General features: G+C 37.0%; 13 protein-coding genes across 23 annotated transcripts; 8 read left to right on the forward strand and 5 right to left on the reverse strand.

Annotated features, from left to right (window-relative positions):
- Positions 1–3,979: 3,979 nt before the first annotated feature.
- Positions 3,980–15,327, reverse strand: LOC139974921 (eukaryotic translation initiation factor 4E type 2-like). Its single transcript, XM_071982472.1, has 7 exons — positions 15,117–15,327; positions 13,984–14,080; positions 12,965–13,102; positions 12,015–12,119; positions 10,706–10,858; positions 9,422–9,558; positions 3,980–7,722 (listed from the first exon to the last, which is right to left on the reverse strand). The coding sequence occupies exons 1-7, from the start codon at positions 15,134–15,136 to the stop codon at positions 7,680–7,682; spliced, it is 693 nt and encodes a 230-aa protein (XP_071838573.1). The 5' UTR covers positions 15,137–15,327; the 3' UTR covers positions 3,980–7,679.
- A 2,508-nt stretch (positions 15,328–17,835) lies between these two features.
- On the forward strand, positions 17,836–35,846 carry LOC139975242 (uncharacterized). The gene is made up of 18 exons (XM_071982985.1): positions 17,836–18,007; positions 19,303–19,512; positions 20,736–20,777; positions 21,626–21,699; positions 21,923–21,991; positions 22,392–22,455; positions 22,841–22,979; positions 24,217–24,282; positions 25,317–25,440; positions 26,813–26,971; positions 27,777–27,841; positions 28,151–28,312; positions 29,344–29,386; positions 29,551–29,665; positions 30,416–30,509; positions 31,060–31,129; positions 31,671–31,774; positions 32,517–35,846. The coding sequence occupies exons 2-18, from the start codon at positions 19,323–19,325 to the stop codon at positions 32,638–32,640; spliced, it is 1,704 nt and encodes a 567-aa protein (XP_071839086.1). The 5' UTR covers positions 17,836–18,007; positions 19,303–19,322; the 3' UTR covers positions 32,641–35,846.
- Positions 35,847–36,535: 689 nt separating this feature from the next.
- Positions 36,536–84,538, reverse strand: LOC139975241 (glycerophosphodiester phosphodiesterase domain-containing protein 5-like). 3 transcript variants are annotated; one of them, XM_071982983.1, is made up of 14 exons: positions 84,383–84,538; positions 78,641–78,821; positions 71,172–71,275; positions 68,702–68,795; positions 57,212–57,370; positions 56,472–56,565; positions 51,986–52,128; positions 51,210–51,292; positions 50,217–50,367; positions 47,342–47,563; positions 46,677–46,840; positions 46,229–46,376; positions 45,578–45,660; positions 36,536–41,412 (listed from the first exon to the last, which is right to left on the reverse strand). In XM_071982983.1, exons 2-14 carry the CDS (start codon positions 78,770–78,772, stop codon positions 41,214–41,216), a joined length of 1,776 nt encoding a protein of 591 aa, XP_071839084.1. In that variant the 5' UTR covers positions 78,773–78,821; positions 84,383–84,538; the 3' UTR covers positions 36,536–41,213. The 3 variants fall into 3 exon arrangements, with proteins under 3 accessions (XP_071839084.1, XP_071839082.1, XP_071839085.1); XM_071982981.1 differs by having other exon boundaries at positions 36,536–41,469; XM_071982984.1 differs by lacking the exon at positions 36,536–41,412 and adding an exon at positions 43,601–43,658.
- A 1,511-nt stretch (positions 84,539–86,049) lies between these two features.
- On the forward strand, positions 86,050–98,801 carry LOC139975243 (translationally-controlled tumor protein homolog). 2 transcript variants are annotated; one of them, XM_071982986.1, is made up of 6 exons: positions 86,050–86,099; positions 92,458–92,594; positions 94,705–94,775; positions 95,589–95,776; positions 96,475–96,703; positions 98,099–98,801. In XM_071982986.1, the coding sequence occupies exons 1-6, from the start codon at positions 86,065–86,067 to the stop codon at positions 98,099–98,101; spliced, it is 663 nt and encodes a 220-aa protein (XP_071839087.1). In that variant the 5' UTR covers positions 86,050–86,064; the 3' UTR covers positions 98,102–98,801. The 2 variants fall into 2 exon arrangements, with proteins under 2 accessions (XP_071839087.1, XP_071839088.1); XM_071982987.1 differs by lacking the exon at positions 86,050–86,099 and adding an exon at positions 92,213–92,244.
- LOC139975245 (transmembrane protein 254-like) lies at positions 98,607–145,846 on the reverse strand. 2 transcript variants are annotated; one of them, XM_071982991.1, is made up of 4 exons: positions 145,618–145,846; positions 143,754–143,857; positions 143,197–143,256; positions 98,607–101,280 (listed from the first exon to the last, which is right to left on the reverse strand). In XM_071982991.1, exons 1-4 carry the CDS (start codon positions 145,720–145,722, stop codon positions 101,172–101,174), a joined length of 378 nt encoding a protein of 125 aa, XP_071839092.1. In that variant the 5' UTR covers positions 145,723–145,846; the 3' UTR covers positions 98,607–101,171. The 2 variants fall into 2 exon arrangements, with proteins under 2 accessions (XP_071839092.1, XP_071839091.1); XM_071982990.1 differs by lacking the exon at positions 98,607–101,280 and adding an exon at positions 139,628–142,556 and having other exon boundaries at positions 145,618–145,842.
- On the forward strand, positions 113,382–126,823 carry LOC139975234 (uncharacterized). 4 transcript variants are annotated; one of them, XR_011795700.1, is made up of 4 exons: positions 119,117–119,276; positions 120,835–120,978; positions 121,212–124,550; positions 125,555–126,823. XR_011795700.1 is itself a non-coding variant. In XM_071982976.1 (3 exons), exons 2-3 carry the CDS (start codon positions 120,847–120,849, stop codon positions 122,073–122,075), a joined length of 996 nt encoding a protein of 331 aa, XP_071839077.1. In that variant the 5' UTR covers positions 113,382–113,636; positions 120,835–120,846; the 3' UTR covers positions 122,076–125,548. The 4 variants fall into 4 exon arrangements, 3 of the variants coding, with proteins under 3 accessions (XP_071839077.1, XP_071839076.1, XP_071839075.1); XM_071982976.1 differs by lacking the exons at positions 119,117–119,276; positions 125,555–126,823 and adding an exon at positions 113,382–113,636 and having other exon boundaries at positions 121,212–125,548; XM_071982975.1 differs by lacking the exons at positions 119,117–119,276; positions 125,555–126,823 and adding an exon at positions 118,826–119,104 and having other exon boundaries at positions 121,212–125,548.
- Positions 128,056–140,089, forward strand: LOC139975244 (translationally-controlled tumor protein homolog). Of its 2 annotated transcripts, none has more exons than XM_071982989.1 (5): positions 128,056–128,215; positions 135,976–136,046; positions 136,825–137,012; positions 137,718–137,946; positions 139,387–140,089. In XM_071982989.1, exons 1-5 carry the CDS (start codon positions 128,188–128,190, stop codon positions 139,387–139,389), a joined length of 519 nt encoding a protein of 172 aa, XP_071839090.1. In that variant the 5' UTR covers positions 128,056–128,187; the 3' UTR covers positions 139,390–140,089. The 2 variants fall into 2 exon arrangements, with proteins under 2 accessions (XP_071839090.1, XP_071839089.1); XM_071982988.1 differs by having other exon boundaries at positions 128,057–128,215; positions 137,718–137,893.
- On the forward strand, positions 128,738–135,827 carry LOC139975331 (uncharacterized). The gene is made up of 2 exons (XM_071983186.1): positions 128,738–130,901; positions 134,192–135,827. The coding sequence occupies exon 1, from the start codon at positions 129,537–129,539 to the stop codon at positions 130,875–130,877; it is 1,341 nt and encodes a 446-aa protein (XP_071839287.1). The 5' UTR covers positions 128,738–129,536; the 3' UTR covers positions 130,878–130,901; positions 134,192–135,827.
- A 694-nt stretch (positions 145,847–146,540) lies between the features above and the next one.
- LOC139974913 (protein ECT2-like) lies at positions 146,541–171,441 on the reverse strand. 3 transcript variants are annotated; one of them, XM_071982461.1, is made up of 21 exons: positions 171,293–171,421; positions 167,208–167,309; positions 165,277–165,353; positions 164,515–164,691; positions 163,267–163,464; positions 160,413–160,514; positions 159,336–159,438; positions 158,656–158,768; positions 158,321–158,383; positions 157,888–158,107; positions 157,072–157,223; positions 156,194–156,379; positions 155,680–155,790; positions 154,860–154,956; positions 154,183–154,264; positions 153,488–153,707; positions 153,209–153,350; positions 151,842–152,005; positions 151,513–151,598; positions 150,734–150,920; positions 146,541–150,059 (listed from the first exon to the last, which is right to left on the reverse strand). In XM_071982461.1, exons 2-21 carry the CDS (start codon positions 167,287–167,289, stop codon positions 149,973–149,975), a joined length of 2,649 nt encoding a protein of 882 aa, XP_071838562.1. In that variant the 5' UTR covers positions 167,290–167,309; positions 171,293–171,421; the 3' UTR covers positions 146,541–149,972. The 3 variants fall into 3 exon arrangements, with proteins under 3 accessions (XP_071838562.1, XP_071838563.1, XP_071838565.1); XM_071982462.1 differs by lacking the exon at positions 167,208–167,309 and having other exon boundaries at positions 171,293–171,441; XM_071982464.1 differs by lacking the exons at positions 146,541–150,059; positions 150,734–150,920; positions 151,513–151,598; positions 151,842–152,005 and adding an exon at positions 152,563–152,618 and having other exon boundaries at positions 171,293–171,422.
- A 1,287-nt stretch (positions 171,442–172,728) lies between these two features.
- LOC139975200 (glycosaminoglycan xylosylkinase-like) lies at positions 172,729–182,072 on the forward strand. Its single transcript, XM_071982894.1, has 9 exons — positions 172,729–173,398; positions 174,180–174,380; positions 175,427–175,525; positions 176,208–176,320; positions 177,164–177,323; positions 177,568–177,604; positions 177,890–177,959; positions 178,518–178,662; positions 179,724–182,072. Exons 1-9 carry the CDS (start codon positions 173,091–173,093, stop codon positions 179,938–179,940), a joined length of 1,350 nt encoding a protein of 449 aa, XP_071838995.1. The 5' UTR covers positions 172,729–173,090; the 3' UTR covers positions 179,941–182,072.
- Positions 182,073–184,803: 2,731 nt separating this feature from the next.
- On the forward strand, positions 184,804–196,285 carry LOC139974948 (glycosaminoglycan xylosylkinase-like). The gene is made up of 9 exons (XM_071982506.1): positions 184,804–185,312; positions 185,784–185,984; positions 186,836–186,934; positions 188,114–188,226; positions 188,556–188,724; positions 189,259–189,295; positions 190,659–190,728; positions 193,942–194,086; positions 194,378–196,285. The coding sequence occupies exons 1-9, from the start codon at positions 184,957–184,959 to the stop codon at positions 194,586–194,588; spliced, it is 1,401 nt and encodes a 466-aa protein (XP_071838607.1). The 5' UTR covers positions 184,804–184,956; the 3' UTR covers positions 194,589–196,285.
- Positions 196,286–198,876: 2,591 nt separating this feature from the next.
- On the reverse strand, positions 198,877–206,380 carry LOC139974949 (zinc finger HIT domain-containing protein 1-like). Its single transcript, XM_071982507.1, has 6 exons — positions 206,247–206,380; positions 205,372–205,536; positions 204,657–204,837; positions 203,733–203,813; positions 200,758–202,958; positions 198,877–199,144 (listed from the first exon to the last, which is right to left on the reverse strand). Exons 1-5 carry the CDS (start codon positions 206,281–206,283, stop codon positions 202,937–202,939), a joined length of 486 nt encoding a protein of 161 aa, XP_071838608.1. The 5' UTR covers positions 206,284–206,380; the 3' UTR covers positions 198,877–199,144; positions 200,758–202,936.
- Positions 206,381–207,735: 1,355 nt separating this feature from the next.
- On the forward strand, positions 207,736–257,137 carry LOC139975426 (unconventional myosin-VIIa-like). Its single transcript, XM_071983414.1, has 44 exons — positions 207,736–207,894; positions 218,117–218,208; positions 221,342–221,455; positions 222,131–222,283; positions 223,019–223,203; positions 223,945–224,066; positions 226,511–226,653; positions 227,364–227,477; positions 230,879–231,109; positions 231,630–231,889; positions 232,494–232,572; positions 233,341–233,472; positions 233,996–234,122; positions 234,466–234,710; positions 235,016–235,077; positions 235,433–235,616; positions 236,246–236,425; positions 237,037–237,132; positions 237,684–237,806; positions 238,971–239,082; positions 239,691–239,881; positions 240,630–240,833; positions 241,287–241,370; positions 242,231–242,332; positions 242,606–242,829; positions 243,572–243,689; positions 244,314–244,442; positions 244,914–245,087; positions 245,866–246,093; positions 246,790–246,960; positions 247,304–247,548; positions 248,127–248,296; positions 248,599–248,777; positions 249,190–249,308; positions 249,610–249,758; positions 250,423–250,576; positions 250,960–251,218; positions 252,093–252,207; positions 252,383–252,469; positions 252,726–253,018; positions 254,024–254,140; positions 254,880–254,963; positions 255,422–255,541; positions 256,769–257,137. The coding sequence occupies exons 2-44, from the start codon at positions 218,191–218,193 to the stop codon at positions 256,859–256,861; spliced, it is 6,489 nt and encodes a 2,162-aa protein (XP_071839515.1). The 5' UTR covers positions 207,736–207,894; positions 218,117–218,190; the 3' UTR covers positions 256,862–257,137.
- The last annotated feature ends 2,584 nt before the right edge of the window (positions 257,138–259,721 follow it).

Here is a 259,721-nt window from a genome sequence, read left to right on the forward strand (position 1 = left end):
TAATGCCATAATGGTATAGTTTGGTCAAAAGGAATGGTCAGTTTGAAACCAATTACCCAGAATATCATTCCTGTTATGATCATTTTGCAACCGGTACGGAAGAAAATCACCCAAGATAGAGCTTGGGCCAGGCCCGTAGCCATGAATTCTGAATTTAAGGAGGTGCACCAAGAATTTAAGGAGGCGCACCAAGAATTTAAGGAGGGGGCACAAACAATTTAAGGAGAGTCACAATAGGCCTACTCATGTCCTGTAACTTGTAATTTTTCTACACATGACAGAGGCACAGATGGGCCGGGTGAAATATAGTCTTCATGGGGGGGGGGAGTACCCCTGTGCCCCGGTCTGGCTATGGACCCTGGCTAGGGCAAGAAAACCAAACAAACTGATCCATCACTCAACCTTAATTCTCAAGTCTTACATCGAGACATTTGGGGTACTAAATTTATCCAAAATGTTTTGACTAATGCATCCACATTCATGTTCATGCCTGTAATAACCGTATACCGTTCTCGGCTATTTACTATTATTACGTCAGAATTAAATTAGCTATCTGAAAATATCACCTCCTTGTATGAAAATGTAAAATAAAAATACAATTTTAATTGATGTGGATGACTATTGAATTAAACACACATTTGTTTATAATGGATATTGACGCAACGCGTATATAAATCCGAATGTAAAATAAATTTATCATAATCAAATGCAAATTATTTATCTCGTAAATTGTATTTCAAAAGGATATTGGCGCACCTTTTACGCACCTTCTTTCTCACCCTTACCAACCCCTCCCCGACCCTTTAAAAACAAAAACAAAAACAAAACAAAAGAAAACATTACGAAACACCACCAACACAAAACAATCCATCAATAAAGATAAAAGGAACACAAGAAATAATAATCATATTTTTAAAGAGATTTTTTTTTAATGTCTCTGACAACAAAATATTTTTGCATGCATCTAAGAAAAATTAAAGTCCTTCTTAAGAAGAAAAGAAAAAAACATTTCGTTGTACATTAAACAATAACTTGTCTTACAATACAATTCATACCCTAATTGTTATATCTTAAATATTACTGTGTACTGTCAGTTTTTCCTGTGAGGTTGTACCCGCCGTGTTAAATTCTTCATTCTCCACGCGCGATGTGTAACCTACTGAAGCACGATAATATTTAATGTCTCTATACCAGTTTTCATTATTACATCTTAATCACTTCACGCGAACACTGTGCACAAACAATAATGCCGAACAACAAAACAAACGCTATTTGAGTATAATGTTTCTTCGAAGCATCCGTAGAATGGTGTTTCGCGAAGTTCATGTAATTTCAGTAGAGCCCGCTTGCCTCATTAAAGCCACCAAGGAATTCTACACGACGATAAATATGGATATTTCCTGGTTAACTCCGAGTTTTTGCTCAACACCTGGTCACCTGGTGAATACGAAATTACCTCACATTTTAACCGTCGAAGCTCAGCGACCAATCAGAAAAGAGCAAAAATCACGCGTCACTGAGCTATCTTATCTGCCGCTTTGCTTTACACGGACGCGCCAATGCAATGCCAAAAAATCAAATGGATTATAATTAACCCGCTGTTCACTCAGCTGCCGAGCGCTGTCAGCTTGTCAAATGCTCAGAAGACACTCGAAAGCGCAACTTGGAGAAGAAAATGAGTGAAAATCGGTGATTTATTTTAAGTCTAGTTGTATGTGACTCTTGATGTGGCCACGGCAGCCTGAAGCTGAACAAACAGGAATCCGTGGTGAATATAGCGGTGAAATTGACAGTGAAAAGAGAAAATGGTCGTTAGCCATGGCCGAATGATTCGGTTGGTTCGACAAGCAAGCGTTTGCATCCGGTTGTTATTATACACAACAGCAAAGTAGTATCAAATAGCGCCGCCCGAAGGAAGCTACGGACTATCAAATGTCAAGGTATATCTCAAATGACGTACGAAGACAAAATTAAAAGAAAAATGTAACTGATTCATATTGAAATATTACCATGGTGACGGACTGAAGGAATTACGCTTCCGTGACATGTCGTGGTAATATGACACCGGTCAGTAAAAGTGGTTGCATCAGTTGTACATATATGTATGGTTTTAATATATGTATGGTTTTAATATATATATATATATAATATATATATATAAAGAATTTATTTTTCTTTTATAAAAATGTACATCTGTGAGATGTTTTTCTGTAATTTTACTTGATTACATTTTTATGTTTTCTGTGTTACACCGTTATCTGTATAACAATTAACACTCAGTGCTACACTTTAGGTTGGTGCGTCATTTTGCGCGTAGCCAGGAATTTGCCAAGGGTGGGGCAAAACTGTAGATTCGGCAATGCAAACTATCTAAGCGTAGCGCCACCATGAGCTGGCGCGAAGCGTACAAGAAAATTTTGGCTGACAATGCCTCCCAGATCGCTGGAAATGGCACTTCCCAGGCCTTGTAAGTTGCATCTTAGCATTTTCTCTTTTGAAAATACTAGCGATATCATAAAAACATTAAAAAAAAAATATAAAAAATATGCTCAAGGGGGGGCGGCTGTCCCCTTCGCCCCCCCCCCTTGGCTACGCGCCTGGTAAGAGATGAGATGAAGTATCTTTCTCATTTCCCAGCTGCAGTTCATCCCCAAAGGAAGCACATGACGTCATAATCATGTTCGTAAGTTTTGACCAATCACGATAGAGATCAAAGTCGTGCGAGAATAAGCATGCTTGCACACCAAGACATGTGCATTTTGCGGACTTTCCCTGCGTTGTATTACGAACTTCACTGTAGCTAGATGTTAGTCTGTCAGAGCGCAAACCGTGGGGTTATAGCCACCTCCCTCGACACCCACCCCCCTTAATTATATAAATATGACACAGCATGCGTTTAAGTAAACAAATCACAATTTTAATCCCTTACCCACCCCACCACCCTTCCCACTGCTTTTTCCTGCCGTTTATCAAAATCAATATGACTAACATCCATTGACACAGAGTGGGAACCACCCCCTCCCCTCCGGGATATCTAGTTGTATATATCTTTCCGGTGGTCAGAAATGCCACTATTTTTTTTCCTCTCTTGTAGAGATAGGCCCTATATTTGGATTTACTTTGACCAATGACCTATATCGATAAAACCAATCACCAGTAAATAAAAATCAACGAACAAAGACAACATATATAAATAAAGAGCTAGTAAAAACACAATGGCATTGTTTGTTTTTTTTAAAGTGTTCCCTTTATTGTTTTCTGATCCATTGTCGAGATAGATATATCTCCATAGTATTACTTTATCATCTCTATCAAGGTTTCTCGCTACCTCTCTCTGTACGATAACTGCGGGTAAAAGGCCTTTTTAAATGTGCTTTGGATTTAGACTTTTTGCTTCAATACAAATTTGCAGGAAAGTTACAGGAAAACTTAAAATGCCAGAAAGACACATCGCAACTTCCAAATTGTTTTTTTTTTTTGGTGTATAAATATTACAATGTATGATAAAATATTTGGACATTTTCATACTAAGTACCGGTACGGGAATGCATTTGTTTGACACTTTGAGAGTAAGGTCACCTTTTGGAAGGTGACGGGAGCAGGAAGAGGGTGGGGAGTGGGGGTGGGGAGTGGATGGGCGTGATGGTGAAGGGCTGAGACAGCACCTAGGGGATAACTATACTGTAGGCTGCAGCCATAGGTTACCATTTATCAGCTTACGTCATTTTATATAATATGAACCCAATTATCACACCATCCCCCTCCCTCCCTCCCCTCCCAGATCGGCTCACTGTCTCATTCAAGAGTACTGAATTCTTTATAAGTATCTTTGTAAATCAGATAATATATCAGTCAATTGCAGAAAGGAAAACAAAAACTCTTTAGTCTCATTATAGATATGATGGTAAGTAAACATTGCACCATGTTTCTCAACTAAAAATATGAGTACTTTAAGGAAGAAGACAAAACTAGCAATCTAAAACAGAACACTTTAAAACTTTTAATCCTGTCCAATTTCATCATCAGAGGGTATTCATTTTTTTTTTTCTTCATATAATTAGAAAATGCAAGCAAATTGTACAGCACTCATCTAGAGAATGCGTGCCAAAATGTAAATAAAAGTGGTATACGAAGGCAAGATGCAGAGTTTACATTCCCATGACTATTACATAGAGCGAGGCTCTTCACAGTCTTAATAGGGCTGAAGGTGGACAAAAATCGTTTATGACGCAGAAACTTGTTCGAGTCCCACATATCTTCTTTGCCCCTGACTCAGCAAACTTTTAGAAGCACCATTTTGTTCCCGACTGCCACCAATTATAAAGTCTTGATTGTAGAGCTGTTCCTCAAATGAACATTCTCCAAAATAGTACAAGCTTTATTTTCTACCTCTTTTTGACTATGTACCCTCCCCACCCCACCCCATATTGCTTCAAATAATATTCATACAGTCTTTTAAAGTTGTCCAAATTGTCCATGTCGCTTACTGAAAATTTGATCAATTTACTGGGACCATTTGTTCTATTCCATTTGTTTCATAAGACCAGATTTGTTATTGCTTTTAAAATGTGACTACTCAATCTCTGCTTTTTGCTAGTGTTTGACACATCACTGGTGTGATACTGCTGACACCAATGTTACCATTAATCTGTGCCACTGCTGACACCAATGTTGCCACAAATGTGCATGCCACTGCTGACACCAATGTTACCATAAATCTGTGCCACTGCTGACATTAATGTTACCACAAATGTGCATGCTACTGCTGACACCAATGTTACCATAAATATGTGCCACTGCTGACACCAATGTTACTATAAAGCATTACCTTCAAATAACACAACAGCAGGCAGAGAGAGAAGACTTTGCTGCTGAAGGAAATGAATAAATGAACATGCATAGTTTTAGAATCGCCTTCATAATTTCAGTGCAACAAAACCTCAATTCTACCAAGAATTATTTCTGAATATGCTTTCAAAAAAAGTGTAAGACGTGTTCAAACAATGAATCTGAATTGATCGCCATCATCAAAGAACCATTTTCTGCCTCTCTAGAAAACTGGAGAAATTTAAATCAACATTAGTACAGCTTGTTGCATCTCATTTCTGTTCCTCAATACACAGAGAACTAGGAGGTTCAGTTTTTGGTATAAATGTAAGCTGAAATTACTAGCAAAATTGTCCCTCTGCTTTGTATGTTAGAGTAATGCACCTGTATGCTTACATCCTATCGTAAGGAGTACAACACTTAACCACTAAGCACATATACTTAGGTTTTGCATAAGTTTCCATACAAGAATCCAAGTTAAAAAGGTCATTTGTCACCAAGTGATTTATAGGCCAGTCATACAATTTTGGGTGAGACAAATTCTCTTTCCAGTGCTAACACAGAAAGAACAAATACCCACTTTTATAGTTCTTTATCTGTGAATAATAAATCGGAAAATGGTAGGATTTAAAATAGGAAAGCAATTCATTAATAATGAAATAGCAATCGGTATCTTTAACTTCTTTATCAGGAGTTTGACTGCTCGAAGAAACGGCCAGGCATAAATTGTATCAGATAAGGTGACCACACCAGAGAAGCATACTCCTACTCTGTAACAGAGTCTGTAACTGTTACTCTGTAACTGGTTTAACACCCCTCTTTCTCACCCTCCCCCCACCCCTCTTCCTAATGTCTTCCCCCTCTTCTGACTTATCCTAAGACAATTCCCCCAGCTTATACCTTCATGAATATAGAATAGAATTTCAGGGCCCTGGTTCAAGAGGGAGAGATGAGGCCCTGCCTTGTAATTTCATCTAAACAGCACTTGGCACAAAGACCAGAAGTGCAAAAACCAATAAGTTCTATCTGGCTACCTTACATGCCTGGCAGTTGTGATCCATTGGCTCAAAATGTTGGAACCATCCCTTGGGGCCCCTGGACATGGGGGGGGCCTTTGTTTAATAAACCGCCTACAGCTACGCCCCCGCATATGTAGATACAGATATATCAACACCCATTTACCAAAACGGTGCACATTCCACAAAACCATGATACATTACTTTAAAATGTTTCTCAAAGTTCTTTTCATTAATCTGTGTATATATGTGTGTGTGTATTTGGAAGTAATTTACTACTTAAGAATTCCACCTAAAAACTGATTAACAATAGTGTTCTTTCCTTTCCTTTTGTTTTATCTCACAAACAATGGGGTTTCATATGGCAGTGCTAAAATATGACGCATACTTTGGGAGATACATGTGACGGTTGTGCATTCTTTGGCAAAAAAAAAAAATCCCAAGCCCCCTCTTTGATTGTATTAATTTTTACATGAATTCTTCACATTTTTCTCACAAGTTACCTTAATTGGAGAGGAGATCATTCCACACTGTAGAATTTCTGTTCTGACTGCCACTAAGAAGTAAACATGAGAATGTCTAAACAAGTCTATATCTATGTCAGCCTAGTTCATATATATTCAACAATGGCTAACCCCCTCCCCCAGCCCCCTCCCCCACCTACTTTTCCCACACAACCCTAATCATCAAATATTGTCTTGTTCAGCTTTGTGTTGAGTGTTTCTAACCCTGGCAAACCCTATTGAACCCCATTCTTTACTATTCAACATAAAATATGACCTTGTGGAGTACATCAAAGAATACAGCCTTCCCCTGCCAAAAGTGATCCTGGCCATACCTCCACGCTACCCCCCTTACTATCCATCAGGTCCGCAGCCTGGAATTCAGAGTTGGGCACCAACAGAGGGGCACAATATTCCGATCCTGTAACTTGTAAAGTTAATGTTCACATGATGGTTGAGAGTAAGGAACACTCCAGTCTACATGAGGGAGGGGGCAGGGGGATGGCACAGCCCCTTTGTGCCCTGACCTGTACTTCAAACAGGATGAAATGTAACAAACTTGTGGAGTACATGACATTACTCCCCCTACCCCCTCCCCCTTTTTTGTTGTTGAGACAATGAGATCACAATATCAACCAAACTGATGGAAGGATTTAAATTTGGTACTGTAATTAATTAGAGAACTGACTTTAGAAAAAGACAGCATTTTCTTTTCAGCTAGTTTTATTCCCTCTCTTTAAAGTGTTGTACACTCTACTTTATTATTTTCTCTTTTTTTTTTTACTTCAGTTATTTCCAGAGATAAACTTCTTCCGGGGTAAGAGAAAAACAGAACCCAACTTGACCTGCTGGCCACCAGGTTGAATAAATAACACTTTGTTTTGTGCAAGGCTAAAGGAAGGTTGTTTTTTTTTCTTTTTTAATATTTATATTTAATTTATCACAGTTGTTGTTTGTTAAAAAGTTTCTCGACCTTGACGAATTCCAGGCTGTCGGTTTTCTCCTCCTCTTGTTGCCGCCTCTCAGACTGCTCCGAAGACCGCTATCTAAACAGACCAAGGTTAACTGAGGTAGCAGATCTACGCATGACTGCACCATCTTGGCATATTGCTTTCAAAATGTCCGAGAAAGATTCCGTGTAGCTTTGCATACTTCACAAACTATATTAAGATCACCTGTTTATTAATCCCCATAAGTTGTCATAAGTGCTGACTTAAACTGGCTCAAATGGAGTTTGTATATAAGGCTTCGGGTTTTTTTCTTCTTCTTTCTTCTTAATCTAATTTCCGATCGAGTCCACGTCGTCGCACGACGCTGCACCACCATCCAGTCCTTATCTCAAAAAGACGTCCGTATTTCTGAAGCTTGAGTTGTCCCTGAGGAGAGAGAAAGAGTGAGAGGAGAGAGAGAGGAGAAAGGAGAAATGGATAAACTTCATTTGCTTGTCAAAGAGTAAAATTACGAGAGAGAAAAAAACAGGGTTCATGGATGTGAAAGATTTGTTCTAGAGAAATGAGTGACCATGGCGGATGATGTCAAACCTTTCACATTCCAAGTCAATAAACCATTATTTGTTTGTTTAACGGAAGGGTTGTTTATTTGATGGACTCTTTTCCCTGAGAAGAGAATGCCACAATTCGGGATCATTTCTCATCAGAGATAAACGTAAGAAAAAGGTTTCCTCAAAACATAGTCCAATGTGGATAGACAGGTGAAGATCTGCTTCGAGGAACTAATGATGTTTGGACAATAAACCCAAGAATCCCCCCCCCCCCCAAAAAAAAACATATCCTAGACATGCCAAATAAACCATTGAAGAATATTAAAATAAGTCGGGCACGAGTGAGTTACAGTAATGTTTAACTGTGCCTTTCTATCTTATAACTCGGACAGATCGTCGTCAACAGCTTCATAAGACTGGGTTTGCCATGTTCCAGCTGATGCTGGTAAAGTCTTTTTTTAACATTTTGTCTATTTTCTTGTTTGTTTTCTGATTAGTCCAATATATCTGAGAAATGTGAAAAATGTTGTAACTGCTGTCATACAATCTAGTTTATACTTCATATACTGTATCTTGAGTATGTTGTACTTACTTCATACTATCTGTGTGTGTTTTGTACTCCATTATCGTATTTGGTGGTAGATTGGGAACTCTTCTCATGGTTTCACATATCTCTATTTCTTGAATTTATTTCATTAAATCTAGTATTTCTTTATACTGTACATGCTCAATAATGAGTATGTTGTACTGTACTTACTTCATTCTATCTGTGTATATTTTGTACTCCTTTTACAGTATTTGGTGGTAGAATAAGAACTCTTCACAGGATTTCACATATCTCTATTTCTTGAATTTATTTCATACAGTATATACCTGTACTCAATATTGAGTATGTTGTACTTACTTCATACTATCTGTGTGTGTTTTGTACTCCATTATCCTATTTGTTGGTAGATTAAGAACTCTTCTCATGTTTTCCTAATTAATATCCCTATTTCTTGAATTTACTTCATACAATCTAGTTTATACTTAATACTGTATCTATTTACTCATTATTGAGTATGTTGTACTTACTTCATACTATCTGTGTGTGTTTTGTACTCCATTATCGTATTTGATGGTAGATTAAGAACTCTTCTGATATTTTCCTACTTAATATCTCTATTTCTTGAATTTACTTCATACAATCTAGTATATACTTAATACTGTACATATATACTCATTATTGAGTATGTTGTACTTACTTCATACTATCTGTGTGTGTTTTGTACTTCATTATCGTATTTGGTGGTAGATGAAGAACTCTTCTCATGTTTTCCTAATTAATATCTATATTTCTTGAATTTACTTCATACAATCTAGTTTATACTTAATACTGTATGTACTCAATATTGAGTATGTTGTACTTACTTCTTAGTATATGTGTGTGTTTTGTACTTCATTATCGTATTTGGTGGTAGATTGAGAACTCTTCTCATGTTTTCCTGATTAATATCTCTATTTCTTGAATTTACTTCATACAATCTAGTATATACTTAATACTATATACTCAATATTGAGTATGTTGTACTTACTTCATACTATCTGTGTGTGTTTTGTACTCCATTATCGTATTTGGTGGTAGATTGAGAACTCTTCTCAGAGTGTCTCGTATTCTGTTGGTTATAAAGTGCTCGCTAGATGTTCTGTTCCAGATAGAAATGATGTCCTCCTGGGGGAAAAAAAATAAAATTAAGAGTTATCAAAATACTTCAGATTATCCATGAACGACAGATTAGATCAGCTAAAAATATAGTGAAGGTAACAACAACAACACAAACTCTGAAATGGACAGTGGTTCTAATCCTGGATAGTATGTCCCGGTAAAGACAGTGATTAAATTTGATAAATGGTATCAGTCAATACTGCCCATTTTCTTAAGCAGTAAGTCTTTAAAAGTGTTTTTTTCTCAAAGGACACAGACACTGTAATACTAATAAGTAACTTTACATTGAACTCAAACTGAATGCCCTGACGAATCTGTTGAACAGAAGCAAAATTATTATCATTATATTAAATAAGTTTATTGGTATTTAAGTACTGACAAATAGAAAAAGGAACAAAGGTGAAAAAAAAAAATTGGACTCAGTAAAAAATATTTGCGTTTAAGATGTCGGGTAGTTGACAGAGGAGATAATCTCTATTGTTTGGTATCGATTCAGCCTTGCTGCAAAGAATTTGCAACTGCTGCAGCTTTTCCTATTAACACAGTGACTTAGTGAGTGTATTAGGGACAAACTTCACATCAAAGAACTGTACCTACTAGTAAATCTAAACTTAAAGACTCATCTTTTTGAAGAATATTTTTAATCAGGACTGTTTTATAGAATATTATTATCATATTTAAAGCATTCTTAATCTTTTATCATAGAGTTTATTTTGCAAACTTTTTACTGGAAATTTAATGGTTTTATTGTTTGTAATTTACTATTTTTATGTTGTGAGACGCGTTGAGATTTTTTTACATGTAATGTGCCTTAAAGAATATATTTACATTACATTACATTACTAAGAGTGTGGTTTCATTATGAACCTGGTAACACAGACATGAACAAGCCAATGGCCTAGACAGCTTCTCTTCAGAGAAGGGATGCATTAATTGTCACAATACTTTTTTTTCTCAATATATCACGGAAGTGAGTCTTTCCGTTGATATCCTGACAACATATCACAATACACCATGTCTAATGCATTCCAATATAAAATAGAACTAGTTGATAACTATTAAAATAAATTATGAAAGTTGAATACAGAAAGGGAATTTTGATTCATGTCACTTCACTGAACCAAAAATAAAGAAATTAATAAATGGTACTCACAGCAAAGCGTATGGACACCACTGCACCACAGATCTCATCTCCGACCATAAACTGTTCCCCGAGCATGGCAAGAATGAGATTTTCCCAAAGCCTTGATGCAAGACCTTTTCTTAACCTAACGATCCATTTGCCTCCTTTTTTGTTAGCAGAATCCTGAAAGAGGATAATTTTTGCAATTTTCAGTTTTTTTTTTCTTCGAATTACGGCTAGAAAAATAACAAAATTGTCAGAACTGGCGAGTAAACTGTCACCCTTCCCAAATATGATTCTTGGTGAGAAAATGAATAGAAAGTCCTTTTGTAACTTTGATTCAGCATTTTATGATAGCTGTACTACTGATGTGTTTCTTTTTTATGGTTCCGACTAAACGTTGGGACTAATAGGAAACAAAAGAAGCCTTATCCTTTGAGAGGATGTCATCAACAGTTAACAAAGCTATACTACTGACTTAAGGAAAATAAGGAGTATTGCTAATGGGGACTGAATTATGGTTGTATCTTAAAGAAATGGAACACAAGTAAACTTTCAGTGGGTAGTGAGGTCCACATAACAGGTACATTGTCATTTGTCCTTGATCCTTGACAAATACTTTTGGTTGCCTTTGAGAGATTGTGCTGTAGCTTTCTTGTTACATTACAATCAGTTAGCTCAAATGAATGCTCTCAGTTTTTCGTGCAGTATCGTGATGCAAAACTTTCAAATGAATTTATTAAAGTATGGCCACAACACTCTGGATGTTATAATCATGGCACCTGTGTATGTGTATGTGACCTGAAAAATGCTACATTTCCACCCTTGCTTTGATTCACAAAACACACTTCAGCCACAAACAAAGCTAAGTGTGTCACCTCCCCCCCCCCCCCATCCCTCCCTTCCTTCCATTGCCTAGCCAACCCCTTGCAACCCTTCCCTGAGTCCCTCTCTAGCCCTCCTCCCAAGTTTCCTCCTCCCCAGTTCACTCCTCCCTAGTTCCCTCCCTGACTAAATCTTGCTGATGCTCATGCACATTTGGGTCTGGCACAGATAACAAGCAGTTTACCTTTTGAACAGGTCTGAAATTTTGACTAAAACCTTAACATAATCATAAAACCTCCACATCTAGAAAGTTGATCATTGCTTTAAATTATAAAAAAACTTTCGAAAAGAAAATTCTCTGTCTGTTTTTTATCAAGGCCAATGGTTACTCCCCTCTGCCCTTCACCCCCCACCCCACCCAACCAAGCATCAAATTTACACATTCATCTGACCACAATAGAACTTACGGAAAAGTTTGATCAATTTATAGGGTACTGTAAAAGTTAACTCCTACCTCCCACATAGGTTTAATGCCCAATTTGAATAGATGGTAGTCGCTGCTACTTGTAAGGTCACACGGCCTGGCTAGATGACTGTATAGGGTCCAAAACTGCTCCACCTGCATGGGGGTAAGAAAGGCGAGAAAAAGTTACCCAAAAAGGCAAATTGGCAGCGATATATTAAAGAGCCTTTTATTTTTTACTTTTCATGGAGGAATCTGCATTTTAATACTGTAAAAAGGCCATTAAACAAGTCTCCATAACTTGTGGGTTTGGTTTCTCGCTGCACACAGTTAACAAAACCACAACAGCTTGCATCTTGGCGGCACGACGTAAAAACAAAGGACTCTTTGTACTTCTGTTCGGCTTCAGTATTAACAAAAGGCCGCGACTCGTTAACTCTTTCCTACTATATTTGTTGTAATTTCTTGAGAAGCACTATATGAGGTTATATACTACACTTTTGCTCTTAGCAAGGCGTCCAAACAACCTCATCCTACATGGGAGAGGTAACCCTTGTTCAGTAAATAAAAAAATCATAACACCATACTCTGGGATAATATTTTCATAAATGTGTTATTACATATAAACTGTTGAAAGTACTACGGACACCTAGCCAATTTTTAACAAGAATTAAGAAAAGACTTGTAAAATGGCCAATCTTTGATGGATTTTGATGGGAGTGCAGTTATTTTTGATGATTCCTAATGCCTATTAGAGTGATTAGGACAATGTACGTGTCCATAGACCTTTAAATTGATAGCATTTCAAGTCAAAGCTTCTGAAACGATAACAAAATGGCTACTGCCATGATTCTGCCAATCTTCAAGTATGGCATGGAATACTGAAAGCTCTTCTCTTGGAAAAATGGCAAAACATGTACACATAAAATATTTTTCAGCTTAACATTTAAGAATTTTGCAAATGACCCCCGAAGCTAAGTGATCTGTTGGCAAGTACTCACAGAAGCAAACGACCCGACAATTTTGATATTTTGCTCATAATTTGCTGACGATGTCTTGTTGCCTGGTGACCTCCGGGAAAACCACAGGGAATAGGGAAACTGAAGGGCATGCTCACCAGGTCCAACTTTGACGTCAGGCTATCAGCAAGAGAGGAAATAAGAGAAAGAAGATGAGGAAGAGGAGGAGGGAGGGAGATGAAATTGTGTAAAACTCATCGATTTGAAAACAACTTTCATGAATAAATCTACAGACAGAATTCCAAATTACTTACTCTCAAGTTGTCATTTAATTCCTCCTCATTAACCAGTTAATTCACTGTTTCATCCAATACAGAAAACATGGTGTCCCTCAAAGTTAATCTACGATTGTTTGTTTCACTTGCAAACCTTTTCAATTTTTTTTTTCTTTTTTCTAGAGCAATGTTTGGTAGATTAAATGGTTACAGTTTGCAGCAAATTCAGTAATGAAAGTTTTGTCAATTGAAGATTTTTTTGAAATGGGGATTGTCCTCACTTTACCAGGCTACACTTCACATATTCAAGGACTTTCAAGATCCAGAAAAGAGACAAATTCCCTACGTTTGCTGTGTTCCAGACCATGTGGGAAGCATGTGTAACGTAATTGAGAAAATATATCACAAATAAAGTTGTGTGACTTGTCACTGCCTAGTCGAGACCATATCTGGTATGTTTCCAACTTGAGTTAGTTTATCATCTTCTCTCCAGGTGGACATGTGTATCACAAATCTATTCGAGTCTTTGGACAATTGGTAACCATCATAATGGCACATTACAACACTGCATGTAATTGCAAAGGGTACTAGTTCCCAAATGAAATGACTATATAAGTTGTATCAATGGAATAGAACAAGCTTTGATGGTGAAGTTTGAAAATGAGCTTCAATGTCACATTCCTCAAAATTGTCTTCGGTAGCAAAATTAAATCAAGAATACTGTATAATATGGGAGAGACTAGTAAGTATTGTATGAATTTACAGTATCAAGTTTGTCCTTCTCACCCATTCAAATTTGGGACCTCCGTCTTCCTCCTCTTCTTCTTTGTCGTTTATTTTTGGCGTCTCAATTTGCTCTTTTTCATCTGGTTCTGATTGCGATCTGAAAATGATGAGAAAACGAAGAGCAAATGAGATATTTTATCTCACAATGACACATGAGAATAAATTTTGGGGATATTCAAGCTGAATCTAATGTAATAACTCTTAAAGTCTTATATAAACTCCAGAATAATCCCAAATGTTACATTTAAGCCATGAAACCGATTATAACAAAATAGACACTATTGTAAATGAATGTTAAGAAAACGGGGGTGGTTGGACCAATGCAGTTCTTAGACAATTTGCTGTGATTCTAAAAGTAAATATCTTGTCTTGTTTGACCCTCCAGAGCACTACTATTTGGGTACAGAGCTGAGGCACAAGTCAGATTTGAGCACAGACAGGCAGGCCTATATCTAGTGTACAAGGTTTGGATTTCCAGTGTACACTTTGAGGAATCCCTCAGATTTATTCAAATTTTCTTCAACTGTATTCCAGTGCATGACTTAATATTCTTGCGATCACGTAGAGAAAAGTTTCCCGAATTCTTCCTTTAGTAAAGTAGTGCTAAGAGTAAGACCTACAATCTTAGTTCTTATGCATGAAAGGTTTTAACTACAGAGGGCATACTTTGGCCATTGAGAAGTAACCTCACCCTAAAAAAGATGGGTTCTTGACTTGCTTGCATTTTTGAAAAATAATATCATATTCTGAATTCCCTTTTGTAAAATACAAGTTGCCTTGGTTAACTGTATGTACTTAGGTGGCCCCTGCGCCTATGCTATGTTGTATTAATTAAACTAATAATACACCATAATGGTCCCTGGAGTACAGTAGGCTAGGCTGCCAAGGGAGTATAGCCTAGGTGCCAAGTGTTATTCTGCACAGAGCTGCAATGTGGCAGACAAATTACCACAATTTCAAGCTTAACTAATGCAATGATTGGATACAACTCTCATACTCATAGGTTATGTTTGACCAACTTGAAGTTGACTATTCCTAGGTTATATGACAGTATCAACATGAGTTGACCTAGGCCTATACTGATACAGTCTTCTTATGTAGGCAACTGCATGGCTTACGACCAACATACTTACACTTCTGTTATAGTACTCATGTTGGACCCGTTTAATATATGTGGAGAATATGGAATACAAGAAAGACAGCAATGTGATATCAAAATGTTTAAGATAAAATAAAATCTCTAATACTGTTCACAAAAATGCAAAAAGGTTAACTATTTTTCAGCAGTTTCGCGTTGACTGCAGCCACCGAGTTCCTTTCGATTGTAAATATTTGTTACACCTTGAAGCGGTTCGAATATAGCATATTATTAAATTTCTTGAAAAGACAGAAAAATATATTAAAATAAATACATACTTTCAAATTGAATGGTAATTTTGATTGTAAAATAGGTTTAATAAACCACTAATTGTTTCATTCTTATTATCTTTAGTAGTTGCATGAGTAAGCTTTCTATAGGTAGGTTTTATACGAAGAAAAGGATTCGGTGGTAGGCAAATAATTCTCATCCTCATCAATCTTCACATAATCTGTTGGGACGAGATTTGAAGAATAGTATAAACCACTAATATTCATAGTGGGTCGCAACCACTTGTAGGGCCGTCAAGAAAGGTTTGGAGGGTTCATCAGAACCTCGGAAGGAAAAACATATTGCCGAAATTCGGAAAAATCCTGGACATAAATTATTTCAAAAATTGAAAAGTATGATACCACCAGTTCGTATAAAAATGTCTCAAAGGAGATAGGCCTATGCCTCCTCCCCATGAGACGTCTTCCCTGGCCACTGCATGGAGGATCGTTACCATCACGAGCGGCACTTGGTCTTTGGAGCTCTCATATGTTTTCTTCATTTTGTTCAAAATGATCAAACTTTTAGAGAAAAAAATTGACGAACAGACAAAATTAATCTACATCATGATGGGATAGGTGTGAGGGGTGGGGCTCCACCCAGGCTGTTAACATGCAATATTGCCATATGTTAGTCACGTGGTACATATACCCATGTAAAGTTAATTTTAGTTTCGAATCAATATATTGAAGTTATGGGGTGTCGGACTGGGGGAAGCCAGGTTAGGGCGTGTTCCCTATATATGCCTCCAAAGTACCCCAGCCCCCCCCCCCCCCACCACTGTTATACGGGTATGCCTACATATTAGACATGATTCCTTTGCTGCGGTACGGGTGTTAGAAGCGCTTTCTGGTCACTTCGCCCAACAACCATTTCGCCCAACTGCCATTTCGCCTAACTAGCATGGTCATTTCGCCCAACCAGTATGGTCATTTCGCCCAACCAGCATGGTCATTTCGCCCAACCATTTTTTTACTCATATTCAGTCAGAATAATATCACTTTTTCTATTTCACCAGTTCAATTTGATTTATTTTGGGTTATATTACTTCGTGGTAGCTAAATAAAAGAAATCGATCGAAGTCTGAGTTATTTCTGGTATAATGGGAGGATTACACTTCTTTAGGCAGAAACGCATACAATGAAAGTTATTTTATTATACAAACAAAGGGGAATCGGTGTGGAATAATATCACCTTTTCTATGTCACTAGTTCAATTTGATTTATTTTTAATTTAATTTAATTTTTTTTAAAGGGGAACCGGTCTCCATAAAAGCCTATCAAATCTAACCCCTTAAACACTGATCCATCCTACCGACTAACAATTCCCGAACGTTTCCTTATTAAATTGAAGGAAAAAAAATATAAATCCCGTCCGTTATATTGAAGTCTAGGGCCTTATATTTAATCAATGTAGCCACTGTATCAATGTAACCACATTTGTAATCACATATGTAATCAATGTAACCACGACTTCAAGTTTCCTTAATATTCGGTTCGTATCCCGTAACGTTAACAATTCCCCAACGTTTCCTTACATTAATGTTATACAAACAAAGGCCGGGAATCCACACTACCGTGCATGCGTAACCAGGAATACACTGACCTCAATTCGATACCACTCAGAAAGCAACTGGGAAGGGATTTCAAGAGAAAATGTATTTTATTTATATTTATGTATAAGTATGATGGGTTGATGTGATGAGCTAGACGAGGTATTCCAGCAAATTTTTATTGATGAGCGCGCCTGATGTTTAAATCGTGATTTGTCGAAGAATGAGAATATTGAAATAAAACTACCTGGAATGCTAGCATTCGACTCGCGCACAAAGAAACGTCTCATGCCGGTTATCTGACCTAGTTTCGAATGAGGTGTAACAGAAGTGTTAGACACCACCATCGATCCCAGAAAATACACACAGTTTGCTACCGTCGGTAATTAGACACTAGTGTACAGTCAGTACATACAGCTACGGTCATTACCCACAACACAGTGTACGGGACATCTAAGGTCTAGATAAAAGGTAACAATGTATGACGTTTCATTACTGTCTGCATTTTGTAGCGACAAGAAGAAAACGTCATTTGCAAGCAACGGAAAATTAACTTTTTCAGAGCGCGGCACGCGGTTTGGGGCGAGTCTTCAATGCCATTAAATCTTCCTTTTTTTTATACATGTATAATATAATAAATAATATATGACGTCTTTACAAGTCCCACAGTTTGATTTCGTTTGAACAGGAGTTTGTATAGTATAAGGCGCAAGGCTTCCTCTTCCAAGTTCCGTTTTCTTCAAACCTACACAGGCTGTTTGCAGTATTAGGCCTATAAACTGTTTACATTGTATTTTATCTTCTTTACTGTGTGACATTGTAATGGCACGTGAATGCTCCCGTAGTATGAGTTAGGCCTGTGAGTAGTGTGTCTGTATCTATGTATACATAAATTAGGCAATATGTAAGCAAATACTATCATACATCTATATATACATACCGGCTTTGTAAATTTTCTTTGAGTCAACGCTCATTAACACAACATTAGACTTTCAACTTTGGTCTAGCAGGTAGCTTACGGTGAAGTAATGGTAAAGTGATGTTCTAGCAATATTTAGCAAAAGGTGAGTTATGGCTTGCTATGACTTTCAACTTTTCTGGCTCGGAGCAACACAGTTAACCCGCTTCCATTCTCAGCTGCCGTCTTTTATTTAAAGTTTCACTAGGCTAGTGCCTTAGTATTACGTTAGGCTATGTGTGGAACGTGAAGACTACGTTTACCTAGTTAAGCTACTTTAGTGTAGGCTAGGCCCTGATATAGTTTAGATTTGTATCTCCGAAGGGTTGGGAAGCCAACAGAAGCTTGTTTGCAACCCTATCCGTGTGATGATCGTGGATGAACACCGGCTTATGCCAAGTCTTCTCTTTTCAACAAATGTTCAGAGAGTGATGTAGGGCTTACACTGTTACAGTTGGGCAAGGCCTAACAAGTAACAACAGTAACTAGCCTAGGCATAGTTTTTTGCACTCGTTACCCATGCCTCAGTATTTTATTTTGATCAAGAAATTTTGAATCTATCTTTCAAACAACCCAAACCAGCTTAAAGAAATGTTGCACTCATGACAGAGTACATAAGTCTCCTTCAACAAGTGGTTTTCACACAGGGATTTTCCTAGTGTACAGTACACCAATAATATAACATGTTTATGCTTTACAACCAACACAGTCAAAAATCCTTTAACATTGTTTCTAAAGCTGCAAACTATAGCAGCAACGTCTTAGCCCACCCAGTGCAAAAAGGTGGTTGACAATCTGGCCCTGGCCAGTTGTCAGATTTTTCTTTCAAGTTCTAGCACGACATTACTCTGAAGAGATGCACCCACCCTTGAAATGATGAAAGAGAGGCAACACTGACAATAACATTCCTAAAAATTTGATGAAAATGTGAATGCGATATTAGGACAAGGCCTAGCGAAAGTTTGTCTTAACTTACAGTTGGTGCCGTCAATCTACAGAGCTCTTTCTCCACTACCCATAATGAAGACTTATGATGAAAACTTTAAGATCTTCTTACTAATGATAACAAGCCTAAAACTATTAAAAAAAATTAACAATTCAGTTGATTTTGTTACCAGTTTCCACATCTGCATGGCCAAATTTTCAGGAAATAGTACATCATTAGATTGTGTTTGTAATGGAATGCATAATAGTGCTTTAAAGTCTAAAATGTTCAACTAAACTACTAACTTCAACTACCATCTACTATCTTCAAAGGTATTATTTTTTACTAGATAAATTGAAAGTATTGCCAGGCTCTATCTAAATACGTGAAACAAAATTCTAAGATAATTTGCAAAGTCTGCAACAGAATGTTGTAATTATCCAAAGTGTTTTTTTTTCTCCTTTAAATTTCAACAGAAGCTGCTATTCTGAGGAGAATGGCCGAAGAGGACATGGAGGCTGAGGATAAACTGGTCGACGAGGATCATTTAGCGAGAGATGGCGGTATAAATTTCTCGGAAGATGAGCTTGAGGAGATTGATATTGATGTACATCCAGATGAGCCAGATCTTAAGGAACCAAACTGCCTGTTGCAGCCAAAACTCTGTCTGGTGTTTGTACAGTGTTGTGAGTATTTTCCCATCGCTGCCCAGAAAGGTTTTTGCCCTTTTAGAACAACTTGCAATATATCTATTCAATCAGCGTCCATAGCCTAGTGGTTAGGCTGTCTGCATATAAATATATAAATAATTGAAATTGTAGTGAGTTGGAAAACCAAGAACAGTGAAAAAACTTCCAGCCTCGACCGGGATTCGAACCCAGGTCTCCCGCTTTATATGCGGACAGCCTAACCAACTATGGACGCTGATTGTATGTCCAGAGGTTCGAAACCAGTAAGGAAGGTCGTAATTCCACTGTATGTGTTTGTCACCTGTATCGATCAATACTAGTTCTGTTTTGTTGACATATTTGCCTTACTCTAGAGATCAAACATGATGCTAACCAACTCGAAGTCATTTGTGATTCCTAAAGTTGGATCTCGAAAGAGATACTTTGAACCGACATTGTTAATGAAATGGAGGTATATATATATATGACCAACAGTATCATGAATGTAGATGTTACAATAAGGACAAAACTCTAAGATTCCAAAAGTTTGTTTTTGCTTGATATCTTAGGGTTCCAGCTACCTAAAAGGGGTATAGCAATTAAGTGATAAATACACTATACAGTATAAGGAAAACCAGTAATTTAACTGGGGACTTCATTGAGAAGAAACAATGGACCATTCCAAATTATAGCACGTGGCCAACTGCAACAGTACACAATTGTGACAAAGCACTTTGGTTCATGAAGGTCAGGTTTGATGCAGTGCCTATTAAACACTGATAAATGTTGTGAATGAACCCATAAAAATCTAAAATAAAGTTCCATGTTCACTAAATCAAATTATGTGTAGTTTCTTGTAACATCACAGTTTCTTTTGCAATCTGCTCTCTCACAACCAAGAACAGAGAGAAAAAGTTGCATCTTCAATATTTGGATTAGATTTTAGACTAAAATAAAGTCTTATAGCATATTTCAGCATGAAAGAAAGTATAAAAATGTGAATTGACCTCCATGCAAATTCAGTATTTGTGATAAGAAAAATAGAAAGCTTTTGCATTAACTTGAAGAATCAGTACCTAGGTCGATCATATTTAAATATTTGAAAAAAGAAAATTTGTAGAATTTCAATTATATTAATTAATCCCTACCCTTTTTTGTAATTTTCCTATTTATGGGTAGAATTGTAGAGACATTTAATTCATTCCTGATATCTCACATTTGAAATACCATTTTATTTCCAGATTTTATTACCATAGCTTGCATTCTTGGAACTGGCATTCTGGGTAAGTACATATATCTATTCTTTCCAACTATTTTGATCTTTTCTAATGACACTGAAGTCTTCTATTTACAAATTAGGAATTTATCTCTAGCATAATACAGTGGCATAAATATATTGTGCAGATTTAACATCTGAATTAAAAAATATTATAAAAATTTCATAGTCGGATCTCAATTTCCAGTTCCTCTGCAGTTCACGTCTGAACATTGCCGGTGATCTCTGGCATCAAAAATGATTATTGTGATGATGAGCATTTTTATGTAATACTTTGAAAATGTCTAAGCTATTATTTGCTACTTCAATCAATACCAACCACTCTGGCACACAAGACTTTGCAGAATAGGAAAGGGGAATTTAGCTTTACACTCTACCGGTCATGTCGAATCTGTAAAATATGAAAACCCTTGAAAAAAATAAATTTGTGTACAAAGTGATCTGTAAACTGTTCTGTTTGATCAATACTACCAGTGTGGGTGGATCAGTTAAGTACTTTGCAGCTGAAAAAGCAAATGCTATTTGAAGGACTACAGGAATCACAGCCGTCATTGTCTGAGTGGTTGTGAGCATGTGCAGTAAAGTTTACTCAGGGCGATACATGAGCGCTAAATGCATAACAGTCAAAGGGTTATTTATGGTGTTGCATACCGAATTACTTTGTTGCAATGAACATTTCGAGTCCAACACAGGTGGTGTACTTTTGGGTTAAAAACAAAACAGGCTTCTTTTTTTACTGTGTTTGGTACAGAGATTCATGTTCTTTTGCCATTGTACTCATCCTACAAGTCTGTCTTAATGTACCTCTATAAATGATATCTTATTTCATGTACCAATCCTTGTTTGTTTAAATAGGTTTACCGGTGACCTTGGCAGAATCTGGGTTTTCTCCATTCTTGGTTTCCTTCTTCTTTTGCTTTATCATGCAGGTAAGAGAAACCAAGAAATGATGAAATTGTAACCTTTCTTTTCATTTATTTGTCTTAACCAAGATGAAATAATACCATATTGGAAGATGTAATAGACAGAAACTGCTTTTGCAGACATAAAATTGAACACTATGAACTTAACTTGTTGACATGCTTACTTATTATACAATTTGAGGTGAACTATTTTTAAATTATTTGATCATATTGTTTATTCTCCTTACAGATTCTGCTTGTGTACTTCTTTGTAGATTTGCTTCAGAGAGCCCATGCATACCACATTGATAAGTATAGGGTAAGTAGGCCACTGTCAATTGGTTGGTGGGGGGTTACACTTTCTTATTTGTCAGAGACTTACATTGCTGTACTGATACCCTATCAACTGTTCAGTACTGATACACAATCATAAGGGCGCATGTCGTTCAGTGCCCTGCAGTCATTAGCACTGCAATGAGTCACTGAATTAATAGAACTCAAGGTAAAATATGTAGTGGTGGCATGTACCTTTTCGTACTCCTCGGCATGATATCAGGAAGGGAAAAGTGCTGTATATACCAATATTACATATTTCTAAAGTTTGTTAAAATATATGATGCATATTTAACAGTCAAACCGGCAGATATCTGGACAGGGATTATAATGGTTATGAATAATTATTCATGAATAATTAATTTTTAACCTCTCTTTCTTGCCAGTCGGCAGCTAGCCTGGATGATGCTCCGTTGCCGATGTCAGAGGTCAGACAGGACGGCCACACTGGTGAGAGAAATTTACAATATCAGTTTCATTCTTTTATTAGTCACAACAGCTCTGTGATTACTCCGCCAATCTAGTTAACTGTTTTTGAAAAGTTACAATATTACTTGAACCCTCACTAACCCTTTGTCGTACAATAAAACAAGAGTCGTTCATGCAATAATTAGCCAAATTTCCTTTGCGAACAGAGCCTGGTACTTTAAAACTTAATCATATTACAGTTTGTGAATGAACCTCTTTTAATTAGAAGTGCCAAGGCCGTGACCTTCATCTTCCCTCTGATTATTTTTCAGCTCAATTTGTGCTCTCTTGCACATATATCAAAACGATTTGAGAATGTACAACCAACTACTTCTCTTTTTAATTTTTTCCTTTTTATCTCTTGCAGGTTTGCCAAATGGATCAGTTCATTCATACATCCAAGAGATTTCCAAAGTCGTACCCAAACCGAATCTCCACACTCTCGGAGTACTGTTCCTCCCCCGTGGTCTCGGGGCTGCTTTTAACATCCTTGTCCTCTTAAATTTGTAAGTGATTACATGGGTACTGACTAATTAAATACAGGTCAACTAATGGGCCTCCTTTTCATCTTTGAATTACATTATGGTAATTCCACGGTATCTCCCTAGTGTGAATAAGTTTAACGCTTTTTAAGGAGATGTCACTCAAGATAGCACCTGGGCACAAAGAAAAATCAAGGAAGTTAATCCACCCTTAAGACCAAAGTCTTTACCTTGAGTCCCTTAGCATTGATGATGATGACGTTCTTACAGCAAGTGAAGAAAAATTACATATTAAGAGTGCTTGTTCACATAGTTTACTATGAGACAACCAGACATTTATTTTCCAATATTTCAGAAGATTGCTTCGTTTTTCTGTACATTTATTGCTACATTATGAAACTATAGAGATTTTAAAATGTTTTAACTTAACAGATTCTAATCCACAAAACACTGTGTGCTATCTTTCTATACAGCAGAACCAAGTGACATTTTTTAAATTTAGTACAGTTGTTATCAAAGCCTTTGCAGTAGCAGGTTGCATATTATTGATAAACTTTAATTTTGCCAATTTGCACTTTATTAATAATTTGCATTTGATTATACAAATTTCTCGTTGGCACGTTATTGGTAAAATTTTGAATTGAACTTCCTTTTCAGACCCCTAACTAAGAGACTTACTACAATGGTACAAACATATGCATTGAAGCATTTATTTCCTTTGTCTTAAAGTTTCATAGCTATACAGAGAGAATCTAGACATAACTATGGTGGGGGAGGGGGAGGTGGGTGGGGGCGGCATATTACAGGGGACTGGTGAAAGGGTTGAGACTAATGTTCTCCAAACTCATCAACCACTGTAAAGTGAAACTACAAGATGGCCAGTTGTCACTCTTCTCTCCCACTTAGAGTTCAGATGAATGCCTTCCTTAAACAGTTTCCTGTGAAGGAAAAAGATTTTATTTACAAACTTTCTAACTCTAAGAGGCTTAATTGCTATTAGTCATTAACCATATGTTGATCGCAAAGTTGAACAAAGTTGATCGCATCGATGCAAGACTTGATCCGTTTTAAAGTTTTGACTATTTATCTTTTCTGGGGGTTTCAGAGTTTTTTGTTCAAATGTCATTATCTCTGTTTTTGTTGCAAACGTCTCGTAATAAAGAATCTGTTTATATATTTTTTTAATTGATATCAGTAATTTACTATCGTCAGTAACTATGTATAAAATGATCTCAAACTGTTTTATTCTGTCTGTTTTCAGAATTTCTATTTTAATAAGTTATGCTCTGGCTGGCAGCGAAGCTTACGCTCAAATCCTCGGAATAAAGTAAGTGATGTTTTGAATTTACAGGAGGCAAAAATCACCTACCTACCTCTCCTCCTTAAATTCTCCTTCTTGTTCTTCTCCATCTCATGAAGAATGAAAATGTTGTGTTAAACTTTTGCACAAGTTGTTTATCACTTGAGCAGAGATGGTTCAGTTTGTAAGCAAGAAATAATTCTTTCAAACCATCAAATACTTTCAGTGTTCAGTTCTCTACAATAAAAATTTAAAAAATCCATAAAGTGTAAAACATTTGGTCTCTATGTCCCACACAATTGCAATAGTTTTTTTTATCCTAAATGAAAACTTTCAATAATAGCAAGAGAATATTTTTGTAATTAATAATAACTTGTATAATAATTATTGTACAAGTTTTTGGTATCAATTTTGGAGACTCTTTTTATGACAAATTTCTGTGGTTCCTGTATGTGTGCAAAACTGCTATCCATGTTTAGCACTCGTATAGCAATTTGACCATATCAAAGTACCATTTTACGATGCGATACAAGATGAAACATTTTTCCCTGTAATTGTATAGATACGGATAAAGTCATTTATTCATATTGATTAGAATTCCTTGTTTAATTAATCAAACAAAAGTTTCAGCTCCCCCTCTTCATCCTCTAATGTTTGAAGCGATGTTTATGTTACTAACGATCTTTATCTATGAAATTTTCCTAACGAAAATAAGGTTTATGAACTAATAATCCTAATGTTATTCTTTCGTGAACATTGCTTAATTTTTCTAGCTTGCAATCGGGGAGTGGTCATGATTATTGTTGTAGATAATTCGAAGCAGAAGTGGAAGTTTTCCTTAGAAAGTATCAGTAAGCAAGAAAAATGGTTTGTGATCTGATTATGTATATCAATCAGATGAAATATATATATTTTGTCTATAAATATATATATTTTATCTATGGTTTTTGATCTGATTATGTATATCAATCAGATGATATATATATATTTTTTTTAAGCCTCCGTTCTCATGTTCTTATTATTTATTATTTACTTATTATTTTATTTCACTTTCCTCTCAGTTTCATCTACATCATTCCAGTCTTTGTCTGGGTCCAAGCTCTTGCCATCGTCTTTGCTCAGAAGTTTATCCATCCCGTGGTCTCCATATTGACATTCTTTAAGGGGAGCGTATTGGTGGCAACTGTGAGTACAGGTTTAACACATCTACGATACTGTTGGGGCAGGCTGGAATGTATGATGTCAGTATTAGAGTATATAAGGCCAACACTGTTACTAACAGGAATTGATATTTTAGAGTATATAAGGCCATTAGAAATTGGATATATTAGAGGAGATAAAGCCATCTGTAACTCATAAAAATTGGATATATAAGAGTATATAAGGCCAACTGTTACTATTAGAAATTGGATATATTTGATTAGATTTTATAAGGCCAACATTGTTAGTAATAGAAATTGGATATGTATAATGTAAGTTGTTAAATGCTTTACCGTGAGTCTGGTTGTAGCTTTGTACTATTCCGACCAAAAATGAGATCAGAAATTAAGCTATCGAGGTCATGGCTGGCAGGCTCCAACCAGCCTTCGGATTAAATCACCAGCACGAGCAATAATTTTAAACATTTCCTACTTACATACCCTGGTAGCTGTGACTTGATGAATATTGATAAATATGCTATATCACTACATCAAAATCTTCCCTTGGTTTAATAGTTGGTAATTTTATATTCACAACCAACACTTGACTCTCCCCAAGCCCACTCATGGAATGGGGATACCTTTTTACACCTTGGTTATATCAAGGTGTATGCTGTAACTATTGTTTGTTATAAACTAATATACGCCTAAATATATTCCGGCCTTTTGATTGGTCAATTACTCGTCGATTGCGTGCAAAATCCGCTCTATTGCACGCTATGATGATAGAACCATGCATTATACTTTTTTGGTAGCACTTTTTTCAATGGTAAGAGAGCAGAGAAACCTGTCTGTACAAAACAATCTGTTGCATGAGTGCATTTTACATCCAGTTATATCCAAATTTGAAGGTGTTGTAAGATGTAATTTGTTCCATTCAACTCGGCTGCGCCTCGTTGAATGGAACAAATTACATCTTTCAACTCATGAAATATTTGCACTATTGCATGAATGGAAACCATTCATTTTGTGTATACTAACCAAGGAGTTATTGTCAATTGTTGCTCAAGTGAAGGGAGGGGATGGGGGGTTGGGAGTGTGTCATCGAAATCAATCGATCAGGAGCTTTAATGAAAACTATATTATAATATTTCTAGATGCACACACACATATAAACAGCACTTCAAAATATCTAAAGCTACTGTGGATATATGCACCTGCCAGGGAATGTTGTTTTGTTGGGAGTTCCACTCTTAGTTTGTCCTTTTTTCATTTGACTTGATTGATTTTCACTGCCAACTGTAGATTTTTTTGTGAATCAATTTGGTGAGATATTCGGTAAGTTATTATTACATCATTAGTGATAGGAAGAAATATAGAGTATTATTATTATTTTTTAAATTTTTTTCTGTTTGCAGGTTATTGTAACATTCGGTGTTGGTTCAACGGTAGCCAATGTCGTCACCAATGATTTTGCCTATTTCGGTACGCCATTCTTGATGGGTACGGTAGCCTTGGGGGGTGTCTTTCTGGTGATGCCCATGATGTATGCTAAAGTGCAATATTGTCAAATACAAGTAAGTATCTATCGTTTCTGGTTAAAAGAAGGAAAAAAACAAAAAAGCATTAAAACAGTGAGAGAAATCATTTTGTGAGGTACATCAAATTAAAGCTGGCCACACAGTGCCCAACTGAATCAACTCGACTGTTGTCATAGAGCAGCAAATTGTGGATACTCGGTCAGTTTGTATGTGTGCGCTTAGACTACAACTGACCTAGATTTTACATTATTTTAAGTCATGTCAGCATAAGGTAGGGAAACTAAACGTGTAACATTTTTCCAATCCACAGTCAACTTAAAAGTGTGCCTTTTGTCTCGATGACTATCAAACATTAGTTGAAAAAGTCGGAATGCATTTCGTTGAGTAGCCTGAGGCTGGCGTTAGAGCAGTGAAAAATATTAATATTATTATTTGCATTTAAGATATAGTTGCTTAATAGTCTATGTTTAAGTTTTGAAGAAGAAAAAGAAAGAAAAGAACTTGAAATGAAGAAATGTGGCAAACCGGTTGTTTTGTCCGTAAGAATTTTCTTTGGCAATATACAGGTAATCTCTGTTTCAAAAACTGTCTAATGTAATATTTAGTGAGAGGGAAAATGTCCTGCTGCAGTAACCAAGATCTACTTGAGATTTGTAAAAATTTCAAAAAAACTCATACAGACTGATTTCCGATATTTTCTTCTTAACTGTAAAATAACTTTAAGGAAACAACTAGTGCAGCATTTCTTCAAATAATTTGCCATGGATCAACATTTTTTCAAAATGTTCATTTTTAAGGTTTGATGCTTTACTTTTTTTTTCTCTTTGTTTTTTCTTACCAGATGAAGTATTTCTTTTATTCTATCACTGCGGGAGTAGCCACCTGTGCAATATTAAATATCTTGTGGTAAGTCATAAAATAGAATTTTGAAGAAATGAACAAAAATCATTGACCAACAATTTTACAGTTTTGTAAACTATTAACATTATATGTGTCAGCTTGGCAGCTTTTCATTTCTATGAGTCCGGTTGCCCACCACTAATATGTTGTAATTTGTTGTAATTCGTTGTAATTTTATGTAATTATGTAATTTTTTGTAGTAATAATACTGGTGTCATTTTATACCAAACCCTCCTCACCTCTCCAGCTTCAGATAAATCAAAAGCCATCTTTGATGAGTTTTTATTTTTTAAAATTTTTTTTTGCACTTGTCAGGTGTTGGGCAGTTTTACAAATTGTCCCACAGTTGAGTTCTTGCGTACTGCCCTCACAGATGGGACAAACTAACGATAGTTACGACCAATCAGTTACAACATTACCAAGCAAGTCCTTATCGCCAGACGCTGCTGTTTGCTCTCAAGATTACTCCTTACAGAGGTATGTGACTCTTTTTTTCATTTCTAGCCAGAGGCAAATTATGTGATGGTGATGGCGTTTGTCCGTGTGTGTGTGCATGTGTGATGCCTTGGCATGTAAACACAATAACTCAAAATCTATATTATGAGTGAACTTCATATTTGGTGTGTGGTTGTACCTTCATGATTAGAAGAACTCTACCGTTTCGTGCTGAGGTCAAAGGTCGTTTGAGGTCAACAGAGGGTAAAATCTGAATATGCTTGTAAATATGATAACTCTAAAAGTAAAGCTTGAATGTACTTCATACACAGTATGTTGAAAAACCACCTTTATTGAGTACAAGAACCCTATTTACTATTGTTTTGGAGGTAAAGGTCAACAGAGGTCAAAGACTAAAACTTTGTTAACATGAAGAAACAAAATTCAAAATGTGGGATCAGGCAAAGGCATTGTTTGCCATAACCCAAAATGATGTGCGATATAACATAGCATTGCTGATGTACGCTTCATCCAGATGTCATAAAAAGTAGGTTTGATATCTTGTGTAGAACTTATGTAGGGATATATGTGTGTAGGGATATGTGTGTAGGGATATGCTTATAAGGATATATGTGTAGGGATATGTGTGAAGAGATATGTGTGTAGGGATATATGCGTGTAGGGATATATGTGTAGGGATGCATGTGTAGAGATGTGTGTGTAGGGATATATGTGTAGGGTTATGCATGTGTAGAGATGTGTGTGTAGGGATATATGTGTAGGGTTATGCATGTGTAGAGATGTGTGTGTAGGGATATATGTGTAGGGTTATGCATGTGTTGAGATGTGTGTGTAGGGATATATGTGTAGGGTTATGCATGTGTTGAGATGTGTGTGTAGGGATATATGTGTAGGGTTATGCATGTGTTGAGATGTGTGTGTAGGGATATATGTGTAGGGTTATGCGTGTAGATATGTGTGTAGGGATAAATGCTAGTTCAAACTGTTCATAGTCATAGAACAGCTTAATTATGATAATCTGTAAATCTATTTACTTTATTTCAAATTTCTAGAGCTGCTGAAAATGGAGAGATTGCTACAGTTCCTCTTACAGAGGTAAGGTTTTCAAACGTTAATGACTTTTATTAATAGATTTCAAAGTTGATACTTTTTATTTTATTATTTTTCATTTTGACTTTTGCTAGAGGTTTGTCTCCAGTAGACCAAAAACTTGAACACTTTATGGGTTTTTTTTGTTATTTTCTTCTTGATTTGTTTAGATTCTTGCTGAGGACCATCCAGAGTTCAAATGGGTGGCCATCCTGATTCAAGTCTTTATCATCATTAGCGTAACCGTGTCTTACCTTACCCTCGGGTCGGCCCTCAAACATTCATGTGAGTCTCGGCATCTTTACTACCACCGATCGCTCTGTTTTTATAAACCTCTCGGGTAGAAATTAGGTTTCTGGTCTTTCTTGCTCAAGACTTGATGAAGTATTATTTGTGTGAAAATTACTGATGTTGGTCAAGCAGAAAAAATTATGTATTAGAAATTTGAAAGAATGATGGACAAAAGAAAATGTGGGTGAGGGGAGTGGGAGGGGGGTGGTAGAGGGTTTACTACATGCAAGCTTGTCTCTGTGGGCAGGCTTAAATCATGAAAGTGCTTCATGAGAGGAGAATATATTTTGCAAAGGTATCTCATTCAGTGGCAGAAATGTAACCCCCCCTTCCCCTCCAGGATGCAAACACACTATTACTACAACTTACATTACTATTCGATCTTAATAGTGTTACAACAGATATTATCAAACCTTGATATAGTCTGTCACATTTCCAAAGAAGTATCGTCTCCATGCCTTTTAAAGCCCATTCCACCTTCCATAGCATTGGTATCCAGCCCTAACCTACTTTGCATATAAAGATCTGGGCAGAGCATTTCATGGTCGTTAACTGATCGGCTAAGCGTCAGTCGCACCTTATTGATAGGAAAAAAACACTTTCACGGCCTTTCAGCTGAATTTTGCACTTGCAACTTGGGTGAAAGGGTCGGCAAGTGGAATAAATCAAGTAAATTTTTTAGTAAACCAAACAAAATCTGCTTTCCGTATTAAACTGGTTCATAATTCATTTTTTCTTCTCCAGTTCTGGGCTGGTTGGATGACCTGATGAGCTGGGGACGTCATCTTACGGATGAAAGACCGTCTGTTACGAGCAGACTTAGGCTCTTACCTAGAAAGTAAGCAATCACTCACTTATATACTCTGGCCACCCATAGCTGTGTGATTTTATCTCATTTTGTGGAATCGATTGTTTTTTAAATGAGCAAATTGGACTGAAAATCTTGCATATTTTCAAATGTGTGGTAATTAAAAGACTGCCTAAGATCGCAAGTAATTTTTGGAGTTGTGAGAAATAGGTCCACGGTGCTTCCACTTGTTTTCTGTTCATTCAAGATTTCATGCCAAATCATCTTAATCTAAATCTTAGGTGGGGGAAGTGTGACCTGCATGTACACTCTCCGTTACCCTAGCGACGGTTTTCAATATCTCTTTGATGCGACCTTGCAGAACCTCATAGCGAGGAAAAACGCAAAATGTATTCACTTTTGGGGAGTTTGTATAGATGTCCTGCTTGTGATTGCATATTTCAACATAACCGATGGGCAAATTACGTTTTTTTCCCATAATGCAAAGTTTTCATTATTGTCTTGGAAGGCTAAAGAACTCATTTTCCTGTCATATAAAAGAGTCACCAAACTTTCTCCTCTTCTTTCATCTTTTCTCCAGTGTGTTTCGACCCATCTTGACCTTACTTCTCTTTGGTGCTATTTTTGGTGTTGCCATGGCAAACCCCAAGGTAATTTACCCTACAATTTTCTCTGTAGCAATATTTCAGAGCATAAAGAGAGGTTTTATGTATAGCCAATGGAAGTCTATAATACATATCTGTCTAACTGTTTGGTTTACTTTGTGTTCAGGTTTTACAAAATGTGATAATTTGACCGAATTATCTTTAACAAAGTCTCATTTGTAATTCAGTATGATCTTTGATTAACCTCAAAATATTAGACCAGGTGATATGAAACTTTTAAAATGGAACACTGAAAAAAAAAAAAATCAAAATAGGGAATTCCATGTAATAAAGATGTTACAAGCTAATTGGTATGGCCACAAATAGGATGGCTATATCTGCTATACTTTACTCTGCCAAAGCATTGCTGTGCAGACTTTTCTTGGTTTCATAAGCATTCCACATATCAATTTAATCAATTTGCATTAAAACAGACTTTGTCGGGAAAAATTGACAAAAACCAAACAATAGAAAAGGAAACTGAAAATGTTGTCTTAAAATTTGTACCTAGAAGTGATAATCTGAATTTGTTGTTAATTTTTTATAGGGTTTTGTGACCATGTTGGATAAGATTGCTTCTCTGTTGATCAACCTTCTGGCCGGCCTCTTTGTGTTCTTAATGGTGCGGAAGAGCCGATCAGCGACATACAGGTAAGAGACACATTGAAAAGAAGAGAATTTTTGCCACAGTGACCTTTATAAATAGATGTATCAATGGGCAATATTTCGCAGCAGTTATTTGCAGTAGCTTGTTGTATGGGCAACAACGTGGGGGTTTCGATAGGCTTCCACTCCAGTTTGTTAGAGTAACTTGACCCACACTCATTCACCAATAAGGGACGCGGTCCAATAAGTACCCTACCGGCCTACCGTGCATATTGCTTAATCTTGGCATACTGAGATTCTGGTTCTCCCTGATACCTTTGCTCCAACCAAAGTTTCTCTCTGGCCATCATAGAAAATTAATTTGGAATCCCTTCCGCTGCAGTGTTATAGAAGGGATTGCCTACAGGTTTAGGTTAATTTGAGACTTCAATACAGACAATTACAAAAATTTTTTTTTTTATAATAACACCTTATATGTTATGCTTAGAGATCTGTATTTCAAGCAAAAATGCAGACCGTGGTATTCTCATGACAAATGTTCTCCAGGCGCTCACATAGTTTTTTTAATTTTCTTTCGATAGATTGGAAATCTTTGTGTATGGTAATTAATGTACAAAGAATCTGAAATGAATGTGAAAGCACATATGGTGAAATTGGCACACTGTTCAACCCTGCATACTCCCTTGAGAGTATGATCTCTTACATAACATAACTCGGAGTATGAATATGAGCTCGGAGTATGATCTCTAATCCCCCTATAACATGTTATATCTTTCCTCTCTTTCAGAAACTTACAGATCCCATATCCCGTGACGGACTATCTATTTCCCCTCCATATTCTCCTCCCAATATTTTTCCTCTTCGCGGTCGGATACGACATCATCATCTCCATCATCGATTTCTTTCACTGAGAAGAACCTTTTTTGGCAGTGAGAGAAGATTGACTTAAAAAACCGTTTTGAGTAGTATGTAGTAAACCCTTTTAACGTGAATGTCTTTTGTAAAAAAAGAATGTTTTATACCAATGCTCGTTATGAATGCGAATGGTTACCGGTCGGAGATGTCGCATTTAAGAGTTCAATCGAACTGCATTACTGCATCGAACTGCAATCGAACCGCATTAAGGGTTCAATCGAACTGAAATCCATCCATTCAAGTCACAAGAAACAGTTGACTGTATCCAAACATCGTCGACCCAGGACATTCCAGAGTTTACACGTGTGTGCGTGCGCCGAGAAGGCAGAATGTTTAATCTATAACGAAACCCAAAGCAACTGCTGTATCAAAGCATCAACCATGCTTTTTTAGTTTTGAGAGGCAGGCTTTTTTATTCAACTAGTAGGTTGTTGGGAGTACAACAATGGTAGATAGGTGGAGAAAAGAGCTGATGCACCTGGTGTGAACAGCAGACATTGATGTAAATAAAATATAACTATTTTACAACTCATCAGTTTGTTTTTGAAATTGGTAAAACATGAGAAAAATTGGACTGTTTTGGTTCTGTGGAAGGGAATGTAAGATTGGATAGATTGTGATTGCTAGTGACCCTCAAGGTTGTCAGAAGTTGTGTTATGTAACAAACCCCCACCCCCCAAAAAAAACCCTCATCATTTAAGTTAACAAATGTTGTATGGTTGTTGTATTAAAAGCTTTGCTTTACTGGATAATAATAAATATTTGTAGTTTATGTTTACATATAATCATGTGAAGAATTGGAAACAATGGAGATGTTTTTACTAGCCCATGGAAATTCCAAGATGTGTCTGAAGAATACTCTAGTGAAGTTTCTAACAGTCTGTTTTATTTATCTTGAATGATATTGTGGATCAGGTAACTACAGAGGCATTGTCAAATTTTACTGGTAATTATTTGTGGCATTTTTGGGATAAATCAATGATGACATCCATTTATAATTATTTTTTTCATATTGTATGGTTTAATATAAAACAGGATGGGGGGGCAGGCATGGGGGAACAGATCGATTTTGACATGATCATTGAAAAATGAGTGAAATAATATTTAACAGTTCTCTTTTATTGCAACATGCATCGGTTTTTATATAATTTTTAAAGAAAAAATGTGGAATTATAATTATCAGTGTTTTGATTCTTTATATAATATGTTCCATATTATTTGTTACAAAGAAGTCATCTAGGTTTGTGATGAGTTGTCTACAGGGTTAGTTCTCCCACCAAGTAAATATCTATCCATATAAAACAAAACAATTTTAAAACCTTGATTAAAAGTATGAATAGCTTTGTTTGTAAGGAGGGTTGTGGGTATGGTGCATGATGTATTATAAACCATAACGTTGCATGTGTTATTGTTATTTAAACCCTCAGTGTTTCATGTTCCTTCGTTAATAACCAATATTTGATTTTCGGGAAATTTTTTGTTTGGTGCATCTTTTAGCGATGGTCACATGATACTTTCACCAGACATTTTCGTCGAAGACGTTTCCTTTTTACTACTGTCAATAACTTCTTGTGGAAGAATAAATTTATATTTAATTTACAATCATGAAGTGGTTAGTGCATATGAAAATCCAGTCAGTAATATCAGTCATTTTAATTTTAATCTTTTTAATTTTATATCTTTGTTTTAAGTCTCAAAAGAAGTTTCTACATTGAAATTTAATTAAATATACTTGATCCTGTAAGACTGTTCCCAAAACACTGCCAAAATATGTAAGATGCTTCTTGGTTTAAAGATTTTTTTTTCTGGGGGCAGGAATTGGAGACCTAATTGCTCCAGTAATGTGGATTATTTAAATTAATAGGATCATCCAATCTATTACATTGGATAATACAACTGTTGTGACTTAAAAGAGGTCAAAAATGTGGTTTCTACTTGTTTATTTACTTCACCCGAGCAGCACAGCATTTTGACATTTTGTGTGCTTTATGAATATTCATGCAGCTGTTGGAGTATTTATAAAATATGAAATATGTATTAATACCATTGTTGGTCAGTGACAGACTAGTTGTGGCCGTAGGATGAAATTATTTTGCATTGTTGGATTATTTATAAATGTATACTTTTGAGAAAATTCGGGAATATTGGTCACAATAGTGAATTAAAAAGAAAGACATATTTGATGAGTGAAGAATAACTTCTTTAAGGGACAAGGTAGAAATTATTGCAGTTTATTAAGTTTATCTTTATATTGTTACAGTATCATAGTTTGCGATCATCATCATCATTATCATCATCATTGTTTCAATTTCAATGTTCTTGGATCAAAACACAGAAGGACCAATTGGTTAAAACTTAACACATCTGAAACCATAGAATTAAAATCAACAAATGTAAGAGGTTTGAAATATTTGAAAATTTATAGCCTGGTTTTATTTTGAAATGGACAGCAATTCCAACGTTACCAGTCCCCAATGGGCAACCCCAGGCAGGACTCTGGTTACATTCAGTAACTCAAGGACTAACAAGTTTTTTTTTTTTATAGTTTTTTTGTAGTGAACGGTGTAACTTTTAAAATAAAGGTAATAGTTTTGTCAATTGTCAGCCATATTCTGTGTTCTCCGAGAGAGCAGCCAACTTTTTATCGAAGACAGTACTTAATCCATTTTGGTTTCTTACAAATATTAATTTAATTAATGCTTTTTTTCTGTGTCAATTCATCAGAGAAGATAAAATCATGGAATGCAAATTAACGAATGCAAAGATATTTATCATTTCTAGACGAGAAACAGTTTTGGAATTATAGAATTTAAAATGGAAATGGAAAAAGAGGGGGGAGTACCTTTTAAATGGAACACCCCTGTTGTTCTTAGATGTAATGTTCTCTTAAAGAGTTCGTTGAAGTGCAATAGTTTTTCTGCTTAAACTAGGCAGTGCTGAATATTCAAAATGAGCGCAACGAAAATGAAATAAGATATTTGAATAAATATTGGAAAACGACTTAAAATCATGCAAATTTTTATGCGATTCAAAAATGGTACAAGGTAATTTGAATGTTGTTATTTGGCCAATGTTAAATTATAATTATTTAATGTTTGAGATTATTTGGGATGAAATTATTATTATCATTATTATTTAATATAGATGTATTTTAAACATTGTGATTCCAGAAGAAAATAAATCTTTTACAAAGAAATGAAAATTGTTCCAATTTCTCTGCAATTTATTTCAGATGTGTTTTGTTGATATATATTGTCTGTGGAAGTGGTCATGTGATTATGGTATCTATGGAAACCGATAGAAATTTCTGTTGCGCATAGGGATATAAATATAAGCCTGGCAAATGAAGAGGGATTCTTCTTGGTCACTTTGGAGTGTAGTTCATGGTCGTGTTTTAAATAAATACTGTTAAATCAAAGATCACATTTGGTGTAATGTCTCCCTTTAAAGGGGGTGAAGACTCGCGCACAAAGAACACCTCATGCCGGTAATCTGCCTAGTTTCGAATGAGGTGTAACAGAAGTGTTAGACACCACCATCGATCCCAGAAAGTACACACACAGCTTGCTACCGTCCATAATTGGACAACAGTGTACAGTCAATATATGCAGCTATGGTCAATACCCACAACAGTGTGCATAGCAGCGTGGACATCTCAGGTCTAGATAAAAGATAACAAGGTATCACGTTTCATTACTGTCTGCATTTTGTAGCAACAAGAAGAACATGTCATTTGCAAGCAACGGAAAGTTAACTTTTTCAGAGCGCGGCACGCGGTCTGGGGCGAGTCTGCAATGCCTTTAAGGAACAACGTTTTAACTTGAGCTATCTTAAGACAAAACATGTAAAAAAAAATGTTTAAAAAGAGGAAAAATCGGACAACAATCTGTGTAAGCTTTACATTTTGTAAATGTATTAATTTTTCTTCCTTTATCATTTTCTTGGACATAAAGTTGACGACACATATTATTTTACAAAGAGAGAAAGAAATATGATTATCTGTTAATTGATACAAGTAAACTTGACGACTATTAGTAGCATAGAATGTCAGAACAAGTAACTGTCTTTGTCAATGCCAAAGTTTGGACTTAAGCTTCTAAGAAGAGAAAGATGGATTTAAGATGGATACGTAGATGGATACGTAAGATGGATACGTAAGATGGATACGTAAAGATGGATACGTAAATTTTGATACTGATTTCCATATCACAAATTATATATTATTTTAATATTTTGTGACAAGTCTCCTTGCTTGGGGATCCTAACAAATGGTCCCTATTATTGATAAATCCATTACAGGTATATGTTACTTCTTCAAGGAAGAATACAAAATAGCACACATTGTGCTAAACTAACAGTTAACTACTGGTGAGTTTTGTTATAAGTATAGACAATGCTGGATCTGCTCAGTTGCAAGTACTACAACCTTCACATGCTACAACTCATGGGCCATCACATGACCAACATACCTACATCTATTGGTCACCTTTCATATTTTTCCTCAAATTCCTGACTGACAACCCACAATATGGAGGTTCCTACATTACAGGGAAGTATACCACAACCTATACTGTAGGTCACCATTGCATTACAAATGACAAGCATTGTGTTTTTTGTGTTGACCTTTGACATTCATGTATAGTGTTGCTAGGCTGCTCATAAATTTGTAGGGTTAGGTATGAATATCTCTTTGCATGTCCAAAAATTTCTGGAAATGGAAGTGAACCCAATGATTAATAATGATGTTACTGCCTCATGAATTTATGTTTTATTCTAAAATTTGCCAAACTTACTCCTCAGATCTTGAGGTAATTATAACTTAATCCTTAAAAAAGTTGATGCGTTTGGTAACAGTATGAGAAAGTCTAGTTTAAAAGTCTGTGCAAATATTTTCTTGTGCTTTTTTTTTAAATTTAGAATTTGAAGTTAAAGAAATATAATTGTGTTAGATCATCTGCTCGAAATAACTACTGGCATGCCAAAATTAATAATAATAATAATATCATCTGTTTAGTACTATAAACAAGAGTTATAATGTCTTTGGAGTACATACGGACGCTCATGCCTTGAGCATTATAAACAAAACTAGATTAACATAAAACAAAACTAAACAAACTAACAAAGGAAGATGAACCAAGAAAACATCATAATAATAAGTAGAATAAGTAGAAAGCATACATATATGTTCAAACAACCAGCATTCGAAACAATAAACGGAAGGAAACTAAGATAAAATATAATCTTTTGTAAGTTGGTACATTTTTCATTTGTTATAAATACAATATGCTGTAATTCTATGAATATTCAGTTAATATGGTCAGTTTGTTCAAAATTATCCTGATTATCTTATTTTGACATAACAGAGTTTCAATTATATTGATGATGAAACAAAACTGATGTCAACTGAAATTTATGATTTCCAATGCTTATGTAACCCCCTCCTTAGACACACACATACCTCCACCCCACCTTCCCCATCCCCTCCCACATAAAGAAATATAAGTCCTAAATGTAAGACTTTGATGATAATAATTTTTGGGTTCTCATTTTTCTTTAAAATTTACAAATTTGTAAAAGATATTCATCTTCAACCAACCTATTAGGGTCAAAGAGCAAGGCCAGGGGTCAAAGGGTCAAAAAGGGCCAAAGAGCAAGGCCCATCTTTATTTTCTTTGCTTTTTTCATAATAACTATTTCTACTCAGAAGTTTAATAAATTAAGAAAGCTTGGGAATTTTATCCCAAACCTGACTAGACTGACTTTAATTTGATTTTGCTATAAAAAGCTTTTTTTCACTATCCTGCAAAATAGAGGGCAAAAAAGAGAGATATATTAAACTGTAATTCTATGAATATTCAGTGAATATCGTCAGTTGTTCAAACTTATCCTGATATCTTATTTTGCCATCACAAAGTTTCAATTATATTGAAAATAAAACAAACCTGATTTCAACTGAAATGTATGATTTATGATATACCAGACACTTAAAGCAAGCCATGGCATTATGGATCGCTACTGATTCAAAGTTTTCAAAAACTAAGGAAAATAAATTAAAAGTGATTTCAAATGATTTAAACTGACAAAAGAAGTCTCTGAACTTAGCTTCAATAAAATAGGTTACCAATTATTAGTCAATTAATATAAAAGTTGTCTGAAAGAATGGAAACTCACTACAGGCAAAAATCACTGGTGTAAAAATTTTACAATGTTGGAAATATTTTGGAGGAGCCCAGCATGTTCTTTATCCCTGATTATGGTTACAGAAGTATGTAAATAACGAAGATAGATGTTAATATATTTCTGCATTTTATTAATGCTGAATTCTGCAATTGATTTCTTAATGGAAAATGACTTTTCCTAAAGTGAATGAAGATTCCTACAATGTTACATCATCTGCAGAGAAGAGTTCATTCAGATTGCTAACTGTTAAACTTTCGCAAAGGCTGATTTTTCCCACTTGAAATCAATATGCCTTCTACATCACAAAGTACATATCAATGATGACCCATTTAGACTAGATATTACACATAAACAGGATCACATCTGATTCTTCCATCCAGCTTTTGTATTTAAATATTGATTCAAAAATGATCATCATAACTGTGGCACAAGCAAAGAAAGTGGCCAGCGGCTTTAGTCAAATTGAATTGTGGCGAGAGATGCACATTCCTTTCTAATTTGGACAATTACCTTTCCTGGAAGAAAATATTTGCATAGTTTGCTTCAAGCACTACCCCTACACTCCTAAGCACCCTCCCCCTCTGCCACACCCCCCCCCCACCTCTGGCAGCCAACTTAAGCATGGCTGTGCCTAACAATAAAAACATTTATCAGAGAACCTGAAAATAGACAACTACACCAGATTATTCCAATCTACAAAAAAAAATTAAACTCGACTTCAAAATGAATATATATTTATGACTCCATATAAACCTAAAAGAAACAAAACTTAGTAAGTATGAGATCTTTTATTTAGTATGTCGAGCAAATTTCAAATAGCCTTTCTTTGTCCTCCAAACTTAAAAAAGGGCCGGTCAGTTAGCATTGAGTGACTTATACCTAATACATAAACGGAAGTCCCTTGTGATGGATTCACTTTTCTATAATATTATGAGCTGTTTAAAATGCCACCTCAGGCAGGAAGAAAAAGGGCCAAAACACTTTCAGATGAATTAATTAAGTAATTAATTATCGGTGCAACAATTTGAACAAAATTGCTTTGTTTGCTACATTTATGTAGGAAGTGTTATAACAGTTTAAAAATGGTATAATGACAAAACAAATATAAAAAAAAAATTCAAATGAAAATTTAATTTAACAAAACCTGAGCAAACTTAGGCAAAAATTATATTCGAAAGGAACAGAATAATCTGGAAGAACGCTTATTAAATTTAAGATGAACAAAGAATATTTTAAATTTTCTCAGTTTTAGGAGCAGAAGACTGGTTTAGAGCTGACTTAGTCGTTTCCAAAAGAAACAGCGAAGAGACCAACCTATTTATTTCTACTTAATTTAACTTAGGCCCAACTTTCCATATAGCCTTATGTGTTAGGCTAGCCTAACTTTTCCACTTAATTGCAATGAATCATTGTAATCTCTCTGAGATGCACTAGCCAATATCAATCTCTGTCATTTATCACCCTGTAATATTGGTTGGTATGTATTAAGCTAACTGTGGAATGTCTGTAATTGTGACCTTGTAAGAGAACAGCTCAATCGGGAATATTCTTTAAAAAATTCCAACCCTTTTTACCAAAAATTCCTCAAACAGGAATGAGCAAAATCATAGTAAAAGTTACACATAACAAGCCATAGAACTACTCATGAATATGCATGAATACAAACACTGTCAGTAAATCAAAGCAGCTATATTTAAGCAAAAACTCCGTCATTAGTTTTCCAATATAAATTCAACTCCAAGCCCAAGAATGAACAAATCCACAACAGTCACCACAAGAAATGCATTTCATGGAAGATTCCAACATCTTATACACTACACAAGCCAACTCAGCAAAAACATCACTGACAGTTTCCTGAAGCTATCAGCCAATCAAATGATGGTTATCACAAAACAGTTTAGCTGTTAAGTCATGGTTTGGCAGACAGCAGTCCCTAAGAAACTTATTGGTTGATTTATAACAAGAAGAAACCAAAGCAGAAATACATCTTAAACTGCTTGTGAAGACAACAAACTATATACTTTCATCCAATCACTTATATATTTCCTTAGGCTGTTATACTGTAAATCATAGTAAGCTGTGAGGATTACTGAGACATCTCTTCTTGTGAACTCCACTTTCCGCCCCACCCCCTCCTCGCCCCCTTCACTCCTCCGTAAGAGTCTATAGAAAGCCAGTCATCTTTGATCAAATTATGATACAGTTTTTTGTCCAGGATCTTGCTTTTCCACCTTTACATTTAAAACAAAGAGAAATGTGTACTAGGAGCAGTCATCATCTATGACGAAAGATATTGAATAATTCCCAATATCTATCTGCATCCACCCAGGATAACATCCTCTCTTCTTTCGATTCTCAAGTCTGTTTTTATTTTAATCAAATTTTTAAATCATTCCAGCTGAAAGTTGACCACCTCGTTAGATGGCAATGAGTCCTTTTGTGTAGCGTCGGCGGCGTTGAGGATCTCTTGGGGTGTCCGGACGGGACTATCGCTGTCACTCGCCTGGGGCGACGATGTCGTCTTCTTCTTGGTACCGAAGAGGAGTTCCTTGTCGCTTTTCCTTCTTCCTTGCTGGCTGTATCTGTGTCTGCCAGAGTTGAGAGAAATAGCTTCGGGATTGTGCAGGTATTCAAAGTGATGTTTCCTATAAACGAGGGGGGTGTGGGTTAGTTGATAGAGATGGGTGCAGAAAGAGAGCAAAAGCATGGATGATGATATGACATAAAAACCAAAAAAAAAAAAAAATAAGCATGAATGTAGTAAAAGCATTGAAGTGTTTAGCTACAAAAGCATTCAGACTATTAAAGGGTCTTTATCAAAACTATCTATAATACAGTTTACGTCATGACTGTAGTCGAGCGACTCGCACTAAAAAATATATTCCCACTACATACCCAGTGTCAATGCAAAACGATGGGACTTTTTTTTTTTTTAATTATAAAAATTTGAAAAACATCTACCATTTTGTCTGTAACATCTGAATATGGTTTCATGAATCTCATAAGGTTTCATGAAAGTTTTACAAAAGAAAATGTAAAATAAATTTGGTGTTGATGAATCAACATGCTGCTAGTTGAAGATTCTTTTCTCTTCCATCAGTTGATAATTCGCCCTGTGTGTGTAGCGACCCAAATGGCTCGGCGTATCTAAAGGGGTGCGAGATCTCCACAAGCTTACCTCACACCTTGACTAAGTCCCTTTGACGGATTTTGTAATTAGACAATTTTATATGCACAGTTCACACTTTGTCACATTAATGGCATAGATTTTCAATACCTATCTTTTGTTTTTGCATGCCACCTTTTTTGTTGTAGGCTTCACTTTTTCGTTTGAGTTTTTCTCGGTTAGCATACTTCATATTGAATCAATTTCAAATTATGCCTTAAAATTCTCCTCCAACTCAGGAAAAATGTCAGAAATAGGACAATTTAAATTACAGCAGTAGGAGTGTCTAGACCTGCTTTGAATATACAGCATCTACTTATTAAAATAAAAAATCTAATTCAAAGGCAAATGCGATACTAAGCACGCTTGGTGATTCAAATTAAGAAAATATGTACAGGCCTATTACATACTGTGCATATATGCATAAAAAGAATGTAACATTGATGAACCCTGATTAGTCCCAGTAACATGGTTGAGAGACATAAATATCAAGTTAATTTGTGTGGTAGGATAGTGGTTAGGACCCACTAATGAAAAGCAGAAACCATCCACCATATAACTCAAAGTTACAGAGGTGCTAGTGATTTGAGTCAATAACAATGAGACAAGTTATTTTTAACGGACAGTATCTGTTCATAAACACTATATCAAAATACTGGTTTGCTTTAACCAATGACTTTATGTTCATTGATTGCTAGTCTGTCTACAAACTATTAGGTTACATTTTGCTTCGTTGATGTGTGTTGATTATTCAGGTATTTCGGGAGATTGGCTTAATTGGAAAGTTGTTGTGAATAAACCAGGTCATATGTTTGCCATGTTTAACTCATTGTTTTACACATCTGAAAAGCTAATTACAACAAAAGACTCTTTTTAAACTTTGAAAGTATGGAATGCGACACCAGTTGTCCTTGATTGTAAATGCATGAATAGAAAACACAACACTTGAGAACACAAAAACCTTCAAATTTGTACCATTAAGTTTCCTGTATGTTAATTCCCTATTTTATATTTGTTTTAACCTGACTTTAAATTAACAGTTTGAGTGCAAAAACTAGGTGAAACTGTCACCTTCAATATCGTGAAAACCGTGACATCAAAATTAGTCCTTGACACACACATGATAACATCCAGTAGTTGTTACGATGAAGTGATGCAAGTTGAATGTTGGAATATAAAAGTTTTGTTATGAAAACACACAGATACTTTTATCATTTTTTAGTTTAATGGAGCCCATTGTAGTGGGTAAGTGGATTAGACCGATGCCAGCCATGTACCTAATACCAATTTCGAGGAAAAACATAGGCCTGATACAATTTCTTCTCTATGACATAAACATATAATGGAATGAAAAGAAGCATAAAGGTTTTAAATATCTCAAATTCTCATGTCAATCAGTTCTTCCAAGAATCATCAATCTTAAATCAATTTTAGTTTTTAAAGGTAATGCAGGAAAAAATCAATTCACTATATAATTAAAAAATATGGTATTTGAATAAAAAAGAATTCACAAATATGCTTCTTTCCAGTATGGTGTACACGTGACATATTTTGACTGTACTGTGCTATTATTATTATTAGTATTATACGTGTGATATTTGTGCAACCAATTACACAGTTCATACCTATAGACATTCTGGACACATCCTTAATATATATCTGGATCTCCTGATGAATAAGACAAGTAATTTGTTCTCACAATTGATCGCTGAATCGAGAGTCTTTACGAAATATCAAAGGCATGTTCGATCAAATGATTCAGGATATGCCTATCTTGGAATACATAGGGAGGGGTAGGGAGGGGTAGGGAGGGGGGGTGTTGGTCTGGACCAGGAATGTATCAATGCAAGGTTCAAATGCTACAATCTTTTTACTTTTTCGATCGTAGATTTTGGTCGTTTATACTTTTTCTTCTCGCCGGATTTGTGGGATTTTGTTTCGGTGAATGTGTGAATGAAAAATCAGTTACATGTATGCCACCAGCATAATAAGAATGAATTAAATGAATGATGTAAATGAACCAGCATTTCGCCCAGCAAAGAAAAAGGGTATTCGTCCTGCCTTTGGACATCCAGGAATTATTCTCAAATTAAACTAAAAAGTTAGCGTATACTAATAACTACATTATATTTTGAAATGAAGCAAACTAGATCCCACTACTGACACCACTGTGCATGGGCAAGAACCACAAGAAGAGTTCTGCAAGGAGCTTGAACATGTAGGAATGACCACAGACAGGCATGAAAATGACTGCTCCATCCTCTGCCATGACGACCAACAGTGTTTTGTTGGTTGAATAGAAGCTTCTGATCATCAGCATAATTTAATTTCATTTGTTAAATCATCATTTGTTCCCCCATTCCACTGATGTTCTCGGAAGACAAGGTAATGACCCGGTGTAGATTTTGTAACCTTGACAAACCAGATATGTGACTCGAATCCCTTCACAAACTTTTCACCTTTTTGTGGAACTTTTTTTCTGTCTTTTTTTTTTCCATTGTCACTCCCATGGTACAACTTTCATCCTGATATGAATTCTAAACTAACATGACTCATTTAACAACACCATCTGAAGATGATGAACAGTGTAAAAGTCAAAACATGATGTTAGTTATTAGCTATAACTTCTGGCAATGAATTCAAAAATGCATCGAATAGACAAAACAGATTGTACTGAGAGTACTAGCTTGTGCACTTGCTATTTTAACATCTACAAGCTTCTGCGTGACTGCATTTTTTTGCAAGAGAGGCCTTCCAAGCTGATTTTCAAAGACAACTTCTTCTTTTTATATTTATTAATGCCCTAAAAAAAAATAGCTCAACTAGATTAGTGTTGTCTATGACCTGCTAAAACAATTGACAGATTACACGTAAATACCCAAAACGTTGATTTTCAAAACTGAATCAGAAAATATGACCCTGTAATAGGCACGAGATGGAGTTGTAACTGTGATCTTCGGAGTTATCCAGCTTTCTTTCATGAAATAATGGTTTTTAACTATTTCGTTTTCAACTTTGTGGACCTCGTCTAGATTTTATTCTCACCCATGGGAAAATTTCTGACGTCAAAGACGAAGCGTACTTGACGTAAGTCCCTTATTTGTTTATATACTGCTTATCATCAACAAATTTTACTGATCTGCTCTGTGAAGCCCTTACAGTAACTAATGTCTGCTGTAATTCAGGGAAAATGTCCGTGGGGAACTTGATTTTAGCCAATTAATTTTCTTTTAAATATCTGCATTATAGTTAGCAAGTGACTTAAAATTGAGAATTTCTACGGCTGAATGTTGACAGAATCCATGACAAAGAATCATCTAGCATACATGTGTAACTAACTTCTAGCTATGCACTGGATTAATTTCTGGCTACCAGTATGATGAGTCATGATGCACAAAAGGTTCATGTATTTAAAAAAAAAAAAAATCCCATTCTGTTTTTGATAAAAAATATTTTCACTAAAGGTTTAGCAATTGCCAGAATGACAGACAGAAGATGAAATTTGTTTGGTTGCGATAGCAACCAATAAATATGAAAATAAAATATGGATAATTATTATTATTTCTTTTTTTCTGTTTGATTCTTACCTGTGTAAAAGAAAGAAACCGATGATAAGGATCACAGACAAAAGATCCGTGATGATCCAAAGAGCTAGGTAACCTCCTGCCGACTAAGGGTAAACGAGAAAGAAAAATAATGTACACACCACAACCTTGATTAGCACAGTAACTTTACTTGCAGAAATGATCGATATTGTAGTTAAAAATTGTCTGCTGCAAATCAGCGACGTCGATGGACCTTGTGGGCCTCCGTATATAAGTTTTTCGAAATTAATGACATTTTTTAGAAGATTATGAATCGCGTGTGGAAATCACGGATGGCAGATAAGCAGATGAGAATAAATTTTGTCCTTGAGAATCGGCACGGTGGAAGAATCACCGGAAAAAAAAATTGACTCTAATTCACCGTTTTGCTTAAAACCGTTTAGTTGGTGGTGCTATTTCAGAATAAAAAATAGAGGGAATCTTGACAAACTACATATGGCATGGGAAGACATGCCAACGTAGTCCCCGCTAAATGAGAGGGTATAACTGACCTCAGGAACTCCTTTCCCTTCTGAACAAATTTATTGTGAGTTTTTCTATGCCAACAATCATTTTTTGAGAAGGCAAGGAGTCCCTGACCAAAAAATAAGTGAAGCTTTTCTTCAGCATAAAATGATAAATTTTGGCACCTACCATGAATGCCTTGGGAGATGAAACGTTGTCCAACGTTTGGCAAGCACTGGAGGTGACCGACGTGACGTTCTCGCACCATAGTAACGAAAAGAGCCATCTCTTACTGACCTGATAAATATTGCTAGTGATCTTTTGACTGGAATATCGCCTGTTTGGAAAAGAAAGAAAACATATCAATACAAAACAAAAAATTTGCATAATTTTTATGAGTATTAGATCAAAATAAAAAATTATTACAAAAGAATTACACTGTCAAAATGGACAACTTTATATTTAGTCCTATGTCAAGAGTTTTACCTGGAATTCCTTTCTTCAAGCCCTCGGTCAGAATAAAAACATAAACACACACCATCGCCTCGGGCACGGAATCAAAAAAAAAATTTGAAAGACCAGAGAAGCATTTTTTCCTGCTCATTGTATCTGAAATTAAACCCCAAAAATAACTTACTCTATGTCACTTTTAAAAACTTCTGAATACTCGGCATTCACATTGGTTATATGGAACCTTTTGAGACTGTCGACATTCCAACGGCCCTGGCCGGTCACCAGAAACAAAGAGGAGGCTGCTTGGATCTCCTGAGCAGATGTGGAATCACCGACAAGCCACCATATCTGCAAGGGAAATGTAATGTGATAGATGACACCAATCCTTAAAAGGTTTTCTTAATCGACAAAAAATGACTGGAATGTATACACATCGATTCCTGCTTTTACAACTGACTAACAAACATGCCCCTTTGCTTGAAGATCTGCTACAAGGGTTTATCATGGGTTATCATACAGTTCATACATCACTTAGGTAAAGGTTCTGATTCTTGCTCGACAAGCGCATGGTTTATGAGTCGCGGCTAAAGTGATGTTTACAGAACTGAAGAGGTACGTAAGGGTGAAGACGTAAAAAGACCAAGTTGAAAATCACTGTAACAACATTGTAACAGACCTGTAACGATTATTTTTTTTTTATTTTTTATTTTTTATTTATTTTTTTAGCAAGAGATGAAAAATACTACTCGCACTAGTAATCTTAAGTGAATGTGTCAAAGGGAGTGAGATACAGTTATGTAACCATAGCAACCAACAAAAGGAGACCTAAAAACCAATCTTTTGCCTTACCTGATGTTCTTTGATATTGTGCTTTAATATTTCCGAGATGGTATGGTTGACATAGCTGTGAAAGTAACTACTATTTGAGACGGGTCTCCGGAGATCAAACACGACGCTCTTGTTCTCTCGGATCGCTATGTCCAACAAGTCTTTCAGAAGCATTATAGATTGGCTTCTGTATAAAGCTTTCTCACTCTCTGACAGATGGCGGACATTTTTAAACGGATCCCTCTGCATATGAAAAGAAAGAGAAGAAAAGAAAATGGCGAGTCATTTTCTAATTAAAACTTGATAATATGCTCTTGAAATAAGAAGTATTAAATTTGTTTGTTGGAGTGTCCATTATGACCTGGGGGGGGGGGTAGTTTCAAAGATTCATTTTCCAATTCCAACAGGGAAAATACCTTTTAGATATATCTTAGGTTGTAATAAAGTTTCATATGCAAGTCTAACTTATCTGGTTCCTGACACAAAAAAACTGTTTAATTGATTAATTTGTCTTGGAAAAGACCATCAGGGAAACACTAAATAAGTCAAACAGAATTACTATAATAGTCACCCTCTATGAAAGCTAAATAAGCCTCTCCAGTTGAATTTGTTAAACTCTAAACATTCCATAACAACGATAATTCCTTTAGTTTGCTTGGTCCAGTTTCACTTTGAATTATAATGAAGTAAAAAGGTTAAAACAAGTAACCTGAAGGCTTTTGTGATTCCTTGCCAACAAATTTGGCTCAAAGTTTCCACTTAACACACTGACTAATGTAGAACAAGCAAGTTAAATTTGTCCAAGAATTAAGTGAAAACCAGAAAAGATCGGAGCTCTTCAACTCTTTATTTGTAGCACTCACTTGTGAGCACCAACATAATTAATTCAATGGTAAGGATTTTACAACTTAGAATTTTTATTCCAAAATGTTTCAAAATCCAGAAAAGCACAGTCTTCCTATGTGATTTATAGACATTATGTTTTGCCTATTTTGAGCTAACAAATATGCTATGCCATTAACCAACCCTTTCATTGTTACTAATGAATGAGACTTGAATGAGATTGTTTATTCACTGTGAAGTCTTTTTTATAATTTACTGCCAAAGCCCAGTCATCTAGTATAAATCATATAGAAAAAGGCCAATTTTGAGACAATTTAAATTTGAGTATCTGTTGACCCCCCCTTGAAGCTCAGAGTGTACAAACTGGCAAGGGCCATGTGAGTGTGTTTAAAACTCACCCGAACACAAGAGTATCACTCTTTGAAGCAGATTTTATCTCCGGGCTGACTATGTTTTGTTGGGGAGATTACTACCTATTGTATCATGAACCTCTTCACAACGCTAAAGTGACCCGAAGGGGACCAAACTACATTTACCAAAAAAACTATCACCAAAAAAATTATAGCATCAAAGATCTCACAGATTAATTCTAGCGTTCAATTCGGAGTTAAAAAGTTTTAAAAAGATTTCAGAATGCAGGCTCATTAATTTACTTGGTAGCAAAAGTGATTTAGTTTGATGGAGTCATAAATCAAATAAATACTTCATAACCATTATTGGACTGGATGGCAGGCAGTTCTTTAACCACGCTGAGAAGCCGCATATCCATTTTTAATTTACTTGGTAGCAATTTAGCAAAAGCATTTTAGTTTGATCGAGTCATAATCAAATAAATAATTCATAGCCATTATCGACCTGGATGGCGGGCAGTTCTTATCGAAGCTAAGAAGCCACATATCCATGTCATAGAATCCGTACATCACATGAATTACGCTACACATCAGGTGGCTTGCCGATTTGAATAATACTCCATATGTATGGTTAAATTGTTGACAATTCAATTCAATGCCAAAAAAAATGTCACTGCTATAAAAAGTAACACTCATTTAACCTACTTTCGATTCTCATTAATAACCCTGACTGTATGTAAAGAAATCAAACATGAAAATTTCATGCAAGGAACTATCTAAAAAAAAACCTCTGATGACATCTTCTTGAGAATTTAACTGTTAGATTTCACTTCTTTGCTGATAATCATAAATTAGCCGTTCTCCATCTGTCCATCCTTAACAGGGGAAAGATCAAAGGATTTGGCAATTTGGTTAAAATGCTGGAGGCTATGTGTTAGACATCGCAGAAAGTTTTACTGGGTTAACCCCGGAGGCAAAAACCTGCGTCTTTGCTCTTTGTAGGAGTCTGTATCTCAAGTCTGTTTAATAACGATTTCAGGCTGCACCGTGCAAATGACGCTAAAAATCCTCCACTCTGTCCAGAGTTTTCGTTTTGGCCGAGTTGCGATTAGTCGCTTCATTCCCGCGTCGGGTCGTTTCCGATGATTTCCATGTCTCGAGTTCGGTCGCAGACTCGGGATACTACATTTATCTCTAGGGGAAGTAATTTCTCAAATTTGTTCGAGTCCCTTCCTTTCTGAAAATTTGGGGGGGGGGCCGGGGAATTTAAATATATAGACTATACATGAAGTCCACCTTTCAGCACAAATTCCAGATTTCATAGACCAGGCCATTAAGTTTATCGTTGTGCAAATATTGCACACGAAACATCTGAAAACTGAATAACCTACAAAAGAATTTAACTCTACATTTCTCTACTTGCTGATAATCATAAATTAGCTGTTCTCCATCTGTCCATCCTCAACATAAATATATAGACTATGATTCAAGTCCACCTTTCAGCATGAATTCCAAATTTCATAGACCGGGCGGTTAGGTTTTCTCGTTGTGCAATTATTGCACACAAAAACATCGGAAAACTGACTAACCTGTCATGACATGTCACTCATTAGGAGATTAATCAATCTGTAAAAGAAATTTGGGTTTATATTGGTTTTTTCTTTAAATGCAGCTTGATCGAGCATTATAGCTATCGCACTAACCTCCAGAAACCACGAACCCGCACCTAACTGCTTGATATCATCCCACATGAAATTTGACGCGGGCTCCCGCGCCCGTTCCGGAAAGACCTCTGTGATGTTGGTAGTCATCTCAAATGTTTCATCGTGTAGTAGGAATAGTTCCCCATCCAAACTAAAACAGAGATAAGAGAATGATGAAACATATTATGCTTGTTGCTAGCCATCTCAAGAACACAATCGATTGCTACAGAGAAGTCCCTCATCCTTGTTTCAAGTTTCTTTTCCGATACTGGGTCTTTCTTTTTTGCACTATATCATATTTACAATTTTAGGTTATAAAAAAACTAATTTAGGCACTTAAAATTGACCTACCTCACCAACCACCCCCAACCACCCCACCACACTCACTCTCCCGCTTGCTTATTAAAGAAAACAACATATAAATTTACACATGTCTGATCATCAACCACCAACAGACAGCTTTGTTTGACATATTCACAATCATGTCTGATAAACACAGTTTATGCTCTGAGCGTCGGTAAACATTGCATCAAAGTCTCCGAAATTGAAATATGTCGGTCTTTTACCGGCGTTACCTAGTTGGTCACTGGTGGTAAATACAACATTCGCTCCTAATTATTAAACACAAGATCTTTTGAAACTTACTTCCACAACTAGCACAGAGACTGAGAATGACCAAATCTTTGGAGATCATGCAAACATTGTAGATCAGGCGCATTATGACCGAAATAACAGCGCCCTCGGTAGAAACGTCAAAGTCCCCCCTCCTCCTTACTGAGTTCTTCACCATGAGAAACGACAAAGAACCGTTCACTTAAAACTTTTCCTACGAGTCACGCACGGTATCCGAACAATTCCACAAGCATATCTTTTCTAATTCCAATTTTCTTTCTTGCCAACTCATTTTACCAACCACTCAAATGTGTGGAGTTGAAATTCTTACAAAAGCCTGAATATGACCCAAATTATTATTGATCATCTTTGTTTTCTTACCTTATCGATACATCCGTCTCAAATCCTGAAATATCATATTTCAGCGCTGTTTCAAAAGACACTTGTGTATTTTCAGGAGCGAGCTGTTCATTGAAAGAGAAGACACTATTCAACATGGTAGTTTCTGACATCATTGCTTGATGATGCACTGAGCACTAGCTGACACAGAAGTGAACATTTTCTGGGATTTTTCTACCCCCCCCCCACCCCAATCTATTAAAACATGATCATAGATATGAACCACCTTACAATACTTCCTAAAATACCTTATCCAACCTTTTAGCAAGATTGCCAACCCTGTCTAATCCAAAAAAAAAGGGGAAAATGGGATTTTTGATATTTAAAGTTTTAGGCACCTATTTTCTGTTTTCTATTTTAGTGTTACAACTAAGATATGATTTAAAAGTTTTCACAAAACCAAAATAAATAAATAAGAACAAAACAACAGAAATATGCAAGTTGAATAGAACCACATTCCAATTATTCTGTTTTTTGGGGGGTTTTTGTTTAAAGGAAAAACTTGCTATCTTTATTCTGTATATTGTCATCATAATGGCATTAAGTCTTCATTTCAATGTTGTGCGGTCTGCACTACTGACTTAGAAATATCATTTTGTATTATTAAATGTGGATTTGCTTTATTATGCCAATTCTTTCCATTTAATCTTTACCCACTCCACTTTTGTTGAGAGCTGGGGGAGGGGGGAGGGGGGATGGGGAGATTGGCATTTTATATCGTGCATGGGATGCTTCAAGAGAGAGAAGGAAGGCCTTACTTGGAGTGCACCTCGATGAGCCATCACTTTGGGCCGGGTGGGCACTGATCCAGACATAAGGCATGGTGGGAACGTGAAGAGTGGGATGAGATAGATCGATACTGCCAGGATTGAAAAACATACCACTAATGAATACTTCACAGCTGAGGAAAGAGAAAACAAGAAAGAAATTTGCAAATTAATGCTGCTGTTTTGGAAGAAGGAAAGAAACAAGGAAAACAAGTGTGGATGTGGTCATCTTAGGATGGAGCTTGCTTTAGTATTACAGAATCATCAGTTAAACGATGAAGCAAGTTGAAAATTGATCTTCAAGTATAGCAAAATAGCAATGATAGTGGACTAAATAGTGTAGAATGCAAATCACACAGGATTGTAAAAATGCATGAATGGTGAAAAGCCAAGCCCCAGCGGGATGTAAAATGATTCTGACAGACAGGCAGAAAGGAGGTTAACATTTCCCACCAAGAGGCACTTAACTTCAACAAAGAGCCCCTTGCCTTCAATCCCAACAGCCCTGCCATGCTAATGCCTTCAACCCCAACACCCTATCACACCAATGCCTTCAAACCCCAACAGCCCTGCCATTCTAATGCCTTCAACCCCAACACCCTATCACACCAATGCCTTCAAACCCCAACAGCCCTGCCAGGCTAATGCCTTCAACCCCAACACCCTATCACACCAATGCCTTCAAACCCCAACAGCCCTGCCAGGCTAATGCCTTCAACCCCAACACCCTATCACACCAATGCCTTCAAACCCCACAGCCCTGCCAGGCTATTGCTTTCAAACCCCAATAGCCTGACACACCATTTTCCATTTATCCCAACACTCTGCCATGCCTTCTACCCCAACACCCTGCTACACCAATGTCTTCAATCCCAACACCCTGCCACACCAACGCCTTCAACCCCAACACCCTATCACACCAATGCCTTCAAACCCCAACAGCCCTGCCAGGCTAATGCCTTCAAACCCCAACAGCCTGACACACCAATGCCTTCAATCCCAATACCCTACCATACCAAATGCCTTCAACACCAATACCCTGTCACACCAATGCCTTCAACCCCAATACAATGCCTTCAACCCTTATACCCTGCAACACCAATGCCTTCAACCCCAAGAGCCCTGCCACACCAATACCTTCAACCCCAACAGCCATCTATGACAACTACTTTCTCCCACAGGGTTAAACATACCCTTACTACAACATACACAAAAAGAAATTGCACCATTTGTCAACCTGCACATTTAATACTTTCTTGAGGGCAAAAACAACCCATCAATTTATAACAGGATTAAAATATCCAGCTAATAATGTAGAAGAAAATGCTTCTCGTTGAGCCAAACAAATCTATTTCTTACCTAGCATTTTTTCCAACCAATATTACCCACGCATCAATGGAGGACTGGACTATTACCAGATTACACATGTGTTGTGACATCTGACCTTTCGTTCTATCAGCCCACTACAATAAAAACACACGATCTTGTCTGACAGCAAACAAACCCAACCCTTCTAATTTGACAGTGATGGTCAACAATCACAATCCTTTAATCTCTTGTTTGATTTTACTAGAATATGATTACATTCCAGCACCCCACAGGAGTGACTTCTCTGTGTTTCTTACTTGTTTTTTTTTATAGCATTCTGCACCCCTACCTCCTCTCCCAACCCCCCCCCCCCTCCCCTGCAAAATTCAACAGTGTCAAATTCATAAATGCTTGGAAGTAACATGCATTCGTATAATTGTACCTACTGTAATGATTTGTTAAATATAACACGTTTTTGGCTTTGTATTTTTGGGGTGGGGGTAGGTGGGGGGGTCAGGGGTAAATTTAAAGGTCTTGGTACAGTTCCTCTACTGTGCAGTCTTTGCTTACCGTTCACTATATAATAAACACATCTTATTTATACAAGATAGAGTTAATTGCCTCTGTCAAGCCAAAACTGTTTTATTTCAACATTTTAAAAATTCTGGCATAAATCCCAGAATATCCAATACAGGTTTGAAGGTGTGAGGGGGGGGGGGGGTGAAGAGGGAGGCCAGAAGTCAGAGCAGTGTTAAGGGATATTGAAAGTACCACCTGTGTCAGCACCATGTCAGCATGAAACTCATTGATCAGAAAATTTGGGAGGAACATGGCCTTTGCCTCTACCCACCTCATTGGGGGCAAGAATTATCCTCTAAGAGAGAGAACTCACAGAAACGTTTATTAATTTTCAGCACATTCTGGGGAAGTTGTAGGGTGATACTGGTGACCTTTATTAGGACCACCTCCTGTAAAGGTAAATATATACCAAGGTATATATATACACCTACTTATTCCTATTAGATAACTTTGCATACCACCAAAGGCAATTGATGATGGCCAGTCAAGTGGATGGATTGAATGAGCAAACAATTAGATCAGAATAAACAAGAACAAACACACAGGCACAGGAAGAAAACAGGTACTCACAATCGAACGATGACATTAGAGATTAAGAATATATCAGAGGGTATTATATAATGTAGAGTGTAGTTGACCTATCTCTATTGGGTTGCTATAGAGGTTTCCTTGAAAACTTCCACGTTTTTTTTTGGCATTAATAATCAGACTTGTAGCAGGTCCATACTTTTATTCTAGCATAGTCACCTGTACTCAATGATTTGTACTCGTTCTGGTACTCGGGTATATTTTGAAACTCTACGAAAGAGTTTAATTATGCAAAATTGAGCACCCATACTTGTACCTGCACTTCAAGCCATGTACTCGTACTTTTAGGGAGTGGATGGGGTTGGGGTGGGGGTGTGGGTGGAGAGTGGTTATAGAGGGTGAGAACACAATACATGACTTCAATACCCAAAATCCCATTTGGTAAATCTTTCTGCTAGGTACTAATAACTAAGTACTGAAGGTTGACTTAAATAGAATTTTAGTCTTAATATGACAAAGTCCAGGAAACAAACAGAAAATTTTCACTTGTGTGAAAGTTTCTATAATAAGGTTATCAAGATAAACCTGTTTTCAAAAATGCAAAATCTCTAGACTGCACCTTTTAATTTGCTAAACTTGTTGATGATGCTGCCTACATTATAAATATGTCATTTTAATACTGAAAAGACATCAACCGTCTTGTATTTTATTTTTATTTTGTGTTGTACCTGATCTAATGGACTATCTGTTAGTCTGCTAAAGAAGTACAAAGTTGTCCAGCAACTTTAATTGATGAACCTCAGATGTTTAAATGGTCATTTCTTCAAAAAAAAAACATTAAAAAGTTGTATAGTGATACGAAACTTGAGACTGGTACCAGTGTGTTCATAAAGCAGGGCATGATACATCAACATTAATATTTGTGCCTCCAGTCACCCATTAAAACCACCCATGATCTACCATCACTATTTTCTTCACAAAGAAGAACTATGTATTGGCCATAACCTCATATCTGTTAGAACACAACCTTTCAGTATACAGCCCAAAAGTATGAGGATTCCTTTTACAGGCTTTTTGAGTGGATTTTGAACCTGTTCATACTTGGACACCTGCAACTGTTATACCTTAGCAAACACCATGAATGACTTTTCACTTTTAACTGCAGTTTGAAAAAAGCCTGTCATAACAACCCCTTCCACCCCAAACATCTCTCCTTATTCTGATAGACATAAAAAGGGGTAGGAATTCATCAGGAAAATCAAGGAATAGAACATGTTTACCTTTGACCTTAGCAAATGCATTCAATCTACAGGGCTTGTCTTCTGAATCATAGCCGGATGTTTTTAAAGACATATTATGGGGGGAAATCCTGGTAATAAAGTGTCACGCTTCACTGGCTTTACTTTTCCCCTAAAACCGTAAAGTGGTTGGGAATTGGAATGAGTAGAAGGCCATGTCAGGAATGTCAGGTATAGGAGGCACAGTGCTAATATGTTTACCAACAGCATGGTAGGTTGAATAGACAGATAAATGTTAAATGGAGGCAGGTAAAATTAAATAATTTCTACACTTTTAAAATGGAAATGGAGAGAAAAAATTATTTTCAGATTGTTCAAAATTTGATGTTTTTGTGTGTTCTGATACTGATGACCTTCAAAAAAAAAACCTTAACCCTCTCTTTGTCCCTTTACTGTTTATCTCCTACCTCTCCTCTTCCCCTGTTGGTTTCTTTCTTTCTTCTCTCCATCCATTGTCTACTAATCCCATTACATCTAACTCTTTGTGTTCACCATGCTAATAACCTGTGTGTATTCTGTGCGTGTTTTTGTCCCTTCTGTTACTGTTACTTGTCATTAAGTCTTTGAAGAAGATCCTGCTAGGATCGAATCGTCACGCCGAACTTACTTTTACACATTCTCTTACACAGGCTCTCTAGTGGATAAGCAGTTTGCTAACAGTTTTATTTTATTTTTAATTAAAACAAACATGTCAACTTAAAATGTGATCACTGGCTGACAAGTAACAGCCTTCTTTTAAACATATGAAAATTTCCAAGACTCACCTGTCAAGTTTATTCTGAAGAAACCAATGCTGACGATCCAGCCTAAAAATGTGACTAAGACTACGGACAAAATGTGTAAGATCGGACCGGTCACCTGCGAGAAAAAAGTAGAGAAAAATGATCAAATTACCAGACGATATGATTCCACTGCTGTCAATGCCCACCAAGCTAGTCATATCCACTGCAATATCAAGTTTTGCTTACGGTAGTTTAACACTTGTTGTCACATCACTAGCATAACTAGGTGTACTTTGTACTTATCAGGCCGTCTAACTTCATTAGGCCGTCTAAGTTCGCTAGGCCCTCTAACTTCATCAGGCCCTCTAACCTTATCAGGACCTCTAACTGAGCCAGGACCTCTAACTTCGTCAGGCCTTCTTCGTCAGGCCCTCTAACTTCGTCAGGCCCTCTAACCTTATTAGGACCTCCAACTTTGTCAGGCCTTTTAACCTTATCACGAACTCTAACTTCGTCAGGACCTCTAACCTTGTCAGGACCTCTATTTTTGTCAGGACCTATAAATTCTACAAATTAGTTATTATCTATCTTCTTGCACTGCCTCTCCCTCCAGATTCATTCCCTTAGCTTTTTTTACACTTGATAATCTCAAGAGATGTCTCTATTATGATGGATACCCTCACCTTTAAAATTACCTGCAGCGATCAATTTCCTTTACCTTAAATGGCTTACTATCTTTTACAAATTCAGTCACCTGTGTTAAAGAGAGTTTCTACACAAACCTTAAACGATATCCATACGAGGGCAAACCCCATTGGCCAGTATTTGCTTAGTAAGACAGAAGACACTATGGATCCGAGTATGACCGTCACAACCAACACTTTATGAAACCAGTGTAGATGAAGTTGAAGACCAATCAGCATGTGGCTGACAGCAAACACCTGCGAGGAAATAATATCAAGTATGACTGTTGAATATTCATAGTTCTGCATAATTATATATTTATTATGGAGGAAAAATGACTGGGTAATTATATACAATGGAAAAGAACAAAGAATATATGGCTAGAAATTGATTTGAACAAGTGATTCATGTTCTAGCTATAAATTTCATTGAGCTCTTTTTCCATTTATTAAATTTATCTATATGTTAAGACTACAATACATTGATGTTGAACATTCAAATAAATACATAAATATAATTATACAGTATATTAACCGTGGTTATCATTTTCGCATCAATCTTTGTCATTCATTTGATCATAGTGCAACTATAGGCCATATGATTAACTCAAGATCTACGTAAGTGAAGATTGGTCTGACACCTGCCTTGCCTTCACCTCACTGCCCCACTCACCCCCCCCGGGCCCCCGCACTCCCCACCCTGTCCAACCATGCCCAGAAAGATGAGTTTAAGCAAGAACTTGAAAGAAACTAACAACCAAAGACAATTAGCTGATAAGGCTGTATCAGTCATAAATTATACATAAACCAGGAAAATCACCATGGCAACACAAAAGTAAAATAAAGTATGAACTAACTCGAGACTGAAAGGAATGATAATCATGCAATTGATCATTACAATATTTACAACCCACTCACTATCATACATTCTGTAATCCATCCGTTGCGAACATTTACGTTCACAGCACATGTACACTAGTATTACTATTGTTATTATTAAGGTAAGTAATCCTTTAACTCACCATGGGAACACATTTTCTTCTTCAGTATCTTTGTATATATATATAATGACAGTATCAATATCATATATACAACCTGTCTGGCTAAAAAACAGATTCTTTAGTCCACACTACATTTTACAGTGAGATATTTCCTTATGGTAAAATTAACCGTGCCCTGTGGCAGGAATTAACGAATCATCTCAACCGTACGAATTCGTTTTTGCAGCCGAGACTCTGGCATCAAACGAACGTTACAGTTCTGCTTTTCCTCAAATGTCAAAATTTTTTGAATTAGTGAAATGATTCGGTAATAATTAGCTGCACTTCCACACGGTTAGACCTTACAAGTAGCGAAAACCAGAAAGAGCAATTTGTGAGAAAGGTTTTGAAATACAGAAGTCATGCATAAAAAGTAGTGAGAAAGAAAGAATTGTTGCAAGACAAAGTATAACAAGTGTTACCGTTACTCTATCAGCAGAACGAGTGAGTGACAATTTTGCTTAAAAAAAGCCTTTGTATAATTGATATCATTTTCACCCCAGAGCAAGATAATATTCTTAAGAGTATTATGAAAGCTTATAACTGCAATTCCAAATTTGGAGTTTCATCCAAATTAGTTTCAAATTAACTTTTGAAGGTTAGTCTCCATTGAAAGTAATATGCACTCCTATCTTCTCGGCCGCAAACATCTTTTGATACTTCACACCCACTGCCCCACAGCAGGGCCAGCCTTCTACTTCCTCTTCCAGGTTCTAAACAAATCATTCTGAAGGCTTGTAAAGTCTACAAACTCCAAAATTTGAATTTTTTTTCCTCCATTGGATCAAATCAACTTTTGTTTAGGTTTGTTAGGTTAGAGTGCATGTGTTGAATGCAGAAGGGGACAGAGCATTGAAGAACCTACACATCTGTGGGATTTATGTAACAGTTAGTATGCTACTGTACCTTCACACAACAACTCCAGTGGCAGAGCATCCATACAGTCAGGGGGGGCATCCAACTGACTACTCAAATGGACTGCTGGCGCCCTTTTCAGCTCTGTACCACTTTTTACTTATTTGTGATGATTGACTTTTTTATTGCACTCTCATCTACCTACTGTATTAACATTTGTCACATTTTGTTGGTGTAATTTTCTGACAAAATGCTCTATCGCACTGCGGTCTTTTATTAGCAATCAAGGTCCGGAAAGGGTCACTTCCGGCGATCTAGGGAGTATCTTTACTCAAAATAATTCTGTAGGCTCCGCGCCAACCTGCGATGGCGCTCCGCTTAGATAGTGTCGAAAGCCCCCCTACATGCCATTCTCGCCCCCCCTGACCAATACCCCTAGCTCTGCCACTGAACAACTCCCATGCATATCAAACATTATATGAAGAAAGTTATTTAACATGGAAGGCTTTCAGTAATTAGGGAAGTTTGGACAATGACTGTTTCTTCAAATGTTCATATCTGTACTCGTTTGTGTCTGCACAAGAAATATCAAAACCTTAGCTGTCCGATGGCATCCATGTTCAAAGTTTGCACGGTTTTATTGGATGACATAGGGTTTTATCTATCTTGTTAAATTTATATGGATATAAATTTAATATTTATCTAAACAAGGAAGTCACCCCACTCACAAAATGGTGAGTGCACTAGCTGTGCATGTTTGGCAGATGTAATTATAGACTTCTTGGCAAGCAGTCTAAGAACTCTGGCCATACATTCATGCACTACTACAGTAGTCTGCATTCAACTACAGTAAATATATGCATTCTCTATAGGCCTTATGTATAGGCCTAATGTATAGGCCTAATGCACCTTAACTTCTTCCCTGTGGTCTCACATCAAACTAGGGCACAATTTGTACTCTACACTTGATAAAAATGTTACCTATATGAATAAAGTCTTCTGACACATTTAGGTCATATTTCATAGGATCTGAGTGTCTGTGGGGGTGACATTTTTAAGAAACATCTAAAACTAAGAGTTGACTGCGTTTTGACCTATGATACTGTAATACAACAGGTGTCAGAGTCAACATGTGCAAACTATTGAGGAAATAAGAGTTGCTTGGTACATGGTCTGTTTAAGCTTATACTGTACAGGTTACAGTTAAAAGAACTTGAATGTCAATGTAAGCAGGATGTTTTTCCTGCAGTTGGATTATCGGCAAAGGGCATGGAGGGGTGGGGAGGGGGGACAGTCCTACTTAACTCCAAACTCTCCCTGACTTTCTCTTCCACCATATTTTCCTTTATATTATACAACAGTAGTTGCTGCATAAAGTTTCTACAAACACTTAAATAAAAAAACTTGCATGTTTTAGTTTCTTCATATTGTTGATATTTTTGGTGGGTAGGTGGGGGTGGGGTGGGAGGGGTATGGGAGGGGGACAGTCAGGCAGACTGGACACACTGGAGATATCAGGAGACAAAGAATGTCTGAATCGTAACAGTTTAAGTGGTCTGAGGAATTATTTGGCTTACAAGCATACAAGTACTATACCACGTTCAATATGGTGATGTTTTAACCGGATAAATTTGAGATATGAGATTCGTTAAGAAACATTCTATTTTTGTAGGGCGGTAGAACTGAGAGAAGGATGGTAGATCAAATGCTGTAAGAAGTGAAAAATTCAGTCAAGACACAGTACTGTATACCTGATACTGTAGGTAAGTACTGTAGTCTGGACATAGTAGATCAATAAATATTGCTGTACACGGAAAGTGAAGAACATTGCAACATTAAAGGGTGTGAAGACTCGCGCAAAAAGAAACGTCTAATGCTGGTAATCTGTCCTAATTTCAAATGAGGTGTAACAGAAGTGTTAGACACCACCATCGATCCCAGAAAATACACACACACAGCTTGCTACCATCGGTAATTTGACACTAGTGTACAGTCAGTACATACAGCTGCGGTCAATACCCACAGCACAGTGTACAAACAATACAGCGATGGACATCACAGGTCCAGCTAAAGATAACAAGGTATCACGTTTCATTACTGTACTGTCTGCATTTTGTAGCGACACGAACAAAACGTCACTTGCAAGCAACGGAAAGTTAACTTTTTCAGATGGCCGCATGCGGTTTAGGGCGAGTCTTCAATGCCTTTAAAGTATTTCACCTCATAAGGCAAGAAAACTTTGTCCAAATACTTTGTTTATGACAATTTTGACTACAGCCAAATCTAAAAAGGTTCACAAACATAAAAAAATAATTTAGGAAAAGAGAGAAATCCTTTCCAAACTATAAATATATTTGCTCCCACTCTGATATAATAGAAATTTTATCAATCTTGACAGGAAGCACAGTTGAGGTGAAAATAAAAATATAAAATCTTCCAAGTGCCTAAGCTTCTCAGCCTAACTGATGAATTGTACTGTAAGTAAACACATAATTGTGTGCATGCATAAATTCACAATCTGAAGGCAAGAAATGTACACAGCAATTTCCTTGAATAATGTTCAAATTAATTAGAACAATTATTCTGCAAATTCTCTCAGGACTTTCTTCTAATGTAAGATATTATTTCACACAAGTGTCCTAATCTCAAGAAGGAACCTGCATGACAATTTTACGACTGACAGTGAGTAATATTTGAACAGTTGTCCCTAGAAACTGTTTTTCTCTAAGCCTTCCCCTATCTGTAGAGTAAATAACAGAGGAAAGAGGATGCTTGCAGGATGGAAATAAAGCTTAACTATATAATTTCATATATATATATTTTGTTTCAAAAACTTTGGATGATGTGAAAAAAAGTAATGCGACATCAACATTTTCCTTGTTTTTTTTAGAGATGTATTTTTTTTTTAGAGATAGATTTCTCTAGGCTAATTTTAACTTAAATTCAACAGTTGATCCAGCAAGTAAGATAATTCCTGCAAAGTGGAGAAAGAAATACACCCGGTGTGTATTATTTATAGTCTCCATGTAACATCGTACTCTACAAAAGTGAACATAACAAATTGAAGACAGGTGCAAACTGTTCTTAACGAAGTTTAGGAGAGGAAAGATGTAATTCTAGTCACATACTGTAGGTTGGGTAGTGTGTATGTACTGTCACCTTATATATAAGAACATATAATTCTACACTTTGGGTGGATATCTTTATCGCCACCTCTTGTGATTGGATATCTTGCATTCCGTTTAAAGCGGAGAGACCATATTTAGGAGACCTTCTCTTGAGAATAGATTAGTTCACGGAAATGCTGACAGCCGTTCAATGAATGAAAGTCCCTGCGGCATTATCTTGTCCTTTTTAACTTCAGGATGTAGAATTTTTTTACTTTGATACAGTCGAGTTAGTCAACACTATGAATTATACAATGACCACAAGCCTAGTTTTGGGAGTTCTGATCATGCAATCCCTCTTCCCATTCAATCCAATGTTCTTAGATCTAGTAAGATAATTTTTAAGTTTTTTAATCATGTGAAACAGACATTGGTGCTAACATAGTATGCTTTTCTGAGATTTATTCTGAGACACTTAGTATTATACAACTAGAAAATGGAAACGTGAACAGTACAGTATAATATGCTACATTTAATCATAGGCATATCATGTACTGTTGGCAATTTATACTGTGCAGCTTATTAAAAAAGATGAGCAAATGGTGTACATCATTTTATATGAAATTGAAAAGTTAATTTAAGTTATTAATATGGTTTTAAAAATGCAGAAAAGGTGTGAAAATGGGAGGAGGGGGAAGGGGATAGACACTCAGCACTGATAATTACTATATAAGATATTTGACAACTACATTAACATTATTCATTTCCTTGGGGATCCGTGTTGTGATTTCCTTAGTCTAGTAACCCACACGTGTAACGTCTAACCTCTACTTTAGATCTAGCATCACCAAAATATTTTACTCCCCAGTGATTCATGATCAAACTGCACATTGACCGATATATGTTTACAATCGGTTGCACAGTCAAACTATAAAGTAAAGTAAAACAACAGCAGAACTGTACAAACATTTGTCAAAACTTGTGACCGAGTTAGACTATGTGACAAGGAGGAAGCTCACTATCAAATTACAATGGAAACATTGCTTGTAGTTGTTTTTCCAATCAAACTGCTTTGCTTTCCACTACCTGGCTCGTGACCCAACTAAAATGCTTGGCAACCAATATATTGGTACCGAACCCATAGTTTGGGAAGCATACTACAATAGTTATTATTATATTCAGCATAAATCAAACTGGTCCATGAACTTGAACGTGTGAATGGTGAGAAGATTTCAAAGACTTCATCGATTGGAGGCAGTACCACAAATCACACTGGATGGGTGTTTCCCCCTGCCCCCCCCCCCCCCATTTTAACATTAAGGAACCAATTGTCATTGTTACCCAAAAGAAAGATATATCCCATGTGAACAGAATTCAACTTTTCTTCAGGAAGAAAGCTCTGTCTATTCATTTATATGCTGTTCAATGACAACGATTACAGATGATATCTGAGGCATTCCATGAGATAATATTACTTACAATATTACTAAAAGTACCACACCCACTCTCTATTACATACAGTACTATACAATATGTGTGGGTTTAGTGTTACTGATATATCACATAGAGGTCACTAGTATACTGTACACACTAGTATTAGAAATAGTTACTGGTTCAAACACTAACAGCTCATATAGATGCACAAACAAAGAAACTCAAAGAAATCCTCCAAACTACTTCACAATATTGCAGTAGTCATATGCAATGATGCTATATCCTTCTCAGTCTAACTATGTACAGTACTTTTCTAGATCTACCCTCCCAATCTGAATTGATAGTGTTTTAGCATATCTGCTCCCCATAAATTCAACATCTTGGACTCTCATGCCCACTTATTCCTCCTTTTCAAATCTACCATTCAGAAGTCAACCTGAATATGCACTCGTCAAAGAATTTTCTCTCTGGAAAAACATCCACTAGGTTTATTTTATTTATTGGTTCCAGAAAATGCCCTACTTCCAAAGGATATTTACCCAATCTTTGTGTGATTTGGTGCTTACTTGATGGAAAAGATGATATGAACAGAATCCTATCAAATGCCCCAGATTAGTGAAACTAAAGCAAGGATTTTCTGTCAACATTTTGTGTAATGGAATGAAAAGTGGGGAGGGAGACCAGAATGGTCCCATCTCCGGGAGAAGGACGGTGCTGAGTGGTTGCCAAGTCTAGTCGGTAGAAGGACGGTTTTTAATTTTTTACCGAGTCTAGTCTGGAGAAGGACGGTACTGAGTGGTCACCGAGTCTAGTCATGGTTGAACAAAGTGCAGTTGTTGTGAGAAGACAGGGAAGTGAAAAGTGAAGTAAATTGGTCAGTGTCTGTTTACTGTAACTGCAGATATGCAGTAACTGTTACAGATATTGACTGTTAGTTGACTAACATGTAAAACATTTTTCTTAAATTTCCACCCAAAAAGAATTAACAATTTCATTAAATCATGGAGCTAACGTAAATCATGTTTTGTAACTCCATGGTTACTTACTGTGTATAATATCATCTTCTCTCATTTTTTCCCACTTTTCCACCCCCCTTTTTGTTATTGGTTTTTCTCCCTTTTTTATTGTTGACTCTTTATTTTTATCCTCTGAAACTTTTCGAGACACTTTACTTATTTTCTTTGACAATTCCACATTATTTTGTTACTGTTTCATTTTGATTCATGGGAAACGATTTTCACTCGGGTACCGCCAATGGTTGTTTACCCCTCGCTCTTGTTTTTCAGATACTCAATGCTCAGAATGCTACAGAAACCAAAAAGCTAAACTCTTACAAGAACTTCAACAACACCTATTCATGTTGTTCACTGGTGTTGAAAGTCTGGTCACTTTACAAAACAGGACAATAGGGCATCTCAAAGCTTATTCTGAGAAATGTAAAACCCAACGAGGACGTATTAGACCTTTCTGAAATTTCCTGTTGTAGGAAGTACTAAGTGTAGATCTATATAAAAACCTACCACAGGGTAGTACCAAAGTTGTCTTCGCTTGACGTCAGTGGCATACTGTAAATTTTCTGGAAAAATTCTGGAAATGATTTCAGAAACTTTGTATGGCAGATTTCTTTGTGCAATATTGTATTTAGACCATAATTATTATTTATTAAGGCAAATTTACAATCTTTTGGGCAAAAATCAGCTGAGATTTCTATCCTTGAAATAATGAAACCAAAAACACAAATCAAGATCTGCTGTTTTCCAAAATGCCAATATGGCCAATTTAAAATTTTTTAAAACATTTTTAATCACATTTGTTTACCAACCAAGTTTTGTAATCAAATTTGTCCGACAAACCTGTAGACACAAAATGATTTCGTCACAAAATATGCTTAAAAAACACCAACATAACTAATGATTCATTTTCTTTTAGACACAAACATGCAAGCACAGAGTAATTGAAAATAGGGAAATATCTAGTAAGAGATTTGGGGTGGTTTCCGACTAAAACAGGACTAATAGCAACTGTTTAGCATTGTTCCGCATATATACAACATTTGTATGAGAGGGGGATACTAGCTACTTAAAACTGTGTAACGAGATATCATGAGTCCAATCATGTATTTAAATCGAGAAATTAAACTTCTTCCATGTGGTGATACTGTACTATATGTTATTAATGTTTCCCCTAGAGGCTAACATTGATCAAGTTTGCAAATTTCACAGGAGGAAAGACAGTTAGTACCGAAAAGACCGACCTTTAGCAAATACCAAGTCCTGTTACTTTTTCGGCCCTGAAGGGCTTTTGTCCCCATCAACGGATAAAATACCCATTCTCACATCTGGGAGCTGAATAGATAACCCGGGAATATGTTTAGTGAGCAGTTTTGTGTATTTTCAGTATTGCATGATTCGATATCATGAAACATGGAAAACATTAATATTCTGTCTACAGAAACAGTTGCATATCATTGAAATAAATTTGTGCATCAAACTTCCCGTTCACACATTGCTAAATGCCTAGACGATACCAAATAAATTATTCCCTGAGAACGAGAGACCAATAAAAAAAAATATGATGTTACAGTGAGAAATAAATGCGCGTAAAAGTGGGCAGTCGATGTGTTGGAAAAAGTGAACACTTTGTGATCTTTCCACCGGAAGTAATTTATCCAGTATTGTAATAGCAGACTGCTATGCAAAATGGGCGAATTGCTATGCATATGTGCAAAGATGTATAGTAATTCTCCTACGCAGGTACCGTAGTATTTTACAAAGGAAAGGAAGTTATAAGCCTTCAAAACCGCTACACAAAATTTGAACACTGAACTTGTTCCTTGTTCTACAATATTTCTGGTGGTAAACTGGTGACCTATATCAATTCCATTCTAGGCAGTATATTTCTGAGGATTGTTGAAACAACTCTGATCAAAGTTTAAACCCTTTCATGTGACCAGCTAAAGTTTATTCCAAAGACTGTCAATGGATTTATCAGACAAAAGAAGACATTAAGCGCTCATTTTTCCGGTTTCCTGTTTCCTGGGTAAGTTTCCAGTTCATATTAAATCAGGTTAAGTAGTAAAAACACAGTTTATTTAAATACAGCAATTTCTGTTGATTTTGGTTAAATTTTCATGAAGATTTTTTTACTTAAATCCAAATACCAATACGGTGAATTAAATTCATTAATTTCAAAATGTCCGAAAAAAGCAAAAGTAAAAAATAGTGAAAAATTTTTGTACAGCTTTTTGGCAGGTGACCAACTTGACCAATATTATTTGTCACAATGTGTGTAGGTAATTTACAAGCTTAACTGCTTCAATTGCTATTCGGTTCTATAGAAATTCCCCGGGAGTAATCAATGCTTAACACGGACTATTCTATGCATGAAAAACACATCCTTATATTGTCACTTCGGGTGTTAGAATGAGTGTGAGAGTCATTGATTGGTAGTGACCGGCCACTAAGGGTGTACAGTGTTAAAAGGTTACCAGTTCCCCCTTGACATGCTAGTGGCCGGTCATTGAGGGTGTACTGTGTTAAAAGGTTACCAGTTCACCCTTGACATGCTAGTGACCGGCATCGAGGTAAATGAATCTGGAGAAACTATCACACAGTAAATACGCGCGTACCATGCATGGAGGGTCATGTGATGTGTTCCAGGGTGGTACTAATATATTACTCTCCCCATTACGCATGATGATTTCACCCAACTAGTACGTAAATGTGTATGCGTGCTTAGAGCAGCAGACGACACCCATTACCTAGCAATAACCGTGCCTGTAGCCTAACGTGATAGCTATATTCCTGTCGAGCAGCATTAGGCTCTGTTCCATGGAGAATTCCGTGGTTGCACTGATCTAAACATTTCCCCACAGCACCAAACGCTCACCCTTGACAACCGTGGAACTACTGATTTGGTTCACATGCAGTGCTTGATGAATACACATCGAGTTATGTACGCGAACAGCAGACGACACTTAACGATGTTCCAGACGACACTCTCAACTAAATTCTTCACTAAAAATGCCGTTGTCTGCATTAACTGTAATTAACTTGCCCTTGTAAATAAACTTGTAAATTAACTTACTGTTAGGCAGTAGGCACTATCTGCATGTGTTAAGTCAGGTCTACCGAGAACACTCTCTTAACTTCTGCAGAGTTAGCTAGTAAACACACTTAACATGATCTTAGACACCCTCCAGTTCAACAATCCTTTCGACAAAAAATCGTTCTTGAAATACAATTCAGACATCGACATTTCCCGCTGCAAGCCCAATTTATCTGTACTTGTTCTGTGCCAGCATGTCTAACGTTAGCATATTAGCTTTGAAGTACCAGTACCTTCTTACGCCGTTAGTTCCCATGTCCGATCCGTCTTGGTGCAAATCTTTCACGAAGTCACTAACACTATTCTCGAACTGCTACAGAGAAATATCAATTTGGTACCACCCTGGAACACATCACATGACCCTCCATGCATGGTACGCGCGCGCCCAATTGACATGAATCCTCCAGATTTATTTAACTCGTTGGTGACCGGTCATAGAGGGTGTACAGTGCTAAAAGGCTACAAGTTCACCCTAGAAATGCTAGTGACCAGTCATAGAGGGTGTACTGTGCTAAAAGGTTACCATTTCATTCTAGACATGCTAGAACGAGGGTACTAATGTTGAGAGGAGACAGGTAAGCAATGAAGCAAAGCAAATTTATGACCTGGTACCTGGAAGTGAATTTACAGCATGCTCTCAAACTAACTGACTATCCAAGCAGATTGCAAAAGGATTATCTTGCGGCTTATCCAGTTAACTATGTACAGTAGTTCTACAGAATTTGGAACTGATTCTTCTCTGATCTTCACACCACAAAATATACACTACAATAGATTTATACTCTTCAGCAAGGTATAACTTCACATTGAATGTAGCTATGTATGGAGGTTTACCAAAAGACTAAAACAAAAGTTGTTAGCTATGAAAATCCTATATTTCAGTGTACATACTGTACCTGTACAAAACCGATTTATCATGTTTGCATTCGAGGTAGCACAATACCTGGCAAATTCTTCTCTGTACAGGATAACTTTGAGAAACAAAATTGTCTCCAGAAGATATTAATTATCGCCTTTTAGTACTTTAAACACATGGCTAAACTTACCACAAGAAGCCCGGTGTAGATCACGCAGAGAACTGTAAGTGCATAGAATAGGGTGAACCAGTTAAAATATGAGTGAGTCTTAACTGCTATAAATCTGCAAAGAAGTGAGACAAAGAAAGAAAAAGGATTAAAAAATAGAGAAAAACAAGGTTACAGAATTATTGGCATAAACATTTTGACCCAATATTGACATTCTGTTTCGAATTTACAAAATGGATTGTACATTTAATACTGGTACTTCTTCAGTCATTGCAGTGAAGCTGTTGCTGTTGCTACGACGCAGAAACAGTGCTGCCTTCGAAAGTGGCATACAGTGGGCACAGTGCCAAAGTTTTAGGAATTATTTTTAGATTGGGGGTGCAGCGTCCAACAAGATCTTTACGGTCTCGACATACCGCGATGTTGACTGTTTACAATACAATGAGAAAAGTTTTTCCTGGGCTGCCCCTCAACAAGCCTCCAGAAGCTTTTAAGCAAACTGTCAAGACACATCTCATCCTGCAATACTTATAATTAGGAATATAATACTGTAGATCCAGCATTATGTTGTATGTCTACTTCTTCTTTTGTTTGTAAAGTGCTTGTGAGCAGACTTCATGTTTTGTATTGAGCACTTAAAGTAAGTGGTATAAATAATAATAATAATAACAATAATTATGTTCAACAATGGCAATGACAACAATAATAATAATAATAACAATAATAACAACAATGGCAACGAGGACAATAATAATAACAATAATAATAAGAAGAAAATAATCATACTACTAATAATAATAACAATTACAATAATAATGATTTTAAAAATACCAATAATAACAATATAAATAAGAACAATAATAACAGTAATAACAACAATGACAACAACAACAATAATAATAATAACAATAATCATAAAAATAATAACAATAATAACAATAATAATAATACTACTAATACTAATAATATCATTATTAGGAGGAGGAGGAGGAGGAGGAGGAGGAGGAGGACCGAGACATAGCAAGTAAATATTAAGCCACTGGCACTCTGTACAGTACAACCTATATATACTAATAAGTAATAACATGTACAATATCAGTAGGGACAGAAAGTGCTGCACTGGTATAAAAACCTTCCCGGTCTACGTAAATAAGACCTACTGTACGCATGCCAGAAATGACTGTAACAATGCATGTGATTTTGGTCACACTTGCCATGGAGAAAAGGAATGTACAGTACTTCTCCACTGGTTCGTTAAAAGGTCAGGATAGTTTAATCACTTGTATATATTGTCTCTCAGACTACATCTGTAGACTCTACAGTGCTACGAAATGAATTTTCCCCTAAGCCTCCTTCATCCATACATCTGTACAATATTACTCCCATAGTGTTTACATTTCAAGGCCATATATATGTTTACCTGTATTAACATCTTCCAGTTTAATTAAACTCCTCATTGGAACAGATGTAACAGTATTGATTGGAGAGTATACCTGATGTCGGAAGAGACCAGTGTACAACTCAGATATTATAAACAACTACTGTAAATGTTCTACGTACAAGGCTACAAGCAAACAACAAACACACCTCTGAGTAAACAAGTTTCTTTTTTTCTATCTTTCTTGTAGTAAACAGTGGAATAAAGGGGTAGGTGAAAGTGCTGAGGTGATTCAGAAAGGGGAAAAAGAGGGAGTCAACTGGGAAGTGATTTCCAGGTCACCGTCCACTTCCTCTTTCCTCCGAATATACAATACCAAAGACTTTCAAGTTTAATATTTCTAGTCTTTTTAAATATTAAAACCAACAAGGTTCCAGGCTGCGGATGCCTATCACGCTGGAATTGTAGTAGTTGTAACCCTTCAAAATGGTAGATTTATAAGGAAGAGGATATGGGCATTCACCCTGAAGTGGGTCGGTGATGATGCACTGCTAAAATGGTACTAAATGTTATCGACTAGATATATGTTTGAAATCAGGAGAGGGTAGACTATGAGTAGTAGAGTGAATAGCCAGTGTAATTGCAGAACAAACAAAGCTATACACTCATCTTGTAGAAGAGTCCACCTGTGATGTTCAGACAACCTTAAATGAAAGTCAATGTCGGCCTAGCTATAACCAGCAACTTTCTTGCAACATCAGTCTGGGCCGTCAGTTTCGCTTTGGACCAATGCTTCTTGACCTTTAGCTCACTACTTGCACCTCTTTGCACCTCTTTACACCTTTCTGCACCTCCTTTACACTTGGAAAAGCACTTATGCCAGATGACATCAGAACATGCACTGACTGTTTGCATTAGGTGTTTGTTGTCTATTTCAAAAAGCCTTGTACCCTCAGGAGGTGTGTGTACCCTCAGGAGGTGTGTGAACCCCCCCCCCCCGGTTGTGGAGCCTGCTTCAGACAGACTTGTACTCAGTCATAGAACCTTGTACTCGTTCTCATGCCATTGTACTCGTACCTCATGTCTACGTTAAGAACTGACGGATAAACTAACCTGTTGAAGTCGTAGGCATCATTTTCTGCTATGATCCAGAAGTAGAGCCAAGCTGTTGCACATAGAAATGAAAGAGTTGTGATTCCTGCAAAGACTTTCTCTGCCTGAAATGAGAAAAAAAAATAACATTGCTCACCACAAATGACCTTTGACCTCCATAACAACACAATGGTTGGATCCCCATACCAAATATGAAGTTTAATAGGTTTTCAAACCTTGACCTCCACTGACCTCACACGACCTTTGACCTTCACAAGAACCAATCTTGTGCTCAATATGATGGATCCACATATCACATAAGTTCAACCACAATGTATGCTTTGAGTTATCATGTTTATAAGCCAAGGTGTTACTCATACACATACACACAAACACACCCAAACACCCACACCAATACACGCATCCACATGCACGCACACACAATCACATAGATCATTACATAAATCCATTAAATTGCCTTCGGCAAGGGAAGACTGATTTCGTAGTTTCCCATTTCTTTGTTATTTTTCAGACAATGATTAAGAAATGATGAAACCATACATTTCAGATCGATCTAAAGCTTTACAAGTATCTGATGGCACTGAGAACATGCAAAGTTCTTCAAAATTAAAACAATTTATCGTGCTCGAAAACACCATTTTCTCTCAATGAACACAACTCTCAGAGATGCACAGATTCTGTAGACCTGTTCTACTGAACAAAGTTGTTGACAGAAAAATCAATTTTTTACCGAGCCGTCTTCTAAAGTACCAAGCGTCTTAATTATGCTTTATGAACATTGTAGTACCATGACCCTGTATCACCCTCAGGGTATGTCCAGTGTAAGCCAATTAAAAAAACAGACAAAACGAAGAATCTCATATCTAGGCAAACAAGATTTCCTCAAGGGTAATTGGACTTATTTTTTGTATGCTCAGAAAAGTACTCAGGAGGAACGGCGCCTCGACATGATCCCTAGCTGCTATATGTGTTGTTGCTATTATATTATTTCATTGTCTTCCTGTCACATTTGTTGCCAAAAAATGTTTTTTTAATTTTGAAGGGGGGAGAGGGGGGAGGGGCAATATAAAGAAAAAAATCCTTAGATAAAACATTCACACTATTTTTTATTTTTTTGGCTTTGCCTCACAGTCATGTCTCCATGGCAGTGTAGAATATGTTGGCAAGTTAAAAATTTGGTTGTCAAATTTTTCTGTAGCATTTTTGAAGTCTGAATTTTTTCTCTCATTGAATACTATATAGTTCCTACATGTAGAAACTGCTACACAGCTTTACATTCTTGCAACTTAACCACTTTACCTGTATATAGCATTTTGAATTTTTGAGATGCAATTTTTTGACTGGATGAATTATTCCCAGGTTGGTTTCCAAACACTGTACTATACCATACCATACTATACTATACTATACTATACTATACTATACTATACTATACTACACTACACTACACTGTACTGAACTGTACTATACTATATTACATTACACTATACTATACTACACTACACTATACTACTCTATACTATACTAAAGGCAGAATCAGTAGGGTTATGGGGGAAGGTTGCATGGGGGAAGGTTGCATGGGGGTGTGAGAAAAACAGATATTATGAAAAAGTCATGATTTTGCCATCACACACCACATGAACAATTACCTAGTGCCATTTTAATACAAGAATAAAGGTTCTAATTCTCGTAACCCCTACACCCTACCCCACCCCCAGCTACCACCCCACCTCCTCTGTCTCTCCGAATAACTATCTATAGTTGCCAACGTCACTGATAACGAAAAGCTCTGTTGGTAGGCTACCTTAAACCCCTGCATGCCAATTTTTCTGTAAATCCTTTTAAATATATCCCATCAATTATTTTTTATCATTTGAATCATTACTTTGCAAATTAAAAACTGATTTATTACAAGAAGGGCTTCCTATGCTGACTATAATAAATAACAAAAGTACACATAGATCACTGACTGCATGGACAAGATTGCCAGAAATTATATATCTGTCAGAGCTTTTCCATATAATTTTCTGAGATAATTATAATCCAGCTCGTAATCTAAATCCTCCGAGGAGGTCTGAGTCACTTGTAACACAAATCTTGACTCATATTACCCTGTTTCATCCCGCTGACTTTTAACGGCAGATTTCTTCAAAATACAAACAAACTGTGCACGTTTCAAACCCATCTAATGTTTAAATTGAATCAAAATTTCCAATCAACACTTCCGGCCCCCCCCCTTCCCTCCCCCTCAACCATGCTTGGATATACATGTGTAAAAATATCAGCTCGCATTAGAGACAAACTCAGATGGAAGAGTAGTCGTTGAAAATATTGGCATCCACCCTGTGCTCTTGTCTTCTTGACCTAGTTTTTAATCTATGTTTCTTTAGTTTTGGAGATTTTCCAAAGATCATGCCGGGGTAGAAGCTACAGTACATTACAGACTTCCCGTTTTCGATCCCTGAGATGAAGATAACGGCCGAGATGAGTCATGTATGTCGTCATACTCTACTTCTGACTAAACAAATTTATATCGCGTGGGATTCTTTTAGCTCAGTGACTTCATCCACGACGGAAGAGATTAACATTAATGAAAGATCAAAAAAAATCGTGGAGCTCCAGATGATATGATGATGTCAGACATACAAATTATGTAATTTTGTAAGTGTCATAAAGTGAAGCTTAATTATATAATTTCTCCTCAGTTCCTATGACATTCCTAATTATTGTAATGTAACCACTACTGATATGTGTTATTATCCCCGATGTGGGATTAGGAGAATTGTGCGGTGCTCAAAACACATTGCCAAGTCGGTGGTAGGTCAAGTACGTAGATGGGAAAGCATGTTGAATATTGGAGACAGGTAATTAAAGAGAGGAGAGTTCAAAGTTAAATTTTTATCTCATCTAGTACTACAAACTCAATTTATTACAAACTAAATCTGTGTATATTATATTCAGATTGAGTTGGGCTAGTATCCAGCCTGGAAATAGCTAACAGAACTTGTAAACTATTTTGTACTCTTCTACCTATTTCAGTGCCTATTTTATGAGCAAATGGTTACAGTGGACAGAAATTTTAACTATTTCGATAAATTTGGTGTCCTATATGTGGTCAGGGGCATAGGAGCCAGGGGGCACTGGGGGCACGTGCCCCCCCCCCACTATTTCCAAAATAGCAAATGTGCCCTACTGGCATATACTGTAAAATGTGCCCCTTTGATGAAGAACTGTCTTTTGCATATCTTAAGCCTTTGTTAATTTTAATGTTTTATTTTAATTATTTATTTTTAGTCTGTACATGCTATTTTTAAAATGGCATCCCATATCTTTTGAAGCACAGTTAACAATAAACAATCTCAATAAATAGTATTGATAGCATACTAACACATATACATTTAAGTGATATGGAAGGTGTGTATCGGTTTATAGCATAACGAGTGGTGGTTGAATGAGAAAGTGCCCCTCTGATGTTGTGCCCCCCCCCACTTTTTGGAAGCTTCCTACCCCCTGTATGCAGTACTGTGTAACTGCCTTGATTTTGCTATACTCATACAAGTAATCAAATTATACCATTCCATTGTCAACTCTATGTACAGTATGACACCATGCATGTTTTTTTTTACTATTAAAAAAAATAAAACAATAATACTTGGCTGGGGTTCCACCTAAATTTTAAAAACCAATACATAGAAACTGCCTCTAGTCTTCAATCTAAAAGATTGATTTTTGCTTTTAATACCTATGTGTTTACAGTAGGATATGGTCCGTGTATGCATAATCACTTTCATTTGGCCAGCTGTTAGAGAAGGGTACTTTACTAGTGGGTACAGTATGTCAATAGTATGTTACTGCATTGAAAGGCGCAGCAACACTGTGTGTATACTGGAAGCCATAAAAAGTGCTCACTCTGGGCATTGAAATGCATACATGTATGTCCTCTGAGGGAAAAAGCCTTAAAAAGAGGATAAATATTTAACCCAACCATTATCTTTAGCTTATGATTGTACAGGACAGGTATTAAAAATATGAATTACTTTAAAACTTCTGTATAGTTTCTATTCAATTTTAGTTAATTTCACAGTACACTAAGATTCCAATGCTTCAGTGGTGTATATAGGTGTAATGTTTTCATATAGAGATGACATACTTTCCAAAATGAAGAGATTAGTTGTTTTTTCTTGTTGTTATTGTTGATTTTTCTCTCTTTCTTTCATTTTTAACATTAATTAAGCCAACACAACACACACTTATGCTTAAATTTATACAGCATATCATTTAAACACTGCATAGCTTGATCAATGCACCATGAATGACAGACGGAAGTAAAATAGGTAAAATACATATTTGGGTCAGGTTTACTGTGTAATGTACACTATTGTAATGGTACACTGTTCAAGTTATGTTACAGTATATGCACAACATATCCAGGAAGGTTCTCAGCCAAAGGGAGGTTAAATACAAGCACATTATTTGTACAAATTCTTCATATGAAAGCCTGTACTAAATGTCAGGTGGCTTCTGTCTCCACCATAGGTAATCTCTAGCAGAGCTCAGCTGGCAAACACTCGAACATATTGTTGTATACTGGTAAGCTAGAGAAAGAACCTGAAAGTTTAAATGTCATGAGAATATTGTCAATGTTTGTTATTGTTTGCCTGAGTAGATCATTTTTACGCTCGCAGAAGATTTGATTGCGAGCTCCTAACCAACTGGACGGTATGTGGAGCAAAGAATCCTAAAAGAATCGACAAACTGTATGCAAAAGGAATCAACCAAATAGTTTAAATAATTGGGAAATTTAATCATAATGTGCTGCAACTTACATAAGTTGTCAGTGCTACAGTAGAAAATATTAAAATAACATACAAAAGTTGGTCAGATTTTCTGAAATTTAGCCAGTGTCTTCTACATATTACATGTACAGCAAGAACAGGTACAACTGATGATTCCTAAGTGTTCTGCCAATCACAATTTTACAAATTGATGGATTAATGAATGACACTTGATTTGCTACAGAATATTTCAATGTGTAAAAAGGTCCAAAACTTACCGGTTTGGATATTTTTTTTCTTCATTTTCTTAGCTTACCTGTCTCCTTACAATCTCACTTTGGTTAATAGAGTGAGGAGGGGTCAATGACAGAGGGGGGAGAGGGGGGTGACCTGTCATAGAGGGCTTCAAGTGATAAAAGATTGCCCGTTCGCTCTAGGCAGAGGTAGAGCAAGAGTGCTAAGGTTGTGAGGGATAGGTAAGCCAGGAGCAAAGTTAATATCCAAACTAGGTAACAGAGGGAAATGCAGTAAAGAAGGAGACCCTTTGACTGGATGTACCTTTCATATATTAGTATATAACTGCACAGCTGAGGTTTGTGTAATGCTGATATCATTCTAGTGGGTTGGAATTATGTTTGTACACATATTGTGAGTGCTGAGTCGACTTCATCACAGGTCTGAAGCATCTTCTACAGTGAGCCTTCTTCTACCCTTAATTTAACATCGAGCAGGGCCCTCTTCAAGTATTTTTCATCCGTGCATGCATGCCATGAAGTCCACACGGGGGAGTTCACAAATGAAATTGACCTTTTCGAAGAAAGCTCTGGCAAATGTTATGAAAACAAATCGAGCTCATGCAATGAACAGCACTACAGTACATCCACATGAGCCTCATCTAATCATCTTCTCAATCACCCCAAACAAGATTTTAATACCAAATTTATTTCTAATTCTCACTGCTTCAAGACAAATCGCTCCAATTTTTCTTAGAGTGAATCCAGCGAGGGCCTACTGTATTTTTCTTCTTATTAATCAGAAAAGTCCAATGGATGCTATCCTCAATGTTGCCCCAGTTTATTTATAGTAACAGTGATAAACAGGCAGTCATACATAAATTATTAGTCTCCAACTGCCTGAGGAACAAACAGCTTTCTTGATCTACTCTGCACTGTACATACAATAAGCAGACCTATACAGGACTGTAAATGTACCTAGTATCCCAATATTAGATCTTGTACTGGGCAGTGAAAAATTTAAAACAAGAATCAATACAGTGCCAAACTGTCATTATTTATGATACAGTAGGACATTTGCAATAGTCTGCAAGTGCTTCAGTATGTTTACTGTGCTGTACAGAACACCATAGCAAAATGTGCAGATGATTTGTAAATTGAGTTGACCAATCAAAAGCAATTATGTGACTGTCTGCAAATTTTTTCAAAAAGTGATATCATGCAGCAAAAATTATCTAAATTATGCTACAGTAAGTCCTGTGAGCAGCTTTACAGCTGTACGGTACAATATGTAGTTACAGGAAACGGAAAGTTACTAACATTTTATATATACTTTTTCATACTTACGGTAGACATAATACCCTACACTGACAACAATATATTGTTTTATCTATGAATATTTATGAAATATTCTAATGTACTTACCTGTTTCCACTCACCACATGCACTCTCTTATACTGTAATATAGACCTGTCTAGTCTACAACCTTATGTATCAATTTAGCATTAACTAACCCAATTTCATAGATACATGCAGGAAGCAAGTTACATGTATTAGTGACGAATCTGAGCAAATAACACTTGTAACTGCTACAAACTTCAAAAGACTATGATGCCCATCCCCGCATGTAATTAAGAAAAACGGAACACAAAAAGAAAAGTTACAGTGGATGGATTTCTAGTACCCTAAAAAAAAACATGTGTAAACTGTCTGCATTAAGGTTTCAAGGGTTTTGTATAACAAGCTGTGTTGATGTGAAGGTATATTTCAATCATAAATATACTGTATGTTGAGTGGAGATACAGTATTTTGGAGAGATATGAAGTCATGTAAATATAAGTACTGTACTGTAGATGACTACCTACATGTACATGAGACACCACAAGGCAGAACCTGTGGTGCTAGGACTGTATAAAGATTCAGATAATTCACTGTAGCACACAAACAAACATAAACAAAGAAACACACAAACACAAACACACAAACAAAATACCAGTAGGATCAGCAAAGTTACAACGAAAGTGCCGGCTAGAAATACAAATGTATGCCTTCAGAATGGTAGATCTATTTGGAAGGAAGACAAAATGGTCACTGTCCACACAGCTAGCTGCAATGTCATCAATATGGGACCGGGAAGGTTTTAGGGCGACTGGAGTTATTTGAAGACTGGTAACAAGTGGTACTGTGGTACTCTAACTTCAACTTTTTCATGGAATTGTACATATTAGACAAGAGTAATTTAGTCTACTACTACTACGTAAGTACTACTACGTAAATAGTAACTACAGAACACAAGTGCTTGACATACTGCACGATCATTCTACTGTGAGGGAGTTCATAGTGCACCAGGTAAACAAGCAAACGACCTCCACCAATTCTTGCATGGCAAGATCCTTATCTACTGTAATCGTATATTAATATTGAAATACTTAATTATTGTCTGAATGTATATTGTACTCACGATAGAAGATGGCTCTTTGGACCTTCTGTATCTCTTCCATCTGCAGCCATATAAACCGGCGATGCACGAGAGACAGACCTGATTGTGGTAGTTTTGTTCTCGTTCCAGTCGTATATGAGACTGCGACACCATCGTGCACCCCTCTGGATTAAAACTGGTCCGACCGGCAGGAATTCCCTTTCTGTCGCGAAAAAAGAATGAAGGGAACGTCAAAAACTGACGCAGAGTCGACGGGCGGGAACGACTTAGCTTAAAGTGCCTGATCGAGTAGACCTCGTCATATATTAAACAAACATCTATTGTCATGCAAATGTGCTTGATCATATGTATGCATTCTCACAGGTTTATTTGTGTAGCATTTTTTAAAGCTCTGAATTTGGCTCCAAAAAAACATACTGGATTAGTACGTACAATCTTTGGACTCGTATAACAACTTGTCCATTTTTACATAGCATTTTGCAATCCCATCCTGCATTTATGAATCAAAGTGGCTATTCTTACGACTAGTCGTAAGAATAATGTCACATAATGCATGCGCAGTTGCTATTTTTACGACCAGGAGTACTATTTTTACGACCAGTAGTAACAATAATTTCCGGTTAGGGTTAGGATTTAGGGTTACCCCTACTACATGCGCAGTTGCTTTATTTACTTTATTGCGCATGAATTCGCAGATGTCGTAAGAAAAGTTTATAAATAATTATTATGACTAGTGTAAGAATAGCCACAGCCTTTATGAATTACTCACTGTAACTTGATAGTGTCATCCTCCTAAATTTGAAGGAATGAACTGCTCAGAAACTTAGACTGTTTAGCCGTACATGTATACAACCTTGAAGAAGACATTAACCTCCTCATCATCAGTAAGGGCCAAATTAGTGACAAACAAGTTACATTGATTCATGCAATCACCATGGAAACAGAAACAGAAAACAAAAACTTGACAAGACCTTGAGGCAATCCCACTAAAACTGTCAAATGCATGGTATAAACTTCATTAGTAAATCAACAGCAGAAATACTGTTACAGGGAAATGATACAAACACAATGTGAAAAGAGCAAAGAAAAACTACTACAGTATTAGAAGATTGAAATTGGCGACCCGAGTGAATCTACATTAACATGTCAAATTTTGACAGGATACTTCATATGTACTGTACTTGCAAGTTGCTGTACATACTGTCTAGTTCTAACCTGTTTATAACCAGTGGTGTGCTAACTTGAATTCAGAGAAGAGCTAAATACAGAATCCAATGCGTCAAAATCAAACGAGATTCCAAGAGGTGGAAAAAAATTCAACTGAAATTGATTTAAGCCTTTCGGAATGGGTACATAAATTGGAAGGAAGAGGCAGTGGGGGTTGACCCACAAGGGGGTCACAAGATGTGCAGTGATAATATGATAACGAGGTGCTGCAGAGTGTAGATCTGGTGTGCATATCTTGAACGGCAATAAGTAAGACAGCTTGAGTCGAGTAAATGTAGGTACTACCTACAGTAAGAAAGTTCTGTAGAATGCAAAAAGAATGACAAAGACGTTGTGACAGGCGGGATGTGACGATGATATCACACAATTGGACGACAATGTAGCAGGCTTTAAACATGCCCATGGTCCAACACTATCTACATAATTTGTAAATTTTATTCTGACATCAGGAGCATCACCCAAAGCTAAGTCCTGTACTGTACCCAGAGAGGTACAATGACTTAAAGGTTACACTGTAGCTATGCCTTGACTGACAGAATAGCTAAGTATTACAAGAACCGTAACACCAGGGTTTGCCAATAGGGCCATGCCTGCCTCCCCCTCCCCTCCCCTCCCCATCCTCCCCCTCCCCAACTAATTTTCACGGTTACTGATTTTCACTGAATTTTGGTGAAACTCCATTCTACCCCATCCAACCCCCTTATCTCAAACCAGCATCATGGTCCTTGTACTATCAGACAACCCAGTCAGTTGGATAGATACCCAGGTACCATCCCAACCCACTTACCTAACAAGAGCCTAATGGGCACTATGGTTCTTTGCTTAGTGGAATATTAAAGTGTTGTATGTCATCACCCAATATCATAGTTGAATAAAATGAATGCATATTTAGGCCCAGCTATTTACCAGAGCTTAATGAACAACTGTAATTCCAAGATTGGAAACAATCCGATTTAAGGTTGTGGAGTTATTACAAGTTTGGGCCCAATAAAATTTTGCGCCTAAATGGTCCCAAAAATATTTGGCCTATGGAAACAAACTGGCCCAAAACTATATTTCCCCCAAAAAATGGAAACCAAAAAATATGGGCCCAAATGTTTCCAAATATATTGGACCTCAAAAGTTTGGGTCCAAAGAATGTGATCCAAAATGCAGTTGAGGTGGAAATATAGTTTGGGCCCAGATGGTCCCAAATATGGGCCTGAAATTTGTTTTTCATGAATATTCATTAGGTCAGGGCCAACAATAATAAAAAGCACCTTTTCACCATAATGCATCTACACAGTAAGTATGAGAAATATCCATCAGTCCTTGTTGAGTTATCGCAGACCCTTGAAGCAAGTGTCACAGATGTACACACATACACACACACACATACAGTACATTACACACGCCAACCTGCTTTCAGCAATGAAACCAAAAAGCGATCAATTAAATTCTTCAAGAAAGGACAGATTTGCTCAAAGTTTGCCTGTGAAGTCTAACATGACACAGGTACTGTACAGTGAGCCCTGCAGATGTGGTTTACTATGGACCAAATTTACCAAATTTCATTGTGTCTGTATTGACTGTGAATGATCACTGATTGCCTTAAAGTGCGGTCTGCTTGTTGGAAACCATTTTAGGTACAATTTGAAAAGGAAGCATAATTTTCAATGAACCAAAAATAAGTATATACAATCACTGTTTAGAAATGCTTTCAAAAAAATCCTGAGAAATGAACAAAAGATCTGCTAGATTACATTATTTATTAGAATTCAATAACTTCCAATTTAATCTAACAATTTAAACTGGGTTAAGTTGCTAAGGATGTACTGTATTGTAAGGATTACTCAATGTTTGATCTTTAAATTGACAATTAACCTTCCACATCAGAGCTTTTGTTGATACAGAGAGATTTCTGTGTACACTGAATAAACAATGTAGGGATTATTGCACATGTATAAGTTATGTGTGACTCGAGTCTACATTACAATTTGTCCTGAATGGCCATTTCTACTCGATGAAGAATCTTGTGGCACATGTTGAACCTTAGACCTGTGGAGATCAGCTGATCAAATTTAGCAGAAATCGTTGAAATTTTGGTTACTTTGTTGAAAACCATAAAGGATTAGTTCAGGTGTCATACTGCACATGTTTATCTTATATGAAAGAAGACAATAAAAGAAACACAATGATGAAGAAACTGTTCAAATATCTTATTCCGTTATGGAGATATTCAAGTTGAAAGTTCTATCTGATTGTGTAGAAACTGCTGAAATAAGACTACTGTAGCTGTGATGTCACATCCATTTCTGAAAAGTCTTTGTTATTTTATTAAAATGTTTTGTGAGATTTTATGACTTACAACCAAAAGATATGTCATGTGGATCTCGTAGTTGTCAAGGGAAGTATCAGAGATTTAACATCTGAAGAATTTTTTATTATATTTTTTTAGATTTGTGAAAAGAATGTAATTATTATTGAAATATATTCACACATGTTAAGAAAATGAGAATGTGACATCACACCCTCACAGTTAGTCTTTCTACACCAGACATTTTCAAAGAAATTTTTTTATCTTCAAAGCGTGATATCTCGTAAACAGAGCATGCTATCATGGTAGTTTCTTCACTGTTCTGTTTGCTTTTTTGAGCTCTTTCATACAAGATAGACATGTCAGACACCTGAACCAATCCTTAAGTTTTTTCAGATGTGAGACCTGAGCATTGGGTTTGTGAAGTCAGCACTTTACATTTACATACTTACTGTACAAGTGGACATTTATAGTTTTAAAATTTCATTCAAGATCCCCACCCCCTCCCAACACCCTTCTCACTTGCCAAGTACACTAATTATATCTGCTCAGCATAATATATTTAACTTCTATTTGTATCCATTAAATACCATTGCAGGAAGCAAGGAGAGAAGATGGGTAATAGGTGACACATCATCCTTAACCTCCCCATCTGAAATTTTAAAAAATGTTGATACTGAAGCAGAGAAATATTGGCCACAATGTGAGCAGGATACAAGTCCTGTGCCACACCAACTGAGCTTTAAATACAGTTCTAGTTAATGATGAGCACTGCTTTGAAACTATTTCTTTGCTGAGGGTGTACCAGTCAGGGTGTGCCACAATACTGTATGTTGCATACGTGTATGTGTTGAGAAGGACCAACCACAGCGCTTTTCATAAAGCTCTGGAAAGCACCAGAGAAGAGACCAATTACAGTTAGGCAATTTTTTCTTTCATTTCTTTATTCTTCATTTTTTGGGAAGTGATGTGGAAAGTTAGTGAAAAGTAATCACAGTGTTTACAACATGCACAAGTGCTGTTTACCCAATTACTAATGTGGTACTACCTATACTTCCGTGATCTAAATCAGACCTTTGATTGTCACTTTGCATATTCCAGTCCAAGGTGGAGTGTACAAGCCCCTCCCCCATTTTCAACCTCACTAAAAAAAAGGTCCCAAAACCTCTGCATTGGGAGTTGTCCAGGCCCACACCCTCTAAAAATTCTGTACGGGCCATCCCTAGCTTAATTTGTGTAAACACCTAGCATTTTAACTCCCAAATTGAGAGTGATTTCACCAAGAACTGAATCGATTCAGGTGTAAACATCCCTTGATCAGATAGAGCTCCAGGTACAGTACTTTACAATGCCACTCATGATAGAGCCTGTGTACGTACATGTAAACAAAACAACTTGATATACTTTCTAGCCAAGTCCACTCACATAGGATTGGGACTGTGATCATGAAGGTTATATCTAGATCTGGGTAAATCGATGAATTACAAGTTCCTTCAAAAAAGTAGGCATAAGTTACACATTAATTATCTGAGCCAAAACTTGAGAACCTTGTATGCTAGCTAGGCCTACACATATATCAACAGATCCTTCAAACTATGAACTCTCAAACATGCTGCACACATCACACTACAGGAGTAATTATAGAATACCCTGTACAAGTTTTTCTAACTGCCTAATTATAGTTGGAGTCGGAGTAGGGTAATCCTTCGTTTGTTCTTAGACTACTTCAAAACAACTTTGGAGAAAAACATGTGTCCCTAACAGAGTAGCAGCATATATTTTTTCCTACTGGAGCCAAAGTCATGATAGGGAAATTATTATAAGAAAAGGTCCATTTTATCTTCATACAGGCTTATGAGAACAACACATCTTTCTAACAGGAAATATTTTGGCTTGAGTATGAGTCGCTGTGCAGAAGGTAAACAACTTGACTGTAATTCTACAAGAAAACGAGAACTTCTGCAAGGTGGTGGCATTCTTTAATAGTACCACCTAACATTATTTTCAGAGCCATAACAACAGTAACAGGCCCACCTCTAATTCGAACAACGTCCAACAATAACGTGTACATTCTCATCATGTGTTAGGTAATTTATTGTATTTGTACTTAGGCTGGTAGTGGTAATGTCAGTAAATTGGAGATGGGTCAAGAATTACTGCTTCCAAACTGACGTTCGACTGATTATATGTACTAAAAACAAAATAAGTTTCAAATTTACAAACACCTGGTGTAAACTTACTTGTATTTGTAGTCTGGTGGTGATGGGTCGGAGTTAGTCTAAAAATCACCGTAAAATATTTCCAGCGGGTGAGGTACTGTCTTGTTTGAAGTCTAAGACGGTTCGCATAGTACCGGAGCGATATCAGCAAATTCAGCGCATAAACTCCCCTTTTGATACGACAGATTGACCAGAATGAAACCTAAAATAGGCTAAAGATCTACGGTGGCCTATAAAAGACAGGTAGACTATTTTGCATAGTCGAAATTTTGACTGACTTGGCGAAGTTGTGAAAGCGAGATAAAAGTTGAAAGATTCAAGAAAGGAAGACGAAATTGCGACATAAGTAGTAAGCGAAATTATTATATAAATAGCCGAAATAAAAACTATACAGCTGTTTGTTTGTTAAGGTTTGTTGACGTAACTTGTATGTTTTTTCTTCGGATCACTGAGGATCCCAACGTTATCGATCAAGGAACACTATGGATTTGTTGAATAGTCGTGTTATAATGTAAGCCTGTTATAGTGTACTACTGGTGTTAACCGTGAATTTGATATAGTAGGATAATGCGTAGAAGTAGTTTTTCGATTGCCCTTCCTTTTTAAACCCACATATCATATAAGTTATCCGCAAGAGACACTACTGTAAATGCAAAACAATACATGATCATTTAATTATTTCATTTGGTTCTTTATTTTAGAACCGGGAAATCACTAGTTAGCAGGCTAAACTTAGAAGCATTTCCGACTGAAGATAAAGCAGTAATTGTCTTCCTAAATATTCATTTTAATAAAAATTTAATCCACTTTTCCGCTATATGACATCATACGATTATCTGTCAATAAAACATAAACATGTAAAGACATGTATCGCCGATGTACTAATATTTCATGTTCCACATAATGGTTAAGTTTTAACGAGAGCTTTATTCCGGCATGGATGCTGAAAGGGAAAGCGACGGCAAAGAGTTTTGTGTCCAAGTATGCAAAGAAATTTCTTCCACAGGTACAGGTTCCTATATACCAGCAGTTTCGTAATCGAGTCCCTAGTATGCGCGCGCGAATTCGAGTCAGTGGTATTCGAGTCCGAGTCCTTTGTTATCTGAGTCCATGTCTAAGTGGTATATTTTTTGATCTGAGTCCATGTCTAAGTCCGTACTATTTTTTTTTTTTTTGCTCAACTTTACAACACATCCAGGGATCAAATACTGGCTGAATCATGCCAAAAACTCAGCTAACAAGTACACCCAGCGAGTTTGACGTACACGAGCCTCACGGTGAAGGTGGTCGGTTTGCTGGATCTTTCTAACCTTTGACCTGACGACCTTTCATTCTTAACGTTAATTAATACATTTAAGCTGGAATTATTTCTCATTGGTATGCCTCAGATATTTAAAAAGTTTTGGCATATGTACTATAGCTGAATAATTCAATTTAAATTTCCTCAACATTCGAGACCGAGTCCTTGAATAATGAACTCGAGTCTCAGTCCGGGCTCGAGTTTCCTTATAGCACTAATACCAGTAGCGTTATACTTCTCTCTTTCCCCCCTCTCTCTCGTTGTCACTGTTGAGTAGTTATTACTTCTTGACGTGACTTTTAAACCGCCATTGCTGAAAGTGAGAGCGCTATGTAGAAATGTGCTTAATTGCACTCGAAGAGATGAAGGTTCACTTTGGACAGATTATTTCAATCGTCTTGAGATGTTACCTAAAGGTGGAGATATAACTATAGATGGGTGAGTGCAGAGTGCATGGATCGACGTCAGCGCCGGTCGAACTTTTAGCCTCTCCCTAAGTTCCCCCTTCTCCTTGTCATGAAATGGATCATTTGTTTGAGAATACTGAAACGACAATGACTCTGTTTTTGTTTCAGTCTGCCTCTGGCGAAGATGCGATCGGTAAGATCCTCTAATTTGATAAATATTTTCTTCTTCATATTTCTAGTAACGCTATAGCCTCTTTTGGTTTTGGAACTAATTCGCTCCCCCACTTTTCCTCAGGTTAAAAATGTGCCCTTTTTCTACATAAAAATTGAGGTCTCTCAAGTTAGCAAGAGGCCAGGGAACCAGAATGAACACTCGGGAAGGGCCGTTTCCGGCATCTGAGGGGTCTGTAAAACCAAAAATTTTCTTGTACGCTCCGCGCCAACCGATGGTGGTCCTCCGCTCAGATAGTCGTGCATACAACTTTGCAAATCCTGGCTACGCCCCTGACTTTCAATGAATTTCTGTGGGTCAAACTCAAAGCTATTTCGAATGGAAAATTTGTTAAGATATTAACAAGAAATAAACTCTAATTCGGAAGATTCCTACATTAGCAACTAGCATGATTTCACCTCATTTTGTCTCAAAAGAAAACTTGTTCCTTGTTTCCCAATTTGCACATTGGATATTACAGTACTAGTATGCATAATTTCCTTGAGGGGGGGGGGGTTGATGGAGTGATGTGTATACGCAAATATGATAATACAATAAGAGTTATAAAGGGTACTAAGTATAAGGCTGCATCAGTCCAATCGAATTTCTGCAAAGTGCCCTTTGATGTCGGTGCCCCCCCAGATTAAAAGTGCTTCCGCCGCCCTTGTTCCCTGCCCATACACCACACCCGCCGCTCAGTTTTGCCCATCCAATGTGGAAAAAAAACATGTGCGGCCATTATTACAGCTGCATGTGGTTTAATGTGTGTTATACACAGTGACAACATTACGAAATACGCTCATATAAGTTCTATGTTAGATTCGACGGTTACTGTGTCATTATAGCAATTATTAGAAAACGGCATTCAAAGTTGTATTAGTTGCACGGTTCTTGGCCCTCTTATTGTGATATTTTCAAGAAAATCGTATACAAGCACTGAATAACTAAACCCCGCGGGGAGAAGAATGTTCACGCATCAGTAAGCATGTAAACCACTTGTTATCCACCAATAGGCCTCGTTTTATAGCATTGTAATTTGTATCTCGGACTACCTTACCGTGATTTAGGCTGTAGTATAGCAAGATTTATGTGGTACAGTTAACTTCCTTATCAGTGTGATCAGTTTTTTTCGTCTGGAAGTTTAAATCCTTGAAACAAAGGAGGTGTAAGATTCTACTTTCTTGTCCATCAACTATGACAAGGAAAATAATTCGTAATGATCATTAGGCCTGCATGCTGAGACGAAGGGAAACCGATTCTCAACATTCTATCCAATTTTGACATGAAAGTCGATATTTTAATAAACGTCAGGGAGCATTAACTTGTTTACCAGTTTACGGCGGTAGAGCCTAGCGGGACAACATGTTTGGGAAAACGACGTCCGGTTTAATTGTTTTCGGAGCGATATATATCTGTATATGCTTTGTAAAGGGACAAAATGTCACCTTTAAAATCGAGAGGCCGGAATATAACAAAGTGATTTTCGAGGAAGAGACCGTAAGACTATCTTGCAGTGTATCGGAGCTAGCTAACGTCGACCAAGTTTGCATTACAATATCACATGAAAAGTCTACATTGCTAGTAAATAGAACGGAACCGGGAGAAAATGTGTATTTCAATATATCGTCAACTGTTGAAGGTGACAGTGGCCGGTATGACTGTATTGTGGAATATGTTAACGCCACTGGGAGTAATATAACGCTCCCCACTGTGGAAATCACGTTACCTATCGTTCCCAGAGAGAACTCTCCACGGTGTGTCGGTCCGTCTACAATATATGAGGGTGATCTGGTGAATCTGTTCTGTTACTATGACTCTTCAATTCCCGCCTCAAACTTTCAGTGGCAGGCAGCAGCCGCGTGTAGCGGCGGACAGTCGAGCCTCGTAACTGGAGAAGAAGCATTTGTTTCGGATGGATCACGTACAGGAGTGCTGAAAACAAAAGGCGGAATTGTACAGTACATAAATGGAAATAACTGTACGTTTGTTTGCATTGCAACGAACATTAATAAATCATGTTTTATCATTATTAACGTTATAAGGAGGCAGATGACAACAGATAACAGTGAATTGACATCACCTGTAACATCATCAGAAGTAAGCACATATTTGAATACAATCACCACAACCAGAACTAAACTGACATCACCGGTAACGTCATCAGAAGTTAGCCAATATTTCCATACAATAACCACAGCCACGGCCACCACGATAAACAACAACAACAGTGACAACAACAATACTATATATGGGTTAATGGGGTTGGTAGGACTACTCATAGTTCTTGTTCTTATTTTAATAATTTTGCATTTATGTGGACAGAAACGCACCAAAACGAGAAAGCTAAAGCGCTTTTCAACTGGTAGCCAACATATTTATGAGAATCCGTCTTTTGTGCATCATGTGTTGGGAACATTCAGAAGGACACGTGACTCAACCAAAACAACTCAGGTCGATGATGACTTTTGGAGTACAGGAGGTAAAACGTTTCGAGAAGAGGATGAGGTCGCCTCTAGTTCTAAGTCATCATTCACTAGCAATGCGGCAGGCGGCAGAGGGAAATTAAACATAGAAGGTACGAACAACGAAATTGTTATCCATTTGAAGTCATCTGAAGTAGAAACGACTGAAAATGAGACTAAATTTGTTGATCCAGTCAACGTCGATGGAGTTGTTGATGATCAAAGTCATTCTCAAACATTGGATGATGATAGTGTGATCGAGCATGATACCATGAAAGAAGACGTTAATGCTGGCGAGGGTGACTTGTATGTTGATATGCAGGATACAGCAAGACGACTTATGCTAGCCTGGCCAACAACCAATATCAATGAATCCTCATATCAGGGAAAAGAAAATAGTGACAGGTATAATAACGTAGCAACAACATCACCTCCTGAATATTCACGTCGTGAATCCAAAGACGATACTTACGGAATACATATTGTGACTTCTTCTTATAACTTTCCTGGTGACGAAATTGAAACAGGAGTAAACAATGCTGAAGAGGATTTGAGTGCTTTGTATGGAACTATAGATAAGTCAAAATCTAGAAATAGGAGAGATAAAATTGAAAATGATGATGACGAACTTCTTGACAAGCCAGTTGCCACACAGAACATTGAGGTTGAAAACAGTGACTTGTATGCAGTTATTAATAAAAGAACGCGACACAAGGAAACTGTTAACAACTCCTCAGCACTACGACATAAAGTCTCTAATTCCAAAGTCGTTGAACGACCAAAATACGCACCGCCAGTTCCTCCACAAACTTCCAGTGATAAATTAAGTCGCCTACTATAGTTGTACACGTATACGTGTATAATGATGAGGCAATGCGAGGGCTAGGCCTATACAACGTAATTTTGGACACTGCTGACCCCTTTGTGATGTCATGCATGCAGGGATTCCGGGCTTACGTGGTGCGACGAGGAAATGTGGCATGGGGGTCTAGTGGGAGGGAAATGTATGGAAACCTGTAGAGCACATATCTATATATGAGTAGTATTTCTCATAAAGAACGCTATATGAAGACGATTTTATCAACTATATGTATACCATTGTAGGATGTATCACAAGAGCCTTTTCATACTTTCTGCTATTTGATTGCACTAAAATATGACAACATCTAAATTCTGTTATCGAAATGAGCATTACTGACAATCTGGCACCCTCCCCACGCCCATTTCTGATACTAACTAGGGCCTATATTAACTGAATCCTCTCAAGTTTGGAGCAAGCTTTGCCATAGAATTTTTACGCGTACCACGTGTATAAGGAGGGGTGAGTGTGGCTTGGTGGTCTGATGGGTGGGGAATGTATGAAAAGCTGTCCAGCGCACATCTATATATGACTAGTTTATATTTCATAAGGAACGTTTAAAAAAAATTGAATATATAACCTTGTAGGACCTATTGCAAATGGCTGAACCATGTAAGATGAACCTTTTACATCCTGCCAACCAAAAAACATGAAACATGACTTAATTTCAGACCATCTGATATGTTATTGAGTTATATATATATATATGCACCTATATATAGTTGGGGGGGGGGGGGTTGTTTTTCAATACATTGATTGCTAAGGATATAACGTTCAAGATGTTGTAACTGAAAGTTATATAGAGAACCGTAACATTATATGCCTTTAAATATCGTGTATAGTTATATGTGTATCGGTCAAACTTGATCTTTGAAGCAAATTTGACGTTACTTGTAGCCTCTCTTCGCGTTTATAACGTTCCTTCATCAAAGAAATTTAACCACATTTTACACATTCATACAGTACGGTATATATATATAGATATGCTTCTGTATAAAGCAAATGCTCTTGATTGGATAATTTCCGACGGGCGGGTAGACGTACCCATATATTCCTAATCGCGGGGCATGTAATGAATATGCATGTGTTAGAAATTATGCAACTTTGTAACCATAAATTTATAATAATAATAAATATAAATATATATATCTCGCGGTTGATCTTTCTCTGTACACGCCTCTGTGTCTTTCAAGTTGCACACTATGGTCTCCCAATTGTACACACACGCACGCACGCGCACACACACACAATAAAATAAAATAAATTATATACTGCAAAATAACATATGCAACGGATGCCTGCAGTGGAGCATAAAAAGAAGTTTCTCTACATTGTATTACCATATAACGACATTGCATTTGATGTAAGAAAACTTTATCTTAAATATGCAACGATATTTTTTAAAGTGAACTGTTTGAACAGTATATAATTCAAGTGCATATATGTGTAGGAACATTGTGGAGGGGGGGGGGAGTGTTTACTAGACTATAGGGGAAGAGTAATATGTCCCTGATACCCCAACCCCCCTCCACCACCACCCTTGCATTAATAAAGGAACTAATAATTCTTTGTTTCATTTTCATATAGGTCTTACCCAATGCATACCCTTTCAAATTGTTGACTTACGAAAACTGGACACGCTAGTTTGGAACTTTGCTTAAACAAAGAATTTCAACGGTTTATGTGATACTTCCCTTACCCGATCTATACTTTACCTACATAGTAACAGTCAAATCTAAAAGTTCAAGGAAAGTTACCACTTTGAGATTAAATACTGTAGTCGAAGTGTGAAGACAAAAGTTGCAACTTCAAGGAATAAATCGAACTATCGGCATCATTCTATTCGAGGATATAGTATAGAAGTTTTGAGCCTAAAACAGTCGCCAAGTGGTATACCATACATGAAGTTACCATGGAAGAGCATATATTTTGTAGGTTTATCCCTCAACGCCAATATTGGAGATGAGAAGCAGAAAGATTAAGATAAGCTGACTTTAATAACAAATAAACCGATTAACTAAGTCGTTATTAGAAAAGGAAGTTACTGAGATGAATAGGAATGTTGTTATGGGTCAATACATGTACTGTATACCGCACATGGGCACGTTATGTTGCGTATAGGGTTTCATCTCGAAGATCGAGGATTTTTACTCCAAAAATTCACATTTCAGAAGTTATAATCCACTCCTTGCTGCATTTTCGTAAACGTTCTAGCCTCCGAATGTGTTTACAGTCTGTCCACAAATTTACCCGAGTTGTGCTGACATTAACGTACAAAATGATATGCACGAGAATATTGTTTCAGCACCAAATTACCTAAATAATAAAACCTGTGCTAAAAATCTTATATACCGGGCCCTTTGACTAAATCGTCAACCTTTGTGAATTTCATCATGATCGACAGTGCACTGCCGAAATGTTGAAAGTTGAAACAAATGATTGCTTTATTCTTGTCTACCTACTGTATATGCTCATACTGCTGTTGATTGTACACAAGAAGACAATATGTTACACAAACGGCGTGCCATGTGTCCATGTGTGTATTTCACAGATATGTGTGTGGTTCATTTCCACGAACGACGAACGTGGGTGCATGATTGCGCAATTTCTGGTTATTCATACCAGAGATGTCAACTAAACACAGGTTCGCCTTGGAGACAAATGTTGGAATAAAAATGCGACAGAATACGAATTGCTAACACCTGTTTTTGTATCATTTTTAGTATTTTTTGCTCCTGAAGCATAGATATTCCGCAGTGATAATACGTGAAGGCTATTATTTGTTAAACAATGGAAGTATTTTCATGAATGTTTTGCTGAAATCAAAGCACTAGTTGTTCTGATTGTTCCATCACAGGTTTTGGTTTGACAGGAACACGCCCTCATCGGTCTTTTTGCGACCGGTGAATTCCTCTCTCACTGCGGTGATTTCTGCTGCTGATTTACTCCTACTCCATCCAACCAAGATGCTGATCTACAAAGATATGCTTACAAGTATGAATAATTAAAAATATTTTTTCCTTTTTAAATAGAAATTTCGTTAGTTTGATGTCAAGACTGCGTCTATTTCTAAAGAAGTAATTTACGAGTAGTTGCAACTTACAGTAGTTGTAACATACATCGGCCGTATGCATTATTGTCAATGTAGCATAACTAATACTTAACCTACTAGTTGTACTGCGTATATAAATGGAGACATATTATTAGGTGCAAGCTATTATTAAGGACCTTTATATTAGACCTTACAGACGTATACGTTTACATCGCCATGTTAAAGAGGATACCGGTGTATGTACCAGATGACACCATCCAGTATGAAACATTGCAATATGACACTCCTAAGAATAAAGTAAAGCCTAGGTTAGCCCTACAGTAGAAAACCTTCCATTTTCAGGCTAGGCTAGTACTGTAGTAGTACAAGGAAAGTTAGTAAATTTGGTCATGCTTTTCTGCCGACATCCTAGAAATTGGGGGGGGGTGAGGGGAGGGAGAAATTGCAGAATTATGCCCTTGATATTCCTCTGGCTAATGTCATTTCCCCATAAGCTGGAGGCGTACACACATAGGCCTTATGTCTAACTGAAGATGTCAATGGATACCCATTGTTTTGTGAAGTCTCTTGGAGAAAAGTAGTCCCATCTTGCATGGCCATTAGTCTTCAGTTATTTGTTCTGGATAAAAAACTTAACTTACCTGGACTAATATCATCAGTTTTGCCTGTAATATTTCTTCCTGTTTGTTAACTGTTAATGATTAAGGTTAAATGTCATAGAAATTTCAAACAATAAAGCCAAGTTATGACTCATAGTAAAAATTGATAATTGTTTGCTTATGAGCATAAATCATGTGTGTCTGTTGAGTTTTGTGTAATAAATGCTCTAGTTATGCATTGTTTAACTTTGTCCGGAAATTTGTGAAAATCACAAACACCACTGTCCATTTATACATTTTTATTCTAAGTAACGAAAGGAATAAATATTTCATGTGTATTCTTCCATAATGTCATCATATTGTGATATTTCAACTATCTTGATGTGTTTAAGTATGAAATATTGTTACTATTCCTGCCCGAGAAAGATTAGATTAACTATGTTTTTTCCCTTTATATACGTACACTGTATATCAGTCCTAACCATCTCTCCTGCATTGCGTGCTTCACACTTTCAATGTAACAAAACCAGACCTTCATACTCTTGGGCAGGTCATTAGTGGAACATCCCAGTGCTGAATTAAGTGGAACGATGCCCAGAAAAGTTGAAAAGAATTAAGCATCATGTGATTGGTCCATAAGTACACAATGGACATTACCATTTAACAATCAGGAGTTTATTGATGTAGTTTCTACAGACTTTTCTGGCTAATCTGTAATAGCAGGAACCACCTGGAGCACTAGTGCACAGCAATGAAAGAACATGATGGATAGGCAGTACCCTATAAATGCTATAACATTTTAAAAATGCTTTGGTATGCAAAATGTACTTGAAATTATATCCAATTGCTTAAATATAGCAACTGTATGCTAATATATCCCAACAAATTCCTGATGAATTCGTTCAATGGGGCATTGCTCTGTAAGGCTTAAAAGTATGTTGAGTTGTACACTTGTGAGTTACAAAACTTGTTCATGAATCACTTAATAGCAATAACTGGGGGAAAGCATTTCATTTGATGCTTTTGCAAAAAGCAATGTTAGGATATGAGTGATACATATAAATATACTGCCTTGCAGAGTTAATCAGTTCATGGTTAAATGAACAGTTGTTTACAGTCTTAGGCTTACTTAATTACATGACCTGCATAGCCTATACATAGTAACATTAGGCTTATGTATGCCCTTATGATAGGTTAAATGGGTAATGAACGGGTACCCAGGCAACCGACCGTAATTAGCAGACAGGTACCCAAGTGCAAATCTTTGGATATTGTGTTGTGGAAGAAAAAATTCAATGGAAATATGAAATAATAGTATTGATTTTTTTTTCAGATATATCTTTTCTCCATATATCATAGGGCCAAAGTAATTCAAACTGATCCCTGCAGATGGTTGCATTTGTCATTTGTTCCTGTCAGTTCTATCATAGTTCTCATCCTTTTTTCTTGGCAGATGAGGAGCTGTTCTCCGACTCCTATCCTATGAAGCTAGTTGATGACTTGTACTACAGGGTCACTGGAAAAGTAAGTTTGTGCATTACCTCTGTATAATGCAACTAGAAACATTTGTAATCACTAACTGTTCAGGAATTGTAGGAAATAACTGTTAAATCTAGCCAATTAACCTCGTACTAGTTTTTGGTTTCGATGATGATCGTAACCTTTGCATTCATGATGGTGTATGTGGGATTGTATGTGTTAGCGTGTGTGCGTTTGTGATGCCCAGCTTGTAAACATGATGGGAAGGTTGGAACAATTTCATATTTGGTATGTAGAAGAACCACATTGAGGACAAGAAGCCTATATTGTTTTTGGTGGAGGTCAAAGGTAATTTTGGGTCACCAGGGGTCAAATTGTGATAAACTTGTAAATACGCTATCAAGAAGGGAAGGTCAGACCAATGTCATATTTGGTGTGTAGAAGTACCACATGGGTGAGCCAAAACTTAAGCAACTTGAACATCACCCTGATTCCACACAGTGTTCCACACTATAAAGCCAACCGCACAGTACCTGTGATCAATAGCAAGAGTGTCAGTTAAATTGGAGTAGCTGGTGTATTGTCAAGCTGGCTATGTTATCGTGTTATGGAAGAATCAGCTTAAAATGAAGTAGCATATTGAAGTTAGTAAACAGGTCAATATTTTTTATAGTTGTTCAACTTGTTGGAAAGAGGTGGTTGGGTGTGTTGAAGGGGGAGGAGGGGGAGGGGGTGGGGGCAGAGCTGAGCTGTTACATGGTCATAGCAACCTCTTCTCAATTAATGTCAAGTAAGCTACCAATGGTTCATTTTGCTACAATTCAAGCCAACCTTGTTGTGTTTTAATTTTTTTAATAGCTCACCTCTGAATCGACAGACGTGGATGAGTCTGTCTACGGAGGCAACGCATCTGCCGAAGGAGGCGGGGAGGAATTTGAATCTAACGTGAAGAAAGGTGTCAATATAGTTCTAGCCCACGATTTGAAAGAAATTGAAGGTCTGGACAGGAAGGCGTATATAACCTTATTCAAAGAATATGCTGGAAAGTAAGTTTTTAAAATGGAACCATCTGCATCTACAATTTTAAAGGCGTGTGGTTGTATAAGTTTCATGCTTAAATTTTGTAAATGTCCAACTCACAAATTAACCAGCTTTACTACCAAAGTAAAAGCTAGATGATGCAGGGACTCAACAAAAGCCAATGGCACAAGTAGCTTTTGCAAACAAAGAGTGTGTATGTCTGTCCTGATTTCTGCAATTGTTTAGATTGAGGCAAGTACTATTCGAGAAAAAGTGTGGTTGATAAATAGATTAATTGTTTGATTTTTGCCAGAAAATTAATGTTCAGGCTTTGAGAATTGTTTAGTTTCTTTGACCTTGTTGTGGTATTAGTGTTACAAATTATGCGAATATCTATGCCCATGCTGTGGGTAAGGCCTTGGTATGTTTCTTTAAAGAGTGCCGTAGATGTCCAAGCGGGAACATCGATGGTTGGTTTGAATATGAACAGGCCTTCTGCTGGTTGTGATTTTGTCGTTATAAACAAAAAAGATTCTGTGATGCTAAGCTAATACTTGCACAGCCAAAGAAACTCTTATTACGAGAGAACCAACTTCTGGAAATTCATTCCAGATCTTTCAGGTGCACTACAAACACTGACATTTTCCTTGAGAGCTTTATTATCAGTGATAAAATGCAGCATTAAAGCTAAATTTTTTTTGGCGCCTTTTTGCTTCTCGCTCAGGCTTAACGAGCACTACAAGAAAAACCTTCCCGACAAAGTTGCCGAATTCCAAGATAAGTTCCAAAAGCTTTTGAAAGAGGTGAAGAAGCTGTTGAAGGCTGAGGAGTTCCAGTTTTTCCAGACTATTTCAGCTAGTGGGGAAGGAATGTTTGCCCTTCTTGGATATGAGGAGGATGGTATGACGCCTTACATGATCTTTTACAAACTTGGCTTGCAAGAAGAGAAACAGGTAAATAGTGTGTTCAAATTATTCTGATTCAGTGGCGTACCAAGTGGGGGGGGGGGGAGGGGCGGTCTGCCCCAGGTACCAGTTAATGGGTGTGCCATGCCCCAAAAAGAGGGGCGGCTCATCAGGGTACTGTTATGGATAAAGGGGTGAGGGGTAGCCACTTGGAAAAGGGGCCCCTGATTCTCATTATTACTAATGCTTTGCCCAAAAAACTACAGGTAAATGTTTCGTTATTTTGGCCAAAATGTAGCTGTATAGAAGAATAGTGTATTGGTCATATCTTGAATGAACCGTAGGAAAATTTAACAAACATTCACTGAAGATTGAGAAGTCCTAACCGTATCATATCAAAGCTTTTCCAGAGATGGTACCATTTTAATACCCCCTTACATAAACCAAAACTTCTCATAGGAGAGGGGGACACCCCTTCCCTCGGGATGGTATCCCTTGCATGGGTTGACAAAGGAAGGATTTTTCCCCGGTGCCAATTATTCTGATTGTTAGGGATGGACAAAGAAGCAAGATGAAGTTAGTGCAAGGTCCTTACCAAACAGTCTCTTACAAATAATATATTGTATTGTATTCTGCTGTAGTTTGACTGCACTGGTAATTGCCATATTAATGGTAGCCTCATAACTCAAAAGGACTGCAGACCATGATGGTCACCACCCATATTAGTCACAACCCACCATATTACCCCAACCCATCAGAATCTATGCTCCAAATACATGCTATCTAGTTTGGAGTGTGGACTCTGTGTTAGAACAAGTAACATAATCCATCACGATCGGCAGGCTTTGAATACCGGAGAAGAGGTTTTGCCGATGCCTGGAAAAATGTTGCGACCCACCCAAAAAATTTCCACAAACCAACTTTTGAGCAGAGACCAATAATTTGCTGACTGTCATTTAAAATGATGTGACATAAAGCTATTAGTAGAGTCTGCCAAAGCTATTAACAAAACGTGGGTGTACCGTGGGACAGTACACTGGTCCATCGATGCGGCTATATAGGGGCCATATTTCGGCCATATTTCAGGAGACCCAACATGAGGCCCTCCTAATTTAAGGGACAGGTGGTCTGATGGACGACCGAGGATATTCTGTTAAACTTCGCCCTGATTTGTACCCTCTGGGTGAGGTCAGATTGTTGCTATGCAAACAGCTGTCCCTTAAGAGGAGAAAAAAGTGACCTATTCTTGTAAATTTTGCCATCTTAACTTTTAATCATGGCATGATCACAAAGTGTATTGTGTCAGCAGACATTTTGAGGTATAATTCTTTTTGTAGAATGTTGAATACCTCTTGTCATAACATTTACAAGGTAGCTTAAGTAGAAATGGAACTATATTGGTAACTTCCTGAATCTTATGTTTTTCTTTTTTCTTTTACACAGTGACGACCGTCAGCCATAGAATGTGTGCTAGCAGGATGAACAGAATTTCAGCAGAATCAACTTTAACAGAAAAAATAACCCTTGAGGAATCATCTTCATATGCCAATCATAAACTTGTGCTCTTGCAAATGGAGCACAGTGAACTAGACTTTACCGAAATGTTTTGAAAATAACCTAAAGGATCCTATCGAATCTCGTTGCGCCGGACTTAAGTGATGACAAAGGAAGAGGTCGCTGCATTTTTTTCCTTTTTTCGTTTCATGCAATTCCTGCAAAAGCCTTTAGGACCAGTTTGATTGGTGATACTATTTCATGTTCAGTGGTTCTTAAAAAGGAAGTAGGTGATCAATAAGAAAATAGAAACCTGTTTGTATTTATTCAGATATATATCTGCCATGCATGTTTCCAGGAGGGCTTGGAATATTCATTTAAAATTCAAATAGTCAAGCTTTGTGAGTCAGGTATATATATGTTTTAATGAGAGATATTTATGGCCAAAAGTTGCCTCTTCTTTGGGCAATTTTAAATGTGCCACGAAACTTAGTGAGGGTATATTTTTTTGCGTCGAGAGAGTGGTCACCATGACCTACGGTCAGTCCTCGTCGGTGACTACAGAAGGTTGTCAAGTTGATGATCCATTCTAAAAAAGAGTAAAGGAAGCTTCTTGCAAATGAAATAAATAAACAAACAGAAAACGGAGAAATGTGTCATGCTGTCATTCCGTAAATTTGTGTATGATATTTTCTTGCAACTTCTACTGTTGGGACTTGTTATAAAGTTGTCATACTTAATGAGATGCATGACAGTAAATCATTGAGAAAGTTGTATCTATCCTTGATAACAGCAAGTGAGATATTAAATAAGTCCAGGACATCAGGTTGGGAAGGGAGTTGATAGTCAATTCCATTTGTAAGTAAAAAGCACAGTACACATACTGATTTGGGACCTGCTTCACCAGTATTGCCAACAAATCTGCTAGACAGTCAAATAATGGTCACACATATTCAGGATCGAACAAACAATTGACTGCCACCCTCTGAGCATTTCTTCTCTCAAATATTTAACTGAACCCTCCTCTTGTTTGTGCTGATGGATGCAAGATGAATTGGGTGGGGGGGGGGGGAAGTCTACTGTAGCATATGGATTGTCAGGTACCGTCAAACCTACCCTGAGCCCTTTTCGACAATCTGACATTTACTACTAGAAGCTAATATGAGGTGTCACTGATTTGCTTTCAGAAGGAGTGTAGGTGCAAAGAAAAGTATTTTTCTAAATTGTAGGTGAAATCTCTCATTTATTTCCAATACATGATAACATGTGTGATAATTACTGTAATGATGCTACATTTGGAACTGATATACATAACACTGATTTAGAGCTGAAAATTCCAAAAATGTATGAAATATTGAAAGCCAATAATATTCTAACCTGATTTAAAAAAATAGCATCATCTATTACGATGCTTGGCAGTTACAACAAAATGCTACGACACAAGATACTATGTGCATTTGCTGCATACCTTTGCTTAGTAATACAGTAACACCTACATTACCCATAATTTGAATGGTACGTTCCATGAACAAACCACCTTTCCTATGCATACGTCCTTCACAAACAAGAACATTTCCTAATTTCCAAGAGCTGTTTTGCAAGCAAAGATAATATATAGATATGAATACTCATAACTAGGTGAAGCAACATAAACTTGATTATTTGTATAATTTTTAAAATCCAGAGAAGTTCTGGTCCCGACACGGTTTGAACTGTTCAGGTTTCACTTTAAAGGGTGTGAAGACTGGCACAATAAGAAACGTCTAATGCCGGTAATCTGACCTAGTTTCGAATGAGGTGTAACAGAAGTGTTAGACACCACTATCGATCCCAGAAAATACACACACAGCTTACTACCGTTAGTAATTAGACACTAGTGAACAGTCAGTACAACAAACTTCACTCAAACCTACCAAAAATTATATCGATGTCTATGAAGGTACTTTCGTCATCGGTGCTGGTCAGAATATGCACCAAACTTCCCAGTAACAAATGACAGTATCCTCAAAAATAATTTTCAAATGTTGTGGAATGTTGAAAAAAATCTCCAGGTTGTCTTTCTATACCACAGAATTTTTTTCTCCAGATTTTACCCGCTTAACTTCATTGACCCATCAATCTCGCACATAGACCAATAGGACAGCTGGCTCAAAGAACAATAGTCACAGAAAAACAAAACATTTACAGCCCCCTCCCGACCCCCCCCAAAAAGAAATTTAAAAAAAAATTTGTTAAGTGCAAATAATGTTAGAAATCATCCATTGCTAGTATAAATGAGAAAGAACATTTCTTCGAGTTACTCTGATTTGTGAAAACAATCGTTAGCTTAAAACTACTATTTAGGCCTGGACTGAGAAGCCAACAATTTTTACCTTAAAGGCACATTCATGACATTCATGAATATCTTGAAAATTAGAATAGCAACAGAAACATATCAACACTACATTTTGCTTCTCTTTCTGTTGGCCTGTAAACATATCAAAACTACATTTCTGCCTTAAACCCATCCATTAAATTGCTGAAAACTTATTAACAGGAAAACAGTGTTTGTACAACATGCTTGACCTGCCACCACCCCCTTCCCCCTCCCCCCCCTAAAAAAAGGTGTAACCTGAATAATTAAAACAAACCTGAAGACTGGAGCCTGAAACCTGTTCAAATAAATGTTTTAAGTCAAATTATAAAACTCATTTATTATATGAAAAAAATATCCACAACTCCACTGAAATCTGCTTTGCTCTGTTTTATCGGTGGAAGTTTGCAATGTATGTAAGATTTATCGTTCCCAACATGAAACGGTACATGGGGCCGAGAGTCTCGCATCAAGATCGTAAGAATTGGCATGAACAACAACACTCATTGTGAATCAGATACTCTTCAAAAATATTAATTTCTTCAGTTAGAACCTGAGATTTATCAATTGTTTCCAATTATCCTAACAAATCATGCTTTTTAGTCACTTCCATGATTAAAAGATTAAATTACAATAACTTTTAATTCCTGGCACACTGGTGATCACTGATCAGCTTTTCAAGGGTGTATATGACTTCAGTAATCTCAATGAAAAGAATCCAAGACACAACGTTGAAATGAACCATTTCATCTTGGTCACACCATCTAGTCCTTTGGCACTGCAAGAAAAAATATTGAAAAAGTTAAATAAATCCTCTGGTGCTGCAGGTTTTCACATCAAAGGATTTACAATGTGTGACTACTTTGTAAAGTCTTTAGCATTAGGTAATGGTGAAAGTCTCAAAAATAACCATGTGGAGTAATAATGAAATTAATATCAGATGATCATTTCCATTCCGCTCAAATAGATCACCAACTCACAGTTTTTCCCAGGGATGTTTAAGGGTTATCATGTGACTCTCGTTAATTCTGTTTACCACTGTGTGTTGCAGGTAAAAAAAAAAATAGAAATTAAATCTTCAATCGTCACTTTGTGATGCATGCACTGAAAAATTGCATCCACTTCACCAGCCTGGGCAACACACACACACAGCTGAAGGGAAATTTCTTGGCTAATTGAACATGAAAAGTCCCAATCACATGCACTAAACATTTTGACCAACAATTTTGTCAATATAACCCCGTGGTCATTTTTGTGCCATCAAATGACCATTCTCAATGCATTTAAGGAACATTTTTCTCTCGTTTTCATGACTTTTCATGACAATCGAAGGGGGTCTACTATCAGCAGCAGGCGGATTCCGACTCCCAAAAGAAAGAGATTCTGTAGTAATTTTGTAATAGACAGAAAATGAAATGAAAAAGACATATTTCATCTCACCTTTCAAAGACGCATTTTCAGCACCCAATAAATTCGGTATGGATCGTTCACAGTTAAAGCATATCTTTTGTTTAGGAATCTTTCTGGTTTTTGTTTGTTTAGCTGAAGTGGTATATTTTACGGATCTCTTAAAGGCTTCCAAACCGTCAGTAACATGGCCGTCAAAGCGTTTTCAGGGAGCTAACGACCCAAAGTGGACCACGAAACGACGACTTAAGCAAAATAATCATTTCATCGCAAAGGGAGTCCATGTCATAAAGAAGAGGCATAAAAAAGTTGACGTTGTTCGCAAAAATATTGTGGATGGAAATAAAAATGACTTGAGAGAAAATTCAAACAACCTTGAAAAAGGCTCTTGCGAAAAGATGATACAAATAGTCGCGCAGCTTAAATTGAAACACGACATAGGCAAACACTTTTGTCCGGAACAAAATTGCACTATCAGATATGTACAGAGTAAAAACATTACGAATATATCAAAAATGGACGCTGTGATTCTTCATCACAAAACGGGGAATTGGAAGTGGCGAGATCTTATAAGGTAAGCCTTACAAGCTTTAAGAGCTAAATTTTAGATGAATTGGTCACAATGTGATTGCAATCAAAGGAAAACTGGTAACTGAAAACATAACCGATTCAACTTAAACCTTTATAATCGCTTCATGAGGAATGATGAAATCAGAATTAAAACTGAACGATTTAGAATTTGAAATAATAAATCATTACCAGACATTAGTGGAACCCCGATTTCCATTTAATGCAGAATACTAAAATTAACGGTTAAATGATGGTTAATAAGCCATGGTGACGGAGTCGGTGGGGAAGGGGAGCAGGGGAGCACAAGGGACACATCTCCCTCCCAATTTTTTGAAAATTCTCAAATGTTCCCTTTTTGCTTAAAAAATACCTTTGTTTATTTAGGACAAAAAAGCCCTCTCGTCATTTGAAAAGTAGAAAAGAGGATGATGATGATGATGATGATGATGATGATGATGATGATGATGATGTCCAGTTAAGGCTTACAATGCATATCAAGACGGTGGGTCCACCGTAGGTTACAATCTCACTATGACATACAGGCACGATTCTGATATCGTTTTCCCGTACGGAAGATACATTCCGGGGAAACCCGAAATTCCTCCCAAAATTAACTGGGCAGCTAATAAAACCAAGCTTATTGCCTGGATGGCGTCGAACTGTCGCAATACATTCTGGAAGAGAGCAGATTTTGTGTTGGCGTTGAATGCTACTGTGCACGTAGATATGTACGGATCATGTGGAGACATTGTGTGTCCACGCAATAATGACTGTCAGAATGTCCTCTGGAACTACAAATTCTATCTTGCTTTGGAAAACAGTGAATGTGAAGATTACATTACAGAAAAATTCTGGGAGAATTCCTTTATGTATAACACGGTACCAATAGTCTATGGCACAACGAGGGAGAATTATGAACGTCTCGCACCCCCGTCATCTTTCATTCACGTGAATGATTTTGCGAATATCTCAGCGTTAGTCGAATACGTAACCTACCTTGATGGCAATGACACATCGTATAATGAATATCTCGCGTGGAAAACATATGGAAGGGTTGAATCTTACATAGAACGAGATTTTACAGAATATCCATGGTTAATGTGCCAAATTTTAAGTCAAATAACTGAACTCTCTCGACAGATTACCGCGAAGGAAAGAACAGAACCAAAAATCGTTGATATGAACAAATGGTGGAGACCTACATGTCGAATTGACACTAGGTCTCGAAGAAAACCGAACTGACTAACTGCAGATGTTTGTAAACGTATGTGAACTGCTTTCTGAACAAAACAAAAAACAAACCCCACCCCCCCAAAAAAAAAACGGTTTCGTTATTACAACCTTGTATCTAAATCAACTCGAGACAACAGTAATGAGAACTGTTCGAAAAAAAAACATTCAAAGGACATGAGCTATCACCCTGTAGTATTCTTACCCCTCCCTCACCCCACCACCACCCCCCCCCCGCCGAGAAACAATAGAAGCTGTTCCGGTTTGAAGAGTTGAGTATACGTTAATTGATGTTATAGCTGTACCTGATTAAGTGTTACTCTAAACTTTTCTAAACAATTAAGTCTAAAGAATTCATGTTTTTAGGCATTTTTTTAATGATCTCGTCTGACCTTGTTCTACCCCCTCTCCCACCCCCACTCCCCCACTCCCCCACTCCCCCATTCCCCACTCCCCCACTCCCCCATCCCTTTGGTTTTTTATATGTTTGCTTTTATTTCCGAAATGTTATGTTGCTCTTGTAACTTTCGAATTTACAGCATCTTTAGTTTGCTCTAATTGTTTATAGTTTACGTTTATAATTTCTATTGTCTTCTATATTTAATTTAATTCATTGTTATTTTCTTTTATTAAGTTTTGAAGTTTCTTTCATTTGAAAAGCACTTACAGCCTACTTTTAGAATAAGTGCTATATAAAGATAATGATAATAATCATGGTTTTATTATTATTATTCCTGCTTGCGGGAAGATCACATATACATACATACATACATACATACATACATACATACATACATACATACATACATACATACATACATACATACATACATACATACATACATACATACATACATACATACATACATACATACATACATACATACATACATACATACATACATGCATACACGCATACACGCATACACGCATACACGCATACATACATACATACATACATACATACATACATACATACATACATACATACATACATACATACATACATACATACATACATACATACATACATACATACATACATACATACATACATACATACATACATACATACATACATACATACATACATACATACATACATACATACATACATACATACATACATACATACATACATACATACATACATACATACATACATACATACATACATACATACATACATACATACATACATACATACATACATACATACATACATACATACATACATACATACATACATACATACATACATACATACATACATACATACATACATACATACATACATACATACATACATACATACATACATACATACATACATACATACATACATACATACATACATACATACATACATACATACATACATACATACATACATACATACATACATACATACATACATACATACATACATACATACATACATACATACATACATACATACATACATACATACATACATACATACATACATACATACATACATACATACATACATACATACATGCATACATACATAATAATAATAATAATAATAATAATTATAATTGTAACATCTGTGATAACTTTTCTTCTGAACAGTTTCTTGGTATTTGATATTTATTATCAGGTAACACAGTTTGTCAAAACAAGGTTAGCAAACTTGTTTAACAATTGAACATCATATAACCCCCCCCCCCCCCCGCCCCAAAAAAAAAATAAATAAATAAAATAAAAATAAAAACCCAAAGTGGGCATGTAGGTTAAGACCAAATTGTTCTTTTTTTTAACACTATAAAAGTTTAGACTTCGTTTTCACTTCAATCGGTTGACTGTAGATTTTAAAGGCCTATATACACAAAGGCATGCACAGAATGATGTGTATGAATGTGTGTGTGTATGCGTGTATTTATGTATGTATGTATATGTGTATGTATTTTAGATCCTCCTGCAAGTAGGAACTCGCGAAGAAGCCATCATTGGCTTATCAAAGCCGCAAGCTGACCGAAGTCAGTCTCTTAGATTCATATTTAACGTCCATGATTATGAATTGTCAATTGTCAACAACTCTGTAACCTGGACGACATACATTATTAATCTTAGAGTGACTCGAACTCGGGACCTTATGATTGAAAGGCACCGTCGTTAACCACTGAGCTAACACTCCTATGTGCGGGGTACGCTTATTGTATTGACCTTAGTCTCATATTATAGAATATTATTTGCAATCAACAGATACGGTTGGATGATTCTGTTTTATGCTGAACGGGAAAAGTTAACTATTGTGTGGTATAGTTGTGGCGCTATCGGCATATCGCAATGCGTTTTGAACCGAGGACAGGCCGACTAGTGAATGGTGATTTGTTAATAATAAAATTAACACACAAACGGCCAATGGTCTGAGGAATATGGTTCGAGCTTTAAATCGTTATTCCAATCAGTTACGATACAGTTCAGCCATTTACGGTATAAATATGCCACAGCTAAACGCCTTACCATATACAGTCGTCGAAATATGCATCTATAGACGGTTGGAAACATGACGTCCCTACAACCTTCTGATAAACAGGATGGAAGGAGTACACGTCGATTGAAGTTTATTCTGTTGGTGATTACATTGTCTATTTTGGTATATATTGAAATCGTGTGCTTTGCCGAAAATGACGAGGATTCGTTCAATAACGTCCTATTACCCATCGACTATTCATCGGTCGTTAAAGACCAACGGGAAATTCCAAGACGAAATAGCACTCGTCTTTTATCCGATGAAGCTCTTGGTCAAATGTCGAGGAGTTTCAAAGAACCAAACTATATCGACAACGGTTGCGTCAAGCGTATTCAGATCATGTGTAAGCCTAGCGAACTGAGGTTGGATCAGCCGTCAGGGAAACACTTCTGCCCCTGAGCCGAAAACTGCTCCATTATTTACATTGTCAGTATGAGCTATATAACGTTAAAAAAGATGGACGCTGTACTACTTTACCATAAAGCAAACTGGAATTGGAGTCAGTTACAAAGGTAAAAAATACCGTACTCCCTTGTTTTTTCTTTAAAAAATTGGCTATTATTATTATTTCCATTTGCTTATAGGCATTATTTGTAAATGTCTGCGACTCACAATCAATGAATTATGTTATTACCAGACACTGCTGGTGTCCTTTTGATGATAAATGGTGAACACGATTTATATAATATCTCAGTATTTTTACAGCACTAAAGGCGGGCGAGTATAGTTTATATACGTACTCCTTTGTAGTAATGATATAGTAGTACCGTTACGCTTTATGCACATTGACTGTCGAACAAGCCTTTACCTTCACTCAGGAAGCACACAAACACACACATGATATATATATATATATATATATATATATATATATATATATATATATATATATATATATATATATATATATATATAGTCCATGGCCTAGTGGTTGGGGTGTCCGCATATAAAGCGGGAGGCCCGGGTTCGAATCCCGGTGGATTTCGTCATAAGTTGTGGCATCGGAACAGCATGTAATGAAGCTAAGCTGGCGATCGTACGTGTTTCGCGCTTCCTTTGAATAATTATGACACTGCTAATAGTAATACACTGCGAAAACGATATTTGTTTTTAGGCCACTGCACATCTGGCTGTCTTAAAAATTATGAAAGTTTATATTGTCCATCAGTTAAGTTCGTCAAATGTATTACTAAAGTCCAGACATTGGACAATGAACAAGAATCATCCTAATAGAAAAATTGTAAAAGAGCAATATGTTTGTCTTTCTGGAACATATGTCAAAGAACATGTAAAAGAATTCAAACAGGAAACAAAATCTGCTAATAATATATGATATCACATAATAATGATGAAAGTGGCAAACATTGCACCAGATCGCATCTAAGGACCTTCAAAAATTTACACGGGACACCTCCTCCCTTTACACTCCTCCCCCGTATCAATCGCAAAGTGTGCCCCCACCCCCTTGCAAATTCTTGGCTACGTCGCTGGGATAGACTGCATGCATGGGTTTTCATGTAGAGCCCACGACAGTATGGATCTTCCATTAGGACTGAGTCGTGACGACCAAACAGACACAACCCCTTGTAACTGATGCTTAGAATGCATAAAAGCTATACCTTAGACCAGGGTTGTCCAACCTACGGCCCGCGGGCCACAGTCCGGCCCGCCGCAGGGTTGCGTCCGGCCCGCCAGAGATGCTCTACGGTGCGAAATTTTAGTGAGCAGATTTACTGATAACAATTTGAAGTTATATAATCAATCATTGGAACCTTCTGGGTCAAAGAAACTGCATACAGGTCAGTTTGTGTGACACTCTCAGCGGAGGGGAGGGGGCGGCTGGACTTTATTCATCTGTTTTATCAGGAAGGAACATAAATCAGTGCGCTCCGCGCGCAGTGCTCACATTTTGTTGCCTTGGGCTTCGGGCAAAAAATCGAGCGTAGGGTTCATGCGGCCCCCTCCTTCATCATAATCATTCCATGTGGCCCTCCTCTGCAAAAGGTTGGACAACCCTGCCTTAGACTATGGAACTGATGGAACGATTTACGTCGGTAAAATATGAAGACTGATGATAAATTTTGCCGACGTCTGGAAAAATCCCGCGACCCACTTCAATGTTTTCACTTGTTTACGGAGCAATTTGAGGTGTTAAGAACCCACCCTCCTCACCCCTATCCCCCGCTTTAGTGGTGGGGATTATAGTTCCTTCCTCCAGTAACTCCAGTGGCGATGAGGTTGCGGTGATTCGTTTGGGTGTTCTGAGGTGCACCTGCAGTATGTTTGTATCTTGCACTGGTTCTCCGATTGTAAACTTACGTACCACTCCATCGTTTTCTATTGTTAACTGAAACCGTAATACCGTCATACCGGAGATTGATTTTCCCTTTTTTGTTCGTTTTTGCTCTCCTTGCCTAATTTTTTATTCAATTGTTTCCAGATCCCTGAGACCACCTCGTCAAATATGGATCTACTTTGGGAAAGAACCTCCTTACAAAAGTAGCAACTGGAAACCACCCGACCCAACTCTCTTAACATTTAATTGGACTATGACGTATCAGCGAGATTCTGATATCGTATTTCCTTACGGAAAGTATTTGGATAGCGATCCAGAAATAGCGGATAATGACAACAGAAACTGGGCTGCTAACAAAACCAGACTTATAGTGTGGATGTCATCTAATTGCAAATTGACATATTGGGATTGCTTTGTTAAGAAACTTAAGAAACTGATAGCGGTCGATATGTATGAAGCATGTGGTACATTAACTTGCCCACGTCGCAAGGGATGTGACGTATTACTCAGTTCTTATAAGTTTTACCTTGCATTAGAAAATAGCCAATGCAAAGATTATATTTCAGAAATGTTTTGGTTGAATGCCTTTTCGCATCAGTCTGTTCCAATAGTATACGGTACGTCCATAGAAAATTATAAAAGTGTAGCGCCTCCTCACTCTTTCATCCATCTAGACGAATTTTCAAGTATGGCGGCGCTAGTCAAGTATATCAAATACCTCGATAAGAACGATACGGCTTACAATGAGTACTTTGAATGGAAGAAACACGGATCAATCAAAACTTTTCGACTTAAAGAAGAATTGGGCACATATGATTGGTTGATGTGCGATATTATCTATAAGCTCAGAGAATTTGATAGAGAAAACCCAGTAGAGAGTGAATGGAAACCGAATATGGTTGATATGAAACGTTGGTGGAAGCCGTCGTGTGCAAAACAGGTTTTTCCATTTTCACATTCTCCAAGGTCTTCATTATAGGCCCAAAAATGTTAGATTAATAATTGTTTTTAAAGTTTATAAAAGTACCCTCATCAACAGCAAGGAAAGGGGTAGAGGGGGGGGGGGGAGGGGTAGGGGCCTAACGACTCAATTGTTACACTCTCATATTTGGTGGCTCAATTTCTCATAACAACTATTCTCTGTTTCCTGCTCACCTGTTATAAATTAATCATAGTACAACCATTCGTATCACTCAGTGTTGAGATAGATTTTGTATATGATGGTTGTCATATTTTGCTCATGCGGGTCTGGACATTTCACAAATCTTGACCCCGCAGTTCCTCCTTTAAATTTTGTTTATATTTGAAGTGGCCTTTTCAGTGGATCTGCTGCAGTGGTGGTCTTCCTTTGTGATTAATCGGTCTAGCGCCACCACATTTGGTTCATAATTTTAATTTGTATGTTAAGTTTTCATACGTGGTCGTAAGTTTTCCATTTTATTGACTATAGAGGAGCAAATAGAACGGTTAGAGCTATCAAGGCTAGGAAGGTAGTTTACTCGTTGCTTTTCTTTTGAAATATCATGTCATGTGATATCATATAGCCTAACACTTTGTTTGTTCTTGAACAACATGGCATAACAGTCATGATTAAACCTATGGTAGCTATGGAGTTGAGTTAGCCTATACCATGAGTACCATTGGTTTTACATCATACAACGAAGTAGCATATTACGCATAAATGAATAAACATTACATAAATACGCATAATGCATAAACATTACATCATTCGCATCATGAATAAACATACAGGCACACTATCTTAACACCAACACATAATGAGTGAACGAACATACGCATAATGAGTGAACTGGGGATACTGTGGGGAACAACAAAGTATGCATGATTTTCCGAAATATACATACATGCATAATTAGTTAGCATAATAATAATAATAATTCTCAGTTCTTTTATAGCGCAACTTACAATAAAGTCTCGCCGCGCTGTACTTAACCATGGTCATTGGTAACTTGTCACACCTACACACCAAAGTGTGCACAATTCAAACAATCTCTCCTGGGGCACCACAGTGCACCACAGCCACGTGTCCCCTGGGGGACTTCCCATAGGGTGCAGCCACAAACCGGGGCACGCAACTATATTTACAAGTCACCTCGCAAGTCCCCATTTATACACCTGGGTGAAGAGAGGCAATGGAGATAAAGTGCTTTGCCCAAGGACACAACGCAATGATCTGGCCAAGGCTCGAACCTGCAATCCTAAGATCACAAGTACACTGCCTTAACCACTTGACCACAACGCCCTCCGGGTATGGTTTTATGGTGTCTTATGACGTAACACGGTGGCATAAATGGCGCGCCGTACGAATCCCTTCACATTTCAAAAGAGTGGACAAGATACGCATTGCCCTTATAGACGTATAGAGTAACAGGGGAGTCAGAGATGGAAATGTCCCTTTCAATTTGAAAAAGTGAGGGGGGAGGGGAGGGGGGCTCTGCACACCCCCTCCAGCTGTCATACCAATAGAATTTCGACAAAAATCCCGAAATTTTAAAGAGATGTTCAAAATGTTGAGATCAGGCATTCGAAAATTTTGAGCTATAAAAGTCAAAATTTCAAATACCCCGTCTTGGCCATTGAAACATATACATTGTATTGCATCAGTACAGTAAAGGAACTAAACTAAATGCAATAGTGTAGGGATATACCTAGACCAGGAAGCTGCTATGGACCTTCACCTATTCCGTATATTGTACAAATGTTAACGGGTATTTTGTTGCCATGGCAACATCTTTAAAATCCCCTTCCAGTGATGGTTGGCTTTTTTTCCATGTGTATATTTATTGACCTTCCTATATATATTTAATTCCAATATCTTAAACTGTCTTACAAAGGAAACCCAAAGGAGATATTTTTGCACTATATATATATATATATATATAAATATCTCCTTTATATATATATATATATATATATATATATATATATATATATATATATATATATATATATATATATATATATATATATATATATATATATATATATATATATATATACAGCTTAGGGTGTCCGCATCTATTGCGAGAGGCCCGGGTTCGATTCCAGGTGGAGGCTGGAAGTTTTTTCACTGTTCTGGATTTTACAACTCATTACGATTTCAATTATTATCTATGCAGTTGCCCTTGTCGTTAACCTCCATTTCATTAACAAAAGTCTGTTCAAAGTATCTCTTTCGAGATCCGGCATTAGAAATCACAGATGACTTTGAGTTGGTTAGAATCATGTTTGATCTCTAGAGTAAGGCAAAATATGTCACCAAAAACAGAACTAGTATTGTTCAATACAGGTGACAAACGCCTACAGTGGAATTACGACCTTCCTTACGGGTTTCGAACCTCTGGACATACAATCAGCGTCCATAGCCTGTGGTTAGGGTGTCCGCATATATAGCGGGAGGCCCGGGTCAGAATCCCGGTGGAGGCTGGAAGATTTTTCACTGTTCTGGATTTTACAAACACATTACGATATCAATTATATATATGTATATATGTATATATATATATATATATATATAGGATATATATATATATATATATAGCCTATATATATCCTATATATATATAGGCTATATATATACATATATACAAACATATATATATATATGTATATATTATTTGTTTATATATAGGTGTGTGTGTTTGTATGTATGTATTTCACTAGGACCACTTTTTGTATTTCTCATACATCCCCAATCGTCACAGATAACACACTTCTTCGTTGCATGTTTTGTAGGTAAACACTATGAAAAGCGTTTGACTTGACCTACAGTGTAAAATTGATAAGATTAGTTGCGAATAAATCCAATTTGATTTAGGACTGCGATACGTTTAAGTGAAATCCTAATTAAAAATAATGCGATTGAAATGTAAGGGATCAATAGCATGCAATTTATAAGCGTTATTCACTATGCAAGGCCAAAATCACACTGAATTTGTTCCGATATAAGAATGGTGTTATATGCGGGGAAGACTACATACACTTTGGTATTATGTAAAAAGTTTTTGTTTAATGTTCTTCTTCTTCTTGTTCTCGGATTTCATTTCACGAAGTAATTTATTCTGGAGAACACAGTTAATGACTGATCGCAATTTACATCAAGATATACTTAAAAAGGCGATTGGTCGTCTTGTAGAGTGACGTCAGACTTTGACACGGGTGCATATTGTTTTATACTAATGATATGAATCAGTATCTCATTGAACTCGTGTTCCTTAAATTTGCCTTATTCTGACCAATACATGTAATATTCAAATGAAACCGAATACTCCTCAGTCTAAGTAAAACATGAACAGTGGCGTGATTACGAGGAGGGGGAGGGGACGGGGGTAACACGCCCCTCCCCTATCGTCAGTCGGGGAAGGGGGTTACATTAATTTGGGAAAGAATAAGATCACTCCTCCGTGCACAGGACAACCTTTCAAAAGGTTAATGATATTCATCGCAAATAAACTGGAAAAAAAATGTTTCACAAAACTTTAACACAGCATACACTCATATGGGAAACAGGTTAAGGGCAAAACGGCATTTCCAAAAAACGTCAGCCCACCCGAAAAGTTTAAATGATACGAACATGCTTGTGATAAGTTCAAAACACCGCAAACCAGATTTTTGTCATTCCAAATTCCTTACACTGAATAAAAGTAGTATTGTGTCGTTCCACTCCTGTATACTCCTGTATAGGCCGAAGGGGGGATTTATTCGAATAGGACTATAAAGAGTATATAACTCGGAAGTAAACGTGAATAAGCCTTTCATTCCTATTGATTACTGACTGGCTGTTAAGCACCGATAATTCTCTGCATGCGTTTAGTTTATAAGACCATGAAGGTAAAACTGTCTTTACCTCCATTATAAGACTTCGCTGGACTTCTCTTCAACTCGTCTTTACAAGTCACAATACTATTTAGTGACGTTGCTGTCATGTAGGCTGGCCCATAGTCTGAAGTATTGTTACATTGTAATGACTAATAAGGTAGGGGGTTTTGTTTTGTTTGAATAAAGGACCCGGCGATACCCTTGAAGTATATTGAAATATCTGGACGATGCGAATCCGTGACGTCACAACCAACCATGTTCGTACTGTTTACAAATTTTGGGAGGGCTTGTGGTAAGTTTCAAATTATTGGGTTATCTATTGTAAATATGAAAAACATTTGAACTATTCTTTAAAATTGGCTGACCTGATTATTTCAACACAGAGACCATGACGTCGGTTCCTCATATGCAACAATCAGCTCAGTTGGGAAATATAAGATAGTTTTGACCTCAAATTACAATGTTTACAATGAATTACAAGACATTCAAGGAGTACAGTAGTACGACCATTTCATTTTGAATACCATCAATAATATGAAGTTAACTAATAACCAAACTTAAGAAACTTGATGACCTGTTATCGCCACTGGGAATGCCCAAATATTATTATGATCACATGAGTCAGGTTCTATTTGTAAGATTACCAGAACTGGGAATGTAACCATGCTTAACATGTTTTTTCATGATTGGTGCATGAAGTAACGATTTTTAAGTTTTAGTAGAGAATGACTTATATGTGTAGACTTACAAAAAACCTCCACCAGTACTTGAGTATACAAGGAAGGCAGTGCAAAGGGACGGCACCATGTTATGATATACGTGTGTCGACTAACCATATCCAGTGATACATAACTTAAACATTATGTGCTGATCTCATAGACCACTCCATCAGCACTCACGTGTAAAAAATAATCACCGAGTGATTCTCACTGAAGAATGACTTAAAATGCTTTACGACAAAACATGTGCTGACCTACAACACCACTCCATCAGCACTCGCGTGTTAAAAGAAAGCACCCAGTGATTCTCACTAAAGAATGACTTACAATGCATTACTAAAGACCATGCGCAAACCACCTACAAGACCACTCCTTCAGTACTTACGCGAAAATGTCTTTCAAAAGGGACAGAATGCCTTACGTGTGGACTCGACACATCCGGTAATCCATCGCTCAAAAGGAGCACGTGAGAATTTCGTAAAATATGGAACGAATCGTCATATGAATTAATACATTATTAAACGTTCCCTTCCCAAATGTTAACATGTTGACTACAGGTATAGGTGACACTGTCCTGCTTCTGTACTTGTATTCAAATCTCCCTAACGACAAGACTCGTTCGAGGTGTTACAGTCTTCAGGCGCGTATCCAGGATTTTCTAACCCGGGGGGCGCGAATTACTATCTAAGCGGAGCGCCACCATCGGTTGGCGCGGAGCGTACAAGAAAATTTCTGGCTTCTATACCCCCAGAACACCGGAAATGGCACTTCTCGGGCTTGAAAATGACCAACCAGATGTACATTTTTGCCTGAGAACCAAGTATTTCCCCAAAGTTTTTTTTTCCATCCATTACCTTTTTGAAGATTGTCATCAGTCACACATCATGTTCGACCTCATTGCATGTCCTATGGATCATTGCTTTTGTAGGTGATTCTACGTCACGGCCCACAATATCCGAAAGCCCCACTTTTCAAGGTTTTAAGCCCATTATTTGTTGAGAATTTGAAAATTTACATTTCTCGTGAATAAAAATCACTTCAAAACATACCCATAATGTTGCACAAAATTCTATCTATGGACAACCAATATAGAAAAACCTCCTTGAACCCCTAATAGACAGGTCAAAATTGCACGAGTAGAGGAAAGTATGATGAAGAATGTTGGTGAGGAAATTTTCGAAAATTCCGACACAGTTAATTTATTGGTGTACAAATATTAAAACCTCTTATAATGGCTATTATAAAACTTGGTTGAAGGAAATGACAAATAGCAGATATTTCCGATATCAGGTATATCGAAACCGAACACTACACACATAGGCGTAGGTCCCGTAGGAGGCGGGGCTGCAGCCCCCCCCCCTTCCCGCAACCAAATATTTTCCCTTTTTTTCGGGCACCTACTGAAAGAAAAATAAATAGCAAGGAATAGCTTAAAAATTATCTCCTTGGTAATTAAAATAAAGTTCTAAGCTTGGCCGACATTACTACTGTAAAAGAGAGTTTTGACATAAATGGATCTGTATGGTTTTTCTCCATCTACATAAGACATTTGGTTGTTTACATTAGCATCCGGCGGTATACTGTGCAACTTTCACGGACCTTAAGGCACACGATGCCATGCAATGTAATGACCGATGATTGCTTATATGATATTGACATCGATGTGTTGAACGCACGCGAAGCGCGAGAAAAATTTTGGCTTTTTTTCGGGCAAGTCGTTACAGCCCCAAATCCAATTTGGCTCCTACGCCTTTGACTACACACAGACAGTTTTTGAGGCTGTTCATCGTGGAACATGCATTTCAATGCTCACTGATATGATGTTATATCTGCTCTTTGCTTTACAAATTCGAACAGGCGTGTAGCGAGTAATTGCCAAGGGAGGGGCGAAGCCTGTAGGCAAACTATCTAAGCGAAGCGCCACCATGAGTTGGCGCGAAGCGTACCCCAAAAATTTTGGCCGAAAATGCCTCCCAGATCGCTGCATGGAAATGACACTTCCCAGGCCTTGTAAGTTGCATCTAAGCATTGTCTATTTTGAAATTACTAGCGATGTCGTAAAGAAAATTTGCTCGGGGGGGGGGGCGGTCGCCCCCTTCCCGAAATGCGTCATGTTCCCCGACGACTCGGTCGAGTTCAAGACCAGCCACAGTTGGTTCCATATAGCACAATTGTACAATTGTTAAGGCGTCCATACACACACACGCGTTATGATAGACCATATATAGTATTTATATAGATACATTAGTGAGAGAGGAAAAATGGAAACGTCAAAAATGGAGTTGTCGGTGTAAGAGGTAGGGTGAGGCGCACACCCCCTCCGTAATCCTTGATCTGTCACTGGCTACCCTGTGTATATAATTGGGATCAGCGCTTTAACTATGACTGTTCCTTTTTCTCTTCCCGAGGTATTGGCTATCTTCTACTCACTCCTTTTCTCCTTTTTCTCTCTTTTTTCTTTTTCTTTTCCCTTCCTTCCTCTCCTCCTCCTCTTTTTTCCCCTATTTTTTCCTTTTTTCTTCTCTTTTTTTCTCTCCTCTTTTCCTTACCCGGGGGGCGCGCGCCCCCAACGCCCCCCCCCCTGGATACGCACCTGATCACATGCACTAAACATTTTGACCTGCTGTGCCTTAGACAAATATGCAGCTTTCCAAACAAATTAGAACAGGGCAACAACCTTTGTAGAAGACCTTTGTTTAGATGCTGATCAGAGATAAGGTATGGTACAGAAGCTTGGTAGCAAACACCCAAGAAACCAAATTGAATATTTGTTTCCTAATTTTGTCATGTGATCAAAATGACATGATGACACCAATATCTGCAGACACCGGGCTGAAGCTGGCCAACAGACCTCTGACAGATCGCTGAAAAATGAACAGCGTCTACCTCGAATAGGGGATTGAATTCATGCCGGTTGCACAGACAATAGAGCATTCCAAGGAAGCAAAGGAAGGTATCTCGAAAAAAACGTCGTCGCTAAAGTTCAACACTGTAGTCGCGGAGGTTGGCTGTTTGGGTCAAAGGCTGACCGCAAATTATGTGAAATATGCGGAAAATGTTGTTAACAGCAAAAACGTTACCATGCGAAGTGAGATGCTTTTGAGAACGAAGGGACAGGGGAAATGACAAAATTGGCGAAGTTTTTTAGTCTGTTAATTTTAAGGAATTAAAAGAAGGCTCAAACTGTACCTTATTCTTTACGCTCAATTTCTCAATTGACAAGTGAAGTTTGTATTGATGTTAGATATTCTTCGTCTGTTTGCTCGTAGGAGATTGGAAAATAAACTCCTGGGTTATTGACGTATCCACTAAAAAGTTAGATTAGTGTACGTCGACCTGAGAGGTTAAACTTCGGAAAATAACCCTAAACTAACCTGCTTTATTGATTTTGGGGAGATTTTGTGAGTCATCACATTACTTTTTTATGCTTGGATATTACTGATGGTCTGAAAAATGATGAGGATTGAATATGATTTCAGGTATTTTATAAAATCGCAATGCAAAAATTCTACACTACAGAGCGAACACAGGTAATTTGACAACCCCAATTAATCAGTCAATTTAACCCCGTGATAATTTTTGTGCCATCAATTGACTACCCTCAATATATGTAGGGGTCACTATTCTTTCATTTTCATGACTTTTCATGACAATCGAATGGGGTCTACTATCAGCAGCAGGCGGATTCCGGCAGCACCCTCATCGGCTTAATGCAAAAATACTACACTAAAAAGCGAAAACAGCTATAATGACAACCCTCATTAATTGCTCAATTTAACCCCGTGATAAGTTTTGTGCCATCAATTGACCACCCTCAATATATGTAGGGGTCACTATTCTTTCATTTTCATGACTTTTCATGACAATCGAAGGGGGTCTACTATCAGCAGCAGGCGGATTCCGGCAGCGCCCTCATCGGCTTAATGCAAAAATACTACACTAAAGAGCGAAAACAGCTATAATGACAACCCTCATTAATTGCTCAACTTAACCCCGTGAAAATTTTTGGGCCATCAAATAACCATCATAAATGAATGTAAAGGACATTATTCTTTCTTTTTCATGACTTTTCATGACAATCGAAGTGGGTCTACTATCAGCAGCAGGCGGATTCCGGCAGCGCCCTCATTGGCTTAATGCAAAAATACTACACTAAAGAGCGAAAACAGCAAAAATGACAACCCCCAATAATTGCTCAATTTAACCCCGTGATAATTTTTGTGCCATCAAAAAACCATCATAAATGAACGTAAGAGGACATTATTCTTTCATTTTCATGATATTTCATGAAAATCGAAGTGGGTCTACTATCAGCAGCAGGCAGATTCCGGCAGCGCCCTCATCGGCTTAATGCAAAAATTCTACACTACAGAGCGAAAACAGCTATAATGGCAACCCTCATTAATTGCTCAATTTAACCCCGTGATAATTTTTGTGCCATCAATTGACCACCCTCAATATATGTAGAGGACATTATTCTTTCATGTTCATGACTTTTCATGACAAACGAAGGGGGTCTAATATCAGCAGCAGGCGGATTCCGGCAGCACCCTCATCGGCTTAATGCAAAAATAATACACTTAAGAGCGAAAACAGCTATATTGGTAACCCTCATTAATTGCTCAATTTAACCCCGTGATAATTTTTATGCCATCAAATGACCACCCTCAATATATGTAGGGGACATTATTCTTTCATGTTCATGACTTTTCATGACAATCGAAGGGGGTCTACTATCAGCAGCAGGCGGATTCCGGCAGCACCCTCATCGGCTTAATGCAAAAATACTACACTACAGAGCGAAAACAGCTATAATGGTAACCCTCATTAATTGCTCAATTTAACCCCGTGATAATTTTTATGCCATCAAATGACCACCCTCAATATATGTAGGGGACATTATTCTTTCATGTTCATGACTTTTCATGACAATCGAAGGGGGTCTACTATCAGCAGCAGGCGGATTCCGGCAGCGCCCTCAGGAGCTCAATGAACAGATAGTGCTACACTAAATACTTAAAATAGATGTGGTCAGTAATAGGTAAGCACTTTCCCCTAGCGGAGCAAGCCGTTTCTACTCGATATTTTAGTTGTTAATGAATAAATCCAATGTTAACGAAAGTGCGATACCAAACGCCAGATGACGAGGATGTAGAGGTATGATGGGATGACTTATCAAGCAACAGGAAGAAAAAATAACCTCCTACATTTCCGTAAGTAATCAGAGCAAATCGTGGCTTTCATTTTATGTTATTTCCATCTTCTTACTTTATCATGTCTATATCATTACGTGAAAAATCTCATACGGAATGCGCAGAGAAATGCATTTAATAAACCTGATATCACTTGGTAGCTAGTTTTTGCCTTTAATTGGTCTTAGTAAGGAATGTTTAAAGTTTACTGGTTTCATAGGAGATACATACTTCTCGTAGATTGGGAGCGCCCAATCGCAAAAGTTGTACTAATTATAATTCATCTGAAATGTCGTTGTTCTATATATATAGGCCCTATTTTACTTTAAATTAACGAATATAGTTACTGCTGCTATATCTACACAAACACACACCCATATATATATATATATATATATATATATATATATATATATATATATATATATATATATATATATATATATATATATATATATATATATATATATATATATATATATATATATATATATATATATATATATATATATATATATATATATATATATATATATATATTGAGATATTAGCTACATGTCTATAGGCCAACCTGAAAGGAGAAAGTACTTTTAAATCATTGCCCAGTTTTGTGTTAATTGTGTGTAAAATGGACAGGTTTTTATATTTATAATTCTGTGGAACTCTTTAGTTGACAAATATAACGTCAATTTGGCCTATTAAAGATATCCTACAATGATGCAGAGTGAAGAAGGCTTATAACAAACACAATTAATGGTTCTTAAGTTTTGTATTGCACTAATTTGACCATACGCTGTGTGTATGTGTTGGTAATTCTCTTACCATATTCCCTTTTAGGGGTTAGAAGTTCATGCCGCATATCTTGGCGTAAGTTGATTTATCTGCTGAATAGGATCATTAACATACTTGTTGTAATCAGTCATTCAGTTTTTCCTTCATAGTACATAGATTAGTTATAGTTTCTGCCAATATTTGTATTCCCTTGTGAATTAATTATTGAAAGTGGTTATACCTTGTTGTCTTGACTGATGTTAAAATCATGGTTTTGTATAATTGGTATTCCTTTAAGGCTATGATTGGTTTCTATACAGTATTACTCACTGTTGAGATGAAATGGGGGTGTATAGGCGGTTTTACACTATCTAACGCAACGTAGTCGCCAAGAACCTGAAGTATTTTGTAATGCTAGAATATGATAGTAATTTTGTAATGCTAGAATATGACAGCCATATGGAACTAATATTGTTCTCCCGTATAGTGAAGTTAACGTGATATATATTGATCTTTTCTTAAAGTGGCACATATACCATATCTGCTTACTGATGTCTCTGCGACAGCTTGTTATTTTGAATCTTGCCAGTAAAATAAAAGTCATTAGCAAATTGTTCATTGAAAACGAAATTCCTGGACCTTAGCTGCTTTAACTTCTGGCTCACTATAGCAAACAGCATCTAAAGTATATATATATATATATATATATATATATATATATATATATATATATATATATATATATATATATATATGTAATATGTGTGGTTGTTTATGTATCGACCTATACTCAACTTTCTCATACCAGGTAACGACGGAAATGGGAGAACGCACTGGTGGAAAGGAAGATTGCTTGGAGGTTCAATGGAACCACGCAAATACGGCAAGTGGGTTTAATACAACGCCAATTCGCTTCAAACGGCCAACTCAGAATCATGGCGACGAACGTCCGGTGAGCATTTTTTTATCAATTGAATGCTAGTGGTTTCCCAACGAGGTTCTTTTACCAAACTTTGATTATCAACGCGTGACTAGAGTCAGTTCACTACCATAAAGATAACGCTTCGTTTTGAATGAAATTTTTAGACCTTTCATTGGCTTTTGCAATTGGAATTACATTTGGATCAGTGTTTTGGGTGTGGGAGGTGAGTTGTGTAACCTGCGATACAATGTATCCTTTTAAAGAAAGAGTCACACGAACATTTCCTGGAACGATTGCCGACAAGGGATTTCTCTCAGCTAAAAGGCGGTGCTCACAAGCGAGGGCGACCTGCGTGTACCGAGTATGCCAAGATCTCTGCCGCAATTTCGTCAGTGAGAAAAAAGGTGACGGTTACCTCATCACCATCAAAAGCTTTCTGGGAGAGTGTCGTTATGGAACTGGGCTGGTCGACAAAAAATCTCAAGAGGTCAGTGAAGGTCCTCCGGAGCATATGGTGTAATAACAGAGGAAACATACGATTACTGGTAGAATCGGGAGAAGGGGCAACAAGAACGAAACCAAGGGAAAAGAGGAAACGTAAGCTAGTAAGATTTTCAAGTAATTGGGTCGACATTAATATGAAAAGAAAGTATTGCACTTGTCAAACGTATTATGATAACAAACGACAGTACATCCATTGCAAGCAATGTGATGAATGGTACCATTACAGCTGTATGCGTATTCCTTCAACGGTAAAGTCTGGTTTTAATGTAACATTTTATTGCGGTATTGGTAAGTGTAACAACGGAAAGTATGTATTTCAGCTGCACCATGATAAAGATGGCGTTAAGTTGAAAGAAAACTCGGGTGAAATAGTACATCCGCAACCTCCTACCGCCAAATCAAGCCATGAATGTAATGATACAAACACCGATTCATGTAAGAATGAAAGTACAGAAGTTGCCAGCCGTGTATCAAATAAGACGTTAAGTGGATCACAAGTAAATAATGATGACTACGTTATTAAGCAGTTTCCCAAGAAGGGAACATTTTCAATCAATGCAGACACTTATAACACAGTATTAAGTAAAAGACGCGGTAGGTGTCTTCCCACAGGGGAATGGTAAAAGTATTTCGTAGATGGTATGTCTAAAATAAACCCTTATTGTGTAATCATGTTTAAATACCATTATCTTATAGACAATAACACTAGTGAAACGATATTCCGGGCCAAGGGGTATTGCAAATTTGCAGATTGTTCCGTAAGCGTACTCATTTCCATGGAGAGAAACTATTCATGCACGGTGAACTTCAATGGAAACATGAAGCACAGCATGTACGACATCCATGCTCGGCCAATTAGGGGCTTAGATAGGAGATTAGCGGGAAAGACCCTCTCCATGGGTGTGAAGCCAATGAAAGTTCTTTTACGGAATCTGTCTTCTAAATCTTCAGAAGTTATAGCATCGGGTAACAGAAACGACTGTGGCAGGACGCTGTCTGTCATGCAGAAAATTTCAAGTGAGAGTAGGTCTAAGGAACGTGATGATGAAGACGAAGTCAAAAGTCTTCTAAAAAAGCAGCAGAAGTACTGTTTAAAATATAACCATCGTGGTAGGGTTCTCGGCTGCGATTTTTTTTTTCCCAAACAGGTTCTCAATTGTGTATAAATAGTCGCTCATGATTGGTCGGAAAAGTTACGTCATAACAATAAACCCTTCACTTCGAGGTTATCAAAATGTCTGCATCCATTCGTTGCAACGAAGATATACCCGTTCAAAATTACCCGCAGCTTTTCGTAAATATATGTAGATGTGTTTGGAATTGGTTTAGACATAAAGAGCACACTAGTATTGTATGATCTACTTTGATCGAAGATTTCTGTGAAGGCATTTATCGATAACATCGCACAGTGAAAGTTTCGTACAGGGGTACATAACACACGCGATATAGGCCTATATGTATTATAACTGTGTACACAGTGCAGTGACGGAAATACATCATACTGTAGCATGGTGGGCTCATAATTGACGCACTTAAGGATTTGATCAACGATTTCTATCAAGGAAAAATTAAAATCTCTCAACTGTATGTGTTTTTCATATGTGTGGTTCCTCAGAAATGTAAAGATCTCAATATATTTATTGTTCTGTGCATATGCAACGTACAATTGAGCAGAACTTGACCACAAAATGTCTGCCGTGTCAAGTTCTTTCATACCCCTAAATTGACACATTCGTCGATAAGCTAACTGTAGTGAAGGCTTTAGTATACGTCCATTGACTTTAGATGCTGTTTGCTCTACTTTGAGCCTCTAAGCTTAGACAGATCAGGTCCCAGAGAGTAGTGTTGTCCATGATATTGAGGAAATGTTGATTATTTTTAGGGTGCAAGATTTCCAAATGCCCAAAAACTGAACGTACAAAACCGTGGGGAAGGGTGTTAAAAGCTTAAAAATTCCACAATTTGGTCATCAAATAGCTGAAATGGATTCAAACTCATGAAACATGTAATTCTGCTTGACTGCAAAAAGTTTAGGTGGCCTGCTCTATCGTTGCTAGTAATAATTGAAGGTGCGTCAATTACGGGGGTGCGTCAATTATGAAGCCTTGACTATACACTAAACTGTTTTGCGTATATTCATTCAAGGCTGAACTCGCGTCGTGAAGTTGATTTTGGTGTAGGCCTACCCATTCCACGAAACGAATTCCGATTTCAATAGAACGGCTGACGAATCTTGGATGGCGTAAACACGAAACAGAATGCAGCGTATTTATCGTAAGTAAGGTCAACATGTTATCCAAGCATTAAAAGTAAAAGTTAGGGCGTTTGCAGGGAAACCGCGTAACAAGACTTTATTAAGTGTCAGTGTGTAACTCAGTGTATGTCTTCGAACTAAGCGTTTGATGCTGACGTCACGAGCAATCTGATTGGATGAAAACTCCGTAATTGAGAACCTGTTTGGGAAAAAAAAATTCGCAGCCCGGAATCCCATACATGACGTTACATCTACAGCGTGACGTCACAAAGGGGTCAGCAGTGTCCAAAATTACGTTGTATAGGCCTAGCCCTCGCATTGCCTCATCATTATACACGTATACGTTTACAACTATAGTAGGCGACTTAATTTATCACTGGAAGTTTGTGGAGGAACTGGCGGTGCGTATTTTGGTCGTTCAGTGACTTTGGAATTAGAGACTTTATGTCGTAGTGCTGAGGAGTTGTTAACAGTTTCCTTGTGCCGCGTTCTTTTATTAATAACTGCATACAAGTCACTGTTTTCAACCTCAATGTTCTGTGTGGCAACTGGCTTGTCATCATTTTCAATTTTTTCTCTCCTTTTTCTCGATTTTGACTTATCTATAGTTCCATATCAAAGCACTCAAATCCTCTTCAGCATTGTTTACTCTTGTTTCAATTTCATCAGCAACTGGTTTGTCAAGCAGTTGGTCATCATCATTTTCATTTTTTTCTCTCCTTTTTCTCGATTTTGACTTATCTATACTTCCATACAAAGCACTCAAATCCACTTCAGCATTGTTTACTCCTGTTTCGATTTCGTCACCAAGCAAGTTATAAGAAGAAGTCGCAATATGTATTCAGTAAGTATCGTCTTTGGATTCACGGCGTGAATATTCAGGAGGTGATGTTGTTGCTACGTTATTATACCTGTCACTATTTTCTTTTCCCTGATATGACGATTCATTGATATTGGTTGCTGGCCAGGCTAGCATAAGTCGTCTTGCTGTATCCTGCATATCAACATACAGGTCACCCTCGCCAGCATTAACGTCTTCCTTCATGGTATTATGCTCGATCACATTATCACCATCCCATATTTGAGAATGACTTTGATCATCAACAACTCCATCGACTTTGACTGGGTCAACAAATTTAGTCTCATTTTCAGTCGATTCTACTTCAGATGACTTGAAATGGATAACAATTTTGTTGTTCGTACCTTCTATGTTTAATTTCCCACTGACGCCTGCCGCATTGCTAGTGAATGATGACTTAGAACTAGAGGCGACCTCATCCTCTTCTCGAAACGTTTTACCTCCTGTACTCCAAAAGTCATCATCGACCTGAGTTGTTTTGGTTGAGTCACGTGTCCTTCTGAATGTTCCCAACACATGATTCACAAAAGACGGATTCTCATAAATATGTTGGCTACCAGTTGAAAAGCGCTTTAGCTTTCTCGTTTTGGTGCGTTTCTGTCCCCATAAATGCAAAATTATTAAAATAAGAACAAGAACTATGAGGAGTCCTACCAACCCCATTAACCCATATATAGTTTTGTTGTTGTCACTGTTGTTGTTGTTTATCGTGGTGGCCGTGGCTGACATGTGGTCATTGTAAAATATTGGCTAACGTCTGATGACGTTACAGACGATCTCAATATAGTTCTGGTTGTGGTGATTGTATTCAAATATGTGTTTACTTCTGATGTTGTTACAGGTGATGTCAATTTACTGTTATCTGTTGTCATCTGCCTCATTATAACGCTGATAGTGGTTATACATGATTTACCAATGTTCGTGGCAATGCAAACAAACGTACAGTTATACCCATTTATGTACTGTACAATTCCGCCGTTTGTTTTCAGCACTCTTGTACGTGATCCATCCGAAACAATTGCTCCTTCTACTCCAGTTATAACGAAAGCTTCTTCTTCGCCGCACACTGCCTGCCACTCAAAGTTTGAAGCGGGAATTGAAGAGTCATAGTAACAACACAGATTCACCGGATCACCTTCATATATTGTAGATGGACCGATACACTGTGGAGAGTTCTCTCTGGGAAGGATAGATAACGTGATTTCCACAGTGGGGAGCGTTATATTACTCCCAGTGGCGTTAAGATATTCCACAATACAGTCATACTGGCCACTGTCATCTACAACAGTTGACGATATATTGAAATACACATAATCTCCCGGTTCCGTTCTTTTTACTAGCAATGAAGACTTTTCATGTGAGATTGTAATGCAAACTTGATTGACGTTAGCCAGCTCCGATACACCGCAAGATAGTCTTACGGTCTCTTCCTCGAAAATCACTTTGTTATATTCCGGCCTCTCGATTTTAAAGGTGACATTTTGTCCTTTTACAAAACATAAGCAGATATATAACACTCCTAATAAAACTAAACCGTATGTTTTCTCAAACATGTTGTCCCGCTAGGCTCTACCGCCGTAAACTGGTAAACAAGTTAATGCTCCCTGACGTTTACTAAAATATCGACTTTCATGTCAAAATTGGATAGAATGTTGAGAATCGGTTTCCCTTTGTCTCAGAATGCAGGCCTAATGGTCATTACGAATTCTTTTCCTTGTCATAGTTGATGGACAAGAAAGTAGAATCTTACTCCTCCTTTGCTTCAAGGATTTAAACCTCCAGACGAAAAAACTGATCACACTGATAAGGAAGTTAACTGTACCACATAAATCTTGCTATACTACAGCTTAAATCACGGGCCGAGATACAAATTACAATGCTATAAAACGAGGCCTATTGGTGGATAACAAGTGGTTTACATGCTTACTGATGCGTGAACATTCTTCTCCCCGCGGTGTTTAGTTATTCAGTGCTTAATACGATTTTCTTGAAAAATATCACAATAAGAGGGCCAAAGAACCGTGCAACTAATACAACTTTGAATGCCGTTTTCTAATAATTGCTGTAATTACACAGTAACCGTCAAATCTACCATAGAGCGTATTTCGTAATGTTGTCACTGTGTATAACACACATTAACCACATGCAGCTGTAATAATGGCAGTACATGTTTTTTTTTCCACATTGGATGGGCAAAACTGAGCGTTGTCATTTTTGCTGTTTTCGCTGTTTAGTGTAGTATTTTTGCAACTAGTCGATGAGGGCGCTGCCGGAATCCGCCTGCTGCTGATAGTAGACCCCCTTCGATTGTCATGAAAAGTCATGAAAACGAAAGAATAATGTCCTTTACATTCATTTATGATGGTCATTTGATGGCCCAAAATTTTTCACGGGGTTAAATTGAGCAATTAATGAGGCTTGTCATTATAGCTGTTTTCGCTCTTTAGTGTAGTATTTTGCATTGATCCGCTGAGGGCGCTGCCGGAATGCGCCTGCTGCTGATAGTAGACCCACTTCGATTGTCATGAAAAGTCATGAAAATGAAAGAATAGTGACCCCTACATATATTGAGGGTGGTCAATTGATGGCACAAAAATTATCACGGGGTTAAATTGAGCAATTAATGAGGGTTGTCATTATAGCTGTTTTCGCTTTTTAGTGTAGTATTTTTGCAACTAGCCGATGAGGGCGCTGCCGGAATCCGCCTGCTGCTGATAGTAGACCCCCTGCGATTGTCATGAAAAGTCATGAAAATGAAAGAATAGTGACCCCTACATATATTGAGGGTAGTCAATTGATGGCACAAAAATTATCACGGGGTTAAATTGACTGATTAATTGGGGTTGTCAAATTACCTGTGTTCGCTCTGTAGTGTAAAATTTTTGCATTGCGATTTTATAAAATACCTGAAATCATATTCAATCCTCATCATTTTTCAGACCATCAGTAATATCCAAGCATAAAAAAGTAATGTGATGACTCACAAAATCTCCCCAAAATCAATAAAGCAGGTTAGTTTAGGGTTATTTTCCGAAGTTTAACCTCTCAGGTCGACGTACACTAATCTAACATTTTTAGTGATACGTCAATAACCCAGGAGTTTATTTTCCAATCTCCTACGAGCAAACAGACGAAGAATATCTAACATCAATACAAACTTCACTTGTCAATTGAGAAATTGAGCGTAAAGAATGAGGTACAGTTTGCGCCTTCTTTTAATTCCTTAAAATTAACAGACTAAAAAACTTCGCCAATTTTGTCTATTTCCCCTGTCCCTTCGTTCTCAAAAGCATCTCACTTCGCATGGTAACGTTTTTTGCTGTTAACAACATTTTCCGCATATTTCACATAATTTGCGGTCAGCCTTTGACCCAAACAGCCAACCTCCGCGACTACAGTGTTGAACTTTAGCGACGACGTTTTTTCGAGATACCTTCCTTTGCTTCCTTGGAATGCTCTATTGTCTGTGCAACCTACATGAATTCAATCCCCTATTCGAGGTAGACGTTGTTCATTTTTCAGCGATCTGTCAGAGATCTGTTGGCCAGCTTCAGCCCGGTCTGCAGACTCACCTGCTGCGGTGATTTCTGCTGCTGATTAACTCCTACTCCATCCAACCAAGATGCTGATCTACAGAGATATGCTTACAGGTATGAATAATTAAAAATATTTTTTCATTTTAAATAGAAATTTCCTTAGTTTGATGTCAAGACTGCGTCTATTTCTAAAGAAGTAATTTACGAGTAGTTGTAACTTACAGTAGTTGTAACATACATCGGCCGTATGCATTATTGTCAATGTAGCATGACTAATACTTAACCTACTAGTTGTACTGCGTATATAAATGGAGACATATTATTAGATGCAAGCAATTATTAAGGCCCTTTATGTTAGACCTTACAGACTTATACGTTTACATCGCCATGTTAAAGAGGATACCGGTGTATGTACCAGATGACACCATCCAGTATGAAACATTGCAATATGACACTCCTAAGAATAAAGTAAAGCCTAGGTTAGCCCTACAGTAGAAAACCTTCCATTTTCAGGCTAGGCTAGTACTGTAGTAGTACAAGGAAAGTTAGTAAATTTGGTCATGCTTTTCTGCCGACATCCTAGAAATTGGGGGGGGGAGGGAGAAATTGCAGAATTATGCCCTTGATATTCCTCTGGCTAATGTCATTTCCCCATAAGCTGGAGGCGTACACACATAGGCCATATGTCTAACTGAAGATGTCAATGGATACCCATTGTTTGGTGAAGTCACTTGGAGAAAAGTAGTCCATCTTGCATGGCCATTAGAGTCTTCAGTCATTTGTTCTGGATAAAAAACTTAACTTACCTGGACTAATATCATCAGTTTTGCCTGTAATATTTCTTCCTGTTTGTTAATGATTAAGGTTAAATGTCATAGAAATTTCAAACAAAGCCAAGTTATGACTCATAGTAAAAATTTATAATTATGAGCACGAATAATGTTTAACTTTGCCTGGAAATCAGTGAAAATAACAAACATCACTGTCCACTTATACATTTTTATTCTAAGTAGCGAAAGGAAGAAATATTTTATGTGTATTCTTCCATAATGTCATCATATATGAGAAGGAGAAAGTCGTTAGCAGTCGTGGTCGCACGCGTGGTACGTATATATGACATTTTTTGCGACGTTTTCATAGAAATGTTCACGGTTTGATTGCTCTTTTAATGGAATATCTTCTACGTTCCTCGCTTTTAACATTTTATCAGCTGTTTTCATCGTGTTTTACTCTTACTTTTGGATAATTTTACGGACTAGTTCTAACGTAACTGTGAATACCCACGGTGCGTCAGCCTAACAGCCCTCCACTGCTAGGCTATATAGTATAGCCTAGTCTCCTAGAACAGTGCACGGCAATTCATTTCCAGTACGGCAGTACCCAACGCATTGAATATCGATCTGTTATTGTTGGAGACCTAATCCAGCGACATACAATGGATCCAGCACCCGAAGAACTCACTGACACTATTATTCAGAGTCAATCAGCCACAGCGAATTGCTCGCCACAGTGTCAACTTCCAGATAATGAGCCGGAAAAAGATGTCGTCTGTGCGTTCTGTCAAATAGGATATCATCTCCAATGCGCTGGTGTAAGGAAACAGCCACCTAAATCGAAAGTATGGATCTGCCAACCATGCCGTAAACTACCAAAGCTCCTACAAGACACCATTGAAAGACTCAATAACGCTCTCGAGGAGATCGAAGAACTGAAAACTCAGAATCGACATGAAAGAAAAAAATACGATCTACAGGAAATACCTGAATCTCGCCAAGGATTTGAAGCGACATTGGAAGAAACATATTCAAGCATTGTTCAGAAACAACCACAGCAAGAGCAGAGGCATAATTTACTGATAGGAGATTCAATTTTAAGAGATTTCAACAATGGAACCTTCGAAAACACAACTGTGCGATGCATTCGCGGAGCGTCTGTTGAATCAATACGTATGGACATAACTGAAGAGATTGACCTCGAGAAAATCCAGAACCTGATTATTCATGTAGGGACGAATGATGTTTCGAGCGGGAGTGACGCTACAGAAATTCTTGAAAAATTTGAGGACATGATTACAACTCTTCAGGTAGCCACTCCAAAAACGGAAAACGGTCCCTTCATCACCGTGTCTGGGCCATGCCCGAGACTTGATGCCTATTCGCCTGAAATCGAGGAACTTGACAACAAACTGAACGAGCTGATGCTGAAACTAGACTGTCGATATATTGCAAACAGCTTATCATTCAAGTACGCAGATGGAAGAATAGACCGATCAATGTACTCTGACGACGTTCACTTGAATCGCAAAGGAGCTGAAAGACTTGCAGAGCGCCTCACAGCAATCCCCTCGATACACCGTCAAACTCTAGTCAACAAAGCCACTCCTGAAGATCAAATCCACAGCAATCCCCAACCATCGAAATACAGGAGCCCTCGTGTAAAGTATCCTCGCCGCAATCATGTAGGACCTGATCGCAATTCCCATCCACGCCTGAATGCCAGGAGTTACCAACCGCCCAACTTCCGTCGCCCAACAACTAGACATGAACCAATGATGCCCCCCATTCGCCAACGCCCACCATACCACTACCAGAACCATTACCGAGACAAAACCAGCTATAATGATCATGACCAACATCATACGCCATCAGCACGACGCGGTTGCTACAATTGTGGAGAGCATAACCACAACATTCGAACCTGCCGTCACCAACAACCGTTACAGTGCCGAGTTTGCTCGCGATATGGTCACAAGGAACGATATTGTTATTTTCGATAGGAACTTGGCCAAGATGATAGTGCCGTAAGTACTGTGAAACAAAAGTATGAGATGGAAATTATTGACTATTTGAAATACCACGGGTCCAATGATTTTATAACTTTGAACTCTCCCGCTTCTAACATTTTAAACGATGAATTTTGCATTTTACGTGGTAATTTTAATGTTCCTAAGTTATTTGATTTGAAAATTTTTAATTCTGATCATAATATACCCTTGCAGAACATATCTGCGTCGGGCGAAATAACTCAATCTGGCCGAAATTTGAATACATCCACTCCCCATTCCGAGAGAATCTATTCACCAAACCCCCATGAGAAAAAGACGCGAAGGTCCAGTATGCTCCAGATTGGATTTTTGAATATATGCCATCTACTTCCAAAAGTTGATCAGTTGCAGGCTCTCATGAACAATCAAGAAACAAAGATTAATGTGTTTGCCCTAAATGAAACATTTTTAACTGATTCAATCCAAGATTATGAATTAGCTATATCAGGCTATAATATTATAAGGAAAGACAGAAAAGGGAATGGAGGTGGCGTGGCTGCCTATATTGAACACGGAAGGCCGTTTCTTAGACATCCTGAGTATGAACTTGACGTAATTGAAGCAATTTGGATTGAACTTATATTACCCCATATTAGAAATGTTCTGCTATGCATCATGTATCGCCCACCAGATTCCAATACGCAATGGTATGAATGTTTCCACGATATGCTTCTAGCACATTTTAAAGATTTTAGTGATATTATAATTGTCGGTGATTTTAATATTAACCTCTTAGATAAAAAGGTGAATAGGAGATGGCAGCTTGAACTTCGAATATTTAATTTGACTCAAATGGTAACAGTAGCTACGCGGCAAACTGAGAGTACAAAGACTCTAATTGATCATGTTTATACCACAAATGAAAATCGATTGATGAACACAATCGTGCCCCAAATACGTCTGAGTGATCATTTCCCTATTTTCTTCACTTGGCGACTGAACAATAAAGTAATATGAAATAAATCACATCGAAGCTTTAAGTATAGAGCCATAGATCGAATTGATACTGCTGCTTTCAAATCAGATTTGAGAAACATGTTACCAATAGGACCCCTCCCCCATGAATGTGATGTTGATAAATCTCTGTCATGCTGGCATGAGAACTTCATTAATGTTTTGAATTTACATGCTCCCAAGAAAGCAAAAAGGGTCAAACGTGAGAAACAACCGAGGTGGTTCAATAAAGATATTAACAATGCAATTAAAATGAGGGACCGAACAAAGATCAAGGATCCTACTGCGTATCGATTTTGGCGCAATAAAGTGACTTGTATGATACGTGCAGCCAAACAAAACTATTTCAAAGAAGCTATAGCTTCCAACAAAGGCGATTCCAAAGCCATCTGGAAAGTTCTGAGAGATGCGCAATCGAACAACACTGGAATGGTTATTAACCACAGTCCCAATATTTTAAAAGTGGATGGAAAAATAATAACAGACACGCGCGATATCGTGGAAACCTTCAATAAATATTTTATTGAAGTGAGTCAAACTTACCTGGTTAACAACCAGCACAACAACTGTGATACTTTCCCTGAGGTTAGGAAGCATGTAAACGCCAAATTACCACAAGGGGAGACATTTAATATCCCAAGAGTAACTGAACAGTATGTTCTGAAGTATCTGCAGTCGCTTGACCCTAACAAAGCGACCGGTCTCGATGAAATAAGTGCGCATGTATTAAAGATAAGTGCAATTGAAATCACTCCCAGTATTACACGAATAATAAATCAAAGCATTGATACTGATGTATTTCCATGTAACTGGAAGGAAGCTAAGGTTATCCCGAGTTTTAAAAAGGAATCCCGCCATGATATATCGAACTACAGACCGATTGCAATTTTACCAATTCTCTCAAAAATAATTGAAAAACATGTCCACCTAGCCCTCAGTAAGCATTTGAATAAGTTTGACCTTTTACGTAATGCACAGTCGGGTTTCAGGGAAAAGCATTCATGCGAAACGGCGCTATTGAAGGTTGTGGATCAGTGGATGGAATCTATTGATAAGGGGTATATTTTGAGAACTGTTTTCTTAGACCTCAGTAAGGCATTCGATTTGGTAAACCACGAGATTATGGTAACGAAACTACGTATTTATGGTGTATCGAGTAAAGCGATTAATTGGTTCAAATCCTATTTAGTTAATAGAAGTCAATGCACATACTTAAATGGTGTTTTATCGAGTTCAAGACGAATTGCATGTGGTGTACCCCAGGGAAGCATTCTTGGTCCACTTCTGTTCTTAATTTATATTAATGATATGGATCTCACTTTGGAATATTGTTCAGCGGATATGTATGCTGACGACACAACATTTTATGCCAGTGATACATCTACCATTAACTTGAATAATAAATTGCAAAGAGACATGGAAAAAGTTAGTTCCTGGTGTGACCGAAATAAAATGGCAATCAACACCACTAAAACGAAGGTATTATTGATGGGATCTAGTCAGAGACTGGCTTCATTACCTGACAATGCAAATACTCTTTCTGTGACACTCGGGGGCAAAATTCTCAAGACTGTCAAATATGAAGAACTATTAGGTGTAAAAATTGATAACAATTTATCCTGGCATATTCAGGTTGACAACGTTTGTAAAACAGTCTCATATCGCCTTGCCTTACTGAGACACATACAACCATATATTGATTTGAATACGAAAATTATCTTCTATAATGGGTATGTACGACCCAATCTAGATTATTGTAGTATAGTCTGGGTACGTGTGGAGCAAATGATTTACAAAAGTTGTTACATATGCAAAAAGCAGCAGTGCGTATTATTACGAACTCGGGAAGATATGAAAGCTCGACAGAATTATTTAAAATGCTAAAGTGGCACCCTGTCGATACGCAAATACGTATACGACGATTGATCATGATGTACAAGACCATGAATGGCCTCTCCCCAAATTATCTAACCCAGTTATTCAACTTTACACACGAAATTCATAATCACAATTTGAGATCCACGACCCAAAGTAACTTATACCTGAAAGATGGTAAAACGGAATATCACAAGCGTAGATTTTGCTTCATAGCTGCCAAAGAATGGAATAGTTTGCCAGCTGAATGCAAGCATGCCAAATCTTTACCTATTTTTAAACGTTTATTTAATGAATTTTTCAAGTCTTAATCATCTCATTACGCTTTTATGTTCTATACCCATTTTTACAGTTTTGTGATTTACTGTTGTATGTTTAATAGTCTTACTCTCTGTTTGTTTTATAATATTATTTTTCTTATATTGACTGTATTTTAGGGCCTCGGGGAAGATTAGCGTTGGCTAACCGAGTCACCCTTTTAAAGGTTAATAATAATAATAATAATAATAATAATATTGTGATATTTCAACTATCTTGATGTGTTTAAGTATGAAATATTGTTACCAGGCCTCGACAATTTTTTTTTAAAACTACTCACCAACTGTCGACCGAGTCTAAAATTCTACTCGCCAAAATGTTAAATTTACTCGCCATTTTTTCTCGCAAAGTGTTTGTGTGATATACGCCTAGGTAGTATGGCCTAACTTAGGATATCGCGGTTTAGTGTGACTTTTAGTTGTTAACAGCAAAAACGATCTATTTAAATTGTGCTTCGTCAAAAGTGTTTAAAACATGATATTCATGCGTTACCCTTGTTTGAGTTGTCGTCACGCATTTATTTAAGTTTGTAGTTTTCCAGTTTGGTTCCACCTATCGTGCATCATTTAGTCGATTAGTATCACATTAGTTTCGAGCTGGTGAACAGAGCTGTTCCTTAGGACCTACTTGTAACAGTGCAGTTGATAATTCTACTGTGATGTGTAACATTAGGCAATAGGCCTTTGTTGATTGGCTCACAAGTTTATAGTAAGCCTATCATATAAAGGCAGTGAGCGAATGAGCCACGCGCTAAAAATGTCGAGCGCAATGCATTTTTTGCTCACAAGTTGCAAATTCTAGTCGCCATTGGCGAGTTGGCGACCGTATTTGTCGAGGCCTGATTGTTACTATTCTTGCCCGAGCAACTATGTATGTTTTCCTTTATATATGAACACTGTATGTCCTAACCATCTTTCCTGCATTGTGTGCTTCACACTTTCAATGCAACAAACCCAGACCTTCATACTCTTGGGCAGGTCATCAGTGGAACATCCCAGTGCTGAATTAAGTGGAACGATGCCCAGAAAAGTTGAACAGAAAGTTACCACGCTTGAAAGAATTAATCATGTGATTGGTCCATAATTACACAATACAAATCACCATTTAACAAGATTTTCAGGAGTTTATTGATGTAGTTTCTACAGACTTTTCTGGCTAATCTATAATAGCAGGGAACACCTGGAGCACTAGTGCACAGCAATGAAAGAACATGACAGATAGATAGTACCCTATAAATGTTATAACTTTTTAAAAATGCTTTGGTATGCAAAATATACTTGAAATTATACCCAATTGCTTAATTATAGCAATTGTATGCAAATATATCCCACAAAATTCCTGATTAATTCGTTCAATGGGGCATTGCTCTGTTAGGCTTAAAAGTATGTTGAGTTGTACACTTGTGAGTTACAAAACTTGTTCATAAATCACTAAATAACAATAACTGGGGGAAAGCATTTCATTTGATGCTTTTGCAAAAAGCAATGTTAGGATATGAGTGATACATATTACAATATACTGCCTTGCAGAGTTAATCAATTCATGGTTAAATGAACAGTTGTTTACAGTCTTAGGCTTACTTAATTACATGACCTGCATAGCCTATACATAGTAACATTAGGCTTATGTAGGTCCTTATGATAGGTTAAATGAATAATGAACGGGTACCCAGGCAACCGACCGTAATTAGCAGACAGGTACCCAAGTGCAAATCTTTGGACATTGTGTTGTGGAAGAAAAAATTCAATGGAAATATGAAATAATAGTATTGATTTTTTTTCAGGTATATCTTTTCTCCATATATCATAGGCCCAAAGTAATTCAAACTGATCCCTGCTGATGGTTGCATTTGTCGTTTGTTCCTGTCAATTCTATCATAGTTCTCATCCTTTTTTCTTGGCAGATGAGGTGCTGTTCGACGACGCCTATCCTATAAAGCTAGTTGATGACTTGTACTACAGGGTCACTGGAAAGGTAAGTTTGTGCATTACCTCTGTATAATGCAACTAGAAACATTTGTAATCACTAATTGTTCAGGAATTGTATGAAATAACTGTTAAATCTAGCCAATTAACCTCGTACTAGTTTTTGGTTTCGATGATGATCGAAACCTTTGCATTCATGATGGTGTATGTGGTATTGTATGTGTTAGCGTGTGTGCGTTTGTGATGCCCAGCTTGTAAACATGATGGGAAGGTCGGAACAATTTCATATTTGGCATGTAGAAGAAACCACATTGAGGACAAGAAGCCTATTGTTTTTGGTGGAGGTCAAAGGTAATTTTGGGTCACCAGGGGTCAAATTGATATAAACTTGTAAATAGGCTATCAAGAAGGGAAGGTCAGACCAATGTCATATTTGGTGTGTAGAAGTACCACAAAGGTGAGCCAAAAATTAAGCAACTTGAACATGACCCTGATACCACACAGTGTTCCACACTATAAAGCCAACCGCACAGTACCTGTGATTAATAGCAAGAGTGTCAGTTTAGTAGAGAGTGGCTGGTGTATTGTCAAGCTGGCTATGTTATCGTGTTATGGAAGAATCAGCTTAAAATGAAGTAGCAGATTGAAGCTAGTAAACTTGTTGGAAAGAGGCGGTTGGGTGTGTTGAAGGAGGGGAGGGGGTGGGGGCAGAGCTGAGCTGTTACATGGTCATAGCAACCTCTTCTCAATTAATGTCAAGTAAGCTACCAATGGTTCATTTAGCTACAATTCAAGCCAACTGTGTTGTGTTTTAATTTTTTTAATAGCTCACCTCTGAATCGACAGACGTTAACGAGTCTGTCATCGCAGGCAACGCATCTGCCGAAGGAGGCTGGGAGGCCTTTGAAGCTAATGTGAGGAAAGGTGTCAACATAGTTCTAGCCTACCATCTGAAAGAAATTGAAGGTCTGGACAGGAAGGAGTATATAACCTTATTCAAACAATATGCTAGAAGGTAAGTCTTTAAAATGGAACCATCTGCATCTACAATTTAAAAGCGTGTGGTTGTATAAGTTTCATTCTTAAATTTTGTAAATGTCCAACTCACAAATTGACCAGCTTTACTACCAAAGTAAAAGCTAGATGATGCAGTACTGGACTCAACAAAAGCCAATGGCACAAGTAGCTTTTGCAAACAAAGAGTATGTATGCCTGTCCTGATTTCTGCATTTGTTTAGATTGAGGCAAGTACTATTCGAGAAAAAGTGTGGTTGATAAATAGATTAATTGTTTGATTTTTTCCAGGAAACTAATGTTCAGGCTTTGAAAACTTTATAGTTTCTTTGACCTTGTTGTGGTATTAGTGTTACAAATTATGCAATTATCTATGCCCATGCTGTGGGTTAGGCCTTGGTTTGTCTCGTTCGTTAAATAGTGCCGTAGATGTCCAAGCGAAACATTGATGGTTGGTTTGAATATGAACAGGCCTTCTGGTGGTTGTGAATTTGTCGTTACAAACGAAAAAGATTCTGTGATGGTAAGCTAATACTTGCACAGCAAAAGAAACTCTTATTACGAGAGAAACCTACTTTTGGAAATTCATTCCACCACATCCTCAGATGCACCACAAACACTGACATTTTCCTTGAGAGCTTTATGATCTGTGATAAATGCAGCAATAAAGCTAAATGTTTTTTGGCGCCTTTTGCTTCTCGCTCAGGCTTATAAGGCACTACAAGAAAAACCTTCCCGACAAAGTTGCCGAATTGGAAGATAAGATCCGAATGCTTTTGGAAGAGGTGGAGAAGCTATTGAAGGCTGAGGAGTTCCAGTTTTTCCAGGCCGTTTCAGATATAGGGGAAGGAATGGTTGCCCTTCTTGGATATGAGGAGGATGGTATGACGCCTTACATGATCTTTTACAAACATGGCTTGCGAGAAGAGAAATTGGTAAATAGTGTGTTCAAATTATTCTGATTCAGTGGCGTACCAAGGGGGGGGGGGGGGCGGTCTGCCTGTCTGCCTCAGGTACCAGTTAATGGGTGTGCCATGGCCCAAATAAGAGGGGCAGCTTATCAGGGTACCGTTATGGATAAAGGGGTGGGGGGTAGCCACTTGGAAAAGGGGCCCCTGATTCTCATTATTTACTAATGCTTTGCCCAAAAAACTACAGGTAAATGTTTCGTTATTTTGGCCAAAATGTAGCTGTATATAAGAATAGTCTATTGGTCGTATTTTGAATGAACCATAGGAAAAATTAAGAAACATTCACTGAAGAATGAGAATTCCGAACCATATCATCATTTCAAAGCTCTGCCAGAGATAGTACCATTTTTAAAACCCCCTTTCATAATCAAACAATTCTCAAAGGAGAGGGGGACACTCCTTCCCTGAGGATGGTATCCCTTGCATGGGTTGACAAGGGAAGGATTTCCCCCGGTGCCAATTATTCTGATTTTTAAGGATGGACAAGGAAGCAGGATGAAGTTATCTCATGGCTCATACCAAACAGTCTCTTACCAATAATCTTTTGTATTGGCCTTGTATTCTGCTGTAGTTGGACTGCACTGGTAATTGCCTGATTCACGGTAGCCTCATAACTCAAGAGGACTGCAAACCATGATGGTCAAGACCCTGGGTTCTGCCATGAGTCAAAACCCACCAGATGACCACCACCCATATTAGTCACAACCCACCATATTACCCCCCCCCCCCCCACCCATCAGAATCTATGCTCCAAATGCATGACATAAGTTTGGAGTGTGGACTCGATGTTAAAACAAGCAACATAATCGATCTCAATCGGCAAGCTTTGAATACTGGAGAAGAGGTTTTGCCTGGAAAAATGTTGCGACCCACCCAAAAAATTTCCACCAACCAACTTTTGAGCAGAGTCCAATATTTTGCTGACTGTCATCTTAAATGATGTGACATAAAGCTATTAGTAGAGTCTGTCAAAGCTATAAATAAAATGTGGGTGTACCGTGGGACAGTACACTGGTCCATTGATACGTCTATTTAGAGGCCATATTTCAGGAGACCCAACATGAGGCCCTCCTTATTTCAGGGACAGGTGGTCTGATGGACGACCGAGGATATTCTGTTGAAATTTGCCCTGATGTGTACCCTCTGGGTGAGGTCAGATTGTTGCTATGCAAACAGCTGTCCCTTAAGAGGAGAAAAAAGTAACCTATTCTTGTAAATTTTGCCATAACTTTTAATCATGGCATGATCACAAAGTGTATTATGTCAGCAGACATTTTGAGGTATAATTCATTTTGTAGAATGTTGAATACCTCTTGTCATAACATTTACAAGGTAGTTAAAGTAGAAATGGAAACTATTGGTAACTTCCTGGATCTTATGTTTTTTCTTTTTTCTTTTACACAGTGACGACCGTCAGCCATAGAATGTGTGCTAGCAGGATGAACAGAATTTCAGCAGAATCAACTTTACAGAAAAATAACCCTTGAGGAAATCATCCTCATATGCCAATCAATAAACTTGTGCTCTTGCATATGGAGCACAGTGAACTAGACTTTACCGAAATGTTTTGAAAATAACCTAAAGGATCCTATTGAATCTCGTCGCCCCAGACTTAAGTGATGACAAAGGAAGAGGTCGCTGCATATTTTTCTTTTTTCGTTTCATGCAATTCCTGCAAAAGCCTTTAGGACCAGTTTGATTGGTGATACTATTTCATGTTCAGTGGTTCTTAGAAAGGAAGTAGGTGATCAATAAGAAAATAGAAACCTGTTTGTGTTTATTCAGATATATGTCTGCCATGCATGTTTCCAGGAGGGCTTGGAATATTCATTTAAAATTCAAATAGTCAAGCTTCGTGAGTCAGGTATATATAAGTTTTAATGAGAGATATTTATGGCCAAAAGTTGCCTCTTCTTTGGGCAATTTTAAATGTGCCACGAAACTTAGTGAGGGTATATTTTTCTTGCGTCGAGAGAGTGGTCACCACGGCCTACGGTCAGTCCTCGTCGGTTACTACAGAAGGTTGTCAAGTTGATGATTCATTCTAAAAAAGAGTAAAGGAAGCTTCTTGCAAATGAAATAAATAAACAAACAGAAAACTGAGAAATGTGTCATGCTGTCATAACGTAAATGTGTGTATGATATTTTCTTGCAACTTCTACTGTTGGGACTTGTTATTAAGTTGTCATACTTAATGAGATGCATGACAGTAAATAATTGAGAAAGTTGTATCTATCCTTGATAACAGCAAGTGAGATATTAAATAAGTCCAGGACATCAGGTTGGGAAGGGAGTTGATAGTCAATTCCATTTGTAAGTAAAAAGCTCAGTACACATACTGCTTTGGGACCTGCTTCACCATTATCGCAAACAAATCTGCTAGACAGTCAAATAATGGTCACACATATTCAGGATGGAACAAACAATTGACTGCCACCCTCTGAGCATTTCTTCTTCTCTCAAATATTTAACTGAACCCTCCTCTTGTTTGCGCTGATGGATGCAAGATGAATTGGGTGGGGGGGGGGGAAGTCTGCTGTAGCATATGGATTGTCAGGTACCGTCAAACCTACCCTGTGCCCTTTTCGACAATCTGAAATTTATTACTAGAAGCTAATATGAGGTGTCACTGATTTGCTTTCAGAAGGAGTGTAGGTGCAAAGAAAAGTATTTTTCTAATTGTAGGTGAAATCTCTCATTTATTTCCAATGCATGATAACATGTGTGATAATTATTGTAATGATGCTACATTTGGAACTGATATACATAACACTGATTTAGAGCTGAAAATTCCAAAAATGTATGAAATATTGAAAGCCAATAATATTTTAACCTGATTTAAAAAAAATAGCATCATCTATTACGATGCTTGGCAGTTACAACAAAATGCTACGACACAAGATACTATGTTCATTTGCTGCTAACCTTTGCTTAGAAATACAGTAACACCTACATTACCCATAATTTGAATGGTATGTTCCATGAACAAACCACCTTTCCTATGCATACGTCCTTCACAAACAAGAACATTTCCTAATTTCCAAGAACTGTTTGGCGAGCAAAGATAATAGATATGAATATTGATAACTAGGTGAAGCAACAAAAACTTATATTTGTATAATTTTTAAAATCCAGAAAAGCTCTGGTCCCGACATGGTTTGAATAGTCCAGGTTTCACTTTCAAGTTATTCTGGAGTGATTATCAGGACATACAAATACAAAAGAGATACCCTGCTTTACAGAAATAAACCCTACATGTTAGCAGACCGCAATTATCTGTCCTGGTTATTGCGACGGCATGTTTTGCAAAAAGAAGTTCAGGGGATTCTTTGGTATGTAATTAATTGCACAACAAACTTCACTCAAACCTACCAAAGATTACCTCGATGACCATGAAGGTACTTGTGTCATCGGTGCTGGTCAGAATATGCACCAAACTTCCCAATAACAAATGACGGTATCCTCAAAAATAATTTTCAAATGTTGTGGAATGTTGAGAAAAAATCTCCAGATTGTCTTTCTATACCACAGAATTTTGTTTCCAGATTTTACCGCTTAACTTCATTGACGCATCAATCTAGCACATAGACCAATAGGACGGATGGCTCGAAGAACAATAGTCACAGACAAAACAAGACATTTATAGCCCCACCCCCCAAATTTCCAAAAATTTGTTAAGTGCAAATAACGTTGGATTTCATCCATTCATTGCTAGTATGAATGAGTAAGAACATTTTCTTGAGTTACTCTGATTTGTGAAAACAATCGTTAGCTTAAAACTACTATTTAGGCCTAGACTAAGAAGCCAACAATCCTTGCCTTAAAGGCCTGCGCATTCATGACATTCATGAACATCTTGAAAATTAGAGTAGCGATAAAAACATATCTACACTACATTTTGCTTCTCTTTCTGTTGGCCTGTAAACATATCAAAACTACAATTCTGCCTTAAAACCATCCATTAAATTTGCTGAAAACTTATTAACAGGAAAACAGTGTTTGTACAACATGCTTGACCTGCCAACACCCCACTTCCCCCTCCCCCCCCCCCTAAAAAAAGGTGTAACCTGAATCATTAAAAAAAACCTGGAGCCTGAAAGCTGTTCAAACAAATGTTTCAAGTCAAATTATAAAATTCATTTATTATATGAAAGAAATATCCACAACTCCACTGAAATCTGCTTTGCTCTGTTTTATCGGTGGAAGTTTGCAATGTATGTATGATTTATCGTTCCCAACATGAAACGGTACATGGGGCCGAGAGTCTCGCGTCAAGATCGTAAGAATTGGCATGAACAACAACACTCATCGTGAATCAGATACTCTTCAAAAACATTAATTTATTCAGTTAGAACCTGAGATTAATCAATTGTTTCCAATTATCCTAACAAATCATGCCTTTAAATCAGTTCCATGATTAAAAGATTAAATTACTATAACTTTTGATTCCTGACACACTGGGTGATCAGCTTTTCAAGGGTGTATATGACATCAGTAATCTAAATGAAAAGAATCCAAAACACAATGTTGAAACGAACCATTTCATCTTGGTCACACCATCTAGTCCTTTGGCACTGCAAGAAAAAATATTGAAAAAGTTACATAAATCCTCTGGTGCTGCAGGTTTTTACATCAAAGGTTTTACCATGTGTGACTACTGTGTAAAGTCTTTAGCATTAGGTAACGGTAAAAGTTTCAAAATAACCGTGTGGAGTAATAATGAAATCAATATCAGATGATCATTTCCATTCCGCTCAAATAGATCACCAACTCCCAGTTTTTCCCAGCGATGTTTGAGGGTTATCATGTGACTCTCGTTAATTCTGTTTACCAGTGTGTGTTGCAGGTAAAAAAAAAAAAAAAAAAATAGAAATTAAATCTTCAATCATCACTTTGTGATGCATGCACTGAAAAATTTCATCCACCTCACCAGCCTGGGCAACACACACACAGCTGAAGGGAAATTCCTTGGCTAATTGAACAAGAAATGTCCATATCACATGCATTAAACATTTTGACCTGCTGTGCCTTAGACAATATGCAGCTTTCCAAACTATTAGAAGAGGGCAACAACCTTTGATGAAGACCTTTGTTTAGATGCTGATCAGAGATAAGGCTTGGTAGCAAACACCCAAGAAACCAAATTGAATATTTGTTTCCTAATTTTGTCATGTGATCAAAATAACATGATAACACTAATCTCTGCAGACTCACCTGCTGACAGATAGAGAATACACTGCTTCTCCCACATGAGTAACGACAGCAAAGTACCAACTATAAAATGAATTTGTAAAAAAAGAAAAGAAATGGATATAAATACATATATATGTATATATATATAGATATATATTATATTAATATATATATATTACATTTAACACTTCTTTTAAATCTCAGGCTTTCCTAAACACTTTCAAAGGGATATTTTGGAGGCCAAAGTTGATTGTTTAACCAAAATGCTGGAAATTTCCTGCATCTTTAGGTCAAATCCACATCCCCATCGCATTTTCAATGGCGTAGATCGAATTGTACAAATTTTGTGCTATTTTTTCGTCGAGGGATACTGTGGTGGTAAATAATATGAAAATTATAATGAAGAGAAAAATATTTCAAACTGTTGGTTGAAAAGTGTAAAAAAAAGAAGGAAGGTGGGGTTTTCAACTAACACTATGGAATATCTTTCTCTCTAAGATTAGTGTTATATTTTTGGCCACTGGAGTATTCCTTTAGTATCTTCCATGTCAATTCACAAGCGCACACACAATACTTACATCCATTTGATGATAACTGGTTGATCAACAGCAAAGTACCTTGCCAGCGTTCCTAGAGGTCCCATGTATGTGTATGGCACAGAATCTGGACAGTAATAACACAGCTGGATGTACAAATGGGAAAAATATAGATCAGGTCCTGAAAACATAAATCTCTGCAATGATAATAGCGACTGTATACAGTACTTGGGCGAAAATTGAGAACTTGGATAAGTTATTATGTAACCCAGACTGCCCAGCAGGTTTTTAGTATAAGTATAACAGCTGCATGAGTACAGGTAGAATTCCCTTTGGGATGAGTATGGGTACAAGGCTCTAGGCAAGAGTCTTAGTACTAAATCTTGCATTAGTATCCCTGGTGCATTTTCTGAATAAGAGTAAAAACCCAAAAGAGCAAAACTTGCAAGTAGAGGTGAAACAAGTATGAGTCGATCTTACTGTTCCAACTCGTTTGGTTTCCGCTTTTCCTGCTTTTTCATCACAATACATAACTTTTCCTGCTTTTCATTTGTTTTATTAGATGTGATTTTAAAATGAAGCTAATTTGCTCAGAATCTTTGTTATGAAAGTGCTTTAACACAGATCATACACCACACAAGAAATCTGAGATGTCTGGAATTTGTTAACAAAGTTCTAACATTTGCATGCAAATCCCCTTGCAAATATTGCAGCCTATAGCCACTATAGGGGACAAACTAAAACGAATGACAGCGAATGACCGAATGACAATTGACTTTGTACAGGGTCAATTATCATTTGCGAATGACAGCGAATGACAGCGAATGACAACGAATGACAACAACTTGGACAACGAATGACAACGAAGGACAGTGTTGAAAAGTGCTAGAATGATAAACGGAGTGGAGTAAATGCGGTTATTGGTTTTCTGCGCAACAATGATTTTAGGAAAATCGCATCACATGTTTGCAGGGTTTTGGTGTAATTTACGGATAGAAACCACAGGGAAAGTTTTTGTGTGAGATTGCGCTTGAGTGCTATGCTTTTTACCTCTGTAGATTTATACAGAAAGATAACTGAAGCCATTTCAAGATTATGGTATGGTTAGTTTCTAACAATTAATATCGGAAAAGTGACGTTAAATTTACTTTAAAATCAGACAATTTAAAATCAGACTTACAATTTAGCTTACTATAAGGTGCGTTTTTATCTTGTCCGTACTTTACTAGATGTAGATACCCACGAAGTATGAACTGTGATATCCGGTTGAAGCAAATGTCTGTGCTGTCATTACTGTCATTCGTTTTAGTCAACGCAATTTTTTAGTGTGTACAACATATTGTCATTCGTTATGTGTAACGCAATTGTCATTCGTTTTAGTAACACCCCACTATAGGCTTCTCTGTACTCAATAATATGAACTAAATATGTGCCCATATCAATTAAATTAGCCAACTTTGAGTTTACTTATATGCTACAGCCTATGGGTAGGGCCAAGCCTAAAGTTAGTTGTATAAAGTATTTCTACTACGAAGTTGGTAATATTCTCGAGTAATTAAAGAATACCTGCATTTCTCTAACTTTTTCTTTTTTATGGAGTTGCAGTGATGAAAAGTTACATAATTTACAAACCTAGCTCTCTTTTGGAATCCAGGTTAATGATTAATACTAGTTGGAGTGACTGTGGTATAAACTAGCCTATTTCTTATTTCACATTTCGACTCTACCAGAACACAGGGATTTCTGAAAGGCGGGCTATTCTATAATTGCACAAATATTCAACTGACATGGTAGCATACTAAGGCCTTACCTCACAAAGGTAAACCTCACATTGGCAACTTTACTTTGGCCTAAGTTACAGTGAGGCCTAACGTAACACAGACTGACACAGGTTTTCAAAACTTACTGCAGTGAGACCCAGGCCCACTGTTACAACTAACACGACTACAGGATGTGGAAGTTGAAAATAACTTGACTTGGAGTCATTTGGACGGTGAGAGTCTTTACCCATCTTCAGTATGTCCTGCTCCTCACAACTTACTTGGGTAATTTTGTTCCCTGATAAATAGTACTTTAGGCTAGCCTGTTATCTGTCACGGGAACTTTGATGAGGATACTGTTATCAAGGTAGCATACTATAAAATAACTAACCCTATCGATGTGTAATGCTCCAGTTGATTACGTGCCAACGTCATTGTCCAAATATTCAGTTTTGTGTAATTCCTTGAACTTATTTTCGGAAAAATGTTTTGAAAGCGAGAGGAAAAACATTGTTAAATTCTCTCAATAACATACATGTGATATACCCAGACAAGTGTCGTAGTCACCCCATGACTAAAAAAACTTTATGCCATGTCGGATAGTTTGGGGGAGGGAGGTTAATGGTCCTCCATCAGGGAAAAAATATTTCTGACCCCAAAAAATGGGTCTATCTGAGGCATATTTTTAGACTATGAATCAGGCTACAATTAAGCAGGTCTATATGGAAAGTTGTGCTAAACTTAATGTTGATACATTGTAGAATTTTCTGTTGTCATCTACTTTGAATAAATCACAACTACACATATAATACCCTTAGAATGTCATCATGTACAGCTAACAGGCAAACTTAAATGGAGTTTTTGCAGTTCATCTGCCCAGCCCCCACCCTACACAACTTCCAATCATGTACATACACAGCCCCTTTGGTAGTGTTGCTGGTATTAACAAGATTCCCAAATTTATTAAAGATAAGTCCTTTCCAACTTTTGAAATCTTCTTTATCACTTAAACAAAAAAATTGCTGTCGTAAGAGGGGAATAACAGACAGGATCAAAGAACAAACAAACGTTTTTTTCTTTGTAAATTTACATTTATTCCAAACTTTCTGACAAAGCTGTTTCTAGTCTAAGAAACTCATTGTTTTACCAGATTATGCTGAAAATAAAGTAACAAGGACAGCTTGAAATAAAGAGCACTTTCTTAAATTGTCTACATAATAAGCACACTATAAAATTGATGAATATGTTTATGGTTCATTTCTAAAGTTATAGTACCATTAGGTGTGCCTAGAGCATTTCTTAGGATGCTCACTGGGTGTATCCAGCTAACATGTGTATTGTTATGTTAATAAAATGTTAATCAGTTCAACTCGATCATTAAGGTGCAAGCCGCAGGTAAGAATGTCATATCAAATTTTGCCTTGCATCACTAGGGTCAGATCCACAGGGATAGTGTGGGGTGTTACCATCCCCCACCCCCCCCCCCTCCGTCGTCAATCTCCCACACACACACAAATGAAAATGGTAAAGTGGTTATTAGGACAACCATGCACAGAGACCTAAATATATATTTAATCTACAGCATAAACATGCCCCAGAATGCACCATTTCACATCTAAAACATGTGTTTGGCTGGGTGACACCCCCCACTCCTTTCCATAAATGGGAGTTAGCTTGAAACGTCACACAGCCACACTGACCCTTTTAGAATCCTGGATACACTCCTGATCATAAATAGAAATTAGGCACACCTCAATTTCCATATATTTTCTAAAAGACCTTGTATCAGACTACAAACTGCATATTTCTTTCTCAGTGATCCAGGAAAACTGACTTTCCTGGGGAATTAAAATATTGTTTGTGACAATAAATACAACATACTACCCAGAATACAATGTTGCAAAGATATACTTAGCATTGAAAGCAACACCCCCTCCCCCCCCCATACCTCTCCACTCGATATTAACCCCACCAGAACATAAACTACACACCAGTCTCAGACAGATGCTTAAAACTTCCATAAAGTATTGCAATCCAATCAAGTGATTGTTTCACATCAATTGTGTCACTAAGCCCCCCCCCCCCTCCACTTCCCTGCTCAATAACAGATCACTTTTAAAATCTTGCTTAACTCCTGCAAAGAAATGCACAATTTAGAGATTAACCAATACCATGGCATGTCTTTGTTGACTGTAAACTGATTTGCATACAAATGACAATAATATGTACATTAAGTCTTGAAAAGAAAGCAAGTGGAATAGCAGAGCAAAAAAGAATAAAGGTTAAAAGTGACCAAACCGTTTACATCAGTGGCGTGGGAAGGTCCTTTTGAGTGGTGGGGCTGAAGACTGATGGCTGGCCTGGGGGAGGGGTCTAAGGGGAGGGGGTGTCCCCCTCCCCTTTGGAATTTTTTGCATTTCCAGGTGGCCTCAGATGCAATTTGGTGCAATATAGCACACTTCAACACCCACTCCATTTTGTAAACTTAATTTTGTATTTTCACCTGACCTTAGATGCAATTTGGTGCTCCAAATAAGATTTTTTTCTCATTTCGAAATGAAAAAGGGGTTTTCAGACTTGCGAAGCGGAATGATACTTCCGCCCCTCCAAATTTTTCACTGGGGGGGCTGGCGCCCCCCAGCCCCCCCCCAGTACCTACGCCTTTGGTTTACATCAATTGGTAACTTTGCAAACAACAACTATAATGATTTGCAAACAACCTCTCCTCCCTCTCCCCATGCCAATTAACACTCCCCCAAGATTTCCATTAACAATTTGCCTTGCAATGTGACAAATGTCACAGTCCCAAATAACCGACACCACCCTCCCCACCAAATAAAAGTGATACAAATTTCAATCATTTAATTCTGAGCAAACTGCTGCCTCAATGAAATAAGAACAGATTTCCCAGCATTGTCTCATTTACAACTATTTCAGAGTTCTTTATATAGCCTAAACATGATCAATAAAAGTGTTAAATAAAAAAACAAAAGAAATGATAATAAAGAGTGCCAAGTTCTTTGCGGGGACAAGAACCGATGAATACAATGCAAAATAAATTAAAAATGAAATCATAGGATTACATAAGTGGGATAAACACAATTCCTGTAATGTTATTAGTCGCTTCCAAGTATTCAAAGTATTATTATTTTCTTATATATTGCTAGTGGTTTTTATCATACAGGGGGTGGTAGTTACTTTTTAATACCTAGTGCTATATATCTTTACAGTTAGTGTACACTTTTTTTTTTCTGACTTTACATAAATAAATTTAAAAAGAAAATGATTTTGATTACAAATGAAAGTGGACTACTTGAAATATTTCATATTTTGAAATTTGCTTTTCCTATTTAATGCTGCAGTGGAAAAGGGTGTATCCTATGACACTGAAATACAGACTGCTTGGAGTAAAACATATATGTTACTTTGCCATTATGGAGTAGATTGATAAAGGAATATACCAGTGGCTGACAATACGACCTTCATAGGGGAGACAACTACATTTCACCCGACTAGTTGGAAATTGAAATCTCCAGATTAAACCACTTGGTTGATTCTCATTACATTTCGCAACAGAATCATACAAATGACTAGTGCAATTTCAGTAATGTTCTGGATGGACTATGTTCTGTATGTATGTATGTTATGTATGTGTGTGTGTGTGTCTGTATGCGTGTGTGTATGCATGTTCAGACTATGGAGGCTATGGGTATCTCCTTGTGTCCTTTACTTACAGCAATGCCAATGAAAAAGTTTGTAATTTTTTCTATATCTAAATCATGGTTGGCCTAGGTTGTATCTTTTTATGATACTATTTTTCAAGTCTATACTTAAAAGATGATATTTACATTTATAATTGACAAGACTTTCTTGTGTATCAATACATGGTGTGTAAGCAACCGTTAATCAGTGTTCTGGTGATCGGAGGTGTACATTACAAACACAAAAAGCTGTTCTTAACATATTCTTTCTAACTCTATGAACAAGGGCAGGGCTTATCACATCTTGAGAAGTTATACTTGGTTCGCAAAACAACACCACAAAGAGTCAACATAGACATAACATACTTTCATACCCAGATCATCCAGATGTATCTATTTTGCATATAAGAAACAGGGCTAAAGGTTTTCTTTGTAGGAATTACTGAAGCTTATTAGTCTCCTACTGATGAGAATATAAAAAAAAGTTAAAATGTTTGTTTACTTCTTTATGTGTACCAGATCAAAAGTCACCTATGGGGACCTAATATCTTGTAAGCGAGTATATTTTTTTTCAGTCTAAAGCACTAATCGCAGCGTTAGGCAACATATTGAATACAAGAGATCATTGTTTGACAATGTCTTTTAACATAACTAAACATAAGGAAAGCTTTCCTGTGCAAACGACAAATTTTTTGGCTAGTAACAGAAAGAGATAAGGTGGCGAATTTTGTTTGTCCATCTACGGCACTGAGCAAGAAGAAACAGTTTCTATTTTCTACGGTGTATCCCAGAGACCATCTTCAGAGTTTCTTAGTTGTTGAGGGTCCGAGGGTAAGACTCCTCAGCTGTTTGGGGGCGAGAGGTTGCCTTCTCATCGGTGACAGTGCCTGTGGGAAGAGAAAAAACAAAAGTTTATGCTGCAGTAACCAGCCAACGACAAAATTCTGAAAATGGATTGTAGAGAGGCACTGGATAAAAAGTAAAAACATTGACTGAAATAAAATATTAATTTAATTAATTTGATAGATAAAAATGCCAAAATATAAATAATTCATAACAACTCGCGATAGCAGTTTTGGTATAAATTTCTCTATGCACCATGTCCCTACAAGGAAGAAAAACTAATTTCTACTGTAGATAAACTGTTGTAACACATACAAGATGAGTTTTGCAATAATGGACGTAGCTTTTCGTAGGCAACGGGTTGAAATTAATGACTCGAGTCAATGACACTTGCTCCCAATCATCGGTGAATTGGTGATGTTTACTGTGGACGCTTGTGCCTAATTTATGTTTTACCACTGATACGTGCGACATTCAGTGCAGAAACTCGGCAAACTACAAGAGAATCCAATGCGAGGAATAATGTTCAAAAGATTTCTGTAGCATTTTCTATGGCTCGGAATTTCCACTCTTATCAAATTCTGCGATCGTTTTGTAGAAAACAATAATAATCCATCTTTGTTGCACTTTAACAGTTAGTTTTGCAAAGCTTTTTGCTGATCAGAATATTTACTGAAGTGGCTTGGACCATAACAAAGTTCTCTGCTAGTATTTTTACCTTCAGTGTCATGGTACTTCCCAATCTCTTGTTTATCCTCCCCAGTTGCTGTGGTGTTATTTTGTCTCCTGTCACTATGGGGCTGAAGACAGTGGACACGCTGGACACGGCTCGGTTGACAGACCTCCGAGGGGTCTTGTTGAAAGAGAATGTCCTTCCGACCTTCTTGGTGGCTTTTTTAGCAGCTCTGTCAATAAGATAAATGAAGTCCACGAATGAAATGCCTACAATTTTCATTTCCGATCTGCCATTAGAAATTGGCTACGATCACGATCTTGACGTTTGGGTTTTTATTGGGGGGGGGGCTTAAACAAGTTTTACTGAATGCATTGATTCCATCTTTTATATTTTTGACACTAATATAGAATTTACAAATGCAGGAGATAAACAACAGTAATGAAGCAGCACATGAGAGTTTATTTAAATAAAAAATAAAAGTAAAAATAAATTAAAAATGATGTAATTTAATCAAAAACTCATAAGGAAAAAGGTGGATTACGCAATATATCAACTAAAAATGAAACAAGAAAAAACAAGTTTAATAGAACTGACTGTGGTGTCAGGAAAGGCTTAATGAAGCCCTAAATTTCAACTTGATATATTGCAATGTTTACAATAAATTTTGATACTTTAAGTTTTGAACTGAGACTGTACTGTGTGTTGCAAATCAGACATTTCTTGGAGGGACTGGGAACAAATGAAAACCGTGCAAGACATTTACTCTCAAATATTCGCATACCCCAAATGGATAACAATGACTGTATTGTTGTCACACTCACCTGACCGCTTTGTTTATTGTTCCCTGTTCGTAATTTGTCTTTGTTATTTCCAACTCTTCAGGGTCGATGGTACAAAGAAAATTATCCTAAAATGAAACATAAGACATAAGACAGTAGAAATATTGGAAATTAGAATGATAAAAAAAAACTATGCATATCTCATGAATATTTATTCCATTCTGCTATAAGGCTACCACTGTGATTGGTCAAATTCAAATCACAACTTGGTAAAAAAGCAAGACATACTTGAAAATGGATTAAAGACTGATTGACTGAGAGCTAAAAATACAAATATGCAGAAGAAAAAACCGCAAACGTTTGACACTGACCACGTCGGTTTTACAAGTCGCCGTGGCGATGTGATGACAGAGGGTTTTTAACCAGTCCGCCTTGGCTTCATTTCCGATCGTGAGAGCGAACATGTAGAGGCGATCGAGACGAGAAGAACTCTCCATTAGCGGTTTGCAGAGGAGTGCGAATGCACTGTGGCACGCTGTAGAGAGGGGGGAAAGGATATAAAATTACATCAAAATGCAGAGGAGTGCGAATGCACTGTGACACGCTGTAGAGAGGGGGAAAGGATACAAAATTACATCAAAATGCAGAGGAGTGCGAATGCACTGTGGCACGCTGTAGAGAGGGGGAAAGGATATAGAATGAAATCAAAATGCAGAGGAGTGCGAATGCACTGTGACACGCTGTAGAGAGGGGGAAAGGATACAAAATTACATCAAAATGCAGAGGAGTGCGAATGCACTGTGACACGCTGTAGAGAGGGGGAAAGGATACAAAATTACATCAAAATGCAGAGGAGTGCGAATGCACTGTGACACGCTGTAGAGAGGGGGAAAGGATACAAAATTACATCAAAATGCAGAGGAGTGCGAATGCACTGTGACACGCTGTAGAGAGGGGGAAAGGATACAAAATTACATCAAAATGCAGAGGAGTGCGAATGCACTGTGACACGCTGTAGAGAGGGGGAAAGGATACAAAATTACATCAAAATGCAGAGGAGTGCGAATGCACTGTGACACGCTGTAGAGAGGGGGAAAGGATACAAAATTACATCAAAATGCAGAGGAGTGCGAATGCACTGTGACACGCTGTAGAGAGGGGGAAAGGATATAAAATGAAATCAATATGAAAACTGGTTAGGCTGAATATTTTGAGCAGTGTATGATTCTTAGTGTTACTTACAAGATATGGAAGGTAAGGGTTGTTATTTATCCATTTCATTTTTCCATCGACTTTGCATTAATATTCAATGTTTGATTTTAGTGACTCACACATGGGAATCGGGTAGCAGACGATACCCGAGTTTTGAAACTTGAGACGTACAGAAAAATTGTGTGGACGTCTGTTACCAATGGTGTGTGCGACATCAAACTTTTGTATTGGTTTTACTGGTTGATAAAATGTATATCTGTCGAGAAACTGTTCATTTGATTGAAAAGACATTTCAGGAGCAAAGTGGCTTTTGTTGGGCTAAGATAAAGGACAATTTTCAATTTGAAAGTGTGAAACTTTCTTTGTGCTTACTGTTGAGGGCATACTTTGTTTTAAGAATCAGTTCAATTTTTGACATCAAAATCCAAAGGAAATGAAACATTGTGCAAAGAAAATTCATGAAAATCACCACATCATTTTTTTTTTTTTATTGACGACAACGAAACAGCCCTTTCTTTGCACTTACTCTCAGTTTCGTTGACATCCAAGACCCTTCTGATATGTGAAAGCGGTAACAGCTCGATGTGTTTGTGAGTCTTCTGACTCGGTTTTGTGGTCGTGTGTGGACTTTTATGGGAAGATGCATACTTACTCCTCTTCTTGCATATCTGAGAAAGATAAAAGACCAAATGAAAAAATTAAATCCCTCAAATTCCCCCTAAAAAATTAAAATACTGGGAGCTTTAATTCAAAGTTTTTCATGATTATATCCTTCCCCAAATTTAAATGCATAACAAAGTCTTGCCTCCAGTGTGTCTGAAAACAGTATCATAGAGACGCTACTGCCCTTCTCGGTGAAGTTATCTCCTTTCCCTGTATGGCTGTCGGCCAGCTCTATAGCTTCGATGCGCTGAATGAAAGTTCTGTGGGCGGAGAGTAAGTCCGCTGGGACGCCCTCTATATCGTTGATGATGTCAAACAATTGGGTACGGCACTCTGCCTTCCTCCTGTCCTCGTTGATGTGTCTATTTAAAGAAGAAGGAAAAATAAAGGTTATTATTTGGCAAGGTTACAAATGAAGAAGACTTAAAAAAAAATATGACAATTAATTTTTTTGCACGAAATGTGAAAATTTTCAATCATACCAAGGTGTAGTAGGATGGAGCTCCGTAAGGAAAGGTAATTCATGTGAAGTATGTTATGTAACATAACATCTATACATACTATCTAAACATCATAACATACTATCACCAGTGTGGACTCATGAAACTAACCAGGAATGGGGGGGAGGAGGAGGGAGAGGGGGGCAGCATCAGAGCCCGGACTGTACTATTGAACATCTCTTCACTTTTCGTCTAGTTTATACTTTAGTAGTTTCTATTTAAACCAAGGAATACTGGCCTGGTTTAAACTGTACTCATTTCTGCCACATAAAAGTTGAGGTTAAGATTTCTCAAATTTGTACTCCAAAAAATTGTACTAAAAATTGTCTGTACTTACTCTGCGACACCCTTCAAGGACTCTAAAGCCTTCTCCAAATGTTTGTGATCTGGATGACTGGTGTCTGTTCTCTTGAATAAATCTGACCGAGAAAATGACAAGAAATGAAAATATATTAAAACAGAAAAAAAATTCATACTTTATATAGATCACCCAAACTTAATATTCATCTGTTCTCCTTTAGAAATCAATTGACCACTTTCATTGATCAACAACTCTTCCTTTTTGCTAAACACTAGGTAATTCTGGATTCATACACAATCAGAAAATAAGGTGAGTATTTTACTGTAGTTGTATGATAATCCTGTCGGCCATGTTTGCAAAATGTTTAGACATTGCCTCTATTAGTTGATACTAAACTTGAATCATTCAGCTAAGAACTTCAACCCTCTGAGATTTTATTTTATTAAGAAAGTTTATCAACCCAAACCACTCACACAAAAAAAATGGCTTTGGGATTCTTTTTCCATTCTAATACGTTTTTTAACCCAAAACACTCACAAAAACCTGCTTTAGGATTCTTGTTTTTAATCAGTTTTTTAACCAAGAACCCTCACAAAAACATACTTTAGGATTCTTGTTTTTAATCAGTTTTTTAACCCAAAACCCTCACAAAACCTGCTTTCGTATAAGATCGGTGACTTTGTCAGCATCGTACAACGTTACCAAAGACTAACCTGAAAGGAGAAGGATCATGCTTGGCAGTCTCTGGACTGGACGAATCAAGAGTTCTGTAAGACCCTGCCTCCCGCACTCTGGTTTCGACTGACAAATCTGTGTGGTTGAACAAAAAAGCCATGAAAAGAGAGAAGAAATTTGTTATGAAATACCGGCATGTAAAGCGCAAGAAAAGATAAGTGATTGTTGCTCAATGTGATATAGAGACAATATCAGTTGAAGACATGTTGCTTCTGTTTTCGATTTGTGGAAGGGGAAAAGGGGAAGAATGTTGTACACAAAAATTTATGAGAAACAGAAATTCAGAATAAATATAATATTGTGATGTAAAATGCACTTAGCATTTTTCTAATACACTTTGACTATGTGAGTGCAGGTATTCTATGTTTGGAATAAGACCACTGCCTGACCCTCAAGACTGACCCTCAATGCCTGACCCTGAAGGCATATGTCCTAACATATTCCCCCCCCCCCCGACAGGTCATTTTCGATATGGTAACAGTCTACATGTTCTGATTCAAAGCAGTGGTTGGCAAACTGTCAGGCCCACCGCCCAGGATCTTCCGTGAGAACTGCTTCATGACCTAAAAGAAACCCCATTTCTGTCAGAATCGAACTCCATCGACAAGCTCTGAAAAATGTACATAAAATTTATCGGCATCTTGGAAAAATCCAGAGATTCACAGAGAAATTTTTGTGAACTGCTTTTAGGTCAGGCCCCATATTTTGCAGATAGTCGGACAACTGTATAATCCCTACCACACCCACATACACAATCGGGCATGGGTATAACTCGGTGATTAAAATAAGCCATCTTACCTTCAAGAAAGCGTGAAACCTTGGTAATTCCTTGTCACATTTCTGTATCGTGGACTTTGTCATTTCAAAGTAATTTACAAATGGAGGGTAGGCTTCTCTCATATCGTTAGCCTGAAAGGTTGACAAAATTTAAAAAAGATCAGAAAAGACGTTTCATCCAAACCGGTTGTACGTATCCTAGATCTACCGTGACATTTCAAGGATTCATAATGTTGTTGGTAAGCTTGATTAACTCTTCAATGAGACAAAATTTCACAGTTTGTTTCAACTTTTTCTCCCTGCTCCAGTCGTCGAATAACGTTTAGCGATGTTCAAAATTCCATGGACGAGTCTCGCTGAAGAACATGACCTTGCTTCCTGAATGTAGGTAACGTACACATGGAAGGTATTACGTAGTGCAAAATGAGAATCACGTTAATGTCACGTAACAAATGTTCTGTCGCCGATCAATAAATGTACACCCTCGTCAATATTTTACAATTTATCAATCACTTTCTACCCTCTAGTTACTTACGTGTTTGACGATTATCGCGCCGATGCTCTTCTCCTCCGAGAAGTTACGTAAGAGCTCCTCGAGGTCGACCTTTAACCTCTGATGCACGGCGCAGATGTCTGGTATTTTACTGAAGATGGTTTTGATGTCTCCTTTGGCTAAGATAGGTCCTCCTGTCTGCTCTTGTTCCAGTGGTTCTTTGAAAACCTGTCCAGAAAGAACAGGGGTCGTTGCACAATTTAACGTTGTCGTTATGTTGCAACAGCGTTACTTCCGCTATTGCTCATCTGTGTCTGAATTTTGCCAATTTACAAAGTCAATCTTTGCAAAAATCTTGATTTAATCATCTACAGCTCTGACAATATCGCTCAGTTTTCTGTTGCTAGATATATCCATAAATGTTATTACAAATAAATAAAGTCATATCACTTCTATAAATATTAAGGAAACACACTATCATCTTAAAAAAGAATTTACCTACCGATGAAAATAGGTGACAGCAAGCTTTCAATTTGATCTTCAAACAATTCAGTGGTGCCAGCAGATCATCTCTTCAAAACATCCCATCATTTCTTTGCCACCGCACTCATCCCCCCTTCCCTTCCTGTTACATTGCCTCTGCTCCACCTCCCTCAATTCCCCTCTCACCCCCCTCCCCCTTCCTCAATTCCCCTCTTTCCTCTCCTCCCACTGTAGGCCTTGTGAGAAGCTTTAGTGTAACATGCATTTTCTATCATCTTCTATTTCGAAAACACAACTGACACTGATATTTTATCATTTCCTCATCGTACTGACAATCAATCCAACTCATAACACCATTCTTCTTCTTCTTCATCCAAAGCACAAACTATTGTAGCTAAAAATATCATGAAAACTACAGGTGTCTATAAATAGCTCACTGTTAAAATGGTTTCCAGAATCTTCACATAGTTTGTCTCTGTCTGCAGCAATTCCATAGCAGTCATGTGACGCTTGGAGGTCGGCATGATCGACGTCTGCATGAGCGAAACATCCTGGGCCGTTCTACTCGGGGTGGACAACTCTGGGGTTTCTAAGAAGGCGAGAAGACAGAGGTTAGATTGAAAAGGCCGAACTGTGCAATGAAAAACTTTGACTAGACAGTCAAACAAACTAGTATTGTTCGTTTTTGTTTCAATGATCACCTTGGATTGCTGGTTTTGCACCAGCTTTACTTAACATGTTGAATATCCATCAACATAAAGATATAAGGATTGAGAGCAGGCAAGGCTATGTTTTTCAATTACTAATTTTTGGTGATGCTTGTAGCAGTTCTGCTCCCGTCACATCAAATGATGAAATTCAATGTTTCGATGGTTTATTTCACCCAAAAATTATCAGAAGTATTTCAACTGAAATTTTGATTTATAATTGTTGTTGATAATTTTACCAAAATGTAACAAAGGTTTTTCTCAAAAGATGATTGCAAGATAACCTCCCAGAGATTTTCAGCAAACGACTGTGTCGTCAGCGAGCTGAGTCATCAGTCCGTTCAATCCTAAAAGAAATTATTTTCTCGACACATACAAGAAGCAGGGCAAGAAATGTCATTTTCATTCACAATTTTAGTGTAGATTTGAAATTAAACAGGACTACCCAACCTAATAACTGGCATTTTTGTAAGAATTTAATGGATCTAAATTTTTACAAAAACAAAAAGAAGATTTGCTTAGCTTTTTTTGTTTAATTTTACTAACCTGCAAAGAAGGTATTGTCTGGTGTTTGGGTCGCATCCAGGATAGAAGAACAGGACACAGACATGGCATCCCTGGCACTTGACCGTCTCTTCCGAGGGGGAAGAGGAGTGTCCTGTTGGTCAGCGGTCTGGGATAAAGCCGCAATGCTGTCCTTCAGTCGCCTTTTTCTACCGCTATGGATGCTTGTAGGTGTCATCTTGAAGGCTCTGGGAGTCTTTGCCTAGATGGATTCAAAAAATGCTGTTATGATGGGAAAAAATGTGTTCTTGTCTTGTAGCGTATCAGCTAATTATGCAAAAAGACACCAAATATCGTGTGAGTGACTGTGGCGGGCATTCCCCAAAACAGAAGCAAAAAAAGCCACAAAAAAAAAAAGACAGACATTAATACAATACTGGTGACAGAAAAAAATGATGGGAAAGAAATTACTCACCATCTCAAATTTGTAGATGTGTTCATCAGCACATGCATCAATCTGAATACTTGCCCAGAACCACTGAAAATTAAAGATGAAAAACAGGTTTGTTTTTATTTATTTATGTTTTTTATTCAAATAAAACTACTGGGTACTTGCTTCAAAGACTCACTTCAAAGCATGAAATTGTGTCCCAACAATTTTTAGGAGTTTATAAAAAGATGACTTTTACAGGTAATAAGGCAAACTATTTCTAATTTTGTTACAACTATTTTCTCACCACCTTAATGTGTATGCTATATTTTAGAGCTATTTAAATTATTCACGGTAGAATGATAAAAATGTCTCCTCACCTCCTGTTTGACAATACGAGGACAGCAAATATCCGTTGTTAATTCCTTGATCACGTTTTCGTCTATGACGAGGTGGGTGCAGGTCGGGTCACCGACCGGTGAAAACGAACCACCTGCGAGAAGAATCGCAGAATGAGACTTTATAAAGTTGTCAGGTAAAGAAAATATTGACATTAGTTCAATTCAGGATTTGGATGCATTAATTACCGAGGGAGTTGATTGTTTTATTTCATTGAATATAATTGCACTGACATTGTTTTAGAATAACGACCTTGTTTACTTTCACCCAGAGAACATGAAATCCAAATGAGAACTCTAAAAGGGTTTCCACCGATGTGACTTTTTACGTATAAGTTTTACAATGTACCAACGATGTTATCTAACTTGGTATGATGAGTGCACTTGTTACACGGTTGCAAGATATATTCATAAAATTGTGTTCAACTTCAAGTCTACAATACTAATACCTGGATAAAGTATGCCAATGCTGCGTTTGGGTTTTGTAGAGAGATACAGAAAATTATATTGAAAACTATTAAGACATACAATTTCCCACCAAGAGTATAAACTTTTTTTTTGTTACATGAGCAAAGTATTAAAATTGAGATTAAAGACAACTTTCTTGTCATTTTTTAAATTTTTGTTTTAAATTTTCTCCTTTTTGATATTAAAGTTCCAACCTTGTGATGTGGTCTGGTCTTCCATATGTTTCTTTTCATCTTCTGTGAAACCGTGGAAGCTGAGAACCAAGTTGAAGAAGGGCGCAACTTTATACCGCGTGATCTGTTAATGAATCAAACAAAGATTGTTCCAGATTGTTACTGTGAGGACATCTGTTCATGTAAACCAATTCTACGTCAAGCATGCTAGGGAATAATTCATATTTGTAAACAAGTAACAGAAAACCGACTGGGAAATTTTAGACAATGGGAAAGAGCAGAGAAATTAATGGTTAGAACGGGATTGGAATGAGTGACCTCTACCAACTGAGCTATCCAGACCTTAGTTGGTGGTGCTCCCTATAAAGATGCCATTTCTTCCTGGGGGCGCTATTCAGAAGCCACAGAACCTTGTATACCATCTAACCAGGGATCACACCCCAGTTTGATTTGATACAACTTAGAAAACGGCAGGGACATGATTTCATGAGAAATTTGGCGTTGTTATATATGTATGTATATATATATATATATATATATAAAATCATATATGAGGTCATATGAGGTCACTGTTTCGATATCCTGTTCCAGCCATAGACTTCTTTGTTCTTATCCAGGGAATAACAATCATGATTATTCCCTGTCATAAATTAATCCAATATGAAAGCAAAATAGCTGTTTAAATACAGTAGCATCTATTTGACGACAGGGTTGAATGAAAGCACAGTGGAATACAGTCAGCTCCATTATTGCATGTTTGCCAAGCTTTCCGTTCCTTCCTTTTTTTTTTTTTTCATTTTCCATGTTTTTCACATAACTGTAACATGAAAGCTCAGATGTTGGCAAAATACTTCTCAAAAAGTTTGATTTTTAGAGAAAACCTTCTTAAGCAGAGAAAGGTAATGAGCTCCTTTTTTTGTATCAATTTATCCATCGTCTTGAGCCTTAACCATTCAGTTGTTGACCATTCTTGTTCTAATAAAATGGTATCTTGCAGTTGTATGTGTATATATATATATATACTGTGTATATAAATTGGTATCTATATTTATAGATACCAAGATCTTTCCATTGCTCTTTGTCTAATCATTTCCTTACCAGTTCCTCATCTGACCCAAGGTGGCCAAGATCTGCCCTTCTTTCCCAGATATGTTCAACCCAATCTCGTTTTACGATGGGTTTGCCTAGACTGACCGCATACTATAGAAAAGGGAAACATGAATGACAATAATTAAGGTAAACAAATGATTTGTTCTGCAAAATGATATGAAAGTAGGAAACATTTACAAATAACCTACATAGATTGAAAATCAATTGTTTCAATCTAATTTCTATATAATTTCTACCAAAAAAAAAATTGTTGCTATTTTCTCAAAATTTATCTGGTAAATTTCTTTATATAACTTGCAGACATAAATTTAATCCATACATGTAAATTGTTTTTTTCTTTAATTCATTCTTTGGCTTTAAAAATGTTAATGTCAGGAGCATGAAGTACCAATTTTTCTTTAATGGGATCATAAAATATTGAATTTCTCTTCCCCTTTCTCGCTAGATTTTTGAGTCTGGACATCACCCTCTCCGCATACGCCCTCAAATGTGTAAGTTCTGCTCTTTTTGGGCAGTAACATACGTACACAGGAGGTAGGCAAGTATTCAAGTCAATAATGACAGCTTTCATACAGAAGTACATCATGCCAACAGTTGTGAGTACATCAATAAAATTTTGTCTTTAAAACATTTTGCAAGGACAATATAAAACTTAAAACAGCTCTGTGTGTTCAATGCAAATACAATGCGTTTGTTTGCTGTTTCTGTTTTGAAACTATTTGCATTTGTGACATATGGGACATTTCAGAGGCTTTAACCATTACATAGATCTCGTAACTGAAATAGGTAACACAGACAAAAATACGGACAAAAACACAGACAAAAACACAGATTAAAACTTTTGTCACTTTTATATGAATGAGGTTGTATCTTAACTGATATACACTGTGACGTATGGGACCAGAGATAGTTGCTTGATTTTTAATATAAAATTGTGCTCAAAACTCACTGACTGTTAAAGCATTGAAGCAAAACTTCCACTAAATCACTAGAATGTACCTTACATAACATAGCCATCATGTGGCACAGTATCAACAAAACATATTTTATCTAATTTTTATGTAATTTACATGAAATATGAAAGAAACAAAGTGTGACGTATGGGACATGTGGCGTATCCATGGGACATTTTTTCCATGAGGAAATGTGGCTTGAAAAGTCATGTTTTTGTCTAAATTTTTGTGTCAAATAATAATGTTTGGTGCAAAGAAAGACAACTTTAGCACTGAAACTGATTTTGTAAAAAAAATTGTCTGCATGGTTTTAGTGCAAAATAGAAGGGAAAAAAAAATATATCATTCAAGAACAAATTTGTCAACTAATCACACATTTCTAGCTCAAAAACAACAACATTAAGTTATCTATTTCATTTTTTTTTTTTACGAAAATATTTTAAGGTTGAGCTGTATCTCGAAACACTACCATTCAATTTTTAACCTAGATCCAAGATACCTATACTACCAGTGCTGAAAAAAAAAATCAAAATATACATCTTGGCCAACTCCCTACAAGTAACATCATTTCTGTATCATTGGCTTTGTTTTCATGTGATATCATCAAAGCAATTTCTTCTACTTAGCTATCTGGATGGTTGCAATTGGAAGAGTCAACCATCTTCTGAATGCTTCGAGTGATTATGAACTGATGGTTGTGGGCATGGTAAAATCTGGTGCACTATTAACTTTGTGGGCAGAGAGAGTTGATGGTTGCTGCAATATTTGTCAAAGTATTCACGTTTCATAAAAGTGTGTATCTTTAAGAGACAAAAAACAAGAAGCGGGTCTGGTCAGGTTTTCATGGGTCGCAATATTCTTTAAACTTTTTTTTGTCTTGGCAAAGACAGTATTAAAACCAACAACTTTCTGTGTGTTCATTGCAAACACTTGCATTTTCTCACACTATTTATTTTTCTTTCAAGTTACAGTTGCGCAAACAGCGATAAAGTTTCTGTTTACTATAGAAAATCAATTGTTTTACAGGATTCTATTAAGGCATTGTTTTGATAAAAACTTCCTGCACATTCAAGTTCAATTATTAACAGGTGAATTTGAAATTGAACTACTTTTTTAGAAAGCGAGTCTGTTGTTTCATGGGTTGTGCCTCTTTCTCATCAAGTTATGCCCGGGTAACGAAAGGTTCCTAGACAGGTCTGAGACTTACAAACCAGAGAAAACACAGAGTTTCATGAAAGGAAGTTTATACAAATCGCAGCTTTACATACTGCCCCACGGTTGATATACAAAACAAAATGGCCGTTATATCCACTTTCACGACAACCAGCATTGTGATATAATGTATGAAATAAATCAGTTACTGCTTTTTTTTTCAATTTAATTCAAAGTGATTATATAACAGTAGAAAAATATTTAACTGTATAAGGGGATGTTTATTTTTTGTTGGTAAGATATTTTGAACAAGTGACTTCATCATCGAAATTCAATTTTTGATAGTAATTGCTGATGCGTCCTATAAAATTGATCAGTGAAAAAAAAAAAAAAAAAAATTATGTGTCGGTCAAGTGTACTATTTTATCGAGATAAAAAAAGGAGAATTTTCTTATCTCACCAGATGTTCAAACCAGCCATCAATATTTGAGTTTCAGAAGTATTTCTGTTTACTTACTCTACATTCACACACCCCAATTTCATATTGAGATGAAAAATGATCAATTGCTGCATTGGATTTATTTGATTGGTGTTATTAATTAAGACTGACATTAATATAATACAAGATCTCCTTGTCCTTAATGCCAATAAAAAGTGAATTGTTTTAACCAGATTCACCTGTCGAACAACTTCGACCGTTTTTTTCTCTTTCCATAATTTTTCTTTTTGTATCTTACCCTGTACTTTTGACCACTGGTAGAGTTAGCTACCAGATGAGTTACGCTTGATGTCATGTCCTTGCGGATGCTGCCCCCCATGTGATGTACCAACTCTCCCAATCTCTTCAACTGTTCCTTCCGGGTGAATCCCGTAAAGCAGACCACAATCGTGGTCATCTGCTGGCAAAATAGCGGCCTGTTGCAACATGGTAGAGCCTGGCATATGAAAGGGAAGGGGGAAAAAAATGTTTAAAAAAATTGATGTGATGTTGACATGAACATCCATCTTTGAGCATTGTGCAAAAGTCACAACGATTTACATCTTTGTGTAGAATTTATTGTTACCGATAGAGACTGCTGGGTCCGCTATATCCTGAGAGGGCGCTATCTTCTTTGCGGTTGGTAAAGTATTTTTCATTTGCTTAATTTCGAAACAAATAGCCAACATACTAAAAGTCAAAACACACACACGGTGAAATAAGTCATAATATTCACCAGATTTATTTATCTGAGTATAATTTTTTTTTACCCTGAATTACGTAGTTTTCTCATCCAAAATTTTTACATTTCGATGACCTGAAGTATTAATTCTGGGGTATTTCTGAAAATGAATTTTCTCAGAGGACCATAGAAAAAAAACACTGGTTTGAGAAATGAGCCTGAGAGAAGCAAAATATCACTATATATCTATACACCTAAATTGAGGAATGTGCTGGGTAGGCTGATAAGGTGCTAAACTCTAAAGCACTAAGGGTCCGTATACCAGACTAGTGTAAGATTGTTTGTCTTTAATAAATTTTCCCAGGCAAGATCGCAACCTTCGCCAGTCAAAGTCGGCCCGCAGAGGGATGCTGGACACATTTGAAAATGTGCTTTGCATTAAACATTCTCTTCACTTGAAATTTTTGTCAGTATCTGTGAATAAATGATTTGTAGCTCTTACAAAGAGAAACAAGAAAAAGACTGCTTCAGCTCCTTGGCCATAATGACTCGACGTCACTAAATCTTCCGTTGCCAGATGCAAAATTCACAAAATATCGTAAAATTCACATCTTCGTCATCTACAAAATGCTACAATAAGGATGTGGATATGACCTGAGGTTGTCAAAACTTTACAGCAATTTTTTTTTAAGCAATCATTCTCAACCACCAGGAGATTATTTTTCTATAAAAAGTTCACATATTTGCAAGAAAGAAGACAGTAGGACTGATCTCTTTTACCTAAAAAGTGGCCAGAGTTGATGCAGTCTGTAAAATGACACTTACCTCATCTTCTTCGGCTTTCTTTAGAATGATGGGAGGGCCCAGAATGCGAGCACCGTTCACGTGAAGATCCGTAAACTCGTAGCTCTCAAAGTCGTCGACGACGTGAACAGTCTCGCAGGATCGGTCCTTGAGAAATTCTTTCCCCGTCTCAGAGGACACGTAGGGCATTTTCATTTTCTGAGATTGGAAAAATAGTAGTTGTGCTTTATAAATGTATGGCAAATGCAAAGTGTAGTAATTTTAGTCCCTATCACAAAGCGTAGTGCAAATTAAGGATTGAGAGGGCCCAATTTTTTTATTAGAGCGAAGTTAGAAATTGCCTTGAATTTTCATTGTTATGTCAGGGTAGCACGGGTGATTTCTTTGGGGCACGGGTGATTTCTATTGGGCACGGGTGACTTCTATGGGGCACATGTTGATTTCTATGTCAGTACAGCAAGTGGTTGGGGCCAAAGATGTTAGATTGGGCCCTCCCACTAACCAGTACTCTATCCAATTGACCAGAATTAAGGAGGATATTTCCCCGGAATGTTGAAATGCAAAAATGACCACTGATATGAAATTGGATACTAAATTTTTTTGGTTGCAATTATAATATCTTGCCAAAACAAAAAAAACTGTTGTGTCATAAGTACAGTGGAAACCATCTCAACTAGCTCTATACTACAAAATCTGCAGGAAAAAAAATTAAATTGATAAAAAACATTTATTTTTTATTGATTAACTGAATCAAACATCTCAGATATTTTGGTACGTAATTACCTTGAGAGCCTTAAGAACGTCATCCCGTCTGGCGATTTCCCCGACCAAGCAGACTTGAGCATCAAGAGCCATTTCCTCTGAAAAGAACACAGAGAGTGGACGTACACTGTTTAACTGAAATTGAAACGTGATACTATGTATGTATGTACGTATGTATGTAGGTCTGTATTTTAGATCCTCCTGCAAGCAGGAACTGGCGATGATCTAAAAAGAACTGTCAACGATACTTTCAATTTCGATACTCTGAAAACAGTCGACCTTGCTGCTTGTTTCAAAACTGTGGCAATGCTCCTATGCCACATGGAGAAAAGCGCAGGGCTATGGCATATACATGTGTATATGCCATAGAGCATACAGATATGTCTACATATATGTATTTATACAGTTGCACGGAGGAGAATTGAACTTGACACTTATGTCTGCCATTCAGCTAATATTTGCTTCCATTTGTCATGTTTCTTGCAATTATATTCCCAAAACATCACAGAGCTGCTGTACTTGTAACAAACTGGTATTATATTTTTGTCAAGAAAGTTACGCCAGCCTCCCCCCCCCCCCCCCGAAGCCCAACTTACAGTACACACATCATGACCAACAAATATAAATGAGTTGTTGAAAAAAGAAAACTTGTAAAAAGGATAAAATGTTCACAAAAAACTGTGTCTCTACAGCTGTAGATATACCTTGAGGTCTCAACTAATCTTACCAAGAATTTGACCATTTTGCCAAACTTTCTCTTTCCTATATTAAAGCCTTACATTCAAATTGAAATGATTTTGTAACCGCAAGTCTGAATATGTTCATATAAATTATGTATGTAATATAAAATAATACTGTAGTGTGTTCATTTACAGAAATAAGTTCATTGAAAGAGAATAAATAAGACAAAATTTTAACTAAAGAAAGAGTTATTTAGTAAATTTAAACAAAACAGTTTAATCTATACAAGATATATAGAGAACGTGTGAATGAAAAGAAAAGTTATGAAAATTGTTAGAGATTTTACGTGCTGGGAGTCTAGAAAGATGTGATACAATTAACATTGATTCATGCCAAATGTAAACAACTGCTTGTCTTTGTTTTGTTGAGTAGATGTAAATGAAATATTGAATTTGTGCTAACAACGGCCAGCATAAGTAGGAAATCATTTAAACTGTCAAAAGTGTTCAACAAAACCTTTAAAGCGGGAAAATGAATTAGTAAATTTGGCGATAAAATGAATCAATGGATTAGAAAATATCATGAGTATGAATTATGAAGAAAATATAAACAAAGGAAGATTGGATGGATTCAGCAGCTTATGAATTTGAATATGTTCCTTCGTAGAGCAAAAAGTATCAATCCAAGTGATAGGCTTTACAATCATTGTGGAAGGCTGTGGCTTGAGGATTAACCTGGCACTTTTTCTCATCTCTTAATGTTAATAATATGACTACTGTAGTTATAAGCAACTGTGGAATGAACTGGAAGACTCAAGTTACCATGTAAACGTTCCAAATTAAATCTGTTTTGGAGGTTTTTTTTATTGAAACTCTATATACTGTAGTCATGCTTTAAAACCATGGGGAATAGCACTGTACATCTGGTTTTTCCATGCCAGCACCTAAAATAGTGCATCGATTCATTTAAAAAAAAATTCAAACCAAGAAATTTTGAGGTCTATTAAACACTTACACACTATCATTCTTTCAAAGAAAGAGGTTATAATTAATTCAGCAAAGGTTGTTAAAATTTGGTTAAAATTACAGTGTTCTGATTCTTGTGCTTAATACAGCATTTACTGTTTAGTCTTCGAAAAGTTGTGTTTTTAAATAGACACCGTCTGCTTCCCGTGTTAGCATTTAAAACCGAGTAGCTACTGTATGTACGGTACATTAACTGACACACCTGGGGACCATAAAAATGACACATTCCTATATCCAGCTGCTTACCTTCCATGCAGGTTTCCTGAGAGGACGACAACCATGCTACCGAAGTTGAAGAACAACTTGTATCAGCTAAGGAGCAAGACATTTTCTATCTGCTTGTAACAGCTGCGATGGTATGATATAAACAGCAAACAAAATAGAAAATAAAGAGAAAGCAAAAATAATGAAAGATGGAACAAAAACAAAGACAGATGAACAGGAAGCACAGCAAAATCACAGCAACACAGAAAGGGTAAGCTCTCCCCTCCCCCACCCCCTCCCCCACCACCCACACATCTATCCTCTTCCAAGCTCTTATAGCATCATAGTAGGATAAGGCTCACAAACCAACATGATTCTTATCTTTTGGTGATATGTAATTAAATTGCCATTTATGTAAGCCTAAGGTATGAAGGATGGCTGCGTTCATATTCCCTTCAAAGCTGCAATGGAATGTCAAGATAAATGATGTGACAGATTGATGATGACTGTTCAATTGGTGGCATTGCAAGCAGATTACGAAAAGTTGAAGCTTCTTTAGAAATGAATGTAATTGAAGTAGCAAGTACTGTATCAAGTCAGAAATACACAGTATATATGTCAGTAAGAAAGTATTTAATGCCTCTCCATCTGTATTTGGGCTAGCTAGGAAAGTCTGTTAAAAGCACATGATGATACGCTTTACAAATTTGACCATATTAGGAAGTGAGTGTTGCCAACACCCTCAATTGGACTAATCTTTCTTCTTCTTCTTCTCGTCTTCTTGTTTTTTTTTTTGGGGGGGGGGGGGAGTTGTAAGAAGTCATTTACTTTAAGGCAGAGTCGAGTCATTGCCAGAGATAGCTCTTGAGTTGAGTCATCATCGACTCGTTATGACTTGTTATGACACTCACTTGTATTTTTTGTTGCCTTTGCAGATGACTCTTAATATTCCAGCGATTAGATTAAATTGATAAAAAATGACTTCTTCCACTTTTCACACATTCATTTATCTCTTTACTGTAGTGTCATATTTCTCAGACATTGATTGTGTACTTACAGTGTGTTTAGTCAACAACTGCTAATGTACACCTGCACGTCAACACTGACGATCAATGTAAAAATTTATATCACTTACTAGATTCGATCACTCAGTACATGTACCGTATTACTATAGATTCGATCACTTGTTACTTACATTACACTGCAACATATTACGATGTAGCAAACTATTTGTTTTAGAACTCGACACGAATTGCATGTTGACTAGACAACATATTTAAATTAATGTACACACAAAACTGAGCCATTTATTGATACAGTGTAGGGTATGCCCATCCTCATCATCCTTATGATGTTGAAATGAGTAGTACAGTGTGGCAGGTGTATTTTAATGATTAATGTTTAAAAATGTTTAAAAACTGAAAGGTTTCCCTTTCATAGACAAAACACAGTATTACTTACAAATACCATACACTTGCAGTACACATTTAAGTCACATGTATATACACACAACCTTTAGGATCACTGTAAGGGACTATTGTAGATGAATTACTGTCCATATAATCTGATTTTTTGATCATAACAAAAGTTCAACATCATCTAAATATTTGGATAAGAGCTACTGTACAGTACGTACATGTACATTCATGAGCATTACAGTAGGTATCCACTTTGTACAAGCCTTGTAAGAGGGCTACGGTACCCATGGGAATAATTTAGCATGTATCTTTTTTTGTGTCTCAATTTACAAACAATGGCAGAGCGTCCATACAGTCAGAGGGGGCCACTTTTTACTTATTCGCGATAATTGACTTTTTTATTGCGCTCTCAAATACCTATTGACATTTGTCACATTTGGTTGGTGTAATTTTCTGACAAAATGTCGATGACACCTACTTATTCTTCGTTTATCTGCAAATTAGCAAGGCCCGGAAAAGGTCAATTCCGGCGATTTAGGGAGTATCTTTACTCAAAAATTTCTGTACACTCCGCGCCAACCTGTGGTGGCGCTCCGCTTAGATAGTGTCGAAAGCGCCCCTACAGACCATTCTCGCCACCCCTGACCAATACCCCTAGCTCCACCACTGTTTACAAATTTCGGTACTGGTAAAAGACTGTAACTAGTACTGTTCAATTTGTCACTAGAAAACTGTTATGCACACGTAGTATGCATTTGTGTAGCAATTTGCCTATTTTTGTATATACAGTTAAGCACTATGTGATACCAGATAAAGTATATGTCGTCACCCTGTAATAACAGGATTGAAGTGACAGGTAACAATAATACAAAGTTGCAGACAATAATTTAAATGAAGCAACATTTAATCTAACTCCCAGTCATCTGTCAAGCAACCTTTTTCTGTTGAATATTCATAACTAATCTCCTTGACAATGATGACATAAGCCCATAACCCCACAGCATCATCTCATCTGGCCAGTTGCAAAATTTTATTCCAACTAACACTTTCGAAACTTGTCTAGTTGTATTTAGGATTAATACATATGAAAATTTAAGAAAAGTATCTTGATGACTACATTTATAGTCCGAATCAAATGGGATAATATGTAAATTTACTAATGAATAGTACTGTGCTGTAAGAAATATTTATGTGAAAAGTGAGAAAGTGCCCTAGCTTCACCAATTACAACCATGCATGCTTGGATTCATAGTGAATTTGGTGAAGTATCTTCAGTAATGGACCTAATTATTACGACAAAGTAGCAACCAAAACCAAGACGATGAGATCTACAGTATCTAAAGGACTGTACACGTTGAGTGAAAATATGAAGACTGATGTAAATCTGGTATAATACAGCAAAATACTGTACACATTACACACCCAAAAGGCTACACAAGGACAGAGATGTGTAGCAGATTTTGCGTATGTACAGGTAGATTATAATACTAATTAATTATATATATACTGTAGTATCTCTAATGTACTTTAGTTAGGAACAAAGTTCATAAACGTTATAAACTGCTGCATAAGATGTAAACAGTACTTAGCTCAGATTCTCTAATCAAGTTTTTAACATTTCAACCCTTAATATGCTGCAATAATTGTTCAGCAACACAATGTTGAAATGAAATCATTTGAAGAAGTTCAAAATATCTATCGGGTACAGTAGGATTAGCCTTGAAAAACACTATCATAATCAGCATATTTACACTTACCAAGGAAATCAATATTGACAATTTCTGTGTTTTTATAGCAATGAAGCACATCATTTCACCTCACTGCATTAAAAAGATAACTCTAACATAATGACTGTTACTTCAAAATTATGTTTTGTAGTACACTGTGAGATAACTGAAGATGACACAGTTTAAAAAATAAATCATTGAAAATTCAGAAATGCTCTGAAGCGCATTCTTTGTTGAACATAAAGTATTGATCTACTGGGAATTTGAAATTCTCAATGGCAAATGACTTACTGTTCAAATTTTGTTTCACCTCTTCATGTATGGTGGATTTGAATTGGGAAACCCTGCGACTCAATTTAAGTTTGACAAATGTTGCCACCCTCTGTACTTACACTACAGATACAACTGTAGTTTGAAGGCTGAAGCCTCCATGGTTTCATACAAGTAATGGCTATGACTCTGAAGCCTGACCTATAGCACACAGAGCATTTAACCTAAGTTAGGCCTAACAGAGACCAAGCCTGGTTAAAGGCCTAACAGTAATATTAATAACTAACACTCAGTACAAACAGATGCCATATACAGTACAGCCTCTAGCCTAGACTAACTCGTTGCATGCAAAATATTGATTCAGGACTAACCTAGACATAGAGTTAATTGTTAGCGTAGCCTAGGCCAATAATATGATTAAGTAAATGACTGATGCTACTGTGCAATGTACAAAAAGTGTAAATACAATCCCGTTCATTTAGCTCCAATACCACAGTTCTGCTGTATATAACTTAAGGGCGTAATACCTACACTTTGTTAGGCTAGTACAAACCTAATAAATACAAGCCTAGCCTAGGCCCAATCAACGGTAACGACAACCTAGCCTAACGTTAGCCCTAACTCATGCAACGTTCTTTACAAACATGTACACTTCTAACGGTACAACTTTCATAACCCGAAATTCATTATTAGCAGGTACCAATGCGCATACTTTTTTAAACTGTCGAAATTTTTTCACAAAGAATCCATCAATTCGAACAAAACGTGGACTGATGTCGATGAATAACCTGGGTTTTCAAATTTCGTGTTCACCTGGTGACGTCATACATAAACAAAAATTTGAATGAAAATGCATATTCATTACTATACGGATGCTCATAATTATCTCTGTTTCAAATAAATTTATAGCACTATACACAGAGACTGGAAACCATAACACAAAAACAGTAGAGAGCGTTGATTGACCTTTTCCACTTGTAGAAAGCATGATGAATGTATGACTAGGGTACTTTGAAGAACTATATCTGCTTCCAATTCTTATATTATTATTATGATTATTATTATGATTAATATTATGATTATGATTATTATTATTATTATTTGCTACATACTTTGCATTTTGAAAAATGATTGAAGAAACCATTTGGTATGTATTCCCTTTTCCCCCTTAAATTCTATTGCAGAATATGTTACTAACTAACCTTTGCAGAATTGTTTGTGTGTGTGTGTGCGTATACTTGTCATGTGTGTGGGGGGGGGGGGGGTGGATTGGCATTCAAAATTATGTGATTTTATCGAACACCAGGTTCTTAATCTTAAACATTTTTAGATTTTAAACAAATGTTTGATTTTTCGTTCATTGGTTAAAAAATTTAAATTATTTGAAATTCATTACCAAATAAACTAAATTTTACAAAAGCAGATTTAAGGGGGGCATAGCCCATATTTAAAATTACGATTGTAGTCAAGCTTTGAGGCTGCAATGTTCCACACAGAATATACTGACGTTCACTATATATAAGTAAAAGGGAGTGCAAACTGCCAAGCTTGACTGTATAAATATCACACTGCAGAACAATGCCATTATAGAACAGAGCAAATATTAAAATAATACAGAAGCGTATAAGTGCCATGAAAGTAAAGATTAATAATTAAGTAAATAATAAGTAAAGAATAATCAGTCTGTCAGACTGTCATAGAAGACGTCTATACTAATGCACGTGTCTTCCCCTGTTTCTTACTTACAAAGAAATGTTGTTCATTCAAAATCGTAGATATCATAGGAAAAAAAAAAACCTTTATCTTTATTTCAAAATTTGCTGGTCTAGTTTCCCTTTCATTTTGCCTTTCTTCCCTTTCTTTTTTTTAATATATTTTTTATATATAATTAGGCCTAGTTATAATCATGAAAACTCTGTAAAGTATTCAATTTTCATCGTACAAACTTAGGCATTCTCGTGTAAATAGTTAATATATTATTGCCGTATTAGAAATGTTAAATAAATAATGGTTATTGGTAATAAATTAATCACTGCTATATATGGCACCAATGGGCTTTAGTAGTATAGTTGTATATGCCGTCACGTAAATGAAGTCTATCGATGATTCAGTAGCTCAGTAACACACGTGTACAAGAGTATTTTTTATGATGTTGCGTCGTTTTTCATAAAAATAAAAAAAATTGTTTAATAATAAACGGTTCGGCATTGGCAGGCTAAAAGTCTGCTGCTTGGTATACACAGCCATACAAGAGACTTTAGAGAGAAAAAAAAATAGTGAAAAAAAAAAATAATAATACAAATTTTTAAAAAAGAGGGAAATTTGAAGTCTTACAATAGTTTTGGAGATCGATACGTTGCTATCAAGTTCTACGTGAACCATTTTGTTCTTTGTCGCGATCATACCTGAACGATTTTTTTTTTTTTACAAATTCATTTCTATTACTTCTACGCTTTGTGACTTTCAAGCTGTGTAAATGATCCAGAGTCATTCTGTGAACAACTTTAAAAATGAAGTTTTCTGCAATCATCGCTTTCTTCTTACGTCATAGAAGAGGGAGGCAAACATTCCTTCTGACTAGCTTCTCAATCTGTTTGACGGTCTATATTTTTGGCTGTTTATTGGTTATGAGAAAGATCAACTCACAAGATGGTGCACTTTCGATGCTTTTAGGGATAAAATCAAACATAGCTGCAAGGAATATTTTTCAAGCAGCTAAGACAGTTCACGGAATGGAGGGGCAATTGCCCAATCCACCTTTGGTAAAGGCAAATGGTTTGCTTAATACAACACAAGACTCTAAGATTGAGGAAAAGAGGTAAGTAACATATATATTATTGTTTTTTATTCCACTGTATGGTTCCAGTATGTCTCCATACGCAATACTTACTTGCACAACCCGTGGAGATGAAAGAATTTCAGAATGGCGATTTTATCAATCGTGAACATATAACTAAGTTCCAAACCGTAGACCGAGAAGTTCTGTGTGTTTTATATAGTCGGGAGATTCTAAAAGTATAAGGTATGTGATCCTGAGATCATTGAATCCAACTTTATGTAGGAGGAGGGGCTTGGGATCCTCGCCCAGAAGAACACAACATTTTAGACATGATAAGCTGCATTCTGCATGAGGCACATAAATGAGATCTTTAAGTAGGTCTATTATCTTTTTTTGTGAGTGGGGGGGGGGGAGTATACACCCTGACAACCCCGGATCCTATACGGGCAGCTACGTGTAGTAATGACAAATGCGTAAAACAAGGCGTAAAGGCGTTGAAGGGGTGGGTAGGGTGGGGTGCAGAAGGGGTTATGAACTTATATGCCACCATGGCTATATGCATGTTAAGTTTGCCGAGTTACACGGGCGACGGTGTATTGACCTGAATGATTGGTCGAAGTTACGAATCTGTGATAGGAATTGACCCTTAATTGAACCGTTTGACGCAAAGGTAACGAGCATAAGGGGGGGGGGGCGAGGGGGGGGGGTTAGCCGTGAGGTATCACGAACACTGCATAATACATCAGTCACAATTGTTACAAACGCAATTTGAGGTTAGCTTTATATGTTTTCTTCTTTCCTTCTTTTTTTCTCTCTTTAGAAAGATTAAGCCTTGGAAACAGTTCCTGGATGAGATATCGGTAGATGAAATGTATTCATCCTCCTCAGACTACATGCCTGACTTGTTGAACTATTTGAGCACGGCCAAAATAGTCAATGTCACTATTTTCAAAGGTGGCACGCAGGTTAAATTGCTACTAGTGTTCGAAGATGGTAACACAGCAATTGCTAAACCAATGAGGTAAAAATTTCACATGTTCGTAATTTTCTTCTCTGGCAAAGAAGTTAAAACAACGAGTAAAATTACCAAATGGTAGTTATTATATTCCCGTGGGCGCCCCATGCATCAAAGTTATAAAAAATCACTTTATTTATGTGCACTACTAGGCTCATATCAGTGAAATTGTTACCTATATATATACCGTTGGTAAATCTATATATAGAATACGTTTCTAGTACACATCATTGTATACACCGTAAAAATCAGTTCCTTTCGTTTGTGATATTATTATATGCAATTGATACTGGCTTCATATATTTACATTGTGTCAGCTAAATAATTATTAATGACGCTACATAAATAAAAGGCTGGTACGTTACTAATTAATCACATTTGCAGAGCCATATTTTAAAGGACTCTGATGACATGTTGTATGGAGTTATTCTGTCCCTTTTTTTGGGGGGGGGGGGGGGGTGATCAACAATGTCAACATAACTCTTATTTTTGGAAAACGATTATTTCTTCTTTTTTGTCATAGGGTATCTCTTCTTTTTATATTATACTGCACCATTTGCGTACTATCGTCATGTCTATAAGTGATAAATTAATGGAAGTACGATCGATGATTGAGGTGGGGGAGGGGTGGGGGTTGTGGAAGGGGGTGAGATGAAGTGATATATATATAGAATATACAAAAGTTTTTGTGTGTGCGTGTGCACTTGTTTTGTATTCTGACCGAGGACTTGAACAAAAGAATTCCAGGTCCTCGGTTGTGATTTCTAAAGAATCACCATGTCCTCGAAAGAATTCTATTGTTATGGGGTATTATTAAGGTTTGGGTACGTGGGTTTGAACAATGGAAAAAAACATGGGGTCGTCGGTCTGACTGTAAAATACAACCTGAGTGTTTGCGTGTGTGTGTAAAAATATACCTGTTTTTTAACTAAACGCGTATACACGTATAGCTCCAAATGTTTCAAGAGCAAATAACGTATAATTAAGCGAATTAAAATTCATGAAAACCAAGAAAAAGTTATAGATGACTTTTGTTTCAATATTAAAAACAGAAATCCAAGAGATATGTACTGGGCCAACAACAAAAGTCAACCTTTCTGGTACGACCCGGAAAGACACACAGCTGAAATCGCATCATTCCATCTAGACAGGTGAGCATGAATTTGAAATCGGGTAATGTGATTAGAATTAGGATATACAATGAAAATGAAAATATTCGGAATCTACGCCCTCACTACTATCAGGGGCGTATCCAGGGGGGCGCAACAGGCTCGCGCCCCCCTATTGGCCGTCACCAAAAAAAAAAGTTTAGAAAAAAAAAATTGATGACGACCTTTATGTGAGATGTCGGTGATCGCTCAACCCCCCCCCCCCCCCCCCGTATGCTTTATTTTTTGTTTGCCAAAAAAGGTTCTGGCGAAGTTCGGCGGCATAATAGTTTTAGAAACATAGATGGTAATTGTGTTTGTATTATCGCGTAGCACAGGGCGTGTATAAGGCCTCTGGGCTGCCTGAGGGAAGCCCATAATAGCTCCGTGCGTAACACGTGAGGTTACTCTATCGAGGCAAAAATTTTCCACCCCTCCCCTTAGACCCATCCCCCAGGACGGCGATCATTCATGCTTGACGCCCCCCTACTGGATGGATACGCCCCTGACTATAACCCACAGCAGTGAATGAAGTTTTATTCTAGCCTTTTCAATAGATTAGTCCCTGAAGCAATAGAAGAGAAATGATTTCACTGGTAGGTAGGTTTCAAATAAATATTTTCTATTTCTTCTAAGAAAGAAAAACACTTAAACGATAGCCATAATACATCATTTTCACACACAGAATATTGAATTACAGAAGAGTACCTCCGTGTGCTGGACGGAGAGTCAGTTTCTCCAAGGATATTATAAATAAAACCAATGATGATGGAATTTTACACACTTTAAGAAAACGAGGTAAGACTAGTTCTTATCTATACTTTAATTTGTAGCGGCTTCTTTTTCAAATTCTTTGAACAACCAAATATGTTTCAACGATGATTTTTTTTTTGGAATAGAGTGCCGGATTAACATTATTACTAAACACAGCCCGTAAATAGACAGATGCATGGTATATATATATTCATTTTCTGGAAGTGTTTCAAGGATGCCACATATAGAAACTTGTCTCGTTCACATATTTCGACAAGTTGCACACTACACGTTTTTTTCGCCATCAAACATTCATCAACAGAAACTAACAATAGTATGCTAAGTTTGTTGAAGACAAGTGATATTTCACTTCTTTGGCTTTCTCATTTGCATATAAGAATCCGGCTAAAATGAGTTGACATCGTGTCGTCACTTCTGTACGGTGGCTCAATAGTGACATATAGGAAAAAAAATAAGTGTCCCAAATCTCAACATTTTGACTTTTTTATCTCAAAATTTAGACTTTATATCTCAATATTTGACTTTTTTATCTCGAAGTTTTGTTTCTTTCCTATGACCCTATTAAGCCACCATACTTCTGATAAATGTACCTTAGTATGAAAATTCACATATAGTTATCTAGATAGGCCATAACACCATTACTTAATTCGGTCACAAACCCAACTATCAACTTTAGCTGCGATATGTGATAAGTATCATAGTGATTAATACCCGCTCCTACCCCCACCCCACCCCACCCCACCCCATCCAAAGAGCAGATAATTAGTGACATCTAAGTTGTTTTACCAATTATATATCTTTTATTCGCATGCGTTTTTTGTATTCAAAAGTACACATATTTATATTTATTTCGATTTTTTTTCATAGATGGAAATGACTGTTTCTTCGGAACTTGCCCATTTTGTGATGAAGATCACATGATTTGTTCAAAAGATGACGTCATGGAACTATCCGTATGCCAGCAGATTCCTGGCAAAATTTATGATCATGCTCACCCTTGGAGTCAAGGAATTAAAGAATCTAAAGTGTAAGAAATTAAGAACTTGAATCCCTACCTTTCTCCCTCAATGGACTGGACTTAAATTAGCATAATTGACATGCATCCTTTCAAGATGCAAGGCACATACATGTATATATATATATATATATATATATATATATATATATATATATATATATATATATATATATATTTGCACAAAATCAGCAATAAAGTTTATCGATTCAGACTATAAATATACATATATATATATTTATTCGTTTTCTAACAGATGGAAAAATAAAAACGTCTGTCCAACGGTGCTCTCCGTAAGTTATATATAATCATTAATTACATGCATGTTATCCACTCATCAACTTTTTGTTATCGCTATCTCGTATTGGTTGGATTTTGACCAATTTTGCCCCTTGTTTTGCATAATGTTTCATTTTTTTGGGATGGGGGGGGGGTATTGTAAATCTTCCTTTCGTGATAAAGAATAATTCGCAGGTTCACAATATGGGCTATAATATTGAAGTTAAGTGTATCTACTTTGATCGAAATTGATATTCATTTCATCTTTTATGAAACCACTTTTTCTCCTTCCGTTAAAGAATCACAGAATGAACACCACTAGATTTTTCTTAGATACTATGGAACTGGCCCTTTTCGATTACCTCATTGGTAAGCTATTCCTATTAACAATTTCCTTATCTTCGATTTCGTTGTTTTCATATTGCAGGTATTATAGGATGTATGATAACCTTGTTATGTATCATCTTGCCAAACTATATATGATGCTATGGGAGATAGACACGCTTTCTTCGTATTGTCCCACGAGAGAGTTTTATATCTTTTATTCAACTCTATTGGAACTATTGTATATGCATATTAAGGGACAGATTTAAATACTTTTAATTAAGTTTATCACCAAGTGCCCACCTTCACCTGTTCATCATCCCTGATTCACTCCTCTGGACATTGTGCGAAATGATTCATAAATTGCAAGGATTGCGCAAAGCGCGTCCCTCAAATTACATTAGCGCATGTCCTTGGGCCTCCGCTGATTACATTTGACATAAATTTTGTACACTGGATATAGACCATGTGCTTCTTGCCTCCTAACAAACATTCCCGCTACCACCAAGGCGAACCCACCCCACCCCACCCACATTAACCCCATCCCACATATAAAAACCTTCAATTTCTTCGATGAATTTTGTTTATTTCTTGTCCTTATAGTGAACTACGACCGTCACCACATAGCGTACTTAGGTCATGTTGATATCAAACGAAGCTTCGCTGCTATCATTGATAACGGCAAAGGCTTTGCAAATCCATTCACAGATGACGTCACCTTTCTAGCTCCAATTTATCAATGTTGTCGGTAAGTATATCAGGACGGTATCCTCGAGTCTCAGAGACACAAAATAAATGCAAAAAGTATGTTTGATTTATTATTATTGTTATTATAATTATTATTATTATTATTATTATCATCATTATTATCATTATTATTATCATTATTATCATTATTATTATTATTATTATTATTATTATTATTATTATTATTATTATTATTATTATTATTATTATTATTATTATTATTATTATTATTATTATTATTATTATTATTATTATTATTATTATTATTATTATTATTATAATAATTATGATGATGATGATGATGATGATGATGATGATGATGATGATGATGATGATGATGATGATGATGATGATGATGATGATGATGATGATGATGATGATGATGATGATGATGATGATGATGATGATGATGATGATGATGATGATGATGATGATGATGATGATGATGATGATGATGATGATGATGATGATGATGATGATGATGATGATGATGATGATGATGATGATTATTATGATTATTGGTTATTAGTATTATATTTAATATTATTATAAAACCGTTTACCTGTAATTGCATGTTTTTATGCATGTATATGCTGTGACTCTTATTTAACACAAAAGTAGACAGTGCGCTAGTGTAGTATGCTTGTATTATGCTTATTACCGGGAAGTGGGAATATGTTCAATTCAGTAGAAAAGCAATATGCCATTAATGATATGTATTTCTCAATTTTGTCGTTAGCATCGTGCAACTTATAAATTCATGAATCAACTTATGAATAATTTGCTACCAGTTTATGAAGGTTTAAATGATAGTTTTTACATTAACTAATATGACTCAATATATTTGCACTAAAAGCCGATTTTTTTGGTCTTAGATCAGAAGTTGGTATGAAAAAGGGAAAAATTAAATACATTAATGTTGACATTAATTGATGATTTTTGTTATCCCATAACTTGTTCCATGGTTTGGTCTTTTAACAAATTGTTATGATTCTTGTACAGTTGTATTGTTTCATTTTTTACTTCATAATTGTTATTATCATTCAATTGTTCCTTTAATAGGTTTCGGAATTCGACTTATCAGCATGTTCTCGGGCTTAGCAAGAATAATAACACACTGGGTGAATTGATGAAACGTTCTTTATCTCAGGATCCATTGGCTCCCATACTAACCGAACCATTCTTTGCAACTTTGGATAGAAGACTCTCACAGTTTTATTACGTCATGTCCAAGTGTCTAGAATCTCACGTACCAGATACTGTATTGGCCGAGAAATAACATAACCAAATAAAGTTCCATATACAGTCAATCCATGTAAAGAGATAAATGGACAGGTTTCTGAATGCATACACTCTGCGCAGTAAATTCAATGCCTATATAATGATGGACTACTGCTATGAGAGCGTGGTGGCCAATTGGTTAAGGCGTCGGACTCGTGATCCAATGATTGCTGGTTCGATTCCTGCCTAGTTCTTTACGTTGTGTCCTTGGGCAAGATGCTTTATCTCACAAGGGTTAAATGGGTACATGTGAGGTAACTTGTCATTGGGCGCAGTATATATGACTGCTGCCGACTGAAGGGATTATCTCTGGGACGTTATCTTTGACCAGGGGTAATATAACGTATGTAAAGCGCTTTGAGGCTTATCGCTGGTATAGAGCGCTATATAAGAGTAAATATTATTATGCATATAATTGGGCCAAAGGGCCCAAGTTCGAATTTCGATATGGGGAAGGCAAGAGATAATTTATTTGTAATACATGCAAATGCAGTATCAATACAACTAATGAAAAGCAAAGAATTTTGTTTTTACCTGGCTCAATATAGCTTGCCTAAAATGCAAATTACATATAAAGACTGGCATTTGTAAATGTACGCATGCGCCAAGTTTCTGCATGGTAACCCATACAAATCGTTTCGCGGCCAGAGGTATAGTTTGCATGAAGTTTACATCTTGACAAATATAGTCATCTGGATTGAAATATGATCAAAGAGATTTTTTTGGTCAAAGACCGATAGATTTGCACAGCCTGTTTGGCATTTGCAGTATCAATTTAGTGATATTACTCTTGAAAGTGACTTTTAACTGATCATTATGTAAATAGAACGAGTTGCCAGGTGCATTAACCCACTGATTAATCATCATCTGTCAATACATAAGAACATATTCAGGTGTGAAGAGTCTACTGATACTATTATGATCAATCATGTTTTTAGCCAAAACCGACCATCAAGTACCAGAGTACTGACGTCAAGCTGACGTCACGATTTAGCTAGAGAAAATGTTTGCCTTTCAAGGTTACTGTATTCCTCGGTTAAAATATGGCAATTGAGTTTAATATCTTTCGTTGTTGTTATAATATTTCAGGTATATCATAGCACAATTACAGTAATATTCATTCGCTGGAGCACAAAAAAAAGGCCTAAATTACATAACAGGCTAACACATGCAAGCTACTTGTTTTGGTATATTTCCCGTCTGTATCATTATATTTATGCTTTGATGTTAAACAGCATAAATCAAAGTATACAGATGGCGTAACAAAAGGAGGATTGAATATGATTTGCAGTATTGTAGAAATTCTTGAGTTAAATGTTGATTTTACTCCGAGCAAGCAGTCGGAAGGGTTGGGGCTCAGTATGCGTAACTTGCTCTTCTTTTTGCACAAAATCTAATCGATCATGGCATGGAGATTTGCAGGTATACCATTATAGACCAAGCCATCGGCATTCATGCTGTGCGTAGAACATGTCAGTGAAACCTTCTATCTACGCTTTATTTAGGGAGGCTTGGAAAGTGACGAAAGTTGTATGGTTTGAATGTCTTTCAACTCTACTTAAATTTTTTCCCGTCATTTCTCCATAAAAAGGCATGAACATCTTAAGAAAAGGGAATTTTGTAACTACAAAATGGAGAACGGGTGGTACTTTTCGTTAGCAAAAAAGGGCAACCGTTGATATGTATAAAAAGGTGCAGTTTCGATGTTTTTCGCAACATTGGGAAAGAAGGGTTTGGGAATTGTATTCCCCGAGACTACGGCTCCGCCACCCCTGACATACAATCTGAATATGAAATAATAATCTCGAATTAGACAACTTTTTTTATTGTATTACTTTATTATTGTCTTAAATTATTGCTGTTTAAGTAAACTTAATTTCTTTTCATCCTATTTCGAGTCAATGTTTTCTTGATGTGATTTGTAAAATTTTGAAGCTCACATGCAGAAGCTCAGCAACTGCCGCTGGGGAGGAGGAAGGGGGGGGGGCAAGGTGTATTTGGCCTACCTGAAACAATAAGTCACAGTCATATATAATGTTCTATATTAAATATATTTTACGTATAACCGAAACAAAATCGAAAGTATATAAAAAATGTAACAAAAATCGGGAAAATTAACTGAATAAACACAATAAGAAATGATAAGAATGTTAGCACTTTTTTCCATTTCTAAGCATCGACTTCTTAGCCCTCATTGAAAAATAATTTACTGACCCCTCCCACCCCCCCCCCCCAATCCATTTGGTTTATCTATTCTTTTTTTTCCGGTCGTCCGCAACTCCCACCGTTGTACATCTCGTCATGCTACCAAACAAAACATGTTATTTTTTATACTTTTTTATGAATACACCGTCTTCTCCTATTTGATTTCCTCCTCCCCATGCCCCTCCCCTTTCCCCTCCCCTTACCCCTCCCCTTCCCAGTCTCAACGTCTCAAGTCTCAACGTTGTTAGACCGTGCATCTAGCTCAAGATGTAGGGAAAATAGTCTTAGTCGAAGGGCAATGGCAGGGGTAGATATTAGGGATACTGTTTATAAAAAAAAATCACCCAGGAAAGAACCTGGGCACGAAAACCAAACTACCGAACGACTAAACCGCTCTCAACCCCAGTGCCCTTGCATCGAGACTGTGACTGAGTGATCATCGTCAGGTGTGTATCACGATTCCCATCGAAAGGAAACAGATACTACACATGATTTTAGCCAAAAGGCCGAGTAGATATCCCTTTTATTATGAAAAGTCACCCAGGAAAGAACCTGGGCACGAAAACCAAACTACCGAACGACTGATCCGCTCTCAATCCCAGTCCCCTTGTATCGAGACTGTGACTGTGTGATCATCGTCGGGTGTGTATCACCATTCCACTCGAAAGGGAACAGATACTACACATGATCTAAGCCAAAAGGCCGAGTAGCAGGCGCGTAGCCAAGGGGGGCGAAGGGGGCAGCCACCCCCCCCCCCACCCTTGAGCATTTAAAAAAAATTAAATGTTTTTATGATATCGCTAGTATTTTCAAAAAAGAAAATGCTAAGATGCAACTTACAAGGCCTGGGAAGTGCCATTTCCAGCGATCTGGGAGGCATTAATAGCCAAAATTTTCTTGTACGCTTCGCGCCAACTCATGGTGGCGCTACGCTTATATAGTTTGCAATACCGAATCTACAGTTTCGCCCCTCCCTTGGCAAATTCCTGGCTACGCGCCTGCCGAGTACATATTATGGATCTGTTATATCCCTGTCTAACATATATGTACTAAAAGGATTGAACTTAAGAGAGAATTGGTGATATAGCATAGTAGAACAAAACCTTGTATAAGATACAAAAATGCCTGATAAATTTGGAGGTCTTTTGAACAGTCGACAACATATCAAAACTAAATTTGTGTGAAAAGACATCTCTTGACCAAGGTATTAAAGACCCGCTGCCCATATGCTGTTTCAATGGACCATAATCTCATTATTTCACTGTATCGCCGTATAATTATTCAAATGATCAGACGTGGCATAAAATCTATAGCGCCATCTATTTCGTTCGCACGGTTGTCAAACCTATAAATATAAAACAAATGCTCAAAAAATGTGCATAAACATAAGGACATATATTGCATATGTGGCAATAACAGTGTCTAGTTCTGGAATCACCAAAGAAACTTCGATTCGAGGCTTCAATTATCTTTGTTTCCAAACGCAAACCTGTAGTTTTTCACAAGCTTTACCTTGTCTAAGTACCTAAATGTGAGATATACCGTACATGATACACAACCAGGTCACAAGACATCATCAGGGAGCTATGTAGAGGTATTATAGCTGATAAAATGAAGATCAGTGGCGGATAGTCCGTACAGTCAGGGGCGGATGCCCCCCCCCCCCCCCTGAAGGACTCAAATGGACTGGTGGCGCCCTTTTGAGCTTTTTACCACTTTTTACTTATTCGCAATTATTGACTGTTTTATTGTGCTCTCATCTACCTATTGACATTTGTCACAATTTGTTGGTGTAATTTTGTGACAAAATGCGCTAACGGCTATTTATTCCATGTTTATCTGCAAATTAGCAAGGCCCGGAAAGGGTCATTTCCAGAGATCTAGGGAGTATCTTTACTCAAAAAAAATCTGTACGCTCCGCGCCAACCTGTGGTGGCGCTCCGCTTAGATAGTGTCGGAAGCGCCCCTACAGACCATTCTCGCCCCCTCTGACCGATTCCCCTAGCTCCGCCACTAATGAAGATGTTTTGCCATTATACAAATAGCTGTTTACTGACAGAGAAACGCTTGTCTAGACACAAATTTGTAACACAATAAATTTTCCGGGAACTACACTACTGGCGTGCTTTATTCAATCGATCTTCTACGTTTTCACACTACAATTGTACACTTTGAGTTACGCTCTTTAAATTTGCACAGGCGCAGAAAAACTTGCTATGGAAAACTTGATAATTTTAGGCTCTTTTATCAGACATTATTCAACCATATTTGTGTGTAGACACAAACTCTCTATTGTGACGGCAACCATTACTGAAATGAGTGAATTTGGCATAAGCTAATTTACCGTTAAGTATGATGCCTAATATGTAAAGAAAGTCACCCATGATAGAGCCACAGCACGAAAACTCCAATAATTTCATTCAATCCAATATTATTGTTCGATACAGGTAACAATATATATATATATAGCCTATATATATATATATATAGCCTATATATAGCCTATATATATATATATATGCCTGAACACGAAACATAAAATAATTTGATCCACTTCCAATCATATATGCCCCCCCCCCCTAAAATCGAAGCTGTATTGTATTTGTAACACCTGTGTGAAGAATTGATTCTCTTCCGTTGGCCGGTATAGTCATTTTATTTACATATGTATATTCGTTGTGAAATCGTTGAAGATCAATGTCACCATGCATGTTAGGTTTTTTTTGGGTTTTAAATCGAATTGAAACAAACAAGTTCCACGTACTTTGGTCTGCAGATTGATTCCAATTTTGAAGTTACTTGCAGCAAAATGAGGCATTCTGGGATTAAATCTTGTCTTGCTCAATTTTTGAGATTTTATAGAAGGAGAAAATGGAAATTATTAATCTCCATCATTCTAATTGGTTGCATTTTTTATATTTGTTTATGTTCGCTGGAAATGACAAAGAGAGAGAACTTGTCCTTGGTTAGAGACCTCAAGTCTCGTTTAGATACAGCCGATGTATTATATGACGTAAGAGGAGGAACAGAGAAAATCAATTCCGAGATTAGTCAACAAAATAGAATCACCTCAACGACATTTGGGAATAGTGTTCACATTCGACCCAAAAGTCTTCCGGACAATTTTCCAATCTTCAACCTCTCCAATTCAACAAAGAAAACACGGTAATTATGCTTATACTTTGTATACGTACCAACAACAAAAAAGCTTGAAAATATCAATCTAAGCCGGTATAGTTTTAATAATTATTATCCTTCTTCGGAAATGTATCCTAATCCTATGATGTAAAATATATGATGGCTAATTTTTTTTTTTTTTAAATTTACGTCAGGGTACCTTTTTTTTTACAAAATATTTTGTTCCTCGTAAGCTATATAAGATGTGTTGTGTTTTGTAATGCATTGAACTTTAAATTACCAATATATATATATATATATATATATATATATATATATATATATATATATATATATATATATATATATATATATATATAAATATATGTATATATATATATATATATATATATATATATATATATATATATATATATATATATTTGTACTTGCATATAGTCTGCAGGTTTGCATATTAACATATTGTAATTAAATTACAACATGATTTTATATGAACAGGATGAAAGAGCCGTTCAAACCGTTTCTTGCGGAAATATCGCTGGACTGTATGTACTCCTCTTCACCATCCTACATGCCCGACCTTCTAAATTATTTGAGTTCAGCCAAAATATCTAACGTCGAATACTTCAATGTCGGGACGCAGGTTAAATTTATTGTTCGATTTGAAGATGGGAATGAAGCTATTGCAAAGCCAAAGAGGTAATTGTTTAAATTTTGATTTTTCATGCAAATTTTTGTTGTTGTTGTTGTTGTAATTTTCCAGAACGTCACAGTTATCATAAACTATAGGGTAACACAATCGTCTGTCAGGCGTGGACCCATGGTGTGGAGATGAACAACTGCCCCTCCCCCCTCCTCCCTCTTACCGCCACCCCACTTTCAACTCCACATCAAACATTATTGGGACAACCTTTAGGGTAGATCTAATCATAGACTTTATTGCCTAAATATGCCTCTTAATGCGCTATTTTCCATCTTAAATTTGAATTCATTTTAAATTAAGGATGACCTTTCAGTTTCCTCTACAAGTCCTCTTCAAGGCCTCGGGACCGCAAAGTCACACCATTCATTCATTCTTTTGCTCACTAAAATTGTTAAATACTCTTCCCTGATGGTCTCCTTTAATGTTATATTCCTACGTAGCCCATGTTCAATACCAATACAATACTCGAACCTACCGCTGCCATCATTGTTATTTACTTTGCATGCATATTTCTTTGCAGTCACGAATTTATAATGTATTCATGATATTGCTTTCGAACAATTTCCCTACTTATAAGAGAGGATTGTGTGGTGGAGAGGTGATTGGGGAGGGGGTTAGGGGAGGGGGGGGGTTAAGGGATTCCTTTTTAGGAAAATAATAACACTTGAGTAGTGGAGGGTGGTGAAAGTGGCTTAACTAACGGGAGTTGGAGGAATTCCCGCTCCCATCCCACCCCAAAAAATTAACTCGAAAACGTCGTGCCACTATCAAACATTCTGTTTAAGCTTTACTTGTTTACCTCTGTGGTTATTTGATTTGATTTATCTGTTTATTATGCTTTAAAAAGACATCCGAGGGACGTTTATTGGGCATACGATAAAAATCAGCCTTTCTGGTTGGACGAGGAAAGACACACCTCCGAAATTGCTGCGTTTCATTTAGACAGGTGAGTCAATGTTTCGTATGAAGAGTACATTTTATTTATCCGATATTTGTTCTATACCATACACAACCAGATGGGACAATTTCCTTTTGCTAATACCTTTCTAAACCGTCCTCCCATATCATGCTTCAAAGCACTCGTAATGAGAGTATACAAACTGGACATGACTGTACAACAGTATAGAAAAAAATTGTCCCAAGTGGGTGACCTACATAAAAGACTTACGTGGAGTTGGTTCTTAACTTAGCACGCGACTATAATGATGTATTCTAATTTGCATTCTCTCATAATTACATACGTTGTCATATTTTCCCACTACAAAATGCTTCTATTTGCTTAGACTTTGTTTGATTATAAGGATGGTTTACCAAACAATCATGGTTGAAGTGCGGGGATTAATCATACACGTAAAAAGGTAAATTATTTATTGGTGGACTAATGTCATTTTCAATTTTTTATTTTACTTTTCTGGTAAGTGATCTTTCAGTTTTAATAGAGCATTCGTGGTATTTTTAACATCAGATTGAGCCAAGTCAAACGTTTTACAGTGATTAATTTGTTCCTAGAAAAAAAAATTGTTTGAGTAAATGTTGAACTTTGATATTATCAAATGTTTTATGGCATTTTTGTTTGTTTATTTCAATGACAAAATCAATATGCCTATATGTTGTATATGACGGACGCAATGTGTTTTGAGATCCCGACAAAGAGTTGGGAATACAGGCTGTTCCCACATAGGAGGAGCCCCTCCCTTGCTCCCGACCCTGCCCCCTCCCCCTGCTCCCTCCATCCCACCCTCGTACTACCACCCTACATACAAGGGACAAGGAAGTGACCAGTGTCTTCCTGCAAGGACTTTACGTGCTCTATCACAAAACTTTTTCTTGTTTGAAATCAAGCACACTACTGTTGAAAATTTCATCTGACTTATCCATTGTTTTGATTGGACAAGACTTTCACTTGCAACTGAGAATTATATCCTTTATTAAGTTACCGTACGAAGAACACGTCCCTATAAATAAAGTTTCTCTCACATAACATCACATCACTTTTTTTTTTACAAAACACTTTGTCCCATTTGAACCGCATATAAAATCCTTTTCTTGATTCATCCTGTAATTACTGATCTAATTTTGGCATTTGGAGCAGAAATTATGACTTTTCTTTTCACACCTATACCAGAATACTGAATTATCGAAGAGTAATTCCATGCGCTGGACGGAGGGTCAACTTTACTGCCGAAGTATTAAATAATACCAAGGACCCTGCAATATTGCGTAACTTGACGAAAAAGAGTAAGCTGCCTTTTAAAATGGCTGTCTGTTTATTAGACGAATGGTGGGGAATATATATATATATATATATATATATATATATATATATATATATATATATATATACATATATATATATATATATATATATATATATATATATATATATATATATATATATATATATATACATATATGGGAGGAGGCGTGTGGAAGGGGTGAATAAAAGAAATGGAGGGAACAAGGATAAACTAATACTTCGATAAGAAATGGATTTAACAAACAAACAAATCCCCGCGTTTGTTCTAACTATTATTTCATCTTTATTAATTTCTTTTTCAATACTGCAGATGGCAATAACTGCTTTATCGGAGATTGCGTACCATGGTTTTGTAACAAAGATCACATGATTTGTGATGAAGATGGTGGCTTCATGGAGTTAGTTCTCTGTCAAAAAATTCCCGGTGATATGCCAGGTGTACCAAATCCTTGGAGTCAGGGACCTCGTGAGGCGAAGGTGTAAGTGTACTACATTTTATGTACAGAATGAACATGAAATGTATGATGGGAGGGGCGGAGATGGGGTGGGGGGGCGTTTGATATTGGCGCAACTCCTTTCAATCATACCTACCACTACCACTTTTAATGAGGTGAAAGGTAAGATGAAGTGGTGAAGGACGTGAAGTGTGGGATAAGGTGTAAGGGGGAAAGGGTATAAGGGGTACACTAATTTGGTGAGAGGCAGGGATAATAGTTAGTAAGGGGTAATGGAAAGAGTCAATGACTGCCGGACGAAGGGTGAAAAGGAAGCGATGTTGTGTTATAAGTTAGGGATTAGGAATGAAGAGTCATGGGTAATGTATGGTGGAGGGGGGGGGGGATGAGAGAGATATGGGTGAGTGGTGAGGTATTCGGGAGAAAACTTGAAGGCACAGAGCGAATGGTAAGACTTTACAGTTAGGGTGCGGAATTCATATAAGAATTCTTATAAACAATTACATACAATAATTTATATTAGTTCTATAAAAATGTAATATATTTCTCTACCAACAGGTGGAAGAACAAAAACATTTGCAAGGAGGTTTTAAATGTAAGTATAGAATCTTAGAGACACAAAATAATATTCCATTTTGTTTGTATAAGCAATCTTTTAATATTAAGCCGAATTTAAGACTATATATAATTGCAAATGTTGCCAACGGTTAATTCGTGTTCGTTAAATTCATTGAAGCCATCGGATATTATAAAATTCTTAAGATTCGGGGGAGAAAGGGCGACTCATTGATCATTAGAAAAAATTCCACAAACTACTGAAGTATCGTTAATATATGCAAAGGAATAAATAAATAGTAACGACTATTAACTCTAACCAGTCTCACTTAATCATAATTTCGATTTTTGTTTTTTTCTGTTTTGACTGGATTTGACTGGATTGGAATTTTAACATGGAAAGAAGGAAAATGAAGTAAATCAGCTTTTCATGAAAAGGACTGGTCACCTTACCCCCCCCCCCCTCCCCTCCCCTTCCCCACCGGCGCACCCTCCCATCTTCAGACCAATCCAATCATAACAGAACACTATAAACATTTGTGAAGTTCATATGTTGCAATACTTAATTTTGGATGCACACCTTAATAAAATCCCATATACCTTTTCTTGCGTTTATAGTTATGTACTGCAATTTCATATGGACAGAGGGCCATGTTATAACTTTCATTTCATGCAAGAAAGAAGAAACAACAAATTCACTCCAAAAGCCCCGACAAATACTCCCTCTGTACATTCTGAGTTTTCAAAACAGTATCTAAGAGTGTTTCAATAACACGGCACTTTTTAATTATATATGTTTTTTTTGCAATTTCACAACAAGACGGGTCTTTTATTTATTGAATTAAATTTATTACAACAATGTGAGAAATCAAGTATTTCGAATTCATGCAAAAAGCCACTTAGTTTTGCGTTGTTTTTTCTTCAAAAAGAAGAGAGAGAAAAAAACTACTGGATTAAAAATCTGACAGTGAACTTCCTATATAGAGTCACCGACACTCTGTGCTTTGTCTCCCATGCATGTGTTCATATATATGTGTGTGTGCATGTGCTTTTTTATTTACATAATTTGTCAGTCAATGTGCAAACAAATGGAATGAAATCAACAGATTTTAGAGTTTAACCTTCAATGACGGGAAGGGGGGGGGGGTCTAAATTATGTGATATTTAACCTTTAGAAAACAATGTCTCGTATGACTAAAAATCAGCAGATTTTAGGGTTTAATCAACAATGACGGCGGATGTAACTTGGGTGATGTTTAACCGGCTTTAGAAAACAAAAATAATGTGTCGTGTGACTATTCACAAAATGAGTGAGCGAATTTTGCGAAACAGAGTTTGAGGACATTGTGTTATATTTTATCATCATCCTTTCTCTCTCTCCCTCTTCTCCTCTCTTCATGTAGGATACTAAAATACAAGAAGGTAGATACTTTTTGGATCTTATGGAATTGGCGCTGTTCGATCATCTCATTGGTAAGGAACGCCAATATGGATTGATTAAATATCGGCTAGAATCGATGTTATAAATCCGCAGTGGTAAATTAGAGACTTAACGCAACGTATTTGGTTTTAAAGAAAAGTCACCCAGGAGACAGAATCTGACCATTTCATGGGAAATGCTTCAGACCTCTTACATATAGGGGTTGCACGCTCGTGACCATGTCTGAAGATGGGGGGGGGGGTGGTTGGGATCACAACTCGTTGCCTCAGGTCAATAAGGGGATGCATGGAAACATGGAGGGCATCAGGGAAAGTTACGATATTCTCATTTTCATTATATACGTAAGGTAAAGTGAAAAGTCACAAAATTGTGACAAAACGGTAATTTTCCCCCAGGGTCCAACCTACTCTTACGTCTCTATCTGTGTTCATATCACAACGATAGTTGGTTTCTAATGCGGTGTCATTGAATTCTTAGAATAAACATCTCTTATACAACGTAATGACGTGCCAAATGGAGGGAGGAGCGAGGGGAGGGAGAGGACATGGCCCCCTTCTTTCATCGTCAGTCGGGGAATGTGGATCAGTCCGCAGGGGATCTTTTATATTCATCCGCGGAGAAGAATCAGATCACTCCTCCGGGTGTAGATCCTATTAAAACAAACCCAAATTTTAAGACGATTAATTAACACAACCTTGCGTTTCAGATCTTAAACTATAGACCTACAAAATAGTTTCTAAAATATGCATCATAATGCACCAGGTGACGTCTTAACTACCTTTTTGTGATGGTTCTGTGGAAGGATCTACGGACCCCTTCTACAACTTGGGTGTCGGCCTCAAACGACACCCAAGGCTACACCCATATAAAATTCAAAATGAATCGCCCCTGACCCTTCCATTAAGGTCTAAATCGGTCGAAGGAATCTAAAGTTTGCGCTCCCTCCCCCTCATTCCACCTTTGACATCCTCGTTCATGCCACCGATATAACGTCGGAGATCTTATCGCGTTTAGTAGATCCAGATTCCAAGTGCGAGTCCAGCTATAGTCTGAGTTCCAGACAGGTCTGACAAGTCCACAACAGACCGAGCCAGAGACAACTCTAGGTCCAGGACGTCGTGAGTCCAACTTCCTCTCCGAGTCCAGACTATGAGCTATATCACTCTCTCCGCCACTTCTTCAAACCGACTTTTCTTTCCATGTTATAATTATTTATCCTATTGTGTGTGTGCTTGCGCGCACACGCGTGCGCGTGCGTGTAATGTCCTTATATTCAATTACAATATTCAAATGCTGGAGCCGTGCCTTGCACGTATGGCTCGAACAGGAATTTCGTACTGACCATGCTTACACAGCAAAGGCATATAAATTCCCCTTTAGTGGTAACTATATCATATAGGTTTATACATTTCCGTATATATATATACAGACAGTCGAATATACGATAATAGACAAAACAAGAAACTGTAACGGCCATGTTTATATTTATACATCCTCTTCAAATAGTCCAAACAAATTAATAACAAAGATATACCTATAATGTTTGGTTTGTTCAGGTGCATATGAAGCTAATATAAAATATTTAAACTAGACGGATACCGAGTAGCCGGCATAAAAAGGATGGCTGATTGATATTTAACACACCTCTATGATAAAGATCCTTATTACAAAATTTGGAGTACATTTGTTACCAAAAAACCTCTTATGAAATTTGATTTAAAAAAAAAAATGTGTTTGAGAACGGCACTGACACACCTGCTACATATTTTTACAAGGAGACACGGTTACGTCATTGGCCTCAATGATGATAAATGATGCCGTTCAAACTGTATTGCCCATAAATTTATCAGCCATGCATATCACAACAGAAGTTGACAATATTTGTATTCACTGAACGTGAAATTAACCTGCCATACTGTTGTGGCTAACTATTCTGTTCAACTCAAGAATAAGCTGTTTTCCAACTCAGATGCAATTTGTGTATCTAACTATGCAGTAATATCCTAGAAGTTCAACACGAAAAAGTGTTCTTTGTGAGACGGTCAACAAATTATCCTCTTAAGGGTCTACGGCAACCTATAAGAACAACATTGTCCTAATCACTCTATTTGACATTAGAAATCCTGAAACTAGATGCAACTCAAAATCCATCAAAGATTGAACATTTGACATGTCTTTTCTTAAGTCTTAGTTTCATTTATGAATAAACATTAGCTAATTATGCACATTGATGCCGTAAAAGGAGTGACTGCCTAATTTTCTGTTATGTTATTCCTTTGTTTCAAGGACGCTGAACACAGGTTTGTGTCCTATAAGGCGAATTTTATTTTGTAAATATTTTTATTGTTTTCTTTGAAAAGAGGACCATCACTTTATTCAAATGATAGCCTATATGTGGGCTTGTAATTAGGAATTAACTTATTAAGTGCTAAAATAGGAAATTTGATGAGTACAATACTCTACGTGATAATTTGCACATATTTCATGAGATTCCCCAGACTTAGGAAAACTTCAAATGTGTATCTTGGAAAATTAAAAGAGCTTTTCTAGAAATTTCAACAGATTTTGATTGAGATTATCACACACAACTAATGTACTGAATATGAGGCAATTTGGCTGGGTGTCCCTGGTCCTTAAATACCCTCACCCCCCCCCCTACCAATAGACACACACGAAAACAGACGCATATACACTGGCCCCTTTAAATTTCGTCCTAGCACTAAATTGGTAGTGAGCCCGTATTTTGTACTAATATTTAGCATAGTTTTACTGGTACTCGCGATTTGTACTCTGTGAGAGATACTTGTGCAAGGATATCTGTACTCGTATTCGTGCTTAGAGTTTTGTACTCGTTTCATCAGAGGAATCGTACTGTTAGCGGAACGGGAGGGGTTTAGATATACTCATCTCACTCAAGCTGTTTTACGATCATATTATATCGTATTCCATTTTTAACATGTTCAAAGCCATCTCCTTTGAAGAAAAATAAACATTATGGTAGATAAAGTAAAGCGTAAGAGGTTGAAGCGCAAGTGGATCGATGACGTCATATTTAGACTTGATATCAAGCATTCAGCTTTGTGTGTGAATGAGTATTTAATCTATATGATATCTTCAAAATGGAATAAGTTTGTTTCTTAGCTAATTGAAGAAGCTGTTCATGGCAGGCATCTCTAAGACGTAAAGAACAATAACGTTGGTTGAGTATGTGTCTCCTTTAACCCGTCGTTTTTTTCTCTATACAGTCAACTATGATCGGCATCACATTCCAAGACTCAATTTCATAGATACTAAGAAAAGCTTTCTTGTAATAAATGACAACGGAAAAGGCTTTGGAAATCCATTCAAAGACGACGTCACCTTTTTGGCTCCAATTTATCAATGCTGTCGGTATGTATCGCTATGACGTCATTGGTTGTAAAGGTCAAATTTGTTGCACATAGTTAGTGCCTGAAACGCAACGCTTCTAGCTTGCCTTTTCTATTTTTTAACCGTAAATGAAATTTCATTACACGAGCTTATAGAGTTAACGTTTAAACATTTTCCAACCTGTATTTGTTAGAAATTTCCCACTAAAATCAAACAGTTGTATTTTTGTTTAACATCGATACGTACTTACCAAGTATATTCGTTAATATATTGTCAATTTAATGATTTAATAACCTTTCCCTTTCTTAACAGATTTCGGAATTCGACCTATCAGCATATTCTGAGCTTTAAAAAGGAGAATAATTCTTTGGGTACTTTGATGAAACTTTCTTTATCTCAGGATTCATTGGCTCCCATACTAACCGAACCATTCTTTGCAACTTTGGATAGAAGACTCTCTCAGTTTTATTTCGTTATGTCCAAGTGTCTTGAAACTCACGGAGAAGATGCTGTTCTAGTTTAACAAACATTGTGAAGGCTGAAAACGAGAACAATATTTCATTGTCAAGGCAAATTTGACAACTTAAGTACGTGAAGTGCATTAACAATATTCCAGCTGTCTCAACGATCATGCTGTTACATCTCACTGGATCAATCTTGATGTATCATACAATGTATACTAATTATACCGGTCAGAAAAGTTGAAAAGTATAGCACCGGCCATCTGGCATCCAAAGCACCACCTCCATGTTTTTACGAAAAAATTCTCAAATGGAAGGGCCCACCACAATATACCATCTTATCCGCCACTCCCACCCCCTTCCCCCCCACACAGTAAAACTAATGTATATATATATATATATATATATATATATATGTATATGTATATGTATATGTATATATATATATATATATATATATATATATATATATATATATATATATATATATATATATATATATATATATGTGTGTGTGTGTGTGTATGCACTTATACCGCAGGGAAGGGTACTTGAATTGTACTCATTGCTTCCTCGTAGTCTGCCTAACACGATGTGGAAAGCTCTTGTATACGTCTAAATAAATAGCTGCAGTCTGTTATGTGTGTTGCTTCAAAGGCAATTCTCTTCAATCGGCGGCCTGCATGTTCCAGCTGCCCACCTAATTCTATATAACTTAACCCCCGTGCACATTTTCACACTACCACACACACACAATCATTTTGTTTATTAAAATGAAAAGTGAAGTTCATATATACCTCTAGTTCGCTATGAAACTACCACTGATTTGTATAGCCCTAGTAGTGTTGTGACAAGGTATAATTAATAAATAAAGGTACTTCTTTGTAATGGAATAAATAACATGGCACAAAATGTGGCAACAGTAACACTGTATTAAGTTGTTATTGATTTTTCTTTTACAGTTTCGCAGGTTCCCAAGAATCAATAAAATAATTTATTAGTGTTTATTACTAGTCCACTATTCTAAAACGTAAAATATTTTAATACAAACCCGATAGAAAAAAAACCTGTTTCAGGTAGATACGAGTTTGTTATGATAGACAGTGCAAAATAAACTACATTCAATATCGAAGTTGAAGACAATTTTAGGAGACTCAAGCTTTTTAGTTCCTGGAGTCGTGGTCGTTTTTACGTTTGTATATGTAGGTGGTTTATTAATTTTGTGGCATACATCCGCGACGAAAAATGAATATTTGTCAACAATTTTAGCAGGCAATGATAAACTGAGTGAGTGAAATATTGTACATCGATCAGTAGAGAAAAGTGATGGCAGTGGGTTACTAAAGAGTGAATTCATTAAAAGATGACATCACATTTCTGGCTCCAATTTATCAATGTTGTCGGTAGGAATAAATTGATCAACTAACAATTTTTTTTTATCTCCCTCGGACGTGCCTTTTGAATGTACTTATGAAAAGATTGAAGAACGAAATGCTCTAGTTAACATACATTTGGTGAAAACCTAAAAGGTTGTCTTAGTTTGGAGTACTTATACCTATTTTCGAGAAACAATTGTAACAGCTGGTGAAATCTCTGGAACCTATGCAGTGATAAATCGTTGTCATGGTTTTGACAAATTTAGAGGGTGCTATTAAACTATGAGACTAAGGCTCAATATCTGTATCGCTCAATTTCATGTCATTTCTAATTTATTTTTCAAACAATTTTCTGTTTCAATAGATTTCGGAATTTGACCTATCAGCATATTCTTGGTCTTACCAAGAAAAATAATAATACTCTGAGTGATTTGATTAAACGTTCTTTATTTCAGGATCCATTGGTTCCCATCAGCAGGGGCGGATCCAGGGGGGGCCCGGGCCCCCCTTTTTGAAAATCCTGATTTTTTTTTTTTTTTTTACCGCGTTCGAGGGAAAGGGCCCCATGCGTGATCAGTGGCGTAGCTACGGGGGGCCTGAAATTGCAGACATGAGATCCATATTTTCAGGCTAGGTACATGCTGCTAAGAATACTCGGGAAGTGCCGTTTCCGGCCATCTGGGGGTTTGTAAAGCCAAAAATTTTCTTGTACGCTCCGCGCCAACCGATGATGGGGCTCCGCTTAGATAGTCTTACGTTCAGGCGCGGCTGGACCAGTCAGACCCCCCCCCCCCCCCGTCACAAATCCTGCATCCGCCCCTGATATGTCATTGAATATTCCACAAAACAAATTTTTATGTCCACAAAACTGTCAAAACATGATTTTCACTACTGGTAGAGATATAAAATATTGGGAATTCTGAATTTCCTGCAAACATGCGGCTGTGCCTGTTCAATACTCACTACTGTATCGCCTTAAAAAATGATGAGTGGAAATAGTTTCTCCAGGACCGTATCGTATCGTGGGTATCGAGTGCGTCTGATATACGAACGTACGTAGTACGTACGTACGTACGTCTATGATGATATGCACTGTACTGTACTGATAAAAACATAGGTGAATTTCACTCCATGGGAGTGATCACTGAGCACATTCCGGTATAAGAGTGAATTTCCACTCCATTGGAGTAAATCTTAACTCCTAATAGAGTTATATTCACTCATATTAGGAGTGAGGGTTAACTCCAATAGAGTTAAATTTTACTCTTAATTTGAAGTGCGCCGAGTGATCACTCCAATGGAATGAAATCCACTCATTTCTTTTTAGAGTGTTGCTAGATATATGAAGAAGAAATTTACATACCAATACATGTTATCGGTCATCGATTGGCACAAAAAGCCAGATTCTGATGACAGCTGCCTCAAGAAACCCAATAAATGGCCTAATAAGCACCGAGCCACCAATGTGGACCATTACCAAAACATCGATGCGTGTTAGTCTTCCACCCCCTTCCTCTAATGCTATTTAAGTCCACATGTGGGCATATCCTGCAAATCTACCGGTAGCCCACAGGGGTTTGAGTTGGGAGAAAGGCCTTGACAGCTTGAAACGACAAATGATGCCATCTTCCCTCAAGTTAAAAGTCTGGCTGAGTTGGCAAGGCCAGTCAGCATGAAAGAGAAAAAAACTTTTTTTGCATTTCTGTCACCAAAGTTGCACATCTTTTTGGTTGCTATTTTGCCTCACAGGTGCCATCTCCTGCGATCTGGGGGGTGCTGAAATCTCAAATTTTCTCTGTACGCTCCGCGCCAACCAAGGTGGCGCTCCGCTTAGATAGTAAACTCCGCCCCCCACAAGAAAGAACAGCCCCCCATGGCCCCCCACTCAAAAAATCCTAGCTACGCCACTGTGCGTGTAATTTTTTGTAAAATAAATTTTCAAAAAGAGTACACCATCATTCTGATAAAGTGAAGGTGAGAGGGGCACTCTGACTGCATCAATAGTCTCCATCTGGAAGGGGCATCCAAGATGAAATGGCCTGGAGTAGCCTGGTAAAAAGTAGTTTGCATCACCACCTACTCCCCAAAGACGTAAATCCCAGCTCATTGGTCGAAATTGCAAATATATGCCCGGCAAACCATGAATACATGATTTATTGGAAATAAATTTTACTCAAAACTTTCACGAAAAGTAGCACCAGATTGCACCGAGGACCTCCATATTTTTTGAAATTTTCCAAAGGGGAGGGGGGCACCCACTCCCCTTAGACCCCTCCCCCAGGACGACGATTAGGCATTTCCCATCTGGGCCCCCCCTTCGGCGAAATCCTGGATCCGCCACTGATCAGGGGGGGTAGGAAGCTTCCAAAAAGTGTGGGGAGGGGCACAACATCAGAGGGGCACTTTCACATTCCACAACCACCAATCGTTATGTTATAAACCGATATACACCGGCCATATCACTTAAATATATATGTGTTAGTATGCTATTAATACTATTATGGTGCACGTGAATAATTCAAATAAAATATTAAAATTAACAAAGGCTTAAGATATCCAAAAGACAGTTCTTCATCAAAGGGGCACATTTTATTTGCCAGTAGGGCACATTTTCTATTTTGGAAAAAAAGTGGGGGGGGGAGGGGCACTTGCCCCAGTGCCCCCGGCTCCTAACCCTCCAGTTCCGATACTAACCGTACCATTATATGCAGCTTTGGATAGAAGACTTTGACAGTTTTGTTTCGTCATGTCCAAGTGTTAAGAAGTTCATGGAGAAGATGTTGTTTCAGTAGAAACATAAAGTTAAAGAAATTTTAAAAACCAGCGTATTCCTACGGCAAATTTTACTACAAAATGTGTAAGTTGTTTAAACAGAAATCAAGCAAATATCTTAACTGATATATCTCGATTCATCACTACTCATGGATCGAATCCGTTTTTGAAGGGAAAAAAAGAAGAAGATTAATTAGTGACGTAGCAGGGCCTAGAAGATTGTTTATTGCTGTGTATGTGCTTGTCCGTATTTGAATGTGTACAACTAAAGGTTGACAAAACTAAGCTTACTCATAGAAAAGAAAGAACTTGTATTGTTGAGACATCTTATGTTATGACGTACATGTGTATGACCACCAGAGGGGGGGGGGATGGAGAGGGGAATAACTGTCAGCAGTGGCGTACTAAGCGGAGGGCAGTCAGCCCCTGATACCAGTCAGGGGGCACCATGCCACTGCCCCTCCCTGCACCTATGGCAAGCCGTTTTAACATTTACCTCTCTATTCTACTTAAGTAGAATTAATTCCACTTAAGTAGAATACAATTAAGCTTAAGTGAAATGAATTGCACTTAAGTAGAATTGCATTTTACTTAAGCTTAATTGTATTCCACTTAAGTGGAATTCATATTAGCTTAAGTTCAAACGGTTTTTGTCTACATCGTATTTTACTTAAGTAAAATACAATTCTACTTAAGTAAAATACAATTCTGCTTAAGTAAAATTCAATTCTACTTAAGTAAAATGCAATTCTGCTTAAGTAAAATTAAATTCTACTTAAGTAAAATGCTATTCTACTTAAGCAAAAATGGCTTTTCAATTTCACTTAAGCTAAATTGCATTTTACTTAAGTGAAATAGAATTACGCTTAAGCATGTTATCATTTACTGTCATCGTTTTATCTGCCTTGATATGAAAGAGCATAATTTTAAGTACAGATGGTGTGAAAATAGGGAGGATCGAAGGTGATATAAACCATTTAAATAATCTTTGGTTAAATGTTGATATTACTCCGAATGAGCATATGGAAGGGTTCAGTGTGATAAACTTGCTCCTCTTCTAGCTCATAATCTAAGCAGTCATGATATGGAAGTTTGCAAGTGCCATGATAGGCCAAGATCACAGTTATCACGTGGTGGGTAGGATATACCAGATAAAAACTTCTATCTTTGCTTTGGCAGGTCTTGGAAGTGATGAGTTTAGTGTGTAAGTCAATGGAACAATTAATTGTGATGCGAGACCTATAGAGTTACGTTCAAGACGTACTAGTTACGTAACCATTTGCGGACATTCCCCAATTCTGCGATACGTATCCAGCTTTCGTTGTGTATATACGAACATAACACCATATTTACCCTTAGCAAATGAAGCAAAGCTATGTTCATCACTGAGTCTGAACGTTAGACATTTGGTAAATGCAGCCAGCCAATCAATCGTTGCTAACTGTTGCTGATGCAGTTGGAAAAGCACTTTTGAGGGCAAGGGAACGACTACAACACGACATACCACCAATCAGTGGTACTAGTAGTAGAAGTATCACAAGGCATGGTACCATGCATGTAAACATTGCCCCCAGACCAACCACTTCTCCGCACGAGGTAAATGATATAACGGCTTGCCATATCCTTCAATTCCACTTAAGCTAAATTGTATTTTACTTAAGTAGAATTGAATTGAATTAAGTAAAATGCAATTGTATTCTACTTAAGTAGAATACAATTCTACTTAAGTAGAATACAATTTAGCTTAAGTTAAATTCAATTTCACTTAAGCTTAATTGTATTCTACTTAAGTAAAATACCATTTTACTTAAGTAAAATGCATTTAGCTTAAGTGAAAAAGAATGACACTTTTACTTAAGCTAAATTAAGTTAAAAGAAAGTGGTAATTTTACTTAAGTGGAATACAATTAAACTTAAGTAAAATGCAATTCTACTTAAGTGCAATTCATTTTACTTAAGCTTAATTGTATTCTACTTAAGTGCAATTCATTTCACTTAAGCTTAATTGTATTCTACTTAAGTGGAATTAATTCTACTGAAGTAGAATAGAGAGGTAAATGTAAAAACGGCTTGCCATATGCACCCCCAAAAGAATATGAGGGAAAAAAACCAATAAGAGAAATAAGAATGAGAATTCCTAAACATAATCAGTTCAAAGCTTTGCCAAAGATAGCACTATTAGGCATTTAAACCACCTTACATAAATAAAACTTTCTCAAAGGGGAGGTGGGCACCCCTTTCCCCCAGGATGGCGTCCCCTGCACGGGGTGACAGAGGAAGGATCCGCCCCGGGTGCCAACTATTCTAGGTACGCCACTGACTGTGAGAGACGGGTAATTCTTTTTTTCACAGTGGAAGAGGAGGTAAAATATAATTTTTACTTTTAACTTTTTAAGTTTTCTTTATTATGTAAACGAAATTACATCAGGGAATCTGTGTTTTCATTTTTTACAATAAATGCTATCATAACCTGTTATTCCAAATATATTGCTGCTTAGCAAAAATAATTGCCATTAAAAAAACAAAGAAACTGGATGGTGGAAGAGGAGGTAGAAAACCTTTATTCTTCAAAATGTAAATATTACTTATCATTAGTTGAAAGATCAAGCTGCTAAGTGTAATAACATCAGGGAAGCTGTGCCTCATTTTTAGGACAAATGCTAGTTATTCCAAATATACCTCATTTTTCCCCCACACCCCAACCTCCACCTCACCCCTCCAAAGAAAAAATAAATGAGCACCAATGCGACACTAGAGTAGAGATTCTTAAAGTAGTAAAGAACACGGTTCTTAGAATGGGACATTTTCAAAGCATCTACGAATGTTATGTATTCCGTGTAACTGCGGCACTGGTATAGCTCATTTAATCTATTTAGAAAACTTCAGAATCTATCCATATGTCTACTACGTGGAGTTTTCTTATATCACCTACATTGCGCTCAGCATTTTAATTATTCCGGGGAATTACAAAAGCTTCGTCGATTACTTAAAAAACTAACAACTGAAATATCTCTACACAATTATAACAAACACATTTCATTGTAGGTATACAATTACAAATCTATCTTGACAGAAAAGTCATTTTTTTTTACAAAACTTTACACAGAATGATGGAAATACAATAGAAACAAGAGAGAAAAAAAAAGAAGAAAAGCCTACATTCAGTCTTATTGGTTGTCTTTAATTTCCTATAGAAATGATAATGGGTCAACAAATAAAAGGTTTTGATAGATATGTCCACAAGCTTAACTGATAAGTAGATGATATATACACTCCTGCAATTGAATTGCTTTGGAGAACAGATTTAAATCCTGTAAGGTCTTGTTGCTTTCACCGTGAGAGGAAACATTGATAACCAGACAGGGTTACAGGAATACCACTCCTTTGTGGCTCTTGTCAGTTTTAATTACTTTGTTGTCTATTTAAAAAACCTGACAGTTGACAAATTTAACTGAATTTAATGGCCTTCTGTTGTATCAAACTTTGCCTACAGGTCTTATAGGAAATGAGCAAATTTCAATTTTGCTACAAATAAAACCATTTTTTGTGGCCCAGGGAATGGTAAATAAAAGTTGCAAGACAAAATCAGCCTTTCAAAAGATTTTTTTTCACTTCTTTTTGTTGTATGTATTGGAAGATTTTAGGAATCATTACCCATATGATTACCCTTCAACCCATTCCTCATTGCCAAGGTTTATGATTTTCATCCAAACTAGAATTGCTTCATAAGTATCATCAATTTGAGAAAGATACCTTTCCTCAAGATAACTGGGTTCCATTCCTTTCTGAAACCAAGAGTTGTGAGCACTTTCCAGAATCAATTACCTTTCTTGGGTGGTACCATCTGTCATATTGAAAAGACTCAAAGTAAACTAATAGCAAAAGCAGATTTTCCACCTGAGTGTACGCTGCCAGTCGTTGGGCAATCCAGTATATGCACAATATCTGGGCGGATGCTTAAACCAGACAACTTGTGGGTCAATATCATCATCGTACTAAAGTTACAGTATCAACTATTCACAGAAACTGTGGCAACATCATGTTCACCGTGAACATCTCATAAGTTTCCCTTTACACCCGCAAGTTACAGAGCAACAAAACGGGATACATGTATGTTGAATACTACCAGACAGGATGCCATCGTTTCATGTTCTCTGCTTTAAACCTCATCTCCTAGTTTGACCATCTACATGTGGAAATGACAGGATAAAGCAGACCATCGGCTGAAGTTGCTGAATCCACAAATTAAAATGTCAAATTCCTCACGCCGTCCACTTCAGACACCTTCAAAAAAGAAGAAAACCGAAAAAAAAAAATTAAAAATGAAATGAACATGTTTATGAATAAAAGCTTTAGGAACTTTTAGAACTTGCAGTGAATGGAATATGTGATAACTGTCAAATTCTTAACAAGTGTTTTGAGGGCAAACATGGGTAAATAATGAATTGGTTTTGTACAAAAACAACAACTCAAGCAAAGTCATCACAGAGACTTTATTAGTCCTTTTATTTCATGACAGCTTATTTCCTCGCATATAAACTTATTTATTCTCCACCCCCCGCCCTTTCCATCTCCTCCTCAATCCAAAAAATCAAAGTATATTTTTTCCTAATTTTCCAAATTTGCTTGTAAATTATGTGATTAGTACAACTGTGAAAAGTGTCTGGATGATAAACAAGTGTTGACAATGAGAGCTAATTTATTAATTAATTACTCATGAGCTACACCCAATTGTCAACATCCCAACTAATAGATAATGTTCTTATTCAAGAAAGATATATGTATAGGAAATGCATTCTATTGTTCATGGAATTGCATTTTCCATTAGGGATACACCTTTACACTTTAACTGTTTAACTGTGACAATAGGGTATTGCCTATAACCTACGTCAGTTGAAAACAAAATACAGGAAGGTGTCTTACTGCAAACAATTGCAATTATTGTTTCCGTAATACTGGCATGGTTAAATGGTTTCCAAAAGATTGTTGACCAAACTCAAAAAAGCAAAAAGATCTACCGGAAAGTCAAAGTGAGTACCATCTAGTTCTGCTACCTACCTTGTATCTTGGTGTGTACCCAAACATCTGACGCAGCAGTAACGTGAACCGCAAGTAACGCAGGTGTAATTTGAAGGGTTGGTACTCTTACGTCAAGGCAAATACATTTGAAAATTTATCCAAACTTTTGCATCACATTGAATCAACCTGGTTTATTGCATCTGGCAATATATGACACAGGTATGATACATTAGTCAGCTTTGGTTATTAGTCTCAGACTGCACTTTGAAATCATAATAATCAGCAGTTATTTTGACGACGCTTAAGTGACCACAAATGTGGGAGAAACCCCGCAAGGACTTATGGATTACAACTTACACTTCGGGTGGCTTCCAATTCAACATTTTCACTCAAATTTGAAATCTTTCCAATTTAGAAAGTCATTTCAGATGGGGAAAACCGTAGATTGCTCTTGGATGAAAGCCCACCTTACTATGACCTTTCCGGGAATGAACCCGGAACCTCCCGATTGTTAAGTCTCATTGCTTCAAATGCCACTGCCTTTATCCACTTGACCACAGCACTGGTATAATTATACTTAAATAATTATCCAAAAGTTGATAGAAAAAAGTTAGGAAATGTTACAAAGCACAGTAAAGAGACATTTAAAAGGGAGGGGTTAGGAGAGTATTACAACCCCCCTCCCCCTCCTCTTTAGACTATTCAATATTCAGCCTGTTTTGCCTTTTACAATAATCATGATGATATTCAGAATGCACAAGTCACTTTTCTCAACACCTCCTCCCCCTCCACCACCATTGCTCCTTAAAAAATCACACACTGTATATTGATCTAACTGTGTAGGATGACTACAAATATTGATATAACAAGCACAAATAATTAGCACAAATTTTCAATTCCTAGATCCAGTTTAAATTACACCAACATTTTCTTGTTGATAAAAGTTATCAATGTAAAGGATATCCACACACGGAACAGAACTTCCTGGCTGGAAACTTGGACGGCGGGATGCACGCTGTTAGATAGTTTGCTGGTTCTTTCAATGTCATTTGTTCTTCCTCCACAAGAGATGAAAATGTCTTTCTGAACCTTTGTTTAAAATGATCACCACGGGTGGTCTTTCTTTTCTTCTTCGTTGGTTGTCCTGTTAAGTCAAAAAAAAAAGGAAAACAAGCTTCTTAAACAGTAGAATATTTGTGCAGATAAATCTTTTCCAAGGTGAAAAAAATAAAATCAAGCCAAATATGAACTGAGCTACCAAAACATTAAAATAAATGTACAACATCACAGCTTGCAATATGTCAGTGCATGCTAACTGCTGGTTAAATTTGAAATCTGTGAAAGTCCCTTTAGTAAGTGTGTGTATTAAATTATTAATATACCAATTTATACAGACAATGATCTGTATGTGTTTCTTTAGAGGAGTGAGAAAAGCTGTGGGGATTCATACTGTTAGCATGGTAATGGTACTATGATGCTCATCAAAATAAAAACTAAAAATATTTTATTTCACACTACAAATCTGCAAGGTGGCATGAAAGTAAAAGAGCATCACAACCATTGTGTGGATTGAATCCCTTAGTAAATAATCAATCCCTTAAATGTAAGTATCTAATAGTCTTTATTTTTATTTAGTTTTTATCCTCTTATGCTTAAAATGGTGATTACTTTAACATACCATCATTTGCATCAAATTGTGGCAGCTTCTTATTGGGTATGTTGAGATGAACATGAGGATCTTCTTGAAAATTATCCTGTTCCAAAGCTTCCAGCTGCCTCCTTAACCTCTTAGCTCTGGAATACTGATCCAACTTCTTTCGACTGCTGGCATCTTTAATGCGAGCTGCAAAATGTGATTGAGCAAGCAATTAGTAACCATGATGGGTTTCAGTTATGGTAGCAGTCTTTCGGGATATACAGTAAGTGTCAATATACACAGCGGACTGCTTTATGATCTTTGTGTTATCTGTAATGCTGAAAATACTATGGTTATATGTACAACAAACAATTGCACAGCATCTGTTACACACAATAAGACATAGTTATAACCCATTAAAGCCTAGATGATACAAATAGTGTAGCTGCGGTCAAATAGTTCTTTCCACTTTTTTGTTATGTTTGCCAAAACTATAGGTAAGTTAGTCTTAATTAGACCTAGGCCTAGGCTAGTAATAATTTATAGGCTAGGGCCTAAACACTGATCTCAGTTCATCAGTCAGTGAACCTGTTTCACGCTGTGCCATTGAAAGTGAAAAGTGTGTAATCTAAGTAACTGCCTTGTGAATAGTTACTCACAGATCGCTATTTAAAGACTTAGGTCTACCTGAAATTCATGCACCAACACAAAAATACCATTTCGTGGAACTGCACCCCACATTTAAAACATCGAGTGCAGAACGAAACGTCAGTTATGTTAACAAACAAATTCAAATAGTACAATAGTGCGACTAATTCAATAGTTTCACAAATGACAATTACATACAAATAAATGTTAATTAATAGTGAGGAATATAATAAAGGAAAATGATTACTCAACGGCGAAAATATACCGACCTGAGCTTTGCTTTCCTTTAGAGTCAGAAGCTACCATGTTTTCGCCTTCAAACAGTCTTAGTTTGTATGGAACGCCAATTGCATTTTTTTCAATTGGGTTCACCTAGAAAGGTTATTCATAATCTGCAGTTTTACATTGGAAACACAATTTGGTACCACCGACACAGAAAAAGTAAATCCCAAGTCTCTAGGTGCAATTATTAGACAGATTTCCACCTTTAAACATAGGAACAGAATAAACAACATATCAGGTTTAGGCTATGGACTTGAATCATTGAAATTATAATTGTGGTATATAAAAACTTAGTTCGAATGTTACAATGCTTTAACGTTTTGCCCCATTAACATACTAACGTCATTATCTTAGATGTAGTTTTTTTTTATCATAGCTATACAGTTGCGACCACAGTCGTGCACTTGATCCTCTCTTCTGGGAGACAATTATACAGTGCTAAAATTAGACAGACTATCTATCCCCCTTTCAATTCCCACTCAACCATTGATGCAGGATGAAGAAGAAACAGACATTTAGAAGTGTTACATATTATATGAAGGGAGAAAAAACTGTCCACAAACTGTTTTCCTACGGAACAAAATATGAGCAGTTATGATAATGAAAAATTAGGCGGCAGTGACTTTAAATGACGTGTATAGGATTCAAAGGTGTGTGTTGGGGGTGAGGCGGGGGGGGGGCGACAAAACTAAAAACAGGCTGTACAAAAATTAATGAATTTAATTATAAGCCTTCAATCCATAAATAACATAAATTTCCACTAAATAACGTTAATGGCTAATATTATACAATAAAATGAGTGCCGTCCTTTAGTGGATCACTTCCACATTCCTATTGTGTAAGGAAAAAAATCGAGATCACTTTTTGATAATGATAATGGCTAATGGCTGCTCTGCTCAAAACAGAAATTATCGGAGAAATCAATTAAATTTTGCTTTTCATAATGATCAATATGATACCAACCATTGTCGTCAGTACAATATACAAACATCGATCGGGTAAAACATAAACAGCGCACTCGATTTTTAATAGTCTGTATTTGGTGGGTGGTGCTGAACAAGAATAAAATTCATTGAAAGGCTGGTATCCACCTGGATACTATATTAGCGAACCTCCACAAAGTTGATTGCAGTGGACGGATTCTTCCTGTCTATCACAGTTGGGAAAAAGGAATGCTAAATTTGATATCATAGAAATGTGAAAGAGAAAACGGGAGGCAAGTATAACTAAATATTGTCCTTATAAGAACACAGAATATGTATTACTTCTGTTGGCCTACTGTAAACAGGGAGTTGCTGCTGTTAAACGACCTAATCGACTGGTCGAATATTTTCACACGACTGTGTCAGATCTAGTCAGCAAGGTGTCTTGTGTACTAAGCGCGTGTGAATTCAGTGAATAGTTTAATTACGTGTACGTAAGTAACGGTAAACGGTAACAGTAATTTCCAACGTACAGGTGTCATACCTCACTCATGCATAACATACGTACAATACCAAGCTTAGCAAAGGCCATCTACCGCACTGCAGACTACAAGCACCTCGTCAAGAAACCAACTTCTCTCTCATACATGGTTGGATTCAAACTGTCATGGAGTTTCTTTAGAATCATATAATCTTGAATCTCTTATGCGAGGTATTTTTTATGTTCAAATTTCTTGGTTCAGTATATAACTTGGTGGCAATTTATAAGTTGAATGGCGCTAGCCCTAGTGTGCTACTGGAGTGTAACAAGTTAGTCTAGGCCTACTGTACGTTAACGAATTACACAGTAACGTCAGGCGTAGCCTAACGTAAGACCTAAGTTAGGTTTTGATAGGCATAGCAACCTTTGCCTCCGTATAATATTGAGCGCGATTAGCAGGATTTAGACCTTCTGTATCATGTTCTATTAGAGGATCATGTTGTCAAAGAATTTTGCATGCTCTGTCATATTACAAAACTTTGCTTTCTGTCCAAATCATCTCAAATTTCTCTGCTGTCAATTTTTTTGGAGGCCCAGTCCCACCCACAGGTGCTCCAAACCATGGCCACAATATATATAATTATATGGAAAGGTTTGAAGTTGGCATGCCCTAAGGCCATTTAGGCTTACCAAACCACAAAAATTTCAAGCTGAACTTTCAGCTTAAAGCTAGCTGTCTTACTTCAGAAATCTTTGTAATGCGGTCCATTTGAGTTCTCTGATATATGTGTCACTGTCAGGGATGAGAGTTTGCAAAAACCAATGACTATTTGTGAAGTATGTTAACACACGCTTTGCAAACAGTGTCGCACAGTTATCAGACAATATTCAACTTCTATGCTGGTTGACAACAGAAAACAATATACTTTTGTTAAAACTACTTGCTCGTATCATATAAATGTCTCCACTGGCGTACATTAATGTTACTGACATTCAAATTGCTGCACTCAACGTATCAACTCTTTCTCTTGGCTGATGATACAAACGTCTTCCTAGCTAACAAAGACTGCAAAATTAATTGAAATGATCATTGAATCTCTAAGCCAACTGAAAATTGGTTTGAGTCAAACAAACTTACTTTTTGCACATTGGTAAAGCCACTAGTCACCTTAAAAAAGTACTTAGGTTTGACCATTGACGAGAATTTAATGTGGAAACAGTATGTGAATGAATTATGTGAATCCTCCTTAACTATATTGATATCTTCTATCATGTATTTGAAATTCTCCCAGTTGATACTACAATAAAGATTAATTACTCGTTTATTTATTCTAGGCTTTCTTATGCTAAATTGAAGTAATGGCACATCCTGTGCTACTGTCCTAAAACCTATCCAGACTATACAAAATAGATTATTCAAGCTGCTCACAAAGAATCCCAAACGGTATATGACTGGTCAGTTGTACTTGGATTGCAAACTTTGAAAATCAAAGATATTCACATGTATTGTTTGAAAGTAACTGTATTTAAATATAGTTACCAACTGTACTGGCTAAACCACCTTATGTAAACGAAATCTCAACGCATTCTCGATATAATAATTTCTTTTCTGTAACATGTCATAAAACTGTACACGGCAAATTACTTCTCCATAATTATTGTTATAGTAATTTGATCGAGCGCTTCATGTCATTCTTTTCAAAAGAATCACAAATCCTCTTCCAATCAGCTTTCATTTCTAAGTTCCATATGTTCAATCTAACTGTTCACTACCCTGACAAGTTACTTGTTTTCCTCCTTGACATTGTCTTTCTGGTTGGTTTTTGCTTCACGGTCACTAGATTTGATGAACAGTATTGTTTTTTCTAGTGTCCAACTCCATCATATGTAATATTATGTAATTCTCTGTTATAGCTGATTTTATGAAGATATGAAAAAAATATTGAAATGAATTGAATTGACCAGATTTACTAGAATGTAAAAACTGCCAAATCGGGCTTGTGGAAAAAGGAGACTAGTGTCTCAGATATGTCAACAAAAATTGGACAATGAGATATCACCATGTTTATTACATGTTTCATCTGGCCAATAATCAATCTAAAAAATTACTTATCAGCAACTTGAACTGAACAACTGTTTTCAAACAAGTTTAATCTACAATGTTTAGTGAAGGCTAAAAATCAGAGGAATGTGATGATTGATCAAACAATTACCAATATCTTAAAAGAAATGCTGTATAATTGATGGGCAGAATTACAGGGATATCATTTAGAAAAATGATAATGTCTGAAAAAGGTTCACAGTTTATTCAGATCCATGCATATTTTTCTTTCTAAAGTTTGTAAATAATTCACTCACGACGTTTGGAATTAGTTCGCTAAAAGAAATTCCCACTTATTCTTTGAATCACTCAGATAATTTTCATGCATAACATTCTGCTCAACAGATAGTACGATACCTTGCTTTTTTGCCTTATGTATGTATGTTAGTGGGTGTTTCCCCTTTCAAAATAAATGGAAGAAACGAACTTCATGCTATAGTTTGATCTACAGGCTAGGTTGATGCACAAGAGGCAGAAGTGAAAGTTGAACTTGCTGATTGCTAGTCAACTTTACCATAAAAAAATGCAAAAAGAAACTGGAAGATAAAAAATTTGACTAAAAATATGACAGCAAAATGAGTTTGTAGAATAAGTGATCAGCAAAACAAGAGCTCTGTTTACACCCAATATGACAACAAAGGAGAGTGTTTTCAGCCCTTGGTTGTCACTGTCTTCTTTTGTGTCTCCAAAGAAAAAGAAAATGTGTTAGTTCAGGTCAAAATGTCAAAGTTGACCTTTGAGTTCTTTTCTTATAAATTGCTCACTGAAAGCACTCACAAAGGATAGACTTTGTCAAATTTAATGAAATACCATTTATCTTCTCACATAATGTAGTTATAATTCAGCGTTTTTGGATAAAATATAATGCCATCATTCAGAAATTAAGTTGATATATTGTAATGAATTAATGAGTCATATGTTTATGCTTGATCTGTTTTTTAGTTTGGTGGATAATGATGAACTACATATAGTAGTCATAATTATTTCAGCATTTATATATATCTTTTTCTTTTTATGTGCAAATATTTCATATGTGTGACCATTTCAACTTATATTTGTCGGGTTGCTTAGGTACTGTAACTGACTTTCTAGGTTATGCCATTGTTAATACAGATGAAAATTAGAAGGGATACCATGACAACTAGTGATGAGAACAGGTGCGTGGGAACACAAAAGACTGACATTAAAACTTCATTATTTGTCCAAAATGTATGAATCTTTTGTATCCCATTAGTCGACACTTCCTTCAATAGTGCAAATTTTTATTAAAAATGGAGGGGGGGGGGGGAAATTCTTTGTTTTCAAGAGTGTCATTTGGATCTTACTTTCATGATGCAGTAACATATATAAAAGAGTTGTAGTGTAAAAGTCTGATGAAAGGGTATTGCTTTTCACGCCACAGAAAAATTTGTTTCACTTGCATGACATGATCATCACGGTCTTGTATGTGTATAAACTATATTGAGGAATACAAGGTGCATGCTTACCACACTACATCCATGTATGTATGCTTCAGTGCAACAAACATATAGTGAAGTGATTTGTGACTGATGAGTGACTGCCAAATCATATTGAAAATTTATAATCTGAAATTAAGGTACTATATATAATACCTCTGGTGCATCATTTAAATATTTATTCGGCCACTCAAATTCCATTTTAACAACGTTTGCTGTCTCCTGCAGTTTACCTCAAAGTTAAGAATGAAGTAATAAAACAAAAAATTCATTATATACTTGTGGCCTTCATGATGTTGTCCATATACTTTATTGTACTTTCTCAACTGAAATTTCCATTGAGTTTTCCCATATTTTATTGAAATATCATGTATTATTATATATTTAATTTTTCATTCATGTAAATATAGAATACATTCTTGTTTTGATCATAACTGTCATTATGGCACACATTTGCACATTTCACTGTAAGCCTCTGGCAGTTATATTTGACACTGCCTCAAAAGCCCCACTGCATTACGTATTAATGTGTGGTGATCCACACATAAACTGCGTTATCATAGTGTATGCTCAGAGAGTGACTATCACGGTACCGTACCCTCACACCATCCGTGATCAATAAACACAGAAGTGACAAATGTTGGCTACCGCTGAGATACAGGCCTCGGTTTGCTTTTACATCTTGCACATCTTGTCTATAAAGCCTGCTAACTGGTAAATTTGTCAATTTGGTGGGCAGAGCAGCGTAAAACTAACACAACAACAATGGTATATGAGCAATGAACCTGAGTCATGATACTGATAGACCATGTGTACAATGCAGTACTAGGACAACACTAACACACAGGAGCAAATCAATATTTATCCCCAGTGTTCAGCTCAAGGTTAGCTCGTAACTCAATCATTGTGCCATTAACTGTACTACTGCACACATACCGTAGTGTGTACTAGATAGATGCTACTGTGGGATTCAAATGAATTGCTTTATTAATTTCAGGTTTAAAAATATTTATATATATATACATATATATATATATATATATATAGACACATATTATATTATTTGTGAGATCGTTCATACTTTTTAACCACTGTCAGCGTTGGTTATGCAATCTTGAAGAATATTTTTCAATATGTAGAATATAGAATGGTTTAGAATTGGACAAAATGAGGGATATTAAATTAATATTCCCTGCAGCATATAAATTTATATACATGATTTCTTTTAAATGCTTTCCATGAGAATAGTAGCAACATTGTGATGTTAGTCTTGAAAGGAAAATCATAGCTTTTGATCAGAAACCTTTCTGAACTATCATGTACTTAAGGGAAAAGAATGAACCTTTATTAAATATAACCAAAATAGTAAATTTATCGTATTACTTCCTTATAGTGCCTCTGATGTGATATATAAATACATACATGTGCATAATGCAGCCTGGATTAAATATCCTGCAACACTGTCGACAAAATCTTGCGGTCACTTTTACAATGACTGTCTTCGTCCACTTCCCCCCCCCCCCCCCCGAATTAAAATTGATTGAGTCTATATTATTGAGTATATATTCATGGATATGCTACCTAGCACACTGCCATTAGTAGTGCCACTTGGTTAATCTTGCCATGTTAATTTAATGTTTGTATTAATGTATTATCTAACTGGAGGCCTCATTCCATTTGTACAGTTGTGAAGTTGTGTGCCTAGTTCGGCTGAGAGACATCTTAGGCCAAAGTCCACAAAGAATGGATAATTTGCTTTAATACTGCAACTTTTGTACCAGATGAGTGTCTGCTTTGTGTTTTTATGATCGTGGAAATATTTTATCTCAATTTAAGTTTACATACATGTATTTTTGATATTCTATTAAATGGAACAATTTATGCAATTATGACAAAATAGAACAAATGTCTATCTTCAAGACCTGACATGTTCAGAAGCAATATGACATCTATCGTCTGCGAGGAAGTTGGTATTGAAGCCATCACAGGGTAAAGTTAAGAGGGTTTCTGGAGTTGGAGTAAAGTACGTTTTATAACTTTGCTATAAATTAGTAGCAACCAAAAGGGTTCAATCACATACATGTCATTGTTGTTGAGGGATATGATGCAATGATATGAAAATTTAGCATGGCTTGGTTGCTTAGAATAGTAGCGAGTTACAACCGAGACGCCAACAGGGCTAAATTTTAATGGTCGTCGTAGACAACCAAATTTCTGTTCAGACGACCAAAATCAGCTGTGAAGGTGGTCAGGTGGACTGACGACTGCAGTAGTTGTTTATGTCAAATTAATATTGCATTGTGCATAAAATATCCCCAAAATAGTTAGAATGATAAATTGGTATCATGATCCCCAAAGCAGGTGTTCTACAAATCTCTTCCACTGGTCACATATTGACCATCAATATTTAGCTACATTTTTATCAGACAATTAAACAAATTTGTTGTGCAGAGGACCAAAACGTAAGGCCCGACTATCTGCTGGACAATTAGAAATATTTCACCATACAAATCCACTTCTGAACTGCTGCATAATGCAATCCTGGATAAGAATACTGTAACTTGAGTACATCTAGTGTGTTTTGTCTATATGTATGTACCTAGACACACATAGAGCACTACGTCCATTGAAGTAAATGTAACACTCAACACTGTCAGATATGCATGAGCTGTGCTTTTCTTCTCCAGTCATTATTTTCTAACCTCAAGTCGAGGTTACCATTAAACAGGCCAAGAGGCCTGTTAGTACATTTAGTCACTACCACAGTACAGTAGTAGTAGTAGCCAACATATATATGCAGTAGTCATACTGTGTGTAGTTGGATAGCCTAGCTACAATATATACATACAAAGTATACAGTGAGTCACTTGAGTTATATGTGGCATGCTTGACTGATCAGTAAAGAGTACTACGGCACCCATCCCAAATAGCTGAGCCTTTACACTGGAAACCTATTCATAAATTGATGATGTAAGTCTGTATCCTATTCATTGTTGTATTGGTGTGGTCACCGTTTGGGAGGTTCCCCTACAAGTAGTAGCACAGTAAGAAGTGCCCCTTAAGAATATAGAAATGTATGTATGTTGTATAAAAATATGTATTTTAGATCCTCCTGCAAGCAGGAACTCCCGAAGAAGCCATCATTGGCTTATCAAAGCAGCAAGCTGACCGAAGTCAGTCTCTAGTCTAGATTCATATTTAATGTCCATGATTATGAATTGTCAACAACTCTGTAACTAAACAACATACATTAATCTTGGAGTGACTCCAACTCGGGACCTAATGATTGAAAGGCACCGGGCGTTAACCACTGAGCTAACATTCCACAGATATAGTTCACCTTTGATTGACACATGTTTTAAAACTTAGTACAGTATATGTGTGGTCGGAACCTATATGGCCGTGGAACGTTAACAGATTTCAGCATCATCATCATCATTATCATCAAAGAATGAAAAGTAATTTGCCTAGATTAATTTATCTCAGGTAGCATTAGCAAAATGATATACTGTATATGCAAATTATTTTATACAAAATCAAAAATAGAATACATTTGAGCAAAGTTTATTCTTTTGATTGTAAGTCATCAAGGTGCTGGATTAATTGTTGCCATGGGGTTGATACTAGAAATGTGATTTCTGTTTGCCATAACATTAAGCTGCTATAAACGTCCACATTTGTAACGGTGAAGGGGTGCCAAAAATACGTACAGTAGCTACTGTTCGTCTTGACAACGAGTGATGCACACTATGGAAATGCAAAACAATGAATGTTAATTAGAGACAAAATTCACTTTCTGCAAAGAGATATTTTGATCAAAGCATATAAGTTTGTCAATGCTCACATTGTAGTATAATAATAAATAGTACTGTACTATTTGTGTATTCAATATGTATGTTGGTGTTATCTTATATAACACTATTGTATGTGTGCATCGTGTGTGTGTTGAGGGCGTGTGAGTGAGTGTGTTAAACACCTGTTGCACTTGTATACGGCGTCGAGTACTGTGATACAGAACGGGCTAGGTCGAGTTACTTCAGGTGTGTCTCATGACTCACAAAGAATCATAAAATGTAAACAAATACTAGTAACTTTAGGTAGCAACCATTGCAATATACAATTAACTGTGCGTAAATGTCTTTATGGACTCATATCATAAACATACAGCAACATGCACTGTCACTAAGGGAAAAATTGTGTAAATTCTTTTAGCAATGTATTAAACAATTAATCCTGAGAAGGCATGTGAAAGATATCCCATAATTTTCAACTTGTAATGTTTGTTACAGTTTATATATGATGGTTTCTGGTGAAACCTTGTTACTTGTTGTTACTTGACCTTGTTACTTAAATAAATAACCGTCATTATAAGGAAGTTGTAAAGCTGCCCTTTTAAATTGGAGTCATTGATGAATTGTTCACCACAAGGAAAAGGGAATTCAGTATTTCGAATAATTCTGCCTGTGTTTAACCACAGTTCCGGTCTGTGTCGTCACCATACAGCAATGCAATGAGGTATAAAACCCAAAGGTGTAAAAGTGCTGTCATTATGGGAAAAATAATAATAACAAATTAAACTAAATATAAAAGTGAAATCATTTTTCAGTTGCAGCAGTTCAGTTTAATCAAACTTAACAACATAGATAAATGCTGCTCTAGAAGAGTCATTGACTTTCGAGGACTTTTTGTTATCAGTCTCCCTCATCCTTCCCCTTCCCTCCCCTCCCCTCCTTTCCTCATCCCTTTCCCTCTTCCTATGCCCTCCTCACCCTCTTCCACCCTAGATATTCCCCACCTATTCTGTACCAAGACTGGTCACCCAATAATCTTTTATTTAATAATAATAATAATATAAGAATTTGTAAAGCACTTTTATATCCAGTTAAAAAAAAGTGCTCAGAAGCGCTGCAGGAGCATAGTACCCAAAATGGACACAACAGTTATTAAACAAATGGATATGCATGCATGAATAAGAACGTCTTGAGTTCTTTCTGGAAAGTTGACACATGCTGGATTGTTTTTAGATGTAAGGGGAGACTGTTCCAGAGCTGTGGAGCTGATCTAGCAAAGCAACGTTTTCTAGTGTATGATACATATTCAACTTCTTTCTTTTTATTGCCTCTAAATCTCAAACTGTTTGATTCATAATTATACATGTGTAAAAGTAAGTTGGCCTGACGTTGCGATCCTAGCAGGATCTTCAAAGGCTAAATGACAAGTAACAGTAACAGAAGGGACAAAAACATGCACGTTGTTCATAATTAGCACATTTTAGTTTTTTCAGGACAATGTGCAAAGTACATGAGTTGAAAGAAACTGGCAATTTGAGAATGGTTACGACCAGATAGAATCAACTCTTTAAGTAAAACGCAATTTTAAAATTTTAAACACTACCCAACACTAACAGTATTTAGCTACTGTAATATACTGTACATTCTGAATTGATGAGGTTAACCAGATTGCATACATCATGTACTGTAGACTCATCCAAATCTCTTATCTAAATTATCAATGGATTGCATCGTTTTGGAAGGACAAAAAAAGGAATAATTCACATAATATTTGTATAGGAAAGTGTACTAAGTCCTGTAAGTGTGTACATTAATGGAATATATAGCATGTCTGCTGAGAATTACACTTCCTGGATAATGGTCTAGTGCTGTAGTAAACAACTTTAAACTTGTGGCATCTAAGAAGGTCGGTCAACAGGGTTTAGAAATCCCCAATGTACATAACTTGCTCTTTTGTCAACTCTGGTTGCATGACAAAAGAAAGGTATGCTTCTTCAAGGAATCTCTACTTCATACACTTCACCTCTGCTGAAATGTAATGTTAAGCTAGAGTTTGTTGCCAAATGTTTGAAATATATTATGTGTGTACAAACTGCATACATGTGTTAGAATTAAAGCACTTTGAAATCTAAAGGGATATATATGTATGTATTTTAGATCCTCCTGCAAGCAGGAACTCGCCAAGAAGCCTCTTTGGCTTATTAAAGCCACAAGCTGACCGAAGTCAGTCTCTTAGATGCATAGTTAATGTCCATGATTATGAATCGTCAATTTTCAACAACTCTGTAACTGGACGACATGTACATTAAAATCTTGGAGTGACTCGAACCGGGGACCTTATGATTGGAAGAAACCGGCGTTAACCACTGAGCTAACACTCCACTCCACATAGTGATGGATTTTAATCTCAAAATCGCTGCATTAACTGAGAAAGAAAAGAAAATACCAATATATGCAAGAAGGAGTTTTCATGTATATGTACACTACTTAACCATTTTTCTGTTTTCTATAATATATTTTAGATATACTTGAAGGATAGGCCCTATATATTCATAATTGTAGCTTTGTGACAGGCTACTGTACAGTAACACTATCACCATATAAAACCAGGCATATCATTCCCTGCATCTCTGTATATGCATTACAAGTATCCTTTTAAAACTTTGAATTCAATTTTCAATTCAAAAATATTCCTTGGATGGTAGCTACCTTTGTTGAGAACCAAGTCTACCTCCAGGGATGTCTCTCCTGGCAGCAAATACCTCTCTCGATATATAGATTATCCCATTAGTACCAACATTAATGTTTCCATCTTATCACCTTCTATTTGTTCCTGTGGTGCCACACCTGTTGTTTAAATTACAATGCACTTGATCTGCGATTTTGGATTTGCTGTATTGCTGCGTTGCAAATGTGGTTTTAAACTTATGTACTCTGAAAAAGTCATGGTAAATATTGTAAACCTATTTCAATGTAGTTATTCGTTGGATGGTTTTATAAATATTAATATTTGCAATGGTAGAGTGATTATCTCTCAACCAAATCTGGAACCAGTGCTTTGAAATGAAATTCTAAACTTAATTCATTTGTTCTCTTTCTCGCAGAAAGTTTCAGCCTTTGATGTAAGAGTGAAGACAATCTTAAACGTGCAGTTGCTGTAACCAGCAGAACAAGAAAGATGGTGGTCCTTACAAAGGTGATTTATATAAAAATGTAGATCATTTTTCTCTGTCTCATATGTTCTACTAAATATGAGCTCTATTTTTCATACTTCCTTGGATTTGTTTGCCCTGTAAATCAACAACAACCATTTTTTTTTGTAGTCTTCATATATTTTCACACATAATTGGGGCAACGGTAAAGGTAGACTATAGTGGAAACATACTGTGACTTGCCAAAAGTTTTGGATTTCTAGGTGATAAAAAAGAAAACACAGCCTGCCAATCACCACGGCAACATAATTGTTAATCCTGTCTCTCACTTATCACGTTTTTGATATTTCGAAAAATGTGACTTTAGGGAGACTGCTTTCTCTATGACCAAGGTGATCATCCACCTTTTATTAAAAAGGGAAAAATGACATTAAACATATAAATTTGTTTTTCATCATCTAGTTTCTAAAATTTTAGTAGATTTGCTTGATCTCTTCTGAATGTGGGTAAGTGTGAAGTGTCTTTTTGTCTCTGAAAGAGAAGGGGCAACTCTATTGTAGGTCTGGCATTGAGGTAACAACCTTCAAGTCTGGCCGGTTGTTACTGTTATTGTATTTGATCGCTGTTGGAGTTTATTTTAAATGAATATGTCAATGCTCTTGAAACTGTGTGTTCACAGTACTAGTATTATTTTTGGCATGGAGGTGGAAAAACTGAATACATGTAGACTGTGTGCTGTACACAGTACCTTCTCTCTCAAAGACAAAAAGACACTTCACACTTACCCACATTTAGAAGGGATCAAGCAAATATCAAGGGACGAAATAACTGGGTTCGCATAGCAATTTGCTACCCAAGAATTGCCAGTTGCTAATCAATATTACTTTTGATTAGCAAAAGATGCAGTACCTGCTAATGCTAATTGCTATTTCCAAGAATTGTCGAGCAATTATTGCTAATCAATTCTCTAAAACTATTTCGTCCCTTGAATATTCTAAAATGTTAGAAACTAGATGATGATGATGTACTGTAGCATGTGTATTTGCCTGTGCAAATGTGTCTGTGACTATTTTGTATCACTGAATCCTTTAATTCTATGAAGAATCAAAGACTACTACTGTACGACTTATAGATTTTATATTGACTAGTAGGGATTCTGTGCTGTCTCCACTAAATATTTTAAGAATTTAAGAACTAAATCAGGATTCTGGTTTTCATTGCTAAGGACTTGGCTGTTTTCTGCAAATTCCAAACTTAAAGATCTTATGTTGCTGTATTGTGCTTCTTTGTAATATTAATTAATTCTCATGGAAAATTTTTCCTTACAAAGTTTGACCAATTCAAGTCTTTTTAAGATTGAATGATGTACATATGTTTGATCTAAAAACACGCACAAAGCACGAAAGCTCTGCAAAAACCAAACATTGGCTGTTTTATCTCCAATCATTTACTTAAATTTTATATTTGTATACTCGAGATCCAGCCTTTCTCTAAATGCAACATTGTTTAACAGTTTTTTCCGTTATTCCTATATTAATGATTGATGGGACTAGTATTGACATTGGTTGTGTTTCACTCTTAAGAAACTGACTATATACAGTATATAACAATGTGATTGTTTACTATTGCTCTTCATGTAAATATTACTATTGTATTGCCCTACTACAGTACATACAGTATATATATGCGGTTGTGCTTCATACGTATGTTCGTTCAGCTTAGACATAAACAAGCGATGTCAAATGACTGCAATCCTCACCAAATTGATCAATTATATATGCACACTCTGGTACAGTGCCATGTCCCATACAAAGAGCAAAGACAGCTAATTTTTATAGTACTGTAGTACATATATACATATATGTATGTAGACTATGTTAAGATCTGGGTGGGACTACATGATATTTAGACATTGCCCCTCTCCAGGTGTATTTAGAAAGATAGCCGTATCCACATTATGTGGAATTGCTGTATGCTTCAGACAGAATTTCTAACATGTTGGGGATTTATTGGTTGGCTTATCTTGAAGCAAAGAGATTGGGAATTGAAGGGGAAAATTTGGGAGTTGTTGAAGAGGGATTGTTGGGTCCTTTGTGTCGGTGAAAAAGCAGTGATGTATGTATTGGACAAACAACATTGTAAGACTAATGGAAGGTAGAGCGTCAAGCTATAAATGGACAGGAAGTTTTCCTTCATCTTAAACTTCACATGCCAGGATGACATATGAGAAATATTGGGTAGGGAGAGGGTGGGGTTGGGGTGGGGGAAAGATGGGACAGTTTAAAAATTCAGAAGTATCTTGAATGCTGGTGATTGGTATTGTGTAAATTGAGTTGATAAAATTGAGTTGGGTAAAGTTTACTGACTTAATTATGAATGTATGTTTCTAGATATACATTGCATTCCCTGCATGCATTAAACAAAGAGGGGTGGTTAAAGGGGAATGATTAGCCTGTCCAGATATTATTTTCAAATTCAAGTAAAATCCTCAGGCATATTGAAATACTATCTGTAATTTAATGTATCAAATATCTTCTAATTGGATTTCACATACAGTATACTGTACATAATGTATGGCTATGATATTTTGGTGACACAATCAAACATATCACCATGTTACAGATTATTCATACATAGGGTACAGTAACACAAAATATCTCATAGGCCTTGGGGATTAATAACAGAGAAAATTATGCACCTGGCGTGATTTTAGAAAAAGTTGCGATACAATTTGTTTAAATCGGCTAAAAAACTGTAAGGATACATCAGACATGTGTTTAGTAGGGTTTTTTTTAGTCTATTCCTTTGGTCTTTACAATCAGGAATGTAAAATTTTATGATAAACACAATTAAAAAAACATTGGTCTGGTCGATAAAGTCACTGTAAACATTTATAAATTTGATTCAACGTTTGGTTATGTATCGAACATTGGACACTTGAGATTTAGGGATGTAGTCAGGAAATTTCACTTTAAGGGCACTTCTTTATGATCTGTGGCAACCCTTGATTTGAAGTGATGTGATGTGCTTTGTATTCCTCCCCTCATTGTCCAGTCTTTTATGTCAGAGGCGAGTTTGAGAAAATGAGCTTCTGCTAGTATCTGTTGCTGTTGACTTTAAAGAGTGTTGTATTGCTTAGTACTCTAAATCTCTTATGTTATCTTCTTGTTATAATAGGGTGACCATGTGTGGTTACAAGACCCCAGAAAGGAATCCAAACTGATCCCTATCGGTGCCTATGTAGCCATCGCAGATTCCGGGAGGCTCCAGCTTCGCGATGACGAGGGCAAGGTGAGTACCTGAGTAAAAAACTTTGAGACTAAACTTGCCAAAATTGAAATCCAGTCATTTTGGAAACTTTTTCCAATTCCCCTTTGGTTGAACGAGTGTTCGTTAAGTTCCACCAATGGAGTGGAAAATGAGTGGAAAATATAAAAGGCTACAAGACACTGGATAAATTGCATCTTGAAATATACCTTGCAGACTTGGTCAAAACTTGTAACAAACTTGTTTCATCAAAAATCATGTTCATCTTTATTTAATTTCACTACCACTTCTAGGAAATTTCTGTTTTCTTTTTGAAATATATATAAATTTGTGATACAAGTAAAGTTTGTTGGCCAAACTAAAATCAGAGAAATTTGATTTGTGAATGTAAAATCTTCAGAAATTACTTGCTTACCTGTCTCCATTCAATATCTTTTGTAACCTATCAAACTTGATCAACTTATCCAGCTCTGAACCCCCCCCCCCATTCAATATGTATTCTAACCTACCAAACTTGATCAACTTACAGCTCTGCACCCCCCCCCACTGAACCAAACGACTGGTTCAAAGTCCACTGCTCCAGCTTGTGTCATCTGGATCTTGTTTCATCTTCACGAATCTCCCCGTCAGCCTATCGTATGGTGCGGATTCGTAATAATTCTGATTTCTTGGTATAATTTTTTTTATCCTCACTTTTAGGATCACTGGTTGGACAAAGAGATGGCCGCGTCTCTGAGGACTATGCACATATCCTCCGTGAACGGAGTGGAGGATATGATACGACTGGGAGACCTTCATGAAGCTGGAATTCTTAGGAATCTCCTGGTCCGATACCAGGATAATCTAATCTATGTAAGTTGGTCATGCAGCCAGGACACAGATATGATGTATGATCTCTGCTTTATAATGCAGACTTATGCAATGCCAAGTGTGGCCAACAGGTATTAGATAGATACTAAGGACATTCAGAATTTGCCGACTAGGTCAAGATGGACAGAATATGCGAAAGTAACATCTAACCGGTCGCACAGCTTGACAGAATGCGGCCTAACTTTACTCAATGTAAAAGTGATGTGAAAAGGCCACTTTGTAGTCAGACAATGTGTGTGGGCATGCTTAAGACTTGAATGCTCGGGATATTCCCAGCTGTTAAGTCATCTCGACTCAGTTGGAGAATCGATGACCAAGATTAGTAAGGTCGCGTTGGGGCAGGCTTAAGAGGGGAGGGGGGGGGGGGTTTAGGATGGGTGGGAGCCAAGTCAAGACAAGTAGACAAGAATGTAGATTTGTGATATGACATGGTCCTTCTTCCTTGCAAGCTTGGGTAAGGAGGATCTTTATGGAGGTGTGATATATAAATAGGATGGCCGCGAAATCTCAAGGGTCCCAGTGCGTTTCACAGACATAGACGGAATTATACAGTGTCCTTCCTAATCTTGCTATTCAACTGTAAGCAAACATTCTTTGGCCAGCATGACATACGAAAAAAGTGGATTTGTGTCCCTCAAATTGGCAGGGTTATTTATATATTTTTCCCTATTCATTTTTTTAAATTTTTTTTTATTTAAATTTTTTAAAATTCTGCAGACCTACACAGGATCTATCTTAGTGGCAGTCAACCCGTACCAAGTGTTGCCGATTTACACAGCCGAGGAAGTTACCGGATACAAGGACAGAAGGATCGGCGAGAAATCGCCCCACATTTTCGCAATTGCAGACAATTCTTACTATAGGATGTTACGAGAAAGGAAGAACCAGTGTGTGATCATAAGGTAGGTAATATTGATTGGTTGCCTGTTTCATTAGAGAATCAAAATGTGAAAGATTTAAGTTACAGAGCTTATGGGCTTAGCTCTTCCTCGAAGTACATGCAATATGCAATCTCCAACTGTAATCCCAATTACATGAAGTGTGCTGTACCATAAGTGGTAACCTCAGCTTGCTGTACTTTCTTCATGGCGACCCACGTCGAGATTTACCTAGGCTGGTCGGAACCCTTAATTTACAGAATGTATACTCTCTGCTGCTCGACGATTATAAACTTTGCATTGACAGATTTTATTGCAGCGGGTTACACGATCACTGCAGCACACATATTTACCCAATTTTTTTTATACCTTTTCAGGGAGGAAGTTCATTGTCAGCTTCTATCAGAAACATTATTTACCGATCAAACTGTGTGTTGTTTTGTCCTTTCATTTCCACCAAGACTATTCCCAATCCTCTTGGTGGAAGGTACATGGATGTTAGTTCATTCAGCAGGTCTCCAGCATTGTCTAATTCCAATTGAATATAAATGCAAGACTGTATGCAGCAGCCAAATTTTCAGCAACTGACTCTCTTTGACATCTGCAGATGTAATAATTTGCTTCTAGAAACACGGTGTATGGGCATGTGAACCGATTTGACAGACTTTACAACAAGTTCCAACGACCCGTGATGATTATTTTTAAGGTAGCAAAACAAGTTTTTTTTTATTTTTATGTAATATCTTGTCTGTTTTTCTTTTTCAGTGGTGAAAGTGGAGCAGGAAAGACAGAAAGTACTAAACTCATTCTACAATTTTTGGCGGCTGTCAGCGGCCAACATTCATGGATTGAACAACAGATTATTGAATCCAATCCAATTATGGAAGGTGAGCAATTTTTTCCAGTTTAAGAGCCGCCACAGTCCGATCAGGGACTCCTCAAAATCTTCTGTTCTCTTGGCTCAAACTCGTTCGACCAAAAGTTGCAACCGTTTATGTACTTGGATAATTATGTTGGCTAGGATAGGGTTTAATTCACTTCAGGCATGCTACAAAAGGTCTCCCATAAGAACACCTCTGCATATTTCTTTGAGCTTTGTCCACACTCTTTTATTTTGTGGGATAAATCAAGTCAACATCGGACAAGATCTGTGTTGCAATCCCTTTCATTTATTTATGTATCAAATACACATCGCCCAGAACTTTTCATCGCAAAAACCGAAGTTTGTTATTTATTATTCTTGTCCTTGGCTACTTATAAGAACTACATATAACTACGAAAATCTGAAGGGTGGTGTTTGTTTGATTTTTCAATTCTTTCGCTTTAAGAAATGATATTCCTTAGAAATCTTACCATCAGCTATATAGCATTCACAGTGAGATAGTGTGTACAATTAGGTACATCAGCATGATAGCTCAAAGTGGCCATGGCCTCAACTTGTTTCTTTTTATCCCTTTCCTGTATTTGTTGTTAAGTTTCACTGTGATCCGCTGTTTAGGTAGTTTACAGACATTTGGCAGAGAAAGCGTATTGAACTGAGTTTTATACTGTGTAACAAATGTCCTGTGTTTTGATGTCCCAAGTGTACAAACCTTTGTATAAACACAGCGAGTGTTCAAACATTGCTAGTGGGCAAACACATTGTAAGTGCTAAACAGAAATTGTATATTGTGTGCTACTGTTAGGCAGGTAAGTATATCAAATTATTATTTTATCAGCTGTCAGTCAGTCAGCCCGAAAGAAAAGGTATCAAAAAAGAAACTAATTGAACAGCAATTTGTCAGTGATGCAGATGAGTTAGGCTGATACAAAACCTGTCAGCAAAAGTTCCCAATTATGTTTTTCGGTTGTTTTGATCTCTCTTTTTTCCCCCCAAATAAATTGATTCCAAGGATAGTGGTTTCATTTGAGTTACGTAGATACATAGTTACATAGATACATGGTTACATAGATATAGAGATACGTGGTTACATAGATACATGGTTACATATATACATAATTATATATAGTTACATAGTTACATAGATGATTACATAGATACATGGTTACATAGATACATGGTTACATAGATATATAGATACATGGTTGCATAGATACATGGTTACATATATACATAGTTATATAGATACAAAGTTACATGGTTACATAGATTATTACAGAGATACATGGTTACATAGATACATGGTTACATACATAGTTATATAGATACATAGTTACATGGTTACAAAGATATTTAGATACCTGGTTACATAGATACATGGTTACATATATACATAGTTATATAGATACAAAGTTACATGGTTACATAGATGATTACAGAGATACATGGTTACATAGATACATAGTTACACAAATACATAGATACATGGTTACATACTTACATATATACATAGTTATATAGATACATAGTGACATGGTTACATAGATGATTACATAAATACATGGTTACATAGGTACATGGTTACATTGATACATAGTTACACAGATACTTAGATGGGTATATAGATACATGGTTACATAGATATATAGTTACATAGATACATGGTTACACAGATACATTGTTACATGGTGACATAAATACATAGTTACATAGATACATAGTTACACAGATATATGGTTACATAGTTACATAAAATACATACTTATATAGATACATTGTTACATAGATACATAGATACGGATGCAGTGAGTTGGTTTTTCTTTTCAGTAGAGGATCATTTTATTTACTTCAATCTTTCCTGTCTCCAATCAACGTATCACATAAAGTTTACTCAGCTGACAGTAAAACTTTGTTGATGTGTTAGATTAATTACCAGTTATATTGAAGTTGATGATTTATGGAATCACACCAATGTTTATGCAGCTACTTCTGTATAGGACGTCAATATGAAGGCACCTTTACAAGAAAAGAAAAAAAAAACAGTTTCTTCCATTTAATGAGAGAATTGTTGTTTATTAAATTCAAATCAAATATGTAAGTTTTTTATCTGATAAGCCCTAGTTAGTCAGCTGCTAGTATAAAGGAAAATGTTTTTGAAATCAGTTCATGGGATCTGAGTGTTTCTTAAACTTTTAATGATTGGCAAGATGCGTTCTCTTTAGTATACTATTCATTAGATGCATATTCATGTTACATAATTTCATCTGTTGAATATCCATTGGATTTTGTATACAGTAGCTTCTTGGCACCAATATTGGTGTAAGTGTGGAAGCTCCTGAGGATTAGAATAATTTTGTTTCTTATATATATATATATATATATATATATATATATACATGTGTTAAATACATACATATTTTTTATTTTCTTCGACCTTAATCTGCCACGCAGCATTTGGAAATGCTAAGACCATTCGTAATGACAACTCCAGTCGATTTGGCAAATACATTGACATCCACTTTACGGAGAGGGGAGTGATCGAGGGCGCCAAAATTGACCAGTACTTGTTGGAAAAGTCAAGACTTGTATCACAGGTATGGTGAAATGAAAATCTACTACTATCTCTCAAAAGTGATATAAAAAAAATATGAAAGTGCAATGTGAATTTCTTTCCTGTTATGTTTTAAGAAGTGGCAGCAGTCTTTGTTGTCCTAAGAAAATCTCTCCGACTTTTGTGTGTAGGATGGATTAATTTGGAGATTGAAATTAACTGTTCCTCTATATAGCACATATGTTAGCATAGTAAACTGCAAAATATGGTACAAAACCTGAAAACAGAAACACATCATGACGGGATGATTGAGTACCTGTGCAGTGAATAAATGATATGTGATTCCCAGACAGGTAATAAATGCTTAAAAATGCAGAGTTTATTTCCAGGACTGAGATCTCATCTACAAACATTACTTAAATTAACTTATTCTCCCAATTGCTAACTTAGTGTATGAATAAATGGCTTATCCTATAAGTCCGGTGCATTTTCCGTGAGTGGGCTACAGCCAGAGAGTTAATTCAGATTTACCTGCACATTCTGTGCGCCATTTACACATTCTGTGCGCTATTTTCACATTCTGTGCGCCATTTACACATTCTGTGCGCCATTTACACATTCTGTGCGCCATTTTCACAGTAATGCTTATTAATGCACCTACAAGTCTCCGTCAATAAGGTAGATGAATATTACTCACTTTATCTATAAATTGGCTGGATGAAACAAACATGCCGTCGTTTTTTGTTTTCTCAGCTGCCGGACGAGAGGAACTATCACATCTTCTACTGTCTGCTAGTCGGGCTCCCTGCATCAGAGAAGGGAAAATTAGAACTGACAGAAGCAAAAGACTACTACTACCTTACTCAGGTAAAACTTTCTATAAACAGGATGGAAGAAAGAAATTGAAGGAGAGGTGGGAAGGGAGGGAAGGGGGTGGGGGGCATTTGGGCTTTTGTAGTGTAAAGTCGTAATTACCATGAAGTGAAGCATACAACTAATACTCATATTACCTGGCATCGAAGCAGGTAGTTTATATTGATATTCAGACAACATTCAAGCAGTACATTCCATTCCCTGGTATGCTGTTCTAAGGGGCGTGTGTCTTATCTTTTAATGAATGAAGGGATATATATATCTACATATATATATATATATATATATATATATATCTATATATATATATATATATGTAAGGCATGAACTTGCCTTTGTACTTCAGACTTGACACCACTGCCCTCTTAGTCATTATTTCAGGTGATATATAGATTCCTCGAGTTTATAATCTCGTCTTATCTTATGTCAGAGCAGCCACTCTATTTGTCATTCGAGATGTGTCTTTCATAATTTGGTTACCATTTTTGTGATTTACAGTTTGGAACTTTGCCCCCCCCCCCCCCAATAGAGCCCATTGATATCAATGTCTGAAGAATGTCATGAATTTTATATCAGTCAACATCAGCTATGAGTCAGGTTTGACCTCTATCTACAAATGTGATTAGATATCAGTTGTATTTATGTTAGTAATATGTTGAGGATGGTTGTAGCCCAGTGGGTTATTAGCTCTTGTATTTCCTTGTGTAGGGTTCTCACCCCTCGTGTTTCCTTTTTGGTACTTTTTGAATAAGTTTTAACCATAAGTAGGGCAGCAAGTTTACATTTTCAAAGTTCCAAAACAGTTTTGTTTATCTACCCGCAATGCAATGACTATATCGGGATACCTTCATTTCTGTCGCTGGACATTTTTGTGGAAATGTTTGCTGTGTAAACAATGAAATAAAACGAAACTTGAAAGAGAATTATAGTTTACTGTGTGCTTCATGATACAAAGACATGAGCCACATCTAATCTGGGTTTTCCCAATGCGACAAAATTTAATTAACATATGATAAACTACATCAAACACAGTACCACAATAGTGCTGGTGTTTTCCAAATTAAAGTACACACTTTGACCTCATAGCCAAATTGTAAATGTCCCAATTGTGTTCATTTCAAGATAGCTATGAAATTAGATTGGGTGAATTATACTGCACATTAGATATGGGGAATTGATTACACAGTTTTTGGCTGGTTGGAAAGCTTTTCATTCCGATAATGAGGGAATGCCACATACTCTGTAGTCACTATGACTGTGGCCACTAAATTTACTTCGTTCCCCGCTTACCTGTCTCCCCACAACCTTAGCACCGCATTCTACCGTGTCTAGTATGCCCTGGTAATCTTTTAACACTGTGCACCCTCAGTGACCGGTCCTATCTGGTCAATGTCCTTCCTTCTCATTCTACCATCCAAAGTGTTTATACATGCGTTTCCGTAGTGGATTTTTTAGCTCTTCATTCTGATGAGGGAATGCCACATAGTCTGTAGCCACTAAAACCATGGACACTAATACAATGGCCACTATTAAGTAGTAAGCTTATTAGGCTATGGGGATAAAGCAGTGACCAATATGACATTATGGCTAATTATTATACTTTCTGAATGGGCCTTGCGTTCATTTGTACTACTTGTATAAGAAATTAGAACTAGAATGATATCCCTTTTTGAAAAGAAAAAAATGACTGAAATAAGATTATTAATTTTTTTTTTTGAGGACATCGTAGACATAACACATTAACTTGAGACCATTCTATAGTGAACCAGAAAGTTTTCTAAAAATTAATCAAAGATAAAAACATAGAAAATAATAATTAAATAGAAACTGAAATATTTGGAATAACTTTTGTGTAGTACAGTTGACACGGGCCCAGGGTGTTAACTCTGTGAGAGTGCACTTATCATTACCATCAAATATCCCCTCATACATAAAATATTTTAAAATGTCATTTTTCATTTAAAAATCGATTTCAGCACTTTTAATGGTAACATAAAAGTTCACTTGAAAATTCCTAAAATCCGTTCGTGCCATGGTGACATCAGGATACATTTCATTTGACATTTTACCCTGAGAACTAACATGATACAAAGGTAGTGACAGCTATTGAATTTTGTCGTGAAGGTTCCACAGCAATTCTCTGGGTTTATTAATGTAACTTTAATTATTGGAACTCCAAAGGTTGAGTGTGGAAGTGTTTGCTTTTAGTGTGACAAAGATCAGCTTGATAAGAGGTGATAGCTGGCAGACATATTTCATTTTCTTCCTCAAAATAAAAGACAAGACATTCATTTTGGTTGCTATGTTTGTCGCTTGCTTTTGGCCTTTTTCATTATTTTATGTGTAAAAGTAAGTTGGCCTGACGTTTCGATCCTAGCAGGATCTTCTTCAAAGGCTAAATGACAAGTAACAGTGACAGAACGGACAAAAACACGCACAGAAAACAAACAGGTTAATGAGCATGGTGAACACAAAGAGATAGATGTAAGGGGATTAGTAGACATTATTTTATATCACAATGTTAACAGATTGTCTTCAGAAATCATTTGCAATGGTGTATTTTTATGGCCAAATGGAATTCCAGCCTCCAAATGGAATTCCAGTAGCAGTCAGATCCATAATGTCAGTGTGTAGAATTGAAGGGCAGTTGTAATTTCAAGTTAGATGCCAGTAACCAGAACTGCTAGTGTGTGTTTTGCCCAGAAAGAAGACACAATCTGCTATATCACACCGATGTTTGTCTGGCACTGATAATTGGCAACGAATTTAGTCCGTATGAGGATTAGGGACTTACAACATATCATATGTAGACCCTAGATATAGATTAGAGGGCTGAACATCATAATCCAACGTGAAAATTGAGATCATTTAAGCCTGGTATAACTTGTTAAGATTGGTAGTTAATTTGTGACCCCTGACCCCCCACACCCTTAGTTGGTATCGCATGGGACTTGTTATCCTGAGATCACAAGGTTTCTATAAATCTAGTATCTAGCAAAACCAGTTTTTGATGCCCTTTAAAATGTGTTTAATAATATCCAAGTCATAATGTTTACCAGTGATACTCTGTTATGGTTGTAATTAAGTAGCTTGTGTTCTCTGGCTCAGAATCGAGGGTATACTGGGTATCTGGCCGATGTAATTTGTACTGTTAATGTAAACTTTCTTTTCTCTTTCTTACCGATTTCAAAATTTGGGTACAGTACTAGGGTGTGATCTTTAAATCAAATGATTAGACTGACCAGCACTGGCAAGGGCTAATATACTATAAATACATGTGATCATCATAACTATTCTAAAGAATTAACAATCTATGAAAGACATACCTCCCGCAATTATTTTTGCATATTTTGACCGACCGTTAAACATCTTTTTTTAATTATTTTAATTTTTAGGGAGACTGCTTAGAATGTGAAGGCAGAGCAGATAAGAGAGACTTTGCTGAGATCCGCGGTGCCATGAAGGTGCTCACCTTCAGCGATGAGAACATTTGGGACATCTACAAGCTTCTGGCCGGCATTCTCCATCTCGGAAACATTCAATTTGTGGCTGTCGAGAGGAGGAACTTAGAGTCAACGGGTTTCGCACAGGAAGATCAAGTCTCAAAAGTGTCCAGAGTGCTGGAGGTGAAAAAAACTTACACAAGTGTTTTTTTTTTATTTCAGAAATTGCATTTTGACATATTTTAGAGTTTTTAAAGTTTTCCATGTTCTTTAATCTTTACTTTCTTTTATTATTCTTGTGTCGTCATTGATGTGAAAAATTTATGTTCATTGATGTTTTTGAAGCTTTAACACTATTTTGTGGGGGGCAAAGGGATAAATAGAAACCTTAAATATGGTAAACAGTTGTTGGGAGAACAAGAAAGAACTAGAAACTGCATTTAAACCACTGTTTCTGTGTTGTAGTAACTCTATCTCGAAAGGGCTAACGTCTTATCCCATCCTAGCACCCATCATAGCACCCATCCGGTTTATCTCTTCGCCAAGTGATAGTGGCTAAGTTGCAACGGAAAATTATCAATCTTGCATTGCTTCGGCTACTATCTAAAGGAAACATTTGTGTTCAATGACAAAAATTGTTTCACTAGTCGATAATCCAAAATTTTAATTCTAAAATGTAGCCAAAATTTGTCTGTGTTTTCAGGTCAACCATAAGAACTTGTGCGATGCTCTCACCAATAAAACGACGATGGCGCACGGCGAGACCATCGTCTCACCCGTCTCCAAGGACAAAGCGGTGGACATGAGGGACGCTTTCGTCAAGGCGATATACGGTCGTCTTTTCATCTGGATCGTTACCAAACTGAACGAAGCTACGTACAGGGAGCAAGAGGATCCGAAGGGGATGCGGCTAGGAATAGGTCTCCTCGATATCTTTGGCTTTGAAAATTTTGGCAAGAACAGGTAAATAACGTTTTAGAAACACAGATGTTGATATTTTGAGAATTTTCCTTGCACCTGCTCCTGAAGGAGAACATCGTTTGTCTCGATGGGTGTAGACTCTATGTGGAATGTGCCACATTATTATCATTGCATTCTAAAAAAATATAAAAATGTTTATAGCAGCATAACATTAAATAACCTTACCAGATCACCGCTGCTGACTGGGCAGGGTGCTGTGAACAGCTGATGAAGGCAACTTTGTATATGATACATGCATAAAGGGTATTTAAGAGCTCATCTTAAAATCAGTTTTGTAACCATGTTCATTCTGTGTCACATATTCTATAAGCAATCCTTATAGTCTGGTATCAGAAACCATGGGACATTTGTGATGGCATCTGCACATTAGAAACTAAAATCGCACTCCCCGGTCCCAAATTACTGGTCAATATTAGCTTCTCACTTTTACAATGATGTCTAAAGGCACTCTAGTATGTATTACTGTGTTACTGAAACCCTCATTATGGAATGAGCTGACAATCAACATGATAAAGACATGTAGTAGTTCCCAAAAAAAAACGCTCGTTTATACTCATGCAAAGATATCGTCTTAATTTATCCGTAGCTTTGAGCAAATGTGCATCAACTACGCCAACGAAAATCTACAGCAGTTTTTCGTCCGTCACATTTTCAAACTTGAACAGGTAAGTAAGAAAAGGAGAATTTTATAGAGCAGGTGGTCAGTGGGCACTTTATTATAACCTTGATAACTTTTTCCAGGCCGTTTCATTTGTCAATCAAATTTCTGTTCGTTTTTTGTCTGTTTATGTTTCTGTGTGTGTTTTAGTTTCTGTCCGGATGGGGTCTCCTTTGGGAAATATATATTACGACATCTTTTGTGGTACATTCTCTTGTATTCAAGGATGATATACATTTTATTCATGCTCCGTTAACATAGAGCCAAATCTCAATGATTTTCGTGTCTACTTGGTGTCCCTATTATTAATAGACAGAATTTATCCTACAAGCTACACAAGTTTTTGAAAACGATAACCAAAAGCGTGACATTTTATTTTCACTTCTCTTTCTCGTTGCCATGACAATATGTCAGTTAACTTTGAATTTTAGGCGCACACTTTTGGGGTGGAAATTTGTTTTTTTGGGGGGGGGGGGGTTGGGGGCAACTATATTTTTGAGCCACATTGTTGGGTGAAATATTTTAGGGACCATTTAGGTGGAGAAAATGTATCAGGCCCAATGTTTTGTGGGAGAGGTCTAAAATTTTAAAATTGCAATAACTCCACAACCTTGGAAATCAGATTGCATCCACACTTTGAATACAGTTGTTGGCTAGTAGCTGGTACATGTGGGTATAAATATTATGATATTAGATGATAACATGCAACACTTTAATAAGCAAGGAACCGTAGTTCTTTTTTATTTGTTGTAATGCCCTTTTTCTCGTTTTGTAGGAAGAGTATGACAGAGAGGGCATCAAATGGGACCACATCCAGTTTGTGGATAACCAAGAGACTCTGGACATGATCGCAATGAAACCTCTCAACATCATCGCTCTGGTAGATGAAGAAGCAAGATTCCCAAAGGTAAAAAAATGATAAAGATTGAAAAAGACAGTAGCAGCTGTTTTTGCTTGAAGATATCTTACAGTCACATGAGTTTTGATGTGCCATAAGCCTACCAAGATATAGACCTAACCATAACCCTCCAAGAGGAGCTTAAAATTATATCTTTAAATATTGGTCTTGTTTATTTAGTGTACCGCTACACGCCGAGAAGTAGCCCACCATTACTCCCAAATACTCATTCCCTTTCACCCTCTCCCTTGTCCCTTGTGTTTCTCCCCTCTCTTTCCCCTGTTCCTTCCCCTCTGCCTCTTTCCCCTGTTCCTACCCCTCTGCCTCTATCCCCTTCCTCCTCTGCCTTTTCCCTTCTCCCTATCCCCTTTCCCTATTCCCTTTACCCTAACCCATACTGCCTCTTCCCTCTCCATACATCCCTTTCCACTCTCCCTCTCTCAAAAAACAGCTATGTGACTGTTACATTCTTGGGTTCAGCTGTCCAGAATAATCATATAATATTTTTATTTTTATTTACCCATGTTTACAGGGAACAGATAAAAGTTTGCTGGCCAAACTGAACAATCAACACAGTAGGAACGAACTCTACAAGGCATCTTACGGCACCCAGTTTGGCATCCAACATTTTGCTGGCCTGGTTTATTATGAGACCGACGGTAAGCTTTAGACAATCTTTTATTAATGAGATTGCCTGCGTTGCTCATCCCTGCATGAGCCATGAGATTTTTCCATACTTGTGTACATTTGAGATCTTGGTCTTATCCTTGATCAGTGTTGTTCCAAAAATTTGTTGGTAATATTGAATTGAAATAGTAGAATTTTTGTTGTTGTTGTAAGGTCATGTGAAAATTAAAAATGAATTAATGATATGTGTCCAGACGAAAGGAAGAACCCCACCCCCTCCCAAATTAAATGGATAAAAATCTTGTGTAGCCTCTCAAGTTTCAACATAGTTATCGATTTAGATATTTTTTTCGTTCTCCATTTCCTTCCCTTCAGGTTTCTTGGACAAGAATCGGGATACATTCAGTCCGGATTTCATCGGGCTCATCAAGACCTCCAAGATACAATTCTTGAAGATGCTGTTCGAGAAGGACATCACCGGTGTCAAGGACACCAGGAAGAAACCCCCGACCCTGGGGAAGCAGTTTAAGACCTCCCTGGATGCCCTCATGAATACCCTGAACGCCTGCCAACCGTTCTTTGTCCGTTGCATCAAACCGAACGAATACAAGAAACCAAATGTAAGCGGTTTTTTATTTTGAAATGTCGTCCTTAATTGCTCTGGCGCCAATTTAGGGGGGTTTTACTGAAGTTTTGAATTCTCATTCGTAAAGCTGAAGACTTTGTGAAGTGTTTGTATGATTTTGACTGAAACTATTCGCGGGTCAGAGTTGTTACCCCAAAGGGCCTTTTTATAGGCAGTGAGCTTTTTGGCCATTTTAAGGTGCATAATTGTTGGTGGAAGTTTTCCTGCTGGACAAGAGTTTGAAGAATTCGGCAAAGATTCCCTCGAAAAACGTTCCATTTTCCTCTTAATATTTTGCAGGTGTTCGACAGGGAGCTGGTCGCCCGTCAACTTCGTTATTCAGGGATGATGGAAACGATCAGGTGAATATCTCATTCAACTTCATGAGGAGGTTAAGATGTTGATGCGACATCACAAAGATTATTGCAATACTGTAAACATCTCCACCAACCCCCCCCCCCCCCAAATTTAATGATTAGAATCTTCATTTATTTTATCGTCTCAGCCGCTCTGGAACGATCTGCACATTTCTGAGTGACGAGTTTCTCTTCCCCATTTCTGTGTCATTAAGTCTTTGGCCTTGAGATTTTAGTTTCTCTCTTTACAGTAATCATAAACAGTTGCGCTTTTAAGTAAAGCTCACTGTTTTTTTGTTATTTTTGGCTCACGTTGATTACCAATCGGACGTCCCATCTCAATGTTTTCGCTCCCTTCCAGGATTCGTCGCAATGGCTATCCCATCCGGCACACCTTCAAGGAGTTTGTAGACCGATACCGGATGTTGATAGGCGGTGTGAAACCATCTCATTTGGAGGACTGTAAGGCAGCATCCACGAGGATTTGTGAGGCGGTGTTGAAAGGATACGACTGGCAACAGGGTCATCACAAAATATTTATCAAGGTAAAAATTCATTGTCCAAAGTCTCCGTAAAGGGGTAGACAGAAATATTCTGACAGAAGCACGGCCGACCCAATGACCTAAAAGAAATCATTCTTTGGGTAGGAAGGCTACAGTGGCTCTTATTATTACCATGCAGCAAAGAAATTACAGGACTTTAATCTCTAAGGTCACTGGGGGTGAAATCCAACTCTTACTCTCCTTGCTGAAAAGGAACAGTCCTTGGAAGCTAAGTTAACCTTAAAATATCCGAGTAAAATACAGACAAGCTTTTTAAATTGGATTTGTATTTTTGCTTGGTATATATTTTGTGTAATTTTGTGTAAAATGTGAAATGAAAATAGCTTATTGCTTGCTAATGAAAATCATTTTGGAAAATTTAAACTAGCATTTTGTCTTTGATAGTTTCATCAATCTCAATAAGATTATTTAAATACCTTTGTTAAAACTTTCCAGAAGTTGGCCTGCAAGAGCAAAAGAGCTGCTTTAAAAATCTCTCGGTGAAAAGCGTGGTGCCGTGAAAAAATCTCTTCGTAGGAATTACGAATATCGTCAAAAGAGAAAAGAAAAAAAAAAAATGAAAAAATCTTTTGACTGAATCAAGGAGATGCTCACCATTTTCCCCCTCACAGGACGAACAGGATGTGTTCCTGGAACAGGAGCGGGACAAAGCACTGACCAAGTGGTGCGTACTGATCCAGAAGACCTTCAGAGGATGGTTCTACCGGAAAAAATTCTTGCGAATGAGATCCGCCGCCATCGTCATCCAAATGACCTGGAGAAAATGCGTCCAGAGAGTCCGTTTCGTCAAGGTGAGTCGGCCCCAAGTCCTCACGACCACGGGGTCTCTACTACGAAAAAAACAATACCGATCTGATTTACAATCTGTTTTAGGCTTTTACAATAATTGTCTTACTGTACTACAGTTTCTCATGCTTATTTATATTTATACATTGACTATGATTTAATCTATTTTACTATATTTACATACTTTTGAAATTGTTTTGGACTATATGCATTTTAGTTTTAAAATATCATTTAGTATGGGTGTGTTTTTATATTGTTGCTTTTGGGCTTTTACATATTTTGCCTTATTGGTTCTATATATTAAATATTTTGGTTTTTTGTTACTATTTGTGTGTAGGTTTTACATTTGTAAAGCGCTTTGAGCAGCTTTGCTGATTATGCGCTATATAAATATTACTTATTATGATCATCATTATTTCCCAAAACTTTTTATCATTTTTCAGTCAACGGATTACTGATTTCGACTTTGAATTTGACAGTCCTGTGTTTGGTCATCGACGGATCAATATAAATGATTTTTGTGACCTTTTTTGTTGTTTTTTTATCAGGACTTTTTGAGTTATCAGGTGCAACGTTACTGATCCATATTAATCTTCTCTTACTCTTTGATTTTCAGATGAAGCGAGGCTACCTCCGTCTCCAGTCAGTACTGAGATCGAGAATCTTGACGTACAAGTTCCAGTTTATGAGACACAAAATAATGGCTCTACAGGTATAACAAAACTTTTTAACTTGCTTCAAAATGCCATATCAGTTTCATCAATTTGAATATTTCTAAGTAGCTTGATTTTAATAGGTAAGAAAGTGAGCGGAGCGGGCCTGTTAGAAGGTTTCAATATTAAACTTATATATTGTTCACCTAATGGGCCCACCCTATACATTATGGGGTTAGGCTAAGTCACCTGATGGGCCTACCCTACACATTATAGGGTTAGTCCCAGTCACCTGATGGGCCTACTTTATACATTATGGGGTTAGTATCGGTCACCTGATGGGCCTACTCTATACATTATGGGGTTATGCTATATCCCCATATGATGGACCTGTCCTGTACATTGGTCAGTGTAGGTATAGTGAGAGTTTTGTGACCTTTGACCCTTTGCTCCAACCAGTGTTTCTCTCTGTACCCCTTGTAGAAAATGAAATTGAGAAATCCTGTTACATGTGTTTTGAATTATAGCTAGTGAATTAGATCCATACAAGTTCTTCTCTTTTTGTTCTTACCTTTAAAGTATTGATATAATTTTTTTACTTTTTCTTCAGGCCGTGTGCCGAGGTCACCTGGTCCGGCAGCAGACCGTTCACAGAATCCGCAGCGTGATCAAGATACAGTCGCTAGCACGAATGATGATAGTGAGGAAGAGATACAAGGAACCTCTGAAACTGGTAACGAACTCCCGACTAGCCTCCTCCTCCACCCCTTATCAATCCATTTAAAGACAATGAAATCATTGATACATGTTGGCCCCACATTAATACTGAACGTTCTTTACTCAATCCCAAGGAATGTGTTTCATCCAGAATGTAATTTTCTTTGATTCTCATCATTCTGGTTAATTAGTTGATTAGTATAACAAAATAATTGGTTGAAAGAGTTATTATAACCTTACATTAGCTGTAAAGAAAGTTTTCCTCTGACTCAATTATGACATGATGACTCAAGCTAACAGATCTTTTGTAATCTTCCATTTGTTCATTTTAGTATTAAAAAAACACAACAAATCCAATCAGTTAAAGGAAGGTTTCAGTGAATAATGTGATCCAAGTCCTACCGTTCATCAGTTTTTGTCTATGTATCGCCCTTACCCTGTCATGAATTTTAGTTTCTGAGATAGAGTGCTTGAAAGCTGGCCCGTACCGCCAGAAAATTTGAATCTAACACAGAGCTATGTTGAGACGTGACGTCAGTGGGGCACACTGGTCAGACTCTATCAGATATCACTCTTAGCTTGGCCTTGATACAATACACAGGAATGTGTACAGACTTCATGTATGGCAGTGAATACAAAAGATATCACCTAAGCTTGGCCTTGATACAAAACACAGGAATGTGTACAGATTTTGCGTAAAGGTGTGATTCAAAAAATCTCTCAAATCACAAATTACATCTGATCAACATATTATGAAGAAAAACTAGTTAGGGAACTCTGGAACATTGTTTCACACTCCAAAAGATTGCTTACTTGCAACTCCACGGGTAATTTCCATCTTATTCGCTATTTAACTTTGCAGAAATTTTAAAACTTTCCTCACTACAGTGTAGCTTGCTAACGATAGCGTCCCTGCAGCCACCGAAATGAAGTACCTGATGATGTCACCGTGGCTCATCGTTCTCCACTGTTCAAAATATATTAGGTTAAGTTGGCAAGCGGTTCAACAATTCACTTCTCCTGGATCGTAGGATGAAACATCCCGGAACTAGGACTGTGGCGATTGAAGAGATGATGGCGTTTTTTTTTCTTTCATATACCCAATAGACTTCCAATAAATAATTCCTTTAAGCCAGCTGTGTGTTCTATTCTTTTTTCTTGGATCTATTTTTTTTAACAGCACCGTCGTAAACTTAAAACTGAGGTGATCCGACAAAGAGAGGAGAAGAGATTGAAGAAAACGATGGGTTCCAAACAAGCAGCAGAGGAAGCCAGGAGAATTGCTCAGGCAAGTCAGAGAGATTTTTCGACCCGATAAGTATAATACTGATATTGGTCCTATTCTGTTCATAACTGATTAATTTTGAGGGAAAATAGGGCTTTTTAGGGACAAGGTTGTGAAATGTTTGCTAAAAAAGCATTTGGATCGCTAGTCTCATGTGAAGGCCTTGCTGTGTGTTTAAGTACATATTTTTGCAAATGCAGCACATTCTCTTTGTCTCGACTTGACCGGCTGGTCAACCAGCATGAAACTAACACCCAAAATTGGTCATTCGGTTGTAGTGCCAATTTTCCATGAGTTAATGATCATAATTGAATGACTCTGTGGAATCAATTTAAAATGTCGTCTGCCCCCCCCCCCCCCCACAAATCCTGTGGTAATAAGAACCTTACAAGATCGACAACGAAGGGTACACCCTTAAAAAAAAAAGGGAAGTTTGCAAAGGTTTAATTGCGCCTCCCTCTATCCCCACAATGTTAACCATCTGCAGTGGGGATGGGGTCTGGCTATCACTCGAACATATTGAAATGTCGACTCCGTCAGTCGGCAATTAATTTATCTGTTTTTGTTTTGTTTCGGTACGACTAACTTAACCGCTCGTCTTCTCTCTGCAGAGAGCAATGATCGAGATGGAGCTTGCAGACGAGGAGCTGGAGGTCCAAGAGAAACAGGAGAGGATGAAGAGGTTAGAGGAACTCAGACTGGAGAGTGAGAATCGGAACCGTGAGATGTCGGCAGAAGACGTGGTGGACGAGCTCTTTGGTGACGCAGGCGTTCTGGGTGATGACTCAGCACCTGCACAATTTGCTGTGAGCTTTAAATACCTCTATTCCAATTTCAAAGTGAATTAAGTCTCCAGCAAACCCTGAAATTCTGGTATTTGTTCAGACTAAAATTCAGAATTTTATCAGGATCTGCTTGGTTTTCATGTTTTATTTATATGTGTAACCTGCATCGCGGAAACACTGATCATAGTTTGTATCCATGCAGTGATCCACAATCCCACTACCATGGTTACGGCCTAGTTTAGGAGAATTTTTGGTGCTCTTTGCCCAGAGATGGTATTTTTAAACTTCTTCTGGCTGCGGTGACGGGCTGTGTAAGTCTGTAAAATGTTGACAGTCCAGTCTGGCTCAACCATACCTCATTTTTATTTTTGAACCAACCCCATTGCTCTCTCGGAGCCCCTTAAATTTGTCAAAAAAGCCTGAATGGGTGGGTCTATATGGTGGGTTCACTAAATTGCTTATCGGACTGTAAGCAATCTGTATACACTGAACGGTGTTCTTCGGTGGAGCACAAAGTAGTTGACGAGTGTTCTTTCCATTCGCTGGCATTTTACTTTTAATTCCCTGACGGGATGGTGCAGGACCGTGCAAAGAAAGCAAGATACACGGGTGAGATGTAAGGAGAGAAATTGGTACCGGCCCTTACAGGTAGGTGTAGCCTCGAATGCTCAGAGTGCTCACAGGTTTATCTAAGATCCATCAATGAATATTCATGAACGTTAAAAAAAAAAATTCTTGAAGTGTATTTTATTTGCTCCGTCACCCGTAGGATCTCGACACCAACAGGAGAGCCGGGGTCGCTGCTCAGGGAGAGGTCAAGGATGACTATTATCCAGAGTACGACGAGGATCTCTCGGAGTACAAGTTTGCTAAATTTGCTGCGACTTACTTCCAAGACGGAGCAAACGAGAACTTTGTCAAGAGGAAACTCAGGGATCCTCTGTTGGAGAAATCTGATGAGGGGGATATACAGGTAGGAAAGGAGACTTTGACAATGTCATCAGGATAGATACAATGAGGAGTGGGGTGGGGGTGGACAAGATTCCTGGGGGGTGAGACAAGAGTTCCTGACTGAGGGGAATCTAGCCCCCACCTCCCACCTCCACTGAGGTTACCAATTTCTTTGAAGGAATTGATTGACACCTTGGGGTATTAATTAACTGAAATTGGTTTCAAGTACCGATTTTTTATGTTTGATGGACCATTTTTGCATTTTTTTTTCTTTCTCTTTTATACCAAACCTGTCAAGTGTTGCTCAGTATGGTATCGCAAATGGACAACTTCCCGATTGAAAATAGCGACGGAATTAATTCCTTTTTGCATCAAACATTTAGTCAACTAGGACACTTTTCCAAATGAGTAAGAAAGATACTAAAAACATCAGATATTGTCATTCCTTCATTGCTATTTTTTTTCTTTTCAAAAGGCTGCCTTGGCCGTTTGGATAACAATTCTCAGGTTCATGGGAGATTTACCTGAACCCCGTGCAGGTGCTTCTGTCAGTGACAGGGTGAGTTAAAGCAGACCTTCAAACTTTAACAGGCATGAGCTTTTTCCGCGAATTCGCGGAATATCTGTGATTTCTTTTCTACCACGGGGACAAAAACTTATCCTAACACACTGTAGCATACGTAAACTGGAGCCTATACCGCAATTTTTGCAAAAGTTTTTGGATTTTTTTTTTTTACCCCAGGCTCATCCCTGCTTTAAGCCTCTAGAGAAACTATTGGGTTAAAAATGCATTTATCAATAGTTATAGAAATTATGAGGCATAAAAGTAGGAAATATTGTCAGGGAAAAGACTTAAAAAAAACATAGCTGATTTTCAATCAGTGTAATACCATATTTTCATATTAATTTATTTAATTGCGGGTAACTCGCTAAGGTAAAAGTTTTTTTTATGGAGGTCCTTCCAACAGGAATTTCTTTACCTTAAGACAGCTGTGATGTATTCAGCAATAAATTGCCACAATGGCCACGATATATATATATATGTCAAATATGTTGAATATATATAGTCTGTTCAAAGTATCTCTTTCGAGATCCGGCTTTATATATATATGTATATATATATATATATATATATGTATATATATATATATATATTTATATATATATATATATAAATATATATATATATATATATATATATAATAAATAAATATATATATATATATATATATGTAAATAAATAAATATATATATATATATATATATATATATATATATTTATTATATATATATTATCTATATGTCGTATATAAGAAATTTTGTCTTTGTTTCTCACTGCTCTGTTTTGTTAATATCTTTGGCTCTTGTTAACTTATTCCCATGTTTTTTTCTTCGGTCCTCATCTTCATCTTTTGATAGGATGGAAAGTCGGTGATGACTAAGATTTACAACACTCTCGGAAGGACAAAGGGAAAGAAAGCTTTGGAAAACATACCGAAGGAGAGTGACTTTGATATACCGGTCAGTATTTTGTGAACTTGCAATTTGTCAAAGAATTATCAAAGTTTTTAACCTAAATGCAGGTATATTTCATGCAAGAAAAATTATATAAGTGGAAAGTTTCATTTAAAGTCTAGAACTATGACATTATGAAAGAAAGAAAAATAAATATAGATATATAAGTAAAAGATACTCTGCTTAGTTTTTAAAAAATCACTGGTTCTTGAAAGTTATTGACATAAAAAACCAAATTTGAATAATCAATCTTTCGTGGAATGAATTTTGCCGTTCTAGGTAACCAACTCAACGGGATCGACCCGTAAGAAGAACACCCTGAGACGAAAGCTAGTCAACATGACGTTGAAGAAGAAATCCAAAATTGCTCAAGAGGTCGCGAAGAGCCTGCGAGAGGGAGAGGAGGTGGACACGGAGAACAGCATGCTGATTGACAGGCCGACCTCTAACCTGGAGAAACTCCACTTCATCATCGGTCACGGTATCCTCAGACCAAGTCTCAGGTAAAACTTTTGCAACGAAATATCTGAGTTTGAAAACGGGATCGTGTTTTGTAACATAACGTCTGTGTGTGGGTAACATGTATCAGGCATGGGCTTTTTCCACGAATTTGCGGAATATCTGTAATTTCTTTTCTACCTCAGGGACAAAAAAGTTTTATCCTAACACACTGTAGCATATGCAAACTGGAGCCTATACCGCAAATTTTTGCAAAGTTCCGTGATTTTTTTTTTACCCCAGGCTCATCCCTGATGAATACATAGTGTGTTGTTACATTTTGTTGCTGTATCGATGTCACTGCAAGATATTTAAATACCCTCAGAAATGCAACAAGTCCAATTCATTCTTGCGTCGGTCCCTTCTTTTGATAGCTTGTAGCAATGCAATCCACGTAGGGATCAAACGACGAAAGACATTAACGAGAAATCAGTGTAGAAATACATTTTGTTAGGGATTGGATTACAATCTTTAAGAAATAAATAACCCACAAGTTTTTATTTGGGAAGTACAGGTATTGTACCCTTTTGAAGTGTACAGCAATACTCATGCCCTACCCTCCTCCCTGCTGCCCCATCCCACCCCATACCCCATGAAATTGCAGGGTGAAATTTAGAAGCGGCCTAATCAAATGCGAGCTATGTATTTTGTAGTAGCAGCAAGATCTGTCGCAGAATGTGAATCTTGATCGATCAAATTAAGACAAAAGTGAAAACTGTTTTTTTTGGTCTCATTTTCCTTCTTCAGAGATGAGATCTATTGTATGATCTGCAAGCAGTTAACTCAAAATCCATCGAAGAGTAGCCACGCCCGAGGATGGATTCTGCTTTCCCTCTGTGTCGGATGTTTCGGACCAACGGACAAGGTGAGAACAACACCTAACATACGTCAGTGATTAGGGCTTAAAGATGTTGGTGATCTTCCTCTTTTTTTTCTCTCAATATTTGTGGTATCTTTGTTATTTTTTTATTTTTTTTTGTCATTACTGGTACAACCTTTCAATCCTTTCTGGTTCTGAATGTGCAAAGTCCATTTTAGGTCGAGAGTATGTGTGAAAACCTTTGTAGACGGGTCCACATGGGTGTATAAGCAACCTTGCTGGTCATGTGGACTCAGCAGTGGTTGTAAAACTTGACATCCTATCTGAAGCACTAATGTGATACTGTGTGTAGTGTCACATTAAATATTCTTCCTATCAAATCTGGCGAGGAATCAACTAAGCCATAGGGTCTTCTGGTTTATAAATAAAGATAGTCTTTATCTTTAGATGTCCTTAAACCACCTTATAGTTTCTTATTAACTTGATGCATTTTTAACCAGAATTTGGTAATTTATTATCTGGTTCAGTGTAGAAGGGGTACCGTTTTGTTTTGGGTGCGTTTTGAGCGACACAGTGAGCCTTGGAAGGCATGATTAGCCTAGCCAGCATGTTACACACCGTGTGCTCTTTAAAATTAATTTCTTTGTATCGAATACTTTTCTCGAGCAGTTTGTCAAGTATCTGAAGGCTTTCATCAGAGGTGGTCCGCCAGGCTACGCTCCGTACTGCGAGGAACGGTTACGAAGGACCTTGAATAACGGCACCCGTAACCAGCCTCCCAGCTGGCTGGAGTTACAGGTGAGGAGGTCGAGAGAGTTAGCATAAACATTTGGGGGAGGGGGTGGTTGGGGAGGGTCGGGGTGATACAAGCTAAAATGAAAGTGAACCAATGTAGCTTCAAATATTAAAAGGAAAAGTCAAGAGTTGTCTCTGCCTTTGCCTGGAAACTATTTTCCAATTACAAAAGGATGTGTAATGCTTTTTCACTTTGCAGATTTTGTACATAAGAAAGTTAATTTGTTTCAGGTGGAAGAATGCATTTTACATGCCATGTTCTCAGAATTTAGTCCAATCATGTGTAGAAGATGCTGATATATATATATATATATATATACATATATATATATATAAATGAAAATCGTAATATATATATATATATATATCAGCATCTTCTACACATGATTGGACTAAATTCTGAGAACATATATATATATAATAAAAGTAATAATAATAATATATGAATACGCAATCAATGGTTTGTCAATAAAGGCCACAAAGACCAAGAACCCCCTCATGTTACCTGTCACCTTCATGGATGGAACCACCAAGACCCTCTTGGCCGACTCTGCGACCACAGCCAAGGAACTCTGTAAGACGCTAGCAGAAAAGATAGGACTCAAGGACCAATTTGGTTTCTCTTTGTACATTGCACTGTTTGATAAGGTGAGTAACTGATCAAAGCCAGTTATGGGTCGCCGACCAGAAGGTAAAATTAATGCATCTCACTGTCAAACTGGACAAATGGATGCGGCATTGTAATTCAGATGTAGCAAAGTAGCCAAGGCTACTAATAAAAGATAAAATATCTGTTTTATTCGTGTGCGAGTGTGTTTACCCTACATGATCTGACAACTGCATATTCATTTCTATAACAGTGTAGTGCCTATATTTATAGAACAATGAGAAGAGGTACTCTTTGATATTTTCATTGTTTTCTTGTTTCTAAGTCGAAAGACGAGTTTTGCTTTCGATATTTTAACAGTAAGGATGGTGACAACAATGGATACACTGTTTATTCTTCCCTCCAAAACCCAGAAATCATTCTAAGAAAGCTTTCAGATTTTGAGAATTCACATAAATAATATAATACATAGTTAAAATCCTTTTCATGCAGACATTCCAGCAATTGCTTGCCTAATTTGTTAGGTGAAAAAATTGTTTCTGTCACTGCTTTTATCAACAATGATGCTTCCATAAAATTGATGTTATCAAAGGTTTTGATCTACTTTTTTAGCCTATGATTGCATTGTAACGAGAGTCTAGTGCACCATAATGACTTTCATTCGTAATTTGTCAAATTATGTATTTTGAGGAAAATATTTCTCGACATCGTTTTGCAGAGAATACTCACATATCTTTTGCATAAATTCTGGAGTGATTGGTCTCTGACAATATAGAATGACGAATAATTTGAATCATAACGATCGACTCTTTTTGTTAGGTCTCATCACTGGGCAGCGGAAGTGACCATGTAATGGATGCCATATCTCAATGCGAACAATATGCCAAGGAACGAGGGGCACAGGAGAGGAATGCACCCTGGAGATTGTTCTTCAGGAAAGAAATCTTTGCCCCCTGGCACGACCCGGCCTTTGACCCCGTCGGTACCAATCTGATCTACCAGCAGGTTGTCCGAGGTATCAAGTTTGGAGAGTACAAGTGTGATAAGGTAAACAAAAAATTACATCACACAGATAAACACATGCTTTAGGAACATTCATTTTCAAGATTTTATGGCATTTTTTACTATTTTTGTTAATTGTGTTAGTTTATATTTACATCACATCTACATATGCCTCCACATAATCGTTTTTTTTATTCTCCTGGTTTAAAACAAAATTGTTAGCAATAACGCTATTCTCTGCGATCGATGATTCCACCTCATTCTTGTCTACTGCCCCCTATCCTTTATCATTCCACTAATCAGGTGGTCTTATTCATGCATTGAAACTTCTCCAGAGAGGTGTCTTGTGGTTTCCTTCACATCCTATTTGATCACAGAAAAATTTATTCACCGTTAAAATTAATCTTGGGCAAATCACATTGTTATTACACATAGTTAAATACCTTAGCAGATGTAGGAGTCAAACACAGTTCTTGTACCATGCTTGAGCTGCTTTGGTTAATACCATGGCAACCTCCATGTAGCTTCATTAGTGCACAATGTGTCTCAATAGCTGTTTATATATAATAAAGTCATGCAAATCTTCGAGAGTTGCTTTGTTATTGTTTGATGATTTTTTTATAAAATGATATTGTACAAGTATTTCTTGAAAAAATACTTAAAATGCCTGAATGATGTTTTGTTTTTAACTTCGGAAACATTTTTTTTATGATAAAAAGGAATATTTTTCTCTGACCACAGGACCAAGACGTGGCAGCCATCGCTGCCCAGCAGTATTACGTAGAGTATCGTAAGGCGATGGTACTCGAAAGGTTGCTTAAACTGGTTCCATCGTACATCCCTGAATCAGCGATGTCCGGATCGAAAACCGTAGAGCGGTGGACGCATATGATAGCCGCACAGCACAAGGAAGTGAGATATTGTATTTGATATATCAGCAGTGCGTAAGGTTTAAGACCAGAGGCAGTCTTAAAATTGCTTGTTGTTTTTTTGATTGCCACAGAACTAAATGCTGAAGCCATTCAGGAGCACTGTCCAATAACATGAAATATTAGGCGTGAGACTTGAGTCAGTCTTAATAACCACTTCCAACCTATCTTCAAATTAATAACAAAAGCTAGGCCAACAGTAGTGTCTTTAAAAGGACAACACATAAACTGTAAGACCTAACGTCGGACTTCTAAAACTATCTTCATTTTTTTTTTTAAATTGAAAAGTATGTTGAGTTTTCATATTTCCGGTTCCCTCTCATCAGAGTTACTACGTTCAAGAGAACGCAGATCCAGCTCAAGTCAAGGAGGACGTGGTCAACTATGCCCGCCTCCGATGGCCTCTCCTCTTCTCCCGATTCTACGAAGCGTTCAAATTTTCAGGACCCAGCTTGCCGAAGAACGAGGTCATCATCGCGGTCAACTGGACGGGCGTCTATGTCGTAGATGACTTGGAGCAAGTCTTGTTGGAATTATCTTTCCCGGAGATCACTCAAGTTTCTAGTAGCAGGTAATGTTGACCAATAGGGGATGTCGTCACTGTCATTGTTGGGGACACCTTCTTGGGTAATCTTGCATCTTAAATGACAAATCTTTAAATAAAACTTTTGTTTCTGATTATTTTTTTTATATATATTTTTTTGTGGCGTAACTGGTGCTAAAAATGCTTTTCTCTTTTAAGTTTCTATGGAAACTTATTAAGTTGTCTGTGCAACAGTAAATGACAGATAATTGGATCGGGTAATGTGAGTCAGATTTTGGGAGTCCATGATTGCCTTTCTGAAATGGATTTTAATTATGAGAGAAAAACATGGCAAAACTTGTATTTTCAACCATATTGGGTGCAGAAAGCACATTTCTAATAGTAGGCCAAACTTTAAACTGATCTTACCTATACAAAATTTGCAGTAATTTTTTCATTAAGTGATTTGTAATTTATTATTTAATAAAAATGTATCTTGTTCATTGATATGTCCCCCCTCCCCCCCCCAAAAAAAAATTCTGGACTGGGAAAGAAAAAAAAAATGTATGCTTATTATTCTCGACCGTAATTGGTTGAATGATTTTCTTTTGTTTTTGATTTTCTAGGACTGGAAAGCTTCATGGTCAGAGCTTCACCCTTCTGACGGTGAAGGGTGCAGAATACACATTCACCTCGTCCAACGCAGAGGATATTAGAGAACTCATCATCTTCTTCCTGGAAGGTCTGAAGAGAAAGAGCAGATACGTAGTTGCCCTGCAAGACAGTCCTCGGAAACGTAAGAGACTAATTTCAGTCGGCCCCTCTGTAAAATTAAAAACACAAAGCTGATTTTTTTGGGGCAATCGGAGGTTGGAACGGGCCGCTCTTCGGCAGACGAGGTGCCGGAAAAAAACTTGACATCTCACTCTAGTCGCATTAGGAACTAAAAGACATTTAAGTTCGTGACTTTTGCAAAATGAAGAACGAAACGACATGTGGTTTCTCAATCGAGGTTTCTGGCCACTATCTTGTTTGTTTGTTGTTTGTTTTCTTCTTTGGTTGTTTTCATCTCAATCTGTTTCTTGTTTATATCGACAGAGAAAGGTTCGTCTTTCTTGGACTACCAACGAGGTGACCTCATCATCCTAGAGCAGGAGATCAATGAGAAAGCAGACTACTGGTACGGAGAGAACGCGCGGACCGGAAGGAAAGGAGATTTCCCGTCAGAGGCCGTCTACGTCCTGCCGACTACTACGAAACCCTCGTCGGAAGTAGTGGTAAGTGCTTCCTCCCTCTGGTGTCATCCAACCAATGGAATCAGGGGTCTGCATCCTCCCGGTACCACGACAAACATCTCATCAGTATTAGTGTTCCCTCCCCTTGGTACTACATAACAGAGAGAATAATTATGAGGTTGAAAATGTCACGTATATGTTACCGAAAAATTCATCGTTGCCGCAAAATCAGTCGATTTTTTGAGATAGCAGAGAAGATGTCTTTAAGATGTCAAATAAATCAATAAATCTGCAGTCAAGGCCTCCAATCTCTTAGTCCTTTACCTCATTTTCGACTTCTTGATGTGTTGTTCTCTCCTCCTGTTAGAAGTTTAAATAATACCAAACATATCTACTTTGTTCAATAGCTCTGATTTTTCTTGTCTCTTCCTCCCCCCTCCCCCCCACCCTTCAGCAACTCTTCACAATGCACCCCGGTGAGATGATGGACAAGACGGCCTACCCCCCTGAGATACCCCTGGGTAACTTCACCCAACAGCATACTCTGGAAGAGTATTCCATTGATCATTTTAGGTAAGGAGTTGGGTTAATGGCTGCCTTTCAATGGTTTCTGTTTGTCAAATCTGTTCAAGTTGTAATCGTCTTTTTCGTTTTATATTTCGTACTATAACATGAAGACAGGCAAGTCAGATCAGTTTCATCTCTAAAATATATTTGTTGTCAACTCAACAACACATTAAACCATTTTTGCTGAGGGTTTTGTTTGAATTGTAACCTTTTCTTCTTATTTATGTATATTTTTATTATATTTTGTTTCATTTGATTGATTGACTGATTGACCGATCGATTCATAGCTAAGTCGCTTCTCTTGCAGGCCTCCCCCCAAGAGGACTCTCACCAAAGCAGTGAGGGGTAACAAAGACAAAATTTGGGCCCACGCCAAGGAACCAATCCGACAACCCCTACTCAAGAGACTACTGAACAATCCCGAATTGTCAGAGGAATCCATCAAAGCCTTTGAGAATATCCTTTTCTAAGAAGACACCCGCCCCCAACAAAAAGAAGAAATAAAACAGTGAAAAACTTTTAAGGAAAACGTAGAACAGTTATAATAAATTACTATTTGGGGGTAAGCCCATTCTCAAAATTGATCTTTTGGAGTTTCACGGTAAAGTCTATACTGTAGTATTTCAGACGCAGATATATCAGGTGTCAAGACTCTTCTAGGACTGTCTTTTTCTCTTTGCTGGGTTGGGGTAGGATTGGGGGTGGGTGGGTGGGTGGGTGGGGTGGGGGGGAGGTGGGGGACTTTAAATGTTATCATGAAGCAAAGATTGTGTGTTCACATAACAGGATGCAATTATCCAGTGTTGCTGTATTTCAGATTTAGTAACCTCCATCACCCAGTACACAGCTGTATTGCAGAGCTAGTGAACAATATCTTTAATGTTTTTAGTATTTTTATCCTGACATGAAACTGTATAAATCTCTAAATTGCATGCGACATCGAAATACTAAATTCTACCATGTACACAATGAGAGATGTACAATCAGCATCGATATTAATCATGTAGCAAAAGTAGTGATTGTGTGGTTTGCTCTCCACGAAACCGGATCATGTCCTTTTTTCACCCCCCTTGTACCTTCTGCTAACGTCATTTCGGGTCTTCCTTAACCCACTCTGCACGTATCATGAGGTACATGGGCGACCTCCCATCGAGGCGTCACCGTCAGGGCAACGAACTCACTGACCGCATCTTCGACACCGGTCTGAAGAACGAGCAGCTCAAGGACGAGATATACTGCCAAATCGTGAAGCAGGTCACAGATAACCGACAAAAGTAAGCCCTTAAACTGGGGACATTTTTAAGGAAGATGGAATTGTTTCAGCCATAAAATATAAACCACCCTTTCATCATCGCTGTCGTGGTCGTGGTCGTGGTCGTCTTCATCATCAATTTTAAACGTATATGTAATTTAAACCTGAAGAAAATAAGTCACAAAAGGATAAATAAAAACATATTTCAATTGTTTGACAGATGTCATAGCATTAACAACAAGGCATATGAAGATTCCTCTGCAGTTTATCACTCAATATCTTTTATTGTTGTTGCCGATGTTGTACTTTCGGTTTGTAGTCGTTGTTCTGCTGTAGGACTTGAAGTGTTTGAATAACCAAATAAGATGCCCTCGTCTCTCTCTTTCCCCCCCCCCCCTTTTACAGATCCAGCGAAGAGCATGGCTGGGAGCTTATGTGGCTACTGACGGGTATATTCGCCTGTAGTACCACCCTTCTACCGGACATCACCAAATTCCTTCGTTCGACTCGCCACCAGCTGGCTCTCGACTGCCTCCACCGACTTCAGAAGACAATGAGATCTGGACAGAGGAAGTACCCGCCTCATCTGGTAGAGGTGGAGGCCATCCAGCATAAGACCACCCAGATCTACCATAAGGTCTACTTCCCTGACGACACTGACGAGGTAAAAAAATAAAAAATAAAAGAAATCAACCTGTGAAATCAAATCAACTTATAAAAGAAATTACTACTTGAAATTTTATACTGTTTCTTATGTCAACATATTATACTGATATATTGGTCTGTTTATATATAATATTATACTGTTCATATATATGATACTGTTTATATATTGTGCTGTTTATATATTGCACTGTTTATATATTATACTGTTCATATAATATACTGTTTTTATTATACTGCATATATATATATTATACTCTTCATATATTATACTCTTTTTTAAGATGATACTCATTATATATATAATAATATACTGTTTATATATTGCACTATATATTATACTGTTCATATAATATACTGTTTTTATTATACTGCATATATATATATTATACTCTTCATATATTATACTCTTTTTTAATATGATACTCATTATATATATAATAATATACTGTTTATATATTGCACTATATATTATACTGTTGATATAATATACTGTTTTTATTATACTGCATATATATATATTATACTCTTCATATATGATACCTTTTTTTATATTATACTCATTATATATATAATATTATACTGTTTATATATATTATACTGTTTATAAAGTATACTGTTAATATATTGCACTGTTTATGTATTGTACTGTTTATATATTGCACTGTTTATTTATTACACTGTTGATATAATATACTGTTTTTATTATACCGCATATATATATACTATACTCTTCATATATGATACTCTTTACATATATTATACTCTTTATATATATAAATTAAACTGTTTAATCTTCTATGATATCTTATGAAGCCTCCAGACGAGACTGCCTTTGATTTGTGATTTTAATTTTAATTTTCCATCTTTCCTAGGCTTTTGAAGTCGACTCCGGTACACGAGCCAAAGATTTCTGCGCCAACATCGCCAAACGGCTTCGACTGAAGTCTTCAGAGGGATTCAGCCTGTTTGTGAAGATAGCCGATAAAGGTAAGTTGAGCAATATTGATGAAAGTTTATGTCGTTTATTCAGAAGAAACAAAAAGGATCAAAACATTACTCCGTTATGAATTTTTTGTTTTTTTACAAATTAAGTTTTAATTTAATTAATTTTTTATTGTAGCAGTGATATTGATTGAGCTTCCTCTGTCTCCCTCTCTCACAGTCATCAGCGTTCCAGAGGGCGATTTCTTCTTTGATTTTGTGCGTCATCTGACAGATTGGATCAAGAAAGCAAGGCCAACCAGAGATGGTGAGTTTTTATGTCGATTCCCTCGAATCGGCCTTACCGAAAACGCTCGGCATTCTTACCGACGAGTTACAGCAGTCGGAGTATTTTACGACAGCAGCTCTGACAATGTCACAAAAACGTCTCTCTTTTCTTTGTTTCAGACTGTGATCTCTTTCGAGTAAAACTTGCAACTTTATACCGAATTTGCTTCCTATCCCTTTGTCCCCTCCGGTTATTACGTGCTAGTTCATTTTCCCTCTCTCTCATCCGATTGCAGGTTCATTGCCTGTTCTCACATATCAAGTCTTCTTCATGAAGAAACTCTGGAGTAACACCATCCCTGGCAAGGACCCCAATGCAGACGCCATATTCCACTACTACCAGGAACTACCAAAGCTTCTCCGAGGGTACCACAAGTGCTCGAACGAGGAAGCGGCCCAGCTCGCGGCCCTCTCCTACAGGGTCAAATACGACGACGACAAGTCCTTTTTCCCAAGTTTGGCCAAGATGCCTCGAGATTTTGTGCCAGCGGACCTGGTCAGAGATCAGAGTCCAGAGGAATGGAAGAGAGTAAGATTTTAAATTAAAAAAATTTTTTTTGGGCTTAATAAAATTGCTATTTTGCATCTGACCAGGACTTTTTTTAAATCAAGTTTTAAGCAAAACTAATCACTGTCTAAGCAAACCTTGACTTTGGCTGAAAGTGAGTAACTTTGTAACAGAGGCATTTTGTTGCATTATACAGTAAATCTTGGATAATCTGGGACCTCTCAAGACCCAAGGATGATGCATGTGGAGGGAGAAATTGGAATAATGATTTATTTTTGTATTTTAAGGAAAGCTGGCATTTCATTGTTCGTTGATAGAGTAATGTCCTATATCATCAAGAAACCAAGGTGTTGACGGATAGAGAATAAAATACAAAATCCACGAGTAGAGAGTCCATCCTTTTATTTACATATTTGTCATTTTGTATGTTGGCCATAGAGCAAGATGTCCTCTTGTTTGTCAGCTTCCAGCACAAACTGAAGATATTTCTCTATGTCTGTGGTGATATACTTATCTATTATTGAACTTCAAAGATGATGGTTGAATATTATGTCAGGGATGTGCCCACGCTGGGCGGCCCCGCCCAGCACTAAAATTTACTGTCCGTTTACTGTCTTAAAAATCGTGAATCCCGCCCAGCACTATTTTCAACTAAAATCCCGACATTCGTAACAATATATTCAACATAAATTGAAAAAAATTGTTAGCAAAACTAGTACTTGTGTATGTGCTTAAAAAGCTACACAAGTGCCAGCATTTGGCATCTGAGCACCTTTTAAAATCGAAAAATTAGGGGGACGCCCCCTCCCCCTTTGACCCCTCCCCTGGGACGGTGATCAGTATACCCGGCATTCAGGAAATCCTGGGCACATCCCTGTTATGTGTATTATTTTAAGTTGAGCTGAATTAGACGATGGTCCATTGGCGTTGTGTAAGACTCAGACCAGTGTGGATCTTGAATTTGTTATGCAACAATAAGACTCTGTAGTAAATAAACATTTGACCTCTGACCCTTTACTTTGACAGAGAATAGTGATTGCTTACAACAAACATGCCGGGAAGTCTCCTGACGATGCCAAGGTGGCCTTCCTTAAAATCATCTACAGATGGCCGACCTTTGGATCCGCCTTCTTTGAGGTCAAGGTGAGTTTCCGGTGTATTCGACTCACTTCAGTTGCTAAGTCTGAATAATGTATTGAGCACTGAGCATAGCAATAGTGATTTACTGTTTATAGACACGGATGCCAGAATTCCGGGATGCCAGAAATTTGGTTCCGGCTCCACACGATCTTTCTGTCCCAGTTGAAACAGGCATGAGCTTTTTCCGCGAATTTCTAACTATTATCCTAACACACTATAGCATACGCAAATTTGGAGCCTATACCGCAAATTTGTCTCTCGATATTCATAAAGCCCCAACATTAGCTTAGATAGTCTTTGGGACATCCAAGTCCCCACAAATTTTAGGCCCTAGGGGCAAACCCTGCTGGCATCCCTGTTATAAAGTGAAAATTGTGTTTTTACCAGTGGCATGGTCAGGGAGGTTAGACGGGTTGCTATAAGGGACTTAAAGGAATAATAGAGTCAATGAATATATGTTATAAATATCATAGTATCACTTAGCACAACTTGACCACAAAAAAATTGGTTGTCTTGTTGGTAAGGTGTGGTAAGTGTGGAATTTTATTAAATATCACATATGATATATTATATCATATAATTAAACTGTACAAATTATGGCACTGCCACTTTTGATTTGGAAATGGAAAATCATATTGTTGGCGATTGATTTTCATTTGATGCATTTGAATTTTGTGTTTGAATTTTTTTTAAATATTTATTTCGTTGTTTTTTTCTCACAATTTTTACTTTTCTATTTCAGCAAACTTCTGATGACAATCTGCCAGACATTCTGCTTATTGCCATAAATAAGTCAGGCGTTAATCTCATCGATCCCAGTACAAAGGTAGGCAAATCTGCCAGAATCTATCCGACAAATCTGCCAGAATCTATCCGACAAACGTCGACCTTGTCTGTTGACTCATTGATGAAATTGATGAGCTTGATCGAAATAAACAATTCATTGATATGATTGATAGAGCAATTTATAATGATTGCAATTGTTATTAATGAATTGCAATATTATAACAAGTAGATGTGATTCTTAAAATGCAAATGACAATTACAAAATTTGTATGTCTAATGTTTACAATTTGTTGAGTTTTCAGTAAAAGAAGCCCTCGGGATTTTAAGCCAATTCGAAAAAATTCTGTCATTGGAATAAAAACAAAAACCTGCATTGTTTGATGCTGTTTATAAACGTTTTACGTTATTCTTTGTAAGTTTCTTCTTATTTTGATTCGAATTTCCCCCGTAAGTCCTTTTTTAAATATTTTTCTGTTTTCGTTTATACCTCTTCTACAGGAAGTACTGCACACTTATCCTTTCACAAAGATCTCCAACTGGAGCAGTGGTAACACATACTTTCACATGACCATCGGAGCCTTTATGGGCGGTACCAAACTTTTGTGTGAGACGTCTCTGGTAAGTCTAAATCTTAAAAAAACCTTTGACCGCCCTGACCGAATCCTCATTTGCCAAAACTCAGCTGGTCAGCTCATTTAAACTCGCATCAGAGCTTCCATCCTCTTGCAGGTGGATATTCTCAGGGTCGCAGTGATAGTTTTTGAGGATGTACTCTGACATTTTACCCAACTTCATCCGTTTCCCCGACTGGGAGGAGGAACAAACCCAGTGTGGGTGGATGAACATATCTATTGTGGGGTTGATAAACAAACCCAGTGTGGGTGGATGAATACACCCATTGTGGGTGGATGAACATATACAGTGTGGGTGGATGAACATACCCATTGTGGGTGGATGAACATATCCTGTGTGGATGGATGAACATACCCAGTGTGGATGGATGAACATATCCAGTGTGAGTGGATGAACATATCCAGCGTGGGTGGATGAACATATCCTATGTGGATGGATGAACATATACAGTGTGGATGGATGAACATATACAGTGTGGATGGATGAACATACCCATTGTGGGTGGATGAACATATCCAGTGTGGATGGATGAACATACTCATCATCATCTTCTTGTTTTGATCAGAGTATCAACTGTGTAGGTTATTAATAGTGAGTGCTTCAACATGAGTGTACAGGCCCCATATGGACATTTTACTACTTGAACTGCCAGAATAGGATTAAACACTCAACTGACAACATCAGGAATATATAAAGTATTTCCTTGGGATGCTTGTGGTCATTTCCTAAAAATGTCCTGGACAATGCCACAAAAAAAAAAAGGTTACAGATGGAATCAAGTAATATGCAGTGATTCCCAATGAATGCTCTTTTCTTTGCGCATGTTGTGGTTAAGGCAGTGGACTTGTGATCTAAGGCTTGCAGGCTCGAGTCCTAGCCAGATCATTACGTTGTGACCTGGGGCAAGGTACTTAATCTCCATTGCCTCTCTCATCACCCAGGTGTATAATTGGGGACCTGTGAGGTAACTTGTAAATGTAGTTGCATGCTCTGGTTTGTGGCTGCCTATGGAAAGTTCCCCAAGGGGACACATAGATGTGGTGTACTGTAATACAACAGGAGTGATTTTCTGAACTGCACAATTCGGTGTGTGGGTGTGACAAGTTAACGATGACCAGGGGTTATGTTGTGAAGTCATGTGAGGGGGCCTTGGGTTAAAAAAGACTGTAAACCTTGAACTTTAACGTTTTTTCATTTTTTTTGCCTCTCCAGGGTTACAAAATGGATGATCTTTTGACTTCCTACATCAGCCAAATGATGTCAAACATTAGTAAGAAGCAGGAACCACGCGGAGGAAGATACTAAACCCAATAGATAGTAGAAACACAAGTCCTCATGCTGTAGTGAATTGGAAGATGACTGGTACAACTAACTTCAAGTCTCACTTGTAGGATGGTTAAACAGAGTGGAAAGTTGTTTTATTGAAATTGTTAATATTCTTACCTCCAAGTTGTCAAAGTTTGTTTCCTTCTGTACATTAGGGAAAGAGAGGAAATATCTGTTAACAGGACTTCAAGATTATGGGACATTAAAGGGAGCAACATCACCCTACCCAGAATTCCTCAGTATCAAGTTCCGATAACTTTCAGTTTTAAATTTCAAAAAAAAAGAAAGAAATTATTGTTGCAGCTTTCACCAAGAACTTTCAAAAGAATATGCTCTGCAGTATTACAAGATATTGTTTCTATTTAATATGATTTTACAGATTATCATAAAATTTGTTTTCCTTAGCTAGACTTCAGTCTTTATTTAAAATGGACCAATCACAAACTGTCTTGTCATTTATGAGTTCTTTGAATATCATTCTCTTTCTCCCTCCTTTTTTTTTTACCCCAGAATTTTTCTCATAAACTTATAGACTGCCCATTGCACAGTACTGGTTACACGTAATAGTTTGTGACATTGGGGAACATAAGCAAAGAATTTTTTATACCAAATACTGCTCTTCTAAAAAGCCATAAATTTTATAGATGAAGGATCGATTCAGCTGAAAACAGTATAACATTGGCTTTAAAAAAACAACACAACATTTTGTGTCGATACGGTGAAATGCTTTATTTCTTAGTTTTTACTTTTTCAACTCCTCATTGGAAGCAAACTGTCTATTGTTAGTGTATAATAATATCTACTTGATCAGAAATATGTAGATTTTGTGATCCACTTTTGGAAACTGGTATGACAAAATTGAGTTAATTGTCGTGAAGATGTTTAAATTGTGACAGAAAACAAAGTGAACTCAGAATCTGTTCTGGGATGGAAGAAGGGGATGAGGTGTGTGGGGGGGGGGTCAATTGGAAAGTATCCTCCTTACAGGCATGTCTCTGTCCTTCAGGAATTACCATCGTATGTAACAATCCAGTGGAATATCTTTGATCCTCTGGACAGACTTTGCAATATGCATTGTATGTGGAAGGAGGTTGGGGAGGGGGGTGGGACCGGAGAGGTAACATGGGTGGGGGGATGGGATGGACTGGGGAGGTAACATGGGTGACATTTTTGTATAGGGTATGGCCTTCAGACATTGGTATGGATCTGACTGTAACAGTTGTTGTGATAACAAATATTTTTATATCAGGTTTAACTGACCAATGAAATGGAGTCGTATGTTCATGCCTGATGTCCCTTAAGAAAGGCTGTTGAATAGTCACAAGCGGAAAGCCAAATTTGCTTATAATATATTTTAGTTGTTTAACACATATTTCATTGATTGTTTGAAACTAGTTGTACTTAATTAAGATAACGTCTTTCATCGTACAGTTTATCACACCAATTAAAATGAAGTCATTCCATATTTAATAGATTCGTAAAAGCTAGTGAGTCTTGAAAATCTGTTGTTTTTTTTTCGGGTGAGATTTAAACCCCGAGAAAGGGTTAACTATCCATTCCGGTTGGTGACTCAGTATTCAATAACTACTTTTCTTTTCATTTAATCAATCAAGTATTCACCATGTATTTGTTTTTGTTATTACCATAGCAACCTTTCGAAGTACTTGCTTTTGTTATTTATCATAGCAACGAACTTTTGATGGTTGTTGTTTAGATTCGTGACACGTTCACTAACGGGCGTGGTCTTTTGTGGTAAGATTCAAAATATCAACGTAGCCTATTAATTCCTTTGGTTACATATATATATTTATCTATAAACCGGACCATTCAACGATAAAAGTTTTTTTTGTTTTTTGTAAGTGTTACATATTCCAAAAAAAATTGTCATTTAGTTATGTGTGGTTCTGAATTCCATGAGGTGTGTATAGACAAACTGTTCTATGGAATCCAGTGTTACTTGTATGTGTGCAGCTGGATCCTGTGGGATATTTATGTTTTTTTGGATGCTAAACATCAAAGATATTGTTCTTACTTTAATAAAAGAGTTTGCCATATCAAGCAGCTTGTCCGTCACATTCAATTAAACTAGGTCAATACGTATATATATATATATGCTTACATGTGTTGGTTTAATTCTTGTGTTTTGCTTTCATCATAACTATCATAGATGGATCATTTTAGCAATAACTTACTTTCATTAATGTTTTGCGTAGTCATATGTTAATATATGTTAATCAGCCAGGATGATACAGCCCCTGTCGACCATCTCATCAACAAAAACAAACAGGTTATTACTCTGATTTGTGTGTATATTTTGCTCTCAAATGTTTGACGAATTATTGACAGGAGTAACGATGGCTTTCATGTTGAAGATTTTAACTTTCAATTGTTTGAAAGTGAAGTAGTATTAAAGTACCGTGAAAATATTACAGAGTTTCAGTATTCTTTGGGTATTAGTTAAATATAATATAATATTATACTTGAGTACTTTCATTGGTATATATGGTACTTTGTATTGCCCTTGTAAGGTGATTGTTACATGTATTACTATATGGCCTGTTTTACATAGTAAATATGTAGTAAAGCATATATGCATGGTAATTACTGTGGTTTATTACTATATATATATATTGTAACATGTTCTGTGTAGTACATATGTAGTAAAATATATAATACAGTAACACAATACTGTAACGTTCATTACGGTACGAACTGTCGTATTACATAACACTTCAAAGCTGCAATTTTCTGTCGATGTGGTTTACGGTCAGGTGTTAACGTACCATATGGTTAAACTAATTAAGAAGTAAACGAGGAATATAATGCATGTTTTCTTTAC

Source organism: Apostichopus japonicus, chromosome 10, assembly GCF_037975245.1.
Source record: "Apostichopus japonicus isolate 1M-3 chromosome 10, ASM3797524v1, whole genome shotgun sequence".
Lineage (NCBI taxonomy): Eukaryota > Metazoa > Echinodermata > Holothuroidea > Aspidochirotida > Stichopodidae > Apostichopus > Apostichopus japonicus.

Coding starts and splice junctions, on each gene's coding strand:
- LOC139974949 (XM_071982507.1), bottom strand. CDS start 206,283: ATGGTAGCTTCTGACTCTAAAGGAAAGCAAAGCTCAG. Junction 203,814..204,656: donor AAGTTCTGTTCCGTGTGTGG/ATATCCTTTACA, acceptor ACGTAAGAGTAC/CAACCCTTCAAATTACACCT. Junction 202,959..203,732: donor GGTACACACCAAGATACAAG/GTAGGTAGCAGA, acceptor TCTTTTTTGAAG/GTGTCTGAAGTGGACGGCGT.
- LOC139974913 (XM_071982461.1), bottom strand. CDS start 167,289: ATGTCTTGCTCCTTAGCTGATACAAGTTGTTCTTCAACTTCGGTAGCA. Junction 158,384..158,655: donor CTCGTATTGTCAAACAGGAG/GTGAGGAGACAT, acceptor TTTAATTTTCAG/TGGTTCTGGGCAAGTATTCA. Junction 150,921..151,512: donor ACAATAAACAAAGCGGTCAG/GTGAGTGTGACA, acceptor TCTTATTGACAG/AGCTGCTAAAAAAGCCACCA.
- LOC139975243 (XM_071982986.1), top strand. CDS start 86,065: ATGTTACCTAAAGGTGGAGATATAACTATAGATGG. Junction 92,595..94,704: donor CTACAAAGATATGCTTACAA/GTATGAATAATT, acceptor TTTTCTTGGCAG/ATGAGGAGCTGTTCTCCGAC. Junction 94,776..95,588: donor ACTACAGGGTCACTGGAAAA/GTAAGTTTGTGC, acceptor TTTTTTTAATAG/CTCACCTCTGAATCGACAGA.
- LOC139975331 (XM_071983186.1), top strand. CDS start 129,537: ATGGATCCAGCACCCGAAGAACTCACTGACACTATTATTCAGAGTCAA.
- LOC139975241 (XM_071982981.1), bottom strand. CDS start 78,772: ATGGTGTCGCAGTCTCATATACGACTGGAACGAGAACAAAACTACCAC. Junction 71,276..78,640: donor CCAAAGAGCCATCTTCTATC/GTGAGTACAATA, acceptor TTCTCATTTCAG/GCAGAGAAAGTCTTTGCAGG. Junction 45,661..46,228: donor CATCTCCCAAGGCATTCATG/GTAGGTGCCAAA, acceptor GTTTACCCTTAG/TCGGCAGGAGGTTACCTAGC.
- LOC139975242 (XM_071982985.1), top strand. CDS start 19,323: ATGGCCGAAGAGGACATGGAGGCTGAGGATAAACTGGTCGACGAGGAT. Junction 20,778..21,625: donor TCTTGGAACTGGCATTCTGG/GTAAGTACATAT, acceptor TTGTTTAAATAG/GTTTACCGGTGACCTTGGCA. Junction 26,972..27,776: donor TGCAATATTGTCAAATACAA/GTAAGTATCTAT, acceptor TTTTCTTACCAG/ATGAAGTATTTCTTTTATTC.
- LOC139975234 (XM_071982976.1), top strand. CDS start 120,847: ATGGGAGAACGCACTGGTGGAAAGGAAGATTGCTTGGAGGTTCAATGG. Junction 120,979..121,211: donor ATCATGGCGACGAACGTCCG/GTGAGCATTTTT, acceptor ATCCTTTTAAAG/AAAGAGTCACACGAACATTT.
- LOC139974948 (XM_071982506.1), top strand. CDS start 184,957: ATGAGGCATTCTGGGATTAAATCTTGTCTTGCTCAATTTTTGAGATTT. Junction 185,313..185,783: donor AATTCAACAAAGAAAACACG/GTAATTATGCTT, acceptor TTATATGAACAG/GATGAAAGAGCCGTTCAAAC. Junction 190,729..193,941: donor GCTGTTCGATCATCTCATTG/GTAAGGAACGCC, acceptor TTCTCTATACAG/TCAACTATGATCGGCATCAC.
- LOC139975426 (XM_071983414.1), top strand. Junction 241,371..242,230: donor GTGCTTCTGTCAGTGACAGG/GTGAGTTAAAGC, acceptor ATCTTTTGATAG/GATGGAAAGTCGGTGATGAC. Junction 253,019..254,023: donor GTCCAGAGGAATGGAAGAGA/GTAAGATTTTAA, acceptor TTACTTTGACAG/AGAATAGTGATTGCTTACAA.
- LOC139975200 (XM_071982894.1), top strand. CDS start 173,091: ATGAAGTTTTCTGCAATCATCGCTTTCTTCTTACGTCATAGAAGAGGG. Junction 174,381..175,426: donor GCAATTGCTAAACCAATGAG/GTAAAAATTTCA, acceptor TATTAAAAACAG/AAATCCAAGAGATATGTACT. Junction 178,663..179,723: donor CCAATTTATCAATGTTGTCG/GTAAGTATATCA, acceptor TTCCTTTAATAG/GTTTCGGAATTCGACTTATC.
- LOC139975244 (XM_071982988.1), top strand. CDS start 128,188: ATGCTGATCTACAGAGATATGCTTACAG. Junction 136,047..136,824: donor ACTACAGGGTCACTGGAAAG/GTAAGTTTGTGC, acceptor TTTTTTTAATAG/CTCACCTCTGAATCGACAGA. Junction 137,013..137,717: donor TTCAAACAATATGCTAGAAG/GTAAGTCTTTAA, acceptor CTTCTCGCTCAG/GCTTATAAGGCACTACAAGA.
- LOC139975245 (XM_071982991.1), bottom strand. CDS start 145,722: ATGGGTAAAGACTCTCACCGTCCAAATGACTCCAAGTCAAGTTATTTT. Junction 143,858..145,617: donor TGGGCCTGGGTCTCACTGCA/GTAAGTTTTGAA, acceptor TTGTACATCCAG/CTGTGTTATTACTGTCCAGA. Junction 143,257..143,753: donor CCAGTTATCATCAAATGGAT/GTAAGTATTGTG, acceptor TTCATTTTATAG/TTGGTACTTTGCTGTCGTTA.
- LOC139974921 (XM_071982472.1), bottom strand. CDS start 15,136: ATGAGTACTATAACAGAAGT. Junction 14,081..15,116: donor ATGAGTACTATAACAGAAGT/GTAAGTATGTTG, acceptor CATCATTTTCAG/ATCGCAATCAGAACCAGATG. Junction 10,859..12,014: donor GCATTAAACCTATGTGGGAG/GTAGGAGTTAAC, acceptor ATCCTCTTTCAG/GATTCTGCTAACAAAAAAGG.